Source organism: Culicoides brevitarsis, chromosome 3 (assembly GCF_036172545.1).
Source record: "Culicoides brevitarsis isolate CSIRO-B50_1 chromosome 3, AGI_CSIRO_Cbre_v1, whole genome shotgun sequence".
In the NCBI taxonomy this organism is placed as follows: Eukaryota; Metazoa; Arthropoda; class Insecta; order Diptera; family Ceratopogonidae; genus Culicoides; species Culicoides brevitarsis.
The window spans coordinates 15,377,198-15,657,810 of record NC_087087.1 but is presented as its reverse complement, the minus strand read 5'-3'; the positions used below and the strand labels follow the sequence as shown (position 1 = coordinate 15,657,810).

At 28.5% G+C, this 280,613-nt stretch overlaps 30 protein-coding genes and 1 non-coding gene across 38 annotated transcripts; 15 read left to right on the top strand and 16 right to left on the bottom strand.

The window, feature by feature from the left end:
* Positions 1 to 7,391: 7,391 nt before the first annotated feature.
* LOC134833379 (protein extra-macrochaetae) lies at positions 7,392 to 10,860 on the top strand. Its single transcript, XM_063847684.1, has 2 exons — positions 7,392 to 8,077; positions 10,350 to 10,860. Exons 1-2 carry the CDS (start codon positions 7,637 to 7,639, stop codon positions 10,368 to 10,370), a joined length of 462 nt encoding a protein of 153 aa, XP_063703754.1. The 5' UTR covers positions 7,392 to 7,636; the 3' UTR covers positions 10,371 to 10,860.
* Positions 10,861 to 41,525: 30,665 nt separating this feature from the next.
* LOC134835642 (uncharacterized) lies at positions 41,526 to 43,504 on the bottom strand. Of its 2 annotated transcripts, none has more exons than XM_063850560.1 (5): positions 43,169 to 43,504; positions 42,262 to 42,479; positions 42,062 to 42,114; positions 41,667 to 41,846; positions 41,526 to 41,602 (listed from the first exon to the last, which is right to left on the bottom strand). In XM_063850560.1, the coding sequence occupies exons 1-5, from the start codon at positions 43,378 to 43,380 to the stop codon at positions 41,588 to 41,590; spliced, it is 678 nt and encodes a 225-aa protein (XP_063706630.1). In that variant the 5' UTR covers positions 43,381 to 43,504; the 3' UTR covers positions 41,526 to 41,587. The 2 variants fall into 2 exon arrangements, with proteins under 2 accessions (XP_063706630.1, XP_063706629.1); XM_063850559.1 differs by having other exon boundaries at positions 41,539 to 41,605.
* A 6,471-nt stretch (positions 43,505 to 49,975) lies between these two features.
* LOC134836149 (splicing factor 3B subunit 3) lies at positions 49,976 to 59,575 on the bottom strand. The gene is made up of 9 exons (XM_063851388.1): positions 59,467 to 59,575; positions 58,890 to 59,155; positions 56,291 to 57,469; positions 54,780 to 55,087; positions 51,781 to 53,792; positions 50,779 to 50,844; positions 50,535 to 50,594; positions 50,297 to 50,349; positions 49,976 to 50,114 (listed from the first exon to the last, which is right to left on the bottom strand). The coding sequence occupies exons 2-5, from the start codon at positions 59,113 to 59,115 to the stop codon at positions 51,828 to 51,830; spliced, it is 3,678 nt and encodes a 1,225-aa protein (XP_063707458.1). The 5' UTR covers positions 59,116 to 59,155; positions 59,467 to 59,575; the 3' UTR covers positions 49,976 to 50,114; positions 50,297 to 50,349; positions 50,535 to 50,594; positions 50,779 to 50,844; positions 51,781 to 51,827.
* A 68-nt stretch (positions 59,576 to 59,643) lies between these two features.
* On the top strand, positions 59,644 to 60,601 carry LOC134833234 (protein FRG1 homolog). Its single transcript, XM_063847490.1, has 2 exons — positions 59,644 to 60,241; positions 60,303 to 60,601. Exons 1-2 carry the CDS (start codon positions 59,694 to 59,696, stop codon positions 60,547 to 60,549), a joined length of 795 nt encoding a protein of 264 aa, XP_063703560.1. The 5' UTR covers positions 59,644 to 59,693; the 3' UTR covers positions 60,550 to 60,601.
* LOC134833233 (peroxisomal membrane protein PMP34) lies at positions 60,537 to 63,300 on the bottom strand. 4 transcript variants are annotated; one of them, XM_063847488.1, is made up of 4 exons: positions 63,122 to 63,300; positions 63,000 to 63,060; positions 62,151 to 62,941; positions 60,537 to 60,648 (listed from the first exon to the last, which is right to left on the bottom strand). In XM_063847488.1, exons 1-3 carry the CDS (start codon positions 63,197 to 63,199, stop codon positions 62,154 to 62,156), a joined length of 927 nt encoding a protein of 308 aa, XP_063703558.1. In that variant the 5' UTR covers positions 63,200 to 63,300; the 3' UTR covers positions 60,537 to 60,648; positions 62,151 to 62,153. The 4 variants fall into 4 exon arrangements, 2 of the variants coding, with proteins under 2 accessions (XP_063703558.1, XP_063703557.1); XR_010162113.1 differs by having other exon boundaries at positions 60,568 to 60,685; positions 62,036 to 62,941; XR_010162114.1 differs by lacking the exon at positions 60,537 to 60,648 and adding an exon at positions 60,651 to 60,725 and having other exon boundaries at positions 62,036 to 62,941.
* Positions 63,301 to 64,600: 1,300 nt separating this feature from the next.
* On the bottom strand, positions 64,601 to 67,289 carry LOC134834508 (uncharacterized). Its single transcript, XM_063849215.1, is given in 5 exon segments — positions 64,601 to 65,881; positions 65,884 to 66,037; positions 66,097 to 66,307; positions 66,364 to 67,047; positions 67,105 to 67,289. Coding segments are annotated over 5 exon segments (2,277 nt in total). The 5' UTR covers positions 67,189 to 67,289; the 3' UTR covers positions 64,601 to 64,737.
* A 1,755-nt stretch (positions 67,290 to 69,044) lies between these two features.
* LOC134834951 (egl nine homolog 1) lies at positions 69,045 to 74,725 on the bottom strand. Its single transcript, XM_063849785.1, has 5 exons — positions 73,759 to 74,725; positions 73,539 to 73,701; positions 71,916 to 72,032; positions 71,595 to 71,675; positions 69,045 to 69,753 (listed from the first exon to the last, which is right to left on the bottom strand). The coding sequence occupies exons 1-5, from the start codon at positions 74,466 to 74,468 to the stop codon at positions 69,391 to 69,393; spliced, it is 1,434 nt and encodes a 477-aa protein (XP_063705855.1). The 5' UTR covers positions 74,469 to 74,725; the 3' UTR covers positions 69,045 to 69,390.
* A 105-nt stretch (positions 74,726 to 74,830) lies between these two features.
* Positions 74,831 to 78,001, bottom strand: LOC134834950 (DNA polymerase epsilon subunit 2). 2 transcript variants are annotated; one of them, XM_063849784.1, is made up of 5 exons: positions 77,873 to 78,001; positions 77,668 to 77,815; positions 76,228 to 77,298; positions 75,098 to 75,405; positions 74,831 to 74,879 (listed from the first exon to the last, which is right to left on the bottom strand). In XM_063849784.1, the coding sequence occupies exons 1-4, from the start codon at positions 77,941 to 77,943 to the stop codon at positions 75,133 to 75,135; spliced, it is 1,563 nt and encodes a 520-aa protein (XP_063705854.1). In that variant the 5' UTR covers positions 77,944 to 78,001; the 3' UTR covers positions 74,831 to 74,879; positions 75,098 to 75,132. The 2 variants fall into 2 exon arrangements, with proteins under 2 accessions (XP_063705854.1, XP_063705853.1); XM_063849783.1 differs by lacking the exon at positions 74,831 to 74,879 and having other exon boundaries at positions 74,949 to 75,405.
* Positions 78,002 to 78,065: 64 nt separating this feature from the next.
* Positions 78,066 to 85,650, top strand: LOC134834949 (DNA-directed RNA polymerase II subunit RPB2). The gene is made up of 6 exons (XM_063849782.1): positions 78,066 to 78,218; positions 78,340 to 78,563; positions 78,631 to 79,629; positions 80,950 to 82,588; positions 84,111 to 84,667; positions 85,490 to 85,650. The coding sequence occupies exons 1-6, from the start codon at positions 78,200 to 78,202 to the stop codon at positions 85,577 to 85,579; spliced, it is 3,528 nt and encodes a 1,175-aa protein (XP_063705852.1). The 5' UTR covers positions 78,066 to 78,199; the 3' UTR covers positions 85,580 to 85,650.
* A 336-nt stretch (positions 85,651 to 85,986) lies between these two features.
* LOC134834433 (cAMP-regulated phosphoprotein 19) lies at positions 85,987 to 89,295 on the top strand. Its single transcript, XM_063849083.1, has 3 exons — positions 85,987 to 86,116; positions 86,829 to 86,952; positions 88,447 to 89,295. The coding sequence occupies exons 2-3, from the start codon at positions 86,881 to 86,883 to the stop codon at positions 88,753 to 88,755; spliced, it is 381 nt and encodes a 126-aa protein (XP_063705153.1). The 5' UTR covers positions 85,987 to 86,116; positions 86,829 to 86,880; the 3' UTR covers positions 88,756 to 89,295.
* A 934-nt stretch (positions 89,296 to 90,229) lies between these two features.
* LOC134834432 (viral IAP-associated factor homolog) lies at positions 90,230 to 91,244 on the bottom strand. Its single transcript, XM_063849081.1, has 2 exons — positions 91,081 to 91,244; positions 90,230 to 90,970 (listed from the first exon to the last, which is right to left on the bottom strand). Exons 1-2 carry the CDS (start codon positions 91,084 to 91,086, stop codon positions 90,287 to 90,289), a joined length of 690 nt encoding a protein of 229 aa, XP_063705151.1. The 5' UTR covers positions 91,087 to 91,244; the 3' UTR covers positions 90,230 to 90,286.
* Positions 91,245 to 91,323: 79 nt separating this feature from the next.
* LOC134834428 (uncharacterized) lies at positions 91,324 to 97,127 on the top strand. Of its 2 annotated transcripts, none has more exons than XM_063849078.1 (6): positions 91,324 to 91,512; positions 91,813 to 92,014; positions 92,079 to 92,433; positions 93,507 to 93,594; positions 93,659 to 94,323; positions 94,464 to 97,127. In XM_063849078.1, exons 1-6 carry the CDS (start codon positions 91,466 to 91,468, stop codon positions 97,115 to 97,117), a joined length of 4,011 nt encoding a protein of 1,336 aa, XP_063705148.1. In that variant the 5' UTR covers positions 91,324 to 91,465; the 3' UTR covers positions 97,118 to 97,127. The 2 variants fall into 2 exon arrangements, with proteins under 2 accessions (XP_063705148.1, XP_063705147.1); XM_063849077.1 differs by having other exon boundaries at positions 93,656 to 94,323.
* Positions 97,128 to 100,502: 3,375 nt separating this feature from the next.
* Positions 100,503 to 102,177, bottom strand: LOC134834798 (uncharacterized). The gene is made up of 2 exons (XM_063849581.1): positions 102,040 to 102,177; positions 100,503 to 101,968 (listed from the first exon to the last, which is right to left on the bottom strand). Exon 2 carries the CDS (start codon positions 101,945 to 101,947, stop codon positions 100,508 to 100,510), a length of 1,440 nt encoding a protein of 479 aa, XP_063705651.1. The 5' UTR covers positions 101,948 to 101,968; positions 102,040 to 102,177; the 3' UTR covers positions 100,503 to 100,507.
* A 103-nt stretch (positions 102,178 to 102,280) lies between these two features.
* Positions 102,281 to 105,147, top strand: LOC134834431 (eukaryotic initiation factor 4A-III). Its single transcript, XM_063849080.1, has 2 exons — positions 102,281 to 103,325; positions 104,749 to 105,147. Exons 1-2 carry the CDS (start codon positions 102,379 to 102,381, stop codon positions 104,999 to 105,001), a joined length of 1,200 nt encoding a protein of 399 aa, XP_063705150.1. The 5' UTR covers positions 102,281 to 102,378; the 3' UTR covers positions 105,002 to 105,147.
* Positions 105,148 to 107,399, bottom strand: LOC134834430 (exocyst complex component 5). The gene is made up of 2 exons (XM_063849079.1): positions 107,075 to 107,399; positions 105,148 to 107,021 (listed from the first exon to the last, which is right to left on the bottom strand). The coding sequence occupies exons 1-2, from the start codon at positions 107,345 to 107,347 to the stop codon at positions 105,150 to 105,152; spliced, it is 2,145 nt and encodes a 714-aa protein (XP_063705149.1). The 5' UTR covers positions 107,348 to 107,399; the 3' UTR covers positions 105,148 to 105,149.
* Positions 107,400 to 110,580: 3,181 nt separating this feature from the next.
* LOC134833368 (wolframin) lies at positions 110,581 to 115,149 on the top strand. The gene is made up of 4 exons (XM_063847672.1): positions 110,581 to 110,720; positions 110,856 to 112,493; positions 113,856 to 114,390; positions 114,449 to 115,149. The coding sequence occupies exons 1-4, from the start codon at positions 110,657 to 110,659 to the stop codon at positions 114,795 to 114,797; spliced, it is 2,586 nt and encodes an 861-aa protein (XP_063703742.1). The 5' UTR covers positions 110,581 to 110,656; the 3' UTR covers positions 114,798 to 115,149.
* A 1,742-nt stretch (positions 115,150 to 116,891) lies between these two features.
* LOC134833953 (vesicular integral-membrane protein VIP36) lies at positions 116,892 to 119,508 on the bottom strand. Its single transcript, XM_063848463.1, has 4 exons — positions 119,332 to 119,508; positions 119,157 to 119,272; positions 118,731 to 119,091; positions 116,892 to 117,714 (listed from the first exon to the last, which is right to left on the bottom strand). The coding sequence occupies exons 1-4, from the start codon at positions 119,450 to 119,452 to the stop codon at positions 117,344 to 117,346; spliced, it is 969 nt and encodes a 322-aa protein (XP_063704533.1). The 5' UTR covers positions 119,453 to 119,508; the 3' UTR covers positions 116,892 to 117,343.
* A 79-nt stretch (positions 119,509 to 119,587) lies between these two features.
* On the top strand, positions 119,588 to 163,533 carry LOC134833230 (CCR4-NOT transcription complex subunit 6-like). The gene is made up of 9 exons (XM_063847483.1): positions 119,588 to 119,984; positions 120,236 to 120,379; positions 120,434 to 120,620; positions 121,884 to 121,989; positions 122,055 to 122,124; positions 159,577 to 159,645; positions 160,888 to 160,994; positions 161,089 to 161,294; positions 162,098 to 163,533. Exons 2-9 carry the CDS (start codon positions 120,262 to 120,264, stop codon positions 162,924 to 162,926), a joined length of 1,692 nt encoding a protein of 563 aa, XP_063703553.1. The 5' UTR covers positions 119,588 to 119,984; positions 120,236 to 120,261; the 3' UTR covers positions 162,927 to 163,533.
* A 2,449-nt stretch (positions 163,534 to 165,982) lies between these two features.
* Positions 165,983 to 167,181, top strand: LOC134833910 (neuroendocrine protein 7B2). The gene is given in 3 exon segments (XM_063848407.1): positions 165,983 to 166,108; positions 166,175 to 166,392; positions 166,394 to 167,181. Coding segments are annotated over 2 exon segments (732 nt in total). The 5' UTR covers positions 165,983 to 166,108; positions 166,175 to 166,183; the 3' UTR covers positions 166,917 to 167,181.
* Positions 167,182 to 172,915: 5,734 nt separating this feature from the next.
* LOC134835066 (corticotropin-releasing factor-binding protein) lies at positions 172,916 to 174,938 on the top strand. The gene is made up of 6 exons (XM_063849917.1): positions 172,916 to 173,030; positions 173,117 to 173,183; positions 173,260 to 173,474; positions 174,127 to 174,346; positions 174,406 to 174,554; positions 174,609 to 174,938. The coding sequence occupies exons 1-6, from the start codon at positions 172,977 to 172,979 to the stop codon at positions 174,849 to 174,851; spliced, it is 948 nt and encodes a 315-aa protein (XP_063705987.1). The 5' UTR covers positions 172,916 to 172,976; the 3' UTR covers positions 174,852 to 174,938.
* Positions 174,939 to 176,309: 1,371 nt separating this feature from the next.
* Positions 176,310 to 178,432, bottom strand: LOC134834725 (small RNA 2'-O-methyltransferase). Its single transcript, XM_063849479.1, has 3 exons — positions 178,216 to 178,432; positions 178,078 to 178,158; positions 176,310 to 177,266 (listed from the first exon to the last, which is right to left on the bottom strand). The coding sequence occupies exons 1-3, from the start codon at positions 178,369 to 178,371 to the stop codon at positions 176,328 to 176,330; spliced, it is 1,176 nt and encodes a 391-aa protein (XP_063705549.1). The 5' UTR covers positions 178,372 to 178,432; the 3' UTR covers positions 176,310 to 176,327.
* Positions 178,433 to 178,743: 311 nt separating this feature from the next.
* Positions 178,744 to 179,485, bottom strand: LOC134834317 (small ribosomal subunit protein uS3m). Its single transcript, XM_063848937.1, has 2 exons — positions 179,265 to 179,485; positions 178,744 to 179,203 (listed from the first exon to the last, which is right to left on the bottom strand). Exons 1-2 carry the CDS (start codon positions 179,448 to 179,450, stop codon positions 178,799 to 178,801), a joined length of 591 nt encoding a protein of 196 aa, XP_063705007.1. The 5' UTR covers positions 179,451 to 179,485; the 3' UTR covers positions 178,744 to 178,798.
* A 1,696-nt stretch (positions 179,486 to 181,181) lies between these two features.
* Positions 181,182 to 184,888, top strand: LOC134834619 (arginine/serine-rich protein PNISR-like). Its single transcript, XM_063849351.1, has 8 exons — positions 181,182 to 181,283; positions 181,421 to 182,197; positions 182,256 to 182,426; positions 183,166 to 183,268; positions 183,441 to 183,497; positions 183,645 to 183,742; positions 183,798 to 184,095; positions 184,211 to 184,888. Exons 2-8 carry the CDS (start codon positions 181,427 to 181,429, stop codon positions 184,747 to 184,749), a joined length of 2,037 nt encoding a protein of 678 aa, XP_063705421.1. The 5' UTR covers positions 181,182 to 181,283; positions 181,421 to 181,426; the 3' UTR covers positions 184,750 to 184,888.
* Positions 184,889 to 185,596: 708 nt separating this feature from the next.
* Positions 185,597 to 186,856, bottom strand: LOC134834286 (uncharacterized). The gene has a single exon (XM_063848899.1). The coding sequence runs from the start codon at positions 186,703 to 186,705 to the stop codon at positions 185,842 to 185,844; it is 864 nt and encodes a 287-aa protein (XP_063704969.1). The 5' UTR covers positions 186,706 to 186,856; the 3' UTR covers positions 185,597 to 185,841.
* A 2,715-nt stretch (positions 186,857 to 189,571) lies between these two features.
* Positions 189,572 to 205,512, top strand: LOC134835879 (chaoptin). Of its 2 annotated transcripts, none has more exons than XM_063850870.1 (10): positions 189,572 to 189,775; positions 191,474 to 192,588; positions 193,055 to 193,628; positions 194,320 to 194,541; positions 199,164 to 199,238; positions 199,301 to 199,528; positions 200,633 to 201,005; positions 201,080 to 202,130; positions 204,885 to 205,077; positions 205,135 to 205,512. In XM_063850870.1, exons 1-10 carry the CDS (start codon positions 189,767 to 189,769, stop codon positions 205,243 to 205,245), a joined length of 3,951 nt encoding a protein of 1,316 aa, XP_063706940.1. In that variant the 5' UTR covers positions 189,572 to 189,766; the 3' UTR covers positions 205,246 to 205,512. The 2 variants fall into 2 exon arrangements, with proteins under 2 accessions (XP_063706940.1, XP_063706939.1); XM_063850869.1 differs by having other exon boundaries at positions 200,633 to 201,031; positions 201,097 to 202,130.
* Positions 194,665 to 196,938, top strand: LOC134835880 (uncharacterized). The gene is made up of 2 exons (XM_063850872.1): positions 194,665 to 194,940; positions 194,997 to 196,938. Exons 1-2 carry the CDS (start codon positions 194,794 to 194,796, stop codon positions 196,719 to 196,721), a joined length of 1,872 nt encoding a protein of 623 aa, XP_063706942.1. The 5' UTR covers positions 194,665 to 194,793; the 3' UTR covers positions 196,722 to 196,938.
* Positions 197,840 to 199,033, bottom strand: LOC134835881 (probable rRNA-processing protein EBP2 homolog). Its single transcript, XM_063850873.1, has 2 exons — positions 198,892 to 199,033; positions 197,840 to 198,835 (listed from the first exon to the last, which is right to left on the bottom strand). Exons 1-2 carry the CDS (start codon positions 198,979 to 198,981, stop codon positions 197,933 to 197,935), a joined length of 993 nt encoding a protein of 330 aa, XP_063706943.1. The 5' UTR covers positions 198,982 to 199,033; the 3' UTR covers positions 197,840 to 197,932.
* A 39,043-nt stretch (positions 205,513 to 244,555) lies between the features above and the next one.
* LOC134833027 (uncharacterized) lies at positions 244,556 to 250,641 on the bottom strand. Its single transcript, XM_063847180.1, has 3 exons — positions 250,527 to 250,641; positions 247,043 to 248,835; positions 244,556 to 245,669 (listed from the first exon to the last, which is right to left on the bottom strand). Exons 2-3 carry the CDS (start codon positions 248,535 to 248,537, stop codon positions 244,816 to 244,818), a joined length of 2,349 nt encoding a protein of 782 aa, XP_063703250.1. The 5' UTR covers positions 248,538 to 248,835; positions 250,527 to 250,641; the 3' UTR covers positions 244,556 to 244,815.
* A 658-nt stretch (positions 250,642 to 251,299) lies between these two features.
* LOC134835138 (uncharacterized) lies at positions 251,300 to 252,139 on the bottom strand. The gene is made up of 2 exons (XM_063850006.1): positions 251,649 to 252,139; positions 251,300 to 251,574 (listed from the first exon to the last, which is right to left on the bottom strand). The coding sequence occupies exons 1-2, from the start codon at positions 252,099 to 252,101 to the stop codon at positions 251,386 to 251,388; spliced, it is 642 nt and encodes a 213-aa protein (XP_063706076.1). The 5' UTR covers positions 252,102 to 252,139; the 3' UTR covers positions 251,300 to 251,385.
* A 3,765-nt stretch (positions 252,140 to 255,904) lies between these two features.
* On the top strand, positions 255,905 to 260,362 carry LOC134834293 (purine nucleoside phosphorylase). Its single transcript, XM_063848914.1, has 5 exons — positions 255,905 to 256,068; positions 258,403 to 258,497; positions 258,556 to 258,734; positions 259,605 to 260,035; positions 260,098 to 260,362. Exons 1-5 carry the CDS (start codon positions 255,989 to 255,991, stop codon positions 260,255 to 260,257), a joined length of 945 nt encoding a protein of 314 aa, XP_063704984.1. The 5' UTR covers positions 255,905 to 255,988; the 3' UTR covers positions 260,258 to 260,362.
* Positions 260,363 to 262,410: 2,048 nt separating this feature from the next.
* On the top strand, positions 262,411 to 262,488 carry LOC134836203 (small nucleolar RNA R12). Its single transcript, XR_010162268.1, has one exon. It is a non-coding gene; the product is annotated as a small nucleolar RNA R12 (small nucleolar RNA).
* Positions 262,489 to 280,613: the final 18,125 nt, after the last annotated feature.

The window sequence follows — 280,613 nt, the reverse complement described above, 5'->3', positions numbered from 1 at the left end:
TCGGGAGATAAGAAACTTGCTTAAGATGAACTCTTTTATTATTTGCGTCATCACTTTCGAGATAACCAAGCAATCTCGAATGTTTAGTTTTTTTTCGTTATTTGTCGCTAACAAACACTCAAAAGGTGCGATAAGGGAAAAGGTCCCATTTCTTTGTTCAAGCAAAGCAAGTTCTTGTCATATCTAGGTCTCTAGTTAAGTGTTGACAAATGGACTTTCGATAAACACAAGAACAAGGTTAAGTACAAAAATAGATAGATAAAGAATGCGATATACACAAAGAAACCTGAAGATGACTCATTTTTTTTTTGGAACTTTCGGTATTTAGTCATTTTTTTTTTTTTTTTGAAAAAGTGTAAATTGTGCTAATGGACTCACATTAGCACAATTCGCCTGTCAGCAGTTGTCGGTTATTTGATGCCGAAATTTGCGAATTATTCTGAATCTCTCGAGTACTAAACACTAAAGTAAAGTTATTAACAGCCGTCAAGCATTAACTTTTACAAATATCTCCATCATCATCATCATTTTTCTCGTTGTTGTCGCTGTTTTTGCGATTCGCACACATTTTAAGGTCATAAAAAATTGCACAATAAAAGCGAGTTAAAGCAGCGAGAAACCAGGTAAAATTTTTTTTTTAAACAATTATGAACGAGCAGCGTTTTGCATGCGAAAGATAGTGTTTACTTTTAAAAAATATATTTTTTTTACAGAAATAATAATAATAAAGCAACAACGAATCTTGCAGGTGTCCGATGTAAACAAATCTCTTTTTCTTGTTTTTCTGCAGAAAATAAAACTTGAAACAACAAACTCTATGAGCAGAAATAAAATGTCCGTTTGCGTGATTGAATATGAATACCTGCTATATACGTTTCGACTTGTTTTAGCCCGACTCTACAACAATTCTTGTAACAATAAAAATATTTACAATCCTTCCTCATGAGATATGATTTTTTTTTTATTTAAAATAATATTTATTTCCTCCGTGAATGAATGTCGAACGACGAAATGCGAGAAAAAACAACAAAAAGCCCAAGTGTCACTTTGTTAGAATATGCATGGAAAAAATTTCAACACGAAATCACGTACAACTTGCTGATGCGACGATTGTTTGAATAACAATGAGAAGAGAGTTGGTCTGACGAATATGGTTTGCTTTGATGTTCCTCCTTTGAGACTAAATCTGTAAAAGGAGACACGACGAAAGTCTGACGAGGAATTCATTCATCAAAATGACCGTAAATGGCAGGAGGATGCTTTATTACGAAAGGCAAACCTGGTTATTATTTTCGTTCTTGGTAATTTGAGACAATTTTATATTTTTTAAAAGAAACGTGATTAATTTTATGACACATCGTTGAAAAATCATATAAAAATGTGAGCCATATCAGAGTAACAAGTAATTTACAATTTGGTTTTATGAGCACTTATTTGCCCACTTGTTCGACAAAACATTTAAAAAAAGTTTAGTGGCAGAGTTTTAGGTAAGTTGAGGAAAAGTCTGTCCGTGATGAAGTAAATTTTTCAAAAAAAATCTTTAAAAATTTTTTTTTATAATTTTTTCAAGTACCGGGTTGCCAAAAATTGTAAAAAATCATTTCTATTGATATAATTTGTTGAAATTTTTTAATTATTTTTGGTGCAAAACGAAAAACTGGAGGAAAGTAAACCTTAAAATTTCATTAAGCATCAAAAATAATTAAAAAACTGAAAAAAAGTGCAAAAAGCTTTTAGATAGAATTAATTTTCTACAATTGTTGGCAACCCTGTTCTTAAAAAAATTCAATGTTAATTCTTAGCTTTTTAATTTGTTTAAAATTCAATGATGTTTTTGAGCTTTATTAATTGTTTAACTTATATGCATTGTTCAAATAAGAAAAAAAAATTAAAACAGGGTTGCCAAAAAAATATTTTTATATTCCTGATATTTGATTTTTTTTTAATTTAAAACAAAAATTTTAGGAAATTAACCTTTTAATATTCGTTTTGTGTTAAAAATAACCAAAAAGTTCTGATTTTATACAAGAAGAAATGATTTTATAGAATTTTTGGCAACCCTGTTCTTCAAAAAAATTAAAAATGTTTCTAAATTTTTTTAATTTTTTAACTTAATTAATTTAACCTTTTTTTTCAAAGTTTAGCAAGACTTTGGAGTCGAAAATGCACTCAAACCTTAACCAAATTTTTTTTTGTGAATGGATTTTTTTTTACGATTCTTTGATAAGAAACTGCCAAACGATATAATTTATGATGGCACTGATATACGACTCGATTCCGTCTTGATTTTAAAGTTCCCATAAAGATAATTACTTGCGATAACGACAATTTACAGATTTCCTTTCTTCATTGCCATCACTCTACCATCATGCTCACTAATTTAAGGTTCAATTTAAAATAATCGATACTTAAAAAGAAATCACAAAAGTCAGCTTGAAATTTTTGTGAAAAGTGAATCAATTTCCTTTCTACCGCCACCCGTCAATTTGATAAACGTTAACAAGTAATTAACAGTCCCGCATATATTTTTTTTTCTTTATGAATGGACCGTAAAAATCATGCATAAAACTTTCATTACACATCCATCGTGTTTTTTTGGAGCAAAAAAAAATTGTTGTTTTCAAAAAAGTTAAGTAAAGTAGTCCGTCTTCGCGTAATATGAGTGGCGATTTAGTTTTGTACACTTTAATTTTTTTTTCGGTGTGTTTTTATTATTATTACATTATGCGAGCGAGAAGTAAACAAAATATTTTTATATTTTTTCCCACAGAAAAAAATACAGCTGCATGTAATGAAACGGATATGATTTATACACAGAAGACGATTATTGTTGCGTACATTGCGTTAAATTGTACAAACACGTATAGAGAGAGAGAGTGCGAGTAAAATAGGAACCAATTTACTTATGAATGAGTGTGACCCCTTCGTTATTATTATTAAATAGTACAACATGTAGTTTAATCACTTAATGCTTTTCTTGTTCGTCGATTCCTCCGTCATTCAACGCGCGATTAGTAGTTTAATTTGACTAATAGCGTGATACGATCGCCGTGTGCGTGGCACACAATTGATTCAAAGGTTTGATATTGCAATAACATTCGATGAATGAAGAAGAACGAAGGACCGTAAATAAAACACCCTCATCTAACAAACTGCCTGATCTATGGGAAAATGTTCAATTTCGAGTCAATATTCTGCGAACACGTGACCCACACACGAGTTTATTAATCATAATCCATGACATGACATGAAGAGCATGATATTTTTGTGTGAGATTTCGAGGAGTTTATTCCCATGTACTTTTGTGTGTTTGTTCAGTTGTCAAGGATCTTGATGCTCATTTTGCTCGATGCGGTAGGATGGCGGATGAGATATTGATCGGATTTGCAATGACGCCTTCTTTTGTATCATTTTGTTGAAGCTTTGTTAAGTTGTAATTGAAGAGCTTTATCCTTAACTTTTGCTTTCAAACAAGAATTTTTTAACTTTTAGAGTTAATTTTTTCAACGAGGTTTTCTACATTATAGTTAACCTCGTTGAAAAACGAATTAATTCTAAAAGTTAAGAAATTATTGAGCAGACAGGAAAGAACCTGTAAAATCTCATTTATCACGCTAGTTGAATACAAAACTTTTTCTCAAGGAATTTCTTGAATCATAAATGTCACGTTTCTTATTGTCTTGATTTTGTCGTATTCAAATCTTGTTTTCGAATCATTTCCTTTGAAGTCAGATTCAGTTCATCATGAAAGGTATCCTGAACAATTTTTTGTTCCGTTTAACGAGCTCCTTTAGTTCAACTTTGTCATATTTCCGTATCTAGAGTTTAAGCTTTTTCTTGACTTACAGCTCCAAAAAAATAGAAAAAAATAATTTTTGAGAGTTCTTTTAAAACATTTGAAATTTTCAGATGGTTAATTATCTAATTTCAATCGATTTTGGTTTGAACTTGGTGCATACTTTGAATTTTGCCAATGCCTATTCAAAGTATGTGACATTTTACTTGGACAAAAAAATAGAAAAATTTCAAATTTTTTAAAATTTTTCAATTAAAAACCATTGGAGACCCCAAAAAAGTTGTTGTATTCAGTAAATCTAATCTTTTTATGAAATTCGATGTGCGGTTTTTTGCAGAAATTGAAGAAGGGGTACGTTCAAAAGGGTTGTCGAACCTTAAGCCTCAGAGAGGGCCCTGAACTGAAGATTTCACATGAAACAAAGCAAAAACCGAATCCAAATTGTCTTTAGGAAGCTAAAAGAGGCAAAACAAACAACATATAACAGAAAAAACCGCATGTATCTGCCAAAAGAGAGAGATTGAGAGCGATTTTCGGTTGTATGCCGAGTCACTTCATAACGGTTTGTGCTATCTGGGCGGCTCCAAACGCAGAAATCTATGGAAAAAATTGCTGTAATTGTCTCGCGGGGATGCAATCTGATGAATTACGCTGAAAAAATTTGGGTACAATTAGTTTTCAGAAACTAACAGACGGGTATTGAGGGTCTCAGAGCTCATTTGTGATCGCTTGTCTTCAGTGATGATTAGTATGTTAAGTAAACATCGAAATATTCAACAACAAATCAGTTAAAGAAGCGTATTTCAGGGAATTTTTCTTGAATTCATTTATATTATCACAGTTAGTTTCGTACAGTCTTGACATTTCATTGAATATTTTGACACCTTTGTACCAAACTGATCCTTGTTCATTGTATGATATGTCTTGTTTTGGTCTAAGGATTGCAGTAAAGAACTATTTTTAGATGGTAATTTGTTCACATAGCTACTAACTCCACAAAAAAGTGATCTACTGGGATTAGGTTCAGGATAGAAACCAAAATCTTTACTACTATGCAAGTCCTTCTACATCAGTAGATGTTCGTAAATTGGGCTATGAGTCTTAAACTCGTCCAAAAAGGAAAAGAAAAATTAGTTAAATCAGAAAATAAGAAAATGTTACTTACCTTCTTTTCAGGATCACTCCTTTGATTTCAAGTCCCTTGAATCCTCCATTTTTGAACTTCTTCAGTTGTCACTTTTCAATAAAACTTGATTTGTCATCCTAATGACTTCTTCTCATCCTCGAAGAAAAACAATTAATCTCCTGCCATTGTAATATTTTGATAGCTCCAATCCAACAAATTTTACTTTCAACTCGAAATCCATTCAAAAGGTTGCCCGCCCCATAAATGCCTCGAAATGCATTTTTAAATAGAAAGGTGTTAAGTTCCATTCTTTTCAAATTTTATTGTTGTTCAAAATTAATTTAATCTTTTTTTATTACCATTCTGGCTTATATTCGAGAAATCAACAAACACAATAAAAAAAAAAGTAAAAAGGAGAAAATAACAACAACAAAAATATATCACATCGTATTGACCCATCATCATCATCATTGTCCAATGCGGCGGACCTCTAAATCTCTTTTCGATCGCCTTTAATTTGTGTTTTACCTGCTATTATAAAAATATATAAAAATCGTCGTCGTTTTTTTCGTCGGTACCAAAATCTATCGATGCACGTGTGATTATGTAAAATGCAACAATGCCCAAAAAAATATTGAAAAGGATAGAAAGGAAAGAGGAGATGAAAAATAAATTCTTAGAACTGGACATCACACAATGGCAATTGGGTGTGTGGGAACGTTATACCAGAAATTCGTTTCTCTCAATGAAACACTTGTGTACCAGACCAAAAAAATTTGTTGTTGTTGTTTCTTCTGGATCACAAATTCTTTCTATCCGTTTTCCGTGTACCGTACAGAGTCTTCGTCTTCTTTTAATTTCTTCTCACACACATGCTCTTTTGTTTTGCTTGAGTACCTACTACTTGCTGTACGTGATCGTTTACGGTGCTTGGTTCGGTACGAAGTCCATACAAAGCATAGATTATACTGAAAATGACACCTGCAGAATGTTCCCATCAGAAATTTTGTGGAATGGTATTTATTATATTAGCAAAAATGAAGGAAAAAAAACGAAGAGAAAAGATTTTTTTACATGTAAAAATTTCGAAGCAGTTAATAACTTTTGTTTCTCTCCGATCTTCTAGCGAGATTAGAATTGCTGCGTCTTCTTAGGAATCAAATTTTTTGGCAACAACATCTGTATAGCGTATGTTTGATCTCTTGGATTTAGAAGAGTGTTGAGCAAACATAAAAATGATCGCAAATATTTGAAGAACTTCAAGAGTTTTGATAATTTGTCAAAGCAAACATTTTATTACACAAAAATATTTTTTTACGAAATTTTTAATTTTTATTAAAGTTCAAAATAAAATATTTTTTTTATTATTAAAAAAAATTATTTTAAAAATTAAACTTAAAAAAAAAATAAATTAATTTATTTTTATAATTAATAATAAATTATTTATTAATTTTATTTTAAAAAATAAAATAATATAAATTAATTAAAAAAACAATAAGTTCAAAATAAAGCTTCAAAATTAAAATTTATTAAAAATTAAATTAAATAAAAAATTAAAAAAAAAATATTAATTAATTTTTAAATTATTTGAAAAATTAAAAAAATAAATTTTAAAATAAATTTAAAAATAAAACTTAAAAACAAAATAAAATTTATTTAAATAAAAAATTAAAAAAATATATTAATTAATTTTTAAATTATTTGAAAAATAAAAAAAAATAAATTTTAAAATAAAACATAAAAAAATTAAAATTAATTAATAATTTTTTTTAAATTTTTTTAATTTTAATTAAAATTTAAAAAAATAATTTTTATTCGTAAAAAAAAATTAAGAAATGAAAAAAATTATTTTTATGTAATAAAAAAAAATATTTCTTTTCGAAATATAAAACTTTTGACCATTTTATATTTTTTTCGCATCACCTTCAAATCACATTTCAGCCTATTTTTGGCTAAATACTCTTTAATGACATCCATTAATGTGGTTTGTTATTCAAAAAACCATTGTCCGAAACAAGTCAAAATAAATGACTTTGCTAATCATCATCATTATTCATTAGCAAATCTTTCACAAAAACCCAAACAATCTCCATTCAATACGACGATCTGCACGTCATAACACGTTTTTTCATGTTAAATTCGCTCCTCGCGAAAAAAACGACGCGAGATTTCACCCAAAACGAACGTTTTTAACTTTTTTACGAAAACTCCCATGAAAATCACTTTAATTTTCGTAGCTCTTTTGACACGTAACGCATCCGTTCAGGTGAAGAATGCAGTTTTTGAAACATCCAAATAAATTAACTGCTCTTCAACAATGTTACGGGTGAAGGGGAAATGAGAGAGAAAAAGTTGAATTCTCTCATCCGAACTCTGCCGAAGTCGAAAAAGGGGCGGAGCTACGGGTTTTTGTATAAATATGAGTGAAAATGAGAATTTTACGTCATTGTAAAATTATTCTTCAAACCTTGTGGAAGTATCTGCGGTTAAATTAATAATTATTTATATTATTAAAAAACAAATAAAAGTTTGAAATTTCAACACAAAAATAAATATTGAAAAAAAAAATAAATAAATAATAAAAGTTACAGTATTATTTATACAAATAAAATTAAATAAAAAGAAAAAATATAAATACAAGGAATAAATACAAAAACTGTGAAAATTTAAAAAATTATATAAAAAAAAATAATTAAAAACAAAAAATATCAAAAATGAAAGCTCTAACAGTTTGCCCCAACTCAACGAACGGCGTCGCCAATGGTCGCGTCTCGAAAAATCGCGATGGCGAAAATGCCGAAATTCAACTTTACATCTCCAAGTTGAAGGAACTCGTGCCATTTATGCCAAAAAATCGCAAAATTTCCAAGCTCGAGGTGATTCAACACGTAATCGAGTACATTGTCGATTTGCAATCCGCACTCGACTCGGAAACGGATATTGCATCGTTTGATGCCGCTGCCGCCCTTGCCGGCGAAAATATGCTCGGAGAGCAACAAATGATGATCCAAACGCCCGCCAGTCCGCGACAACCCTTGGCACCGATGCGATCGAGCCCGAACCTCATCGTGAGTCAGTCACCCGCTACCACAGTACAACATAGCAGTAATAATAACAATAATAATAACGAATATCCATCGTCGCCGAGCAATACGGTAAGTTTCGAAAAAACAAAAAAAAATTTGAATCAAATACCTTTTGAGATTATTTCGCTCTCACTCACACACGAAGCCATGAGAAAGAACTGTAAACATTTTTTTTTTCTGTACGAAATATTTTTTACACATCATCGTCAACTACGTCGTCGTCGTCGCTGCTGTAGTTGTTGTTGTTGTTGAACACCTGCATATTATTATTTTACAAAATCAGTGCTTTTTATTATTTTTAGTAGTAGTGCCGCGTATTCATTTTAACGAACACGTCAAGGTTTTGGCATTCGTTGAATGAGAAAAAAAAAATTTTTTCAAAAAAAAAAAATCTCCTGATTTCGAGAGAAAGACCCCTTTTGAAAGATGTTCGACCCAAAACCACATGAATATTTAATGACATAAAAAAATTAATTTATTCAAAACGATACGGCGCCAATCTTAAATATCGCGAAAAACGAGATTTCAACCACTGACTGGGTTAAAATCCGATGATGATTGGATAAAGTGGTGCCGGAAGCTACCTATAATATCACATTCCAGTTCGTATTTACGCTTATCAAAGCATGACGACGACGACTTTATACCAAGATGTTCTTATTTTTCTACATACGTTCAACTTTCTATTCGGTTTGTTGATTTTTTTCTTGTTTCTGATAAATAATAATAATAACTTGAACATCTGCGACGAATAAGACGACAAAGTTGGTCATTTGTGAAATCTAGCATCCGGCAGTAAAGGGTTAACAATTACTACTCATTAATGCAAAGAGTTCTTCTTGACCCTTTAGTAGGTTATTACTTTGTATTGTAATAAATTAATAAATTCAAAATCGTGAGTCATAAAAAACTCCGGAAGATGACTTTTGTACCTTCCTGATGTTTTTTTTTTGATGATTTTGAATTTTATTAATTTATCACCAAACTATGGCGCCATCCATTAATGACGCGTCGAAAATTTAGGGGAGGTTGGGGTTAAAATTTTTAGTTATTAAAAATTAAACCCTGCGGGACGAATTGACCTTTTTTTAAGGCCCTGGGGTCTTTAATTTACGGACTTTTACATGAAAGTTTTTCGAAATTTTTATTTTTTTTTTGGAAAAATTTAAGAAAAAAATTTCAAAAAAAAATAAAAATTTTGAAAAAATTTTCATGTAAAAGTTTAAAGGCTTTATTTTCAAGACCCCAGAGCCTTAAAAAAAAGTAATTTCGTCCCACTGGGAATTTAATTTTTAATAAAAATCGTATATCTCATGAACCCCAGCCTCCCCTAAACTTTCGACGTCCTTAATGGATGACGCCGCGTTATTTTTAGTTTAATTCGCTGCTGCACACGTGTTCAATTAATTAATTAAAAACAATTTACAAAACAACAACGACGACTAGTCATGCAACTGCTGGCATTCATTGATCTAATTTATTGTTAGTTTTTTTTTGATATTTTGCACTTCAAGAGTGCGAGAAGTCATGTCAGTCTGGACAGCTGTTTTTTTTTAGGAATTTTCCCTAACGTTTCCTCACCCGAAAAAAAAACCGTTCACACGACGAATCCTGATTTGCAGATGTTCATATGTGTGCGGTACGGGTGTATTGTTCCAAAACAACTGACATTGGTGGGAAAACCAAAAGTACACAGCTGCATGTTCGTCTATTTGCTGGGAAAAGCGTTCTTCGTACTTACCTTTAGGGACGCAACTGCTCGAATGTTGCCAACTGAAGTTTAGAAACAATCATCTGCTCGAAAATCTGCATCATGTGTGACAATTATAGAGTTATGTATCGATGATTATGATGATGATTAACATTTGGTAACGAAATAACACGGAAGCAAAAGCACACCGGTGTTCAATAATTGAGATGAACAATTAGGGGTTAAAAACTTACATCTGTTAATCGCAGCCGTTCACTTTTTGTTGTCTATGATTTCTCTCCTTCCTAAAAATAATTCGAGTTAAAAACTCGAACCAGGTCAAAGCTGTGATTTTTTTTTCAGTTTCAGCTGCTTGCCAGCTCAACCTTATCACAGCTCGCGAAACAATAGACAATTATAGCAAAAAAAATAATGAGCGCTGTTACGCAAAACGAACTAGCAGGTGTTTGTTACAACTGAGTATAAACCATCGCGGTACCGTGCTTTGTTACAATAGAAAGTTTTAAAAAAAATGAATAAAGTCATGTTCTGTTGTTTGAAGCGATAATAATCTCAATTGTATTGAAATTTAAAAATATTTCAATGAAAAACTTTTTTTTACTAATCAACCTTTTTTTTATCTCATTACAGATATCAGAAAAATCGTCGTAAGAAAATTTTTAGGATTAAGCTCGTAGTCTATCAACCTTTTGTATAAAATATGGGAAAAAATGTATAATAACAAAAATGCAAGAAGGAAGGAAATTTATCTCTATCCGATCGGACGTTACAAAAAAAAATACAATGGACAATGAAAAAAAAATTTTTTTTTCATTAAATACCGATGAACGATGAACCCTTTTTTAATTAATGTTATTATACGAAAAAATATTAATTATTATTATTATATTATTACTATTATGTTCTGTGATCTTGTATAAAAAAAAAATATAAAATAATAGTAAACATAATTTTTTTATGTACAAAATATTAGGATATATAATTAGATTGATTATTACTTTATAATTATATTATTATGAAAAAAAATGCAGATTTCTGGCTTTAATTCTTTTTTAAACATTTTTTTTTTATAAAAAATTAAAAAAAAAACAAAATAATTTTCATTCATTTTTATTAAGTAATTATTGATTTTGGAAAGAACAAATATTGTTAACAATTTGTTTAAAACAGTCAAAAATTATGAAAAAAAAATTAAAATATAAATAATAAAAAAAAGTCAATATAAGAAAAAAATATAAAAGTTTTGGGTTTTTATTAATTTTATTGAATTTTGTTGAAAATTGGAGATTTTTGAAAAAAGGTAAGTTTATGAATTGCTTTTTAGAATATTTTTTTACTATTTTTAATTTGTCAGATTTGCTGTTTTATTTTATTTTTTTAATTTTAAGATTAAAAAAATAAATAATTAAATTTTATTTTATTTTATTAATTTTTACTTATTTTATTAATAAAAATATTTTTAAAAAATTATTAAATTTAATTTTTCTTCAAATAAAAATTACCTTTCTTATGACATAATTTTTCATAATTTTAAAAATTTCTTAAAATAGATCTAAAATTAAAAAAAAAAATATTTTTAAAAATTATTTTGCCTAAAATTCACATTTTAATTTAAAATTATTTATTTTTATTTATTTTTATTTTTTATTTATATTTATTTATTTATTTTTTTTTAAATTTTAATTTAATTTAACATAATTCAATTTTTTTTCATAATTTTAAAAACTTCTTAAAGTAAATCTGGAATTAAAAAAATATTTCTTTAAATTATTTTGCTTAAAATTTGAATTTATAATTGTAAAATTAAAAATTAAATGAAATTGAAAGAAATTAAATTTTATTTTATTTTTAATTTAATTTTATTATTTTTATTTATTTATTTATTATTATTTTATTACATTTTTTAATTAATTAATTTTTTAATAGTTTTAATTAATTTATTTCTTTTATTTTAATAATTTTTTATTAAATTAAAATTTAATTTAATTTAATTTTAATTTTAAAAATTTTTTGAAATTAATCAAAAATTAAAAAAAAATTAATAAATTTGTAATTTTCCATCTAATTTAAAAAAAAATAAATTTGTATGAAAATTTGTAATTTTTATCCAATTAAAAAAAATTCATTGAAAAAACTTACCAATTGTTAATCTCTTTTTCGTGTTGTTCCGTAGAAAATCCTTGTTGTCGCACCCTTATAACATCCCATTGTTACCAAAACCGACTCTGGTTGGCTTACGTAATATCAACAACATCAAAACAACAACACATGCACTTATAAATATTTTTCTTGATCATCTTTTATTCATGACTGATTATTGCTCCCTTCTTTCCAAATCCACATGAAATTGCATTTACGTGTATTTTCCGTATACAATTTCGCAATCTAAAACATTTATAAGTCAATCATAAAATTTTCATCTTCCATAAAACGTAAAAGGAGTTAAACATATGGCGAAGGAACGAACGTGCACTAATGGGGGAAACATTTATTTCACGAAAATTTTATTTTCGAGAGCAAAGTAATGAAGACATTGACGAGAAAATTGCATTAGATTTCCCGAAAGACCAAAAAATTTATAAAACAAACAGATGTAGAGAAAATTCTAACAACTTAAGTCGCTGTAAATCAACTCTAAGCCCACGATTTTTTTTTTTTTGTTCTTTATCATGAACCGAAATGCAACGTCCGTTCTTATTTAAACAAAAAAAAAAATAATAATAATTCTTGAAACTATCTCTATTTTTGATCGAAAGAGAATTCTTATTCATGTGTGTGGGCATTTCTTTTTTTATTAAACATTTCCGCTGATTATTCTTCGGTCTGGCTCGTTAATATGCATCTCGCATGGTTCATGGCACCACATTTCGATTACTTTTTATGGAAACTTTTTTCAAAAAAAAAAAAAAAAAACAAATAATTACGATTTGAAATTGCTTTCATATCACGTGTCACTTTTCGATTCTTCGAAAAGCAATAATTTAAATCAAAACAATGGAAATGACAAGACACGACTTTAAAATGCTTCTATTTTGTATTTATGAGTGAAGGCAGTCACTTTTATGCAGTCAGTAGAAAGGGGTGTAATTGAAACTAGTCAAACAAAAAATTATATCGATCTGGGTAGCGATGGTATATGGAGGTACTTTCATTGCGTGAGAGGTCAAGATAGGCAAGATATAACAATGGGTTGTGAGGAATTTGTGTTGCGCGAATTGAGAAATTTCACAAAATGCCTTTGAAGTGAGGTTTTTGTTTTCAAAAAGGCAAAAGCTTTCGTTTCAGGCTTAAATTGAAAAGAAAATTGAGTTTTTGAACAATCTGAAATTTTTCCCTAATATATAATTTGAAATTTTACCCCAATGCACATTCTAAAAATTTTGCCCAATTCACAATCTGAAATTTTGCCCAATTCACAATCTGAAATTTTACCCCAATGCACATTCTAAAAATTTTGCCCAATTCACAATCTGAAATTTTACCCCAATGCACATTCTAAAAATTTTCTCCAATTCACAATCTGAAACTTTTACCCCAATGCATATTCTAAAAATTTTGCCCAATTCACAATCTGAAATTTTGTCCCAATGTATATTCTAAAAATTTTGCTCAATTCACAATCTGAAATTTTACCCCAATGGACATTCTAAAAATTTTCCCCAATTCACAATCTGAAATTTTACCCCAATGCACATTCTAAAAATTTTCCCCAATTAACAGTCTGGAATTTTTTCCCCAATGCACATTCTAAAAATTTTGCCCAATTCACAATCTGAAATTTTACCCCAATGCATATTCTAAAAATTTTCCCCAATTCACAATCTGAAATTTTTCCCCAATGCACATTCTCAAAATTTCGCCCAATTCACAATCTGAATTTTTTTCCCCAATGCATATTCTAAAAATTTTGCCCAATTCACAATCTAAAATTTTGTCCCAATGTACATTCTAAAAATTTTCCCCAATTCACAGTCTGAAATTTTTTTCCCCTGTCCCCAATGCACATTCTAAAAATTTTGCCCAATTCACAATCTGAAATTTTACCCCAATGCATATTCTAAAAATTTTGCCCAATTCACAATCTGAAATTTTACCCCAATGCACATTCTAAAAATTTTGCCCAATTCACAATCTGAAATTTTGTCCCAATGCATATTCTAAAAATTTTGCTCAATTCACAATCTGAAATTTTACCCCAATGCACATTCTAAAAATTTTCCCCAATTCACAATCTGAAATTTTTTCCCCAATGCACATTCTAAAAATTTTGCCCAATTCACAATCTGAAATTTTTTCCCCAATGCACATTCTAAAAATTTTGCCCAATTCACAATCTGAAATTTTACCCCAATGCACATTCTAAAAATTTTCCCCAATTCACAATCTGAAAAATGCACATTTTTTCGCCCAATTCCCGGAATGAAAACTTAAATTCAGCCCAATCCACATTTTAAAAATTTTCCCCAATAAATATTCTAAAACTTCTTCCCAATGCACATTCTAAAAATTTTCCCCAATTCACAATCTGAAATTTTTTCCCCAATGCACATTTCCCCATGCATATAAATTTTTATTTTTTGCCCAATTCACAGTTTGAAATTTTTCCCCAATTCACATTTTAAAATTTCCCCCAATGCATAATTTAAAATGTTGCCCCAATGTACATTCTAAAATTTTCCCTAATGCATATTTTGAAATTTTCCTCAATGCACAATATGAAATTTTGCATAACACACTTCAAAACTTAAAATTTTCACAGCGCATTGAACAAAGTATAATCGATTACATTATTAATCGAAGGGAGTTTTGTTTGGGAAAATGTGAGTCAAATTGCTATTTTTGCAGTTAATATTTAATGGCGCGACATGCAATGTTTCTTCTTTTTTTTCCTTCACTTCTTCCTGTCTTCCGTCAATTCTACTGGGTTCATAAATTTATTAATTAATCGGATAATTTATTTTTAAAGAGTCATTCGTCAAAATGCATTTCTTACGTAAATTTGCCACACCAAAAAAAAAATTTTTTTTAAACCAACTGTCGATTATTTTTTTCTTCTTAATATTTTTAATAATGATCATCATCGCACGTAAAATGTACGCGAAAAATTATATGATCATTACCCAAGGTATGAAAATATTTGCACACATCATTGAAATTTTATTAAACACATAGTTAAGCGCATCTCGCGGTATGTGGTGTGGTCGACGTCGTCTCGAAACGTTTATTTAAAAATTAATCTTTTTTTTTTGAAAACTGGATGCAGTTATTGCGGATATTTATTTAGATTACAAGTAAGACGAGTTTTTCTTATGCGTGCATCGAGAGAAAAAAAAAGCAAAATAATTGCGCTCTGGAAATATTTAACGTTGCTTTAAATAAACTGTTAATCCACCCACATATTTTCCGAGCAAATCTCTTCGGGCAGATGGTCAGTCAATTTTCAAATGGATTTTTTAATCTCCATCACAATCATCATCATCATCTGACAATATTTTAAGCAAATTTATGGAGAGAAATTAGGAGATGTCGAGTTTGTGATGGCATTTAATTAAGAAAGAGAGACAAACCCACTCAAAAAAGTTTTGAAATGGATAAAAATAATGGTCTTTCTCCATAAAACGCGACAAAAAAGATGACACGAAGCGCAATCAAGCTTTCTGGAATTAATTTTGTTCTTAATAACGCGCGCTGAGAACAAACAGAGAGAAAGACTCTTTATATGGTCAAAAAAAGGAATTTATTTTTTTTTTTATAAAAAATAATCAATTCGAATGAGTGGGCGATAAATAAGTACCCTTGCACTTGGTCCGATAGCAAGCCAGGTGTGTCGAATCAAGGTTCGCGATTATTTACGTTACATTTTTGCGACTGACAATCAAATGACCGTATGAGATATTTTTAATAGGTCAGATTATTATTTTTTTTTCGGTATTTTAATCAGTTTTTTATTTCGCATTCGAATGACATTATTTTATCAATTTATGGCGCGTTGTGTAATGACGTGAAAATCCCAATGAAATTGGAGCCGTTTTTGGGCTACGTAGCTATTTATTTATTTATTTTGTGGATTTGAGAAAGTTGTTAATTGAGTTGTTAACGCGCTCTGCTCAAGGATATGAATGTTTACAATTTTGTTAACAACAATTTTTGAAAGTTCTTTTGATGATCTTTGTTAAAATTTAGGAAGTTTAAATCCGATTTGATTTGAAGAATTGATTAGATAAAATCACTTAAATGTTTTAAATCTTATTTAGTAAATTAGGTTTAAAGATCAGATAAAGTTGAATCACAAAAGAAACTTCTAATAGCACTGCTGAATTAATTGCTGAACTGCTGAATATCTCAAAATTTGCTGAATTTGAGTCAAAGTCATTCAAAATCTTTATAAAAGCTCTAATAAATTATTTGAAGTTTGCTGAATAACTTCACTATATTATTCAAATTTTGCTGAAAATCCTGCTGAATTACGAAAAATTTGCTAAAAATTCTGCTGAATTGCTAAAACTTGCTTTAACTGCTTAATGTTACCAAATATTGCTTAAAATGTGTTCTTAAATTTGCATAATTTGACAAAATTTGCTGAATTCAGGTCAAAGTTATTCAATATATTTACAAAAATTCTAAAAAAATATTTGAAGTTTGCTGAATAGCTTCATAATATTGCTCAAAATTTGTCAAAAATGCTTCTGAAGTACAAAATATTTGCTAAAAATGTTGCTGAATTACTAAATTAGACAAAATTGCTTTGCTGAATTTGCTCAAAGTTATTTAACATTTTTACTTATTTAAAATTTTGCTAAAAATTTGTCTGTATTTGAAACTCAAAAATTTTGAGCTTTGCTGAATTTGGCTCAAAGTTATTGCTAAAATTGCTTTTGCTGATCTGAGTTGTTGCTGAACAAAATGTATTGGAAAAAAAAAGTGTTGAATTCAAAATTTGAATTTGAAACTCAAAAATTAGAACACTATTACAGTTTTTCAAAATTGTTTAAAAAATGTTGCTTATTATTTGCTGAATATTTTTGCTGAAAATTTGCTGAATAAATACGCTGAGTTAAAATTTTAGCTAAAAATCACAAATTGTCAAAATTTCTTTTCAAATTTAATGACTTTCAAAGCTAAAAATTCTAATAAAATTTAAACAAACATTTTCTGACAAAATAATGTTTGAATTTTAAATTTTTTTCTAATAAAATTGCATTTTCTCCAATCAACTGCGTCAAAATCCGGTATTTTATATAAAAAATCCCGCAATTACTCATAAAAATTCCTGTTCAAGACACACGAAGTGTCACATCGACTGACAAAGTCGCACGTTAAGATAAGATAAGAAAAGACACTTAAACAGTTGACCGTTTTTCGAGCGAGTTTACATGAACTCAAATAATTTTTTCGCTTCGTATTATATAAAAATAAATACCAATTTCAGTACACGCTGGAAATATCAATTCAATATCGCACCCAAAAGTCGTCTGATTGATTTTTTGAGTACATTGCAGGTGTTTGAACTTATAAACGATTTTTTTATTTTATATTTTTGTGGTTTCATGTTTCGATTAACAACTCACGAGAAACGAACGTAAACGATTCGTTTATAAATAAAAATGTTTGATTTTTATCACCGCACCAAAATATTTTTGCCGCAAGATATTTTTAACAGCATTTTCGAAGGTTGCCCGTTAATCCTTTTGGAGTTCGAGCATGTCAGAAAAAAGACTAGCAGATGTGATAATATGTGATGCGTTCAAATCACATAATCCTCATTCACTCAAGTCCTTTTTCTTCTTCTGTTTAATGAAATAATAAAAATGGAAATAATAGTCAAGCTGCTTCTTCGTCAGTGAGTCGTCGTTAAAAGCCGAGAAAGAAATCAAAACAGCTGTAAATCTCTCTCCTTTAACAATATCTCACAACAACAAATAATAAAATGTGGCCTATAATGTCTTCCCTTTTTCAACCTTTATCGACAAATGCAATCTTTTTGTGATTTTTTCTTAACAGCTTGATCATCACCTACAGATTAAAGCTGTTATCTGCAGAGATCAATCTCGAAAAAAAAAATCTTTTGGATCTTTATGGCGTCATTCATTAATGGCGTCGAAAATTCAGGAGGGGGGGATTTTTTTTGTTTTGAATTTATTTGAATAATTTTTAGAGTATTTTCGACTTTGAAAGCTTTTTTGTTCAATTTCTTATTCAACTAAATTTTTTAAAAGTTTTTTTTTCTCGAGTTTCTATTGAAATTTGAACTGATATTCAAAATTTTCGTTTCAGAACCCCCCCTCCCCTGGAACGAAAATTTTGAATATCAGTTCAAATTTCAATAGAAACTCTTAAAAAATACGACTTAGATTAGAGAAGTCTCTGAATTTCGACAGTTTTCGATCATAGGGGGGAGTGGGGGTCAAAAAATGTCCTATTTTATCCGACGCCATTAATGGATAACGCCTTATTTGGTTTGTGTGCAAAATTTTTACACTTGGGACGGGTAAACATCTTTTCTTCTTCGTTTTTTATTGTTACAATTTTTTTTTTGGCAAACATTCCTTTAAAGTTCTATTCTTCTTGCAGCCTTTCGCTTTTTATACCTTTTTTTGCAAAAATCACACAAAAAATGTATCCTCATCAAATCACATCATTATTATTATACAACATGGCAAAACATGCAACTTTTCGTAGAAAAAATTTGTTCGTTTCTTACCACACAAAATCAATTCATTTTTTTTTAACCGAAGACCGAATTCAAGAAGATTCACCTTATTTCTTCGGTTTTTTATTCGACGGTTCGAATCAAAAGAGGTACATGATGCATTTGGATTGGAATTGAACGGATGTTGCACAAAAATTTATAACAAAAAAAAAATTAATAAAAGAATTTTTTTTTGCTGAATTTTTTTTTTCGGTAACTTTTTTACCTTCTTCATCTACAAAAAGAACGAAAACGACCAATAAACTTTTTATTGATTGTTAATGAAATATATATGATTTTTTTTGTGTTGTTAATAATAACAACGACGAAGGCAGCTGAGAGTCCGAGACAAAGCAATGACAGATTTAATATGGCTTCGTAACTGCATGGCTTCCCTTCAGCGGCAGTAAAACTCGCAAAGTGGCTGTAAAATAAAAAAAAAATAATAATTAGAAATGAGTTAAAAGCTATTAAGAGACCGAAGAAAAATAAATTAAAAAGGTACAAGCAACACATAACGCACACATAATAAATAACATAAAAACACGGCATTGTTGAAAAGTCAGGTGCAGTTTGTCATAAAATACATTTTTAGGATGCAAATTTTTGTATGTTAAAAAAATTCGATTCAGAGAAAAAAGGTTTTTTTTTATTATTTGTTTGAGATTATTATTAGTTTTTGCACCTTCCATGGTCCTTCTTAAATGCGGATGAATGTGAAGTGAAGTGGACATAAATATGTTATTTTTTCCTTTTCATATTTTGTGCAGTATTGTTTGTAAACACATTTGACAGAGAAGCAAAAAAAATGAAATATATGGCCTCGTTAAAGAGGAGAGGAGAGGTATTTATGGAGATGATGATGTTTGTTTGAAAGGAGCTTTTTCGGGATTTAAGAGTAAGAGGATTCTTGGAAAGTTTGTGAGTTCTTGAAATGTTTCAATAAAGGTAAAAATTTAGGCAGCTGTTGCTCAATTAACTAAAATTTTTTAAGTTTTTAATTGATTAAATAGTTTAGGAAAATTTTTTGAATTTTATTTTAAAAAATTTATGCCAAAATTACAAATTTGAAATTTTTGCAATTCAGCAGAGTTTTTAGCAAATTTCGATCAATTCAGCAAATTTTGTCTAATTCAGCAAAATTTTTTAAATTCATTTTTATTAATTTCAAATAAATGTTAATCAATTTTTTGTGCTATTCAAAAGCATTTTAAAAGTTTTTAAAAAAGTAATTCAGCAGCATTTTCAGCAATTTTTTTTGTTATTCCGCAGAATATTCAACAAATTTTTCGCAATTCAGCAAAATTTTCAGAAAAAAAACCGTAATTCAGAACCAGTTTCAGGAATTTTTGAGCTACTTTTTACAATTTGTAAAATGTAGCAATGTTTAAGTAATTAAGCAATCTTTAACTAATCCAGCATTGTTTTCAGCAAACTTCAAGTACATAATTCATAAAAATAATATGATAATTCATCCTAGATATTTAAGTAATTCAGCAAATTTCAAATAATTCAGCAAACAAAAAAAAACAATTCAGCAGATTCCTAAAAGCTTTTAAAACAATTCAGCAAATTTTTTATGAACAAATTTTAAGAAATTTTAATCGATTTTTATCAATTTATCAAAAAATTTCTATAAAAAATGAGGAAATTTTAAAAAAGAAAAATTTCAATAAAAAAGAAACAGCTGACTGACCCCTCACATCCCATTACTCTTCCGAAAACATCCCAAAAATCTCGTTGAATCACCCGCTTGAGACGCGCCATCGATCCATCATCTCAATTGTCAAACACTCACACGTTCCGACTCTGCAAGAGACACTCGTTGCTCGTCATAAATCACTTCCATTTCCTTCTTCTTCTGCTCCGATGATCATTAACATTTTTCGATTTTTTCCGAATATTTTTATTTTTTAGTTTTCGAGTAATTTAAGCTCCACAGAGAGATGTGTTAATAATCACATTTGTAAGCACTGCATGCATTCTTCCATGGAATTAAAATATTTTGTTATCGTTGTTGATCTTTTTTTTCCTCAAATCTGCTTCCCGAAAACATGCATTCAGAAAATTATGAAGAGTAGATGATGAATACAAAATTACCTGGAACAAACAAATAAACAGATTCCATTCTAAGTCTCCTTTATTGTTATTTTTATTTTAATAATTTAGTTATAATTCGTCCTGTTGTTCACAAATACAATGAAGTCAATCTTCTGCTTCCGGTTCATGCTTCATCATTCAATTTTTTTTACCTTTTTAACTAATTTTTGATACTTTACCTACAAAAAGCACAAAAAAAATGTAATTACGCACCTGAACTCTTCACCTGGATCGCAAATTGGAAACTTTTGTGAGGCAAAAAGTCTCATTATGTGATTAGTTACGACGATGACATGCTAATAACTTTCAAATTTATTTTTCGAATAACTGCGAGCCAGCAAAAAATCTCGTAATCAACCGATTCGTCGCGAGTTATTAAAAAAATAAATAAGTTAAAAACTGGCCAATTCTTCGGTGCACCGTTGAATTTTTCGTGTAAAAACGTTTAAATTATTATTATTACACGTTTTTTTACAACTACCAGACATCAACTAAACATTATGAGTTAAATTAAATTAAGTTATATTAACGACTTTTTTTTCGACATTTTACACACGAAAAAAAAATTCATTACATCGCCAAAGTTTGTTTTACCCATAGCGAGCTGCGTAAGCAAAGGTGTGGTCGCATTTTTAAATAAACAAAATAAATTATGTACATTAACAAGTGCAATTGGATTAAAATTAAATTTTTATTGCGAGTGAATGCGTGTCTATGTAACGCAACGCAACGCAAGAGAGATATCAAATAAAGTGGTCATACCCATATTTATAGACTCGACTGAAAAAAAAAACTTCAATTGACATAAAATCGAATCAAATTTCAGAGCGATAAATTTACATTACATTCGTATAAATTGAAAAAGTTTTGAGATTTTGATGAGATTGTGAGGAAATTTACTTAGTCGCATTTTTAATTTCTTTAAAATTTTTATAAAGTTTAAAGGAATTTTAACAATTGTCAAAATTTTTACTAAAATTTTTATTTATTTAACTTAAAGCAGACTTAAAATTAAGTCAACATTTTAATTTTTACTGAAAAACTTTTTAAAAAAATACAAAAATTAGGATCTCAACTGAAATTTCGATATTTTAAAATTTTTTGACAGTTGACAGGTGTCAAAATTTTTTTTAAATTTATTTTTTTCAACCAAAGAGACCAAAAAGAGACACTAAAATCTGCTCAAAATTCTACATTTTACTAAAAAAGTTAAAAAAAATCAAAAAATTAAAATTTTAGTTGAAATTTTGACATTTTAGAAAATTTTTGACAATTGACAGATGTCAAAATTTTTGTTGAAATTTTTTTTTAACCAAAGAGACACTTCACATTTGCTCAAATTGTTAAATTTTAATGGAACAGATCAAAAAAGTTAAAAAATTAAGATTTCACCCGAAATTTTGACATTTTAAAAATTTTTGACAGATGTCAAAATTTTTTTTGAAATTTATTTTTTTCAACCAAAGAGACACTAAAATCTGCTCAAAATTCTACATTTTACTAAAAAAGTTAAAAAAAAAATCAAAAAATTAAAATTTTAGTTGAAATTTTGACATTTTGACAGTTGACAGATGTCACAATTTCATCAAAAATATAAATTTTTAACCAAATTTAACTCATTATGGATAATTTTTAATTAAATTAGTAGAATTTAGCTTCTTGAATGTTTAAAAACCGAACTTTGTACCAAAAATCTTAAGATCAATTTTGACAGCTGTCAAAAATTTTAATTTGTTTTTAATTTCTTTAACATTTTTGGGTTCAAAACATTTGAAATTTATTACAATTATCAAAAAAAATTCTTAAAACTTAACATTTTATGAAAATTTTGACACCTGTCAAGTCACCAATGCTAAAAGTATGAGTTTGACAGGTGTCAAAAATTTTATAAAATGTCAAATTTATTAATTTTTTGAAAATCTTTTGAAATTTTGCAATTTTTTAACTAAAAGTCTTAAAAAAATCGCAAAGTAGAATTTTCTCAAAATCCATCAAAATGCTGCAAATAATAAAAAATGTATATTGTTACATGACTAAATAAATAAAATATTTATTTTTTTACGATCAAGACGATTGATGATGGAAAGAAAACGCACGAGTGTCAAATTAATCATTGATGCACAAAGTAAAGGAAAAATTTTTCAATTTTAATGTCTGGATGAATATTGTATGAGAAAGAGACGCGTATCAACTCCAATATCAATTGCATTGGAATTTATTTATTTTTATATAAATTTTTATTGTTTTCGTCTGTCTGACCTTTTTGCTGAATGACAAATCAAAACGGGTGTGCGCAATCGACTCGACTGAACTCAAGCAAACGATCGAAACGAGCTTAACAATGATTGATTGATTTTAACCAAGTGTTTATCGTCAGCGACATACGAGAGTTGCCTGCCGTGCGTGAAGTTATTTCTCGCGACGCGTAGAATCACAGATGGTTGGAAAAAAAATTTGCCTCCATACGAATTCGCTGAAAAATTAGTTAAAATTTGATTGTGTCGCGCAATCTAACCGCATGTCGATTCGCGTCACAGATGGCGAGAGGAAAAAAAAAAGTTTGCAACGAAAAAACAATCATCGAAGCGAAAAAATGTGTCAGAGTGATAGAGAATCTTAGAAAACATGAAATACAAAATGAACACCTGCAATCTTTTTCTTATCACTCGATGTACGATGTACGCGCCACGGTCATACGCTGAAGTATATTTATTTATTTATTATCATGAAGTAAACACTTGCTCATCATCACTTTACTCGAAAAACGTACGAAACGGGTGCTGCTGTACTCTCCTTATACTTGAGACGTTTGTCACGACGACAACAGCAACGGCGATTAAAGTCTATTTATGGCGCGGCATGTACGGACTACGCAATCATCATAATAATTGGACGAGTCGCGTTTGCTGATAGTTGAGTGCAAACAAGTGTTTATTTGTTTATAAATGATATTTTTTTTATGCGTGCGATGCGATGACAAACCCGTCTGTCTTATCATTGGGTGAAGTTTCAACGGCACATGTGTTCGAAAAGAAACGAAAAAAGGAAATACGTTCGCTGCGGTATGATAAGACGACGAGTGCAAAGTCGTTATAAAAGAGTATTTTTTTTCGACGATTATCGAGCGTTTATGTCTTTAAAAGAGGAAATTGAGATGTTGATAATTATCGTAGAGTTGATTATTTTTGATTGATTGCGCTCGTGGGTGAGTGTTAGATGACAAAACATTTCTCTTTACGTGTCGTCAATTAGAAGAAAATTGATATAATTTGCTTTAACTATGCAGAATTTGTAAGCAAACTTACTTGAAATTTGCTGAATATGCTTCTGAATTATTTAAAATTTGCTGAATTTAGCTGAATTGCATGAAATTTGCTGAATTAATTTTTTTGTTGAAAAAAAGTTACTCTTGCCAAATAGTTGCTGAATTAAATCTTGCTGAAATATGCGGATAAAACTATTCTTGTAAGATTTGCTGAATTTTTGAACTTTCTAATTTGTTAATAAAAATTTGCTGAATTACATGAAATTGGCTGAATTTTTCTTAAATGAAAATGCTGCTGAATACATAAAATTTGTTGAATTGCAGAAAATTTGCTGAAATGCAGAAAATTTGCTAAATTACATGAAGAAAATAACTTAAAATTTGCTGAAAATAGATAAGTTTAATGCAGTTTGCTGAATTGAACTTTCATTTTGTTCAAAAATTTTTTTAAAATTTTTTAATGAATTCTTTAAAATTTACTGAATTATTGAGTAATATAATAAATTACTGGAATATTATACAAAATTCTTAAATTTTCTGGAAATGCTGCTGACTAGACAAATCCTTTACTGAAGTTTGCTGAATTGAACTTTAATTTGTTGAAAATTCTGCTGAATATTATTTTATATTAAATGAAATTTGCTGGATATTATGCGAACTTATAATTTTCAAATTGTTAAATGTTCAAATTTTGCTAAAATCTTCGCTGAATAACTCATATTTTGCTGAATACTATTCTATTTTTTTTGAAATTTAATAAAATATTTGCTGAATTACATGAAATTTGCTGAATATTATACAAAATTCCTTAAATTTGCTAAAAATGCTGCTGATAAATAATTTCTTGCAGTGTGCTTAATTTACCTTTCAATTTGACAAAAATTCTGTTGAATTTATAAAACTAGGCTTGAAATTTGCTGAATATCATTAAAACTTAGCTGAATTACTGAATAGTAATTTGCTGAATTACATAAAATTTGCTGAATATTTAGCAATTAACTTAAAATTTGCTTGAAAATTGTGCTGAATTGTTCAAAATTATGCTAAAGACCTTGCTGAGTTACTCAAATTCTGCTAAATACTGTTTAAAATTATTTGAAATTTGCTGAAAATGCTGCTGAATTAATAAAACTTTAATGAAAATCTCGCAAAGTTTCTTATGTTTTGCTGAATACTATTCTAAATTATTAAAAATTTGATAAAACTTTCCTTAATTACCAAAAAAAAAACTAAAAACGTTGCTGAATTAAAAAAAAATCATTGAAAATATTGCTGAATTGCATGAATATTAGCTAAAAATGTTGTATCATATTCAACTTAAAATATCTAAATTATTTAAAAATACTTTTTATTTTACAAATTTTGCTGAATAACTTAAATTAAGAAGAAAATTCATCTGGAGTTTCAATAAAATCTTTTTCAAACGATGAAATTACTTTTGCTAAACCATAAAAATGCAATAATTTCTCAGAATCTACAATAACTACAAGCTTAACATTTTTTTTTCATACAATAAAACCGAGTGTCTTGCCTTTCTCTTCAACATTTCCAATCGTTTAAAATTCACACGATTCCACGTACTCTGACTCGGCAGAAAAAAAGTGTCAATTTGTCGCGACGACATGCCGATTCATGTCAACCAATAAATAAATTATGAATAAAAATGGTCGCGTTAGCATAACAAGTGTGAAATAAAACACTCCATTGTCATAATTTAGCAACGCGATTAAAGCAAACAATCGTTCCATATTTATTATTTGCCTTTGTCGCAAAAAAAAACCTTAGCATGACCACCAAACGAACGATGTCAATTAAATTATTTACGAAAAAAAAAATTAAATCGCGAATGAGTCCCAAAAGAGTCTTTTCTTCACACCTTCTTACAAATTAGAGACAATGGCTAAAGTCAACGCAACGCGCGACGACAAATAAGACGATTTTTGTGTCACATGGTAAGAAAAATATTAAATAAAAAGAGAAATCACCTCTAACGCAGAAAAACTAAATAGAGCACCACCTGTCGTTTTTTTCATCGTCGCCGTTTTAGTAAACATCTCGTTAATGGAGGCCGTGATTTTTTTTTTTCTTAATACTTTAAGAAATCACTTCACCTGGAAATTAATCCACAGTTTGAGAGTGGCTTAAAGATTTTTTGAGAAAAAAGGGATAAATCCACGCACGCGAGATAATTAATGGATGCTTTTATCGTTCGTTTGAAAATTTTTCACCAGTCGTTCGCATTAATTCATTTTCACGACGTCATGTGTCGGTTCTTTGATAAAAATTTGACAAGAGACAAACATTTGTCTCGTGGCGGAATGCGGCGAAGCGACTTCTAATCTGACATGCAGATAAATAATGTGCGTTAACACTTGCTCAAGAAGATAAAATAGATATAAGGAGTTGTCGAGATGCAAACAACTTTATCGCATTTAAAAGTTTTAACTATTAAATTTGATAATTTTTTGCTTTAAAAGTTGCTGAATATGCTGCTGAATTAAAAAAAACACATCTTCTAAATTACTTGAAAGTTTTGCTGAATAAATTCTGAGTTTTAAAAATAATCTGCTGAATAATTTAGAATTTGTTAAGTAATCTGCTGAATATTTTATATTAAAATGAAAACTGCTCTAAGTAAATAAATCAATTGAAATTTGCTGAATTGAAAAATCTGCTGAATTACTCGAAACTCGCTTTTTAGACTTCTAAAATACTAAAAAGTTCAAAATCATTTTTCTGAAAACGATTTTGAGACATTTTTAAGTTGCTGAAAATACTGCTGAATTGATTGAAACTTGTTAAGTTTCTTCTGAACTACTCGATTTGAACTTCTAAGTACTTTTGTAGACTTAAAAGTTAATTTCGAGTAATTCAGCAGATTTTTTAATTTAGCGAATTTCAATTCAGCAAACAAATTATTTAACAAATTTTAGGATATTCAGCAGATATTTTTTTTAACTAAAAATTATTAGACTATTCTTAGATAATTTTTAGTTAAATAATATCTGCTGAATATTCTGAAATTTGTTAAACAATTTGATTGCTGAATTGAAATGCGCTGAATTAAAAAATCTGCTGAATCACTCGAAATTAACTTTTAAGTCTACAAAAGTACTTAAAAGTTCAAAATAACTTTGCTGAAAACGATTTTGAAAAATTTGAAAAGTTGCTGAATAACCTGCTGAATTACTCAAAAGACATTAGATCGTTCATAAAAACGAGTTTTAATTGAAAAATCATTCAAAAGTGCGTTCAAAAAGGTTAAAACGATTTCAACTCTTAATAACTCTAAGCACAAAATTCTGTGCATGAAAATTTACACATAACACACAATTAAACTGATTATTGCATGACTAACAATCGACATTATAATGTTATGATCATGATTTCACATGCTTCTAATTATTTTATTATTACTATTATTATAGTCATCTTTTTTTCGCGTCGTCGTTCGATGTTGTTTATGCCTTCGACGAAAAAGTGCAAACAAATGCAACACCAGTAAAATTTATAATATATTTTTTTGTGTGTGAAAAATGCTTTTTACCACAGAAATAAATAAGATTTTAACAGCTGTGTTCAATTTACAATAAAATATATTATAGTCACACAACTTTTTCGAAAAAAAATGAAAAAAAAAAATTATATTTATAAATGAATATATTAATTTTTATCTTGTTGTTATTTTCGAAACATCCTGAGGTAGTGTGTCGCACATCAACTCGGCGCGCATAACGCAACGCGCAAATGAATGAAGAAAAAAAATGCAAATGCTGCCAATGTGTCATATATTGGGACAGCACTCACATAAAAGTAGCTGCTTGTCGTCGTCGTTAGACAAGCAATAAAAAATATGCATGTGGCGTTAAAAATCAAAAAACGGCTGAGACACGCGACAATATGCGATATATTTCACAGGAATTCGAGGGTGGGCATTGATTGAGATGGATTGCAAATTGGACTTGAAATTGTACAAAAAATACATTTTTTGCTCAAAATTGAGACAAAATAATATTCAGCAACTTAAAAGAGTTTGAAAAATCTAATTCAGCAACTTTTGAATTGAATTCAATGTAATTCAGCAAGACTTCAAATTTCATAAAAATTTCTTATTAATTCTTGTTTTGAATTCAGCAACTCAAAAATTATTGAAAATCTTATTCAGCAACTCAGAAACTATTAAAATTCTAATTCAGCAACTTCTGAATAGATTTAAATGTTATTCAGCAAGACTTGAAAGTTCATGAAAATTTCTTATTAATTCTCGTTTTGAATTCAGCAACTCAAAAGTTATTGAAAATCTTATTCAGCAACTCAGAAACTATTAAAATTCTAATTCAGCAACTTCTTAATTGAATTCGATGTAATTCAGCAAGACTTCAAATTTCATAAAAATTTCTCATTAATTCTCGAATTGAATTCAGCAACTCAAAAATTATTGAAAATCTTATTCAGCAACTCAGAAACTATTAAAATTCTAATTCAGCAACTTCTGAATAGATTTAAATGTTATTCAGCAAGTCTTGAAAGTTCATAAAAATTTCTTATTTACTATCATTTTGAATTCAGCAACTCAAAAATTATTTAAAATTTTATTCAGCAACTAAGAAACTATTTAAACTCATATTCAGCAATTTGAAATTTGCATTAATATGTATTCAGCAAACTATAATTCTTCAAGAAATCATTTAATAGATCAAAAATCATTCTAAATTTAAATTCAGCAGCATAAAATATTATTCAGCAACTATTTAAATTTAATTTAAAAAAATATCAATAAATTTTAAATCTCATCAACTATACAAAATATCGTCACTCTAATCGAAAACTAGTTTGTTTAATTACGCGTATATTAAATATTTCAACAACAATTGTTTGTAATGATCTTCGCTATGCATCTTCCACAGCTACTCTGCTACTTAGGAAGAATCCATCTTGCCTTGAATTGAATGAATATTCAAATAACAAGCAATTAACGATGATAAAATCTGAACAAATGTTTTACGGTTTATCGATTTTTCTGCTGCTTGCTTCCTCTGCATCAATTTATTTAACGACGACGACGACGGCGGCTCTTATGAAGGACGAGACAACGACTTCCGTAAATACAAAAGTTACAATTTTACCGAGCTCCCTTTTCCCCCTATACATTTATTTGCAAAGGCATCAAATAATTCTGAATGGCTAAAAATGTAAAGAATTTCATTTATTACAAAATATTTTCTGTGTGCACACAAAACGAAACGCCTCAAGTACTCTTTTGTTGAAACAAGTTGCACGTGTTCATTTGAATTCCACTTTTATATTTTATTTTATAACATTTTGTGTTGTTTATCCCCAGCATAGAATCAAATAAATGTCGCAAATAATACAACTAGACAGCATAACCATGACTACACACCTTTTTACTCGGAATACCTTTCTGTGAAATATTTTTCAATAAAACACTTCAACGTACGTTGCGAAGGCTCTACATCGCATATCGATTGAAAATACATCAATTTAATTAAAAATTCCACAGCATCCAAGAGAGATAATCGCGTGTAATTTCCTCGCACTGAAAAGACATGAATGTGGTTCGGATTGTGACCGGGTGTGTCCTCATTACTCAGTCAATATATTCATGACGTAATTTAATACTTGCGAACAATAACATCATCCGATGATGGGGGAAAATGTGCCGAAGTGAAGGGTGGCAAGAATCGACGACACAAGATTAGAAAAACATCGCAGGGAATCGACGACGACGAAAAACATTGCGGTCTTCTTCGGTTCGTTTTTTTCAAAGGGGAGGAACTCCAGACTAATAAAACCGAATAAAACTCAATAAAAGTCGAAATGGAGAAGCCCTGTCGTGCATATCGCGAACAATGAACCGAGGGGAGACACATTTCATTTGACTTTATGACTCTACCATTTTCCCGTTTAATTAATTGACTTTTACGGTGATCGATTGCCCGTGATTTCAGGAAAACAAAAAATATAAAGACCCGCGACATTTGGTGCACTCCTGGCATGTCATCAACATGGCATGACATTCACGAAAAAAAGTGAAGAAAAAAAAATTAAAAATATGAGCTCTATTTTCGTCTGTAGTTGTTGTTGTTTGTCGACGTGATTTTGAGGAATGTGTGTCTCTGTTCCTCGGTTTTATTATAACGATTATTATTAGTGAGTCGCTTTGTTGTCAGCCGAACATAAAAATGTCTCGTAAAATGTGTGAAAATTACAACTACAAGACAAATGACACACTTAGCGAAGCATCGATGATGATGATTATTGGGGAAAGATCTATCATGTCTCGTTATTTTGAGACTTTTTCGAAAGTATGTTGAAGATATTCTGGCATTCGAGAGATGAAAATTGATGATTTAGAGGTTAAAATCCGTTTAACTTTTGAAAAATGAGAAGATTTGTATACAAAAATTTCTTAAAGAATCTGATTTCAGACAAAATTTCAAAGAAAACGAAAAAAACTTATTTTTTTTTACTAAAATTTGGGATAAAATTATATTCAGCAAATTTTGATTTAAAAGAAGTAGATTACGGAACATTCCTTAAATTTATTCAGGTGACCAAATCACTCAAAATTTAATTTATATTTAATTCAGCAAATCAAAGTTTGTAACAAATTTAATTCAGCAAACTAAAATTTGTTACAAATTTTGTAGAGTAAATCAAAATTTGTTGAAAACTCAATTCAGCAAATGAAATATTTTTTTGAAGTATTCAATTCAGCAAATCGAAATGTGTAATAATTTTAATTCAGCTAATCGAAATATGTAAAAGTTTTATTCAGCAAATCAAAATTTTTAACAAATTTTATTCAGCAAATGAAAATTTGTTACAAATTTAATAGAGTAAATCAAAATTTGTTGAAAACTCAATTCAGCAATTCGAAATTTGTTGAAAATTCAATTCAGTAAATCAAAATTTGTAATAATTTTAATTCAGCTAATTGAAATATGTAAAAGTTTTACTCAGCAAATCAAAATTTTATTCAGCAAATGAAAATTTGTCACAAAAATAATTCAGTTAATTGTAATTTGTTTCAAATTCAATTCAGCAAATTAAAATTTGTTACAAATTTAATTCAGCAAATCGAAATTTGTTAAATATTCAATTCAGCAAATCAAAATTTGTATCAAATTCAAGTCAACTAATCGAAATTTGTCGAAAATTCAATTCAACAAATCAAAATTTGTTAAGAATTCAATTCAGCAAGTCGAAATTCAATTCAGCAACCACAAATTTAACCGTTAATTTAATTCATCAGCTCAAAAATTACACAAAATATCGTTATGACAACGACAATTAAAAGATGTTGAAGCCAAAATCCGTTTCTTGAACTTTTGTGTACAAAAATACCTGTCTGAACTCTTATTTCGTACACTTGTGTCAATAAATTTCACGAATTTTGCGACAGACAGGAACAAACTCATTTTTTATCGATAAACAAATAAAGGCATGTAGCTCAACCAACTTGTTCTAACAAACATTGGAGCTCCGAAATAATTTACATTTCACGTAACAAGCATCGATTTTGACCAAAACAACAACAACATCGCATCTGCGCATGCATCCCCATTTGACTTATTGACTTTTCTCCCTTTGTCGGTCTCCATTTTGCCAAATTTTCTACCTCTTTTCCTTTCCTACCTACGCAACTACGATGAGTAATAAAAAAATCACATAATTAGCACAGTATTAGACTCCGTCATGTTCTCTATTAATAAAACAAGACTTTTCGCAGACAGATCTAATAAAAATAAATTTTTCATATTTTTTTTTTCGTCGTCTCTTACTCACACTCTCAACCTCTTGTGTCGGAAAATCTTTCACGGAGACACATGTTTATGAATGTCATGTCACTGAAACCGAGAAACATTCTTTTTTTGTCGCGTTCTTCCGGCTTTGGATTCTTTCATTTGGTTACAAAACATCATAAATTAGAATATTATAACAGATTTAAATAAAAAGTTATAAAAAATAATAAAAAATGGGAATTCGTGATAAATGAAAGGAAAATCCGGTTCTTTTGTGTCTGACTTTTATTTTTATTTTATTCAACATCATGCGACTTTGTAAGAAAGTATTTTTCATTAAAATCGGATATTTGATCACGTGACCGGAATTAAGTAAAAAGGAAAACGAACGACGGTCTATTGTTCCACGAATATCCCGAAGGACTCAATTTCACTAAAAACACAAAGAAAGGAATATAAAACGCGACATATGTTTGTCGTGTACGATTGTACGTCGCCGTATCGTCACAAGGGTTCAATCTTGAACACGTGCACTAATGTATTTTCGTTTCATTTTGTTGAACATTGAACTTCTAATTTGAATTTTTTCGTTTGTGTAACAAAACAAGCCTTTTAGCGATATTAAACACGACGAAAAAAAATTTTTACCATGGAGAAAACTAATTAAAGTAATGTGCATGAGTAACGTTTCTAATTGGTGATGGACAAAAGTTTGTTTGCTACAAAGTAAGAAGCAGTCAATCATCTCGTACTTCTAGTTAAAAATTTCAATCTTTCAACAGTGTTACATTATTATTATTATTGAGTTCAATAATATTAACATGGATTATAAATAAACAATCAATGTTGGCACATAATAAAAAAAATGTTTCTTTTTTCGACTGACTTGAAAAAAATTTTCGATTTATTTATTCAAATTTATGAAATGATGAAAAAAAAAATCCGAATGTATTGTAAACACAATAATGTTCGAGTAATGTGTACACAAGTGTTTAATAATTTTTAAAGTAAACAAACTATGTCTCGCTCGCTAAATATTCAATGCGTATAGAGATAAATATTGGAAACGTCTATTGTGTACTTTTTTATTATTGGGAATCAATTGGCTGATCAATATATGGCGATGCCGGACAATAGTTGATTATATTTTAATGATTGCCAATTATGAATGTGGCAGTAAATGCTTTCAGACAAATGACTGGAATTTATATTAAAAGTTTCTCCACGCCCATGAGCTCCGTGATACGCGGTCGGTGGTTTGAAAATTTTAAGGTTTGTTTCGCGAGTAAATTAAAACCTTTACATTGTTGCAATTTTTTTGAAAAAAAAAATCATTTGTGGCTTTGGTAACGACCTCAATACATCAAATCGATTTGTTGTAGATTGAAATTTAACACGTGTCTTGTCGATTTCATCATATATTCGAAAATTTGTTGAGTTAAAGTGCTCATTAAAATGAGCTTTAAAGTTTTATTCCCATATTGTCTAGTGGTTAGGATAACCAGCTTATAAAGCTTACCTAATTTGGAAAAAGCCTTCCTTCGTTTCATTTCAATTCGATTTAACAAATTTTTAATTTTTTTTTTAATTTCCCATATTGTCTAATGGTTAGGATAACCAGCTTATAAAAGTTTAAAACTTACCTAATTTATAGAAAGCATTCCTTCGTTCCATTTCGATTCAATTGAACATATTTTGAAATTTTTTGATTTTTTCAAAATTTCCCATATTGTCTAATGGTTAGGATAACCAGCTTTGAAAATTTAAAACTTTTTTTTTTCAAAATTTCCCATATTGTCTAATGGTTAGGATAACCAGCTTTGAAAATTTAAAACTTACCTAATTTATAGAAAGCATTCCTTCGTTCCATTTGGATTCAATTGAATATATTTTGAAATTTTTTGATTTTCTCAAAATTTCCCATATTGTCTAATGGTTAGGATAACCAGCTTTAAAAATTTAAGACTTACCAATCCTAATGAAACTTCTATGTCTTCTTCAAATTTTCCTCCTTCTTTTCTGAAAAAAAAAACTTTTATTTTCTCATCTTAATACTTACAAACTTTCACGATAAGCCATGGCAACAAATTCCATCTGTCCTTGTAAGAACTTTCACTCTTCATCACTATGTTAACACAGCTCGACTTTACAAATCTAATTTCACCATCGCAATCAGTGCAAGTTGAGATTTATATCATCTGAGATAATTACATTAAATCTCCATGTCGTACACAATTTTCCATACTGGCAACCTTTTAAATAAAATCCTTGAATCCCCCTTCAGTCTTTCCGCATATCATGCTAAAATAGGTTGAAAAGGCAATACAAGAAGAAACGAAAAAAAACTAATCATGATTGATTAGAATTGAATAGAGAGAAGTTCAATGCACTTTCCAAGCAAAATTCTCTAAGACAACTCGATTTGTTTCAAAATTACTTTAAAACTTTTGGGAATTCACTCAACTAGAGTGCAACGAAAATGTTAATTGTAACAAAAACATAAAGAGATAGCGCCTGATCAAATGATGACATACGGTTTAGTCGGGGTGTGTATTGTTATTTCAGCAGGGTATGGAAAAAAACGAAAATGAATTATCTCTAATAAATGTATACAAACCGCCCTACCATAGCGTTTATTTTTCGGAACATTTGTTTGTTGTGCATTCATGATATATTTATACAAAAATAGTGCATTTAATGCGAGATGACTAAATTAGAATCACGTTTTGAGTGTTTAACGAAACCCTCTCAGAAATTTATCACTAAGTTTTAGTTTTAGAACTAAAGGTTGAAAATCTGTAAGGGATGAAGTTTTGGATGAAACATATTTGGATGATTTGAACATGTGTGTTTATCTGTGTTACATAATTAGATTAAGAGTTGTCTTTCAATAATTGGTTTGTTTGCACAAATGCTCAAAAGGTTATAGGACGACTTCACCTGTCTTTATTAAAGGAAACCAAAACCTTCAATAAATGAAGAATATCAAAATTGATCAAAATCCTTAATAAGGAAGTATTTTATGGAATAATACAAAGGATATACTTTTAAAACCTTTAAATTTATGTAGGCAGGCAGAGAAATCTTCCTTGTTAACGAAGGGGTGCTAACTTAAAAATCTTTTCATATTTTTCATTGTTTGCCTTTTCGACATGATTATGATTATTATTGCTATTACGACAACACGGTGCAAACCGATGATATACTGATGATATACAAACACAAATGTTACTTTATTTCATTCATTTTCATCAAAAAAAATACAACAACTGTAATCCGATCGACATACAATAGAGTCGACTATATCGTTGATGTATTCATTTTCAAAAGTTCGAGCACATGAATAAAAAGGGATCTCAGATTACAATTTTATTATTATGGTCACAGATATTTGTTTTGCGTTATGAACATGGCTTTTATTATTATGACAGCAGGGCAGAAAAAAAGGGTAACTTTTTCGCATTTACTCCAATTAAGTGGGTGTGCAAGAAAGACATTATCATTTAATTAGAAGGAGTTACGAGTTCGGTGTGAGAAGTGTTTTTGCAGGTGCGAAATGCCTCGAAGAGTGATTCTTCATCGCGTCGCAATAAATCTATTTAAACGTACATTGAACTATGACCGACAACTGTTCATTACTCCACTCAAAAAGACATTTAAAGACACATATGGCACGCGACTCGTCGTTGAAAGTACAATTATAATTAATTAAAAAGAATATTTCTCCATTAACAGACGTCGTAATTGTTCGAAAGAACCGAACAAATGTTTACAAATAAGGAATTCCAAAAAAAAATATTGTTCTGATTTTTTTGTAATTTATCTAACTTAAGGGAGTTTTCAATATATGACTCAGTTTCCAAAGGCATGTCACCGAGATTGTCTAGTCTGTAAAAAGAACTAATAATAGTCATAAAATAAAACAGTTCATCGCAACAACGAGCAATAATAACATTAATGAATATTCTACAGCTGCATGCAAGCCGCATTGTTCTTGCACGTGGGCGTACAAGAAGTAAAGTATATTAAATTTACATAATTTATTTAGTTCGAAGCGAACTCCCTGAACTTTTGATGATTTTTCTGAAAAGCAGTTTCGTTAATAATAAAAGGAAAAAAATAATGAGAATAACGATTTATTTACGTGTTTGGGCGACACGTGATCGACAGACGTTCGCTAAATAAATTTCCAGCGATAAAGTTTCCACTAATGAGGCAGCAATTACATTAGATTGCATTCAATGCAGTGTGTGGAAGGACACGCGTCTCTAAAAATAGGTAAGAAAAGAAAGGCAGGAGTGGCCTTTCAAAAAATCGAATGTACGATGACTCATGAAGTCGTAATGTGATCAATTTTTTATTTTAGCTGTTTTTTGGACATGATAAGTAATAAAAAACTACAAAAAATTTTAATATCTTACACGTCTTATCTTGTTTTGCGTGTTTTTTTTTCTTTTCATGTGTAGCAGAAATGCCCTCACCTCTAACGAAATATCTGCATGTCTCAACGTGTAATCACGTAAAAAAATTGCAAAGGTTGAGGAGAGGTTTTGGGCGAAGTGAGCGTATTTTTGAAGTTTAAAGTTAATTTCCCATATTGTCTAGTGGTTAGGATAACCAGCTATTAAAAGATTTTTAGATTTGAAAATAATTTTTATTTATTTTAAAATTGGAAAAATTTTAAATTTTCAGCTTCATTTCCATTTTTTAAATTTTCATAAAAGGCAATCTGAAAAAGAAAAAAGTTAATAATAAATTTAAAAATTCTGAAAAAAAATTTTGTGACTTACCATAAATTTTTTTAAAACCAATTCTTAAAACTTACAATAAAAATTTTTAAATTATTTAATATTCCAATAATTTTAACCAAGCAAATTTCAAGGATCAGACAGACATCTTTTTCATAACTTTGCCAATTCTTGAACTCGCTGCAAACGCAAAATTACAGTCTCCATGACACCACGTCATTTTGAAATCATATAAACGTATCACATAAATTACTTGCGTTTTATCTGATTACAATTTATATTGTGTTGAATTTGGACTAACAATGCAAGCAGCAAAAAAAGCGAGTGAATCGAAAAATGTAACGTAATGCACGTGCTGGTGATTAACCGTTTATTCATACGCTGGATTCTGGATTCGTTATTGCGATTTCCAACTGATTATTCGGCAGTATATCGGCAAAGATGAACAATTTCGATAAAAATTACAATTTCTGGGAAATGCAAGGAGAAAAGTTAACGACGTAGTACTTGAGGGTGAACACTTGCATGTCGAAAAGAACAAAAGAAATTTGACACGGTGTTATCCTTTCTTAATTCGCATGGCAGGGATTTGGTTCAAGATGGAAATTTTTATTAAAAAAAAAAGGGAAAGGAATCTGAAAAAGATGAAAAAAATTAAAGATGAACATTTATGACGATGGAAAAATGTACTGCGCAAGAATAATCGATAAAATCCCCATTTTGGATTGAATGCCCGCCCATTTGACGGTCGCTGTGGATACGAGACAAAATTGGGGAGATTGTCGTCTATAAGGGTGGCAAATTTTACCATGGATTACTTTGGAGCATTTTTTCCATTTTCTCTCTCTCTCATGGAATGGAAAATCGCCATATGTCTCTCTAACGAACTTTTTTTGACATTTTTAAAGCCATATGCACATGAAATTCGGATCAAAGTCTCAAAATATTCGAACATATGAACAAAACATTGAACATTCATAAATATTGGAAGAGATGCAAATCATTTAATCAAATTATTTAACGACAATTTATTTGTACAAACAAATTGCAACAACATACAAGTGTCGCATCTCGCCTTGTTTTTTTACACATACCGAAGAACCTATAAAAATAACACACAATCGAGGGTGCGGAGATAATTAAATTGGAATTTAAATTAATGGTGAGTACAAAAAATTTAAGTGTTTGCCCCCTTTTTGAAGTGCTTTGATTCGGAAATCTCCCAAACTTTTTTTTCATGTCATATGGCCAGGAGTGTCTCTTAACACAGAGCAAAATTCTTTTGTTTTACGCCACTCATAAATATTTGAGTACTTGAACATGTTCCTATTGTTGTTGACAATTATCAATATTAATATTTATTTTTTTTATGAAATTTTTCATTTTTTTGTTGTATTATGAATAAATAACTACAACAGATGTCATATGTTGTAAGTAGTAGCGCATAGAGACAAATATTAAAAATATTTTTGACCACGTGCATGAAATTTATTTATTACAACAATCAACGTTCATTATACGGAACATGAAGGGATGCAATGTTGTTAAAAGCTGATCCGTGTTATATCTAAAATATAATTTTGACATCACCATCGTATTTCTATCCTTAACGATTCGATGTGACTTTATTAGATTTGCCAATTTGCAGTATGTCAAAATTTTTACTCTCTAAAGGATTTTAGTCGGGATAAAGAGATAAAAGTTTTTGGTGAAAAATATGACATGTGGCTGTTCATATGGCAGATTCGTTTAGAAGGTAATCGAATTATAACTTGAATAAATTTTTCGTTCTTAAAAGGCTGGAGGTTACTTTGATACAAATGTTACAAATTGTTCTTCTAATCGGTTTTGAATAAGAAGTTGAAGCAATTGGTTATAGAAGCCTTCATCAATTTCAACGTTAACATTAATAAATTTCCCATATTGTCTAGTGGTTAGGATAACCAGCTATAGATTTAAGATTATACTTACCCGAGAGGTCCTGATTGCTTAAAATATCCTTAGTAAAGTCCTTAGGATGCTTACCTTCCTTCCTTCCTTTACTTCGAATCGAAACTGATAAGTCTTCAGTTAATGATCGTCTGTCTCCTCATCTTTAACGATGATGTCCTTGAAGAATCTTGTCAAGTCATTACTCATCCATAAATTATCCAAATATTGGGTAATAAAAAGAAAGTTTTTTTTATTGCAACTGGCGCCTTTGAGTAATTAGAGAAAATATAATTTTTATGAGTTTTAACGATCTTTCATAAAAGTTCAAGGTAACCTCTGATAAGAAGAGAAAACTTCCGAAAAATTCTTACCTGAGTGATAATTAAAGTCGTAAACTACTCAACTTGAAACATGCTGCTGCTGACATAAAAATTGTAAATCACATCAACGTCAACGACGACGACGAGAAAAAAAACCTAAAATTGTACACGTGTGAATTCTTCAATCACAGTGAAACACTCGCGCGCGTATCTTATGTCACACGGAGATAAACACCTATTTTTACAATTTATTTTTTTCTTTCGTTCAAAAGTAGTCGAGAATATATGATGCGAGACCGGTGTGCGCTCCGCATGTTCCTCGTTAGGCAATAATTTCTGTTTTCATTGCACTAAAAATAGAGGTTTTTTCCTTCCTGCATCTTGAGATGCGACAACGATGACGACAACTGTCTCGCACACGCAGGAAAAACACATAAAAATACTCAGCTGTGGAAACTTTAACAAAAATAGTTTTTGGACCCGCAAGATACTTCGTGATTTGATTAATTATCGTGTGTGGCTTCATGTCTCACGAAATAAGTTTCGAAAAAAAAATTAAGGTACATACGTATCAACAGGGGCTCTGTCAGTCATTTCATCAAAGTAAAAAATGTTACTTGAAGAGGCACTTGACCTTTTATGCGTGAAATAATTTTTTTTGTGTAATTATTACAAAAGATGCTGCAAAAAAAAACAGTTTGAGCACACACATGTTGTTTGAAATTGTTCTTTTAATAAAAAAAAAGAGCGAGTCAAGACAAGACAGAACAGAACACGACAAGACAAAGTTGTTGCTTTTAACTCCAATTCGTTCCATTCATAAAAATTTTTGTGTTTTAACAACACACATTGCATTTTTACTTTGAAATTTGTTTGAGATGCAACAAAAACACTTCATGATGCTCCAAAAGTAATAATAATGCAAAGAATGAGCTTTTTTTGCACTTGAAATATTGTGAAGCGGAAATGTTAAAAAGTTATTTACCACACCTAAGTATTGTTTGCAACTCCTGCCAAGCAAAGAGAGAGAGAGACAAAATCATCAGAGGTTTTTATTGCACGAACACTTGGCACAAATGGTAATGAATGGGACATGTTGCGCTTTTTTCTTCTTCTTTCGGTATTCAGAAGATAATGTTTGTACTTGACAAGAGAGTTCAGAGAAGTTGGAGATGATGTCATTGCAGGTGTGAAGACATTTCAACATTTTGAGCCATCAGGATGATTTATACATCGACTGAAAGGTAAGATTTAAGCTTTACAATATATGTAAGAGTTATCAAGTATTTTAGGCTTCAAAATCTCAATTGCTGTTGTTTTTGTTTTTCTTTCCATCATTTGCGACGGTTTTTGGCTAGTTCGTTTAATATCACCTTTTCATATACTTATTTCGTTTATCACATATTGCTTTGCCTTAATTTTAAAAGTCTCTAAACTATCATAGTCTTTAATATCACATATCACAGTCATTTTGTTAAAATAATTCAATCCTTTATGCCACACAGAGTCGTATATTGCACTTCTTGGAACTCTTAATTGTCCTCTGTTTCTTAATTGAAATGGAAAGGAAACCATAGAAATGATTTTTAAGTTTTAAGGTACTTTTCCTTATGAAATGTATTTTCACTTATTTAAAGTCAATTTTAAATGAACTCAAAAACAATTTTTGGATTTTGAGCTATAGTTTCACACTCAAGATTAATTTTTTAAACTAAAATTCAGTAATTAGTATGAAATCATATCTCAAATTCCAAAATTATTCAAAAGATCCGTTAAAATTGACTTTAAATATTTGAAGATACGTTTCATAAATAAAATGTTAAGGAAGAAGTCCCTTTGTATGCTTTCCTTTTAATTTCTATTGAGAATTCAAACCTTAAAATACTTCATTCAACTTTTTTTGTAAAACTCAGGTTTCTAATCGGGTCAGCTTGATTTAAATTGATCTTAGTTTCCTTCTATTGAAACATTTTGTTATATTGAAAAATTTATGCCTTTTGACTCATGTTTTCTTTCATTCGAAGTCCATAATAGATTCAAGGTTATTTGAAGGTTAAAATTCTAAAAAATAGAATCTGTAGCTTAAGGATCTAATTCATCCAGCTTTAGAAGATATCCATCGAACTTTAATCTTTTTGATCATTTTAAGATAAAAACTCACCTTCATTCATTCCTCATCTTCTCTAAAAATCCTTAGACGTATCGAAAAATTCACCTTAGCGTATCGAAATTTCTTTTTCATAAACCATGAATGAAATTCTCCTTAACTTACACTTAACTTTTACTGCCTTTCGCTACGCCAATTGTCTCTAAAAATAAAATTTCCTTACCTCTTGGAACAAATAGTATCGCATTCTGCAGAACCAAAACTATTGACTTGATTTACGATAACTCAAACAATGCCACTACTTACATGATCTCCTTTTCCCTTTTATTGTCTAACATCGTTCCATATTGCATTCCTTTGAATGCATTTTTTTCGTCTTTTTAAAGCAACACAACAGTTTAAAATCCTAAAGAAAAGGGTCTTATCTTCCATTTCTTAAACAATTTGTATTGTCGTCAAATGATCCATCTGGCTTCTTCTCCTTTTGTAACACAATAACACACCATATTTCGACCCATTATTAACTAATAATAACTTTTTTCTTTTTTGAAAAATCTGTATTGCCTTATAAGTGGCCTAACCCAAGCATAATTTAATTAATATCTCCTCCGATATATTTTTTTTTGTATCTTCTTGTCCCACAAACAAATGGTCGTTTATTTTGTTAAAATGCAACACTAATAACAATGCGATGGATTTTAGATGTCGAAAGGTGTGGCTATTGTTTGCTTCTTGAATTGTTGTGATTGCGACTTGGATGTGACGTGAATCCATAATTGTCCCGGTGTTTCGTGGAAAAGGACGCGAAAGGTGTTGCTGCTTGATTGAAACTCTGAATTCAATGAAATCCCAGGTAAGAAAAAACTTTTTTTGTGACATTTTTTACATATAATGACTTTATTGGAGGCAAGGTGCTAAAAACTACTTTTTTTTGATCATTTTTACTCGTTGTTCAACTGCTGGACCAAAAAATGAGAAAATTTAGTAATTTAACTTCAAAGTAATTTGCAAATAACTTACCGCATATTTCTCGCTCAAATGCTCCAAGTAATACAACTCAACCTGCAACTTTTGGTAGTTATCGAGTAGGTGATAATAATTCTTGGCTTCACAATCCAGGCGCCATTGCAATCGGTCAAGATTGCTTCGTAAGTCGATATGCATGCGTTCGAGGCGTTTTATTTCCTTGGTAAGTTCACTCTTTATTTAAATTTTGAAAGAAATTAAAATTGAATCAGTTTCATATTTACTACAAAGTACGAAAAAAATGAACAATGAGCATGAAAAGATGACAGAAAATGACTCGGAGGCATTTATGAACGAAGATGCATTCATATGAATGTGAATTGTGATAATAAATATTGCGTAAGTATGCAAATGAGTTGAAATGATTTTTCTTTAGTTATCATCTTTACCTTACTCAAGCATTCGTAATGAATGCAAAGATCCTTATTACTTAAATGACAATCTGTTATATATTTTTTTTGCACACAAAATTTATGTGTTTACCAATCAATACAATTCAATACAAGAAGGAAAAAAATAAAAAGGAGAAACGAAAGAAAAAAAAGAACAATCAATGTTTGTTCGAAAAGTGGTTCACTTACTTCTTTACCTTTGCCGCAAATTTCAATGTTCTTCAAGGAATGCGATAATTTTGCGAGTTTATCGCGAGCTTCTTGCACCTGATTACTCAAGGCATCGTTGACGCAATTTTGCTTCGTTATCAAGGAGTCGTATTTGGATTCCGGGTTATTCTTGAAGGTTTCAGCGTCAAAGTTGAAGTCCTGAACTTGCTGGTTGAGTTCCGTGTAGCGAGATTGAGCTTGGTTTCTATTTTTTTTTTTGAAATATGGAGAGTTACTAAAGGTAAGTTTTAAAAAATTTTAATCTTATTAAATTTTTACTTTCAGATGCCTTTCAAATAAGAAGCCTGAATCGAAATCCATGGACAACAGAGAAATCTTATGTTGCCCCTTATGAGATCAGTATTTGCACAGAATTGTTTATTTTACAAGGGAGTGAATTTGTTGAATGACATGATACGTAACGGATTCAATATCGACGTGAACTATGTGAATTTCAAAAAAAAAAGCCACGCGCGAATTTGTGAAAAACAGATTTTGATCTCACTCTTTTAATTAACTAATAGCTAATTTGGACCTACTTCTCGAAAGCTCGAACCTCAAAAGTGAAAAAAATCGAGAAGTTTCGAGTTTTACGATGAGTCTCGAGTCTTTAAAGCTCAGTAACACAACACCCGATATCAGCATTTCATCGAAAAATAAATGGCATGAGATTTTTTTGATAGTTTTGTATTAATTAGGCCTAAAGTAGTCCAAAAAACCTAAATTTAAAATTCTAGAACGAACCAAACGGATTTTAGACATTTTTAGTGCATTTGGGTATTATCAAGTACCTCTTTGACATACCCGATGTCACTAAAAATGCATAGAAACACTTTGGTTCGTTCTAGAGTGTTAAATTTAGGTTTTTTGGACAATCAATATGGAAGCACTTACCTCATTTTACTCTCCATCTCCAACTCTTCCTTCAACGCACGGATCTCTTCATTACCGTAACAGGTCACCACATTATCGTGATGTCCTTCGATTACGTTATGCGAGGCCTCTGTCGTTGCAGTTTCTGGCTTGCCCGTGCCATGATGATGATGATGATGCGGCGGAAGCTTATGATGATGATGATCCTTCTTCGAGTCCTTCTCTAACGTCATGTCAAGGACTTTTTTTTATTCAAATTTACTTCGCTTGACAAAAAAGGACGTCTGCCTTGTGTGACGGAATTTTTCACTTTGAATTGATTCCGCAAGTTTTTTCGGGTGTTATAGTAACGAACTACTTTTTCTACCCCGAAATTGTTTATTCCTATAAATAGCAAATGGTTTCCCGTATCCAACGTGATTTTATTATGTCTGTAACTGTAACGCACTTTTCATAATAATAATAACGAAAAAGAATCAAAACATTGTCCTATCACTTTAACAGTAGTTTCAACGACTGTCTAATGTTCTCGCGAACAATTACTCGACACAAAACTTTAAATGGAATCAAGTCATGCGCCAATTGGTGACATACATGTTTTATTCATGATATACTTTCACTATGAAGGACATTTTTTGTTCCGCATGCAGCGAATTGACTGTTCTACTAAATCCAAATTGTACGAATGTAAATTAAACAACAAAAAGTGCCATTACAGCTCGTGTGACACCGTTTTTCCCAAAGTACGTAAATTTTCGTCGGATTTCATGGTCAACTTCATTCATAACGAAAAGTGATTTTTTTTTCCTCTGTCGAGTTGGATAATTGAACAGGATGATAGGGCGTTCACTCAAACACTGCGATAGTCATCTTTCTCTCTCTCTCCGCTTCTGACATTAAATAAATTGCCCATCATTAACTCTGAAAGCTTTCAATCTCCTTGAAATTGAATTAAAATTAAAAATAAAAATAACGACCGCTTGATAAGAAACTGAGGCGCCGCAACTGCCATTGTCGCGTCACATTGTTTTATGGCTCTTTCTCTGCACTCGGAAATTTATGGTCAAAGCTTTTAAATCGTGATCAAAATATTTGAGAAAAAAAGAGAGAAAAAAAAGTTTAAATGAATTGAAAGGTACTTCACAGTATAATAAAAAGGTTTAAAAAAATTTTTTACAAGAAAATAATATAATAAAGGCAACTTCCTGTGTATGTTGTTTGTTTCTTTGAGTTTCTTGTTATGCTTTTGTGTACACATGTGTGGAGAGAGATCATCAATAGTGATAAGAGGAATGACAAAGAATTGCCACTTTTCGTGATTGAATGAGTTTTATTACAATTCAAAGTAGGCGAGTTGTTGATTTGTAACAGCGCTTTTTGGATTTTAACGACTTTATGAATTTTGTTTGAAAATCTAACCTCAAAATCCATACCGATTTTGAAATGTTATAACTTCAGTTTGGCTTCACGAATTTCTTTGTGGTTTTTTAAGATGAATCAGTGTTAAGTATAAAACTTGGAAAATTACAGTAATTTTTCCAAATATGACGTCCTATGGGCAAAAACGGGTCAGATTGATCCCTTAAGGTTGAAAAATTATTTTGGATGGTTCATAACGATATTTCATATTTATTAGAAAAAGCGTTATAGGCCTCATAACGCTTTTTAGTTTTTATTCGAAAAAGCGTTATGGAGCAAATGTTATCAAAAAATATGTGAGAAAAAACTTAATTTTCACTTCCAGCTATAAAATTTTGGTTGAAAAAATATTTTGGATTAGGATCAACCTTAAGGGATTGTTGATTCGTAAAACTTCTAATTTGAACAAAGTAAGCCTTGTTTTTCTTGACAAAAAAAATATTTTTAATAAATTCTTCAAACAACTTTGTTTGTGACTTTTTCAATTAATTTGCTATTAAAAATGGACAGTTCAAACGAAGCTTGGACTTTAAAAAAATGTGAAAGTACCGTAATCTACATAATGCGTAAGAAATCCAAAAAATAATGACGTTGGGCGAAAAATTCAATTGATCCCTTAAGGTTGAAAAAGAATTAGGTTGAAAAATTATTTTGGATGGTTCATAACGATATTTCATATTTATTAGAAAAAGCGTTATAGGCCTCATAACGCTTTTATAGTTTTTTTCGAAAATGCGTTATGGAGCAAATGTTATCAAAAAATATGTGAGAAAGACTTAATTTTCACTTCCAGCTATAAAATTTTGGTTGAAAAAAATATTTTGGATTAGGCATTTGATCCCTTAAGGGATTGTTGATTCGTAAAACTTCTAATTTGAGCAAAGTAAGCCTTGTTTTTCTTGTCAAATAATAATAATTTTAATTAATTCTTCAAAGAACTTTGTTTGTGACTTTTTCAATTAATTTGCTATTAAAAATGGACAGTCCAAACGTAGCTTGGACCTTAAAAAAATGTGAAAGTAACTAATTCAGTATTCGTTTTCGCAATTCGATTTACAAAAAAAAAAAATTTCCAGATTTGATGGATTTGAACGATGATTGCTTGCTCTACCTTTTACGATTCTTCGACCTTTTTGACTTAATGAATTTACGTGGAATTTGTCTCAAATTAGACAACTTAATATTTCAAAGTCGAGCAAGGTTCAGTCAGTTTTTCTTTGACAACTTATCAAATTCCAAATTCTTGGATATTGTACAATTCTTGGGTTCAGTAGCAAAATCATTTGAGATAGAAAACTCACAAAACTTTTTAGATAATTCAAAGATCTTTGAATTGATTCACAAAAGTTGCGTGAATTTGGAAAGTCTTGATCTCATCTATGTCAATCTTGAAGATATCGCAAATATCCAGAGCTTCACTTTGCTACTTAAACGTCTAAAGTCTCTTTTTTTGATGGATGTCAACCTTGATGATAGTTTCAGTGATTGTTTCAAAGATGCAAAATCTCTTGAAAAATTGAAAATCGTTGATGAAAAAATCACGAAAAACTTCTTCAAAAATGTCTCAAACTTGAAATCTTTGAACTTGAGTTTCTGTTCAAAACTTACATTGCATTGTTACATCGAGATTTTGCAGAAGAATTTAAGTTTGAAACAACTCAAAATATTTGTTGATGACGATACTTTGAAAGATAACCAAAACTTAGTAGTAAACTTCATCGTTTCAAACCTAGTTGAACTTGAAGATCTTTCATTCGACATATTCTCTCCCAACATAAACCGCCTTGGAACTTTACCAAACTTGAAAAAACTTGAAATCCATCAATTTTCTGAAGATAATTTTGACCAATGTTCAATTTCTGAAGAAATCAACAAATTATTAGAGAACTTGAGTCAAAATAACTTAATTGAAGAGCTTTACATCTCATGCTATAAATGTCAAATTAAAATGGATCTTCTCAGCAAATTAACTAACTTGAAGAAATTAAAACTGTTTGGAGTTCAAGAACTGTCAAAATCTGACATTACCAAGCTGGGAAGTCTCCTTAACCTTGAATCTTTGGAAATACAAAATAATGAAAAAACTTCAAGATTGAATGAATTAATTCTTAGTTTGATTCAAACCTTGCCGAAACTCAAAGAATTGGTTATTAAAGACATTCCCGAAAATGATGATTTTGCAGAGCAGCTGATTCAAGTTTTAAGTCAATCGACAAATCGATCGAAACTGAAAATTTTTTATCATGAAGTTTCAAAAGGAAAACCATTTGAAGTTCAGCACAAATTGTTTGAATTGAAAATTTCAGTACTTTACAGCCTTGAGTTGTCTTTTTAAATCAATTCAAAGTCCTTTAAAGCATCATTGGAGTTTTTGAAGTTCAAATAAAGAAAATTTTTGAAACCACGTGGTTTAGCCCAATGCACATTTTGAAATTTTTAAAATGTATTTTGAATGTTTAACAATTTGAATATTGCTTCAATATTTGTTTTGGATATTGTCCTAATGAGTATTTTGAATTTTGACCCAATGCAAAGTTTGAATTTTTATCCCAGTGCACATTTTGAAAATTTTACCCTAATTTTTTTCTGTTTTTACAAATATTTCCTTGACATTCGTTCAAAATTTGTTATAACAAATATTTTCAACCCAATGCACATTTAAAATTTTAATCCCAGTGCAAATTTTAAAATTTTATTTCAGTACAAATTTTTATCCCATTGCACATTTTGAAAATTTTAGCTGTAATTTTTCCTATTTTTACAAATATTTCTTTAACGTTGGTTTCAATATTTGCTCTGATGAGGATTTTAAACCCAATGCAAATTAAAAATTTTTTCCCAATGCACATTTAGAAAATTTTATCCTGTTTTTAGAAATATTTCCTTAACGTTCGTTCAAAATTTGTTCTAAAACTAATTTTCAATCCAATGCACATTTAAAATTTTTATCCCAGTGCACATTTTTAAAAGTTTAGCTGATTTTTTCTTCGAAATGGAACAAAAAATCATCAAGCTTTAAGTTTTTTTAAAATTTCAAGTTTTAATGAATGACTAAAGGGCAGACAGACGCCCTTGAAAACCCTGCCAATTTTTCATGCCATTTCATTCACTTTACAAAAACCTACCACAGACATAATTTTTACGACTTCAGCAGAACTTGGGCAATATCTTTTCAAGACAAAACTAGTACAAAATTCCATAAAGATTTCTCCTAATCTTTATTTTTTTATTATTTTTTTTTTTGTTTTCTTTCAATGATTTATAATCTGTTGCACCTGCAAAACCCAACAACATTTTACGATATTTATTTAAACTCATTTGTCTCTGGCACGGCAATACTGGTAGTAATCGTCATCATTATTGTTCGAACGATATTAGAAAAAAATAAATAAATAACCATAAAAAATAGTTCCTTCTTCTCCTTTTTTTTCTCGTAGGTAAATCATCACAGATCTTTATCTTTTTACGGTTAAAAAAAAATAGAAAAATCGTCGAACACTTGTCATTATCAGGTAGCAAGCAAGAGGTAGCAAAAGACCATAATTAATAACAATAATTTTTTAAACCCATTTTTTGAAGGACATACCTGTCGAAAAAAAAAATCTTCGCTCTTATAATGGATGATAAAGCAAATTATGAGAGGCGTTCTCTTTAAGGTAGACCAAAGACAATTTTGGTTATTTGATTAGGATTGACCTAATTCCTCTCTAAAATTGCCTTAAGACTCTGCTTTAAGTTAAGTCAACACACAAAAATGACTTTTTTCTGGATTATCTGATTTTTAGTCAAGAGATGTAAAAAAGAGCGGAATTTATGTCTCGCAAATGTATGCTGGCTGGTTGCATACATTGTAAAAATTCACTTATAAAGATCAGATATTGCAAATGTTAAGTGTTGTTGTTGTTGTTTAGTGTTGTAAGTGAACACGTGCGTCCGGTCTAGGCATTACATTGACGAGAGTTTGAATAAAATGTGGAAATACGTAAGATTTACGGTGACAAGATGGGAATTTTTCATTCGTCAAGAGGATTTTTCATAAATTTTAAGGTAATTTACTGGATTTTTTGATGTTTATGATTTGCTTTTCATGAAATTTTTTTCTTTTTTTTTAATTTTGACAAAATTGGAATATTTAGTAAAAAATTTTAAAAATTTAGTTTTTTTTTAATTTTTGAAAATAATTTTTGAACAACTTTTTATTTTTTTATTTAATTTTTTAATTTAAAAATATTTAAAAAAGGAAAAAAATCTTACAAAAATTTTAGAATTTTAATTTCTTTTTAATTTTGAGCAATCCAAGATATTTTGAGCTTTTCTAAGATTTTTTTAAAAATATTTTTAGAACTTTTTTTTAGATAATTAAAAAATTTTCCGTAACTAAAAAAATAAAGATAAAAATAAGACTTTTCTTAAAAAAATAATTTTCTTGGACTGAATTTATATAATTTGGAAATAATTATAAAATTAAAAAAATAATTAAAATTATTAAAAATTTGAAATAAAATTATTATTGTTTAAAAACTAAAAATTAAAATAGTTAAAAATTAAATGAATTTGCCTCAAAAATGAATATTTTTTTTTAAATTTATTTATTAAAATCAGTAAAATATCATAATATTTTCAAAATTTACTCAAAATGTAAAAAAAATATTGAAATTTCGTCAACATAGTGCTTCAAAAATACAAGAAAATTATTAAAAAATTTGGTAAAATCTAAAAATTTATCAAAAATTTAATTTTAATAAAAATTTATTTCAAAATTAATAAAATTAAAATTAATTATTATTAATTCAAAAGTCCTTGAAAGATTAAAAATTTCAGCAAAAAATCATTCTAAAGTTTTTTAAAAATTAAAAAAAAAAATAAAAATAATTTTTGCCTCTAAAAATAAAATTTCGAAAAAAAAAACCTTATGGTCCCCCTACTCCTCACAAATGTGGCTAAATTCACGTTTTTTACTCACACACAATAAATCTCATTCATTACTCCGATATTTGTGTGCCATTTGTGCATGAAATGTGAACGTCGTCACTCTTCTTTTGGACAAAAACAACAAAACTTCGATAGTTTATTAATAAATAAATATAATAAAAATAAAATGCTTCAACTCTTTTAGCGACACAATGAATCATATTCCTTGAACTATCGCCGTCGAATCTTTCACATTTTTTTTTTTCATTTTTTTTATTTATTATAATTTGCAGCTGTTTAAATTTGATTCCTCAAATTATATTTTTAAATGAATGCAGATCGGAACATCTTGATGTGTATTTTTTTCGTTCGTTCGCTAGATGTTGCATAGATAAGTCGATTGTTTTGTAAATTCAAATGCAGTCAAGAGAGAGAGAGATGCAGGAAAAGGGGCAAATTTGTTATAAAAACACGTGTGCAATATTTTTTTTAATATGATTTTGTCAGATTTTATTTATTTTTTATATTTTACAAAATACTTTTCAACCACAAAAAAGACATAAAAATCTAATAAACTTAATTTAACGGCATTTTTTGAGTGAGTAGTACAGTAACTTGAAGATCCACGGAGATTAATCTGGAAAGAAATTAAAGAAAATCGACTTTAATAACATGAATTTGTATTTTTTAAAGAAATTTTTTAAGAAAGAATGTTCAGTGAGTGAATTTTAATCAAAGAAAATTCAATAGTCTAACTTGTATATTATTAAATCATCATAAAAATTTAATTTTAAAATTATTTTGGCTTCGAAAACTCACCTTATGAATATTTTTTGAAGAATTTCTACTTGAAATCGTCTTTTGATGGATCTCTAAAAATATAAAAAAAGTAAAAAATTAATAATTGAACCCAAAAAATTAAAGTTTTTAATATTTTTAAAGAATTTTCAGTAAAATAGTACAATCATAATGGGGTCAGACAGGTGTCCAAAGGTCTTGAATATATATCATCATACAAAAAAAAAAATATTTTATTCGAAATTTATTTTAAGCTTACCATTTTTTGATGTTTTATGTGATTTTTGTAGTACTAAGCGTCTAATTTATTAAAAACGAGCTGAAAATAAGAAAATTTGTGATTAATTTTTGATCGAAAATTAAAATTTTTATATAATTTTGAAGAAATTTCTCAGTAAGGTAAGTTATGATCATTAGAATCAGTTGTGTCCAAAGGTCAATTTGTTTCAAATCATCATTAAAATGGGTTTTTAGACAAAAATTTGTTAATTTTTGATATTTACCTTTTCAGTTCAAGTGGCTTTTTGATCTATTTCCTAATAAATGCTGACTGATGTGTAAATAAATACCTGAAAATTTAAAAAAAAATTATTAGAAAAAGTTTTTAATGAAATTAAAAGAAAATTTATGACAAAAAGTCAGATAAAATCAAGTTAGAATCATTGAAAAATCAGATGAAACACGGATTATATGTAACATCATTTAAATTATTAATTTTTAAAGTCGTTGCAAATAAAATTAAATAATTTTTTTTAGTATTTATTTTTAAAGTTTTTAAAGTAAAAATTTAAATTATTATTTTTTTGTCACATTTTAATTTTTATAAATTTTTTTTCTTAATTTTTATATTTTAAAATTTTTACTTTTATTTTTAAAAATTAAATTTATTGCTTTATCAAAAAATTTTAAAATTTTTATCAATTTTTTATTTTTAAAAATTTTAAATTTATTGATAAAAAAATAAATTTAATTTTTAAAAAAATTTATTGCTTGAAATCATCAAAAAATATTTAAGGAATTTTTGGATCAATTTTTTATTTAAATTTAAAAAATTATTTAATACATTAATAAAATTATGTGATAAAAAAATAAATTTAATTTTTAATTATAAATTTTTTATTTATTTAACTTTAATTTTGATGAAATTTTTTTATTATTTTTGGATTTTCGGCTTTTGAAATGGGGCAGGGGACAAAAACATAGAAAAAAATTTGGAGCGGCCTTATTTATTTTTTTTTCAATTTAATTATTTAATTTAATTTAATTTCAATTTCTTTTTAATTTTTAATTCATTTTCTTTTTTAATTTTAATTAATTAATTTTTTTTTTCAATATATTATAATTTTAAAGAAAATATTTAAAAAAAAATTAATTTTGATAATTTTTTTTTACAAAAATTCCTCTTCAAAAAAATATTTTTTTTATTTTATTTTGAAAATTTTGAATAAAACTTTTAAATTTTATTTGCATCGACTCAAAAATATGAAAAAAAAATCTGAACTCACCTTAAATAATTCAAATCCCTATTTACAATAACTATCCTCGTCGTCTTTTAGAACGCATATCTCGTCCTAACATCCTCCAACTTCTTGGCAATTTCATTCGGAGTCCTTCCCAGATCTTGCGCGATACTTTTCTGCTTTGCCGGATCGAGTGCGCTATACTGTTCGCACAAATCGCCATCCATAACGTTCTTCACGACATAATACGAGCTGCGATAACTCAAATGATCTCTTCCACAAAGCGGCGGATTCTCATTTCGCATGTGCATCTCCAAATGTTGAAAGAAATCAAAGTCTTCCCTACTCGTAAATGGCACCAATGCTCCCACAGTTCCACTTAACGTCGCATAAATCAGGGATTCTGACCCGCCCGGGATAAGTGTCGCCTTTTGTAGCGACATGACAACTTCACCCGCATGGAATGTACAAACATTTTCGGCTTTTTGCGAGGCGCCATTCAGCAATCCGCGATCCCAAAGCGCCTTATTTCCCGTCGGATCTTCATCAACATCGTCGGAAATCGAGTGCGGAAGTCGCAAAATTGTGATGTTACCGAATTTATCGGCAGCGGCAACAGTATCGTAGTCCATGAGGGCCGTCGAGGTGATCCAACGCGGGTATGTGTCATCCGCAAATATCACAAGTTGATTTTCGTTGCGTTTATATTTGACACAAAAGACGGATTCTTGCACGTCCGAGACATAAACGCGTTGTCCCATCGACTGGAGACCGACAATACAATTGGGGATATGTTTATTTTCGCATTTTCTCAAGAGTTTTTTCTGTCCGAGATCATAAATTCGCAAAATTCGACCGACTCCTGCCAAAATCCGACCGTTAAAGGGACACAATGCACCTGGAACGTCGTCAACTTCTGTCCGATGCACGAATTCCAAGCCACTGCATGCGATATCGGAGATTCTGTAGGTGTCGATGAAGCCGTTGTTCGTTATTCGAGGGTTCAGTTGCATGTCTTTTGTTCCTCCGACAATGACATAGGCTCTACCATCGATGGCAAACTTGACAATTGTGAGACTTGTGATCGCCTCGTTCTGTTTCATCGTGTATTTGGCGATTGTTTGTCCGTTTATCGAATCCATGATGCGAATTTGGGATGCCCACATGCCTTGTCCGGCTTTTGGCGACGAAAAAGTGTCTTCCGGAAGGATTTCGTTCAAAAAAGCATCCGCCATCTCATTTGCAAGCTCTTGTTGATCTTCGCCAGCTTCTTCGCGAATGCCTTCCGCCATCTGATGTTTCCGTTCGGTCTTTGTTTCTTCCGTGTAAGCATTGTGATCGGTCTCCGCGATGATTAATCTCGTCGATTCGTGGATGCAGAACCTTTTCGGGGTGTATTCCAGCGGAAATGTGATCTGATTGAACACCGCGCCGAGTTTTTCGAGTGCCAGAATACGCAAAGTGTTGGTCGAAATAGCGACAATGCCTTCAGCGCACTGTTCAGACGAAAATCCCGAAGCATATTCCAACGTTTCGTACGACAACGGCGTCAAATAATACCGATTTTGGTAGTAATAGCTCAGCCAAGAACGTGAAGACATCGCTAAAACTGCCTCTGCGTCTTGAACTTTGATCCTGAATAATTTTACGGGACGCGAACCCAAATATCGTGTTCGGGTATCTTGCAAATCTCCCGTCACCGGATCCAAAATCGTTCGTAAAAGGACTCCGTTGCACAAGCCAATGTTCAGGTAAATCGTTCCGGATTTCGAGGAAACGGCAACTCCTTCGTCGTCATCGTCGCCGGAGGATTTTACAGTTTCGCCTGAACCCATTTCGACGATGCACAGGGATTCTGCAGCAAAAGGTAAGGCTTGCATGGAACGTGGCGAGAGACAATCATTCGGATCGAGTGAAATAATGCGAACGGTGTTGTCCACTAAGCCAACAGCGAGGAACCATGAACGCATTTCGCCTTCAGGAACAGAGCCGAGAGCCATGCAAAGGACTTCGGAGGGCATGCGTTTGCGTTCGGTGTATTCGTTTAATTGACCAGTCTGAAAAATATTGAAAGAAAATTTATGTTAGAAAAGAATTTGAAATTTTTTAAATGAAATTTTGGGTTTTTAGGGGAATTCAGCACTGCAGGACACCGGATATTCTTCATCGTAGTACAGAAAAGGTGTTCATCATTATAAAAAATTTGAAAAGAAAGGTTTGTAAAATGATTTTGATAGAAAAAAAATTCAAAATTAAGATTTTTTAAATTAAAAATTGTAAATATTAAAGAAAATTTCAAATTTTCATTGACAAAAAATTTATATTTTTTTTTAAATTTAAATTTTTTAGTGAAATTTAATTTAATTTAATTTTTTAATTAAAATTACAAGTTTAAATTTCCTTAAAATTTCAAAAATTCATTCAAATTGGAAGATTTTTTAATCAAAAATATATTAATTTAATTTTTTTAATGTCGTAGAATTTAAAAAAAAATATAAAATTTATATTTTTAATAAAAAAAAAATATTTAAAAATTTTAAATTTCATTAAAATTAAAATTTTTATCGAAACAAAAAAAAATAATTTTTAATATCGCTAACTTTTGGAATAAAAATTCTTAAAAGTTTAAGCTTAATTATTTTTTTAAATTTAAATTTAATTTTTCAAGTTTTAAAACCTATAAAAATAACTTTAAAAAATCTAATTTAAAAAAAAAATATTAAAAAAAAGAAAATCAATTGTCTTTTAACAAAAAAAAATTGAAAAATCGAATATAACAGAAAATTGACAAGAAAATTGTATTAAAAATTCGTAAATTTTAAAAATTTCGAAAACTGTAGAAAAAAAATTTCAAAAAGCTCTTAAAAATTTTAAATTATCGATTAAAAATTTAGAAATTATTTTGATGAAATAAGGCTTTTTATGTTCATTTTTGAACTAAAATTGCCTTAAAATTCAAAATTTATTTTAAAACTCTGAAATTTTTATATTTTTTCTTTCAAAATCATTTCACGAACCTTTTAAAAAAACTCAAAAATACTCACGGGATCCATTTCGAAGTAAACCAGCTCCCCGCCCGACAACGCAATGACAACCTGTCTCTGATTCACCGCACATTTCACGATAGTTTTCTTCCCGGGCGCCTTCCACTCATTAACTCTCTTATCCGCACGAATGTGACGAATGCCATCGGGATAAACTTGCACCAAGGCGTCATCCCCAAGCGCCGAGCAACACAAAGTTGGCGTTGTTCCGAGAAATCCGCTGTCTGTCACTTCTTCCACAGTGTCACCAATGCTCAGTACGAGCGTGGCATTCACGAAGGACACAATAATATAAGCATCAAATTCATCTGCAAGAAAAAAAAGGTGCAAAAATTTCGTTAAAATTCACTCTAAAACTCGCGTGACGTCAAAAAAAAAGTTAACAGAATAATAGAACGTAAGTGACAAAAAACGGTCCTTAAAAATGGCAAAAGGCACGAAAGGCTCCTTCTTCGATGATTTTTTGTGGGATCTTACCTTTCAACAATGCGAGTCGATGCAAAATTTAGCCAGTAGCCAGCAGACACAACCATTCAAGGTCTGAAAATAATAAAACTGGTGTTTGATTCTCGGTCTTGATAATAAAAATTTAAAAAAATTCAGGAGAAAAAATGCTTTTGAAGGTATCATAAATCGAACACCAGCTTTTACATTAATATTCTGTGACTCAATGACTTAAAAACTATCACTAATCTACGGAAATGTAACGAATTTGAAGAGAAACTGACAGAAAATTGTCTTGAAAATGCAAAATTTAGCTGAATTTTTTAAAATTTTCTGAAGAAGACAAAAAAATGTCTTAAAATTTTGTAAGAAATTCAAGATTTGAAAATTTTTGCTAAAATTTGGAATTAAAATTTAAAAAAAAAATAAATTGAAAATTAATTTTAAAATAATTTTTTTAGAAAAAATAATTATTTAACCAAAAAGCATTCAAATATATTTAAAAAAAAATTTTTTTTAATTAAAATTTGTTAAAAAAAAGCTCAAAATGCTTAAAAAAAAATTTTCGCTAAAATTTTAAAATTTTTAATAATTTTTATATAGAATTTTATTTAAATTTTTACTATTTTTTTAATATTTTTTTTTTTTTTTAAATTTGTATCAAAACATACGAAATTTCCATTTTTTTCCAAATTTTTTTTAAAGCAAAAAAAAATTAATTAAATACTTTTGAAATTATTTGTTTTTCAAAAAATTCATTTTTCGCAGAAAAAAATTAATTAAAAAATTTCTTTAAAATTCGAAACTTTGTAAAAATTTTAGTTTTTGAATATTTTAGGTTGAAATTGAAAATTTTTTGAATTTTAAATAAAATTTTCTTGAAAATAATCTTAAATTTTTGAAAAAAAAAATTAATTTCGGTTCAAAAAATCCTTAACTTGATCGATTTCAATGAAAAATTGCCGAAAAAAAATTTTTACATAAATTTTTAACATGAAAAATTTTTAAATCTTCTTCAAATTCGTTACATTAGAAAAAAAATCTCTTAAAAATCATTAAATACTGACCATCAATGCGTTTTTTCACAGTCCACACAGCATTCGGATTACCGGGAAGTTCCGAAACTGCCATTTCCGACACTTCCAAGCCGTGTCTCAGCACCCGAATTGACGATCTCGGGCCTCTGCCGCACGACAAATACACCTGTGGCGTATCCTCGTTCGCCAAATCCGCAACTTGACATCCCAAAATTGGCGCATACGAGTGCAACTCATCAACCATGACTAAATTTCGTAAGGTTCGAGGCGCAAAGAAGAAAGTATCGCCTTCCTCGAGTGGCATCGCCGAGCTAAATTCGGGTTCGTCGTCATCATCGCCCAAATGAGCAATTTGGTACAAATAATGATTCCCGAATTCGCATGCCACGAACAAAAATCCCGTTTTGAGGACACACATTGCCGTTGCTGGAGGCGTTGTGTCGAAATATTTGAGCTTAATTTCGATGACGACATCGTTGCTGTCCGTTTCGAGGGTGACTTTGAAGATGTCTCCTTGCTCCGTTTGAATGAGGAAGAAAAACATGGATTTTGTGCGATGCGTGGCGGAGCAAATGAAGATCATGCCGCGTTCGGGATCGTCTAAATCGTTGCGGCGACGCGGAATTGGGCATCGAATGTCTCTTTGGTCTCCGAGATTTTTGTAGGTTAAGTAATTTTCGGAGCAAACGAGAACTCCCGAAGGACCATCATTCCCGCCCGGAACAGAAATCAAAAAATTCGCATGTTCCTCGAGTGGCTCGGAATATTTTCGCACCACGTGATTCAAACCGAGATCCAATTCGTAAAAAGTTAAAGTTTGTTGAGCTTTTTGCGCGGCATCTCCCGTCGGATCGGAATCCGCTTCTTCGTAATCGATTTCCAAGCAAGCGAACATGGGATTGTCGAAACCGACGTCGACGCCAACCATGTGATAACACAAATTGTAAGATTTATGCGCCTCCAGCGGAGAAGAAATCGTTAAACGTGCTTCGCTGTCTCTGTTGAGGATGTACACGAGTTTTTGTTTCTCAATGGCGCCAATCATGACAGCGCGCCCCTTTGGGTCGATTGCCAAATATTGTCCGGGAACGATGCGACGACATCCCGTTTTGCCGAAAGTCTCTTGATGCACCTTTTCCATCGTGTTTTTCTGCGGATTGTACTCCAAAATGACGATGCGACCGGAATCTGAGCCAATAACTGCGTAATCTGGAAGGAAAATTTTGAATTAATTTCAATTTTTTAGAAAATTTTGTTTTTTGGTAATGTGACATTAGTTTCAAATCGAAATGCCGTGAGGTTTTGCATTCCAAAAGCGACATAACGCCGTAATTAATCTGGCATATCAAGTTATTTCATGTTTCCATAAGGGATTTACGTGGAACATGAATAGCAAGAGACATGCCTTGAAGGTTTTTAGGTCTGAAGAATGATTTTGACGAATGGAAATTTTAACTTTTGATGAAAATGACAAAAATTTGAAGTTTTTATCACTAATTTCGACTCTCAGGTATCAAAATTTTCATTTGAAATTAAAATTTAAGTCAAATGAGGTAAAATTTTATCAAAAATTTGTTTAAAAAATCAATTTAAAATTATATTTTTCTAAATATTACACAAATTACTTAAAAATTTGTGAATTATTTTTTAAAATTTTAATTTTTTAACGATTTTTACAATAAATTTCATGAAAAAAATTACATTTCAAAAAAAATTCAGATAATTTTTTTAAATTTTTGATATATTGAGACAAAAAATGAGTCAAAAATTTTTAAAATTGAAGAACTTGAGAAATATTTTGGATCTTTTTTGATCTTAAAATTTATTAAGAGTAAATTTTAAATGAAATTTAAGCAATTTTAAGTCAAAATTGATTAAAAATAACTCAAAAAGTTAATTTTTTAATAAAATTGAATTCAAAATTGGAACGTTTTAAGAAAAAATTCAACTGTAAAGTCAGAATTTCTTAATTTTTTTTTTTCAATTTTAATGAAAATTGTCATAAAATGACTTGAAATTTTCATAAAACCCTAAAATTAGAACAAATAAACTATAAAAGTTTCTCTTGCTCTTGAATTTTTACAAATTTATGTAATTTTTTAATGAAAACCGGTCAAAATATTAAAAATTATTCCAAAAATTCTAAAGTTTAAGAGGAATTTGTATCTTTTTGCATCAAAAATTGTTAAAATTATTTATTTTCTACCAATTTTTTTACTAATTTTGAGCTCATGTGACGTCATTTCTCAGAAATTTACTTAAATTTCTATTAAAATTTACATTTCAAAGAAATTATTGACAATATCGAGTCGAAAAAAGGCAAAAATATTCCTTAAACTTTATAATTTTGGACAAATTCGTGTAATTTCTAATGAAAATCGAAATTTTCAACGAATTTTTGATTGACTTTATGCTCATTGAATTTCATTTTTTTGAAAAATTGACCTAAAATTCATAAAAAATCGACTTTTAGGGAATTTTTGACACTGAACAATCGAAAAATATTAAAATTTATCTCAAAAGTTGAGTTATTGTGTCAATTTTCAACGAAAAATCTCAAAATTTGAAATTTTCAACCATCAAAACCACTCTTCAGACTTCATAACCTAAAAAATCTCCCAAAATTTACCTTTTGTTCCTCCAGTCAACCGAAACGACATCAAGGACCGTATCACGCCAAACACCTCAATCTGCAACAACGTATGAACTTTGCCTGTATTCGGATCCGGACGCACCAATTCCAAGCTTTTGCCACGCGAAAGCAGGATTTCCTGTTGCTTCGTGCCGGAAAAACTGCCGTGTACTGCATGCGTGATGCCCGTGGCCTTTTGTAGCGTTAAATTGTACAAATACATGTTTGAATTTTCGCTCGCCGGGCCTTATTTCATGTTTGAACTGCAAAAAAGGAGGGAAAATTGGTTAAAAAGTCGCTCAGAATGCCACGAGGTCAAGTTTGGCGAGGTTAGGAAGCAAATGTTTTTGACTTTTTCCATTGATTTCAAGTATAAGATGGTTGAGATACGCGAAAAAAGTCAAGTTTGTTAATTTTGCACTTTAGTTTGACCAGTACTTCAATGTGGCGTCGAAAATGATGCCACCCGGAGAAGCATGGAGATACCACAAGTGCGAATTTCTCGAATAATTCCATATTTTTCAAGGAATTTTCATCGTTTTTTAATGAAGCGGCACTTAAACTACGAATTTACCTTATTTTTAGATGGAAATTTGTCTTTTTATCCTGGAATTTTTGATTTTTTTCGCTTTCACCTCCACGCTGCTTGACGGATGAAAATGAAAGAGGCCATTGGAGTATGACGTTTTACCGAAAACAGCTCTCGCGGGTACTATTTTCCTCCGAAAACAACTCAAACGGGTGACATTTGAACATAAACAAACAATTTTCGACAAAACTTTAATAAATTTAGTCAAAATTATGTCTGACTACGATCAAGTTCGCAAAGGAAAGCTAATTTTCAAGGGCGAAAGTTCGAGTTCGAAGAGCTCGAAGCGAAAACACAAGAAGCATAAAAAGGAAAAATCCGAAAAAAGACGCCGCATCGTCGATCCCGACGCGGAAAAGCACGGCGGATGGTGGAAAGTCACCGAAGTCGAGCAAATTGTGGGCAGCATCGCCATCCAATTCGGGCAATCGTACGTCAAGGCACTCGATAATGGACTTTTTACCCTTGGAGCGCCCAAAACAATCGGCGAAGGGCCATCTCCGGAGGAAATTTTGACTGCAAGTCGCAATGACACAAAAATTTCGTTCAAATCTGGGTACGGAAAGTACTTGAGAATCGAAAAAGATAACACAATTACCGGTAGAAGCGACGCCATCGGGCCCTTAGAGGAAATGGAACCCGTTTTCGAGAACGGAAAGACAGCAATTTTGACTCACAATGGAAATTTCTTGTCCGTTGACCCCGAAGATGATGCTTTGGTTGCTCTCCGAAAGAAAGTTGGAGCGGAAGAAATTTGCACGTAAGTTTTTTTTACCAAAAAATTCATCCCGAAACTCTAAAAAATCATTTTTAAAATTTAGAATCAGAAGTTGTCAACCTCGCGAGCTCCATGACGACTCAAAAGACATTCCCTTAGAGGAAAAAGAAGACGATTTGAACCAAGTCGAGATAAATTACGTGAAAAAGTTCCAAAAATTCCAAGATCACAAACTAAGGATAAGTAAAGAGGACAAAACGGCACTCGAAAAGGCAAAAGCAGAGGGATTGTTGCATGAAGCCTTGTTGGATCGACGAAGCAAAATGAAAGCTGATCGTTATTGCAAATAAAAAATGATGAATTTTATTCTTTCAAATACTGCGTGGAATCTTATTTTAGTTATAAATTAATTAATCTCACTAAGTGAGTCTGCTTTGATCGATTTTTTTCTAAAAAGTTGTTCGCACCATCACAAAAATTATCTAACTGAGCAATGTGAATTTTTTTTATGTGAACGTAAGCTGAACTTAAGTTTAGTCAGTTTTTAGTTAAAATTGTCAGATTTTAAAAATTGAGCCTAAAATATTAATTTCAAATTTTTTAGAACGAATTTCTGTTCAGAAAGACTAATTTTAGCTCTTAAAAACTGATTTCGAATTATGAAAATTAATTTCTAAAAAATTTTTTCAAAAATCTAAAGTTAGCTCTTGAAAATCTAAAGTTAGCTCTTGAAAATCTAAAGTTAGCTCTTGAAAATCTAAAGTTAGCTCTTGAAAATCTAAAGTTAGCTCTTGAAAATCTAAAGTTAGCTCTTGAAAATCTAAAGTTAGCTCTTGAAAATCTAAAGTTAGCTCTTGAAAATCTAAAGTTAGCTTTTGAAAATCTAAAGTTAGCTCTTGAAAATCTAAAGTTAGCTCTTGAAAATCTAAAGTTAGCTCTTGAAAATCTAAAGTTAGCTCTTGAAAATCTAAAGTTAGCTCTTGAAAATCTAAAGTTTCTTGAAAAAAAGCTCTTGAAAATCTAAAGTTAGCTCTTGAAAATCTAAAGTTAGCTCTTGAAAATCTAAAGTTAGCTCTTGAAAATCTAAAGTTAGCTCTTGAAAATCTAAAGTTAGCTCTTGAAAATCTAAAGTTAGCTCTTGAAAATCTAAAGTTAGCTCTTGAAAATCTAAAGTTAGCTCTTGAAAATCTAAAGTTAGCTCTTGAAAATCTAAAGTTAGCTCTTGAAAATCTAAAGTTAGCTCTTGAAAATCTAAAGTTAGCTCTTGAAAATCTAAAGTTAGCTCTTGAAAATCTAAAGTTAGCTCTTGAAAATCTAAAGTTAGCTCTTGAAAATCTAAAGTTAGCTCTCAAAAATCTAAATTTAGCTCTTAAAAAGTAACTTTAGATTAATCTTAGGGTTCTAAAGCTAATTTTATCTTTAAAAATTAATTTAAGCTTTTGGATCTAAAAACTAAAAATTTTAGATCTAAAAACTAAGTTTGTTTTAAAAATTGATTGCTGTAATAAAATTCTTGTTGGAGAGCTAAATTTTGGAGAGCTAAAATTAGTTTTTCAAATTTAAGTAAGTTTTTATATAGCTGAAATTAACTTTTTAAGCTAATTTTTTTTTTAAAAAATCTGAAAATAATAAAAAAACTGATATTAGATTTTAGAGCTAAAATTCTGAAATTCGTTATGAAAAAAAAAAATAAAATTAGTTTTTATTAGAGCTGAATTTAGTTTTTAGAATTTAAAAAATATTTTAAAAGCTGAAATTTGTATTTTAGAGCTAAATTATCAAAATCTGATAATTTTTTTCAAAAACTGACTTGACTTAACCCTTACGTTCACTTACGTAAATTACACTTTCGCTTCCTGTTATTAAAAAAAATTACATCTAAAACTGGAAATTGGACTAGAAGTACCTAAACAACCGAGAATTGAAAGATTTAAAAAAAAAACTTTGTCACCTGTTACTTAATAATCAACTTTGGAGTGTTCTTGATGAGCAGCGACTTTACAAAAGTCGCAATTTTCTCATAAGTCATGAACATGAGAGCTGCCGTCAGCACCGTTTGCAACAATTTCGCTTCCAATCCTCGGAAAAGCCCTGCAGCGCCTTGTGTCCTCAAAATGTGCAACAACATCTTGATAGTTCCCATATTTGGGGGCAAATTGCCTCCCTTTGTACCGTGACGCAATCTCGTTTGCACCAATTGCAGCGGATACGTCAAAATTGTGGCAACAGCTTTGGCAATGGCGCCAATTGCGAAAGACGTGGCTGCCGGAACGTTTTTGTTGTTCAGCAAAAATCGCCTTTTAATGCTTTCGTACGTCATAAATTGGATCGCGGGATTGATGACGAGCACGAGACCTGCTGCGGCGCCCGCCCAAAGTGCTGTGATGCCCTCGTTGCGTGCAATGTAGAACAATCCGTCGAGTAAATTGTCGTAACCGACACGATGCTCGCCCCGAACGTCAGCCATCTTCAAACGAGTGTTCACGACCCAAAAGGGAGTCGTTCCCATGACGTTGATACAGCCAGCAAGTGACCCCAGAAGCAAATCTCGCATCGCATATTGACTCCCGGAGGCGTTTAATGCTTTTAAACTGTGGAATGAGTAAAAATAGACGAAATTTGAAATGCACAAGGATTGCAAGACGGGAATTAAGCCTCGGTAAAGACTGCTAAAACCCTCGTCTTTGACGATTTGCTGCAAAACCTCGAAGGTGCTGCGTTTTTTCTTATCCGGATCTTCCACTAAAAAATTTTTTTCATTAAAAATTTTATTTTTTTACGAAAAATTTTAAATTCTTACGTTGCAAATGATGTCTCACAGTATCGAGTGGATAAAAAGTCGACATTGCGACAATGCCTCCCTGCAAAAAAAATTAAAATTAATTAAAAATAAAAAATAAAATAGAAATTTTTTTGACTTACACAAGCCCCGGAAAAGGCATGAACGAAACTTTGGTAACTGAATACGGAGCTGAGGGTTTTTGACGGAGCTGGAGCCATTTTTGCCTCAATTGACGACGAAACTAATCCTAATCACACGCAAAATTTAATCAATTTGATTAAATTCTAAATCAATTCAGGCCAAAGTCCGTTTTTGAAGTTTGTTTTCGTCGGTAAAGCAGAAAATTAGTCGATAATGAGGTTAGGATTTTAAATTTTGATGGAATTTTTGTCGTTTGGTTCATGGATGAAGACTAAAAAGGTAAGTTTTGTGAGATTTTAATGATTTTTTATCAAAAAAATAATTTTGAAGTGCTTTTTTGGATGACGAAATGAGGAAATTTTGTTTAAAAAATTATTTTAAGGACTTTGAAAGCTTCTAAAGAGAGAAATTTGTCTTAAATTTGAAATTTTTTCATCATGTTTTATGAAATTTTGAATTTTTTATAATAAAAAAATTATTTTTTGACCCAAAATTTGTGGAAAAATTAACAATTAAAAGAATTTTCTAAGAAAATGTTATCCCAAAACACTTTTACGGAACTTAGAATGCCTTAAATTTGATATATTGAGTTTCTTTTTCAAATAAATTTCTTTAAAATTCATTTCACGTGTAATTTTTTGACTTAAAAACCCTTAAAATACACAACCAAGGTCAACTTTTCGAATAAAAAATTTAAGAAAAAATAATTTTATTCCCCGTGAAAGCAAAAAAAAAAATAAAATTTTATACTAAAAATCTTTTTGAAGGGCTCTTAATGAATTTAAATAAACAAATTTGAGCAAAAAATTTCATTTTTAGCTGAAATTTTAAAATAATTTGAAGAAAAATTGACTTAAAATTCAGAATTAAGCTGAAAATTCATGAAAAAAATTAAATTGAAGAATTTTTTAATAAAAAATGTGAGAAAATTAGTTCAAAAAAATTTTTTTTTTTAAAAAATAAATTAAGATTTTTCTCGAATTTTTTGAATGATCTTAAATTGATAATTTAGTGAAAAATTTAAATTAAATTTTTTAAAAGGATTTAAAAAAAAAATTAAGTTTGAATTTAATCAACAGAAAATAATTTTTTTAAAATAAATAATTTTTTCATTCAAAATTTATTCAAAATTAAAAAAGAAACGTAATTTATTGCAAAATATTTAGAAAAAGTTGATTGCAAAACTTATTTTTTAGAACAAATATTTGTTTTTAAAATGAAAGGAAAATTCGCAAAAAAATTAAAATTAGTTAATTAGAAAAATTAATTATTTAGTGAAAAAAATCACAAAAATTATTTTTCTTAATTTTTTTAAAATTTTTTACAAAATTTTGAAAAAAATCAAAAACTGAAGAATTTTTTAAAAATAATTTTATGAGAAAATTTATTCAAAAAATCTTTTTCTTTAAACTTTTCTATTAAAAATTTACAAAAAAAATTTTTTTTGAAAAATTTAATTACAAATTTCCCATCAAAAGTTAAAAACTTACAATAAATTCTCATAAAAAGCCCTTTTTAATTAAAAATATCCACTAAAATTGTCTAAAATTATTTTTTTTTCTTAAAATTTTAATTTTTTTTACACAAATTTTTTTGATTATAAAATAAAAAAACTTTACTTCTTCTTTCGTCGTTGAACTGCATTGGCAATCATCTGTTGCATCGCCTCACATTCCTGCAGTTCATCCTTGTAATTCTTTATTTGCTCGTCTTTCACGAGAATTTGTTTCTCCAAGCTCTTATTGAAGTCATTAAGTCTCGTATTTTGCTTCTCCAATTCTTGAACGGACTTCGTCAGTGTTTCGTTTTCGCTCTGGCACGTCTTGAGCTTGTTTTCGTACGTCTTGAAGTGTTGCTTAAACTCTTCTGTTCGTCTTTTCGCTTCCGCTGTGAGTTCCTTGACTTCTGCCTCCGCTTTGTTTGCTTTTTCCGTCACCCGCTCGAGCTCCCCAAGGACTTTGTGCAGCTTTGCCTCTTTTTCTTCGAAACTTTCTTTGAGACTCGCCACTTTTTTCTTCGCTTCGTCGTATTTTTGGCTAAATTGCTGCATCGAAACCCGAACTGTCTTCAATTGTTCCTGCATCACTTCATTTTCCTTCAAAATCGTCTCCCGACTCAGCAATTTCGCGAAGCTATCTTGTTGAAATTTGGCGATTTGTGTGTTTAGGAGTTGGATTTGGTGCGACATTGAAGTGATTGTGGCTTCGGAATTCGCTAATCTCTCGGTTAAATACTCGTTTTGTTTCACGTGACTATTGATGTTGTACTTGTAGATCTCCACAAACTCCGAAGTGAGCAAATCTTGAGGCTGATGTTCATTCAATTTGTCTAAAACTTCAACGAGACGCTTTTCCAGAGTCGCAGTTGGCGGCGCATCGATTATTTTTGGCGTGCGACTCGATTCGTTGTTGAATTTTTCAATCAAACTCTGGTTGGCGAGCGCGTCACTCACTTCTTCCAAGGGAAATTCGCTCGTTCGCATCATCCGGAAGATCATTTGATAACTTTTGGCGTCGCGAACGATGAACGCTTGCGCCAACATCTTCTGCGTGACGGGATTTTGCATCAAATTACGGAATTTTGTGTAATATTTGTGCGTGTCGATGTTGGAAAGTTCATAAAGTGTGTTCAGAACGTAGATAAAAAGTCTCAAATAGGTCGAAGTCTCTCCAGATTTCAAGGCGGCATCCATTCCCGAAGCGATTTCATTAATTAATTGCTCTATAAAAGCATCTTCGATCAATTTTGTGACGGAATTTTGCGTTACAGGAGCTTTAGCATCTCCAAAAGCATGTCGAAGAAGAGAATCATGTCATCGGCGGACAATTTTTTATCGTGAATCTCCTGAATGAAGTGAGAAATCTTCTTTTCAAGCGATTTTTGGGTGTCTTTGTCGATGGAAAGTCCTTGTTGACCTAAAAAATGATGAAAAAAATTAAAATTTTTATTAAAAAATGATTTTTTAGCAACTTACGGAGCACTTGAGCAAGAGTTTTCATGACACATGAGGGTGTGATGGTCAACCATTCCAAGCAACAGCTCATAACTGACCCAATAAACTCATTTTCTTGCCCGCCGGAGCTCAAAATTTCCGTTAGAAGAGCAAAAAGTAGGGGGATGCACATTAATTTCTGCTCGCGATTGGCTTCGTCTTCCGTTTCGGCCTCTTTTATCAACGAAATTCGCTAAAAAATTAATTTTTCATTAAAAAATCGGCTAAAAATTCAATTTAAAAGCTTACTTCAATGATAGTCTTCTTCAACGAAGCCTCAAATTCGACTCCTTTCGTCATCCGACTGGCACTCGTGATGAAATCAACGACATGTCGCAGTCTCGTACAGTCAAACTCAATCAACGCCGCCTCAACTTCCTTAAAACTCAGCTTCACCTGCTGCGATAACATCTTCGGATCGGGTTTATAGTCAAAAATTAGGTAAAATTTCCACGTATAAATCCCATAAGAGTCCACGAGTCGCGCCAATTCCTTAATTTTTATCAATCGCATCACCAAATACATGCATTCCTCGTTTTTGAAGCACAAATTCACCAAAACAGCAAATGCCGGACCCGAAACCTCCGTTTGTTGCTGCACCAAAGTTATCAAATGCTTCATCAAGCCGTCCAAATAGAATTCGTGATGCTCGAAATGAATGTCATAAGTTAATTCCTCCAATAATTCCAACAATCTTTTAATTTCGCTCGAGGGTTCGCACAAAAGCAACGCCAGAACAGGCAGGAATTTGTAACGCTTGATCAGGGCATCGCGCAGTTTCGGGCTGTGCTTCACCGCTTGCTCCAGAATTGTGATGCAGTTGTTGATGAGCATTGGATTTCGTGTGTGTTTCAGGATTTCGTGTAAATTCATGTAAAATGTGGGCAGTTCCGGGTTTTCCAAGGTCAAGTAGTCGTTTTTTGATGAAATTACCTGAAAAAATTGAAAGTTTTTTAATATTTTTTTAGGATTTCGAAGACAAAAGCTTACCCCGAGGAATGTTATGGCTTCTTCGGGAACATTTTTCGTGTTTCCCTGAATTCCCTTGTTGAATTCTTTGATGTAGTCGCACATTTTTGTGGAGATTTTAATGTTTTAGTCAATAAATTAAAAGAGAAGTCGAGAAAAAATATAAAATCGTGCCCGAGAACAACAATAAATTTAACGACAACCGCCTTAACTGTCAAACTGAGGAGAATTTCGATTGTCGATGTCGAGATAGGAATTGCGAATTTTTTGAGTGAATTGGACAAATTTGTCATTTTTATAAAATTTTTATATGAAAATTTTTTAGAAGGTTCAAAAATTATGGAAAATTGGATTTTTTAAAATTTACGTAAAATATCTCGAATTGTTTCAAATAAAAAAGTTTTAAATTTTTAAAATAATTTTAAAATTTATTCAAAAACCTTTTAGATAATTTCTAAAAATGCAAAATTTTTTTTTTAATAATTCCAAAATATTTTAAAAATTTTGAAATAATTTCTAAAATTTAAATGATTTCTAAAATTTTACTTTTGAACTTTTGGAGCATTGCTCTTGATTTAGTTTTCAAAACAAAACTATGTCAAAAATATTTTTTTTTTTTTAGTTTCTATTTTTTGGCAGTTTTGAGATGCAAAATGATTAAAAATGATAAATTAGAGCCTCTCTGATAAATTTTGAATGTATTATTTTTTTTAAAATAATTTTAATTTTTAGATAATTTCAAAACTTTTATAATTTTGAACGAAATTTGAACAATTTATTTTCGAAATTCTTGAATATTTATATAAAAAATTACAAATTTGTCAAAAAAAAAATTAAAATTTCTACGATGATATCGAAAAATTTTGAAAATTTTATTAATATAATTTGTTTGAAAATTTCAGAAACAATTAGTATCAGTTCTAATTTTTTTTTTAAATTTAAAAAATTCTAAAAATATTAAAATTTACGAAAAATTTGGGAAATTTGAAAAAATTATGGAAAAAAGGAAATTTTCAAAAATTTTTTAAAATTTTGCCCCCCCAAATGAAAAAAATTTTGGGAAATAAAATTTGAACTTTTGAAATTCTCCTAAAATTAATTTTAGAGATTTTAAATTTTTAAAAAAAAATTTCGAACATTTCCCATCAAATTTTTTTTCAAAATTTGAAGGGAAAAAATAAAAAAAAAAAAATTGAAATACTTTTTCATACAAAATGACAATTTTAATTAATTAATTAATTACAATTTTAAATTTTTTTTTGTCAGTAATCAATATTTTAGTTGATTTTAGAAAATCAATTTTATTGAGATTTGATAATTTTAATTTCTACGAAATTTCAAGTTAAAATTTAAAACAAAAAAATTTTTTTGAAATTTTTCAAAAAATTTTGAAAAATAATTTTGTCAAAAAAAATTTAAAAAAAAAAGAAGAAAATTCATATTAAAAATTTTCTCGAAAAAAATTTATTTTTAAATTTTAAAAATTTTAAAAATTAAAATTTACACTCATTTAAATTTTGGGAAATTAATAAAAAAATATGGAAAAATTGACCAAAAAATTGTCAAATTTTGTTAAAATTTTAAACGAAATTTAAAAATTAAAAATCAATACTTTTTAAACTTTTGAAAAATTTTAAAAAAAATTAATGAGCGGCCTAATTTTAAAATTAAATTAGGGTTTAAAATTCAAAAAAAAAAAAAATTAACAAAAAAAAAATTAAAAAGGCAAAATTTGTCAATTGTTTATGTTTTAAAATCCGGTGAGCTAATTTCATCTCAAACAATAAAGTTTATTGCTTTATTCGTTGCATTTTATTCAGAAAAATTACTCAGCTTACGTGACTTTAATCAACTGCAATGAACAAAGGACCATAAAATGACACAACGAGATAAATTTTCTTTAAAAATTCTCTTTTTGGACAAAATTCAAATAAAAAAAAACATTTTTTGAAAATTTCAACTAATTTATTCATTAATTCTAGTCATTAATGTAACAATAATACCGTTGTGATAAATGAGAAGAACATTGTTAATAATTTTTGTAAATAATATCGGAAAAGAAAAGCAAAATAAATAATCAGCTTTCAATTTTTTTTTTTTTTTTTTTTGATAGGTACACTTGTTAGAATATCTTGAACATTCCGTCATTAACCTTAGTTCCTTAATTTTAATTTTTTTCTCTTCCTTCCTTAACAACGACGCTCCTTAACCTAAATTTACATCATAACTGGCCTTTTTGCGGTAAATTCTCTCTCCTAACTTATCCTTAAAAAAAAAACTATCTTACATCATCTAAGGTACAGATTTTCAGTGAACTTTCAACTTTTTCGGGGCATTTCCTTCCTGTTCGTGCCTCCGCAGCGCACTTTCGCGCTCCCGCTGATCCAAATACCACAACGTGATGGCGTAACGTGTTCGGTGTGCCGGTTGAACTTCATGCGGATTCCTCCTGTCGGACCAAAAGAAGAGAATTCTGTCGAAAATTGGCTCGATGTCGGCAACGCGATCTGCACAACCCTCGGGAAAGATTCGCAAGAGACCGCCGTATCTGGAACAATCCCAATTTAGATTCAGGTAATAAATGGCGGTGATGCAACGCCCGTCGCCATTTGGGTTATCGACGTGTTTGACGTAGTGACTGCCGCTGCCAGGGTAACAAGCAATCATCGCCTAAAAGTAAAAAGAGAAAAAAAAATTGTTAATTTATTCGTCCTTGAACAAGTCGGAAGTTGTTAAATTATCGTCGGAGACAGCACGACGAACCCAGAAAAAATTTTTGAAAGTTGCTGTGAAATTTAACTTTAGCACATTATATTCTTTTTTTTATGACAAATTTATTATTTTTTAATATTTTCATTCTTATTTTATTTTTTTTAAATTTTTAGAATATTTATTATTTTTTTTTTTTTAATTTTAAAAATTTTTTCAAATTTTCATGACTTTTTTTTCATTTTACAGTAATTTTTTCATAATTTCAAAAATATTTTTAATTTTTTTTTTTAAATATTCCACTTTTCCATTTTATGTTAATTTTTTAAAAAAAAAATTTAAAATTAAAAAAAAAAATATGTAAATTAACGTTCAAAAATTTTTAAAAAATTTTTAAATTTTTACAAATTTTTTCGAAAAAAATTTAATGGCCTTAAAAGCTTTTTAAAATTTTCATGACTTTTTTTCAATTTACAGTAATTTTTTCATAATTTCAAAAATATTTTTATTTTTTTTTAAATTTTTTAAAAAATTTTTAAATTTTTCAAAAACTTTTAAAAATAATGTAAATTTTAAAATTTTTTAAAAAAAAAATTTTTCAAAAAATTTTATTAAGATCTTTCAAAATTTTTATGAAATCCTCCTAATCTTTCATATTTTCTAAAATATTTTAAAATTTTCGCATTTTCTTCAAAAATTTTGTAAATATTTAAAAAAATTTCTTAGTTTTTCAAAAAAAAAATCGTAATTTTTATTGATCTATCATAATTTTAATAATTTTCTCTAAAAAATAAAAAGTCAAAAATTTTATTAAAAAAAAAAATTAAGAGAAAGGTTCGAAAACTTTACCAAATTTGGTCAATTTTCTTCAATTTAAAAAAAAAAATTTAAATTTTTCTTTAAATTTAATATTTTAAATAATTACTTTTTTTCAGTTTTGTTAAAACTTAAGGAATTTTTTTATAATCATTACAAATTTTCCTGACTTTCGTGAAATTTTTTAAATTTATTGAAACAAATCGTCAAAATTTCCTCAGTTTTCAAAATATTTTATCAAGATTGATTAAATTGTTTAGGAAATTCTCACTTTTTTAATTTAATTTTTGCTTTAATTTAAAAAAAAAATATAAATTTTTCGAAATTTCAATAATATTTCGCAAATTTTCATTAATTTTCGTCCAAATTAATCGATTAATTTATAAAATAATTTAAAAATTTTCACATAATTTCCTTATTTTTCCTCAAGTTTTTAATGATTTTCTAAAATTTTCTTCAAATTTTCCTAAATATCCAAAAATCTCCTCTAATTTTTCCGAATTTCCCTCATTTTCTAAAAATTTTTCATTATTTTTCCTAAATTTTCCTCAAAAATAATGAAAATGAATTTCAGACAGACAAAAAAATCAGCTAAAAACCCGCATTTCCCCCAAAATTTTTCTTCAAAGTCGCGAAAAAGTCATGACCTATATCAATACAAAATTTCGCAGACATTACTTCGCATACAAAATCTATGCCTCCGCACTCTACGCTACTCTACGGGAAGAGTAAACAACACAACTTGGACTAAAATTTTGGCCTACGTGATAATATCACTAATTCGTCTTTCGTCGTAGTTGTGCGACATGCGTACAGCGAGAAATGTAGAAAAAAGGTACCTACGTGATATTTCTCACATGTAATCCACTCATTCATTCACAAAAATTCATCGAACTCGAAAACAAAAACAACAAAACCGCACCGAAAAAAACTCGTTTCTAATGTTTTGCCCAATTTCCGATCAAAAAAAAATTTTTTTTCCATACCTTGGTCCTTTCTCTAATGTTGTACAGTCCAAATTTTCCATTATTTTGCATTTTGTTGGCGAGCATGACGACGGCATCCACCTAAAAATACGCGTAAAAGTTATTAATAAACTCAAAAAAAAAAAACGCGTCGAATCGCGATAAGCGGAGTGGCGTACGTGAAATTGATCAAGAAAATTGTCGTTGCCCGACGGAGATAAGGTTAACACAACAAACAGATAAGATTTTCAAACATTTCTCTTAAGTTCTTATCTTTTACGCGAAAAAAAATCACAAAGTAGCAATTTTTTTGTTTGTTTTGTTTGTAAATAAATGACTTGCCTGATTGATTAAATATCGGACATTCTCGTGATTTGGTTCCTTGCCGTCGACCCAAGTGATTTTATCGCCGCGAATGTTGGCGTTGCACTTGACGCGATTATTTACAACTTGTCCGTCCTAGAAAGAGAAAAAAAATAAGTTTTTTTGTGATAACGACACATGAATCATCGATTATGCGGAAAATTTGTTGTTACTTTGTCAAGGTCAAAAAAAGTTTTCTTATTGGAATTGGAGATTTGGAGTGATTTTCGTGAAATTAATCAAGGAAAGTAAATATTTACGTTGATTTTAGTCATTGGCGGATGAGATTTGCGAGATTGTTCGTAGTTGAGTGATGAGTTGATCAGATTTTTTTTGAAGGAAAACTAAGGAAATGTGGATTTAAGGAGAAAATTTTTAAAGAAAGTTTTTTTTTTCTTAATAAAATTAATGAAAATTAAATTTTTTTATGAATTTTTTTTGATTTTTGTGTCTTTAATGTATAAAAAAAGTAATTTTTTAAAAGAAAATTAATTTTTTTTTTCGTTTTAAGATCAAATTTTGACAAACAAATGCTTTAAAGTTCAATGAACTTCACAAAAACTTCATTAAAAAGCATGATTTGTCAAAAATTTGATTAAATAAATATTTTTCACTATGAAGATATTCACTATAAAATTTCAAATTTTGAAAAAAAAATAAAAAAATGTTAAATTTTAATGAAAAATTGTCTTAAAAAATTATTTTCATGAAAATTTACGTCAAAATCCGAAATTTTTAATTTTTGACCTTTCTTTCTACTTTTTTAAAATTATAGCAAATAATCGTTCGAGGTCTTATTTGTTCAAACAAGTTGTCTTGAATTTAAATTTAAAAAAATATCAACCTTCATCAAATTTTGCACCAAAATGGCATTTGATATTGAAAAAAAATATCAAAGACAAAATTTAATTAAAAAAAAATATTAATTAATTATTATTTTTTTTTACATTTTTTAATAAAAAATAATTAAAAAAAAAATTAATGAAAATTTTTTTTTAAAAAAAAATTATTTAAAAAAAATATATATAAAAAATATAAAAAATATAAAAAAAAATATTTAAAAAAAAATTAATTCAAATTTAAAAAAATAATTAATTAAAAAAAATTAATAATAATTTTAAAAATTTTTTTATAAAGATTTTTTATGAATTTTGATAAGAATATTTGATGAAAACTTCTAAAAAAAACTTTTCTGAAGGAACAATATTTTTTTTTTTTGAACTAATATAACTTATTTTGGATCAAAATGCCAAAAAAAATTAGATAAAAACAAAAATTTTAACCAAATTTAATAAATAAAAAACATTTTTTTACAAATCATTTTGTGGCTCGAGTAATGAAAAATCCAAAAATTTCATGAAAATTTTAAATTTTTTTTCAGATTATTTGTCACTTGAATTAAAAATTATCATAAAAGTCACGAAAACTTCACTAACTCTTCAATTTTTCAAACATTTCTCAAAAAAATCCTTTGAAAAATTGACCTTGAGCAACTTCGCGCTCCATCAGGATCACTTTTCACTCAATTTCTCCAATAAATGACCTTGACAGCGATCTACGCAGCAAAAATTCTCCATCGATTCCACGAAAAAAGTGACTCACCTTGAAAATTCCCGCAGAATACATGTCATTAACTTCCCTTAGCACTGCCAATCCCTTGTCGTGCCCCAAAAAGTTATCGATCACACAAACCCCGTACTCATTCATGTCCCTCACGAGACTTTCGCACATCTCTTCCACGCCAAATTGCTCGATTGCCGGATCACTAAAATTCAAATTAATTTTAATTCACGTTGACCTTGAAAAATTGCACTCGACTTACCTAAACTGCATATTTAATTCGGGAAATATATCGTTATTCGTTAAAGGCATCATTTCGGCTCCGATACCAAATTGATTCTGACTGCTGCTTTCGTGCGCGACTGATGCGTTCGGTGATGTTTGCGACGACGTGCCTTCGCCCGTCGTACCTGCCAAGTCAAAATCTACCGACGAACTGAACAGCAAGTCGTCGAGCATGTTGAAATCGTCACGTACAATTCCATTTTCAGCGGTTCCCTCGTCGAACAATGGCTGTTGTTGTTGTTGTTCCTGCTCTTGTTGCTTCAACAAATTCTCGACAATCTCCAGGCTGCCCGTGTCACTCATAATGTCGTTCAGGAGACTTGTGGCGGCGCCATCCAAGTAGCTGTCAAGGTCATCCGGCGTAATTCCGAGGTCAGGATTCGCTTGCGATGTGCCCGGTTGCGGTTCAAGGTCGCTTCCTGCATATCCGGGACTCAGAACGGGACTTGTCATCATCGCGGAAGGCGGACTTGGTAAGGGAGGTGAGACGGGAGCTGCCAGTTCTTGTTGTTTTCGACGACAATCGGCACGATGACTGCGCCAATCGATGCTCTGACACTCTTTGGAGCAGTAAAAGACACTTTGGCAAGCACTGCAACGCCGAATATTCTCCGTTTTGCAACAAACTTTGCACAGAAGAAGCGGTCTGTTGAGCACATTTGTCGTGTCACACAATAATTGATCCATTTTTGAGGCAAAATTCGTCAAATTTGTCGGTTGAAAGCTCGTTGGTAGGGATTTTTACATGTGTATGACGTCGACTCTCCTCTATCTTGACCTCAGCATCTTCTTTTTGGCGCTTTTCGGGTGATAAGCGGCACGGCACGCGATAAATTCGATAAAATTGTGGAAGATTTCACTTTTGAGCGATGATTGCAATGAATTTTTTGGTAAAAAATGACGAGTTTTCACAAAAATTGCGTAAAAATTAACACGAGAAAGTCAAACAAAAGCACTATTGTCTACGTAAATGTACAGAAAATTCTTTTTTTGCGTTGACTGTTGAAATTTTGAACGTCTTCATCAAAAGTGAACGACTATTTTTTATTTTTTCTCGCGATTTTTGTAATTTTTTGTAGTAAAAAGTTCATTTTAGAGCTAAAAATTAAAGAATTTCAACAAAAAATTAATTTTAAAAGAAAAAATTTATAATTTTTATCACTTTTTTCGTAATTTTTGTGTTTCTCTTAACAGCTGAGTTGGAATTCCATTTTTTCATGCGTTCCATTTCACGGTTGTGTGAGTGAGAGAACGAAAGAGTGAGAAAAAACACACAAAAAGGGGGCAAAATTTCTTATAAGAATCTCGTACGTGACTTTTTACACAAATTTTATTCAATTTTTTAATGTTTTTATGCCTCATCCTCGTCGGGCAGCTCGGAATCTTCAACCGTTCGACTTGTTGCCATGTAAACTTTGAACGCAAATTTGGATTTTGGGAAGGAGCCGGTATTGATGACAGTGCAATCGTGATGTTTGGCATGAAAAGCGTTACTTGGATCGGCAACAACGATCAAATCTGGTAGCGGGTAGAGCTGTAAAGAGGCGTCAAAGTCCCAAAAAGTCGGTAATGCGATGGGATGAAGGGGCGCCAGTGTGCCTTGACTGATGAGGGTTCGCGTGAACTGTAAGAAAAAATATTTTTTTATTAATTTTTGATTGTTTTAAAATTATTTTTTAAGTTTTTTGTTTCAAAAATATTTAAAAAATAATTTTTTAAAAATTTAAGGGAAAAATCCTTATAGAAAAAATTAAATTTTAAATTAAATTAAATTTATTTTTTTTTTTTTATAAAAAAATAATTTAGAAAAAATCTCTGTAAAAAAAGTTTTTAAGAAACAAAAATTATTTTTTTTTTCTAAAAAATTAAATTATTTAAAATATTGGATTAAAAATTTAGAAAAAATTAAAATCTTTTGATCAAAATTATTTTATTAATTAAATAAATAATTTAATTAAAAAAAATTGAATTAAAAAAAAATTGAAAAAAAATTAATTTAAAATTTAAAAAATATTTATAATTTTTTTAATTTAAATATTGCAATATTTAATAAAAAAAAAATAGAACAAAATTCAAAAAAAAAACTAAGCTTGTTAAAAAAAATTATACCAAAAATTTTCCTAATTTATTTTTCTAAGAATTAACAATTTTGAATTTTCTTTCAAAATTTCATAAAAAATTTCAAAAAATCCCCCAAATATGAATTTTTTTAAAAAATTTGTAAATTTTATTCTTTTGGATTCTTGACAAGTAAAAAATAAATTTTATATAAAAAATTAGGTAGTTAAATTTATTTTTTTTTCGAAAATTTCTTGAAAGATTAAAAAATTAAAAAAAAATTTTTGATGAAAATTTTAATTTTTGAAAAAAGAGCAAGAGACAAAAAGTCAAAAATAAATTTGTAAAAAAAAAAAAAAATTATTAAAATTGAAAAATTTGAACTTACGTGATCATCCAAAGTCCCCGTGGAAGGAAACTTAATAGCATTTCGACATAATTTGGTGACAAGTTCACATCTCATCACGACAATTTGTTGCGTGCAATACTGAAGTCGACATGGATTTGTCGTAAAAATCGCTTTGGGACACTTTTTCTGAATATCTTTTGTCAAACACGCAGGCAACGGAGGTCTCGGAAGAATATTAACCGATATCGGATCTTCACTGGCAGGCACAAAAACGATAAAAGTCTCTCTTTTCAGTCGACTTGTGGCATCAATGATCTCTCCCAAGGCATTCAAATGCGTTTTCAGGTCATACGGATCGTCGTAATTCTTCATAAATGGTCCCATCAGCACAATTGCGATCGGCGGTACCTCATCATAGCCCTCAAAAAGCACTTTTAGCTTCTGCATGACAATCGGAACATCCAACCAAACCTCCGACAAGAACACAATCCCGTCATTTTCGTTCTTTTTCTCGATTTCCTCCAATTTTTTCGAATATTTTAACAAAATTTTGGATTTCCCGCCCCACGTATTGGCAGTTCCGAAGAATGCGCGACTCGAATTCGCCATTTCGGGCGGCGGAAATCCCAAACCCGAGACTTTTAACACTTCGTCGCAGTACGTGCCCTCGGCTAAGACAAAGCAACCTTCGCAAAAGAGTCCGGAATGCATCGTGGCGTCGCTGATGTCGATTTGAACGGCTCCCGTTGGGTCTTCGATGAAATATTTGCCTTCGGAAAGTTGCGCCAAGAGTCCCAAAACGACAATATCCTTTAATTTTGATGATGACAGGAGATTTTCGACTTTTTTCAGCTGAAATGCGGGAGTTGCGGCGCCAACGACAGAGCTTCCGGCGAATAAGGGATGTCGCACAGTTCGTTGCCACAAAATTTGATATCTGTCACGGATGTATTTGGATTTCATGCTGCAATCGGCCATTAAAGACCTGGAGGTTTCGGTATCGATCGTGAATTTTTTGCGTTCGTCGTTGAATTTGTAACGAGGAACGTCGAAGGCACTGATGACTGAGAAAATTGTCTCATTTTCGTCTAATCCAGCGTTTGTGCAGTCCTAAAAAATTAAATTTTTGAATTAAAAATACTTGAAATTTATCGAAAAATCTGATTTTTGGTTAAAAAATGTTCAAAATTTATCAAAAAATCAATTTTTTTTGAAGAAAATTGAGAACTTTCAATCAAAAAACAAAATTTTTAATGAAAAATGTTCAAAATTCATCGAAAAATCAGATTTTTTTTTATGAAAAATGTTTAAAATTGATGAAAAGTTCTTGAAATTGATGAAAAAAAAGAAAATGTTAAAGAGAAAATGCTCGAAATTGACAGAAAAATCAATTTTTTGATAAAAAGTTCTAAAAAATTGATAGAAAAAATTAAATTTTCGAAGCAAAAAGCTCAAAATTGACTAAAAAATGACCCTTACTCGAATTGCGAGGTCCAAATGCTCCCTTTCAATGTTCAAAGTCTTCGTTCCTTGCCTCTGAATGTGACTCAGGATACTTTTCATCCATTTATTGCGATCATCCAGACTCAATGGAAGCAACATCTCTGCCAAGTAAGTACTTGAATCCCTAAAAAAATGAAAAATTTCATAAAATTATTCTAAAAATTCATTTTTTACCACTTACGATTTGATAAAGAAGCCACTAACTTTGAATTTTGTAGCTACCTGATTTTTAATTTTAGTTAATTCATCCATTTTTCCTCGAAATTCAAGTCCAGCAAAATAAAAATATCAAAAAACGCGCGAAATTAAACCACACTGAGACCTCTTCAATGCTTTTCATCCAAAACAAGCCGAATATTTGACAGGTTTTAGTGTTTTTGACGTTTGCTGTCACGCAAATTCGGGGCAAAAACACAACACATTACGTTTGGTGCCCAGAAAAAGTGAAAATTACCAAGGAAATCTCGAGTTTTTGTCCTGAAAAAGTTAGTCAAACCCGAGTTTCATCATGTACGAAAACGAAGAAGGTAAAAATTTCCCAAAATTTTCACGTAAAATTATTTTTTTTGAGAAATATTGAAATTGACGCTACGCCGGCCATTAAATTTCGTACGGAATTTCATAACAAACAATTTTCGCTCGTTTTAGATCAATATGAAGAGGAGGATCAGGAAGAAATCTCTCATGAACTCTGGCAGGAAGCATGTTGGATCGTCATTAACGCCTATTTCGACGAAAAAGGTCTCGTACGGCAACAATTGGACAGCTTCGACGAGTTCATACAGATGTCTGTACAACGTATTGTCGAGGATTCGCCGGCAATTGACCTACAAGCGGAAGCCCAACACACGAGCGGTGAACTGGAAAATCCTGTAAGTTAATTTTTTGATGAATTTTTAAATTTTTTTGAAGAATTTTCATGAAAAATTTATTTTTTAGCCGCGATTTTTGCTGAAATTCGATCAAATTTACCTTTCCAAACCGACACATTGGGAGAAAGATGGCAGTCCAAGTCCCATGATGCCCAATGAAGCTCGTTTGAGGAACCTGACGTACTCGGCGCCCCTTTATGTCGACATCACAAAGACGAAAATCGTCGAGGGGCAGGAGCCGATCGAGACTCAGCACCAAAAAACGTTCATCGGCAAGATTCCCATCATGTTGCGGTCAACTTATTGCCTTCTGAGTCAGTTAACGGATCGAGATTTGACAGAATTGAACGAATGTCCCTTGGATCCGGGCGGTTACTTCATCATTAACGGCTCCGAGAAGGTTTTAATCGCTCAAGAGAAGATGGCAACGAACACAGTTTACGTTTTCAGCATGAAAGACGGCAAATACGCGTACAAAGCTGAGATCCGTTCATGCTTGGAGCACAGTTCGCGTCCCACATCCACACTTTGGGTCAATATGATGGCACGCGGCGGACAAGGAATGAAAAAATCCGCCATCGGACAACGTGTTATCGCCATTTTGCCGTATATCAAGCAAGAAATCCCCATTATGATCGTTTTTCGTGCTCTTGGATTCGTCGCAGATCGTGATATTTTGGAACACATCATCTACGACTTTGACGATCCCGAAATGATGGAAATGGTAAAACCCTCGCTCGATGAGGCTTTTGTCGTGCAAGAGCAAAATGTCGCGTTGAACTTTATTGGAGCGCGTGGTGCGAGGCCCGGCGTGACGAAAGACAAGCGTATCAAGTACGCGAAGGAAATTTTGCAGAAGGAAATGTTGCCGCATGTGGGCGTTTCGGACTTTTGTGAGACGAAGAAGGCGTACTTTTTGGGCTACATGGTGCATCGGTTGCTGCTTGCGTCGTTGGGACGTCGCGAATTGGATGATCGTGATCATTACGGGAACAAGCGGTTGGATTTGGCAGGACCTTTGTTGGCTTTCCTGTTTCGCGGGCTGTTTAAAAATTTGATGAAGGAGGTAAGTTTTGTTTTTTTTTTTTTGAATTTGAGATATTGAGAAAAAAAATATTAATTTTTGGCACGTTTTTCAAAAATTTATTTTTTTAAATTAAAAATGTTTATTTAAAATCTGAATTTAAATGATTTAGGCTTTAAAAAACGTTTTTAAGAAAAAGTTTTGTTTGAAATATTCCTAAATTTTTTTTTTAATTTTTGGGCTAAAAAATTTTATTAAAGCAATTAAAGCAGGCAAAATTTTGTTTTTAAATTTAAATTTAAAAAAAAAAATTTGAAATTTTTAAAAAAAAATTATTTCAATTTTTTTTGTTTGTTTTTTTTATAAAAAAAAAATAAGATTAAATTTCAATTAAAAATTTTTAAATTTAAAATCAAAAATTGAAATAATTCTTTAATTTAAAAAATATTAAAAATTATTTTTTATTAAAATATTTGATTAAAAAAAATTAAATTATATTTTTTCTAATTTTTTATTTTATTTTATTTTTTAATTAGGCCGCTCCAAATGAAACTCAATAGTTTTGTCCGATGCCCCATTTTAAATTCGAAAATCCAATGGGGCAAAATAAAAAAAAAATTTAAAAATTTCATCAAAAATTACCGATTTTTTGGTGTATTTTCATAATTTTTCAAGAAAATTTTTCAATTTTTAGTAATTTTTGTATTGAAAATCGTATTTTGACATTAAATTTTCTTTTGAAAAATAATTTTCATGAAAATTGTTGAATTTTTTTATCAAAAAAAATTTTTACAGTTATTTTTAAGATATTCATTTTTTTCAATTTTAATTAAAAATTTTTTAGATCAATTTTTAATACACAAATATCAATGTAAAAAATTCAATATGGAAGATAAAAAAAATATTTATTTTTATTATGATAAAAATTTAAAGTTATTTGAACTAAACTGTATGAAACTTAAGAATCAAATTAGAAAAAAAAAATAATTAAAAATAAAATATAATTTTTTTTTATTCCAATTTTCAATGAAATTTTCATTTATGAAAACTAAAAAAAAAAATTAAATTAAATTTTAAATTGAAAATTTTTGATTAATTATTTTTTTATAATTTTATTTATTTTTAGATATAAAAAAATTGTCTTAAAAATTAAATTCTAAAAATTCATTTTTTTTATTTGCCAATTTTTTTTTTAATTTTAAATCATTCTTCATGAGTAAATTTCCGACTAAATTTTTTTTTTGCTTGAAAATTTTAAATCCAATTCAAATTTAAAATTAATTTTTTTTTTTTCTTAAAATCGCAAATTCATTAATTTTAATTTAAATAAAAAATTAAAAAATTATTTTTTCTCTTACCCAGGTTCGAATGTACGCCCAAAAATTCATCGATCGCGGCAAAGACTTCAACTTGGAACTCGCCATCAAGACAAAAATCATCACCGACGGCTTACGATATTCCCTTGCTACCGGCAACTGGGGCGACCAAAAGAAAGCTCATCAAGCCCGTGCTGGCGTCTCTCAAGTCTTGAACCGTTTAACGTTCGCTTCTACTTTATCTCATTTACGTCGTGTCAACTCCCCCATTGGTCGCGACGGAAAACTCGCCAAACCCCGTCAGTTACACAACACGCTATGGGGCATGATCTGTCCCGCCGAAACCCCCGAGGGAGCTGCTGTCGGTCTCGTCAAAAATTTAGCTCTCATGGCTTACATTTCGGTCGGATCGCAACCTTCGCCGATTTTGGAGTTCTTGGAAGAGTGGTCGATGGAAAATTTGGAAGAAATTGCGCCATCCGCCATCGCAGATGCGACAAAAATCTTCGTGAACGGTTGCTGGGTCGGAATTCATCGCGATCCGGAACAACTTATGGCCACACTGAGAAAGTTGCGACGTCAAATGGACATTATTGTGTCGGAAGTCAGTATGATTCGCGATATTAGGGATCGTGAAATACGAATTTACACTGATGCGGGTAGGATTTGTCGCCCCTTGTTGATTGTAGAAAACGGAAAATTACTGTTGAAGAAGCGCGATATTGAAATGTTGAAAGATCGGGACTATAATAACTTCGGATGGCAAGTTTTGGTTGCCTCTGGGGTTGTGGAGTACATCGATACGTTGGAAGAAGAGACAGTTATGATTGCGATGACTCCCTTTGATTTGACTCAGGATAAGGAAAATGCTTATTGTACGACTTACACGCATTGCGAGATCCATCCGGCGATGATTTTGGGCGTTTGTGCTTCAATTATCCCCTTTCCGGATCACAATCAGAGTCCCCGTAACACCTATCAAAGTGCTATGGGTAAACAAGCGATGGGCGTTTATATCACGAATTTCCACGTTCGCATGGACACCCTTGCCCATGTCTTGTATTACCCCATGAAGCCACTTGTAACGACGCGTTCCATGGAATATCTCCGTTTCCGTGAACTTCCAGCTGGAATCAACTCAATTGTCGCTATTTTATGCTACACCGGATACAATCAAGAAGACAGCGTTATCCTGAATGCTTCTGCCGTCGAACGAGGCTTTTTCCGTTCCGTCTTCTACCGTTCCTACAAAGACTCGGAGAACAAACGTGTTGGCGATCAAGAAGAACAATTCGAAAAACCCAATCGTCAAACGTGTCAAGGCATGCGAAACGCCCTGTACGACAAATTAGACGACGACGGGATTATTGCGCCCGGCATTCGTGTCTCGGGTGACGATGTGGTTATCGGAAAAACGATCCAGTTGGCAGATAATGAGGATGAACTGGATGGCACGACGAAGAGATATACGAAAAGAGATGCGTCGACGTTCTTGAGAAATTCGGAAACGGGAATTGTGGATCAAGTTATGCTCACATTAAACTCCGAGGGATATAAATTCTGCAAAATTCGTGTAAGGTCGGTACGTATTCCGCAAATTGGCGATAAATTTGCGTCGCGGCACGGGCAAAAAGGTACCTGCGGGATTCAGTATCGGCAGGAGGATATGCCGTTTACGTGTGAAGGTAAGAAAAATATTTTAATTATTTTTTTTATTCAAAAAATATTTCACAAAAAATTAATCCAAAAAAAAAAAAAATACTTTTTATACAAAATGACAAAATGTTAGCCATTTTAGTCATTAATCAAAAGTTGATTTTTGGATCTACATTGATTTAAAATCAAAAATTTAAAAAAAACTTAAAAAATTTTAAGATTTTTAACATTTTTTTGCCAAATTAACTCTTAAAAATAATTCTGAAAAAAATTAAATTTAATTTTTTTTCGAATATTTGAATTTTTTTTTATAAAATTTTTGAAAAAATTATGGTTCTTGATGATAAATTTGAAGAAAATTTTTATTAATATTTTTTTTTTCAAAATTTTTGAATAAAATATTTAATATTTTTAAACATTTTTTCAACATTAAATTCATTATTTAAAAAAAAAACAATTAAATTTACAAAATAATTTTTTTAAAAAAAAAAAAAATAAAATTGTCGAATTCAAAAATTTTTAAAAAATTTTAATTTCAAATTTGAAAAATCCCACTTTTGAACGTGTTTATTTAATCGTTTTTACCAGTTTTTTTAGCAAATTTTAATGTTTTTAACCATAAATTCATGAAAACTAAAGAAAAATTCAATTTTAATTAAAAAAAATAAATTTTTTTCGAAATAAAGATAAAGGCCGCTCCAAATTTTTTTCCTGTTTTTGTCCCCTTTTTTATTTAAAAAATAAAATTTTTTTAACAATTTTTATTTATAAATTTTTTAATTTTAAATTTTGAAAAATAAAAATTTTTGAATGTTTATTTAATCGTTTTTAAATTTTTTTTAGCAAATTTTGAATGTTTTTTTTAACCATAAATTTTTACTAAAAAAAATCCAATTTTTTTAAACATAAATCAGATAAAAAATTAGAACCAAAGAAAAAAAATATTTAAATAAAAAATTAAAAAAAAAAATTTGTAGATTAACAATTTAAAATTTAAAAAAAAAAAATTTTAAAAAATTTATTATTAATTTTTTTAATTATGTAGTTTTTTTTTTTTTGCAAAGCAAAAATTGAAAATATTTTCACAATTCCAAGAAATCAACAAAAAAGAGAAAATTTTTGACGGAATGTGAAAAATTGAAAGAATTAATTACAAAAATTTTTTAATATAAAATGTAAATAAATTTTTAAATTAAAATTTTACAATTTTAAGAAAAATAAAAAATAAATAAAAAAAATTAAATTTAATTAAAATTAAAATTTTACAAAATATTGCTTTCTAAAAAATTAAAAGATGTAAGAAATATTCGCCTTAAAATTCCACGTAAAATTTTATAATTTTTTTTCCAAACTTGGAAAGAAATTTAATAATTTTTTTTTATTTTAAAAAATTTAAACCCTAAAATTTTTCGATAAAATAAAAATTTTAAAATTGATAATCGATCATTCGAGATAATCGAAAATATTTTTTTTTAATTTCAATTAAAATTCACTCGTTTAAAACTTAAAGATTTTAAAAAAAATCATTAATTATTTTAAAATTATTTTCAGGTCTCACCCCGGATATCATCATCAATCCCCACGCTATCCCGTCTCGGATGACAATTGGCCATTTAATCGAGTGCATTCAAGGCAAACTTGGTTCAAACAAGGGAGAAATTGGCGATGCGACACCGTTCAACGATGCTGTCAACGTACAAAAAATCTCTACCTTCTTGCAAGATTACGGATATCAACTCAGAGGTAACGAAGTGATGTACAACGGGCACACGGGACGCAAAATTAATGCACAAGTCTTCTTGGGCCCGACTTATTATCAACGTTTGAAGCACATGGTAGACGACAAAATCCATTCGAGAGCTCGTGGTCCGGTGCAAATTCTCGTAAGACAACCCATGGAAGGTCGTGCGCGTGATGGCGGCTTGCGTTTCGGCGAGATGGAACGTGATTGTCAAATTTCCCATGGAGCGGCACAGTTTTTGCGAGAACGTTTGTTTGAGGTCTCAGATCCTTATCGGATTCACGTGTGCAACTTCTGCGGCTTGATTGCGATCGCTAATTTGAGAAATAACACGTTTGAGTGCAAGGGATGCAAAAATAAGACTCAGGTGAGAATTTTTTAATTTTTTTTTTGGCAAAAGTAATGAGGAAAAGTGTTTCATGTTACAAAATTATACTTTTTTTCTTGAATTTCCAAGATTTTCTTGATTTTCCATTAAAATTATTGAAAAAAAAGTTTGAATTAGCTAAAAAATGCTTTTCAAAATTTTTAACGGTAACTTTTCGAATTGACGTAAAAAATTTTTGGCATAAAATTTAATAAAACTGTCAAATTTTAAGTAAATTTTACAATTTTTGAACATATTTTAACAGTTTTTGATCAAAATTTAGAAATAATGTTTTTAATTTTACACTTTTTTAGATTTTAATGAAGTAAAAAACAGATTTCGAATTTTTAACGGTCATTTTTTGAATTGACATTTACAAATTTTCTATTAAAAACGTGTCATTTTTAGGCAAAACTTTAAATTTTTGTTAGATTTTGACTATTTTAAACAAATTTTTCCCATAAATTCGAAATTTTTAAGAATTTTGAGACATAAGATGTCAAAAATTTTATTGAAATCTCTATTTTAAATCAATTTTAAGGTTATTTTTTTAAAAATTATCGATTTTAACCACAAAAATTAATATTTGAACTAAATTTTGAAAAAATTATTACAATTATTAATTGTCAAAATTAAAAATTTTAAGTTTTTTAATGAAAACCATAAAAAATATTTAGAAAATATTAAAAAAGTTCAAAATTTAATAATATTTTTTTAAAATTTGAATTAAAATTTAAATAAAAATGAAATCTGAAACAATTTATCTACTTACCTTTTCATGAAATCTTTCAAATTTTAACAATTTTTTCCTTCTTTCCACAGATTTCTCAAGTCAAACTGCCGTATGCCGCTAAATTGCTATTCCAGGAACTGATGTCTATGAATATTGCGCCACGTCTCATGGTCATCTAAGCGTTAAAATCAACAAATATTAGATACTTAAGTCCCTTTTTCCATGAAAAATGAATAAAAATTTAATTAAATTGACGAAAAATTGCATTTTCAATCGATTTTTTGTGAGCTACCCTTTGTTAAAGTCCCATTGCGCAACATAACAAAATTTCCTACGTCACAAATTTTCATTTGAATTCGTTAAAAATTAAAAGTTCGTTAATCTGAAAGAATTTTCACTTTAAAAATTAATTTAACTAAATTTTTCTTAAATAATTTTGAAATTTTAAAATTTTTATGACAAAATTTTAAATAATTAATTAAAAATTTCTTCAAAAAAATTAAAAAATTCAAAAAATTAATAAAAAAATTAATTTTATATGAAAATCAACTCATCACAAATTCGCATCGGGTCAAAAAAATATTCTAGAAAATCGTACTGGGACATCAACTGAACTATCAACCGTATTAAATAAAAGCAAAAAAAAAATCATAATTAAACAAATCTAATCCAGGAACTGCTCTAAATTACCTACGGATTACTGGTTCAAGCATCAGGTAAGCCATTCCTCCGTTTCGTCTTCGTCGCGGGCTACGAAAAAGTCGAAAAAATTAATTTGCGAAAAAATGATGCCCAATTTTGCCATCGTTTTGTTTATATTCGATAAACATTGCGAAAAATTCATCGGGAAAATTCATTTTTTGGCGACTTTGTGGCGGTTTCGAAGCTTTTTCCGTCGAAATTTCCCTCAAAACTCGAAAATTTCCAAAATTCGCAATTTTTTTAAATCCAAAAACTGGAATTATCCGGGAACTTGCATCGCCAAACGTCCTTAAATCTATTTTTAACTCCGCGAAATGGGAAAAAAATCCAAAAATTTCACGTTCAATCGTGTCATGCAAGACTCGCACATGCCAAAACATGTCCTTACACGCAAGAAAAAGGCAAAATTAGGGTCACGTTCCGCACATTTCGATGCAAAGCGAGCGCCGTGTATGCGTTTCTGTGTCGTATGGCGGGCACACAGTCATGGAAACGTGAAATAACATCAATCAAAGGTGTCCTGTGGGCAAAAGTTTTTCACACATTTCGCCAGCGATGCAGTCATTCATTGATGATCGGCGCGAGAGATAAGACGAACGACGTCGAGAAAAGTGTCAATAGTCACGAGACAGCTTTGTTTTTGTTTGGCCTTGAACTAAACCATATGTGATTTTTTTCGTGCTACAATCCGTTCTAAATAAGGAAAAATTTTGCTTTTTTTGACAGATTTCATAGATTTTTGCAGAGGAGAGATTTACATAAAAAAAATTAAGAGAAGATGAGTACAGAAGAGGTTCAATCGCCTACCACAGAGGAAGTCGCCGACACAAATAACGCAGAAAATGCACCTGTGAGTAATTATTTCTTAAATTTTTTAATAATTTTTTTTTTTAATTTTCATAAATTATTGGGCAAAAATTATTTTTTTTAATAATTTTTTTTTTAATAAAAATTTTAAATTTTTTTGATCGAAAATTAATTTTTTATCAAAAATTATTTAAAAAATCAAATTTATTTCAAATATAATTTAAAAATAAATAAATAATGAAAATTAACTATCAAAATAATATTTTTTTTTTTCAAAAATTAAAGTTTTTATTTTTAAAAATTCAATATTTAATTTATCAAAAAAAAAAAAAAATAATTTTATTTTGATAAAAATTTTAAAGTTCTCTAATGAAAATCAATTTTTTTTAAATATTTATTTAATTTAATTTAAAAAATATTTATTTCTAAATAATAATTTTTGTTCATTTTTTAAAATGAAATTTTATTTTTTTTATAAATTAATTTTTATTAATTTTTTTCCACCTATTTTTCAAAATTATTTTTAAAACATATTTAGGCCGCTCCAAATGAAAATCAAAAATAAAGTCCGATGCCCCATTTCAAAAGTCGAAAATCCAATGGGGCAAAATAAAAAAAAAAAGTTAAAAATCTAACCAAAAATGACCGGGTGTATTTTCATAATTTTTCAAGAAAATTTCCATAAAATTTTTGAAAAATTTTCAATTTATTCTAATTTTTGTTTAAGAAATCATATTTTATTATAAATTTTCTTCTCTAAAAATATTTTTCATAAAATTATTAAACTTTTTTTTCAAAATTTTTAGACAGTTATTTTTTATGAAATTTTAATTTTTCAATTTTTAACTTAAAATGATCTTAAATCAATTTTTAATTTGAAAATTTCAAAGAAAATTATTAAAAAACAACAAAAATGTTGATCAACGGTCAAAAATTGCTAAAATTTTGTCATTTGGTATGAAAATAGTATTTCCATTATTTATTTGAATCAAAACTTATTATAAAAAAACTTATAAAACCCCCATTTTATTTTAAAAATTTTGGACTTTATTTTTGATTTTCATTTAGAGCGGCCTTATTTTGATAAAAAATTTATTTGATTTCAAATATTTTTTTTTCTACTGAAATTTTAAATTTTCATTAAAAAAATTATTGGTCAGAACTTCTTGTACCTTTTTAATAAAATTTTATTTTTTCTGAAAAATATAACTTATCAATTTTTCGTAAAAATTTTTTTTTCTTTGTCGAACATTTTATTTATTTTTTGATAAAAATTATTTTTAAAAATTTTTATTTTTTTTTTTATAAAATATTTTGATATTTTGAGTAAAATTTTCAAAAAAAATCTAAAAATCTAAAAAAATTTAAAGTTTTTTTCATTATTTTTTTTTATTTTTTTGAAAGAAATCAATGGTTTTGCTTATATTGAATTTAAAATTGAATACTAAAAAAGATAATTTTTTTTTTTAATTTTTTGAATAATTTAACTTTTTTAACAAAAATTTAATTTTTCCTTTCCATTTTTTAACATTTTCAGTCCACTCGCGAAATCGAGCGCCAAGAGGAGGAAAAACTAAAAGCCAAATATCCAAATGCCTTAGGAATGGGAGGTCCCCGTGGACCTGGCGCACACTCGTCATTCCTGCAGAAGCGCCTGCAAAAGGGCCAAAAGTACTTTGACAGCGGCGACTATCAGATGGCAAAGCAAAAGGGTGGCGGCATCAAGCAAGTTTTCGCCAATAAGCAAGTTGTGACGACGGGCGAGGCAATTCCAACACCGGAATCGGTGCCCGCACGCAAAACCTCCATCATCCAGCCGACATGCAACAAATTCACGACCAGCTAATTAGCTCATCTGTCGTCGTTGTGCGCAACAAATGCAACCGCGGCGACGACGACGACAGACTCTCCTGCTTCTGCGACAACTGATGATGATGATGATTTTGCTGAAACTGGCGACGGCGGCGAAGAATGATTTTTTTCCTTTTTACACAAAAAAAAACACAAAATCTACGATAGATCTTAAGCGAAAGAGAAATGCGATCAATATTTTTTTTCTTCTCATGATCATTTGTTGCTTCTTCTTTATATTTATTAAAATTAATATTAAAAAAATTTAATTTTCGATCGGTAGCAAGTAAAAATTCATCGAACATTCACAGCTCTGAGGACATTTGTTAACGATAAATGTAGTGATGTAAAATTTTTTGATGTTAAAATCCATGATGGAAACGTTGAACATTAGTGGATTAGCGTTAAATGTCAATTTTAAGCAGAAAAATGTGTCTCTTCACTCAAGAAAATCCTTTGAAGAGAAGATATTTGTAATTTTTCGATGAAGTATGTTCAAAAAAAATCTTGTAAAGTACTAAAAATAATAATTTCATGTAATGATATAGTTAAAAATTTTAGTTTTTTGTAAAAAATTATTGAACGCGAATACAAAATGAAGGCAAAAGTCGAAAATTTGATAAAATTTCATGTCAAAAAATTTTTGAAGGACTGAAAAGACCGAATTTTATCAAGAATTAAGGATTTTCGGCAAAAATTAGCAATTTTTGGGTTTAAAATTACGAAAGTGTTATTGAAATTCATGAAAAAAGACAGAAAATGATCATTTTTCAACAAATTACATTCAAAAAATCAACAAAGTGTCATAAAAATGGACAATTAAATATCAAAAATCAATAAAGACAACAAAAATTCTCTGGTAGGACCCATTTTTCGAACAAAAATTATCTTCAAAATCATTATTTCGATCCAAAACTCAAGAAAAAAAATTTTTAGAATAAAAATTAACAAAAAATTTGCATGTAAGTTAAGGCAAAAAGTCTTAAAAGTTCATAAAAATTAAATTCATCTCTCAAAAAATTTAAATTTTCAAAGAAAATTTTCAAAATCTCGAGGTTTGAGAGGATATTTGTTCCTTCAGAGCTAAATTTTACCATAAAAATGGCCAAAATGGACCGTTATATCGCAATCAAAGCTTAAATCTCATCAAAATATGACTTTTTGTTACAAATTTTTTTAAAATATGAAGAAAATCGACAAATTTTATCAAAATTTTTGTCTGAAATTGACTATAGAACACAAAAATGATCAATTTTCTACTAAAAAATACTTTTAAAGACGCAAAAAGAGATTTTGAACAAACATTTGAGACTTTTGAAAACTTAAAAAACGACAAATTTCTTCAATTAAACCTCAAAATTCACTAAAAACTCAAGAATTTCTACAAAAAATTTCTCAATTTTTCCTCGAATCAAGAAAAATTCTTAAATTTTATCTCAAATTCGCACTCAAATCATGAAAAATATTTAAAAAACGCCAAATTTCCATGAAAAAACGTTATTATTATAAAAAAAATCATGAACCCTTCACCAATCATTGGCGTCATTAAGATCCATAAACATTTTATCTTGCACCTTCCTCCGTGGATCGTCTTTAATTTCCGTATTAACTGCTCCTTCGCGTCCCAACAAGTACTCCAACTCATCAATCGACGTATTCGGACCCCGAAGATCAACTTCGCCAATAAATTGTCGCTTCATCTGCCCCTCAAAGTACACAAAGACCGTCGGCAGATTCTTTTCCGGGTAATTCGGGATGCAAGTTGTCGCGATAGACTTCAAAAATTTCGTTGCCGGAAACTTTTGGGCCAGCACCGCCAAATGTTGGTTCAAAAGCTGGCAAAAAGGCACACCTCGACTGTAAAGATGCAACACAACCCAGATCCCCTCGCCCGCTTTATTGACTTCTTGCACATAATCCTGCCCCGAAATTTCGCCGAGAGTGCCGAATTTGTTCTTTTCCGCCAGCGCTTTCATCTCGGCAATGCGCTTGTTGCGATATTCCTGCAGCACAAACTCATCTTCGGAGTCTTCGAGTTCATCGAGTTCGTCCAAATTCATCTCGTCAATGTCTTTGCCGTCTTTTTGCTTCTGATGGATCGTCTCTTCGACCATTTTGACGATATCATCTTCGGTGATTTCCTTTTCCTTCTGCGGAATGATGCCCTTGGCACGCAAAACGTCATTCCATTCGGAGTCTTCGTTCGGATCCTACAAGAAAAAATTCGATTTTTTGTCATGAATCAACGATTTCTGGTATTTTATCACGAGAATGAATCACCTTATATGGTAAAAATTTGTAAACATGTGAAATAACTCACCTGCATTTTCAAAAAAAAAATTCTTTAAAGCTTTTTTCAGGTAACTTTTGGTTTTGGACGACTTCAGATCACTTTTGGACCAGATTTCAGTGATAAACAGCAAGAATTGGGCCGGAAATCCGTCAAATTGGGCAGACAAAGAGAGCTGCACCCGAATTTTCAATCGCTACTGTCTTTTTTGAGCTCCCGTGAAGTAAAGAGACGTCAAATTATGTGGTTTGCGATCCGGAGAGTGAAGTTTGCTCGTATAAATAAATGACGTGTGGCACTTTTCAATAAAAAAAATCACCAAAAATCCTCATTTCCCTGCGAATTTGCGACAATTAACCAGCTAAACTTACCAAAAACGTATTATTTCGCGCCTTGAGGAGCCAACAGCCATAAAATGGACAAGTTTTTGGGGTACAAAGTGCGAGAATTAGTGGACAAGGCGTAAGTATAAAAATTTTTTCCCTTGAATTTTGTGGAAAAACATGTTTTTGCCTTGAAATTGTACTTTTTGAGGTAATTTCATGTCGAAAAAAAATTTTAAAGAATGATTTTCCGCTTGAAATGATGAAAATTTGTGAAATTTCGGAAGAAATTTCCGATTTAATCGTTTTTGGGTGTTGAAATGCATTGGAATGCGAGTTGTGTGTCGTACTGAATCGAAACCTAGATACGTACGTTTTATCTTTTCGTATCGAATGTACGAAAGAATGTCATTGAAAAGGTTTTAACTTCACTTTTCAGCACAAATGTCGTCATGAATTACACAGAAATCGAGGGAAAAGTGCGAGAAGCGACGAATGACGACCCATGGGGACCCACGGGACCGCTGATGCAAGAGCTAGCTCACGCTACCTTCACCTACGAACACTTTCCCGAAGTCATGTCGATGCTGTGGAAGCGAATGTTGCAAGAAAATAAAAGTAATTGGAGAAGAACGTACAAGGTAAGCAACTCTTTTCAAGAATTTCAAGTGAAATTTTATCTAATAATTTTTTTTTCTCGCTCAGAGTCTCCTGTTACTCAATTATTTGGTACGTAATGGATCGGAACGGGTTGTCACAAGTGCTCGTGAACACGTTTATGACTTAAGATCGTTGGAAAATTACACATTTGTGGATGAAAATGGAAAAGATCAGGGTATTAATGTGCGACACAAGGTCCGTGACTTGATGGATTTCATTCAGGATGACGATAAATTGCGCGAGGAGCGGAAAAAGGCGAAAAAGAACAAGGATAAGTACATTGGGATGAGCTCGGATGTCGCAAGTATGAAATTTGGAGGCATGGGAAGCAGCGATCACAGTTACCGGGATCGGGATCGTGACACTTCTTTTAATTCGTCGTCGCGTAGGAGTAATGAATGTAAGTTTTTGGAAATTTTTAGTAAGAAATTAGGGGAAATTTTTCATTTTTTGAAGGGATTTGAAAGATTTTTAAGCAAAATTTGCGATATATGAGTGAAATTTTAAAATTTTTAAAAGACTTTTAGCTTATATTAGCGAAAAATTTATTTTTAAAATTTTTAACGGTCATTTTTTGAATTGACATTTACAAATTTTTTATTTAAATTCGCTTTAAGTTGTCAAATAACGAAGAATTTTTCAATTTCTTAATATTTTTTGTAGTTTTAAGCATAAAAATTTATTTATTTAGATAATTTTCACAAGTTTTATACTCTTTTGGGCTTTTTATTAGCGAAGAAGTGAATTTCAAAATTTTTAACGGTCAACTTTTGAATTGACATTTACAAATTTTTGGCTAAACTTGCAAAGTATTGACAAAATACGAATTTCTTTGAATAATTTTTTGACTTTTTAAGAAGTTTAGCGTCAAAATTTTAATATTTTCTTCACTTTTAATTTTAATAAAATTTTTAAGTGTCAAAAAATCAAGTTTTCAATTTTAAACGGTCATTTTTTGAATTGACATTCACGAATTTTTTAAGTTTATTCATTAAAAATTTTAATTTTTAGTTAATTTTTTCTCTGGATTTTGAATTTTTGAGGTTTAAATTAGCAAAAATTCTTTTCAACGGTAATTTCTTAAATTGATATCAAAAAAAATTATAGAAAAATTGCAAAATTTTTTAAAAAATTGTCAAATTAAGAAAAATTATTAAATTTTTAATTTTTGATCAAAATATAGAAATTTTTATATGATTTTTGCCAAAAAATTTTTTTTTTAATTTTTAACGGTCATTTTTAAAATGACATTAACAAATTTTTATTCAAAAATGTCAAATTTTTTGGGAAATATTTAATTTTCAAGCATTGTTAAACGTTTAAAATGACTTTTTTTCTTTAAATTCTACAAAATTTTAAATTTTATAATTTTTTTTAAATAAAAATTTTCAAAAAAAAAATTAAAAATTATGAAAAAATTTCTCTAAATGATCTTTAAAACGCAATTTTCTAATGTTTTATTTCATTTTATAGTTTCAGATAGCAGAGAAAACGACTATCAATACGACGCAGAACGAGAAGATTCCGACAATGATAATTATTCGTCGTCACATAATAATGGGTAATTTCTAGATAATTTTTTTTTCCAAGAATCTCTTATCAAATTTCATTTTTTATTGCAGCAGCAGACGTTACTACGACAAAGAAAGATCAAAATCCCCGAGTCGCAATTCCCCGCCCGCCTCAAATAACGGTCCAACGATCGACAAAAAGGCAATCAGTCTGAACCTGAAAGCGAACGCCGTGAAACCGCAATCGGGCAGCACGAAATCCGGCACGAAACGCATCGATTTGGGCGCCGCATCGCAATTCGGCAAAGATCTCGGCATCAATTCGCCCACGCATCGCAACACACATTCCGAAGATTTGTTCTCGCTGGACAACAATAACACCGCAACCACTACTTCAAGCAATAATTTGGACGATTTGGATGATTTTAATCCGCGCGCCGACGAAAATCAAGAATTTGGAGACTTCACAACGGCTTTTGGGGCACCCTCGAGCACCGCGCCATCCGCAACGACGACGAAAAAAGACGAAATCGACGAATTTGCGGACTTTACATCAGCTTTCACGAGTACAACGCCCGCTCCGAAGCCCGTAGCTGCCGCGGCGCCAAGTGCGGATTTGCTTTTTGGCGATATTTCGATGCCTGCGACGACGAATCAACCGCAACCGGATCTCTTTTCGGCATTAGGAGGCCTCGGAACAACAACAAACACCTCAACGACGACAGATTTGTTGTCAGACTTCAAGGGGATTTCACTGGGAGGCCCTCAATTCAATAATGGTGAGTAAAGAAAACGACTTTTATGAAGTAACAAAGCACTTTCAGTCCCCGTCAATGAATTTTTCTCGGCCCGTTAGAAATTTAAGGCATGAAGAGTGAGTTATCTTTTGGGAAACGTGTGAAAATTTTTGCAATTCCAGCAAATAACAACGTTCGTCAGCGCCGTTTGACGGAAGAAACGACCAAACTTCTCAACCGGTTGCAAGAAATCGACAAAATTGAGTCGGAAAATGCACTTTTGCACATCTCGGAGGCGATTTCATCGTGGAAACTTCACTTGCCAGGCCCGTGCACCGTGGAAAAGCTCTCGCGACGGGATGTAGACTCCATTGATTGGACAAAATTCGCTCGCAACGAGTACTCTGACGTCATAAACTCACTTTTGATGGTTCTGGATGACAACGCAGCAGCTGTAGATGCGACAATTGCCTCCATTTTCACCGTCGACGATAATTTTGAGTTTTTATCTGAAGCTCTTTTGTCACTTACCAACAAAAATTTGATAAAAACGAAGCCACAGCTGGTCCAAGAGCTCTTAAAATCGATAATCCGGGACGAAACTTGCCTTTTTGCGTGTTTCGTGGATGCATCAATCGACGATTCGGACATTTTAGACCCAACTGAACGTGGATTGCGTCAATTAAAGTTAAAAGACTTGCAACAAAATTTAATTTCAGTACCGAATTTAGTTGCAAATGTCGCTGAACGGGAATTTGATGCCTTATTTACACCAAAAAATTATTCAGGGTACATTTTGAGTCACATCGCGAGAGCTGTTTACGTGTTATGTCACTTGGATCACGTCAATTTTGAGTTCATATCACAACTTTTCGGCAAAATTGTGACAAATTTCAACGAATCTCGGCAAAATTCACACTTTTTATCCGTTCTACGACTCTTTGGATACTGGACTTTAGACCATAATGCTCAAATTTTTCGTTTTTTATCACTTTTGGAACGACAATCCGTTGAAATTCTCGCACAAATGATGATAAATCAGGATGACGTCAACATCAAACGACTTCTGGACCCAAAATTATTGCACTCGAACAACTGGAATTACCAATTTTGCACCAAAATACCGTTCAACAACTCGTTCGTGGGCGACATTGCGGTGAAAAATCTCATAAATCTCCTCGCAAACGCCGAAAAAAGCATTTTAATGGATCTCGTGAAGCAACTTGTGCTTGTCTGGAGCAGCAAATCGAGCGTTTTGTCAGTTGAACCGGCGCAACATTTGTTCGTGAGCAAATTATTGGTGCTGTCGGTGGCTTATTTGACGAAAAATGGCAAAAAAATCCCGGATGGCAACGAAATTTCCAAAGGAATGTTCAACGGGATCAAATTTCACTTGGAATCGCCCGACCCGGGTACTCGAGCGATCGGCATGATTTGCAGCGAAGTCATTTTCAACATGCTTCACGATGAACAAGAGGAAAAATTGACCTTTGAATATGATGATTTCCCGGTTGAGGTCAAAAAAATCGTCGACGAGTTGAAAAATTATCCGAAAAATGTGATTTTTGAAGGAAATTTGCCTGAAAATGACTTTGATCCGGTGAAAATTTTGTCGGGACTCATCGAGGAAAGGCAAGAAATCATCTCGGTGGTTAAAAAAGTGACAAAAATCGCTCCTGCCAAGCCCGTGGAGACACAAATAATGGAGGCAACTAGTTCCAAGAGCTTTTCTTTGGTAAAAACTCCCGTTTTTGAGGGCGATTCTGACGATCTTGACTCCGATGACGACCTTGTTCCTTATGATTTGTCCAATGACACTCCCGTAATTGAAGCGAAGGCGCCAAAATTCTTACTTGATCTTGCCGAAGGAGTTTTAACGGAAAACGATCCCGAAACTTTTATGATGTGCCTTGAACGGGGAGCTGCTTTGGTCAAAGATCAACTACCGAAAAGTGATGCTCCGAATGCTTTAAAACTGCTGGATATTTTTATAAATTTATCCCAAAACAGCTACGTTGAAAATTTTGAGCTGCATCGCTTCGATATTTGTGTCGAAATTTGCTTGAGTCACCCGAAGGACTGCGCGCAGTACATTTGCAACGAATTTTATGCCGAACTCTCGAAGTACAATTACAGCACTCGTGTCCTTATGCTCGATATTTTGGGCGAAACAGCGAAAAAACTCGCAAAATGTGACGAAAAACCATCAAAAAGCTCAGAAATCGTTCCTCCAAAGCCGAAATTCGCTCGATTATGGCAAGAAAGTGAATGGACCACGCGTCAAAAGCAAATCCGGAGCATCATTGCAGAACGTTTGAATGCCAAAACACGAAGATTTGCCACAAAAACCGCCAATCCAACCGAAAAAGGTCGCGCAAATAAATTTAACGAAGTCGCAGGATGGTTTTTCTTTCCGCTCGTGCGTGGATTCGGGAAAAATCAGTTTATTTTCAAGGGCAAAGGGTTACAAGACGACATGGATTACATGTTGCTGATCACTTTTGTGCAAACTCTCGCTGTTTTCATCATTTCTGCGGAAAATTGTCCCATCGCGCACAAGTTTGCGGCAGAAACTTTCAATTTGGCGCTCGTTTTGAGGTTTAATGAGCAACCGAAAGTGAGATTGGCGGTTCTGCATTTGTTGGGAACAGTTTTTATGACGATTCGGAGTGAATTGTTGATGTTGTATTTCACGCATGATGTTTACGAGTTGCAAGAATGGCTGAAAGAAACACTCGAAACCGGGAAATTGAATGAGGAGTGTCGGCAGATGGCGGAAAAATTGTTCATTGCTTGCGTTAATTGTCTTGCCGATAAACAAGCGAAAGTTTTATAAAATATTTTTTGGATGGAAATAAAATTTTTGAAGTTGTAATTGGAGTTTTTGATGATTTCTGTACATAATTTAATTTACCTATCTTATACTTTTTTAATTTATTGAAAATTTTTGATTATTTTTAATTAATTTTTATTTTTTTTTATTTATTTTTTAATATTTTTTAAATTACTTTTTATTTTATTTTTATAAATTTTAAATTTTTTTTAAATTATTTTTTTTTTAAACAATTTTTAATTTTTTTTTAATTATTTTTTTTAAATTAAATTTTGTTTAAATTAATTTTTTTTTAAATTAAATTTTTTTTTTTAATTTTTTTTAAAATTATTTTTTCTTAAATTATTTTTTTTTAAATTAATTTTTTTTAAATAATTCTTAATTTTTTTAAAATTATTTTTATTTTTTTTAAATTAATTTTTAATTTTTTAAATTAATTTTCAATTTTTTTAAATAAATTTTTAACTTTTTTTAAATAATTCTTAATTTTTTTAAAATTATTTTTAATTTTTTTAAATTTATTTTTAATTTTTTTAAATTAAATTTTTAATTTTTTTTAAATTAATTTTTAATTTTTTCAATAATTCTTAAAATTTTCAAAATTTAATTATTTTCTTAATTTTAATATTTAATTTGAAAAAATTTTCTTAATAAAAAATTAAAATTTTTTAAAATTATATTATAATTTAAATAAATTAAATTTTTCTGAGAATTTATTTAATTTAAATTTTAAGATTTACCTAATTTTTATTAATTTTTATTTTTCAATAATCAAGGTATTAATTAATTAAATTAATTTTAAAATAAATCTTTAAATTTTATGAATTAATTTTAAAAATCACTATTAATATTATCAATAAATTAAATTTAATTTTTATAAATAAAAATATTAAATTAAATTTATTCAAAACTTTTTTAATTTAAATTTTAAAAAATTGATAAAAATTATTTTTTCTTTAATTCTTTTTTCAGACAACATCCTCCAACCATCGAGCACGATTCCCGATCTTCTGCAAGCCAACAATTCGAATTCCAGCGCGAACAAATCGATGCCCCTGGGTGCAACGTGGACAAATTCCGGCAACTTGAACATCGATTTGGACAACCTCATGGGCAGCAAAAAGGGCAAAGGCAACGCCCCAACCATGAATCAACTGAAAACCAACAGCAATAACACTAGTCCCGTTCATCCAATGCAATCGCCGGTAATGGGTGCCACAATTACGCCGACTGCCATCAGCTTTCAGCAAGGCGGTGTCGGCAACAACGGCTTCATGTCGCCACGTAACAACATTCCTCAACAACCGCCCATGATGATGCCGCTTGGCATGAATTCCGGCTTCCCAACGACAAACCCGACGAACAATTTCAACAATCAAATGAACCAATTTAACGCGTTTCAATGATACGCGGAACGTGTCGGTGGCAGACTGAACCAGAAAAATAATAATTTTTATTAGCTGCCTGATTTTTTTCCATTTCTTCCATTTTCGACCAATTTTTAGTTTATTTTATAGAAAAAAAAATCCGTATTATTTTTTGCCTTTATAAAACCCGAGCGACTTTCGGGTTTCTTGCTTTTATTTTTTTTTGTATATTTTATAATTATTTAGAGCTAATAATAATATAATTACCACAACTTACCCATATCACGTTGCAATAAAGGAATCCAAAAAAAAAAAAATTAAATTAAAAAAAAAAATAAATGCTCATGGTGCTGGTTTTCACAGAAAAAAAAATAGAAAAAATTTTCTGATATTAAAAAAAATAAATAAAAATATTTCATAGGCTGTTGACTTTTTCCTAAAAAAATTTCCGGTTTTAATTTTTTTTTTCTGAAAATCTAATAAATAAATAAATGACGATGAAAAATTCGTCAAATTGTGCCTTAAAAAATAAAAACTAAAAAAATTACAGAAATAAATATTAAATAAATAAAAAATCAAATTTTGTCCTAATAATATAAATTACAGGTGTTTTTTTGAAAAAAAAAATTAAAAATTCATAAAAGTCAATTAAAATAATTTTTTTTGCATTTTTTTAAATTTTATTTTAATGTAAAAAATGTGTGCGTAAATTTTAAAAGAAATGATTGTTTGATATACGAGAAAAGGCAACTTTTTGTTAATATTGATGTTAAAAGCACAATATAAAGTAATAAAACGTAAAGTATAAGATATAAAATAAATAAAAAATAATAATAAAAAAATATTGTTGATAAATAATAATAATAAAAAAAATAATATAAAAAAAATTACTTATTAATAAATGAATAAATAAAGAGAAATTTGTTTGAAAAATTAAATATTTGATTTTTAATTATTTTTTTTTGAAATTAAAGTCGAACTTTTTGTCGTAAAAATTTTAATTTTTTTTTTCAAAATAGGGCAAAATTTAAAAAAGATTTAAAGTTCTTTTTACACAAAATGACAATTTTTGGTCGTTAATCAATATTTTAATTGTTTTTTTTTTTTTAATAATTTACAATTAATTCCAGAGTTGAAATACTTTACAAAATAAATATTTTACAATAAAAAAAAGAATCATAACCTAACTCAAAAATTTTTGAAAATTTTTTTTTGTGAAATAAATAATTTTAATGAAGAAAATTCATGTTCAAATTCGATTTTTCATATTTTTGGATTTTTGAATTGAAAATATTTTCAAATTTTCTTAAAATAATATGAAGAAAGACTAAAAACGGTAAGAATTTTTTAACTTTTTATTTAATTTTTTTTTAAATTATTTTTAGTTAGACCGCTCCAAATGAAAATCAAAAAAAAAGTCCGATGCCCCATTTTAAAAGTCGAAAATTAAATGGGGCAAAAAAAAAAAGTTAAAATTTTCATCAAAAATGGCCGTTTGGTGTATTTTCATAATTTTTAAGATGTTTTTAGAATTTTTTTAAAAAGTTTTAAATTTTTAATAATTATTGTTTAAAAAATCGTATTTAACATAAATTTTCTTATTTATTTTTTTTTTTACAAAATTACTGAATTTATTTTTCAAATTTTTTTGACAGTTATTTTTTTATGATTTTTTTTTTTTTAATTTTTAATATGTAATATTCTGAAATCTATTTTAAATTAGCAAATCTCAAAAAAGATAATTAAAAAAAAATAAATAAAAAATATTTAACAGTCAAAAATAGTTAAAAATTTTGTCATTTTGTATGAAAATAGTATTTCAATTTTTTTTAAATTTTTATTTAAAATGGGGGGGGGGGCATTTTATTTTCAAAAATTTTGGACTTTATTTTTGATTTGGAGCGGCCTTACTTATTTTATTATTATTCTTTTATTTTTATTTATTATTAAAATTTGAATTAAATAATTATTTTAATAAGAAAGAGAAATTTATTTTTCAAAGTTTATTTAATATTCACAGTTTAATTTAATAATTTAATGCAATATATTCACCAAATTCATCCTCATAATCATCTGAGCTAATATCCGAAGCAGTCCATGCACCATCGTCCTTGAGAATTTCCAAGTCAAGAATGTCTTTGTTCGTACGCAAAAAGTCATAACTACATGAAGCATGAATTCTATCAACTACAAGATTCAATTTTGGTCGATTTTCCAAGCGTCTCAACAGAGAAATGAGCTGTCTGAAAAATTTAGGAGTTACAAACGAGCCTTCAAGTTTGAGTTTTTGGAGCTTCTTCAACGGCTCAAGCAAACAAAAAACGGATGTAGTCTTCACTAAATTTTCAATCGCCAACATTTCAAGATTTTCGAGCGTTTGTAGTTTAATCAAATCGTTTTCATCGAGCTCTGGCGTTCCATAAAGCGATAATTCTTTTAAATTCGTCAATTTGTTTACCAGATTCAGGTTTATTGGACTGTAGAATTCTGTGGTGATGGAAAGCTTCTCGATAAAGTTCTTTTCTATTAACTTTTCCAATAGTTTGTTTAATTCTCGCGAAATTGAGGAATAATCGGCAGATTGTTGAAGGATATTGAGTACTTTTAAGTTTGGTAAATCTGCGAAGAGACTTGCGTTGGGAGAAAATATATCAAATGAAAGTTCTTCGATTTCCTGCAAATTGTTCACGATAAAGTTCACTAAATTGTGACTCCCTTCTAAATTTTTGAGGTGATTATACGGATAACCTTCCGAATTTACGTTCAAAGTAAGTTTTTTCAATTTGAGGTTATGTTTCAAAATTTCAATGTAGCAACTCGATGTCAGATTTGAACATTCATAAATTGTTAAAGATTTCAAATTCGAGACATTTTCAAAGAATTTTTTCGTAATTTTTTCATTACAACCCTCAATCTTTAATTCTTCAAGTGATGCGTTTAGGAAGCACATGCTCAGCTGATCATCAATTTCATAACCTCCTAATGTCAAACTTTTCAGGCGTTTCACAATTGGCGCGAATTTCTCGATTAGTTTGATATCCAACATGTTAATTTCTAAATGAAATGTCTCAAGGATTGTAAAATTTTCGGTAATACAATCAAAAATAACAGATTTATCTTCAATAAAATAGTGGAATGTGGAGGAAAACTCCAATTCTTTGATCTGGGGTCCTAAAAATTCGAGGATTTCCAAAATTTTCTCTTCTTTAAATGGAAAAGGATGAAGGTTCAATTCCTTTAAATTAACAATTCCAAATCTTTTGCGACTTTGAAGAATCAAATTATCCAAGCGACTGCAAATGCCACGAAGCTGCATCAACCCAAAAACGTCGAAGAAACGAAGAAGATGCAGCAAACAGTCGTCGTTCAAATCCATGAATTTTGTCATATTGAGCTCTTCTGACTTGAGCTTTGTCGCCATTTGGACAATGTTGATACTGGATGTTCTTTTTTCGCTTTCAGACATCTTTCCAAGTTCCCGCCAAAACTAAAAAATAAAATTTTTGCTTAAAAAATGTAAACAAAAAAAGCCGGCATTTGTCTTTAAGGCATTTTTACCTTTAATTTTAGAATTTTTTCAAGGCAGCAGGTTTCAAATATTTGAGTTTATGAATTTTTGATGTTTTTCGCGCAAAAAATTAATGATTTTGTCAGAAATTAGTAAAAAATAAGAGACATTAACTTTTTAATGCTTAAAATTTGACAGTTTGTCAGATTAAATGACAAAAAACGAATTTTTTGAACTTCCTTTCAAACTGGGAATATTTTTATTTGCATCTCGCTCCGTGGGATTGTTTTTTGACACTTCGCCTGACGCCTCAGAAACGTAAAGAAATCGATTTCGTGTGTGAAAAATAACAAAATTTTCCAACAAATACCCGCAAAATCGAAGGAAAAATGGCCGGAAAACGTGGTCAAACCGAAGACCTGTCGAACGTCGAGTTCGAAACGTCGGAAGATGTGGAAGTAGTACCAACCTTCAATGCCATGTCGTTGCGCGAGGAACTCCTGCGAGGCATTTACGCATACGGTTTCGAGAAGCCCTCGGCAATCCAGCAACGTGCGATCGTGCCAATGGTCAAGGGACGCGACGTCATTGCCCAAGCGCAATCCGGCACAGGCAAAACCGCGACATTTTCCATCAGCGTGCTTCAGATGTTGGATACAACTTTACGTGAAACGCAAGTTTTGTGTTTGTCGCCGACGCGCGAGTTGGCGGTGCAAATCCAAAAAGTCGTCTTGGCGCTCGGGGATTTCATGAGTGTGCAGTGTCACGCGTGCATTGGCGGCACAAATTTGGGTGAAGACATCCGAAAATTGGATTACGGGCAACATGTTGTCTCGGGAACACCGGGGCGGGTCTTTGACATGATCCGACGACGTGTTTTGCGTACGCGATCCATTAAGATGCTCATTTTGGACGAAGCCGACGAAATGCTGAACAAGGGATTCAAGGAACAGATTTACGATGTTTATCGATATTTGCCGCCAGCGACGCAAGTTGTGCTCATTTCGGCTACGTTGCCGCACGAAATTCTCGAAATGACGTCGAAATTCATGACAGACCCCATACGGATTTTGGTGAAGCGCGATGAGTTGACGTTGGAGGGTATTAAGCAGTTTTTCGTCGCTGTCGAGCGTGAAGAGTGGAAATTCGATACGTTGTGCGATTTGTATGACACGCTGACGATCACGCAGGCGGTTATCTTTTGCAATACGAAGCGGAAGGTTGATTGGTTGACGGAGAAGATGCGCGAAGCCAATTTCACAGTCAGCTCCATGCACGGAGACATGCCACAGAAGGAGCGTGACGAGATTATGAAGGAATTCCGATCGGGTCAGAGGTAAGAAATTATCAAAAAAATTCGAAAAAATTATTTTGAAAGTTAATTTTTCATGAAATTTTAATTTTTGAACTTAAAATTTGACGAAAAGTCATAAATTCAGATAAAAATTATAAAAAAAATAACTTAAAAACTGATAAAAAAATTAAAACTTCAGTCAAATTTGTTCCATTTGCAAGAATTTTCATGCAGATGAAAATAATTTTAATGAAATTTAAATTTTTGATCAGTTTTTGATTATTTTATGTCATTTTTTATTTAAAAATTAAAAAGTTCTGTATATTTTTCAATTTTTTTAAATTAAAATCATAATTTTTGTTTGAAATGGACTCAAAACTCCAAATTTTAAACTAAATTAACAAAATTTTCAATTAATTTATGATAAAAAACTAAAATTCAGTCAAATTTTTCTTTGAATTTTAATAATTAGGCAAAAAAATTTAACTGAAACATAAATTTTAATCAATATTTTCAGTGAAATTAAAATTTTTGTATAAAAATTTGATTTTTTAAAATCGTTTTTTAAAAAATTTTAGCTTAATTTTGGATAAAAATAATTTTTTTAAAAACATTTTTTTTTTTTTGATATTTTTTAAAGAAAATAATTTTTTACACAAAAATTTTTTACCAAAATTTTAAATTTTGTTAAATATTTTAGGGAGTGAAAATTTAAAAACATCAACTGAATTTAATTTTTTAAAGTTAATTTTAAATTATTTTCTAAAATTTTTTTTTATAAAAAATTAAATTTTCAATATTTTTTATATTTAAAGTTGAATTGTGTAAAAAAATCATTTTTATATTAATTTTTTTCTCAAAAATTTTAAATTTGAACTTCAAATGGCTCAAAAATTTATAACTGAGATAATTTTTCTTCTTTTTTTAATTTTCTAAAAAAAATATGCAAATTTTAAAAATTTTTAGTCAAACAAGTTAAAAAAAAAATTAAAATTTTCAAATTTTTTTTTTAAAGAAAATTTAAAATTTTTCAATGAAATTTAAATTTTTTAACAAAATTTTGTCGCAAAATTTCAAATTTAAGTCCGGCACAAAAATAAAAATTCTAGTTAAATTTTCTTCATTTTAACAGAAAAACAATTTATTCTCTTTTTTACTATTTTTTAGCCCAAAAAAAAGTTAAAAATAACATTTTCTTGAAAACAATTAATTTAAAAATATTTGTTTTTCAAGAAATGTCATATAAAATTGATATTTTAGACAAATATTAATTTTTTTCAAAAATTTTGTTTTAAGACTCGACATTTTTTGACTCAGATTGACTAAAAATTGATAAAAAATTTAAATTTCATTAAAAATTTTGAAAAATTTTACTTTTTTAACTGTAAAAATCATTAATTGAACTGAAAATTTCAAAATTTTCCTTAAAAACCTTCAATAAATTATTATTTTCCTCTCATTTCAGTCGCGTTCTCATCACGACAGACGTTTGGGCCCGCGGTATCGACGTGCAACAAGTGTCCCTCGTCATCAACTACGATCTCCCGAACAACCGTGAGCTGTACATCCATCGCATTGGTCGTTCCGGACGTTTTGGGCGCAAAGGTGTCGCCATCAACTTTGTCAAATCCGACGACATCCGAATCTTGCGCGACATTGAACAATATTACTCGACACAAATTGACGAAATGCCGATGAATATTTCCGATTTGATCTAAAAATCATGAAAAATCACCCAAAAACGGGATAAAATTTAAAAATAATTAGTGTGGGATTAACTTTTCTCTTCTTTAATATTGATTTAAGCATTCTAACGATTAATAATGTGAACAATTAAGATGATGATAATACAAAAATAATACAAATTTAAATTCCTTTCAGTGTGTTTGAGAGTTTTATCGTCTTGTAATCACTTCGGAGCTGAATGAAATTCATCACAACGGACTTTTCCAAGCAATTTAAGGCGTCGCCGCAGCAAACTTCGAGCAAATTTTCCGGTTTTACGAGCAAAAGGTTGCAAAGGGCGTGCAAAATATCAAAAAGTTGCGTTACGAGGGGATTATTTAGTGCTCTAACGCACTTCCGGTACTCGTTGATGTCACAAATGGCGCACATCGCACCGACTGTGTTGTATTGGAACTGCGTCAAGTGATCAAACAAGCATCGATGAAGCCGAAACCCGAATTCCCCGAGGATTGTGGTCAAATTTTCGCCATCAATTGATTTTTTCATGAGTCCGATCGACGTTTCGATGTACGGAACGACTGCCCGACACGCGGTCGAAGCAATTGTATCGAAGGTATCCGTCTCCGGTTTGAAATCTGACTTTTTCTGTTCGTTCTGGAGCGTGAATTTGACCCAACCGATGATAACTCCCAAGGCCCGATCGAGTCCATTGTTGATTTTATTGTTGATGGTCTCGAGAAAGTTGCGTTTTTTGTTCGTGCATTCGAGCAAAGTCGCATTTGAGAGCATATAAGGCGCGATATTGGCATTAAAAGTCGATTCCAGCAAGTGAACTATCGTATTTGCCTTGTGAACGACGTCAAAAAAGTAGATAACGGGCGGGGTTTTGCTCTCGGCGAACGGAATGGCCTGCAATCCGATGTCCAAAGCGTAACAAATGTGATCATGGAGCAGATAATGCAACAAAACATCCGTCATTTCAAGTACATTTTTCGAAAATTGTTGCTCATCCGAGAAAAGTTTGCACCGTTCAAAGGCCTGCGAGTATTCTTGCAGCATTGCGATCGCCAATTCCTCCGAAAGAAACGTTTCGCCGCCAAAATCGTCGATTTGGCTGATGTTAATGTTCGCTTTTGTGCTAATTAACGCCTGCATATCACGTTTCAGCTCCGAAAATCGTTCCGTGGGTCGCTTATTGTGCTTTTTGGCCTCGTAAAATTTCCGCAACTCGTTCTGGAAGAAATTATCGAGAGTTCGTATCTCGATTTCGTGGATGTCCCGAAGATATTTGGCGAAAATGTTCTGCGAAAGTTTGTTAAGCAAGTCATCTTCGAGGTTCATCTTGATTTTTCCGATGTCGGCGGAGAGTTTCAGGGTCCTTACGTAGAGCTCGTACAAAGTTTTCAGGTATTTTCGTTCGTCACGGCGATCATCGAGCCGGGTATGCGCATATTGGTTGATTTTCAGCTGATAAATGTTCAAAATGAACTTTGACATCACCTGATTGGGGTTCGAGAAGACTTGCTCGATTATCGCATAATTTCGCTGACACAGCGGCAAAACGCTGTCAAAAATGTCCTTTCCGGAGTAATTTACGTCTTGACTTTGTTCGATGTACACGTCGACGCATTGCGAGTAACCTTTGAAGTTGCTGAGGACATTTGCGATTTTCTTCATTTCTTCGATATTTCCGGCGTGATGTGCGGAAGCGAAGCGTTCAATGAGGTCTTTTTCAATTTTGTCGTACATCAAGTCGATATTCTTCTTTAAAGTGGAAAATTTCTCCTCCGGAAGGTCCTGCGCGATCAAATAAAGCTTCTGGATGGCGTCGGCAGCCTCAAATAATCGCGTTGCGTCGTTAAAAATCGCAATTGTGTTCAAGCTGAGCGTTCCGGCAGCCAAAAATTCAATTATATAGCCTAAAAGGGTCTGCGCCTCGCTTACTCTGCGACGGGGAATGTTGATGTTGTCGAGTTGTTCGCCCAAATGGATTATTTTTCCAGCTACCAAGTTGATTTTTTCGTCGAGTTGGCGAAATAATTCGATCGCAGCCTAAAAAAAAAAGTATAAAAATGGGCGTTGATTGAAAAAATTAAATTTCTTACGTGTTGTCGATCCTCTAATGACTCCAGTTGCTGTCGATGTCCATTTTTTTCGTTTTGAAAAGCCTCTTCGAGCGTTACGCATTTTCGTTCTGTGCGTTCCTTGAGGATTTTCAGGTCGTTTATTGTCTGGATGAAGAATTCACAGAGGATTTCGGTGTTGCCGTTGATGTAATTGATGTCGAAATCAGCTTGACTTCGTTTTGTGAGGCGTTCAATGAAGGTTTCAACGGATACCTCTTCTACCTCGAATTCCTCCAAGTATTGCGAGAACATGGTGAGAACAGGAAAAGTTAATTTTTAAAGAGTTTTTTGATTGTTTTCATCTGTGACGTGAACGGAGATTGCAAATGCTCGACTTTTTCGAAGCTCGAGAGTCGAGGTTGAAGTTTGACGGATTTTATGAATGCTCGAACTTTCGGAATTTTATTTTAAAATTTATCGAAATTTATTATTTTTTACAAAATAAATTGAAATTAATTTTTTTTTATTAAAAAAAAATATAAAATTGACTTGAAAAATCTAAATAGACAAATATAATTATTTTAAAGAAAAATTTTTATATAAAAATTTATATTTCATCAAAAATCGATCAGATATGCATGGAAATTATCTTTAGAATGAAAATTTATTCAATTTTAGCTTTGAAATCCATCAAAAATGGGTTGAAACTTGATGTGAGAAAAAAACAACGATTTTTGCTTCTCATATGAAAAAATCGTTTTTTTTTATTTTTAAAAACAACGATTTTTGCTCCTCATATGATAAAATCGTTGTTTTTTTTATTTCTTCAAAAATCGATCAGATATGCATGGAAATTATCTTTAGAATGAATATTTATTCAATTTTAGCTTTGAAATCCATCAAAAATGGGTTGAAACTTGATGTGAGAAAAAAACAACGATTTTTGCTTCTCATATGATAAAATCGTTGTTTTTTTTATTTCTTCAAAAATCGATCAGATATGCATGGAAATTATCTTTAGAATGAATATTTATTCAATTTTAGCTTTGAAATCCATCAAAAATGGGTTGAAACTTGATGTGAGAAAAAAACAACGATTTTTGCTTCTCATATGAAAAAATCGATATGCATGGAAATTATCTTTTTGAATATTTTATTTAGCTTTGAAATCCATCAAAAATGAAAAAAAAACAACGATTTTTGCTCCTCATATGATAAAATCGTTGTTTTTTTATTTCTTCAAAAATCGAAGAGATATGCATGGAAATTATCTTTAGAATGAATATTTATTCAATTTTAGCTTTGAAATCTATTAAATATGGGTTGAAACCTGATGTGAAATCCATCAAAGAAAAAAACAACGATTTTTGCTTCTCATATGAAAAAATCGTTGAAATTATCTTTTTTTTTATTTTTCAAAAAACAACGGAAATCATCTTTAGAATGAAAATTTATTCAATTTTGCTTTGAAATCCATCAAAAATGGGTTGAAATGATGAAAAAAAAAAAACAAATTTTTGCTCCTCATATGAAAAAATCGTTTTTTTATTTCTTCAAAAATCGAAGAGATATGCATGGAAATTATCTTTAGAATGAATATTTATTCAATTTTAGCTTTGAAATCCATCAAAAATGGGTTGAAACTTGATGTGAGAAAAAAACAACGATTTTTGCTTCTCATATGAAAAAATCGTTGTTTTTTTTATTTCTTCAAAAATCGATCAGATATGCATGGAAATCATCTTTAGAATGAAAATTTATTCAATTTTAGCTTTGAAATCCATCAAAAATGGGTTGAAACTTGATGTGAGAAAAAAACAACGGTTTTTGCTCCTCATATGATAAAATCGTTGTTTTTTTTATTTCTTCAAAAATCGATCAGATATGCATGGAAATTATCTTTAGAATGAATATTTATGCAATTTGAGCTTTGAAATCCATCAAAATGATGTGAAAAAAACAACGATTTTTGCTCCTCATATGAAAAAATCGTTGTTTTTTTTATTTCTTCAAAAATCGATCAGATATGCATGGAAATTATCTTTAGAATGAATATTTATTCAATTTTAGCTTTGAAATCCATCAAAAATGGGTTGAAACTTGATGTGAGAAAAAAACAACGATTTTTGCTCCTCATATGATAAAATCGTTGTTTTTTTTATTTCTTCAAAAATCGATCAGATATGCATGGAAATTATCTTTAGAATGAATATTTATTCAATTTTAGCTTTGAAATCCATCAAAAATGGGTTGAAACTTGATGTGAGAAAAAAACAACGATTTTTGCTCCTCATATGGAAAAATCGTTGTTTTTTTTATTTCATCAAAAATCGATCAGATATGCATGGAAATTATCTTTAGAATGAATATTTATTCAATTTTAGCTTTGAAATCCATCAAAAATGGGTTGAAACTTGATGTGGGAAAAAAACAACGATTTTTGCTTCTCAAAAATCGTTTTTTTTTTATTTTTCAAAAAAAACAACGATTTTTGCTCCTCATATGATAAAATCGTTGTTTTTTTATTTCTTCAAAAATCGAAGAGATATGCATGGAAATTATCTTTAGAATGAATATTTATTCAATTTTAGCTTTGAAATCCATCAAAAATGGGTTGAAACTTGACGTGAAAAAAAAACAACGGTTTTTGCTCCTCATATGATAAAATCGTTGTTTTTTTTATTTCTTCAAAAATCGATCAGATATGCATGGAAATTATCTTTAGAATGAATATTTATTCAATTTTAGCTTTGAAATCCATCAAAAATGGGTTGAAACTTGATGTGGGAAAAAAACAACGATTTTTGCTCCTCATATGATGAAATCGTTGTTTTTTTTATTTCTTCAAAAATCGATCAGATTGCATGGAAATTTCTTTAGAATGAATATTTATTCAATTTTAGCTTTGAAATCCAAAAACAACGGTTTTTGCTCCAAAATCGTTGTTTTTTTTATTTCATCATATCAATAAAATCGTTGTTTTTTTTATTTCTTTAAAAATCGAGGAGATTTAATGGAAATTATCTTTAGAATGAATATTTATTCAATTTTAGCTTTGAAATTCATCAAAAGTTGGTTGAAACTTGACGTGAAAAAAAAACAACGGTTTTTGCTCCTCATATGAAAAAATCGTTGTTTTTTTTATTTCATCAAAAATCGATCAGATATGCATGGAAATTATCTTTAGAATGAATATTTATTCAATTTTAGCTTTGAAATCCATCAAAAATGGGTTGAAACTTGATGTGAGAAAAAAACAACGATTTTTGCTTCTCATATGAAAAAATCGTTTTTTTTTTATTTTTAAAAACAACGGTTTTTGCTCCTCATATGATAAAATCGTTGTTTTTTTTATTTCTTCAAAAATCGATCAGATATGCATGGAAATCATCTTTAGAATGAATATTTATTCAATTTTAGCTTTGAAATCCATCAAAAATGGTTGAAACTTGACGTGAGAAAAAAAGCTCGATGATCCATCCTCGAACTTTGAAAACCCCGAGTTTGCAATCTCTATGACATCTGTCACTTTTTCATGTCAAAATAAAAACAAAACCAAATCAAACTCGGAAATAAATTCATAAGAAATTCCTAAAAAATCGACAATAAAACTACAGAAAAATGTCAGATTGGCCAAAAACTCCGAGGCCTGGCAGTTCCGCACGGAAAAAATGGAATCTCGAAGGTAATTTTTTAAAAATATTCTCGAATTTCCTTCAAATTGTGAAATTCATGGCTTGCTGCACACCAATTAATTCCAAATAAAAAGTGAAATCGTTGTTTACCAACATTGTGTAATAAAAATTTTCTTTGTTTTCAGATCGCGACGCCGTTCAGAACCAAATAAAGTATCGCTTCGCCGAGGAAGGACATGTCGAGATGCAGTTCTCGCTCGCACAAAATTTGCTCAATGACGGCAACGAGGCGTCTTCCGACCCAGAATCCGATGAAAATCACGCGCAAGCCATTAATTGGTTGATCCGCGCTGCAAGTCAAGGTCACGATGAGGCTTATAACCTGCTGGCGAGTTGCTATCGTGAGGGCAAAGGGATTAATGAGAATAATGAAACAGCAGTTTGTGACTGCCTGAACATGAGTCAAGGCGAACGAAGTGCCCGTCGCGCCGCAAAAGAGGTTTTTCAGTACTTGTCGAACGGCGAGGAGGGCATCACAGTGCGACAACTCGAGAAAAAGTTGCGTGAAATTTACAAATTGGACAAACGGAGACCTTCCAGGTACGACATTGGCAAGAACGGATATTCGCCAGCTTCGATAGCAGGCACGCCAAATGGAGATCGTCATGTTTCGCCGCGAAATTCGAGTGGAAATGGGTCCGGAGCGTCGCCAGGAGGTCCTTCGACGAGCAGAGAGGGAAATATCACGGAAGCGAATTTAGTTTCGGAAGCCATTCATTACGCGCACGGGCATTTGCCGTTCGAACATCAACAAATTGTGATTTCGGTGCCGCCGCCGCACTCATTGGACCATATTCCGTGCTTCCATAGGCCATTTTTCAATCCCATCATGTTTTTCCTGCTGCTTTACCATCGATTTGTGGCGATTTTGTCGACTTTGCCTGGCTCCATTTACTCCAACATGCAACTTATCGTCGCTCTAGTCGTTTATTGTCTCTACACGATGGACAGTCTCACGCGACACATTCCCCTCGCCATCTACTACGTCACATTTTTCCTCATGACAGTCACTACCTTCAAGATGCTCAAGACCAAACACGAATTTGTCGACTTTCGGTTGTGGTCCGGGCTCTTCTTGCGTTACGGCGATCAGCATGTCGATGCCGAAGAGAGCGAAAATCGCTTTTTACGCAACAACATGTCGCCATATCTCGTTTTTTTCGTCGCTTTTGTCGTAAATTTGGTCACGTATCCCTTCATTGCCGACCAATGGCTGCCAAATAGCGAGCTGACTGTCATTTCCTTCATCATCATGTGCATCACGTTGCTCGCCTTCATGTACACTTCCTCCGATGTCCATCCCGATTACCCGATTTTGTTTTCGTTTGGCTTGAATGTCCTCGCAAAGTACCCCTACGAGATGGATAACGTCGTGACGACGGGATGGCGCTTCCTGGATCTCAAAGTTCCCGCTTTTACGACTTTTGTGATCGGAAATGGGATCGAATTTTGCATCAATTGTCGGGCGTTGCTGTATTTGACGATTCCGGCGGTGTTGCTTTATTTGGCGGGACGTGATGGATGGCGCGGAACGTGTCGTTATCTGATTCCGCATTGCGTGACGCTGAGTTGGTTGCAAATTTGCATCGTAACGTCGCAGTCAGCAACGATGTTTGGTTTGGTAAGAGCGGCGTTGGGGCTTTCGGGGATGTTGTTGTTCTTGCCGCTGTTTGGGATTGCGACGTTGCTGATTCCGGTGTTTGCGGCGATTGAGTGGTTGTCGTTGACGGATCCGACAATTAGGCTTATGTCGTCGGTGATTGGTAAGAATTTTGAATTTTTATAACTTTTTTTTTAATTATTTATTTTTTTAAGAATTAAAAAAAAATGTTAAGGTCAAAAAGTTTTTTTTTTTCAAAAATTGTTGAAACAGAAACAAATTTGGCTCATTTAAGATTTTTTTAAATTTTTAACGATTTTTTTTTTTTTTGAAAAATTAAAACTTTTCAATTTTAAAATTTTTTAATATTTTTAATGAAATTGCAAGATATTTGGAAAGAACAAAAGTGACAGCTGTCAATTTTTTTTAATTAAAAATTCAAATTTTTGATAAATTTTTTAAAAATTTAAAATTTTGAGTAATTTTTAGAATTTTTTTTAAGTATAAAATTTTTTTATAGAATTTCAAAAGCCTAAAATTGTTCAAAAATCGAAATTTTTAATGAAAAATTTAATTTTTATGAATTTTTCAGAAAAAATTAAATTTTTAGATTTTTTTTTTAGATTTTTTTAAAGAATTTTTAAAAATTTTCGAGAAACGAATTCGACTCTTTTGAATTTTTTTGTAAGTCTCACTTATTTTGTGATTTTTTTTTTAAATTAAAATTTTTAATAATTTCATGAAAAAAATTTTGACTTTGTCAGAAATTTTGAAAAAATTTTTAATAAAATTTAGAAAAATTTCAATTTTTTAATAATGCAAATTGGAATTTTTGACAATAATTTAATAGAAAAATTCATTAAAATTCTAAATTAAAAATTTTTTGGTGAAAAAAATGGCACTTGTTAATTTAAAATTTAATTTTTTTCTGAAATTTAAAAGTTTAACCAATTTTTAGATTTTTTTTTGTATAAAATTATTTTTTTTAGAATTTCAAAAGTCTAAAATTGTTCAAAAATCGAAGTTTTGTGCATTTTTGAAAGAAAAATTTGTCAATTGTCAATTCAAAAAATTTCCGTTAAAAAATTTGAAAATCGCTTTTCCGCTAATTCAAACATTTGTTTTCTGAACTTTTAGTTAAAAAAAAAAGTTGAAAATTTATTCCACATTTATTTTGCATTTTGCTTTTGAAACTTGTTCAATAAAATTCTTAAGGAATTTTAAATTTTGAAAGCTCGAATATTTTTTTTAATTAAAAAATCACAAAAAGCTTAAAAAATTTTAAAAATATTATTTTTTCATGAATTATGTTTAATATTTTCCAAAAATTTTAAGTAAAAGTGAGCTTTTTGATTAAAAAATTTTAACAATTTTGACACATTTGAACGAAATTTGTTAAATGTCAATTCAAAAAATGATCGTTAAAAATTATAAAATATTTTTAATCCAAAAAACGTCTTCATAAAAACTTAAAATTCATCAAAAAATTCAAATTTTCATTCAAAAAAATTTTTTTTTATTTCAGCTGCCCTCCTCGCTGTCGGCGGATCATGTTTCATGGCAAGCTCTCACGGCACCCAGCGATATGTCACTTTTTTCCAAATCATCTTGTGCATCGCAGCAACAGTTTTTCTCACTTTTCCCTACATGACGAACGATTTCGAGTCGCATCCAAAGGCTTCGAAGCTTTTCGACGCGCACGAACCTCAGCTGCTGATCGACGATTTGCCGCCAACTACCCTCACGTGGGACCAATTCTACAAATATTGCGACAAACCGGCTTGGGAAAAGTCAAATAAAGTCCAAACGCAGCTGCGATGCTCGCATATCGACGGAACCATCGTTCATTGGGAAGGCACGGTCTCCGATGTCGAAATTACAAAAGTCACGAACTTTCGAGCGGATTTAATCAAGTCATGGCTCCCGGATTTTTTCGGAAATAGCATCGCGTGTTTTTATGGCGAGGAAAATCGAGATGAATGTCAAGCGGGCGAGGATTGCGATGAAATCAAAAAACTTCTTGATGAGGAACGTCGCTGTAATTTGGATAAATGGAACACGTAAGAATTGAATTTTCAGCAAAAAAAAATTTTTTTTCACAATTTTTATCAATTTTAGGTACGAATACGGCATTTCCATGCACATGTCGTCGGGTCTCTTGAAAAAACCAGTCGAAGTCCCTGTCAGAGCCTCCCACACTTTTGGAAATTTCACGCAACGCCTGCACAACATGGATCGCGTTTGGTTCCGTGGCACCCTCAAAACAGCTCTCTCCGATCTCAGTGACGACCACAAACGATTCGCCGTCGAATTGACCTCCATCGGGTGCATTCAGTGCGACGACAAGAAACTCGATGCCGTAATTTTGCCCGAAGGACTGAAAATTAGTGCACGCTTGCGGGATTTGAGTCGCGGCGTCAAATATTTGCTAAATGTGCTGTTCAATCCGTTAGTTACCTTCAAATAATTCAGTGTCAAGTCAACAAATTTTAGGATTTAATTGAGCTTCCTACGTAGTTGTGTAAGAGAAAAATCCTTCTTCACGTAAAAAAAAATCGCATTTAACAATGTCGTCACTTTAAGTATTACTCTCGAATAACAAACTTCTATTTTTTAGGGATTTAACTAACTAAATGAACAAAAAATGTCAGACTGTACTTAAAAAAAAAGAAATTTTATCTGTATATTTTTATGAGAATGTGTTTTGGTTTTCGCGCTCAGAAGGCTAGACCTTTGCCTTAGTTTTAAATTTGCAAATGTATATTTTTAAGAGATAGTTTAATTGTATATCAGAGAGATTGTATTTTAAATAAAAAATTTAAAAATAAAATAAAATTAATGGTTTTTGTTGAAATTTGAAAAAAAAGTATCAGGAAAATTCTTCTGTGATTTTTTCTTAATTTTTATACATATTATTATGTTTTTTTTTTGCTTTATTAATGAACTACCTAATAATTTTTTATTTTTTAAATTTGACTTTTTTTTATTTAAAAAAAAATTAAATCTAATGATTTCTGTGCAAAATTTAAAAAAAATAAAAAACAAAAACTGCTAAGAATTGATTTTGAATAATTTTCAAAAATTAAATATTTTTCACATTTAAATTTTTTTAAAAATATAAGGCCGCTCCAAATTTATTTCGAACTTTTTGTCCCAAAAACTTTTTTTCAAAATGGGGGAGGCAAAAAAAAAAATAAAATTTGAAATACTTTTTCATACAAAATGACAAAATTTAAACAACCTTTGGTCATTAATGAATATTTTTGTTGTTTAAAAGGTCTACATTGAGAATTTCTTATATAAAAATGATTTTAGAGAATTTCAACTTAAAAATTGAAAAAAAAATTTCATAAAAAAAATTTTTAAAAACATAAATTTAATGATTTTCGAAAAAAAAAATTAGAGAAGAAAATTCTTGTAAAAATATCATTTTTAATACAAAAGTTAAAAAAAAATAATAAAAAATTAAAAAAATTTTAAAAATTTTGAAAAAAGACTAAAAAACAAAAAATGGTAAATTTTGATAAAATTTTTAACTTTTTTTTATTTTGCCCCATTGGATTTTTTTTAAATTTTTTATTAAAAAATTTTTGGATAATTTAATTAATTAATATAACAATATTTTACTAATAGTAAAAAAAAATAATTAACGAAATTCAAAGATTTGCAAAATTTGTCCTTTTGTATTTATTATATATCAGATTAAAAAATTATTTAATTTTTTTCTTATTTTTGACAGTCAAAATATTTACTACATTTATTAAAATTTAATTTTTTTATGTCAAAAATAATATTAATTTTTTTTTTAAATATTTATTTATGCATTTTTTTAAATTTTTTATTATCATAATTTTTAAATATTTTTTTTTAACTAAAAATAAATTTAAAAAAATAATTATTTAAATATTAAATTAAATTAAACTTGATTATTTAAAATAAAAAAAAATTAATTAAAGTCAAATTTAAAAATTATTTAATTTATTTTTTTTTTTAATTTTAAATAATAAAATTTAATTTAATATATAATATTTAAATAATTAATTTTTTAAATTTGTTTCAATTTCTCAATAGTTTTGTCCAAAATTTTTGAAATAAAAATGGGAGGGGGAAAATTAAAAAAAAAATTTGAAATACTTTTTTTCATAATATTATTGTTGTTTTGAGTTTTTTACATTAATATTTGTGTATTAAAAGCTGATTTAAAAAGAATTAATTAAAATTGAAAAAAATAAATATCATAAAAATAACTGTCAAAATTTAAAAAAAAAATTCAATTATTTTCATGAAAATTATTTTTTAAAGGAAATTTTATGTCGAAATACGATTTGGAATACAAAAATTACTAAAAATTGAAATTTTTTCTTGAAAGTTTAATGTAAAATTATGAAAATACACAAAAAATCGGTAATTTTTGATGAAATTTTTAACTTTTATTTAAAAATTAAAGAATTATATAAATTAAAAAAAATAATTTGATTTTGAAAAATTTTAAAATAAATTTTTAATTAAAAAAAAAAGTTTTTCCTTAAAAAAAATTGAAACAAAAAATCATTTTGTAACAAGCATTTATTTTATTTATTTATTGACTTTTTTTTATAGAATTTTACACTAAATTTTTACCTTAAAATTAAATTTATTTATTTTGCATTTCAGAAATGCACCGTTTCCAGTGATATCAGTTCAAGCGTGTGATTTTTTTCGGTAACGACCCTCTTTTCCTACTTTTTTCCTTAAAATTTTATATTTGGAATTTTTCGTTTTTATTTCTAAAATTAAAATGGAACTCTAGACTAAAATATTGATCCCGACACTGAACTTACTGTTAAAGTCTTAATATTTATAGTTTTTTTTTTCATTATCAAAAAATTATATTTACAGTAAAAATGTGATCAAACTGAGGTCCTGAAGCGATTTCAATATATGGCTAGCTGCTCATATTTTAATTATTTAGATTTTTTTTAAGTCTTGTTAAAAGTGCAATGTTTCCATTTAAAAATTTTCTCTAAAAATCGTCTAATACAATCGTTTTCGGGAATTTTTCTGATAATTTTCGTAGAAATATTTGGCGGCAACGACCAGAATCACGACAATGATGAGCGTGAAGAGAATCATGAAGAAAATTTTGACGTTTGAGGCGCCCGGTTTGGGATCTTCGTGACGTTCGCGTGGCGCCTCGAATTTCGTCGCGGATGGAATGAGTTTGGTGCGATCGTGACCGTCGGAAACGTGTTCGAGCTCGAAGAATTTGATGGAATTGATTTCGTGGGCATCGGATAAGTCGCCTGTAGCGGCAGATGCACCGAGGAAATAGCCCGTTGGCAGGACGACGCCTTCGACGGAGAAGCAGGTGCGCCATTCTTGCTTGTTTTCCAAGTCGGTGTAGACTGAAAAAGGGAAGAAATTTGTTAATTTTTGGATTTTAGAGGTAAATTTAAGGCTTAAAGAGATAAATTTGAAGAAAATTTGTTAAATTTAAGACTTCAAGTGAAAAATTTAAGACCTCAAGAGAAAAATTTTACTCAAAATTGGAAAATTTTAAGACCTCAAGGAAAAAGTTAGGACCTCAAGAGATAATTTTAGCTCAAATTTGTGAAATTTAAGACTTCAAGTGAAAAATTTAAGACCTCAAGGGAAAAATTTAAGACCTCAAGAGATAAATTTTACTCAAAATTGGAAAATTTTAAGATCTCAAGTAAAAAGTTAGGACCTCAAGAGATAATTTTAGCTCGAATTTGTGAAATTTAAGACTTCAAGTGAAAAATTTAAGACCTTTAGGGAAAAGTTTAAGACCTCAAGAGATAAATTTTACTCAAAATTGGAGAATTTTAAGACCTCAAGGAAAAAGTTAGGACCTCAAGAGATAATTTTAGCTCAAATTTGTGAAATTTAAGACTTCAAGTGAAAAATTTAAGACCTCAAGAGATAAATTTGATTCAAATTTGGAAAATTAAAGACCTCAAAAGATAAATTTTACTCAAAATTGGAGAATTTTAAGACCTCAAGGAAAAAGTTAGGACCTCAAGAGATAATTTTAGCTTAAATTTGTGAAATTTAAGACTTCAAGTAAAAAATTTAAGACCTCAAGAGATAAATTTTACTCAAAATTGGAAAATTTTAAGACCTCAAGGGAAATTTTTACTCAAATTTAGGAAATTAAAGACATCAAGGGAAAAATTTAAGACCCCAAGGGATAAATTTGATTCAAATTTGGAAAATTTAAGACTTCAAGAGATAAATTTTACTCAAAATTGGAAAATTTTAAGACCTCAAGGAAAAATTTAAGACCTCAAGAGATAATTTTAGCTCAAATTTGTGAAATTTAAGACTTCAAGTGAAAAATTTAAGACCTCAAGAGATAAATTTGACTCAAATTAAGCTAAATTTCAACAAAAAATCTCACCTGTTAACACATCATTATAATATTGAATCCGAATTCTCGTATCATAATCGACATTTCTGAATTTAGCTTCACATCCGCTGAGCTGCGTCAACGTTCCATCCCGATCATGATCATAGGTCAAACTTCCATTGTTCACCATGGCACTAATATACGGATGCTGATGATTATGCGGCCCATTATGATTGCTATAAGTATCCAAAATGATCCCCAATCCACTGAAATAATCTTTATTTCCAAAAACGGGACCATCCATGAGCCGGTCTTTCGTATACCACAAAGCAAAGCCATCGCCATACAACTCCTTGCCCTTCCCATGCACCTTGAAACTCACAACCACGTCCCAATTTCGCGAATAAATTGGCTAAAAAAAAATATTTACATAACACCTGAGCAAAGAAACGATAAAATAACACGTCAGATACATACAACGCTATTCCACAGCGATCCCCTGAGCGACTGACTATCCGAGGTGAGACGAATAAAGTTGCTTGTGACCATCGTACTGCCGAAAAAATCCCAATTCGGCACCGTCATCGAGGAACCTGCATCGAAAAAATGCACTTTTATCGTTAAACGCTCGCAACTGAACCTTTGAACTTACTCAAAAAGGGCTTTACGAGTGTGTGTTCTCGCTTGAGGTACGCCCCGCGCTCCGTAATTTCGCTATCTTGGGCCTCGACGAGCAGCACAATCACCAAAATTGTGCAAATATAACGAAACATGATTAATTTTAATTTTTTTTTCTAGAAAAATTGATGCGATTCTCCGAGTTTTCGGCTTGCCCTATGGCACAAAGTGCATTTGCGTGTCGCGCAACGTCACCGAGGCACTTTTCGTCGGGCACCGTCAAAAAATCGAAGAGCAAAAGAGAAAAGTTACATTGTTTCCAAATTAAAAAGGCAATTTTTTGAGGCAAAGAAGGGCCCCAATCCAGCGAGAAGCGTTGCATTTGTCGTGTTTAAAGTGTGTCGAGACCCAAACAGTGCCGTTTTCGGTGTTTAATTGAGTAAAAACGCGTCAAATCCGGATAAATTTTGTGCGTCGCAATTTTCCAACTCGCATCTGTCACATCGGGAGCAGGAAAAAACGCAAAGAAGCAGCAAGCGGAGCAGCTATTAGGTCCCAAGAACGCCAAATTTTCGTGTCTAGAGGAAAAAGTCGCCGTCTAACGTCAGAAAAGTCGCGCTTCGGTAACAGCAGCTCCCCACAATTCGAAAGAATTCCATTTTGCGGCACCGTTCTTGGTAGATGAAGGTGAGATTCCATCTTTCTTTTCTCTTTGCAACACTTTTTTTTCTTTCGTTGCACATTCCTCCGTCGTTAACGATGCCACACACACTCATGACCTTTTGTCGTCGCGTGTATTCGTAAGTTTAATAACAAAAAGTCGGTTGTTTTGCTCAAAAAATATAAATAAAAGTTAATTTCGCGTAGGTCTTTGTTGTTGTTGTCGCTACTTGATGCCACTTTACTAAAAAATTTCAATTTTTTACCTCTTTTCACAGGCAGCAGCAACTGCTAACAGCAAAAAATGTCTCGAAATAAGGATAAATATGAGAATAGCAATCCAAGAAGGCAGCAAACCTTCATGTCGGCAGAGGATGTTGCCTCCGGGAAGAAATCCAATTGGCAAGCTTTGGAGATAACAGGTGAGAAAATGAGTTTTTTGAGAAATTTTGACGTTAATTTTGTTTTTTTCGTAGGCAATGTTCGGAATATCAGTCCCCAGTTGTGGCAATTTGATAATCTAACGTCGCTGTATCTGAATGACAATTGTCTCTTGCGAATTCCTCCCGATATTGGGCTGCTCGTGTGTTTGCGCACACTTGATATCTCGAGTAATAAGTTAAGGAGTCTGCCGGCGGAGTTGGGAGAACTCATTCAATTGAGGTAAGGGACGGAAAATGATGAGATTTCGAGGTTTGAGTCGAAATAAGGTCGATTTTTGATGAAATTTTAGGGTTTTAGGCTGATTTTTGGTTTAAAATGACGAGATTTTGGGCTTGAAGCGGAAAAAGTCTCATATTTTGTCATTTTTAGTATTTTTTCAAAACGAGATACTCTTGAAATGTTTAAAAATCCTCTTTTGAGACTGAGTTTTTCTCGTTTTTGAAATTTTTTTTATTCAAGAAAATTAAATTTAGACCTGAAACGATAAAAAATAATCATTTTCTCGAAATTTCGTATCTAAAAGAAAATTTTTTAAGCATCTGAGATGAAGTTTAATAGTTTCGGTCAAAATTTTAATTCAGAAAGTCAAAATTTCAGAGCTTTGAACCTAAAAACATCAGTTTTAAGATTTATTTCTTACTTTTTGGACAGTTTTCAATTCAAAACGAAGAAAATTTGGCATTTGAAAGTCAAAAAAGTAATTTTAGAGATCTAATTTTGAAGCTTCTGATATATTTTTTCATTTCAAGAGACAAAATTTAAAGCTTTTAATCTCAAAAACGATAATTTTTGACAAAATTTTATTATTATGGTCAAAGTTTTGATAAAATATGAGAAAATTTTAATCTTTGAGACTCAAAATATCTCCATTAAGACAAAATTCCGCCTTATTTTCAACAATTTTTTATTTGAAAAGACAAGATAATGAGTCAAATATGTAATTTTTGGTTCAAAAAGTAAAAATTTTTAGAATTTAAGTTCAGAAAAGTTACTTTTGAGATAAAAATTTACTGTTTTAGTTAAATTTTTGGTTCATCGAGGCAAAATTTTGGGTTTTAAAGCTAACAAAGTTTCTTTCGAGATAAAATTTTGACTTTTCTGATGAATTTTTGATCCAAATTTATAAAATTTTGTAACTCGAACTCCAAAAAATTTCTTTTTCTCAAACAATTTTTTACTTTTAGTACAAATTTTTACTAAAAAAGACGAATTTTTGGAACTCGATCCTGAAAAAAATAATTTTTAAGTTTTAAATTTGCAATAAAATCAAATTTTTGATTCGAAACGATAAAATTTCGAAATTCAAAGCTCAAAAAAGTCTCTTTTACGCTAAAATATTGTAAGTTTTGACAAAATTTATTTAAAAAGTCAAAAATTTTGTATTTTTAACTCAAAAAATTTATGAATTACGCCTTTTCCGATCAATTTTCGACTAATTTTTATATGAAAAGTTACTAATTATTTTTTTCTTTCTCATTTCAGAGAACTTTTACTGAATAACAATCTACTAAGAGTCCTTCCATACGAACTCGGAAAACTTTTTCATCTAGTTATCCTCGGTTTGCACGGAAATCCATTAGGGAAAGATGTAAGTAACTCATCGATCCCGAAAAAAAAAATGCGAAAATCAAACAATTTTTCTGGTTTTTCCAGATAATGTCGATCTACAATGAACCCAATGGTACAAGTAAATTGCTAACATACATGCTTGACAACTTAACAGGTGAGTCAAAAAAAAAATATTTTTTTATCAACTGAGCAAACTTTGATTGAGAATATAAACAAAAACTGAGGCGAAAAAGAAATTTTGCGACAAAAACAAAATTCCCAGACAGACACGAGCTGTCGAAATGCGTGAAGTGTGTTTCTTTCGTCATTCATGAAATTAAATTCAGGTCCGGTTCACAGCTGATTTCTATTGAAATGTGCGTAGAGAAATTTTTTTTCGTAAAAATTAAAGAAGAGAAATCAAATTTCGGGTTTTGAACAGGAAAAAATTGACAGACAGACATCGACCGTTTGACACGATAGCCGGTTTTCAGTGTAAATTCGTCAAATTTTGTCTGTGATTTGAATTTCTAATTTTTATTTTTTTTTTGCGAATCCATTTAATTCACTTGTACATGAAATTTCGTGACATTCATAAAATTTATTTGATTTTATTAAAATTTTGGCAGTTTTTTTCCATTATGAATAATCGGTTCACTACCGATTCAGATTAGTGGGCGGTTTTTTGCTGAAGCTACGAGAGTTCATTCACTTTTTGGCTATTTTTTGATGTGATAAGAGATATTTTTGCGATATTTAGACAATTTTATGGGTTTTTGTGATTTATTATTTTTTTTTTTAAATCGGATAAATTTTTCAATGATATTTTATGATAAAAATTCCCAAAAATAAAAATATTTTTTTTTAAATTAAATTAATTTACATTAATTTAAATTAATTCAAATTATTTTTTTTATAAATTAAATAAAAATTAAAAATTAAATAAATAAATTTAATTAATAGTTAAATAATTAATTTACAAATTTTTAATTTTATAATTTAATTTGAATTTTTATTATTTTTAATTTTAATTAAACAAATAAAAAATAAATTTTAATTAATTATTTAAGTTTAAATTTAATTTTTATTCATATTAAATTAATTTTTTACAAGTCCAGCAAATTTTCAAAAAAAAATTAAATTTTTGAGTTTTTTTTAAATTTTTGTAATTATCTTAAAATTTACCCTTAATTGAGTAAAATATAAAAAAAATATTTTTTTTTGTTTGATTTTTTTTTTTAAATTAAAAAATTAAAAAAAAAAAAAATTAAGACAAATTGTCAACAAATTAATTTTTTTACGATAAAAATTATTTTTTTTAATAAAATTTCTAAATTGTCATTTTTAAAATATAAATTAATAAAATTTAATTTTTTTCAAATAAATTAATTTTAATTAACAATTTAATTAATTTAAATTAAATTTATTTAATTAATTTTAAATTATAAATTAATTTATTTTATAAAATTTAAATAAAAAAATAAATTTAATTTTTTTAATATTTTTTTTTTGAGAGATAAAATGACATGTTTCAATAAAAATTTATTTTGTAGAAATTATTTCTCGTAAATTCAAAATTTATCAGGTTCTTAACCTTTTCTTGAACTGCTTCAATATCTTAATTACTCATAAAATATTCCAATCTCAAACAAAGCAATTTCTGATTATTTATTGTATCGAATCGCATTCAATACTGCACTGATTTGATCAAAGAATTTATGACCACCAACAATTTCTTTTGCAACCCACAACGCCCACGCAATGCAAAAATTCTGATTTGCAACGCAGTTTAAGACGTAAAATTATTGATCTTGGGTGATATTTATTCCTTTATTAAAAAAGAAAGAAATTTGTTAAAGAAAGAATATTCTATGAAGAATTTTTTTTTCTTGATCGATCATTGATCTACTTTCGCGCCAATTTGCATTTTATTCGCTTTCAGAGCAAAATACAAAAAAAAAAATGTTTTCGCCCACTCTCGAAAAAAAAAGTCGAGTCAACTTTCTTTCAATCGTGCTAATAATATTTCCATATTCGCGCGCTTCAATCGAAAATGTTTATTGATATGCCCTTAAGAAACGACAAAAACAGCGCACACACTGCCTTTTTATGGTAACATCAACCGATCTACATTTCTCTCTAAATATTATTACATTTTGCCATTGAAACATAAAAATGAGGCCGAGACGATTTTTTTTTTCTTAATTGCCACTCACGTAAAATCGTTTGTTGTTTCACGTGAAGGCTAGTTAGCGAAGAATCAAAGGATCACGTCGTCATCGTCGTCGATCTTATTATCGGTTATTCCGTTTATTTTTCATCTTACGCGCGGCAATTCAAGCGCAAAAGTTCAAAATATGGCAAAACGATGGACGTTTATGGTTCGAAAGCAAGTTCAAGGATAACGTTCGCGCAGCATAAATGTGAGGAAAAAATATTTAAACGGGGAAGAAAGAACTTGAATTGCTTTTGTGTCATTTATGGTAATCCGTCAAGGACTTGCGGAGACAGAGATTGATGGCATTTAATGACTTTGTACGGCGTACTGAGGTTAAATTGCGACAAGTTGAAGTAATTGAAGATTCACCTTTTAATAAATGCGAAAATTTATGAAGAAGGAAATATTTTGTCAGGTCTCAAATTGAAAAGTTTCAAAATATTCGATCTCGACAAGTTTGGTTTGTCAAATTGAAAAGTTTTCAAAATATTCGATCTCGACAAGTTTGGTTTGTCAAATTGAAAATTTTCAAAATATTCGATCTTGTCAAATTGAAAAGTTTCAAAATATTCGATCTCGACAAGTTTAGTTTGTCAAATTGAAAAGTTTCAAAAATATTCGATCTCGACAAGTTTGTTTTGTCAAATTGAAAAGTTTCAAAATATTCGATCTCGACAAGTTTATTTTTTTTTCAAATTGAAAAGTTTCAAAATATTCGATCTCGACAAGTTTTTTTTTTTAAATTGAAAATTTTCAAAATATTCGATCTCGACAAGTTTGGTTTGTCAAATTGAAAAGTTTCAAAATATTCGATCTCGACAAGTTTGGTTTGTCAAATTGAAAAGTTTTAAAATATTCGATCTCGAATTTTTTTTTGTTGATTGAAAAGTTTCAAAAACTTTTCGATCAAGACAAGTTTGTTTTGTCAAATTAAAAATTTTTGAAATATTCGATCTCGACAATTTTTTTTCTTGTCAAATTGAAAGGTGTGAAAATATTCGATCTCGAAAAGTTTAAATTGTCAGTTGAAAAATTGTAAAAAATTCATTTTTATCCAATTTTTACAAAAATTTGAATTTTTTAAATTTTTTTCTGAACCTCCAAATATAAAATTCTACCAAAATTTCCAATTAAAAGCCATTAATATATAATACTGTCACTCCAAAAAAAAAGACAACAAAACCCTCTTTTGAAAAAAATAATAGAAATTACAACTTAAGTCAAAACACTCAGAGTTCGCACCACACTTTCTTTATAAGGAACGCCAGCCTTTGTATATTCTAGATCGAATATCGAAAATTTATGGCAAAACTAAAAAGTCTATAACAAAACTAATAACTTTATTGAGTTTCTTTACAAAGGCGTACTTTACTCCAAAATAAACACATTATTTAGCTGATCTGATAGGAAAAGAAAAGATCGCTCAGAAAGGAGGGAGTTAATCTCGTATTAACACAATAAATATCGAAAAAAACAAAGCAAAAATTTTAATAATAATAATAACAGCGTGTGGAATCCTCTTACTTACCTTTCTTTTATATTTTTTTTTTGTAAATTGGTAAAAAAATGTTATAAATAATTCACAACACATCACGGAAGTAATAAAATAAATTTTCGGCGATTAGTGGATGATATTCATATTCACGTCATTAATTTAAAAAAATACACGAGAGTTGATAACGATCAAAAGCATCATCATCATCAAAAACCAACAACAACATAATGCAATAAAATAAAAATAATACTCTTTTGTCCATACAAAGAAAAAAAATCTCTCGAAAGAAAACGAAAGCTTTCCGTCTGCCAGCCTGCATTTACCACGTTCGTACGGAATGAACATTAAAATATATGTTAGTAAGATCTTGTACATTATTCACGTCTTATTAAATACAAAAAAAAAGAGAAAATCCGTAGATAGAAAGCAAAATCATAAAATAACACAGAAAACGTAACAAGAATGACGTTGTACGATTTTCGAAAAAGTGTTCATTTTTTTTCGAAGTTCGAAATTGTACGCGATCGCGCTTTGTGTATTGTATAAATAATAATAATAAACAACAACATATATATTATAAGTTTATATATTATATATGTTGTATAGATTCAATTTGTGTACAGAAAACGTAAGCGACAGGTTTCAAGTGAATTCAAGACGTGAATTAGTTGTTCGCCGGCTTTCATTGTAATCGGATGGAGCACCTCGTGAAATTTTTATTCATATTTTTTACATGAAAAGTGTTTAAAAATATACTTTAAACATCGTAAAAAGTTTAAAATTTAATATAAACTTTATACAAAATATATATTTTATATAAAAAAATATATATAATAAAATTGAGACTTTTTGTATAAAATTATAAAAAATATATATTAAAAATTAAAATTATCATAATTTTTAATAAAGTTTAAAAAAAACTTAATGATAATCTAAATAAACAAAAATAAATAAAATATATATTTTAAAATAAAAAAATAATAATTTTCGTGAAAAAAATAACTTTTTTATATATTTTTAAAATATATAATATTAAACTATAAAAAAATAAATTTTTAATATATAAAAAATATTAAAAAAGTGACTTTTGTATAAAATTTAAAAAAATATATGTTAAAAAAATAAACATATATAAATTAATAATACAAAAACTCAATGTAACAACACATTACAAATAATTAAAAAAAAAATCGAACGTGACAATAATACAAGTAACAAATAAATCCTACAAAAAAAACACAACTTATAAATAAATAATAATAAAAATACAAAACAAAGCAATCAATTACAAAATTGAAGAAAAACTAGTGCAATCACCATTAATTAATAAAAACAACATAAAAATCGCAGTCAAACACGAGAATCTACTTATAGAAAAAAATAGACAAAACGGCAGTAAAATGCAATTATTTATCTCTTACATTATGGAAAAAACATCAAAATAAAGTTTTAGTTCTAAATATGGGACTCGGCAAAACAGACAAACTAACTTGAATTAAAAATTACAAAAAAAAACCTGCACGCACACGTGGTTCACCTTGGTAAAAATTGCATCGCTGATAATATTAACTTGGCTTACATTTATTATACATGTAACTGGATTAAACTGGAGTGCTAACAAAAATACGAATTTAGAACAAAGAAACGAAAAATTATTATTAATAAAAGAAGCATGAATCAAATAAATGATCATCATATAGAAAATAATAAAATGAGAAAGGTGTAAAGTGAATTTATAATGAAATATTAACAAAGTGAATATCAATGAAAATAAAAAAAAATGAAACAATAGAAACAAAACATACATAAAACAAAAAGAAAGGGCAATTATCATCTCTCGAAACAAACAAAAAAATATTTGTCGAATTTTTGACAGTACTAGAATAAAATAATAATAAAATAAAAGAGAGAAATAATAATCTAACGGTGCTTCGGTGACACATAAATGTATTTATTAAAAACTATCAGCCTATCATGAGTACACCTATGCAAGCATGCAGTTATATGACACCACCGCAATATCTGCAGGCACCTTTGCCGCCTCATCATCCGCATCCTGCGTACTATGGAGCGCCTCCGCCTGCCCAGCCTCCTCCGCAGAACTTTATTTGCTATCAAACGAACGGCTGGGCTGGCATCCCATTGATTTCGACAGCGGCAAGTCAACGAAGACCTCGTCGATATCCGATACCCTTGAGTCGCACTCAAAGCTTGGGTCGCTTCGATGACCAACAGTTATCGAGAATGGCGATGCATGCCCATGGAGCTCCTTTAATATCGATCGGAGCGAGATACGGGAACAATAACAATCGAAAACCCGTGAAAAAGGATGCTTTGAGAACCTTGAGTTTGAATGATAAGGAGATGTCAACAACTTGTATGGAAGGAGAATTACCAATAACGTCAAATGTTAGTGATGAAAATTCTCCGAACGGAAGTACTTCGGGAGCGACAGAAACATGTCTTCCACGGATCATTAAGCCTCGTAAACGAAGGAAAAAGGATAGAAAACCTCAAGCGACGGAGACTCAAGTCACGATACCTGAGCCTCAAACACAATCTCAATTAGAATCCACGACGACGGAAACGTGTTCCTGTAACCTTTGTGATACAACTTCCCCATGGACGCCAGCACTGAGACGTTCGTGCTCAGACAACTCCTCGGATGTCATCGACATCGAACGACGACGAACGAAAGATGTTGGCGTCATTGGAGGCGATCGACGTGCCACAAATAATCGAAATGAATGGAGAAGTTTACCCGTGATTTTAGGCAATAATAATAATAACAACAATACTAACAGCAATTGTCGCATCGATACCACACGTAAAAGTAGCTTAAGTGATTCTGGCGATTCCGGATGCGCAGCCGATATTCTAAGTGGATTAAATATCACCGAAGACTTATTAGCTGTTGGTCGTGAATTATTCGCGCCAACTGACTATAAATTACAGGCATTTAACTGCAATAACAATTATGTTGGTTACAGTAATAGCAATAATAAATATCAACAGACACCTGACGATATTGATGCGAATTTGCATGAATTAACACGCAAACTCTCCGAAACGCTCGATCTCAAAAGTGGCGACGAGGGACACGCCTCATCGGATAACGTCAGTGTCTTGAGCGATTCGGTCTTCAGTGATGGCGTGCCCGATTTGTTCGTGAACTTTGACTCGATATCGCGAAATCAGCTCTTCAGTGCTAATAATATCAGTAAATTAAGTAACTTATTGTTCGTAGATGATAGTTTAACGTCGCCGGCACTCGTTCAAATTGCACCATCGCCAACTGTGAATCGGCAACAAAGTGAAACAATTTTCAATAATAATAACAATAATTATGATAATCACAATAACAACAACAACAACAAAAATTGCAAAAATAATAACGACACAAGAATGATCGGGTACAATAGCAACACCAACGATCAGCCATTCATCTTTATCCCCGACAAAGATAGGAGCAGCGAAATATTCAAATGTTGCGACATGGTGTGGAACGGCATCCAGAACTGAGATCAAGCACGAAAATTTATTGTTTTAAGTTGTTGTTACTTAGATAAGTAAGTTGCGCTCGCAGCACTATTTATTATTACATTTTCACACTCTATGAACTATTAGTGTTTATCGAATGATGATCATCCGAAGTGATGAAAGCGCGTGATAAAATTGCCTTAAATTACAGGAACGACTTTATTATGCTGAAATGACCTTTTTGAAACGAGTTTGTGGCTTATCAAGACATTTTTTACGAGTTTTTTATGAAGAAATCGAACGATGGATCCGGAATGTTTTGAATTCATTAAAGGATTAATTTGACGTCTTTGAGTTCAAATTAGAGCTTAAAGAGGTTAATTTACTCCTTTGGATGAAACATCATATAATGGACCAATTGTTCAACGAGCTTTGTGTTGTTTCTGATCTGCACCTTCTGCGAAATGCTTTTAGAGAGAAGTTAAAGAAAGAAATCTCCGTTAGATATAAATAAAAAAAGACTTTGAGCTGAAAAAGATTTCAAGAGCTTCCTATTAAGAAAATATTTCATTTTAATGAAACTTTATCCTGTAAGCATCTTAAAACCTCAGAAGACCGATACGATCCACTGATACAATTTGGACCAATAGAACTAAAAAAAACTTAATAAGAGGTTCGTTTGATAGCTTAAAAGGTAAAAATAATTTCAATCTAATTTTGATTGAACATTATTTTTACCTCTCAAGCTATTAAAATCAACCTCTTAATCTACTAATTATGTTCTAAAGGTTTCAAATTCACTCCTTTACGTTTCATAGAGCAAATCATCTGAGTCATTGTCAAGAAAAAACCTTTAAATTAGCTGTTAACACATTGCTGATTACCAAAAAATCTGCTTTAGCACAACAATGACAATCACTATTCGCGCACAAGTCTCACAAGAAGCAGCTAATAAAGAACAACGTTCGCTCTTTGTTATGATCTGACATCTGATTACTTTGTCATGACCAGATCGCGTTTCTTTTAACACCAAAACCAATCACTCATGTCTGTGTGCATCGAAAAACCACAAAAAGTCATGTAACGAGCATCTCAACTCGTTTTAATTATTTTAATCAGACATTTTGATCTCTCTACTCACTCAAGATCTTTTGTTAATCATTTTTTTTTCGACAATCCATTCTTCTTGTACGTCGAACTCTAAACCATGATTTATTGACATTCATGAGATGATGTGAGCAGAGCAAAGCAATAACAACGAAAAAAAAACTCACATGTGAGACATGCTGACTCTCCAAAAATAATTTGAATAATTTTTTGTGTCTCGGAAATTTATTGTGTTCTGTTTTCTTGTTGCCTTCGTCCATCCAACCATTTAATCATCTGTCGATCGACATGTTCACGTGAACTCATTTTAATTAGTCACGGAAGAGTAGCTTCATAGATTTTTATTTGGATTTATTGCTAGTCGTGAGACGGCGTATCTATGAATTATAATGGACGACGTCTAAATAAATTTATATCGGAAATGATCGATTTTTTTGTTATTTTTTTTGTTTCGATGGACAACGACGACGACAAAGACGAGAGAAGAAAACTTTTATGGTTTTCGAATCATTTTGTAGTTGCGTAAGGCTTCTTTTGTTCGTAACATGAGAGAGACTTTTTACTTAAACCAACCGGTGTCATGCTTCATTGAGTTTTGTCTTGATTCGAGAGTGAGTCAACTTGTTGCGTGCCGCAACTGGCGCAGATGAAAACGTGAAGCATTGTAATTTTTACTTTCAAATTTTTCGTGAATCATCAAAATTTGTCTTGGAGTTTGATCAAATCCCAATTCAAATTTTGATGATTTTCGAAAAATTTAAAGTTCAAATCACATTCCGTCAAGTCTCTGAATGAAAAATCTTCCACAATCAATTTTTAATAATTCCAATTTAATGTCATCTGAAACCGGTCGTCAGCGATTCTTCGAAAATTATGCATACATTTCGCATAAAATTAAACAGCTTTTGTGTTTGCAACTTTTGCAAACAATTTGATGAGCGATGTGGGTTTTTTTCTACTCATTATTCAAGGTTTAGATTCAACTACTAAGGATCTCCAAGTTACAATTTACTTAGAATCCGTTCTAATCGTTGGAATCGTGCTCCAAAGAACATTCGAGACTTTGTTTTTAAATAAAAAAAACAAGCACTTTGCTATTTACAAGAATGTTCGACTAACACTTGCAGTTATTTATTTGCAAACAGCAGCATTTCATAACATGTATAAAATTGAATCGCATAAAGCTGTTAACCTACACGAAATGAAAAAAAATTGCAATCCACATAAAGTGTCTTTAAAAACGATGTGAATGGAGTATTTATGTATCGCAGAATAGTGAATGGATCATATTGTTAACGATTTTGTCGTATTTTTAAGATTTTTTTGAAAAAATGCACTTTTTATGGTACAATTGTCAGCAATATTTGTAAAAAATAATTTTTAAAAAATTAAATTCATTTAAAAAATTATTACCAATTTTCAAAAATTAAAAATAATCAAATATTAAATTTAAAAAATTTATAAAAACTCTAATTTCAATAATTTTCATTAAAAAAATGAAAAAAATTTAATAAAAATAAAAATTATTTAATTAATTTTTTTTAATTTAAAAAAGTTTAAATTTTAATTAAAAAAAAATTTAAATAATTTAAAAAATATTTTTTTAAAATTTTAAAAAAAAATTTTAAAAAAATTAAAAAAATTGAAAAAAGTTAAGAAATGGAATTTTTTCAAAAAAATTTTTTTTTAAATTTTTAAGAATATGAATAATTTGAAAAATTAAAAAAAAACTTAATTTACATTTTTTTTTAAATCTTCTAAAATAAAATCAAAATACGCTCAAGTTCAAAGACATTTTTTAAAATTTTTTTCAATTTAATATCCTCGCCAATGTACATGCAATTTTCAGTCCGGTTTCACGACAACACACACAAAACATGAGCACAGCAGATTGAGCGTAATTTTACTTCTCATGCAAATTAACGGGCATTGTTTTGCACACAAAGCATGACAATTCCACGGCTTTTTGAAGTATTCACTCGTACTTTGTTATGCAAAAATCTGATGATAAATCAATTGGTGTCGCATTCACTCTCACTATTCATATTTTCACATGAAATACACGATTTGAGTTACTGTGCGATCCGAAAAAAATTATTGAAACACGAAACGAAGAAGGAAAAAAAAAGTTTCATGCACTAATAACAAACATAATCTGGTTTAATCGCTATATCAGCAACTTACTTGCTGCACACGACGATCGACGACGTGCAAAAGAAGGGTAAACTGGTCTGAACTTTCATATTTAATTTTTTTCTCTGTGCCAATCATGAAAGTAGATCAATACGTTTTTTTTGGAGATGATTTTCTTCAAAAATGGATTCATTCATAAATTCGCAATTAGCTCATTATAATTGCTTTCAGCCTTTTTCTCTTCTTCTTACTCTACTCTACCAAGTAGCTGCGTTGGCGGAGGAAATATACTTGCAATCAATATCTTTCACACCAAACGCTCGCTAACGGTTATTACGCAAGAGAGACGCGAGTCTATTCACCCAAGTATCACGGGGGCGGCTTCCAGTCGCGTTGCTGCGATTCTCATATCATAAAAAAATTTGTTAAACTCCCATGCTTCGCATGCAAGACAATTTTTCTGTTCATTAATCTAATTAATCGCATCGATATTGACGAAAAAATGCATGTCACAACTTTAGCGAGGCTGGCAACTTCGAAATTAATAATGAAACAAAACAAAAAACCAGTTCACGGGATTTCTTTTTCATTAATTTTGGTCAGAAATTCATGCTTTTATAGCGGTTTGGCCCACCTTTAAACACGAAAAATAAAAAAAAATCAGATACACAAGACAAAATCGTTAACAATGCTTACTTTCGATTTTCTAGTAGTTGAAGAGAAAAAAAAAGTTTTACCTGTTTTCTATTAGTGCTCTGTGTGTGAACAAACATAGCTCAATCGAAAACGGGTTGATCTGCGTCTGCATGCTGTGTAGCATGGTAAGTTGCTAAGCTCGAGACGATGATTGAGCTCAAAATGCTTGCAACCGCAAAAGTGGTTGTACATGTGATTATTATTTGTATTTAAGATTGCAAGTATTGATTGGACTCACTTGTTTTGCCATTTTGTACACATTTTGTTTATAAGAGATACGAAGGCATTTAAGTGGCTTATAATGAGAATTTACAGTCCAAAGGGGCAGTAGCGTCGATAAGAGGTTTGAGGAGGAACTCTTCTAGTTTTGAGAGTTCGGACTTTCGATTATTAGATTTTTTTTTTTGAAAAAACTGCTTTTGTAAAACTGTATAATGTTACTTTTGTGAATCCGACTGCGCCAATGTTGAGATATCCAATCTTGATGGATGTACAAACCTTTCTTGTTCCTCTCTTTCTTTCTTGTCATGACTTTTAGCTTTAGGTAAAAGATTCTCTCGATCATTCTTTTATCTCCAAATCTCAAACATAGTTCAATCTAATTCATTTAATGACATTAACTATCGTTTTAACTATCTTATCTCTTAATTTAACGACAGAGATGGTTTGGAATGAACTCTTCAAATCAAGTTTTGAGAGCTCAGATTTTCGATTAATTAATCTAGATCCTATTATTATATAAAATTTTCATTTCCCTCAATATTCTAATTTTAAATGTCTCTCTTGAAATATGATCATCATACAATTGACTAAATTTATTAAAAAACTTTATTGCTTTGTCAATGGCATCATTAGCACTAAAATTATCAATAGCCCTTTCTTCAAATAATGGTCGTTGATTTCGTAAAGCGTAATTGATAGGTCTGTTAGTTACTTTTTCCGTCAGTTTTTCGACTTTTATTGTTTTTCTTGTTAAGTCAAACCCTAATAGCGCATACGAAAGTTCCCTGCGTTTTTTCTAAAGTTTATTTATTTATCGTATGATTTCAAAAATTGTATCAGTTAAAGGGAACAGTTCACTTTTAAAGTTTCAAATTCATAAGCCAATTGATAGATTCAGGGCTCAAATCTTTTAAATCTTGAACATCGCCATTGAATTTAAACAAGGGACATTCCATCATTATGTGTTCATGTTCAAAACAAGAAGACGATATCCGTAACTGGGTAGAGCAAAACCTTGAAAACATAACGGTCTTAATGGGAATCAGGAGTCAAACTAATACATTAAAGGATTTTTTGATCCCTCAAGGGATCTTTTGTTTCGTTAAGGGCTCAATTTCATTCAATTAGGGGTCAACCTGAGTCCCTTTCAAGTTGATCATCAACAGACCCAAAAAATCGATCTTTCAAGATATCAATTTGATCCCTTAAGAGGTCAATTTAATTCCTTTAAGAAATCAATTTAATCTGTTAAGTAATCATATTGACCCCTAAGTGATCTTACTTAGGGGTCAAATTGAACTCTTGAAGGATCGATTTTTTTTTGGGTCTGTGGATGATTAATTTGAAAGGGAGTCAGGTTGATTTCTAATTGAATCAGAATGAGCCCTTAACGAAACAAATTTATTCCTTGAGGGATCAAAAAAATCTCTTAAGGTATTAGTTTGACTCCTGAGGGGTCAATTCACTGAATTGTATGGATTTCGTTTTTCTTCTTTTTTCCATTCCTGAAAAAGAATTAAACAATAAATATTAATTTCAATGAAAATACTTACTATTTCTCCTTTTGTATTTCCTCCATCTTTCATAAAATTACTTTTTGCCTCCGTCACTGCTCTTTCTGCACTAAAACTACTCAAGACCTCTTGACTCTTTAATTTTCATATCTTCTAAAACCCATAAAATTTGTCATCATCCATGAAAGCAAAAAATCCTCTCAATAAAACTGGGTGCGGATTCCTTCAACGTTTCGCATCAAAATTTTTGTTGCTCAATTCAAATTATGTCGCGCGCAACACAAACGCAGCTAACCATTTATCTTATTAGCCATTCACAAGATTTAAAGCAACCAACTTTGTGATTTACATGCGTTCGTCTATGATGTTTGACATCTATGCGAACAAGTTTCACACAGACATAAAAACCTGTCCTTAGACAAAAATATTTCGTTTCGCGTTTTATTAAACGCTTACAAGCAAAACTAATATAACGTTATTATAACTAAAAAGTAACAGATTTTTTTTTGTGAGGATCAAGGTTGATTTTTTTTTCATTTCAGTTTTTTTTTATAAAAAGTTTTTTTTTTATAAAAAATTTTTTAATTGTCATTGAGCTTGCTTGTTCAGTCAAAAAATCAGCTGCAAATGTTTTTGTGCAATGTTTTACGTGATTTTCGTGTGTTTCTAATGGAGTTAAGTTGATTTTTACGCACAAAGTGGGTCAATGTCCGGTTGCGCTTTGTCGTCATCGGTAAGCGTGCTTTACTTTCATTCAGTCTCCGGATATTTACTTTTACTTTATCAGTCGACGACGATGACGATGGTGACATTCACATTTTTTTTGCTGCACGTTTTTGCAAAGAAAACAATCGAATTATGTGTGTGACTTTCAATTAATAATCCCAGCTTCTTGGCATGACGCGTTTACCTGTTTATTTAATAAAAAAAATTTCAGATATGAAAGTTTTTGTGAAATAAAAAATTTTAACGAATTTAAAACAATTTTTAAAAATTAAAAAAATTTTTTTTATTCATAATTTTTAATTTTTTCCTAAAAGAAAAATTATAATAAAAATTTCGAAAAATTTTTAAAAAATAATTTTTTTTTTCAAATATTTATTATGAATGTTTTTTAATTTTTTAAATTTATAATAAAAATTATTAATTTAAAAATTTTTAATAATTTTTTTTTAAATTTAATTTAATTTTAAAAAAATAAAATTTTAATAAATAAATTAATTTTATTTAAATTAAATATTTTTAAAAAAATATTTTAAATTTTTTAATTCAAAATATTTAATTTAATTTTTTTTACAATATTTTAAATATATTTATTATTTAAAAAATTATTTATTTGTAATTATTAAAAATAAATTATTTGTCAAAAGTAAATAAATTATGAATTTTCTAAAAAGACAGACATAAAAACGCTCAAAAAATAAAAAAGTCTTTTAAATACGATTAAAAAACAGTGAAAGTGTAAATTCATTTCAAAACATGACACTGCGCGATTTTTGCATACGAAAGTGTCTGGCGAACGAAGTGAGAATGAATAAATGAGTAAAAGTAACTTTTTTTTTCGATGTTTCTACATGATAAGATTGATGACCAGTTCAAAGTTTCATAAAATAGCAAAAAAACTGAACTTTACTCTACTTTTTATAGTTGCTGTAATAAATAACGATTAAATGATTTATTTATTTACAATCAAAGGTATTATTAGTCATTCAATTTTATTTATACAACTAAATAAATATCGACTGAATCATACAAAGTTCATTGTATTGTTAATGCCAGTCCGTTTTTTCTTCGCCATTCGAAACAAGTCAATAATAAAAAACTATTGTTTCAAAATGATTCTTTTCTCTTATTTTATTTTTTCAAACATTTCCTCATCTCTCACTCAAAATTGCAATAACAAATGAAAACAAAGCAAAGTCTTTCTATGGAGCGCAAAACGAAACACGTCCGTCAATCGTCGGGTATAAATGTATCATTATCATGCAAAACAAGAAAATGTGAAAAGAGAAAGTCGTTTACGGCTTGTTGTAGGTGTACGTCGTATGATGCTTTGGAGCGTGAATGAAAGGTATCTTGAATGAAAAGAAAAAAAAAAGAATATTATTTAAGTTAAGAGTACTTATCTTATCATTCACGAGTTTCGTCACAACAAAAAACTTCAAATAATAATAATTAAAGGCAATTTTATCATTCTTTGTTATTTTTTGTCGTTCGGGTGAAAGTAACTTGATAAACATTAATTAAAGTGTGAGGTTAGACTTTTTTTTAAATTGTTATTTATTGTTAATATTATTACTTTGGGATTCATAAAAAATATATTTTGACAGGAAAAATTTTGACAGATGTCAAAAATTAAGAAAAAAAATTTTTTTTTAGCAATTTAAATTTTATTTATACGTTTTTTGTCATTTTTAGGTCAAAAATTGAATTTTAGCAAAAAATATGACATTTGTCAAAATTTTGACAGTTGACAGCTGTCAAAATTTTTTATTAAAACTAAAATTTTTAACTTTTAAAGGCCAATTAAACCTATTAAAAATTAATAAAATTGAAATTAAGAAAAAAATGTGACATCTGTCAATTTGACAGCTTATAATTTTATGCTAAACTTCAAAATTAATGAACATTATAAAGACCAAAATGTTTTAAATTTGTTAAAAATTTCTCGTATTTGTTTAAAAAGTGGTTAAAATCAAAAATTTTTACTATCTGTCAAATTTTTGACAGTTGACAGATGTCAAAAATTTCTATAAAAATTAAAATTAAAAAAAAAATAAATAAAAAAAGGTTGAACCAATTAAAAATTTATGAAATTGCTAAAAAAAATTAATTTTAACAAAAAAATTTGACATCTGTCAATTTTTTTCCTGTCAATATTTTTTTATCGAACATAAAAAAAATACTTTTACCATACATTATATAAATAAAATTTAAATTTATAATAATTGTTAAAAAAAAATATGCTTTCACATCATATTATATATTGTTTATCATTATTTAATATTAAGGTTTTTTTTGTGTACAAAAATATCTCTTCATTATAATTTGAGTGAAATCAGCTGTTTTATATTGTTATTATAATTATTATTAATATTTATTATGTTACTAAATCTACATTGTAATATTTGTTTGTAAAGCTACACCTGCAAAAATATTCATACGATTTAATAATAAAATAATAATTAATAAAATGAATCTAATTAGCTTAGTTTATAAAATGATATATTTTAATAATAATAAAAAAAGAAAAAGTTAAAATATATAATTTTTCTCATTATATTTGTCAAGACTTTATTTTGCATGTTTTCTATCTGTTTTTAAAAAGTAACAATTTTAGGTAATAAAATTATTAAACGCGTTAATAAACCAGATCATTTCTCATAGTTGTCTGGCATTCCGTAGGTACTGGAAACTAGAACAGACATTTTTCTCACTCTCAATTATTTTATTATTTATATTATTTTAACTTTGTTTTAAAATATTATAATAAAAAGTTACAATCTATATAATAATAAAAATGTAATAAAAAAAATTTACACAACTCCATAGTAACTTTAGTAAATTTTATGTATTTATAACGAATTTTCTCAGACAAATTCAGACAATAATGTTGAAAGTACATAATTTCGCAACTTGTATAATTTTTTTCGTGCACAAAATCTGTGTGAGAATTTTTTTATTAATGTTAATTATTGTTGTTAAAATACAAAAAAAATACATGATTAATAATCGATGTTTAAAAAAACAAATGAATGTGTCAGAAGAGTTCCTCCCATTTGACCAATCAACATAATATGTCACGTTCGTCAATATATATATTTTTCCTCACCTTGTAATAATTGCAATAATAAACACGAAAACATTTCTTTTTTACATTTTATACGATGGGAAAAAATACAAAATTTCATCCTGTGACACTGCGAGATGAATGAACGTGTCTACAATGCTTCAATTTAAAATAATAATAAAAAAGAAACATGTCATGTATGTTTCAAACTAACCAGCAAAAAATTATTATTATCAGATCTTCTTCATATATTTATATAAAATATGAAAAAAAAGTAAGAAGAAAAATATTAAAACAATTTCTCCGGTGAAGTATTATTTAATTTTATTCGTCTTTCATTGTATGAAGGAAAAAAGGAGTTGATTTATTTTTTTTATAAATCTTCATTCTCGTAAGAAAAAAAAAGTTAAAAGTCAAAATAACGTGAGAACATTATAAAATGTTTATGTTACCATATAGTATAGTACTAAAAAGTTATAGATAGTGTCAATTGATGTACATTAAAAAAATTATATATTTTATTTATTATTTTACGGCACATTTAATAAAACGATAGATCTATGAACATTGCGTGAAAGTATCACTTTTGCATAATTTATATTAATTGAAAAGCTATAAATATTTAAGTTATAGGTTACATTTATTATTATCGCTGATCTGAAGGGTGCTTAGTAAGCTATGATGGGTTTGGTAATGGTGCTCATATAAAACATTAAAAAATATATATCTTATGGGTGAAATATTATTTTTCGTGAAAACATGCAAAAAATGGTCAAAAGAACGATATAATGATGAAAATTATTTTTTTATATTAAAAAAAAATTAAGACAAAAAATTATATTTATTTTTATATGAAAAATCGATTTTTTAATGCAATATAATATAAAAGAAAAATTTATAAAAAAAATTATTAAAAAAATATTATTTTTTAAAAAAAGTTAAAAAAACAAAAAAGGTTAGTATTTGCAGCTATGTATTCAAGAATCATAAGGTTTTAAGAAAATATTTTTTTTGACATAAGTACTTAATATAATTGTTAGTTAATTTTACACGAAGTCTATTGAAAGGTTCACTTTTGTGAGAACATTGATACTAAAAAGACGTGAAACTTCTTCGACGAAATTTAATTTGTATTCTTTTTATCAAAATCATGAATCCATCTTAGAAGGTATCCCCGCTCACATCACCCGAATTCATCATTTAATCGAAAAAAATATACCTAGCATAAGATTTTTTGATGGATTTGTGTTAGTTAGGCCTAAAGTAGTCGAAAAAACCTAAATTTAAAATTATGGAATAAGCTTTAGTGTTTTTAGCCAATTTTAGTGGGTATGCCAAAGAGATACTTGAAAACCTCAAAATCCACTAAAAATGTCTAAAATATCAAAAGCTCGTTCCAGAATTTTAAATTTATGTTTTTTCGATTATTTTAGGCCTAATTAACACAAAGTCATCGAAAAATCTCATGCCATATTTTTTTTCGATGAAAAGATGAAATCGAGTGATGTTCGCTATTTCGTTCAAATTTTGCTTGGTTTGGATTAATTAGAGTAGATTTGAAGGCAAAAAAAACCCTTTTGAACAATTTTAATTTTTTTTTAATTCTTTTAAAAAATTATCCTATTTACTATTTTCTTCATTAATAAATGAAATAAAAAAAAATAAATTAAATTTTTTAAATTAAGTTTTAAATTAAATTTTTAATTTAATTAAGATTAAATTAAATTAATTAAATTTTTAAAATTTTTTTAAGTTAATTTTTTTTTATTAAATAATATTGAAATTAAAATATGCTTTCTAAAAATTTATAGACCAAAAAATTGGCGGTTTAAAAATTTTAATATATAATAAATAAAAAAAATCGTAACTTTTCTTGTATTTCCTCATAAAACATAAAAAATAATAAATCTGTTGAAAAATTTTGCGATAGAAAACAAAATAAATATGTTTACAAAGAAAACCAATCAAATGTATATAAAAAGCAGTGAAAGTTTAACAAACATTACTTAAAAGCACACGATCGCAATTATTTTTATAGATAAATAACGTTGAGGAAAAAAAACGCGCGCAAGATTTATAAATAAATCAATTGACGCAATTTATCCGGAAATGCAACGAATTGTATACATTCAACATATATAAAGTAATGCATGTAGGTGAAGAAGTGTAGTAAGGCGAAAGTTGATGTTCTTCTTCTTTTTTTCTGTAGTCTTGAGCTTAAAGAAAAAAATAAAATAAAGCAAACGTTAAAGTTTACTTTTATTTTACCTACGACTAATTTTTATATCTAAACTAAAAAAAAAATCATATTCATAACTTTGTATACGATGTACAATAAAAATGCTCTCTATGCTTAATAATATAAAAAATAAAAAAAAACGTGAGTAGAAAGTTGCATCTCATTTTCATTATTAGGTATTTTTTTACGTGATCTGGACTTCACAACTTTTCAAGACGAATTTTTTTATATTAAATATTTTTTTTAATAAATTTATGCTTAATTTCAACATTTAGAGAAAATTTAATTATACCAATAATGACCAAAAATGGAAAAAAGAAGTTATCAATGTCACTCTTCATTCGTCGCAGCATTGATCGACAGATCGATAAGAATCCCACACATCATCTTGTGAAAGATAAAAAAAAAGTAGAGAAAAAGTCATTTGCACGTTGTCTCTTTAGCACATTAACCTAATTTAACCTCTTTGTCGTTTTGTCATCAACTGCGTTAAATGACATTATCAGTGTTTCCTAACAAACTGTATTCCTAATTATTTTGTCGTGACCTTTAATTAAACGTTTTGCTTACCTACCTCCGTGGCGTATTTTTTTGCATGACAAAACATTTTATATCAGAAAGTTTTTTTTTTGCTTACCTTTCCTTGTTTCTTTCTCACACTAATGATCAGCAAAGTAATAGGCAGTGCTTGTCATTATTCATCGGATAGGTACACACTTGTTTTGTTAACTTTTTTTTAAAAAGTTGTTTGTTGGTTTCTTTGATTGTCTAATCGGTGGTTCTGTAATCTTTTATCGTTTATATGAAAAAAAAAATGTTGTTGAATTTTGAGCTTTGTTTGGGTTTTTTTTTTGAACTTTGAGATATGGCAGATGTATGTAAATAAATAACAAGTTGAATGAACTTTTTATTCTAAAATGTTTTTGCTTTAAAGAATTTTTTTTAAATTGTAATTTTTTTACTCTAAATTTTAGTTTTTTAAAAAATATTAAAAAATAAATATTTATTAAAATTTTTATTCAATCAATTATTTTTTTTTGTTCTTTTACATCCAGTTTTAGAATGTTTAATTTTTAAAACATGATAAATTAGTCTAAATTCCAACCAAATTCTGACCCAATGCAAATTTTGAATATTAACTTTTTTAATTTTTGACCCAATTTACAATTTGAATTGTGACCCAATGCACAATGCACATTTTCAAATTTTGACCCAATGAAAATTTTTAATTTTGACCCAATGCACATTTTTAAATTTTGACCCAATGCACATTTTAAAATTTTGACCCAATGAATATTTTGAATTTTGACCCAATGCACATTTTTAAATATTGACCCAATGCACATTTAAAATTTTTGACCCAATGCACATTTTTAAATTTTGACCCAATGAACATTTTTAATTTTGACCCAATGAACATTTTTAAATATTGACCCAATGAACATTTTTAAACTTACCTACTGCACATTTTGAAAAATTTCAATGCACAAATTTTGAGTTTTTTTACTTCTCGAAGCTTGTTAAGTGAGTTAAGATCATAACAAGAATAGCTAGAAAGAAAGGAAATACGTAGAAAAGTCTCAAAGATGACAAATTGATTGAATGACACTTGATTGCCAGCCCACTCTTCGTTCGCTGTGCGGCATCTTGTCCCAATTCTCATGCAAGCCCTTCGCCGTAACTTCTTCTTCTTCTTCAATCAAGACTTGATGTCTGTCCAACAAATGTCAAGTTACCCAACAACTTAATTAAGCGTCTTCTTGTACTTGTTCCGTAACCAAGTTCCGCAAATGCAAAACAGTCTCAAATTTAATCACTTTTGCATTTTCGAGTGCGTCATTTTTTCCGCTATAAACGTGCTAATGAACTGAGAGAATTATTACATTGCGAGTTGTGTAACACTTTTTTTTTGTTTGTTGTTTATTATTACACGCCTGCATGCAAATATAAATGTTATAATATAATAAAAATATAATAATTTTTTTTTGCGAAGGTTAAAAAACTGTTGAATGTTACATTTGATATTTGTTTGTGAATGATATGATAATGGTGATTGCAACGGATGAATGAATGCTGGATTGTGTTTTTTTTTCTACAAAGACCAGAGCGACAAGATAATTTAAATTTAAGTTTTTTTTAAAAGACAACATAAACTATGAAAAAAATCTAGTTGAAACATTGTTGCATTGAACAGCCTCCAATGAAACGAACAGGGTTGGAAAAACTTTTTACTTTTACGAATAATGTTCATTTTTTCGAACTTAAAAGCGTTATAACTCCTATTTTTTCAAGTCTAATCATAAAATGAGCTGCAACTTATTTAACTGAAATTTTCTCAGCTTTCTGATGGTGCTATCGGTTTTACCGTAACTTTATGTTTTTGCCCCGTTTTGAGGGGTTTTAGCAGTTTTTCGTCATAGAAGTCACAAAATTGGGCGTAGCAAGCTGAACGGTTTTGATTTTGATAACCTTAAAGCCTTAAAATAAAAGTTATTAAGTTAAAGTAAATTGAAAAAATTAATCTTAAGTCATTGAGTCAAATTGAATCAATTTTAAGAGCTTTTGATTAAGTTTTAAATTTAAAAAAAATAATTTAATCTTTGACTTAACGTCTTAAGTTTCCCTTAAGTTTTAAAATATATTGATTTTTAAGAAAAAATTATTTTTTTTTTAAATTAAGCTGTTTATTTTGACTTAATAGACTTGAAATTTACAATTAAGAATAAACAGGGCAGCAAAACTTATTTAAAATTTAATAATAATTTTAATAATAAAAAGTTAAGTTTTTTTAAAATTATGACTTAAGCTTAAATATAAGCCATTTAAGTTTGACTTAAGTCAAATTAAGTTAAAATTAAGATTAATTATTTTAATTTGTTTTAACTTATTTTGCTTAAGTCAAATTAAAACAAGTTTAAGAGTTTTAAATTAAAAAAAAATAATTAATTAACTAAACGATATGATGATTTTTAGAAAAAAATTGTTATTTGAAAGAAATATAAGCTATAAATTTTGACTTAATAGACTTTTAGAATTTTAATTAAGAATAAAAATGGATAAAAATTTATAAATAAAAAGTTAAAAATTTTTAAGTAATGACTTAAGCTTAAGTTAAAGTCATTTAAGTTGACTTAAGTCAAATTAAGTGACTTAACTTAAATGTTACTTAAATATTCAGAAAAAATTATATTAAAATTTTTTAAGAGCCAAAAAAAAATTTTTAAGTTATTCAAACTTAAGCTTAAGTCAGAAGCCTCTTAAGTCAAAAAATTAAACTTAAGAGCAAGTTTTTATAATTTATAAATTTTTTTTTTAAATTAAGATTTAAGGTTTTCACTTAATGGACTTAAAATTTTTACTTTAAATTAAATTAAATTAAAATCTAAAGCAAAAGCATTAAGTTAATTTGTATTAACTTAAGACTGACAAAAACTTCCAACCCTGCACAAAAGCATACAATTAAATCAAGAATAAAAATATGAATGGATCGGAGCCTCCTCTTCGTTACGTGATTAATATGGAAGTACATAAACGTTAATAGCAATCAAGAAGAATGAAAAAAATGGAACAAAAGTTTTTTCTTGTCTTCACGTATAAAGAGAACATTAACATAAACACATAAATATTCCCCCTTTTTTTCATGCCACTGACTAGACTAGAGCAACCTTGAACCAAAAGTTCTCTCGCCAATGTTTCAAGGCTTCGCACCAATTCTGTCCAATTATGATGTCCATTCGCTTCCTCATTAAAAAATTTTAAACAAACTTTCCTAACGATAAAAAATGAGCTGTTTTCGTTTTCACTTCACGGCTTCACTGTCAGGTGTTGTTTATATTCTCAATCGTAAAGCAAATATTTTTTAACAATACACAAATTTAAACTTTTCTCTTCTCTTTCGTATTTTTCTTTGCAGGTGAGTGATTCAAATAAGAGTTTATACTAGCAATAAATAATGACGAATGTAAGTTATGAACATCATCATCATCATCATTTATTATTGTTGTTTTTTACAATTATTTTGCCCGAGAAGAGTGAGTAAAACCGAGGAATGAGGTATTTGTGAGAATATAATGAATTCGAAACGTGTGTGGGGGTAAGATATGTAAATCATTTTTGACGTTTGTCTTTGAGATGTGATAAAATCAAAGGTTAAGCAGGTCAGGAACGTTCTTTTATTTTTTTTTTCTGTAAGAAGAAATTTGTTTTGTTCAAAGCAATTTGCGGTTAGTCAATGGCCTTTAATGAAGAGTTAAGAGCTTCTAGGTCGTTAAATGAGTCGTAAATAGACAGAAATTGACAAGAATGAAATATTTATTTGATCTAATTTATTTGAAAAATGAGTTTTTTTTAGAAATATAAAAATTTTGTAGTTGATTTTAGTTTCAGAGGCAAAATGCAGCCCACAGCTTTGATATCTTTGAGACAAATCAATTTATTTTATTTTTTCTTGAATTTGGAGTGAGCTTTTTATTAATTTTATGATTTAAAAAAAATATTTAATTAATAAAAAAAAATTTATATATTAAAAATTATTATTTTTTTGATTAAAAATAATTTTAATTATTTTTTTTCTTGAATATTTATCAATCTAATAAAATTTGAAGACAAAATTTTGAAAATTTAAAAAAAAATAATTTTTGAAGAAAAAAAAATATGAAAAGACTTTTTGGGAATTTTAATTTTAAATATTTTTTTAAAATTTAATTTAAAATTTTAATTTAATTAAATTATTTTTTTAGAATTAGTAAATAATATAATATATAATAAATTTTTAATAAAAAATAATATTTAAATTAATTAATTAATTAAAAAAAATTAATTAGAGATTTTAATTAATAATTAAATATTTTTTTAAATTACTGTTTAAATTATTTTTGGATTAAAAATATTTTTTTTCTTAAATATTTATCGTATTAGTTAGAACGATATGTCGAAAGTCTTTTTTTTTCTAAAAATTTAAAACTTGAGAACGTAAAGTCCGTTTTGAAGTTATTAGACTTATCAAAACCTATAATCACAAAAAAGTTTAATAAATGTAAAGCGGACTTTCCGTTCTTGAATTTTAATTTTAATGTGCTCGTGAAGAAAAAAATTAAAGATTTAGACGAAAAATGCTCTAAAAAAATATGGAGAAAAAATTTCAAAATTCTAATTAATTAATTTCAAATAGAAAATAAAATTAAAAAATTTTCTTGAGAATTTTTAATTTTTTATTATTTTTTTTAAATTAAATTAAAAATTTTTATTTAATTTAATTTATTTTTTTTAGAATTAATTAATTAATTTTAGAGTTAATTTTATTAAATAATTAAATTTATTTATTTACGAATTTTTTAAAATTTGAATCTTTTCACAAGATCGATTCAAAATTGAAAAAAAATTAAGATAACTTAAAATATTTACAAATAAAAATAAAAGCTCACGTAAGACCAAATAAAATCTCACCGTAAAAGGAAAAATCTTAATTTTTGTAAAAAAAAAATCTAGAACTTTTAATTTACATAAAATTCACTTCAGTTTCCTTTTTTGAACGACACTTTGTTTCGAAAACAATCAACAAACCGGTAAATCATTGAAAAAATTCTACAACGTAAAAATTTCTCCTTGATCTTGACTTTATCGTTGCAAAACTCCCACCGACCACACACACGTCACCGTATCGCTCCGTCGTCGTCGTCGTCGTCATTTTAATGAATCAGTTCAATAAAATATTTTAATTTTATTCAATAAATATTTACACTGACAATTCGTTTTTTGTTCACACAACAATGGCAAACGCGACGTGCTGTATTGATAATAATAATTCTGCGGCAACTTGCTAAAATGTCGCCGCTTACAGTAAAAAAATAAAATAAAATAAAAAAACGCAAACACGCTAAAAATGGAATTTGCCATGGTTTGATTTAATTTTTGGGCACAGTCGGCATATTTTTCTCTTTTATCATCGTGCGCTACTTTGGGCACACAACACAAAAAATATGATTGATTCAATTCAAATTTCAATTCATATTTGTAACAAAAACAAAAAAAAAAAAAAAAATTGTGTCGTCTTTCATGTCTTGTCTTACTTTTATTCCAGTTTATTCTATTGTTTATGAATTTTTTTTTGTTTGTTTGAATTTTTTTCAGTATGTAAAAAAACAATAAACTTAAATGAGTCGTTAAGACAGAAACGTCTAAAAGCTAACAATGAATCCGAAAAAAATTTATCTGTTTACTCATTTAAGACTAATTTGTCAGAGATTTTTTTGTACTGGCAGTGTTTGACTTTGCTGCTGTTTTAAACCAATAAATTGTCGTAATTACACACATGAACTTCACCGAAAAAATATTCAATTTAAGAATTCAAGGTTGCGTGTCAAAAAACGACGGAAAGCTCACTGAAAAAAAAGTGAATTAATTTCGGGGTAAGAAATTATCGTAAAATTCAATGCGGCACGACGACCGACGACGATTGACGTTCTAATATGCGTTAGTTGTTGGTTTAAAGTCTTCCGCTTTTTTAGTATCGCGTTCTTCCCTGAAATAGTAAAAATCGCGCATGATTTGTTTACTAATGAAGTGAATTTATTTTAATTAAATGTTGTTGTGTTTAGTTAAAGTGAGGGGGTTTATCGTGTAGCTTTTTTGCTTTTGTTAAATTTAAAAAAATCAAGTTTTTGAATTTTAAAGAATTATTAAAATGTGCACTGGGAAATTAAATATTTAATTGTTAATAAATTTAATTAAATTAGAAATTAAATTAAAATTAAATTAAAATTAAATTAAAATTTAATAAAAATTAAATTAAAATTAAATTAAAATTAAATTAAAATTAAATTAAAATTAAATTAAAATTAAATTAAAATTAAATTAAAATTAAATTAAAATTAAATTAAAATTAAATTTAAAATTAAATTAAAATTAATTAAATTAAATTAAATTAAATTAAAATTAAAAAATTAAATTAAAATTAAATTAAAATTAAATAAAAATTAAATTTAATTAAAATTCAATTTAATTAAACTAAAATTAAATTAAAATTAATTTAAAATTAAATTAAAATTAAATTAAATTAAAATATTGAATTCTCAAAATGTGCATTGGGAATTTTTTATTTATTGAATAAAATTAATCTAAAAAATTCATTTTATTAAATTAAAGAGAAAAAGAAAAGAAAATACTTCATTAAGCAATAAAATTTTCTATTAAAATAAGTCAAATTATTTTCAGAGAATTATTGAAATTTGCACTGGGTTAAAATAATTAACATTGAAAATCGAAGTTTTAAATATTTATTATTGAAGTTTGGAATATTTATGTACCAAATTTGTTCAAAAGTAATACAAAAATATTTAAAGCCAAATTTTCTCAATGCAAAAATTATATCCCAATGCAAATTTCAAAAATTCTTTGGATATTAAGTAGCTTTATTTTGTAAAGAAATATTTTGTTTAACAAAGTCTTTTCCATTTTTGATAGAATTTGATAATTTATTTTATTTAATAAACACAAAAATCCCAATGCACATTTTGAAAATTCGATTATTGATTTTTCTCAAATGTCAATTAAAATTTTTAAATCCCAGTGCACATTTTAATTATTTTTAAATTTTTTATTATATTAAAAATTAAACAATTTTTTTATTGTATTTATTAAATTTTTTTTATTGAAAAAATAATTAATTTAATAATTATTAAAAATAAAATAATTCATTAATTAAATAATTATTGACTAATTAATGAATTATAATGAATTCTAAAAAATAAAATTAAATTCTAACATTTTTTTTATAAAAAAAAAAATAATTAATTGATTATTTCGAACAAGGTTACACGTTTTCCCTTTAAAAAAACTTAAACGAACCTGTTGACAATTAAAATAAAAACGTCTCGCGCAATAATTTTTCTCAAGGTACTCGTTCCTAATATGCAACAATTAAAAGTTTTAATAATTAATTGTCGCGATTTCAGATCAGACGACAAAGCAAAAAAAAAACACGACAATAGAAAAAAAAGTGAAATCGCAAATTATTTCAAATCAAATAAAATCGTGTTGGAAAATTATTTCTTGCTTTGTTTTTTTTTTTATTTTTTGTGAGCAATTGAAACATATTTCAACATTTATTTGCTGCTCCCTTTGGTATGAAAAACAATTGCACTATGCCAACCACTTATGATTTCAGTTCTGCCTGCATCGTGACAGTTAACGATTATCACGTAAAGTACATAAAGCATTACAACAAGATACCAGATACGAACAATTGTATTGTGAATTGGAGCGCAAATTTTGTGTGTTTTCGTTACAAAGTGTGCAATTAAGTTGCTATATTTTTCTATTTTTGTGGTCGCCTATCGATCGAAGGTACTCTTTGAGAGATATGTTTGTTACAAAACATAAATTTGAACAAAAGACACTAACAACTTATAACCACTTAGTGACTTCCGTTTTTAAATTCCCCGATGATTAATAAGAAACATTAAAGTTGAAAAAAATACAAAGAAAAAAAAATATAGGTGAAAGTAACCCAAAATTAAATTTCTTTTTAATTAAGCAAAACAAAGAAAAAGTTTAAGTTTTGCATATTTGTTTCAATTTTTTTTTGCAAAAAAAAAAAAATTAAAATTAATTTTAAAATAAAAGTTTTTTAAAAGCAAACAATTTGTCACACAATAAAAAAAATACAAACATGATTATTAATAAGATAAATTTTTCTTTAAAAAAAAACAAAAAAAAAAAAAATAAATAATAATAAAATTAGCTTCCGTGTGAAATGCCATTCATTCATAAAATAAAAGAAGAAAATGAAAACAAAATTAAGATAACATTATAACCCATTTACACCTCTGTTTGGGTTTCTTTTTGGCCTTATTGGGTTTTAATAATTTTTTGACTTTTTTATGACTTTATGATTGACAAGATCATTTCAAGGCTTTTCTAGGTCGTTAACCAATCGTTAACTCAAATTTTTAATTTTATCAGGTTGAGATCAGTATTTGATCAAATGTTTCAGTTTGCGTCATTTATTGATAAGAAGAGATTCAAAAAATTTCAGATAGTTAGGAAACAGTCAAAAAATAATTTGAACAGTTTACTTTTAAAGATTTAAATTTTTGATGAGAAGTTTATTTAAAGACTCAGTTTTCAAAGAAAAATAAGAATAGTTTTTTAAAAGTGTTTCAGTTTGGATAAAATTTAAGTATTTCAATGAAAAAAAAAATAATAAATTATTAAATTCAATAAAAAGTTCTTAAAATGAATAAAATACAATTTAGAGATGAGATCGGAAGTAATAAATATCTTAAAAAATTATATAATTGCAATTTTCAAGTATATGAGCCATATCAGGATTATAGAGGAGTTTTAAAAATTTTTCGTCAAGGTAAGTTCTTCTATCTGTATGACTCGTAAAAAGACGAAAAATGCTTTCATAATTTAAAAAAAAAAATTAAATTTTTAAAACTCAAAGTCGTAAAAAAATTTTAATATCACAAAGCAAGTTTTGTTTAAAAAAAAAGATAAAAATTAAAATAAAATATTTAAAATAAAAAAAATAAATTAATAATTCGTAGAAACTTGAAGAAAATTTGTGAAAACAGGAATTTTTTCCAAATTTAAATATTGAATTTTACATGAAATTAAAACTCATAATTCAGATAAATTTTTAAATGTCGTAATTTAAGTCGTTTTGAGAGAAAAACATAAAAAAATAGAAAACTTCGTGGAAATTTGTGAAAACTTAAGAAAATTTTCCAAATATGGCGTGTAAAATTCATTGCATACCTCATAAAATTCTATTCTATTAATTTTTAAATTGCATACATTTACTATGTAAGCAGTTTTATTGCAAATTTTCTGCTTTCAAAATTATTTTCTATTAAATTGAGGAATAAAAATCGATGTTAAAATCGACTCGAAAACTCAAAAATTTTAATTTTTTACTAAAAATTTTTAATTTATAAAATTTTTTTTCACTATTAAAGCTTTTCCAATCGATTTTAAAATATCTAAAAAAATTTTAAAACTTTTAAAGTTTTTTTAAATGCATTTAAACTGAATATGAACCAAAGTTTAAAATGTGCGAAAAAAAAAATGAAAATAAATTTGAAATATTCTCATAACTGAACATCTTCTATCGAATCAAAAGTCTATTCATCATTAAAAAAGAACCATTCATTGCAACACCAACTCAAAAAAAATTTAGTAACTTCGAAAAAATATAAAATAAAACAAAGCAAAAATTACAACAAAAAAGTACAAATAATTGAAAGCATCGATAGTTAGATGTTTTTTTTTTATTTTACAACATTAGGCAAGTTACAATCTCATTTATTATTTTTTATTTGGCTTTATAATATACAAACATCCACTTACATTTATAATAAAAATAATAATATTACCGCGTTTTTCTCTCAGTTTTATTCAGTATTTATTTTATATTTTATTCAAAGTTTATATTTCGTAACTTTTCAATCACGATTCCATGATTCACCATCCTATATTTCACCTCAATTTTATGTGTTTCGCGCAGATGAATATTATTAGAGTTATTATTCAATTGCAACTCTGTTGAGGATTATTTTGCAAGAACACGCCGAAAGTTTCTCATGAACGTAGCTTGGCAGCAATTGAAAGTGATCGAGAACAGCGGCAGCGGCACTCCTTGCTTTTTATCCACTTGACAGTTGTACTAATAATCATGATTTTGTCGAACACAAAGAAAAAAACGACAAATATTTGTTCGTTTAATGATCGAAAAAAAAAAGAAATAAAAAAAAACGAAGATTGTGAGGAAGAGAGAAATTTCGGATAATTATTGCACTTTTTGTTGAAATAACGCGACAAAAGTAAATAACCGAACAGCAGTGGGTCACTAGACAATGAGGTCAGTGATAACTTTTTTTGTTTATTTGTCTTTGCACACGCTTCGTCATCTCATTTTCATTTGCACACGATGCACGAGAAACGCACGCGATAATCCAAATAAAGCGCAGATTTTTATCACTTGTTTTAACTTTTTTTACCGCATTTCGAGGAAAAAATGTGGTTTTATTTCGGGTATGTTTGAAAAATTCACAAAGGTCACGTGGTTTGAAAATTTTCTCAAGTCACGTGGTTTCAAAAATTTCTCAAGTCACGTGGTCTGAAAATATTTTCTTAAGTCAAGTGGTTTAAAAATTTCTGAAGACACGTGGTTTGAAATTTTTCCCAAGTCACGTGATTTGAAAAGTCCTTAAGTTACGTATTTTCAAAAATTTTTCAAATCACGTGGTTTGAAATTTTTCCCAAGTCACGTGAATTGAAAAGTTCTCAAATCAAGTGGTTTCAAAAATTTCTCAAGTCATGTGGTTTGAAATATTTTCTCAAGTCACGTGAGTTGAAAAGTTCTCAAGTCACGTGGTCTGAAAATATTTTCTCAAGTCACGTGGTTTGAAATTTTTCTCAAGTCACGTGGTTTGAAATTTTTCCCAAGTCACGTGAGTTGAAAAGTTCTCAAATCACGTGGTTTCAAAAATTTCTCAAGTCACGTGGTCTGAAAATATTTTCTTAAATCAAGTGGTTTAAAAATTTCTGAAGACACGTGGTTTGAAATTTTTCCCAAGTCACGTGGTTTGAAATTTTTTTTCAAGTCACGTGGTTTGAAATTTTTTCTCAAGTCATCTGGTTTGAAAAATTTTCTCAAGTCACGTGGTTTGAAATTTTTTCAAGTCACGTGATTTGAAAACTTTTAATTGAAAATTTCTCAAGTCACGTGGTTAAAATAATTTTGCTTTACAAAATACGGTATAATCGTTGCTTTCTTTCCGAACGATAACTTTAAGCATTTTTTATATTTTATAATGTGCGATAATCGCCATTTACAAACTGTATCAATTCTCGACCCAATTTCGGATTTCGTACCTAAATTATTATCTGATATCACGTAGCATTGCGCTCGCGTAAGTGAGAGAGAAAGGTGCGTTTTGCTATTATCATTTTATTATTACATTAATAAAACATAAACATTAAAAAAGAAGAGCAAGTTTTATAATGTAATAATTTCTAGTTTTGAATCATTTTCTCTTCTTCTTCGTAGTTATTTTTATTTAGCAGAAGCAAGAGATATTTTTTTTTATTGGTAATAAGAAAGTGATTCGAAGACGCGGCAGAAATATCATCAACGACGAAGACGACGGTGATTTATTTAATAATAATTCAAGCCGGACCACAATCATTAAATAAATAATATCATCATAACCGCTGCAGTGAAACTCTTAATGTTTGTTTTCTTCGCTTCTTTCTTCAATAATTATTATTACATGTTCCCGGATATTTGCGCTTCGGTTCAGTTGAAACGACTGACGTTGAACGAAAGGTCAGTTGGCACAAAACATCGGGGTTAAAGGACACGCAATCAACATCAATCAAAATCCTTTATCTCATTTACTTTTGAAGAGTTGTTGATGTTGTGCAATTGTAAGAGAAGAAGATGGAAATCTACCAGAAATTAATTTAATTTTTTGTTTGGAGTTTTTGCTGTCGTTTTAGAGGAGAATTAACCTCGACTTCGTTCGACATTTATAATTATGTAGAAGTAAACATAATAATTAATTGTGGTTGGTTGATGCGTGTTGATGGACAAGTTAGCTTCTTTTAATGTTTTTTATCGTAAGTACGATTAACTTGCATTTTGATTTTGTGAGATTTTGTCACATTTGATTTAAATTCAAAGAAGTTTTTTCTCAAAAAAGGAAACTATAGCGAACCAACTGAGATTTTTTACTGAAATATATTTTTTTTCCAGGTAAGACTTTCAAATCTTTATTCGAAGCTGCTATTACAGATATACAATTAGTTGTAGTTGGATTGCGCATGTAAATATTATGGATTACACTTACATTAAATAGAAATGGTTAGACGGGCATTGTTGGCTGCGGCTAGATGTGTCTATAAAACCCTCTGAACGAGACTTATGAAAAAAAAGACTGACTGAACTTTGTACTTTTAAAAGAAATAAATATCTGTTTAAAAAAAACAGATATACAATTCGCTAAAAACGTCAAATAGTTTTCAAAAATACTCAAAAGACGCTATAGAGACGTTTATTAAAATCAATAACTATTTCTGGATCAGAATATCTTGTAGATAAGAACTGAATTGGCCTGGATGAGTATCTTTTCAAATCACTTCAACGAAGGAGCAAAACAGAAAATCAGATCAGAAACAGAAAATCAGATCAGAAACAGAAAATCAGCTCATAAGATCTACACCTGAGCATGCTATGACATTTTGTCATAGCGATCACAATAGGTCTTCGGATCGCGGTGATGCGTCTTCAAACCTAACCTAACCTAAAACAGAAAATCAAAGCGGAAATGCAAAATTAAAATCATTAATATAAACCTCTCGTTAGCTTAAGCTGAATGTTGACAAAAACTGAATCCTTTTTGACGATCAGATCCTTTGTATCTTCTTTTAAATGTGATTTGTATCGCTTTGAATCCATTCAGAAGCAGTTTTTGTTGTTCTGCTTGCGGGATCTTGGGTGGCAGGATCCATTCAAACTGCCCCCATATGTGCATCGTCTGAATTTACTCAACATGACAACTATTGAGGACCGTTTCCGAATAAATTGCGCCATTTTCACTCACGACATACTTAGCTGCAACATTTTGTCGAGCGTCTTAAAAAACAAATTCGTTGAAAGGAACCTCCAGTATATCCTTAGAAATCCGAGACCGCTTCAACAGTCAACCACAACAAGGAAATACCTCGACAATGCCCCAATCCCGCGCTGCATTAGATTTTATAATGACTTTTCTAACGACATTGACTTTAACGCACTTCAGAGTTGAGAATTGAGAATTGAGTATAAATAAGAAAAGATGAGGTTTTTTTGTGGCCCTAGGCTTTTTTCTCCAAAAAACGTGATATTTTTGACTAAATAAATGAAGTGTTTATTAGACGTATTAATAATAATAATAATAATAAAGGATGGTTCTTTGGTTTAGTACTCTGTTTCTGTCTCATCATATTATTGACTAAACTACGCCTTAAAATTTAAAATGAATCTCATATACTGAAAACTTCTGTTAGAAACCATTAGAGGTCAGAAGAGATGAATTACTCATAATGTCATTGACGCTTTAACAGACTACTGTTTAAATATTTTCGACTTTGACTGTTTACTTACTGTCTGTATTTTTTTTTCGCAACAATTCTTGACAATAACTTATTTTTATCATCGCATTAGACCATTTGAACAAACATGGTTCTTAGACTAATTAGAACGTCTTTAAAAAATTTAAAGTAGCTTAAAACCTTGAACGACTTCTTTAAATTATAACTCGAGCAAGTTTAGGTTCAGACTAGTAAAAACTTTCCCCGGATCACTTTATCGCAAAATCGCACTAAATTTCTAAAACACATTTATTGCATTGAGTTTGGATCATCTCAGCCCTCGGGAGATACGCATGTATGACAGAAGCTCACGTTGAGATTGATAGCTTACTTTTTGCCATTCTTCTTATTTTTTCTCTCTCTCTCGCAACAACTGCGGAGATTTGAAATTGATGATGATGCCTACAAACAAATCAACGTTTTTACTTTTGAAAGCTCGTCGATTGACGCCCATTTAATAACTCTCTACCTCCATATTGCCTAAAGAAATCTCGTGCATTTGTTTGTAAATAGGTGAGATATCTCTTTAGACATCCTATTTATCTATTCATAACAATAACACTCGTTCACTGCTAGCTGCATAACATGTTTATTTGTTGTTGTTGTTGTTAATTTAATGCAGTTATGATGATGATGATTTTTTTTTCTATTAACAATTGTTAAGCTAGATTCAATTGAAATTGAGTGATTTTTGAAAAGCGCTTTTGTGATGGGTTGATATCCGTGGGTTGCACCGTGATCTGTATTAGATTCAACTTTCATATTTTTTTTCCATACCTTTCAAAAAACTGAAAAAAAAAATTACTTGTCATGACAGTTAGGAACCTAGTTGTAGTTTTTGTGATTTACTGTTCATCGCGTTCGCTCTCTTGACCTTGAACGCAGCTACGACACGTGTAAATGACAAGGGCCTCCGTCATAACGGACCATCCCGAACATTTTCGCTTCATTAAGTGAGCGAGCAGCAATTAAATCGTGCAAACAACCTTTCACCAAGTCGACTACTAACTAGACATTGTTCCATAAAACAACTGCTTGAAGAAAATTGTTCGCACTTATTTGATGACAAATGGGGCAATTCGCAAGTTCTCACACTCACTCGGCATGGGACCAATTCGAGAGCAATTTGAGCAATCGTGTCTTGTAATTTGCCTATAATTTGTTCGTTAAATGTTCCGCAAATCAAACAAAAGATTCATTAATCATCATCATCGAGAGAGAGAGAGAGAGAGATAAGATTTTGCTGATTTTGTGCTTAGAGTTGGTCAGACATGCCCATTAATCTTGTGAGGTACAATCTTTAACAAGTTTGACCTCTTTGATGATTGATTTAGAGTAGTTTTGAATGCAGTTTTAACCGCATTTTAAATAATTTTGAAAAAAGTCATATTTTACTTAAAATGACGTCTTTGACGTTTTAGTGACAGATTGGAAAATTTGAGAGAAAATTTTGACATGTTTAGTTTTAAAATTAAAAAAAATTAAGGTCGTTTTTGTGATTTTTCACTAAAATTCTTTAAAAATTAAAATTTAAGGCTTGAAGTCAACTAAGACCTCAAATTTTTTTGAATTTTGACAGTTCAGAATTTGACAGATGTCAAAATTTTTGATAAATTGTCAATTTTAATGCATTTTTTGTCAAATTCAGCCACAAATGTAGTAAAAATATATATTAAAATGCTTTGAAAATTGACAATTCATCAAAAATTTGACATCTGTCATATTTTGAGCTGTCAAAGTTTCAATAATTTGAACTTCAAGTTAACTTCAAACTTTAAAATTTAATTTATTGAGAGTAATTTCAATAGAAATTTATTAAAATAATATCAAAATTACTCTAAAAACATAAAAAAAATTTTTTTGACATCTGACATTTTTTGAACTGTCAAATTTTCAATATTTTGAGCCTTAATTTCTCTTCAACTCTTAGATTTTCATTTTTAAGAGTAAATTTATTACAAAATTAATAAAATAATATTAAATATTACTTTAAAAATAAACAAAAAATAATTTTGACATCTGTCATTTTTTGAACTGTCAAATTTTTCAAATAATTTGAACTTCAGATTTACTTTAAGCTTTAAATTTAAATTTACTCTGAAGACTTAAAAAACTCAATTTTAACATCTGTCATATTTTTGACAGCTGTCAAAATTTAAATAATTTGTTCATTTTAAGCCTTAAATTTTAATTTTTGAAAGCAGTTTTCGTTAAATTTACAAAAATGACTTCAAAAACTACTCTAAAACTTGAAAATCTATCAAAAGTAGTTCAATTTTCATTTTACGACATCCGCTCACAACATTTCATTACCTCCTTAATCCAGATGACCCTTCGCTTTTAATGCAAATTCGTCTTGCTCACCCAACAGTGAACAGCAAAACTCGCTCGAAGTAAAACTTTCTTCGCGTACGCACGTTTAGCTGCTATCGCATGACGCTTTGTCGTCATCATCTAGTAAACTGAACGGTGTGTCGTATCATTACGATCATCTAATAATAAATTGCTTTGAAAATCATATCTTTGGCGTGCATGATAATAAAGTTAGTTAACTTTAAAGTTATGAAAAAAAAACTAGGAGGGAAAATAAGGTCAAATTGATGATAAAATAAAAATTAATTTTTTTCTAGTCCAGTTGCGAAAAAATTTTTTATGGTCAAGATCATGAATATAAAGTTGACATTAGTAGAGAGAGATAATCTCGTCGCGACTGGAGGGAAAATTTTTCAGAAGAAGTGAATGGAAGAAATTTTAAACAATAGATTCATTTTAAAAGACCGAGAATGGGTTCCATTGTATCGTTTTTAATTTTTTTTTAAACAAAAAGCTAAATAAATAGTTCAATCGGAATTCGACATGAACTCACAGAAACACTTAATTACATGTTTAATTCATGATCTGATATTACGTCGACTAATTGTTGGACTTTGAAAAGAACTTGTCAAATGTTTGTGACACATTTTTGTGTGACATTTCCGACAGACATTGTTCAAAGGTAACGATCTTGGGCAATTTTTTACTTTTTGATCGAACACAATAAATAATGGTAATAAAGTAATAGAAATTCACCTGGAGCCAATGATGTTGTAGTTCATGAAAATGATCAAATTGCATGTTGGTGGTTTTTTTGTTTTAATTTTTTGTCGAGATGAAATATTGGTCTCAACGTGATTGATTGAAAATATAATCGACTAAAAATACAAACTTTTAAAGATATTTTGAAAGGTTTGAACAAAAAATAGAACAATGAACGTTATTTTGTAATTTATTGACATTGAAGGTACTTTTTGTTAATAAATATTTGATGAATTATTTTTTTATTTGAAAAAAATAAATAAATTGTTCGTTTTGAAGATATATGAAAGGAAAGGTTGATCTACATAAAATTAAGGACAAGAAATGATGAGATGTGTTAAAGAAGTGATTGTAATTGGAGCGAAATATTATGCAGGAATGAAAATTAGCGAAGTGATTATGCAAATTTTGAAGATTTTTAACACTTTTAGGGTAGAAAGGGTTCAAAATTGTTGTTTTTCTTTTTAAAATAATTAATTAATTAGGTAATTAAAAATTTAAAATTTAATTAAAAATAATTTAATTAAAATTAAATAATTTAAAATTTTAATTTAATTAATTTTTTGTTAATAAATTTTAATTAAATTAATTAAAAATTTAAACTTAATTTTATTTTTGTTAATTTTATTTTTAATTTAATTTTTTAAATAACTTTATGAATAATTTTTATAATTATTTTTAAAAATTATTTTAATTAAATTTATTAAAAATAAAATTTAAAAAAATAATAAAAATAAAAATAAGAAAAATTAATTATATTAAATGCCTTAATTTTTTGAATAATTTTTACAGTTTTTTAAAAATTAAATTAATTAATTATTTTAATGATTTTTTTTTATTATTTTTTTAATTTTAAATTTAACCTAAAAAAATAAACTAATAAAAATTCATATAAAAATGAAATAAAATTCAAAATAAAATTTAAAAAAAAACGAAATTTGTTAATATTTTAAATTTTTTGAATAATATTAAAAGAAAATGTCAATTTAAATAAAAAAAAATTAATAAAACTATAAAATTATATTTTAATTAATTTTTATAAAAAAATTTTTTTATTTATTTTTTTAATTAATTTAATTTATATTTTTAAAAAATTTCATAAAATTATTTCATACAACTGGCATCGTAAGTGTTAAAAAAATTACCAAACACCAAAAAATAAAAACATCTCAAATTATTCAAATTTTTGCAAATAAGTGATTGTTCGCCAGAATGCTGCAAAAGAATGCACTTCGCCAAAAAAAAAATCGCATAATGGTCTGATTGCAACAATTGTAAAAAAAATAATAATAATAAAATAATGATGGTATAATAACAACAACATCCAACATTGTTATTGATGTTTTGATGATGATGATGTGCAAAGTGAAGTAAAGTAAATAAATATAAATTGAAAGCAAATTTCAAGGTACAATTACCCGGAGAGAAACATTCATTAGCATTCAACTAGAATATATGAATTGTAAAAAAAATCATAATTCACTTGTTTATTCTTTCGTTTTTTTTTTCTTTTTTTCAGTGACTGCCACTCCGCCTCCTCAGAGACCATGGATACCATTAGCTAGACCAAACCGTAATAGACCAGCATGTAAGTTACTTTGCTCGCTGACCCAATTTTTATACTTTTTTTTTATTGTATTATTATTTATTTGCGCTTTTACATATTCATGTGTGTTCAAAAAACGAAGAAGAATAATAATTTTAACGTAACATAACGAAAACTGTACACTTTTTTTTTGTTCTAAATTAATTAATTAATTAATATGAAAATTAATATTTTTCATTTAGTTTTTAGGCTGAGACAATTATGAAAAATGTTTAAAGTTACAAAAAAAAAATTGATTAAAAAAATTAATTTTTGATTTTTTTTAACAATTTTTCGTATAATTTTTTATTAAAATTAAATTTAATTTAATTAATTATTTAATTTAATTCTAAATAATTTTTTAAAATTATTTTTGAATTAGCGGAAAAATATTTTAAAATTATTAAATTGTCAGAAATAATTGAAATTCCTAATAAAATCATATTATTATGAAAAAGCTATAATTTTTAAAAATTTTTTCAAGCTTTTAAGTTTTAAAAGCTTAAATTTTTTCTTAATTTCGCAGTTTTCCATAGTTTGAATCAGCAAAAAGCGATTTTCAAATTTTTAACGGAAATTTTTGAATTGACAGTTGAGAATTATTATTTTTATTTTGTAAAAACTGTCAAAATATTATAAAATTTTTATCTTTTATTATTTAACATAAAATTTTAGTAATAATAATTGAATTTTTTTCATAAAGAAATAATTTTTTGCATAAAAAAATCTATGTTGGAATTAGCGAAAAGCGATCTACAAATTTCAAAGATAATTTTTTATTTAAAATATTTCTAATTCAAATTTTTGAAAAATTATTTTTTTAATGTATGTTTAAGATGTTTTTGAAGAAAAATAGCAAAGAAGACTTCGAAATAAAATATTTGAATTTTTTAAGAAATTATTTAGAATAAAATTTGAAGCATTTTTGTAAATTGCATCGGCCTTCATTGACAATCAATTAGAATTTTCATTAAAAATGTTATCGACTTTCGAGGAAATATTCCAAACCTAAAAGCAAGGACAGCGGAAATTAAGTTCTACTGACCTCCATGATCATTTACTACAATAAAAAAAAATTAAAAACAAATGATTAAATTGTAAATTGTAATAAAACCTAACGATTATGATAAGCAATAAGCGTAAAACACTGCTAACACGTAATTTAATAAAATAAAAGTTACGACCAAGTAACCACACACACACGCATAATTAATTGTTTAATTTTTTTTTTCTTCTTTTTAACAGGTATTTTTACTGTAATGTGCTATAATGTTTTGTGTGATAAATACGCAACTAGGCAAATGTATGGTTATTGCCCCAGCTGGGCACTTAGTTGGGAATATCGTAAAAAGGTAATGATGTCTTTCTCTTTTCTTCTGGCAATTTTTGTTTTTTTGTCATTTAACGTGCCCTTAATTAATACTTTGGTTTTTCTGTCATTTTCAGGCAATATTGGATGAGATTCGACATTACTCGGCAGACATCATCAGCTTGCAGGAGGTCGAAACCGAGCAATTTCACAACTTTTTCAAACCAGAATTGGCGAACGACGGTTTTGAGGGCATTTTTTCGCCAAAATCACGGGCAAAGACAATGGGCGAGAACGAACGGAAATATGTCGATGGTTGTGCGATCTTTTTTAGGACGTCAAAGTGAGTTTTTTTTTACAAAATTTGTGAAAATTTAAATTTATCTAAAACTTTTTTTTTTTAAAAAGTACGAAATTGAGAAGTTTTTGAATATTTTTTGTTTTTCCTAAAAATTGAGTAAATTTTTGATAATATTTTTTATGATACTTATTTATTTAAAATTAAATTCAAAAAATTTTACTTTTTAAAAATAAAAAAAAATATTCATAAATAATAATTATTTAAATTTTTTTCATTCAAATTAAAAAATTTAAAAAAATATAAACATAAAAAAATAATTTTATTAAAAAAATAGTTTTAATAAAAAAAATAATTTTAATTAAAATATTATTTAAAAATTTTATGCAAAATATTTTTTTTTATATTTTTTAAAATAAAAAAATCATTTTAAATCAAAAATTTTTTCAAATATTTTAAAATAAAAAAATTCATCAATCTCAAATCAAAAATTTTTTCAAAGCAATTCTTAAAAAAATATAAAAAAAATTATAAAAGGTTTAAAATAGTTATAAAAATTCAAAATTTTTTTAAAATTAATTTTGGTTTTTAAATTTTTAAAAAAATTAAATTTTTACTATTTTAAAAAAAATTAAATTTTCATAAAAATAGCTTTTCAAAATTACTTATCAAATTTTTTAAAAAAATTTTCAAATTCAAAATTTTTTTACCGATTTTTTTTATTCATTTTTTTTGTTTTGATAAAAAATTATTAAAAAAATTAAAATATTTTTTTCCAAATAAAATAATTTTAAAAAATTAAAATTTAATAAAAAATAATAATTTAATTTTTTTCTCTTTAATTCCAGATTCACATTGCTAAAGGAACACTTAATTGAATTCAATCAACTTGCGATGGCAAACTCCGAGGGCTCCGACAACATGTTGAATCGCGTGATGCCGAAAGACAACATCGGCCTAGCTGCCCTGCTAAAGGTCAAGGAAAGCGCCTGGGACGGTCTTCCCGCCGACATGGCGCAAGCAGCAACGTACCAATCGATTCTCGTGTGCACGGCGCACATCCATTGGGACCCCGAATTCTGCGACGTCAAGCTGATCCAGACGATGATGCTGAGCAACGAGATAAAAACCATTCTTGACGACGCCGTGCTCAACTTGCGTCCCGCTACGGCGACACAAAATCAATCGAAACCCGTCGATGGCAGCAGTCAGATCCCGCTTTTGTTGTGCGGCGACTTTAATTCGTTGCCCGATTCGGGCGTCATTGAATTTCTGTCGGCGGGACGCGTTGCGATGGATCACCCGGACTTTAAGGAACTCGGCTACAAGTCGTGCCTCCAACGAATATCCAACAATGCGAATGCCACGGATGCGAACCCCAACGAGTTTACGCATTCCTTCAAACTGGCGTCGGCCTACAGCGAGGACATCATGCCGTACACAAATTACACATTCGATTTCAAAGGTATTATAGATTACATTTTTTATGCGAAGCAGGCGATGGTTCCGCTCGGTTTGCTGGGTCCCGTGTCGGCGGAATGGCTGCGCGAACAAAAAGTCGTTGGATGCCCGCATCCCCATATACCGTCGGATCACTTTCCGTTGCTCGTGGAACTAGAATTAGGCTACATTTCGACATCAACGACCCCGAACGGACTCGTTATTGGACGTAGATAGCCTTAAATTGGACAAGCGCATTGAAAAATTGCACCATAACTCAACAATTCTACAACAACAACAACTCATCATCAAGCCCACTCTTATTTTGTATTAAAAAAAAGTTTAAAATTTAAGAAGCACACAACACAAAACACTTTTAACATATAAAAAAAGAGAAAAAACAAGAACTTATATATATATTTTCTAAAAAAGACTAAAAAAAAACGAAAATCCCTCAAAAAAAAAATTGTAAAAAAAATTCTCACAAAAAATAAAAAAACGAAAAACCACTAGAATACCTTAACTCTTCAGAAATATCACATTTTTACTAGCTTGCAAGAGAATTTAAAAAAAAATCAAATTATGAGTACGGGCCAGTACATTTTAAAACAGAAAAATCGTACAAATCGTAAAAAAAACGTAAAATAAGTAACAAATTTTTAAAATGATGAAAAAAAATACTACTGGACAGATAAAAATAAGAAAAAAAAATAATTAATTGTAAAATGTAAGAAGACCATCATCAACTCCCCTCTCATCAACTCTCTTTAAATAAAAATATTTTTTAAGTTTTTTTTTTAAATAATAATACCATCCACCAAAATAATAAGTTTGATTCGAATTGTATAGGAAATAGGTTAAAAAAATGATGTTTAAAATTTCTTTTAATTCTAATTTTTAATAAAAACGAAAAAAAAATAAAAATTTTTTAAACCTAAATAAATGAGATTCTACAATTAATTAATTAATTACAATAAAACGGAGATAATTTGTGAATTTTAATTTTTTTTAAGGATTTTATTGCAATTTTATCGAATACATTTAATTAAATACAAGCAGCTAAAAAATTTCAGGAGATACATTTTTTTTCTTGACTTTAGTACTTAAAGTTCATTTTTTGAGCTTTGTCAATTTTCTCTATGCTCTTTTTGGTTGATACATTCATAAAAGTTTGAAAATAATTTTATTTTTTAAAAATAAAATAAAGAGACAAAAAAAAATAAATTTAAAGCCCTTAGATTCGGTGAAACATTTGTCGTGTATGATCGTGAAAAAATGTGTTAAAATGCAGTAATGTTGAATATAAGGAAAAAATATAAGAAATAAAAATGAACAAATAGAAAATAAAATTTAGTTTTATTTTTTTCTTTCGAATTAAATTGAATGAAAAGAGGTTCAGTCTATTGACTAAATTTTTTTACGAAGGCTCGATTTTAAATGAGTACCCCGATTTTCTTACATTTTTTCAGAAAAAAATACCCTGGAGACTGTATCTCTTAAGCACCGTTGCCAGTTTTGTGTTTAAGTTATCCTGGAGAAAATTTGAAAACCTGAAACATGAAAATTTTGAACAATCCGAAAATTAATGGAAAAAAAAATTTTTTTGTTATTTTTTTTAAATGCTTTTCCAAAATTTTTACGGTGTTTTTGTCTTAAAAGATTTCAAGAGAATTCAAAAGATTTCAGAGTATTTCAAGTTAAAAATTTTTACAAAAGAATTTTTTTAAAATAACTGTCAAAAAATTTTTTTGAAAATATTTTTAAGAGAAGAAAATTCATGTTAAATTTTGTTTTTCAATAAAAAAAATTCTTGAAATTTAAAAATATTAAAAAAAAAAAAATTAAATTTCTTGAAAAAATATAAAAGGAGACCAAAAATGGTAAATTTTGATAAAATTTTTAACTTTTTTTTTTATTTTGAACAAACAAAAAATTTTGAATTTTTTTTCTAAAAGTTAAAAAATAAATCTTGCAAAATAATTTTTTTGCTATTGTGTTACATTTTTATCTGCAAAACTCTTTCGTGAAACCCAAAATCTAAAAATAATATTTTTTGATAATTTTTTTTCGAAATATCTTAAAAGTTGTAAAAATTTCAAGATTTCAAGAAGGATTTCAATTTCCGACAATATCCAAAATAAATATTCAAAAAATTTTTTATCTTAAAAAAAAAATATTTTTTTATAAAAATATTTGGCAAAACAAACAAAAAATTTTTATTTTTCTAAAAGGTAAAAAATAGTTTTCCCGCCAAAGGCGAAAAAATTTATTATAGTTTTTTAGCAATTTTTTTTACTTTGAAATACCTTTATTCATTTTTAAAAAAGGCGAAAAAATTTATTGGCCAATGGGAATTTTTTACCGCCCCTCCCTCCGATTTTGTCGAAAAAATTCAAAAGGAAAAATAAAAATTAAATTAAAAATGGAAATATTATTAACATTTTTTTTGGGTTTTTTATTTGAAAAATTACAGTTTACAATAAAATCATAAAAAAAACAAAAGAAATTTGCTTTTATTAGACGTATTCAATTGAAATGTAGAAAAAAATTTTTTTAAGTTCACGTGCTCAAAATAATTGATTTTAAAAAATTTTTATTTTTGAGATTTTGTTTGATTTTTCTGCACTTTTGAGTTCAAATTTGAAAATAATATTGACCAAAATTAAATAAATGGTAGAATTCAACCTTCGTTTAAAATAAATAAATGTTAGTTAAAAATTCAAAAAATATTTTTTTAATTTCCTTCCGGCCAAAAAATCCTATAGTTAAATTTAGCAATGTTTTAAAATTAATTTAAATTTCAAGATTATCAAAACAAGAAAAAAAAAATTTTTTTTTTAATTTGTTGTAAAAAAAAAATGAGTCAAATCATAAGTAAATCGTTCAAATTTGATTTTTGTCTACAAAAATAGCAAATAATTAAAATTGTATAAAAAATGTAGAAACAAACTTTATTTCTTTCTTCTTTTCTAAAAATTTTCATAAAAATTTAAAATCCTGGAGATTTTGACAACTACTTAGAATAAAAAAATGACTAGAATAAAAAAGACAAAAAAAAATTACTTTCGAATTTAAATGCATGGAAATAGGGTCAGAAAATTTTTTAACAAATTTTTTTTTTACAAAACCAAAAAAAAAAAAATCACACAAAAAAATAAGCTTAACAGAAATCGCTTCTCACGTGTAGAAGTCAAGTGGCGCAAAACCCACGCAAAATAGCGATTCATGTTGCTGTCATGCAATTCAAGAATCAATTTCATGCGCATGCCTGCCAAGAAATAATATGACGTTGTTGTTCTCATATTTTTTCAAGTAAGATAACAAGTCGTGAATATTTTTTGTGGCTAAAATTAAAAAAAAAATAAAAATATTTCAAGGTTTTTGGTAAAAAAATTGATTCTAACCAAAAAATAATTAAAGTAAGATATTTTTAGTTAAAAACTCTTCCAACTTGTTGCTCAATTTTAAATTTTTTTTCTTCAAAGGAGAAAAAAATGGAATCATCAAAACAACTTTTTCTCGTTTTCTCCATGAGTTTCATAATTGTCTCGTCTTCGGCTTACGGCTACATGCCAAGCGGCATCAAAGATCACTATTTATCCGATTTGTTCCTTCGTGACTTGGTCGATCGCATGGGCAAGGATTTCAATGACGCAGCAGACTCCTACATCGATCCATATGTTCCAGCTGACCAATTGTCGCTTTTCGCTCGCAAAGGATCTCGAAGCGGAGCAACTTGACTACGATTCCTTGATGGATGGCGATTCGAACAGCAATCACAGTCCCTCGTTACGGGACCAAGAATATATGCAACACAGCTCCTTATGGGGTCATCAATATGTCTCGGGAGGCGCCGGCGAAGGTCCGCATCGCGTAAAACCGCAAGTTAAAACTGACGCAAGTCTTCCGGCTTATTGCAATCCCCCGAATCCGTGTCCCGTTGGATATACCGAAGACATGGGATGCACGTTGGACTTTGAAAATACCGCAGCTTTTAGCCGAGAATATCAGGCGTCGCAAGAATGCATTTGTGACTCGGAGCACATGTTTAACTGCGATAGTGCCGATGGACATGAACGCGATACGGACTTTAAACAATATTTGGCAAGACAATTTCAGCAGAAACCGATTGAACATAAGGCGAAGAAATTTTTCCAGAAGAAATCTGATATAAATCCGTATTTGCAAGGGGAACGTTTGCCAATTGCTGCAAAGAAGGGATTTTAAACAAAAAATATTCACAATTTAAAGAAAAAATATTAAATATGAAGTAATCACCAAGCAGTATTCTGTAAAATTATAAAATTATTTATTTTTGTAAAAGAAAAAATATTTCCTCTATTTTTGACTCGAACAGAGGGTTAAAAATATTTATGGAAATAATTTTTGAGTTATGAAAGGCAATTGCTAAAGACCAGGGATATTTGTGAAAAATTGTCTGAACTGAATTTATTTATATAAAGATCCAAATAAATAAAAAGTCTCACTGTTTAAAAAATTTTTGATTTTTTTTTTGTTTAAAAGGTAAGGCTGCTCCATTTTTCTTCAATTTCAATTTTTTTTTTTAATATATATTTAAAAAAAAATTTTTTTTTGAAAAAATCGATATTTCATAAATTTTCAAAATTAAATTTTAAAAAATATAATTTTGAAGAATTTTTTATGTTTTTTTAGGTAAAATAAAAAAATTTTTAATTTTACGAAAAATTTTTTTTAGAGTTGTTTTAAATTGGAAAATAAATTCTAAAAATTTAAAAAAAATTTTAAAAACGCTTGTCACAAAAAATTTTTTGAAATTATTTTTTTAGGTAAAAAAAAATTTTATTTCAAAATTATTTTTTTTTCGAAATTAAAATTGTCCCCCAAATTATTTCAAACTTCTTGAATTTCAGAAAAATTAAAAAAAAATTTTTTTTTCCAAAATTTAAAAGTTTAAAAAAAAAAAATATTAAAAAAAAATATTAAAAATGTTTTTTAAAAAAAAAAAAAAATTGAAATAATTTTTTAATAAAAATTTAAAAAAAAAATTAATTTTGAAAATTTTTCTAAAAAATTAAATTGGAACAAAATTATATTTTTTTTTATAAAATAAAAATTTTTTGACAATTAGGTACTTTTTAGATTTTTTTTTCGAATTGTTTTAAATTATTCAGAATTTAAGAAAATTCTAATATTTATAAATTAAAACAAAAAATATTTTAAAAAGATCAAAAATGTTTTTTGACAATTTTTTATAGGTAAAAAAAAATTTTATTTCAAAATTTCTTTTCAAAATAAATTTCGAAATTAAAATCTTGTTGAAATTTAAAAAAAAAAAATTCTTTTCAAACTTTTTAGATTTTAAAAAAAATCAAATCTGACAAAATAAAGTTTAAAATATCTCCATTATGTTTTTTGATAATTTTTATTTTATTAAAAAAAAATATTTTATATAAAATGAAATTTCTTTTCAAAAAAAAAAAAAAAATTGAAAAAAATTTTTGAAATTAAAATATTTTTGAAAAAAATCATTTAAAAATTCTTAAAGATTTGTAAAAGTATGAAAAATTTAAAAAAAAAAATTTTGAAACTGACAAAAAAAATTAATCCTATATATTAATTAATTTTATTAATTTATTTAGTTTTATTATTTAATTTATTTTTTATTATTCATTATTTTCTTGAATTTTAATTTTTTAATAAATTTTTTTTTAATAATTTTTAATTAAACTAAATAAATTAACAATTATTTTAAAAATTTATTTTTTTTTGATTTAATTACCTTTTTACCTATATAATAACTTTTTATAAATGGCTAAAATTATTTTATTTTATTTTTTTTCATTTTAATAAAAATAAAAATATTAGGACAGAAAATTATCTAAATTAATCCCTTAAAATTCAATAAAACAAAAAATTTCCAGTTTTCTCAAAATTTAACCTTATTCCAAGGATTTTATTAATAAATTAATTAATTAATTATTCATTAAATTACTACTCCGTTCTACCGATTCCATCCCGATCATGCCAGTACTGTGAAAAATGTGATGCCGGATGCGACATGTGTGGATAGGGATAACCATCCGTATGATACAATCCATAGTGCACTCCACTCGAAGCAACCTGTTTAAACAATCATAAATTCTAAGGACACAATCATTTTAAGGACTTCATAAAAAGTGTGAATATTAAATTTTCATTTAAAATTTTGTACTTTTTTTTTCATGGATATGCATCCAGCGAATTTACCCTTTTAAGCCCGTTGACGGAAGCCATAATGAGCGCCATTTTCGCCATCAAGAAGGATTTTCCCGCAATTACAGCTAAAAATTGGAAGCCCATTGGAATGATGACGGTGGCAACGGAAACGACGCCCAACAACATCATGGGTAACATTTGATGGCGGCGACGGTGTCGAGCTTCAGTTTCATCTGAAATTTATTATTATTTTTTAAATTTGTATTTTTTTTTTTAAGTTTTTGTAGTTAACTTACTTCTTTTTTTCTGTTGCAAAATGTTAAGATGCAAAACGTGAGTTCTGAAAATATCTCGCAATCTGATCAATATTTGGGAAGCCCAGCTTTTCCATGTTCTTGGAAGGATATTTTTATTTATTTCATCTTCAGTTTCATTTCTGTAAAAATTAAATAATTTATTATTTACAAATTTATTGATATTAATAGAAATGAACATATTTATTTAATAAATAATTTTTTTATCAAATAAAAAAAATATTCTTTAAAGCCAAAAATATAAAAATTTTCAATTTTTTATGTTTTAAAATTTTTAATCCAGTATCTCTTATTTTTTTTTTGTTAATTATATAATTGACAAAATTTAATATTTATTTATTAAAAATAAAAAAAAAATAAAATTTAAAATAAATTATTTATTTAAAAAATTTTAATAATATATTTTAAAATATTAAACAAATTTATTAATTTTATAAAAAAAAACTTTTTTTTTATTTTTTTTTCATATTTTGATAAATAAATTTTAATTTTAAATTGATAAAAAAAAATTAAATATTATTTATTTATTTAACTTATTAAATTTAAGCAGTTTTTCAAAATTATTATTTTTTTTCTTAAATTCTTTATAAAAAATTGTTAACTAAAAGATATTTTAATTACATAAATATTTTTTTTAATTAGGTATTTAAATTAATTAATATTTTAAAAATTAATTTAATTATTTATTTAAATAAAAAAATAACATTTCAAATAAATTTAATTAAATAAATATTTTTAAAAAATTTTTTAATAAAAATATGTTTAATGAAAAAAATTATTTTCTTTAATTTATTTATTTTTATAAAAATTAATATTCAATTCGAATCAAAAATATTCAACAACATAATTTTTTTCTATAATTTTTTCCAGCGTAAATTCATTTATGGTCATAAATCGCAATAAATTTTACTATACATCGCTGTTGTTTCATGGATTTATTTTTATCACACAACAATAAAAAATCAATTAAAGCTTACAAGCATTTTGCCGCCTACCTTATTTTCCTGGGATTTATGTGATTTTTTTCTGCGAATGAAATTTTCACTAATCTTGCATTTTCATTCAGTTCGATCACAGGACTATTCAAGTTTTTATCCAGCACTTTCAATGATTCTGTCATGAAGCATTCACTAATGGTATAATTACTTTTTTGTTTGCACTTGTTATTAAAATATTCAATGTCCTTAAGAATATAATCCAGCTGGTTCTTTGTATACATGGAGCAATTAATTCGTGTTAACAAATTAATTCCGAGAAAAAAAATAAATATTTTCATAGTTCCTTAGTTAATGAAAAGAAATCGCTTTAATTTCCTTCGATTATTTTCTAGATACTAAAGCTTTTCACAAAGAATGCCAACTGCTTTTATAATAAAAAACTCTATTAAGGTCAGTTTAGCGTATCAATAAGTTTCAGTCCAATTGAAATGACACACCTGCTTGTCTTGTTCTGTGTAATAAATGACATTTTTTTTTAATCATGAAATTTTCAAGAAATAATTTAAAAAAAAAATAATTTAAAATTTACAAAAAAAAAAATATTAAAATATTTTTTAATTTTTTTAACCTTTACAGACAGACTTAAAGTAAAATTTTTACTTGAAAATTAAAAATTTTAAAGCATCATTCAAAAAATTTAAATTTTATTAAATTAGTAATTTGTATAATTTATTCAAACAAAAAAAAAATTTTTAAATAATTTTTTAAACCTTTACAGACAGACCTACGATGAAAATTTTACTTGAAAATGCCCTAAATAATTACCGTTACAAGACACATGCTTATACGCATCATTCAATTTCTTTGCAAATGATTACTGATATTTTTACGTCGAAGTAAGTAGGTAATGATGCGTATTAGTAATTTGTATGGGCATGTATTTCATTTATTTAAACAAAACTAACATTAGAACTTTCGAGTATTCAACGCCTTTGATAAGAAAGTTATAAATATTCAGAACAAAACAAATGTTAAAATTTAAAAAAAAATATTTTTCAAAAAATTTTGATTTATTTAAATAAAATGTGAATTTATAAATTAAAAATTAATAAAAAAATGTTCATAATTAAATAAATTAATTTTATGAGATTTTAGTCAAACTTCAATTTACATATTTGAACAAATTTTCCTTTATTTTTTTTTTTTAATTATTCTTAGGCCATTAAATTTAATTATTTCACTTTATGTTGCATGAGGATTTTTATGAAGTGGGGGGGGGAGATAAAAAATAAAAAAAAAAAATTTTTTTTTACTAAATTTTTTTACTTTTTTGAACGTTAATCGTTAATTGAAGTTTTTAAGTCAAAACTTTAATAAAATTTCACAAAATAAAAATTTAAGAAAAAATAAAAAAATTTCTTCACGTGACTCAAAAATTTTTTCATCAAATTTTCGATAGATAATGCATTTTTAAAGCAAGTTAAGTTCATATCTAATGTAATTTTAATTTTTACTGGACATTATTATCGTTTTTTAATCAAAAAGTACCAAAAAATGTCAAAATTTTTCCTTATTTTTTTATTATTTTTATTTTCCCCCTGAATTTTTTCGGCAAAATCGGAGGGGGGGGATGACATAAAGTGAAATAATTAAATTTAATGGCCTTAGAATTAAAAAAAATAAACTAAAATTTTTTTTTATAATATTTAAATCAAAAAATAAGTAAATTAAATTAATACAATATTCAGAAGTTTTTTTTTAAATATTTATTTTTTAAAAATAATAAATTAAATAAATTAATAAATAATAAATAAATTTTTTAATTTAATTTTAAAGAAGAGCATGATTTACGAAAATATATAAAAAATATATTTAATAAAATAAAGAAAATGTATGAAATTAATTTAAATTTATTAAACATATTTTTAAGTTTTTAATTATCTTTTCTATTTTTTTTTATTTTTCAAGTTTTAAATTATTTTGAATCAAGTAAATTTTATTGCAATTCATAAAAGCAAAAATATTTTATTTAATTTAATTTTTTAAGTTAATTGTTAAATATTGCTTAAAATTTTTCATGTTAATTTATATTTATTGCACATACTTCGTCTCTATAAATTTATATTGTATGATTTTCAGCACATGTTTTTCCGTCTTCTTTAAAAAATTGTATTAAATAAATTTATTCTCAAACTTTATCTTCGTATATTTTGGCACCAAAAGTTTTAAAAAAGTTTAACACAGTGGGCTAAATTTACTCAAATTTATGTAAAAAATCATAAAAATTAATTAAATTATTTAAAATTATTTTTTTTACTAAAATTTTTAAACCCTAAAATTACTTTAAAAAATTTTTTAAAGTAAAACGGAAGAATTAGTGCACCGTTGCTTTAGCTATTATATATCACTTACAAAGAAGTCATGGAAAAACAAAGATCAAAGAGATGTATTTGAAACTAAAATATTATTTTTCATCGGAATGTTATAAAAATAAAGTTTACTACTCTGTAACCTTTAAACGTCTAAACTATGTAATTGTATGCTCCATTGAATCTCTCTTTTCTCTCTCATTTTTCCACACATATGTGTACTCTAATTTCCACACATAGCTAATTCCACACACTTGACTACATTTGACAATGTCATATCATACATCATATCCTATATCCTGATGACATATGTTTAGTCCTAAAGATATAAAAAGCGATGAATAGAGAAGATTCTTGACAGTATCAATGTTGATTTTTATCAGTAAAGAACGAAATAAGGGGCAAAAATATTATTTTATTTAAAAAGAACAAATTCTCAATAAACTAATTAAAGATTTTGATTGATTTGGAAATTAATTTTAATTGAACATGAAAATCGTTCTTTTTCTTTTTGTAATTTTTTCATCAAAAATTGGGACTCAGGTTCGTAAAATTTATGATAATGACATAATTATCATAATTTAACCATAATTTAATTACTTTTGCAAATTTTCTCATTAATTTTACAGGCATGGTTTCCAGTGAAAAATCCATTTCAACTAAAAATAGCAGAATTAAAGCAACATTCAATTACAGGCAAGTATTTTCAAAGGATTTTGGTACAACAACAACAAAAAAAATTTAACATTTACATTTTTCCCGAATTTCTTAGATTGCATGGATGTACGGTCAGACGAAGGAATATATAAATACACAAAAACGATAGATTACAATTCGGAAAAGAACCACTCGAATTTCATTGACGTATCTGAGGTAGCGGATAGCATGCGTGTATGTGGCTTGTATTTGTTCACAGATCCAGATAAAATTATCGAAATATTTATTCGGCAATTGGATGTGGATTGCGAGTTTGGCGGGCTGGTTTCGGTAAATATCATGAATAATTATTTTTTAATTAAATTTAATTGTTTAATTTAATTTAATTTTATTTGAAAGAGCAAGAAAAGAAAAAAATAATTTTTTATTAAATTAAAAAAAATATTTAATTAAATTTAAAAAAAATTATTTAATTAAATATTAATTTTTTTTTAAATTTTAAAGAGCAAGAAAGGAACAAAAAATTTTTTTAATTAAATTTAAAAAAAATTAATTAATTAAATATTTAATTTTTTTTTTAATTTAAAAGAGCAAGAAAAGAAGAAAAAAAATTTTTAATTAAATTAAAAAAAAGAATTAATCAAATTTCAAAAAAAAATTTAATTTTAATTTAAAAAAAAATATATTTAATTAAATTAAAAAAAATAATTAATTAAATATTCAAAAAAAAAAAAAAAAATAAATAAATAAAAATTTTTAATTTAAAAGAGCAAGAAAAGAAGAAAAAAATTTTTTTAATTAAATTTAAAAAAAAATTAATTAAATTATTAAAAATAATTATATATTTATAAAAAAATTAAAATATATTTTTAAAAATGATTTGAAATATTTAAATAAAAAAATTTAATAAAAATTAATATTTTTTTTGTTATAATTTAATCATATAATATTTTAAGACAGTTAATTAAATAAAAAATTTCAGGTATTTGATGGTTGGGAATTAAATGGTAATTATTTTCCCAATCAACATGACCATCCTCTAAATTTAGAGCAAAGAAGCAATGAGCTATGCAATACTTGGAATCACTATCCTCTGTACAAAAGTGTTTATCGTTCAAGCCAAAATGCAGCTTTAATTCAATATCGAATTCCAGTTAAAGGATCATTCACAGTTATTGTTCGTCATTTGAAAAACCCACAACGTAAGTCAATTTTTCTTAAATTTAATTAAATTTTTAATAAAAAATAATAAATTTTTTAGCTTGTAATATATTAGTCCAACCAGAATTATCCCCATCTTATTACTTGAGTAACTATGGCGAGAGAAAAAATTGTTCCATCAGCTCAATGTTTCCCGCAAAAATTAAACTTATTCATTTCAATGTTGGAGGAAAACAATTGCAGCACGATGTAAGTTAATAATTTACTAATTTTTCAATTAATTTCAAGTTTTTTTCTTTAAAGTGTGACACGAAAGCAGATAGACTTGCTATTGAAGGCGTTATGGAAGCAAATGCTGATAGTCCAAAGACACTTGCAAATATTTGTGGAAAATCGAATCAAATGTTAACTTATTCAATGCTTTGCGATTTTTCAACTCTTCGGTTAATATCGAGTGGATTGTATCAAAATCGAGTGCTTTTGTCGTTTGATTTCAATAGTTTTGATGAGGAATTAGTTCATGATACTTTGTACTGTGAAACTTAATGAAAAAATTTAAGTTTAAAAGATGAAAAAGTTTAAAGTTTAGTGAAATCACATAGAAGTAAACCCATGTACATATTTTGTTAAAAGTTGTGCGTACTCATGATTTATGCAAGATTTAAGTTGTAATAAAGAATATAATGGAGATATTTGTAAATAGCAATTTTAAGAGGAGTTTTTGAGATTTTTTACATTTTTTAGATCATATTATTAGGGGACTTTATGGAGTTTGGATTGATCATATTTAATGGATGGACTTATTGAAGAAAGTTTCGTAAACTTGATTTTTTCTTATTAAGGTCGCTCCAAATGAAACTCAAAATTTTTTCTGATGCTCCGTGTCGAAAATCCAATGGGGTAAATTAAAAAAAAAAAATTATCAAAAATTACCGAAATACACAAATTTCCATATTTTTATAAGAAATTAAAAAAAATTTAAATTTTCAATTTTAACTATTTTTTTTTTTGAAAATCATATTTTAACTTAAATTCTCTTCTTAAAAATATTTTTCATAAAACTACTGAGTTTATTTTCAAAATTTTTTTGACAGTTATTTTTAATGAATTTTTTTTGTTAAATTTTTTATATGAAGTAGGTATCTTCAAATACATTTCAAAATAGCAAATCTCAAAGCAGATAAAAAAAAATTTAAAAAAATCAAAAATATTATTTCACCCTCAAAAATTGTAAGAGTTTGTCATTTTGTATGAAAATAGTATTTCAAAACTTTTTTTATTTAAAAAATTTTGGACAAAACTATTGAGTTTCATTTGAAGCGCCCTAATTCGAATTCTAAATTATTATCAAGATTTGCTAAAATTCATCAAAAAACCTCTTTAATGAGCTTTTGGAAGAACGTCACATATACGGTAGTTGTTTTAATTCAAGTTTACAAATGGCGATATGTGGCAAAATTCGGTGTTTCTGTCTGTAAGCAAACATTTGATCTTAAATTTAATACAGTCAATGCCCCCATATTCGGCAGCTGAAAAAACCAAATCGGGCGAATTGAGAACCATGTGTTACCAAAGCCGGGCACCAAGCAAACTAAGAATAATAATGTTTAATTCCTTTTTTTCTTAATATTTTTATAAAATCAGGTGAAAAATGTTGAATTTAGTGGTAAATTCATTTTTCGACTTAAAATTTCCCTTGTGTTTGGTGTCCGAATATGGGGACTTGTCCGAATTGAGTGCTGTTCCAATATGGGGGCATTGACTGTATTATCGATTGTTAAAATTTCGTCAATGTTCAGATTTGTATCGTTGAAACTCGTCAATATTCTCAACAACAGACCATCTGTCGATTGGATGAACAATTTTCCACTCTTTATGAGGCCTTGAGAGATCGCGTTCTGAGCCTTTCGCATCCGTTACCTGATACAAAAAAAATTAACCGATTATCCAAATTTTCTGATTTCTGTAAAAAAATGCCATAAAAAAAATAATTTTTTAGCTTTTTCGTTTAAATTCAAAGATTTAATCCCAATTTTCTTCTTCTTCTTCCGTTCTTTCGACTTCATAATTAGGTGAAAACTCGTCATTTAATAATTCATCATTTAAACTTTCAAGAGATTCGTCTTCAATTAAATCAATTATCACATGTTCCTCTTCGACTTTGTATCCTTCTTTGACTAATAATTCCTTTAGTTGCTCTGTCGATCCACACAGCGGAGATAAAAGTTCAAATAAAACATTCAACGGTATTATTGAGAGACTTCCATCGTAATTCGTGTACTTTTTAATATTTTGATTTATATGAAACTTGCAGTCATCGATAATTTTTTGTGAGTCACTGCGTTTGTCGTACGTGTAATCAACTGAAAAAATTAATTCAAAATCGTCTTCATTGATTTTTTCCTTCTTTTCAGGACTTTCTGTTTGACACGAAGCTTTAAATTTCTCCGCAACATCATCTACCGTACTTTCTAAGCTATTTACAAAATCCTTCAGTAAAAAAACAGCGGCTTGACTCACTCCTCCGACATCTAATTCGGGAGGCACTGCTCCAATTTGATAAAACATCACAGAATAACTCGGGTAGGTTCGGCAAACATCATTCGCCCAATTTTCAAATTCTTCTCGAGTCCATTCGAATTTGTGATCTGGATGGCGAAATGTTTGCAAATCCGGAAATAAGACGTTCGCTTCACGGTTTGGAGTGGTGAAAATTGCAATTTTTGGTTTCATGAATTCAAAAACGACGGATGGCATTCGTTTTAAATGGTCTTCTGTTAAGTGCTCGATGAGTTCAATGGCGACTACGGCATCTGTTTGTTGAAGACATTGACTTTTGCTGGCAATACTTCCTTTGTAGACCTCAACTTTTAAGGGTTTGGGACGTAATGAGTAATAGTCAACCATAAGAGGTTCAACCACGAACATGTTGCGGCGAAGTAATTCTTCGTCAATGTCGATCTGGAAATTAAAAGAAAAAATTAATTGAATTTGATTTAAAATTTTTTAAAAATATTTTAAAATTGATCAAATTTTTTTTGGTCAATTTAACGCCTTAAATTATGCAATCAATCAAACAAATTTTCAATTTTGAGTTTCCTTAAGATATGCAATGAAGCTTACATTCTTATTTTGCAACTTTTATTGACTTTTCATGATTTTTTCTTCGAGTTTTCAATTTATAAACCTTCTGATAGTTATTTATGAAGATTTACAACAAGTCGCAGAATAATTTGAAAATCAAAACTTGACTTATTGCGTTACAATTATTTTAAGAATTTTAAGGTTAGTTTTTGTTGTTTATGTTTTTGCAAAATTTTTAACTTTTTAAATAAAATTTTTATTTTTTGAATAAAGAATGATAATTTTTCTTGATTTTTTTAAATTTTTAGAAATTCAATTAAAAACTTAAAGAAATCTAAGCCTAAAAATATTTTTTTTTGGCGCCAAAAATTATGTGAAAGTGCGAAATATGAATAAAATATAGCAAACATTTCAATTTAATTCATTCTAATTTCAATTCAAAATCTAAATTTTTAGGATTTTGAGCTCAAAATGTTGAATTAAAATTTTTATAAGTGAACTGATAATTTTTTAAAAATTCAAAAAGCGCGGGAAATAGCATTTTTACTCTTAAAATATCAATTTTTGCTTGATTTTTGCAAAAATTGTATCTTAATAAAGATATTTTGGATTTTCGAGCAACACAAATCCTCAAGAGAATTTAGCAACAACAAATATTTTTAATTTTGCATGAAAATACGAAACTTACTTCAACAACATGCTCAATTTCCGGCAAATTATACCGAATCGTATTGAAAAATTTCATCTCAGCACATCCAAAGTCAACTACCTGTAAATGATTCTCTTAAAAACTGTTGACATTCTGAAAAATCTTTTAAAAACAAACCTTTTTGATTTCATTTTTGAAGAGTTTGTGTCCCAAAACTTTGGCTACAAAACAATATCTTTGTACGTAAAGTGCCGGGTCGAATTTAATTTGATTTTCTTCAGTGTAGTAATAAGTTGGTATGAAATCCAGATTTATATCCAATTTGAATGACATTTTGTAGGAACAAGGAACATTTCTTTTAAAAAAGTTAAAAAAATAAGAGCAGTTTTTCAAGTTTAAATTGTTTTGATTGGAAATAAGGCGTCGCTTTATTTTGAAATTTTATGGTGACCTGATGTTAAAAGTTCGAAAACGGACTTCGAATAGTTAAAAGTTGGTTACCTTACGTAAGTTATTTGAATTTTCGGACAGATTTTTATGAAAAAAATGCCAAAAAAGTATAAAAATGTCTTCAAACAATGGCTTAAGAACATCTTAAAAATACTAAATTTGACTAAAAAACTTCTAAATTTGATCGTAAAAGACCAAAAAATGAAAAATCTCTTAATTTGAGTAAAAACCTCTTACCTAACGTAAAAAAACCGAAATTTTTAATTTTTTTCAATTTATTTACCGACTAACTTCTACTAAATTTCTCATTTTAAATATATTTAAAGATAACATCTTTCGAATCAGGTGTCGTTTGCAGCTCCAACGTGATCGGACATTGCAACCAATACGACAAAAACTCTTCCGTGTATCCAATTAAAAAGTACATTTTCCTCGCACTGATGCCTTGTCTAATAATCGACGCAATCCGAATGTGGTTATGCTGCCTTTTAATGATAATTTCAGACAAACACAAGCCATGCCATGTTCCCATCATGAATTTCCGAATAAACATATCCTCAATAACTGTTTCGGCAGCTCGATGTGCTTCAAGAACATCACCTTCATACCCGTGTGGCTTAAATGTGTGATAATCAACCAAATCTGCGATATTCCAAATGTTTCCCGGAGGCTTCACGCCCAGTGAGAGATTTGAGGTGTCCCAAGAATTCCATGCCTAAGAGAAAATTTTAAAAAATTAATTGAAAATTTTCATGAGAATTGAAAATGTTACGAACTTTTCGAACGCCGATGTAATGCGGAGGATTTGCCATTTCGTATGTCAAGGGCATATCACCTTTTGGCGTCTTCCGGAAACGACCTGCTTTGATTTTGTTGCATGCTGCGGTTACGTGGAAGGCTCTGGCGTGAATCAATGAGCAGAAATTCGCATTTTTTGTCAAGTTAACCAGATTTAGTGCCATGTTTTGGTAGAAAAAGGAGTTGACAGCTGTTTTGAAATGTCAAATCAAATTTAAGGCGGCGCTTTAATTAGGGTTGCTAGATTTGTTTTTATCCAAAATTTTGATTTTTTAAAAATATTTTTGATTAAAAATTGTGAATTTAGGAAAATATTTGCAAATCTAAGAAATTTTAATTTTCATTAAAAAATTTTAATTATGTAAATATTAAAAAAATGAAATTGGAAAAATAAATTCCTTTGACATAGTTTTGTCAAATTTAAAAAAAAATCATTTTTAATCAAAGCTCAAAACTGCTTGAAAAAAAAATTTTTCTTTGACATAGTTTTGTTTTGAAAACTAAATCAAGAGCAAAACTAAATCAAAAACTGTGTCAAAGCCATTTTTGTCAAATTTTGCTCCAAATGGATAAAAATTTGTCAAAGGGCTCTAATTTATCATTTTCTAGCTTAAAACTGCCAAAAAATTGAAACTGAAAAAAATTTTTCTTCAAGAGCCATGCTCAAATCTTGCTCCACATGGATAAAAATTTATCAGAAAGGTTCAAATTTATCATTTTTAATCATTTTCTAACTCAAAACTGCCAAAAAATTGAAACTGAAAAAAAAATTTTTTCTTTGACATAGTTTTGTTTTGAAAACTAAATCAAGAGCAAAACTAAATCAAAAACTGTGTCAAAAACTGTGTCAAAGCAATTTTTGTCAAATTTTGCTCCAAATGGATAAAAATTTGTCAGAGGGCTCTAATTTATCATTTTTAATCATTTTGCAACTCAAAACTGCCAAAAAATAGAAACTGAAAAAAAAATTTTCTTTGACATAGTTTTGTTTTGAAAACTAAATCAAGAGCAAAACTATGTCAAAAACTGTGTCAAATTTTTGTTTTGATAAAAATTTTCAGAGGGCTCTAATTTATCATTTTTAATCAATAACTCAAAACTGCCAAAAATTGAAACTGAAAAAAAAAAACATAGTTTTGTTTAAATCAAAAACTGTGTCAAAGCAATTTTTGTCAAATCTTGCTCCAAATGGATAAAAATTTATCAGAGGGGCTCTAATTTATCATTTTTAATCATTTTATAACTCAAAACTGCCAAAAAATTGAAACTGAAAAAAAAAATTTTTCTTTGACATAGTTTTATTTTGAAAACTAAATCAAGAGCAAAACTAAATCAAAAACTGTGTCAAAGCCATTTTTGTCAAATCTTGCTCCAAATGGATAAAAATTTGTCAGAGGGGCTCTAATTTATCATTTTTAATCATTTTGCAACTCAAAACTGCCAAAAAATTGAAACTGAAAAAAATTTTTTTCTTTGACATAGTTTTGTTTTGAAAACTAAATCAAGAGCAAAACTAAATCAAAAACTGTGTCAAAGCAATTTTTGTCAAATCTTGCTCCAAATGGATAAAAATTTGTCAGAGGGCTCTAATTTATCATTTTTAATCATTTTGCAACTCAAAACTGCCAAAAAATAGAAACTGAAAAAAAAATTTTTTCTTTGACATAGTTTTGTTTTGAAAACTAAATCAAGAACAATGCTTGATTTAGTTTTTTCTTCAAAACTGTGTCAAAGCGAATATTTTTGTGAATATTTTTTGATGAGCTAAAAAAGTGAAATTTTGTCTTCAAAAATTTTTTAGTTCAAAAACCCAAAAATAAGAAAAATTCATGAAAATATCAAACAGATGGCAACCCTAAATGCGCTTTTTCGAAATTTGACAGCAGCTGTCATTTCAATTTTCCGACAAATTACGAGTCTGGTTGAATGTTTTTCCTTTCAAATGAGAATTTCGTCGATAAATTCCTCGTTTTTAACTCTTGATTAAGGATCATCTGGTAAGAAACGTCTTCAGCACGTAAGATTTTCCGATGAAACTTGAAAAACTTTAAAATTTCATCGCGAAAACTTTCGTCGCCCGTATCGATTTTCTGACACGACTAAAAATGGTTTGAATTTTTCATGCGAAAAACAGGCAAAAATGGATCACTCGCAATGGGCCATGAGCATGAATCCGGCTTTTTATGCCAACACCCCGAATGCCAATGTCGATTGGGCTCAACTTGCCGCCCAATGGATTCACATGCGAGAAACTCTCCCCTCGGATCAACTAAATTCCTTCCCTGAAGCTCCGCCGCCGCCCTCGATCTCGTTATTGGGTCACCAACCTTCGAACGCGTACAACAAACATCATGACGAAGTCAAGGGCGAAGCACCGATGGAAGTTGAAAAGGACGAAGATGACGTAATTCCGTCGTTTGACACTTCGGTGCCGCTCATTGCACCGCAACCGCCCATCATTCAACAATGGAATGTCGCACCGCCCTCAAATATTTCGAATCCGGCATGGCGAAACCCAGCGTGGCAAGTTTATCCGCCGCCCGTGAACGAAAATTTGCAGCAACCGCCGCCAGCATTGACGAAACCGCCTCCTTTGTGTCCCGAATTGCAAGGATACACGACGAAAAATCGCTTCCAACGCTCGCCTCCGAAGAATTTTTCCGTTCCCGTGCAAGAAAATGTCGATGAAGGCGGCGCAATGGGAGGAATGGAAACCTTAGATGCGGCAAAACGCAAAACTCTTCCGGCTTGGATCAGAGAAGGCTTGGAAAAAATGGAAAGAGAGAAGCAACGCGAAGAAGAAAGGATTAAAATGGAGGAGGAACGCAAGAAAAAGGAAGAAGAAAAGAGAAAACTCGAAGCTGAAATGTTGCAAGAGCTCGAAAGTACAAAAGTTTTGCGGAGTAAATTTGTAAGTTTTTTAATTTTTGTGAAAAATTGCGGAAATTTTCATAAAAATTTAATTTTAGGACATGGATAATTCCGATGAAGAGGATGAAAATGAAGAGGATCAAGCAGAAAGTGTTCCTGTGACACCCCAAAAATACGTGCCTCCAACCCGAACGCCATCCCCGGAGGAAAAACCGAAGACAGGAGGGCCTGTTGTTATTAAATCTCGCGAGCAGCAAATGCAAGAATTGGTAAGATTAGTTTTTAAAGCTTTTTTTCTAATTTTTTATATATTTTAAAAAAATTTAAATTAAAAAAAAATGTTTTTGATTAAATTTAAAATTATTTTTAAAAAATATTCGCCTTTTAATTAAAAAAAATTATTATTAATTTTTTTTTATTTTCTAAAATTTTTTAATTAAATTAAAATTGAAAAAAAAACAAAAATATTATTCATTAATTTTTATAAACTTTTTGTTACTTTTTTATTTTTTTTATAAAATAATTGAAAGTATTTTTTATTATTTTCAATTTTTTATTTAGTTTTATTATTAATTTTTGATAATTATTTAAAAACTTCATTTCCTTGAAAATTCTAATTTTTTTTATAAAAAACTTTATTAATATTGTTCAATTTATAAAAATTTATTTAAAAAATAATATGAAGTTTTCCTTCCTAATTTTATTATTATTATTATTTTTTTTAATTTAAAAAAATATTTTTTTTTTAATTTTAATTTTTTTTTGAAAAATTCCTTATAATTTTCTTAAAAAAAATAATTTTTTATAATTTTTTTAAATAAATTTTTTTATGAAAAATTTCTTAAGATTCTTTTTAAAAATTATTTGAAAAAAATAAAATAAATTAAAAATAAATTTAAAAAAATAAAATTTAAATTATTTTTAAATTAAAATTTTTTTGTGGTCATTTTTTAATTAAAATGTTTAAAAAAAATTGAATTATTAATAAAATTTTCTTCATATTTTCAGATGATGTCTGTCAGGAAGAATCTCACCGAAATCCTGCTCGAAGTCACAAATGAAGAGATTAAAAGTATCGCACGTGAGACCCATTCAAAAATGAAATCGAAAGGTATTTTACATTTACAGAAAAAAAACCAACAAACCACAAAAAAAATTAGAAAACTCGATTTTCCGGCAAAAATTTTTTCCAAATATTTTTTTATTTATTTTAAAATCTTCTTTTTTGAGTCAATTATCTTTTTAAATCTATTAACAAAATGTCCAATTATTTACGTCTAAAGTTAATAGAGCACAAACTTTGCGAAAGACCGCTTTAACATCCATTACTGGAGGACTCGGTAAGTCTAAAAAAATATTTTTTTTTCTTTAAAATTTTTTATTTTAGTAAATTTTTAGTAAAATTAGTGAAAAAAAGGGATTTTCCTTAATTTCCATTGTTTGAAACTGGTTTTCATCTCTCGGAATTTTTATTTTTTTTTCTTTAGGTCTAGGGATCTACGGAAGTGAGAGCGAATCTTCGGATGACGAGGACAAAAGTGACAAGGAAGACACGAGCGGAGTGGATTCTGAAGCGGAAATTAGAGTAATTTTTTGGTTTTTTAACAAATTTTTGGTTTTAATTGAAAAAAATTATTCAGGAATCGATGAAAATTAAAAAGGCACAATTTGAGAGAGTTGTTGAGGAAATCGAAGAGTACCTCGAGAGGGAAGAGCTTGCTGAATTAACGCGAAAACGTGAATGGGAGCGAAAATATGGCGCAGATCATAGTCAAAGTCGCCCGAATAGCGACGATTCCGACGATTCGAGTCAAGAATCTGCGGAAAAAGTCGACGTTCCACAGAATAATAAGTATAAAAGCAATGAGAGTGGTAGTGTTAAGAGAAATCATGACATGGGTGAGCCACATCATTCAAGTGATTATAATTCTCGATCTGGTAAGTTACTTTTTGACGTGAATTTGCACGACGGACTGACACAAAAACACGAGACTCGACCGAATTTTTTGCTGCTGAACGATTTTTAAGGCTGAAATTTCATCAAAAAATGCAGGTGCTCGCCACAAAGCACGCGTCTCTCGCTTTAGTGACCCCCGTGACAAGGTAAATGCCGCCGAATTGGCTGCCCAAGCAGCGCGCCTGCAAAAAACCGAGACAACGTCGAAAAAACACGCGGCACGAGACGACGCCGGCAGCTCGAATGTGCGTCTCGACTTGAATCAGTTCCTGAGACGCGAAGTCTCCAAAGACATGGTCGAGCTGATGAAGCAGGCGAAGCGAGTGCGATCGCGTTCCCGGTCCCGCAGCACCTCGTCAACTAACCCAAAGAAGTCACGAAGTAAATCCAGCAGGAAATCATCGAAGAAATCGTCGTCGCGACGTCGCTCATCGTCGTCGTCGTCTTCCAGCAGCGACAGTAGCTCAAGTAGTTCTTCCAGCTCGCATCGCAAACACAAAAAAAGTAAGAAATCCGCGTCGCGCGGCGGAAAAAAAGACAAGAAACGTCGAAGTCGCAGCAGAAGTCGATCGAGAAGCTCGCATCGGAGCAGCGGAAAGAGTTATTCGCGTGATCGGTATCGCGATCGACGATAAGGTGGTATGATATTTAATTTCTATTTTTTAGAAAACAGAAAAAAAAAAATCCAAAATTTTATGAGATTCCAATTTTTTTCCTTTATTTATTGTCATTTTTTATCATTTCAAACCGAATTTTGCAAAAAAAATAAATAAATCCATCAAATTTGAAATTTTCTCTCATTTTAGAGATCAAATTCAGGAATTCAGAGCTTTAAAATTCAATTAAAATGCTTAAAATTTAAGAAAAATAAGGCAAGTGCAATTTTTAAAAATGTTTCAATTTTTTTTAAAAACCAAAATTTTTTAAAAATTGGTCAAAAATTATTTGAAAATTTATTTGAAAGAAGAAAATTCATGGTAAAAATCTTATTTCGTCACAAAAAAATTTCAAAATTATTTTTTTTAAATATTTCTTTAAAAAATTTTCAAATTTATCTCATTGTTAATTATAAATAATTTTGTATTTTGAAATTAATTTTTAATTATTTAAAAAAAATTAAAATTAAATTTTTTTATATTAAAATTATTTTTTTTAAATAAGGAATTTTAGACTTTTAATAAATTAATAATTTTAAATGTTTAATTCAATAAATTAATTTAATAATTTTATTATTGAAATTCCTGAAATTTTTAAGAATTTATTTTTTAAAAAAAATTTAATCTCTTTTCAAAAAAAAATTTTTTAAATTTATTTTTTTTATTTTTTAAAATTATAAATTACTTTTTTTAAATGCAAAATATATTATTTTTATTAATTAATTTCTGTTTATCTTAATTTTTTTTTTTAATTTTCAAATATTTTTTTTTTAATTTAAATATTTTTTTTTCTTTAAATTTTATGTGAATTTTTGAAATTTTTTGATTTTTTTTTTTGTAAAATTAAAATATAGAAAAAAAAATTAGAAATATTCTAATCGATAAAATATAAAAATTTAACAAAAAAAAATTCGTAAAAAATAATTGGGATAAAATTCGTTAATTTTTTTTTTAAATGAAACATTTGTTAAAATTTCACTTGCCTTTTAATATTTTTTTTTTACTTTTTTTATAATTCTCTTTCATTAAATTTTTCTTGAATCCCTCTTTTTATCAAAACGAGGCTTCAATTTACTTCTTTGGGACCATTTCCTGCGATCTCTTCGTTGCAGCTTCAATCGCATTGATGAAAGTTGCTCTCAAACCGCCCTTTTCGAGTTCATGAATGGCGCAAATTGTCGTGCCTCCGGGCGAACAAACCTCATCTTTAAGTACTCCGGGATGTTTTCCCGTAACAAGTTGCGTTTTTGCGGCACCACAAACAGTTTGCGATGCAAATTTGATCGCCAGCGCCCTTGGAATGCCCTGTTTGACGGCGCCATCTGCCAACGCGTCGATCACGGTGAAAATATAAGCCGGTCCCGAACCCGAAAGAGCTCCAAGAGCATTAAATTGCTCGGGCGGAACAATTTCCGACGTGCCCAAATGTCCCATGAGACAATTCACGAAAAGCGCATCGCCTTGCGGGTCTTCGGAAGCTGAATTTATTTCGACGGCACAACATCCTTCGCCTACCTGAACAGGCGTATTGGGCATCATCCTCACGACACGCAATTGCGGCGGCGAAATCCCAAAATCATCGTAAATTTTGAGTTTTGAAGTGCCCGCGAGAACGGAAACAAAAAGTTTATCGGGCAACACGAATTTGTTAAAGTGAGATTTGAGTTCGTTCACGACGGCGGTCAGCATGTGCGGTTTCACGCACAAAAAGATAACGTTACACTGCTGAACGACTTCCCAGTTTTCGGTTGTGCAAGTTTTTGTCATGCGACTCCAATTGTCCTGAAGTTTGTCCAAATGTGGCCCGGAAACAGCAGTGACGGCATCTATGACACGAAAATCGACGAGACCCTTGGCAATGGCGAATGCCATATTACCTCCGCCGATAAATCCGATTTTTGAAGTTGCGAGACGTTCTTTGAATTCGTTCGACATTTCGATTGGAAGTGATTTCGGGATTTGACAACACACGTGGAAGGTAAGACGAAAGGAGATTAGATTTGACAATAATTTATTCAGATAAGATTTTGAGATTCTTTTTTTTTTTTTTTGAAAAAATTATTGAGTAACTTTTTGTTGTAGTTTAAACGTCTTTAGATAAAAACAAATCAGCTGTCAAATACAGTGTCGTTTCGATAATTTGAGCATTTTGTACAGAAAATTTGAATGGCGGTTGAGAAAAGACGTTTGAAAAAGTTACTTTTTGAATGGAAAGTTAACAACTTCGAGAAGAAAATGTACAAAAATTCGATTTTTTGGTAAAATTATTTAATGTAAAATTTTTTTGGAAGTTTAAGTTTGGGTACGGATCGATTTCATATGACTCCAGATTGATTTTGAGGAAATATGAAGCAGTAAATTTACTCTAGGACATCTTAAGGTATGTAATTTAATTTAAAAGCCATAAATGCAGAAAAATTAAATATAAAAATTTTAACCTTTTTTTTAAATTTAATAATTTTTTGAGCTTTTTTCAGTTCATGAATACCAAAATTATATGGAAACACAGATCGAATCTTCTTGAAGTACTTGAGGCTCTATTTTGATAAAAAACGCAAAAATTCAAAGACCATCTATAACATGCCATTCAAAAACCTACCAATGCAATGAGAATTCTGTACAATCTATTCAACCGAAAATTAGTTTTCGACATTAAAAACAAAAATGCTGCTGTTGCAAAAATAGGTGACCAATTATCACCTATTTTGTCGTCAATGTTTCAATACCACTAGAATGAAAATGCAGATCTTTCAAAAGAAGATTAAGAAGAAATAAACATGTTGGCTTTAATTGGTTAAAACTGATATCCTCACCTCGCCAGCATAAAAACACTTGCTAGTGAGCATAAAGTCCTTTTCTCTTCGAGGTATCTAAGTGCATCATATGTGTGGTTTTGCTGTCTTTAAGCATTCGAAATATGTTGATTACAGGAGAATTCGTAATAGCTCGACGTTTTCAATGTAAATATGTAGTAATGGAGAAATGCTTGCCTTCAATGAATAGATTCGGAAATTAATTTAATACCTACATATTTTTTTTCCTTCCACAACTTTGTGCCACTGGAATGGCAAAAAATAAAGTATCGTAATGTAGATAATTCTTATGAAAAAAAATAATCCGTTCTATTAACGAAAATAGGTTTTAAAATTCGTTTTTTTCCTCCGATAAATTAAAAATGACAAAAATAGAACTTTCATGGAAATATTTAAAACTAACGAAATTTGTTGAATGCTCCCCGCGATACATTAAGAAGAAAAACATGTAAAAAAAATAGAACACGCCAATAAAGACAATATTATCATTATTATTATTAAAATTCGCTCTATTAACATTTTTACGTTAAACTTTTAACGAATTTCGGAAATTTTTCAATATTTTTAACAAAATTTTTGAGAATGATTTTTTATTAAATAATTTATTGATTTTATGAAAACTAAATTAAAATTTGTCTAAATATTTGCTAAAAAAATCCAAAATTTAATGGAAAAATATTGTTCTATTAACTTCAAAATTGATATTCCAATTATTATTAAAATTTTTTGAATTTGTAACGGATTTTTATCCATAAGAATTATCTACATAACGGTATATTAGACAATATGGAAAAACCTTTAACATAAAAAGTTTCTTAATTTGAAGTTTATTTCATTATTTTTCAATAATTTGGACAAAAAACTAATAACTCACCATAAAACTGATACCTTATAACATATTTCACGCGACATAATTTCATTTGTTTTGCCAGTTAATACGATTACAAATTGCTCAAGCTTCAATCCACGATTCCATAGAAACACAAAAATTTCCGTCTAAAACCAAATAAAAATCCACTTTTGCTTTCAATTTTATTTCAACTCATTTCTATACTTACTCCAAATGCATAAAAGATCCCATTTGAAGACGAAAAAAATTAAATTTGTAGTTCATTGTTAATAGAATAATGAGAACAAAATTACATGAAATTAAAAGGGTCAAGCTGGAGTTCATTGAAAAATGCAACAACTTTCATGCAATTTAAATAAAATTTTTTGTTCTCATCTTCGTTTTGATGATGCGACTCGACTCGTCATTTACTTCAATAAATAAATTAATCAGATATTAACGTCATTATGCAAGAAGAAAGAACTTTTTTTTTTCGCTTCGTCACTTTTTGAAAAGTATTTCGGAAGAACGGAATAGAGTTCGGTCTTGAAATTCATGACGAAGGCAGTATTACGTCTTTTATTAATTAAATAATTTAAATTTTTCTGAATGTTTATCTAAGTGATAAATAATTAATGATTCTTTAATGAAAACTTAAGCGCATTTAGATTTTTTTCTGATATTTTGATGAAAATTTTGAGATTTTTTATATTTTTTCAAAACAAAATCAAAAATTTTTAAAAAATTTAATTTTTAGACAAATTAGTTTAAAAATTTTCAGATCTTATCAAAAAAATTAACAGACAGACACAAAAATCTCAAAATTTCTGACTCAAAATCATCTTTAGAACCTGCGTGGGTGTCGGCCGTAACGTAAAAAGCGCCTCTAAGCGAATACTAGTTGTGCACCTCACACATATTTAAAGCACTGACACAGTTGAACTGTACGCGAAAGTGACGAGACCGATTAAATTTCATTCATAAATCGTGTTTTGTTCTAATTCCTTCCTCAGTACAGCTCGAGTGTTGCAAGAATTGAACATACGGAAAAAAATGCTATCACTAATTAAATTAAACGAATTACTATAGATGATTGTTTTCTTTAAGTTGGTGAAAAAAACCAACATTTCAGTTGTCATTTGAAACTCGGGAAGTAAAGTCGTGGAAAAGAACTGAAAAGACGGAAACGGATTACAAAAATTTATAATTAATTAATGTTAAGTTATGAAAAAATCAATTAATTATGAAAAATTATCATAATAAAAAATAAAATAAAAATTTTCTATAAAAATAATTTAAAAAATAAAAATAGAAATAATTCAAAGAAATTTTTAATTAAAAGAAAGAAAAAAAAATGAAAGTGGTGAGTGTTCAATGATCTCCAAAGGTTAAAAAAGTTAAAATTATTACACAATACGGAAAAAAATGTTCTAATGATAGATAAGCAACAAGACGAGAAGCTCTATAATAACAACTTACTTACACATATCGCTAATTAAATAATTAAATTAATGATTTTTTAAATAAGAATGTGCATAAAAAAGGGCTTATGGTTTAATGGCTGAGCATAAAAGTGATCATTAATATTCTTAATAAATTGTTAATTGCAGAATTTTTTATGAAATTAATTATTGGATTAAAAATTGCAGAAAAAGGAACCAGGCGTGTCCTTTTGATATGTATTAAAAAAAATATATCGAGTGAAAAACTATTAAAAATATAAAAATAAAAAAAAAATAATATTAATATTAATTAAATTTAATGAAAAAAATAATCGTGAATGAAAATTGGACAAAAATTTACTCGGTTATCAGCAAATAAAAATTAATTCAATTAAGTTGAAAAAAATTATTGTGTAAAAATATTTTTAATCAACTAATATAGAATTATTTTGGATTTTTTTGATAAAAAAAAATTTACCTAAAAACTGTAAAATATAATTAAAAGATTTTTTAAACATTAAATGGAATAAAAAGAAATTAAGTGATAATTTCGAAAAAGTGTATTTTTTCCAAAAATATATCGTGAAAAGTAAATCGTCGTAATGAAAAATTGAATATTAAAAATAATTAAAAAAAAATTATTTTTTTTTTGAATATTAAAAATAATTTAAAAAAAAATAAATAAAATAATAAAAAAATATAAAAAATCGATGTACTCGAAAATGTGTCAATTTTTCTGAAAGAAGCAATAAAAAGTCGTAATAAATAGCAAAAATACAACCAAATATAAGTTAAAGCTGAAAAAAAAATTATTTTAATACTTTGAAGTATTAATTTTTTTTTTTTTTTCAATTTTTAAACTAAAACTTTTATCGACAAAAAATAATGAAACATACACTACTTAAAGAATAATTTCATGAATGAGGAAGAATTATATTGAAAAAAAAACTTACAAAACATTTGCTGACAGACTGACAGTTAAATACCTCGTCATATGTTCAGTAAAAACTTTTATCAAAGTGCTTTTATTTGGCTTCTTAACTAAAGTCTTTTCTATGTATGTTGAAAATGTTCAGTTCAAAAGCATTTATTAGTGACAAAATTATTTTTCAAAAAAAAAAAAAAAAAAATTAAAAATAAAAAAAAATATATTTTAAATTTTTTCTTAAGAAGTATAGAAAAAAAATATGGAATTAAAAATTATGTTAATAAAAATAAAAAAAAAAATAAAATAAAAATTTTAAAAATATTTCTAAAATTTAAAAAAAAAATGGTAAAAGTCAAAAAAGAAAAAAAAATCTTGAAAAAAATATATAAAAAATTTCTCTTTGTTTATTCACAAGTTTTTTTTAATATTCAATAGTCACGATTGCCATTTCCTGTTCCTTTGACCCAAGTCCTAAAAATAAAAAAAAATATCAATAAAAATTAATCTTTCTAAAAATATCTCAAACAATATACCTTTTATGACTCAAACAGAGGGGAGTTAAAGCTTGCAACTATGTAACTGCTGTAAAAAACAAACGTGATCACAAAAAATTTCATAATACTAAAATCCTATTATGTATCGCAACTTACTACTTCTCATAATTTTTATTTTTTTTTTCATTTCATAAAAGGAACTAATTCACTTTCTTCGCGCTGGCTACGTCGTCATGTTTCTCACACTTTTCCTCATGATGTGGGCTTCGATGGTTGGCGCCGTTGGCACTTTCGACACCGAATCTCCTCGCAATCCATGCTCTTTTAATCCGCTATGCACGTGCTCAAAAACACCTCCTGACTTGGGCATGGTTGAATGTCGTTACGTGCCATTTGCGGAAATTCCTCAGGAAATCAACAGTTCGAAGGTTTTTTCACTTCACATGGAGAAAACTGGTTTGCAGGAGTTGGAACCGTATTTTTTGCGCCCAACTGGATTATATCGTCTTGAAATCACGGACAATCCCATTCAACATATCCCTGACGAGGCATTTTCAGGGTTGGATCGCTCTTTGTCGATATTGAAACTAACCTTCAATCGTCTTACGGAGATACCTTCACAAGCGATGCGACACTTGCGAAAGCTTCAATACGTCGATTTCAGTGGAAACGTAATCCAAGAGTTACGAAATGATGCGTGGCGTGGACTCGAAGATTCACTTCAAACAATAATTTTGGCGGGAAATTTGATTCCCGCGCTTCCAACGGATGCGTTTTCGTCACTTCCGTTACTCGAAACAATCGATTTGTCCGGAAATAATTTAATGGAGATCGAAAAAGATGTTTTTCGTGATGGAATGGCGCGATTGAAGAATGTAATATTGGCGGATAACTTACTTTCGAGTATCCCCTATTCACCATTGGCTCCTTTGAAGGCCTTGAGAATGCTTGATTTGTCCTATAACCGAATTTCAACCTTTGCTCCGGATGAAGTTGAGCTGAAAAGTGTCAGATTGAACCTCAATGCTTTGCATTTGGAATATAATCAGATAACGTCGATCCCCCCAGAGTCCTTTGGGAATTTTGATGTTCTTAATATGACGTATTTGGATGGAAATCCAATAAATGTCATCAGTGAAGGAGCTTTTAAGAATGCCCGGATCCGAGAATTATACATGAGGAACTGTAAATTGCATTATATCTCGCCGGAAGCCTTTGTGAGTCTCGAATCGTCGCTTCAAGTGCTGGATTTGTCGGGAAATAACATCACGAGTTTGCCGGAAAAGATTTTTAGTGCCTTTGATAGTTTGAAGTAAGTGATTTTTTTACATTTTTAAATGATTTTTTTATTCAAATGTACTCAAAATGTGCATCGGGGCAAAATTTTTAGAATATTCATTGGGGAAAATTTTTAGAATGTGCTATAGGACAAATTTTAAAATACGCATTGGGATAAAATTTCATACTGTAAAATTTTAGAATTCCAAATTTGCATTGGGTCAGCATTTCAATTTGAAAAAATCTTTAGAATATGCTTTGGGACAAATTTTTATAATGTGTACTGGGTCAGAAATTTTAAATTTTGCACTGGGATAAAATTTTAGAATGTACATTGGGAAAAAATTTCACAATGTAAATTGGGTCAGAATTTGAAAATGTGCATTGGGATAAAATTTGAGAATGTAAATTTTTTAATGCAAAAAACCCTTAAAAAATTAAAATAAAATGAAAATTTCTTTAAAATTTGAGAAAATTTTAAAAATATTTTATTGTTTCAGAATCCTCAGTTTACGTGACAACAAATTCCTCAAAATCGTACCGACTGAACTTTTCATGGCACTTCAGCCAACACTTCACAAACTCGATTTAACGGGCGATAACATGCCAAGTCTCATTTTGCAAGATTTGCGACGTCTCCGAAATCTTCGCTCCTTGGCAATTTCACGACTTGCGGGGCAATCCATTGGTCCAGAAGACTTTTTGGAGTACGGCTACGAATTGGAGGATCTCAAAATTTACAAAGCGGGTCTCAAAAGTATTCGAAATAACGCGTTTCGTGAAATTCGAACGATTAAGAGACTGGATTTGAGCGAAAATAACATCAATTCGATTGAAAATGATGCATTTAAGGAGGTAGGACATTCGTTGTTGTCGTTGAGGATATCAAGAGGATTGTCAATGGACACAGTTCCTGTAGCGGCGTTCAAAGCATTGAAATCGTTGGAGGAATTGGATTTGACAAATAATCGATTGTCGAAAGTGCCTGATACGAGTTTTCATAATTTGAAGAATTTGAGAGTTGTGGAGATGCATGATAATATGATTGATCAGCTGAGTAAAGGAACTTTTCAGGTAAGAAGTTGAAAATTTATGTTTGGTTTGATTTTCGAAAGTGTTCTAAAAGATTTGAGAAATTTTCGAAAATTGAAAATTTTCTTCGCAAATTTTCGAAAATTTACATATAAATGAGATTTTAAAATTTTCGAAAAATTGTTCAAAATGAATTACAAATTTTCGAAAATTTATGAAAAAAATTCTTTAATTTCCGAAAATTTATGAAGAAGATTCTCAAATTTTCGAAACAAATCTTCGAAAATTATTGAAGAAGATTCACAAATTTTCGAAAATTTATAAAGAAGATTCTCAAATTTTCGAAAATTTATAAGGAAGATTCACAAATTTTCGAAAATTTATAAAGAAGATTCTCAAATTTTCGAAAATTTATGAAGAAGATTCACAAATTTTCGGAAATTGTTGAAAGAGATTCACAAATTTTCGAAAATTTATAAAGAAGATTCTCAAATTTTCGAAAATTGATAAAGAAGATTCACAAATTTTCGAAAATTTATGAAGAAGATTCTCAAATTTTCGAAAATTGATAAAGAAGATTCACAAATTTTCAAAAATGTTTCAAAGAGATTCACAAATTTTCGAAAATTTATGAAGAAGATGCTCAAATATCTCAAAAACTCACAAATTTTCGAAAATCCTTCATTTTTTTCGAATTTAAATCAATTTTTCTCACAAAATCAATTTTTTTCAGGGAGATCTCCATCACAACTTAGAAATCGTCTCATTTGCCTTCAACAGCATCCGTCACGTCTCGCAACACACCTTTGTCGACTTGAAATCCCTGAAAAAAGTCCGCTTAGAAGACAACAAAATCGAGCGCATCGAACGCAAAGCCTTCATGAATCTCGACAAACTTCGCACCATCAACTTACGCGGCAACAAAATCAACAGCATTTCCGACGAAGCATTCCAGGTAAGTTTTTTCCATCGAAAAAATATTTTGAACATACCTAATCCCCGAATGCACGAACTGTCAACTGTTCGAAAGCTGTCATTCAAAAAAATTTCTTCGCAAAACATCGACGCATCCACAGAAACGCGTATAGAATCGCGTAAATTTTCGGGATATTCTAATTAATGACAGTGAAACAGTAAATAATGAGCGGTAAACGAACGAGTGGCGAACGGTAAAGTTTGTAAATCCGAATTCTGAGGAAGTAAAAGCATGACGGACCAGCTGCAAAGTGAAATAAAATCGGATTTTTGTCGAATTTGCAATAAAAATGCAGTGAATTTGCGACACATTTACAATGATGAGCAATCGAAAAATGAAATTTTGCCAAAAATTCACATTGTGTTCCCGCATATTTTGGTAAGAAATTTAAATTTTCAATTTTTTCCGGGACTTTATGCTGATTTTTCTTGTAGATTTACGAAAACGATCCATTGCCTAAGGGAATATGCGAGAATTGCGAGTTATTTATATACGCCACACACGAAAAACTCGTCGAATTTAACAAAGTTCAGCAGAATTTGGTGTCTGGCGTCACGGATGTCGATTATTTGAACGGTTTTGTCGAGATAAAGAGTCTTTTGGATCGCATTCAAGGCATCAAGGTGCGTCAAGCCCTTCAAAATGTCACGATAAAGACAAAAGTCAAGAGCTTATCTCGCATCTGCATCGATTTTTTCAACAAAAATGGACCCTCGATGCTCGATACTTACCTAAAATGTGATAAAAATCCCGCGGCGGAGCGAAATGTGAGGAAGAGGAGTCACAAACGTGTCTCGTACAAAGGTTTCGGTGATAAAAAACGAAAAAGAGCGCCAAGTACGAATGTTGTAAGGACCGAAAAAGTTGAAAAACCGAAAAAACTTCCTCCTGAACCGCCCTCAGAGACACAGGAAACAGTTTCCAACGATGAAGGAGGTCCCGCGACACGTCGAAGGTCACGAGCTTTGTCCCGCGTGAACTACGTCGACGATATTCCGGACTCAGTTTTGTTCTATGACGAAATTCAAGCCGCCAAACGTCGAAAACTCGAAGAAAAAGTGATATTAGAAAGTATTAAGGAGGCATCGCGACACCCAAATACCGAGGTCTTCCAAAATCCACACTCGCAAATCCAAATAAATGCCGCCATGAGTATCCCATCGATGGAATTTGACGATTTGGCGCCCGAAATTGTCTTTTCCAAGTGCAAATGTCGTCATTGCGGACTAATTTGTGATAATTTAAAGATATTGGCGATACATAATATGAAACATTTGTCCGTAAGATTGCAGAAAATTGGTGAAAAAATGACTTTACCTGCGAATTTGAGGCGTGGCGTGATGTTCCGTGAAGATCGTTACCGCGTTGTTCGATGCACGAGTTGTTTGCGGACTTTTCGGAATGCCGATCAGATCAAGGAACACTGGAATTCGCAAAATTGTGACTTTTATTGCAAAATTTGTTATGCCTCGTTCCATCAGAACCCTGAAATGATCGATGATCACTTGTTCCGGGCTCATGGAGTGCGTCGCCAACGTCATCAGAGGCCCGTTGTGAAGCCTCTGGTCCGTTTAGAGCCGCGCGATAAAAAAATCAAAGTCGAAAATGACGTTTCTCCATCGCCGCCAAGTGGTTTCAAGCTAAAAGTCAAAAGTGTGAGCATGATAAACGCGAGTGCGCCCCTTGTTGAGCCACCGCAAGAGCATTTCACGCCGTTACAAGACCAAACTTTCGACGAAAGCGCAAATTTAATGTATACGACGCCGAATTTCGCCGCGCAAACGTATCTGAATCCCTCGTTGGTGGCTCAAAATGCTGTGCGGGCTGTTTGTCACATCTGTCATTGCTCGTTTCCGAATATAAACTCGAGAAATAGTCACATGAAGGCCCATAAGCAGTTCGTGAGTACGTCGTCGATGTCACAAATGCCGTCGCCATATGCCGCAATGCCTTCCGTGGGACCGTCGATGGATTTTGCGGCGAATTATACGCCTTGTGGGTTTGTTTATTACAACAGGGCGGAGTTTTTGCAGCATCGGAGTGAATGTAAGGATTGTAGATATGCGTGCATGGTGTGTTCGAAGCCATTTCAAGCGGGATCTGAGCTGCAGATGCACATGATGTTGCAACATCCAAGAAGTTTGACCTTCAAGAGATAAGGAATGGAGAAATTTTTTGGCAGAAAAATGACTTATTGGGCTCAAATTGTATAAAAATTCACAAAAATTGCGAAAAAAACAGATTTCCTATAAAAATTCATTCATTTTCAGAGACTTTCGAAAGTCTTTCTTTCAAATTTCGAAAAAATTTTTAGTTTTAAACAAAGTTAAAATTTTCGAAATGTAGTTCGAAAAATTTTTTTTCGAAAATTTTATGATACTCTTCTCAATTTTTAAGAAAATGCTAAAGACAATTTAAATTTTCGAAAATTTGAGAGGATTTTTTCATAATTTTCGAAATTTGTTTAAAATTATTACGAAAAATTTAAAATTATTAAAGAAACATTTACAATTTCAAAAATTTTTGAAGATTTTCTTTAAATTTTCGAAACTGTAAAAATTTCTTTAAAAATTTTATCTTTTTCAATTTTTATAAATAATTTTCGAAAATGGTCCAAAAAATTTTAAAATATTCATATCCTTTGTGTTTTCATGGTAATTTTCATAATTTCGAACCAAATCTCTATAATTTCGAAAATTCTAGCAATATTTTTTTTTTACAAATTTTCGAAAATCGTTTTCAAAATCCAAGAATGTTTTCGAAAAAATTTTAAAAACATAAATTAATTTCAAAAAGTCGTACCAAATTTTCGAAAATTTGAAAATCATTAAAGAAAAATTTCAAATTTTCGAAAATCATTAAAGAAACTTTTCAAATTTTCGAAAAAAAATCATAAATTATCTTAATTTCGAAAATTTGAGGAAAATTTTTTAATGTTTAAAATTTTTAAAGAATTCTTTCAATATTATTTCGAATTTTCGAAAATTGTTCAATATTTTTTTAAAATTTTTGAAAAAACTTCCAAGATTGATTTTTTCGAAATTATTGAAAAATCATTCTAGATTTTTCGAAGTTTTAATAATAAAATTTTTTTAAAATTTGCTCAGAAGCTCAAAATCTTTCTCGTATTTTCGAAAATTTGTCCAAAAATTATTTATTAATTGAGTTCAAAAAAACATAAAAATTAAACAAAATTGAAATTTTTTCAAAATTTTAACTTTTACAAAAACTTTTAAAAGCTCTCTGAAGTAACTTTTCGTTAAAAATTTCAAATTTTATGGGAAATCTCTTCGAAATCCTTTAAAAAAACAATTTTTTCTGTATAATAAAGAATAAAGGAAATTTTTATTATTAATTTTTTTTCACATATTTATCGTCGTCCTCCTTTGTTATTGCTCCTATTCTTCTGTTGCGCACGTTTAGCTTTTCCCGCACGTTGCGGTTTCGCTCCCTTCTTCATCGTTCGCTTGTTAATTCCCAAATGTGACTCTGCGGTATTTCTCTTACTGCCCCGTTTCTTGCCTCCGAAGCCGTATTTCGCATCGCGTGCTTGTCGTTTCGCACTAACTTTCGGTTTTCCCTTTGCCAATTGCTTCTTTTTGGGTTTTTGATGCGCCTGAGCCGCTTCTTTGTCGTCATTGAGGAAATCCAAGTTCTTCAGTTTGCCTTTGCGGAATGCCTTGACCTCATCCAGCATTTTTTTCTTCTCCGCCGCCTTCTTTTCGTTCGCTTGCTTCTGCAAAATTTTCGCCATTTTTCGTTGTTCGCGCAATTGTCGCACACGTTCCGACTTTTGTTGTCCCTCCTGCTTCGCCATGAGGAATTTGCGGACTTTTTGCATGTGTTCGTCGGTTTTTGCCATTTCGGCGAAGTAATCGTCGGGACGCTTTGTCTCGATTTTCAGTTCGTGCAAGCGAGACATGCCTTCGATGACGGCACCTTGCGCCTGTCGCTGAAACTCGATTTCGCGTTTGAAGTCATTCAGCACGGGATCGACTTCGGGCGCGACATACGGGATTTTGTGGTTGCCCTTGAAGAGATTTGCCCGTTTTTGCTCTTCGCGTTCGATCTGGACTGCCATTTCGGGTGCCATCGGTGCCTTGTTGGAAGTCAAGTCGAGACGCTCGATCCACGACATTTTCAGCACGAGTTTCTCGTATTTGGCGTTCAGGCGTTCTTTGTTGTAGACTTTTACGCGTTTCGAGGGCTCCTCGGCATTTTCGACGACATTCAAACCGGGTTTGATGAGACCTTTGTTGAAGGCTTTTTGCAACTACGGAATGCGTTAATTAAATTAATGAACGAAAAATCGAAAATTTGAACACTTACTTCGGCATCTGAGTCATAATCGCTCGAATATTCCGACTCTGAGGCACTTTCCTCACTTTCTGGCTTGAATTTACGCTTAATCTTGACCATTTTTGATGGAAATTCGGATAAAAAATTAAAAAATGCTTGCGGATTGTTTTGATTCTACACGTGAAATGACGTTACTTGCTCACTCGGATCGCGTTCATGTACGATGTCACATAAAAATGGGCGTTGTCCATACACATCATTGCGCAAAATCCATTAATTAATTATTTTTTAAATTTTTTCAGAATTTACAAAGTTTGGAGTACTTGGATATGGCTTATAATTCACTTAGTTCATTCGATTTTGATTACTTTGATCAGGTAAAATTGATTTTTAATTTTATTTTTTAAAAATTCTTTAAAAATTTTTTTTTTCTTTGTAGGTTGGATCAATTTCGTCCCTTCGAGTGAACGTTAGTTACAATAAAATTACAGATTTACGGGATAATGTCTCGAGTTTGAGTGTAAGAGATCACAGTGGGTCCGTTTTTCATTCAAATATTAAGCAACTGGATTTGTCGCATAATAATATCTCGAATATTTTGGGAGGATTTTTCAGACCAGCGGAGATTTCGTTGACGCATTTGTATTTGGGACATAATTATTTGACGGTAAGTTTGGATTTTTAATGAAAAATTTGGATTTTAATGCATTTTTAAAGAGAATTTGAGAAAAAAAAATTAAAATGTGCATTGGGAATTTTTTTAAAATGTGCATTGGGATAATTTTTTAAATTTGCATTGGGATTTTAAATTTGCATTTACAATTTGCAATGGATTCAAAATTTTAAAGTTCCTTTAAAAACATGATTCAGGAATTGCTTTCGGGAGAAATTTTAAATTTTGCAGTGGTTTGAAAAATTAAAATGTGCATTGGGATAAATTTCAAAAATTGGCATTAGGTTAAAATTTTTAAATGTTCATTGGGTTTCCAAGTTTAAAGTTTTCTCTTGTTTTAAAATAAAATTGGAGAAAACATTAAAATGTGCATTGGGAAGAAAATTCTTTCAGGCTTGTAAGTTACAAATATGCTTTGGGAGAAATTTTAAAATTTACAGTGGGTTGAAAAAAAATTTTTTAATATTTTTGAGTTTAAAAATTAAAATGAAAGAAAGTTTTCAATATTTTTGGTATTAGAAGTCTTTTGTGAAGTTTTGAAGAAAAAAAATATTGCAAAAAATTCAAAATGTGCATTGGGAAGAAATTTTGAAATTTGCCATGAGCTGAAAAATTATAATAAAAAAATAAATATTTTTTCAAGTTCATCTTTTGTAAAGTTTTGAAATTGAAATTAGTAAGAAAAACCCAAATTTGCTCTGGATTAACAATTTGAAATGTGCACTGGGAGAAATTATAAAATTTGCAATCGGCTAAAAATTTAAAAGAACTTATGAGAGATTATTTAAAATATTATCTGGGTTAATAACTTTTGGAAAAAAAAATGGAAAATGGACAATGGGAAATGTGCATTGGGCAAAATTTTAAATTGATGAAAATTTTAAATGTGCAATGGGTTAACATTTCAAATTATTTCTTCTGTGAGTTACAAGTTAAAAGTTTTCTCTTTTGAAATTGAAAATTTTGTGCATGAAAAAGTTCAAAATTGAAAAAATTTTAAAAAAAATTGGGTCAAAAATTTGAAAGTTCATTGAAAATGTGCATTGGGAAAAAAATTTAATATTTTCATTTAATAATTTTTTTAAAAAATTTTTTTAGAACATCAGTCGTGACGTTTTTGGCAGCATGCCCCATTTACAATGGCTCGACTTGAGTCACAATCGCATCTTCGAGATCGACTACGACACCTTCAAGAACACGAAACGTCTTCAAGTCATCAATCTCTCGAACAATGGAATCAGTGACGTACCAATGGACCTCTTCCGCTTCATCCGCTTTTTACGAGTTGTTGATTTGTCGCATAACTTCATCCGTGGCTTGACGGAAAACTTCTTCGGGGGCGACGGAATGGAGTTACTCGACTTGTCCTACAACAAATTCATGAGAGTTCCCGCTTTGGCATTATCTAATTTGGCAGCCTTAACACTTTGCGAATTGGATTTGTCTCACAATCACATCGCCGCTATTCAAAGTATTGATCTTTCGAATAAATTTAGGGTATTTAAGAAAATATTTTTTTTTTCGCTTCGCCTTTACTAATGCTAGGCATGTGTGTTTTACAGAGTCTTGTGTGGCTGGATTTGTCGCACAATGAGTTGATCCGGTTGGAGGATGCGGCGTTCGCGACTTTGCCACGTTTGAGTTATCTGGATTTGTCGCACAATCAGGACCTTGAAGTCAATGGACGTGCCTTTATTGGGCTTGAAAATACTTTGTTGGAGTTGAAATTGCAGAATATCTCGACAGATGTCTTTCCGGAATTGTCTTTTAATCGTTTGCAGTCCCTCAGTTTGGCATTTAATGAACTTCCAACGATTCCCCAACAAATTGCCGAAAACTTAACCAGCTTGAGGAAAGTCGATCTCTCGTACAACGATCTCACAATGATACCGGAAATGGTAAAATCCCTCCCAGAATTGCGTTCTTTGTCACTTTCGGGCAATCCGATCACTACTTTGACCAACGCCACATTCCACGGAATTGCCGAAGACTTGTCTGAACTTTATTTGTCAAATCTAGATTTGAAGGAATTTGAAGCGGGAACCTTTAATCATCTCTATTTGCTGCGAACTTTAGAAGTTTCTGCCTTTCCGGGCATTCAAAAGTTCAACGTTCCAAAAATGGTCGAACATTCCCTCAATTTACGCACTTTAATATTGCATGGACCACAAACGCGGGAAGAAACCTCCATCTCAAAGTTCACAGATGGCATCAGTGCGCTCGTTTCGCCGCGCTTTTCTAATATGCCGGCGTCGGATTTCTCGCGAGAAATGATTGGAAATTTGCCGTTTAAGGTGAGAAAAGTAGTTTTTGAGGGACATTCGTTGAATAGAGTTGCGGAAGATGTTTTGAAGGGGATTCAGTCGCCAGTGTTGCATGTCGTTTTCAAAAATACTTCATTAACGGCGTTGCCGGATAAGATTTTCAACAGTTTGGAACACGTGAGGAACATTACGGTAGATTTTACGCATACGAATAAGCAGTTGAAAAAAGTGGCGAACCCAAATACAGCGCATTATCCGAATATAGCGGAAAGGACTTTTCTCACGGAGCTCAATATTGATGGGATGTCGTTGACTTGTGATTGTGAATTAGGGTAAGATTTACATTTTTGATAAAAATCTTAAAAAAAAATATGATTTTCAAGTCGATTAGCAATTACATATAAAAATTTTTAGATTGAATTAGCAAAAAATCGATTTTCAAATTTTTAACGGAAATTTTTTGAATTGACATTTACAAAATTTGAACTACAATTGTTCGAAAAATGTCGAATTTGAAGAAAGTCTGAACACATTATCAATTTTTGACCAATTTTAAGCCTAAAATTTAATGAAAAGTCGTTTTGAAGATGATTTCTATTCATATTTTGGCAATTTTCGAACAAATAAAATTTAATTCTTTTTGACATAAAATCGAGTTTTTTGTACCAAGTCAATTTTTAACCAATTTTGGGCTTGAAATTGAATAAAAAGTCGTTTTGAAGATGATTTTTATTCATATTTTGTCAATTTTCGAACAAATAAAATTTATCTCGATTCTTCCTCATGCTGACATAAAATCGAGTTTTTTGTACCAAGTCAATTTTTGACCAATTTTGGGCTTGAAATTGAATGAAAAGTCGTTTTGAAGATGATTTCTATTCATATTTTGGCAATTTTCGAACAAATAAAATTTATCTCGATTATTCCTCATTCTGACATAAAATCGAGTTTTTAGTAACAAGTCAATTTTTGACCAATTTTGGGCTTGAAATTGAATGAAAAGTCGTTTTGAAGATGATTTCTATTCATATTTTGGCGATTTTCGAACAAATAAAATTTATCTCGATTCTTCCTCATGCTGACATAAAATCGAGTTTTTTGTACCAAGTCAATTTTTGACCAATTTTGGGCTTGAAATTGAATGAAAAGTCGTTTTGAAGATGATTTCTATTCATATTTTGGCGATTTTCGAACAAATAAAATTTATCTCGATTCTTCCTCATGCTGACATAAAATCGAGTTTTTTGTACCAAGTCAATTTTTGACCAATTTTGGGCTTGAAATTGAATGAAAAGTCGTTTTGAAAATTTTATTCATATTTTGGCAATTTTCGAACAAATAAAATTTATCTCGATCATGCTGACATAAAATCGAGTTTTTTGTACCAATTGAATTTTTGACCAATGAAAAGTCGTTTTGAAGATGATTTTAATATTTTGGCAATTTTCGAACAAATAAAATTTATCTCGATTCTTAAATGCTGACATAAAATCGAGTTTTTTGTACCAAGTCAATTTTTGACCAATTTTGGGCTTGAAATTGAATGAAAAGTCGTTTTGAAGATGATTTCTATTCATATTTTGGCAATTTTCGAACAAATAAAATTTATCTCGATTCTTCCTCATGCTGACATAAAATCGAGTTTTTTGTACCAAGTCAATTTTTGACCAATTTTGGGCTTGAAATTGAATGAAAAGTCGTTTTGAAGATGATTTCTATTCATATTTTGGCAATTTTCGAACAAATAAAATTTCGAACAAATAAAATTTTTCACGATTCTTCCTCATGCTGACATAAAATCGAGTTTCTTGTACCAAGTCAATTTTTAACCAATTTTGGGCTTGAAATTGAATGAAAAGTCGTTTTGAAGATGATTTTCATAAATTTTCGAACAAATAAAATTTATCTTTCCTTTTACCAAGTCAGCTGTGAAAAATGATTTTATTCATATTTTGGCAATTTTCGAACAAATAAAATTTATCTCGATTCTTCCTCATGCTGACATAAAATCGAGTTTTTTGTACCAAAATTTTTGACCAATTTTTTGAAATTGAATGAAAAGTCGTTTTGAAGATGATTTCTATTCATATTTTGGCAATTTTCGAACAAATAAAATTTATCTCGATTCTTCCTCACTGACATAAAATCGAGTTTTTTGTACCAAGTCAATTTTTGACCAATTTTGGGCTTGAAATTGAATAAAAAGTCGTTTTGAAGATGATTTTCATTCATATTTTGTCAATTTTAGAACAAATAAAATTTATCTAGATTCTTCCTAATGCTGACATAAAATCGAGTTTTTTGTACCAAGTCAATTTTTAAACAATTTTGGGCTTGAAATTGAATGAAAAGTCGTTTTGAAGATGATTTCTATTCATATTTTTCGAACAAAAAAATTTATCTCGACATAAAATTCATTTCTATTCATATTTTGGCGATTTTCGAACAAAAAAATGCTTAAAAACTGTCAAAATATGTTTAAATTTTCTTATCGAAGATAGCATTATTTTAAAAGTTTTTGTTCCAAAGTTATTTTTTTATTTGAATTTTAAAACATTTTTTTCTCTGAATTAGCAAAAAGGCAATTTTCAAATTTTAAACTGTCCCAAGTCATTTTTTAACATTTAAAATTTCAAAATAAAATCGTTTTTTACAAAATTTTTATTTAAAATTTAACACTTCTTGAAACCTACATTTTAAATTTTCAAAAAACTGTCAAAATATGTTTAAATTTTCTTATCGAAGATAGCATTATTTTAAAAGTTTTTTTTTGTTAGCAAAAAGGTTATTTTCAAATTTTTAACGATCATCTTTTTTTTAAATTCAAAATAAAATGTTTTTCAAATTTTAAATGATTTAACACTTCTTGAAATGTTTTCTATAAAAAATTATTTTTTTTTACTTTGAATTAGCGAAAAGCAATTTTTAGTGTTTAAATTTTTAATTTTTTTAAATCACATTTTTTACGTCTATTTTTATGATAATTTTATGAAAAATTCCTCAAAAAATTTGAAAATTATCATTTTGTCTTTAAAAATTAAACATTTACCTCATTAAAAATCTCTAAATTCTCAATTTCTTTTCAGTTGGGTCGAATTCTGGCAACGAAAGACCCGTCAATACGTGTGCACATCACAAACGTGGGCCGACAGTACTTTTAATCATCCTTTCCATGCCTTGAATGATCGTGAATCTGACGTTGATCATCTTTGCAACGAACATAGCGATCTAATGAGGACTGCTACGTGCTCCAATAAAGGCAATTCCATTCTAATTGAGGTAATTATTAACAATTTTTAATAAAAAAAATAAATTTTAAAGAAAATCATCTTTTAGGTAACCAAAAACGACTTGGAATGCGGTTGGGGAAGCGGAGCAAGCTCATTAGTGACACACATCAGCGTCGTTTTAATATTTGGCATTACATTCACCTCACTCTTGATATGACTTATGCGCTACTTATTCGTCATGTACAAAGAATTTTACGAAATTTTAGAGCGTTTGTATGGCGGCAACAAGTCCGAAAAAAGTTCCGATAGCGATTCACCGCGTGGTTCCGTCAAAAGTTTCGAAAGTATCACGAGTGAAGATATTAACGACAACAATAATAACGAAGTCGGAACGTAAATTACTTATTAAATCCCTGTTTTTTGTGAAACGAACTCCACTATTTTTACTGTATCCTGCTTGATGTGAAATAAAAAAAAAATTAAAAACGTCATTTTTGTGCAAAAATTTCTTAAACTTTGATACTGAGAACGTTTTGCTTGAACAATTCTTGAATCATCTTCGGTCAAAGAAGCTTTCAAGGTCGCTTTATCATCACTCGATGCGTGAAATTTTTAATAAAGACATTTATTTTGGAGTTTTATCTCAACTTGTTCAGTCCATTTTTTAATATTTTCTCTCGAAAAATGAGATTTTTGTATTTTTTGTTTTTAATGGTGAGTTTTTTACTCAAATTTCAAATAATTTCTTAAAAATTTTCGATTTCTAGTTAATTTTTGTGTATCGTAATTCATCATTTCCTGTTGAGCCTTCAACTGAGACCTCAATGGAGCCTTCAGTTAAAGTCTCAATGGAGCCCAAACACTCATTTAATGAAGAAGGAATCACGTCAGGAACAGTAAAGCCTGGATTTAATTCTACTGGAGCGGATGAAAAATTGGATGTTCCTGCAAATGAAATTTTTCCATTTGTAGACCCATTTTTTTATACAACGCCTGTTATTCATTATTTGCCTTTTCCATATTTTTATGATTTTAATCCTTATTTTTATGGTAAATTTTGTATTTTTTTATTGTTTTTCATGTTTTATTTATAATCTTTTATTATTTTTTTTTTGAGGTTATGCAGGAGGATATGGAAGTTATGGCGGATACTATTTTTGAGATCAAATCATTTTAAGTAATTTTAAATATTAAGAGTTAAAAATTTTAATTTAATTTTGTTATGTCTCATTGTACAAGTTTTTTACTATAGAAAAACTTTAAAACAGTGGAAATTTTATTATAAAAATAAAAAAAATATTTTGTTTTCATTTTCGCGGGTTTTTTTTTAAATTAAAGGGATTAACTTTCATCATTTGAGACGAATGAAATTGATATCATATGATACTTATCAATTTCATTCGTCTCAATGGAGTATTAATTCGGAGAGCCATCTATCGTTGGTTTCATGTTTCATATAAATTTTAAATTTTATCGGTTATGTAAAATCAGTTAATCGGTAAAATTTAAAATTTTTAAAAGAAATTGATGAAAATATTAATTTTAATTCCTCTGAATCTCATTTACATTAATTGGAAAGTAATTTTATCATCAAAAAATTATGTTTAGAAATTTTCTTAATTTTTTTTAAATTAATTTTATGAGATATAATAATTTGAAAAGTTTAGGACAGAATTTGCATTTTCATTTTAATTATTTTTTATTTTAAAAATTATTTTTAAAAAATAAGAATAATAATAATAAAAATAAAATAATGAAAAATAATAAAATTTAATTTAAAAAAAAAAATAAAATTAAATAAAATAAATTAAAAATAAAATAAAAATAAATAATTCACTAGGTATTAAATGAATGATAAAATATAATTTTTTTTATTTAAATAAGCTCTAAAGTAGATTTTAGAATTTTATTAGATTTTGGTCTTTTTTTAAAGACATTTTATTCAAAATTTTATTCTTAAAGACATTTTATACAAAATTTTATTCTGATTCTCGAAAATATTTTGATACCTAAATAAAGCATATTTTTTCTGTACTTCAACCAGCTAATTTCCTATTTTACTAATAGACAGTATGTGTGTCTAAGTACTAAAGGTCAATTACATTTCCGACCTTTATTTCATAGAAAATCATCTGAAACCTCTAAAAATTGTCTTCCATTGATGACGAATCAAAAACTTTTCCCCTCATTTCCTTGTCTCTTTCCCCCAATCTTCTTGCCGAGTGACGATGACACAACTTTGAATAACAATTGACTCACTGCTTGTCTCCCGACTGCTCTTTCGGTGAGAATAACAAAGCCATTTCAAAAAAATTCATAAATTATTGTTCGCCATTTCCATACCGAAAGGCAATAACAATAATAACACTACTAATGTTCCAAGAAACGTAAAAATACAATAAAGTCAAAAGGATGTGTGTGTGTTTTTTTTTTCGTCTTTCCTCTCATGATATTTTTTCACACAGAGAGGATATGAGTCTGCTTGACATCTCTTTGGCACGTTGGAATAGTTGGCGCCAGTGTGACTTGTTTACGCAAAAAAAAAACAGGCAAGAAATGTTGGGCGTTGAGGTTCGAGTCAACTTTTCTCCAGCGGAAGACGACTTTTTTTTTACAAAAAGAATTTTTATTTAAGACGAGAAAATCAATAAATATAAAAATAAAAGAAATATCATTAAAAAAAGTTTTTGTTTTTTAGGTTGAAACAATTCGAAATTTTTTTTCATATTTTTACATTTTTTTTAGAAAAACAATTTTTAATTTAGTAAAAAAATATTACTTTCAAAAATTTAAAAAATTAATTTAATGAAATATTAAAAAAATAAATACTTAAAAAAAAATAAATATTTAAAAAAAAATAAGTAATTGAAAAAAAAAATAAAAAAATAAATATTTTGTTTTTTATTTTTTAATTTCAAAAAATTATTTAATTAATTAAAAAAATTAATAGATTATTATTAAAAAAAATTAATTTGTATAAAATATTAAATTTCAAATTAATTTTAACTATTTAAGAAATTGATATTTTTTTAAAATTTTTCTTCAAATTATCGCATATTTAGAACTGAAATACTTTCATTTGAATTTTATGAAAAAAAATATTTCATTTTATACTACGTTGCTTTTTAAATATTTTTTTTTAAAAATTATTTCCTTTCATTTCTTTTAATAATTTTTATTTAAGTTTGAATTAGCAAAAGGCGAATCTCAAATTTCAACTGTAATTTTTTAAATTGACATTTAACGAAATTTCCTGATATGTCAGATAAAAATTAGTTAAGGACGAGATAATTTTCCTTAATTGTCGCTGCCTTAATTTATAAATAGTCTGAAATATAATTTCCTTTCTTGTAAATAAAAATTTTTGCTCTTCTTTTATTATTAAGAATGAAATTATAATCACCATAATTTCCTTAATTCCTTTTTGTCCGTGCAAGTAAATCCAAATGGAAAGAGAAAAAATAATCGCACAAAAAAAAATGTAGCAACAATGTAATAAACATTTTTCTTTTAAAAAGTAAACTAGAAAAATTATTATTATATTTCCTCGTGCTGGTTGCCGTGCTTCGTTGATCCAGTAATAGCATGACACTGTTATATTTTTTTTTCCTTTAAGACATTTTAAGAAATCATTATAAATAAATAAATAAAGTTTCATTTTGCGCGCGCTAAAAGTGGAGCAACAGACGTCGTCACATTTTAATGGAGTAATTCTCGTAAAGAAAGAAAACACGTTTTTTTTCCGAGTTTTCATACAGAAAAATATTGAAAGAACGCAAAGTAGGAAGACTGTCATCGTCATTAGACTTTTCTTCGGAAAAATTTGTAAAAGGCAAATAAATGAATACATTTTAACCGATTACGAGAAAAATTGAATACAAAAGCAATATTAAAGCAATAAAGTAACCATAATAATAATAATCAAAGCGATAAATGGTAATGTAGGCAAATAAATGTTTTCCTCGTTTATTTTTTTTTCTTCCATTCGAAATAATAACCATCATCATCGACGACGACGACGTGCTGCGGGGGAGGAAATTTAATGGGATGGGGGTAAGGAATTAATGTTGTTAAAAACTTGTTAAAAGAGACATTTGAACGTCAAAGTTTATGTCTTTAATCGACCATTTATAACCATGTGTGTGCGCAATTCTTGAGGACATTCGAACGAATGACGCTTTTTAATGTAATTGAATATAAATTTCAAAATAAAAAAAAAGTGAAGAAAAAAGAGGAGGAAAAATAATATGATGATGACACAATATTAATGTAATGATGGTTATAAAAGTGTTTCACGGGAAAGTAATAATAAACTTATTTGTTGCATTTTTACTCACTCGAACGATTATTTAATGTTTTGTCTCTTCTAGACAGTCGGGCAGTGTGAAAAGTTGATGTTTCGCAAAACGGAAAATTTTTACGAGGTAAGTTATTTTATACTTAAGCTTTTGTTTTTTTTTCAGGTAGAAGCAAATTTCCAAGGACCTTATGAAAAAAAGTCGATCAGGAACAAGATCCATGGAAAAGTTGAACTTCGCCATATAGACAATGAAGGATTCTCATCAGGGTTTCTGGAGTTGACATGTTTATAGAAAAGTTAGTAGATCTTATAAAACTTCTGTATAAAGTACTCAGGTACCTTCAAATAATGTTATTTTTGTATCATGAGTCGATCAACCTTTCAATACTAATGGTTAAAATCAAAGCTCTGACTAATTTGATAAATCTGAACCTGAAAAAGTAAGATCCTGAAGCCATTTAATCAAGACTTATTAACTAACTTAAACCATAGTTCGGTAGATTCAAGAGTATCTGTTGAACAATTTCAAACTACATCTCAAAAGAAACAAAGGAAATTTGAGAACAAACTGAAGCAGTTGATTCAAGAAGTAATGAGCATTAACCTCGACATTAACAAGTCGCCTCAGGAAACATTGAACAATGTTATGTAAAAAAAACTCAAGAGCTTTAAAACAAATCTTAATTGGAGCCTCTTACTTTGGATCTTTCATAAAGAAAAATTTAAGGAACCTCTGAACATTACTATAACTATGATGATTACCATGATTAGAGTATAAAAGGAAGTTGAAACATTTAAAAGTTATTCAGTTAATACAAAATATTTCATTCAAAAGGTTAAGTATTCAGGTTCATGAACCTTCTTAGACCCCGATTTTATTTGATATTTAAGTTCAAATTAAACTTCAGGAAGACTCTGGTTCGATTCCAGATGTCTATGTCGAAAACTTTTTTCTGATATTTTCACGTTTCTACGTGTTCTGAGAAATTAAAGCTGAATAAGTTATTTTCACTGATCTGTATAGATTACAATTTTTCTGTCTCTCACGTGTCGCATTTTTTCATAATTGCGAAATATGCTGTCTCTCCAATGTCGGTAATTGTCTTCATGTATCTAAGTGAATAACTGAACGAATGTACATCTAATAATCATAAAACATGTAATTTAATGACAAAGCAATAAGATAATTGAGTGCGCACATGGAAAAATGGTGATGGACGACTTTTTAACACGTTCATCGCGTTTCGTTTTACGACTTTTTCCGTGGGAAAATGTTTCAAAGTTTGCTCTTGAAAGAAACAATCAACGTTACAAAGTGATTCATTTTCATTTTCATTAGAAGCGCACGTTAAAGGCACGAACGGAAGGCTGAGCACTCCTACTTTTCCCCTTTTGTTCCGAACGATTTCTCGAACAATGCAATAAATTTTGCATCAAATACAAATAAATCCCGAGCGTTTTCCACATAAATTATGTATCCAATAGTTGCTAGTTTGTCATTGTCTCTAAAAATACGAGATGATAATGTAGCGCGTCTAGACGGGTTGTTGTGGGAGTGCTTTGTATGCCATCTTCGGTGTATACTTATGATGTTCCGCAAGACTCGCTCAAGTGCAATGCAATTGTTTTCTTTCCAAACACATGAATTTCAAATTTAATAAAGTTATGGAATGCATAAGAGCAGATGGAAGAGGAAATTTATTTGCATTAATGGCAGATTGAAATGTTTTCAAGGTAAATACTGAGGATGACAGTGAGATGTTTTTATTTATTTACGTAACTGGCTGGGATTTGTGGAATCGTTAGTTCTTTTTGTTTTTAAGCGAAAATTTAATGAGACAAGTTAAAGATCAGGGAATACTATCGACTCAGAAGAGTTCATTTTCAAACTGTAGCTTTTGGTTGTCAATGTTTATGTTTCTACTTAGATAGTTCTTTCAATTAAATTCAAACTATTTTCAAGTCAATATCCACTTATGATTTTCGAAAATTTAGATTTTTTTTTCATTTTTCACAAATTTTCGAAATTTATTCTAAGATTATTTCGAATTTTCGAAAATGGCCTAATTTGCAAAAGTTCTTAAAGATACTCTTCAAATTTTCGAAAAACAGTCGAAAAATGATTATTTTCGAAATTTGTAAAAATCTTTACGTTATTCGAAAATTGTTAAAAATATTCAGAAGGATGTTCGAAATTTTTTTTTTCGAAAATTGAAATTTGATTTTTTTACTAAAAATATTTTTTTCATTAATTTTATTCAAAACTTACCATTTTTAAATCAATATAAGAGACTTACGATTTTCGAAAATTTAGATTTTTTATAAACATTTTTCACAAATTTTTGAAAGAATATTTCGAATTTTCGAAAATCATCTAGAAACTTTTGAAATTTTTGAAAAATTCTCATTTTCGAAAATTCGTAAAGAACTTTTCGATATTCGAAAACTGAAATTTGATTTTTTCGCTGAAAAATTTTTTTTCATTAATTTTATTAAAAACTTACCATTTTAAAGTCAAATTTGGACACTTTTCATCATTAAAAACTACTCTTTTAACCTTAACCTGAATCTTTGTTTCCATCTTTATATCCTGACATCAAACGAAATTTTCATCGCATCTTCTTGGAACCACAAACAGCCACTTTTCCGAAACCAAACCACGTCCTTCAACAAGTAGCTAACTTTAGATTGCTCGTTTTTAATAACTTTCCTTTGTAACTTTTCGTAACAAGTCTTTTGAAATTAGTTTTGTGCTGCAAAGATGGCCTCTAGTCAAGTAAATGGCTCGTAGAGATATGAACAAAACTTTACCTTTTGCTCATTTATATTTTTCAATCATCTCCCGTTCGTTGTACATCGCATCAAATATTCAATTATCACCTTTTTCCAATACAAATACTCTCGCATCGAGTGAAAATTAATTCGATGTTAAAGGAACGAGGTATTTGTATTGGACCGCGTCGTCGTCCTTGTCTTCGTCATCACTTGTTGGCTGAGTTTTGTGACACGAAGATCCGATCATCGAAGCGCAAATTGAATTGATTCAAAAGACAAAGTTGTTGCAAGTAGTCGAGTGTGTAGGACAACTTTTGATGTGTCTAAACTTTGTATTAGATAAATAATAAGTGGATCTGGAGAAGATAAGTGATAGAACAAGAAAACTTAATTAAATTTTCTCATATACAAGGCAAGTACATGTGAAAAGTAATAAGGTAATAATCAAGTGTGGATGTTTCTGTGTGTGTTTGTTTGCAAATAAAACTTGAATCTTAAATTGAATCAATAATAAGTTTTGTGCGAGTTTTGAATTTCTGATCAAAATAATCAATCTCTTTCTCTCTCTCTATCTTTTTTCAGAATGGAAGTTTTTGCCAATAAAACCGCAGTTGGCTTGTTCTCTAATTGTTGACACGTTCATAATAAATAACGCAAGAGAAAAAAAAATGTTCACTGAACCCGTGAAAATATTGATCAAATTTACGCCAAATTGAGTGTGAATCAAAATGGGAAATTGAATGTTTGTTAATGTTCATCTCACGTTCCTGTATTTGCTTATCATCAGTTATTGTGGACAACTTCTTTTAAAAAAGAAAAAACTTTTCTCCCCAAACAATTTCTTCCTCGTCGCCACTGTTTTACTTGTAAATCGCACAACTCACTGCGAAAGACGAAACAATAACGGAATTTATGAGAGGACTTTTTAAGAAGAAGTTTATATAATGCGAATTTTATGCAGAAAGACGACGACGACGACGAATGCAGGAAAAACTTTTCTCTAGCGAAAATTGAAAACAATATAAAAATAAAATACGAAGAAAAATATTTACACAGACAAATAATGGAGTTAGTTGTGAATCTGTATGGAGGAAGATATAAAAAGAAAATGAATTTCTTGGGGATTTAGGAGAATGCGGAAGGACAGTGACTTGTTATGCTTGGTAGGTAAGTATTGTGCACAAAAAAAAAACGGGTTGAACAAAAGGAGAAGATTATTATTATGAAATGCAAAAAGTTGTGATAGAAACAGACGTTTTTAGTGCATTTTAAGTTAAAGTTTCGTTAAAGTTTTAGTTTTACGAAAATAACAAAAGAAGGAAAATTATGAGAAGAAATTAAATTAAAGGTCATTGAAAAATGTGGAAACTGGAGGATGGCAGGTAAGTTCAAGGATTTGTGTCAAAATTTATGATTTTTTTAAAACTTTTTTATTTACAGAAGATGAGCCTTTAATGGAAATAAAAAGGAAGCTTTAGTACTGAATTTTGGTAAACTAAACTAAATGAACTTCAGAAAATACAAAACATGAGAGTAATGACGAGAGGAAACAGATATAGCAGGATAAGCGAAATGCTCCATCAAACGAATTTGCTAAGTGTCAAACAAAGAATAATGTACAATGTCTTGATAATGATTTACAAGTGCACCAAAAACATGCTATCTGAATATTTAAGTGTAAATGTGTCGAAAATCAGTGATGTCTAACCGTATATGTTAAGAAATAGACGCACATCACTCGATTTTATCTTTTGATCGAAAAAAATATGGCATGAGATTTTTTTAAGGTTTCGTGTAATTATTTAGTCCTAATTCTGGAATGATTATTTAAATTTAAGGCACTTTTAGTTTGGTTAGGTATGATAAAGAGGTACTTGGAATCAATCAATTTCAATCTATAGGATTTTTCGATTACTTTAGATCTAACTAACATAGGCTTACTATATTTGATTTTTAAACATAGGGATGAAATTGGGAAACATAGGGATTTTTCCGAAATTTAATCTAGGGAGTTATAGGGATAAGCTAATTTTTGATATTTTTAACAAAAAAAGTCGTTTAATTTTTTTTTTCAAATTTCATTTTTTAAATATAATAATAAAAAAATTAAATTATTAAATTATATACATAATTCCATAAATTCATTTAATTTTTTGATAATAATTATTGATTCTAAAAATATGTATTTTAGACGAATCGAATCAAAATCGAGTGTCAAAATTAAAATTCGAGATATCGAGTTTTAAACAAACAAAGTACTTAAAAATGAAAATCAAAATAAAATATTTTCAATAGTACCTTTTTTTAAATCTAAAAATTAATTTGAATTCTTACAATTTTTAAACTGTTCAAAAGTTTGTATAAGATTTGAATTTATTTTTTTTTTAAAATCAACAAGAAAATTTTTAAAACTATTCAAATAAGAAATTATTAAAAATAACAAAATAAAAAAATTAATTTACTGTTTTTGCCACATAATTTTGGACATTTGAAAAAGATAAGATATATGATATGATAAACAATTTATTTTTTACTGAAAATTCAACAAATTTGAAATATAGGGATATTTATGCAACTTAAAGGGATATTGGAATTCAGTCTAAATATAGGGAGAAATCCCTATAATATTTAACACAAAATTTCAAAAAATCTCATTTATTTTTTTGAAAAATTTTAAGAAACTCTATGTACACTGTGTGGCACAAAGGTTCGAATTATTTTAACAAACAGACTTTTACTAATACTAATAATAACATTTGCAAATGTTTTTTGAATTTTCTTGAATTTTTTTTAAAGCTTAACTCATAAGTCAAATGGTTTTGGTTTTTTATTTTTTCATATTGTAAGAATTTTGACCAATATGAAATATTTAAAGTTTCTTTCTTTAAAATTTAAAAATTTCTTAAGAAATTTATTTAAGATTTCCTTTTTTTCTTTAGAAAGGATTCTTACGATAAATTCAGTTTAAAATCAAAGCATATAGAAAAATTTAAGAATTTTGCACTAAAGTGACTTTTTTTCTTTTCTCAGTAAATTTTCGACCTTTATGAACTTTTGATAATTTCATTTCGAGTTAAAAAACAATTTTTCAAAAACCATTTTAAATACCTCGTGTTCACTTAAACCAAAAAAAAAAACAAATAGGGAACTGCGTAAAATTTCCCTCAAATAAACAACGAACCAACCAACGTCAAAAGTCACAGCATAATAAACAATTTTAGTTCATCATCCTCATATTCCAAGAATTGACGACAAAATTTTCATCTCACTTCAGGGCAGACTTGTTTTCTCCGAAAATATCTGGTGTTGTGATGTAATAAACAAACAAACATCTAAATTAAAAGGACTTATTCACTTCAGGTACTCTATACTGATTTCATCTTCAGCTCCAACAATTGGCTGCAATGCAGAAATTAATTTAATTGTACTCCAGGATTGTATACGGGCGAAAGGCAAATGAATCAAAACAACAGCAGTAACGCACGAGGTAGCTTTGCATTCATGAAATATGTTTGTGAAACATTTATAATTGAATTCAGGAATAACTCTAGCTGCCAGGCAACTAGGCACAAGCCAAACCGAACTACTGCGAAAAAAATATTTTTTTATTAATTTATTTATTTAATGCATTAATTTTATCGCTCAGCATTTTTTTTTGTATTTTGCCGCGCACAGCGCAACGCAAAACAAAAAATAAAGTTATCTACTAATTATTATGAGAGGTAATTTTTTCATGGAAAAATACTGTGTGGAGTTCATTTAACGCGTATGAAAGGCTTATGTTAAATGTTGCATGCAATTTATTATATTGTGCGCGCTGTGACACACAGAAAATCTAATTAAATTGAAATTAAATTGCATATTATCACCCCGTTAAATATGAGCAAGTTTAATTCATTAAATTTTATTATAAATTTCAGTGTGCGGACGGAAGATAGTGTGTCATGACAGGTCGACATCGTTTTGCTGTCTTTGTCGCGGAAGGTGTAGAACATGCTAAGTTCTTCTATTGTGTTGCGATAACGTAGATATGACAATTGCGATGAAAAGAAGCGATTGTTTGATCTTTAGACACGAGAACGAAGGATGAAAAAAGGAGGCGATGAAACAAAAAGAAAAGAAGTTCATAATTAATCTAAAGTTTTCGAGAGATTATTAAAGTTCGTTGCGTAGGTGACGCCTCACTTTTAAGGAGTCTCCTTCTCATGAAAGTTCTTAATTAATTAAACAATTTGTATCTGCTTATCTTTTGAGGTTTTTATTGTCGACGCAGCGGACAAGCAGTAATCAGCTTAAACATTTAGTCAGAAGAACACTTAAAAAGTGAAGATAAAGTAATAAAATGTATGCAAAAATTTTCTCTCTCTCCCCTATTTCGTTTTGACGTTCAGAGAAAAAAAAAACATTTTTTTGTGTCTGGAATATTTTGACACTACAATGTGAAAAGTTTGTGTTTCGCAACTGAAAAATTTTATGCGAGATTTTTTTAAAATTTTTATAAAACTTAAAACTTAATTCATATGTTTTTTTTACTTCTAGGTTCAACACATATTGAGGAAAAAGAAAATGTTTGGCTATATGTAGAATTAAAAAAATTCAAGTGACTTCTCCAAAGGTTCCCTAAAAGAAGATTCAATGATTGTCGTTTTTCTACGTTTACAGAAAAATATATTTCTGCGTTTCTACCAAGAGTTAATTCCAAGAGCACAGAATCGATTGATAATATATTATTTTGGCCCGCTTTTACAAGAAAAAATAACCAACCAGTCATCAAATATTCTAAAAATAGTATACACTCAGAGTCTTTTGAATCATTCAAATCCGTCATTCAACAAAAACTATTTTACAAAAAAATAATAGTTGCAGACTACTATCAGAAAAAGTGAAACATCTTATGACATAAAGCATACTGAAAGAGGCTTATATACCATTTACGGATTTTGCAAAGAGAAAATGAAATTAATTCGCTGTAGAACATTTTAAAGCAATGACACAGTTTTTTTAAATTGTTTGATTAATTTAATTAAATTAATTAATTTAATCAAAGAAAAAAATAAATAAAGTTAGAGTAAACAATTTTTTCATTCAAAGAAACTAAAATTTCAAAGATAAGCTTATTCGAGTACCTTCACAAATGAATTTAAAACTTTGAGTTGCAAAACATATTTACATGATCGTTAGTCATTCATGTTGAATCACTTCTAAAAATAATTTTAAAAAATCGCAATAATAGCCTGGAGGCAATTTTCAAAATCAATCAAAAGGGAAATTTTATAAAAATTACGAATTTTAATTTTATTTTATTCTTTTAATTTTTCAATTAAAATTAATTTTTTAAATTGCTTTTAGGAATTTATTTCTACTTTGCTTAATTTTTATTAAAATCGATAATTTTATTTTATTTTAATTTTGCAATTTTTTTTTGTTTGCGAAACATCAACTTTTCACAAAGTTCGTTAGTGAATCCCCCTCCTGTTTTTCCTCACTCATATTAATTATTTTTATCGCGAACAAACATTTTTTCTTTATTCTTCACTGAAACCCGCATTTAATTGCCTTCAGTCTGTCTTTTCAAGAGAAAAGCTACAAACAACTAAAAGCACTTTTTATTGCCTTTCGTTTGTTGACGACTTTTTTGATCATTAACATTAATTATTTTCACTTAATGTTCGGTCGTCGGTCGCTTGAAACAATTTTATGCAACTCAACGAAAATTTTCGGTCCCTCTTTTTCAGTTTTTTTTTTTATTTTGCTGAAGTTTTAATTTCATGTCACACACAACAACAACAACAACACAACAGAACAACAAAAAAAAAACGAAGAAATCAGCGAACATTAATAGAATTACGAATTTAATTCATCAAAAGTGTCACCTTCGTCAAGTGTGCGTGCACGAGAAAAGGCATGTAAATAACACTGAAAATTAAAATGAATTAATGAAATTCATCAGTCGTCACATTTAGCGAACATCAAATCGCTTTTATCCCACCCACTAAAATTCTCCTTTTTTTATTTTCATGTATTTTTTTTCGAAAGGAGCTGCCACGTGAATTTTATTAAATGATATGAGGATTATTATAATAATAATAAAAAAATTAACATTTCAGTGCGTACCTTTCTGCTTATGCTTCGTCTTCTGCTGATTATTATTATTATTTGACGCCATATAATTAAAAGTTTTTTTTTCGAGTGTGTGTCTGTTTCGATTCAAATTTGTTTGTTTGTTGGAGTTTCAGGCGTCTAAATATTTCCACTCGACTCAAATTACGCATTAATATTCATTAAAAGTATTTTTAATTAATTTTAATTTTGGGATTCGAATTTTTTTCGTGACATCTCTCGCAAAAATTAAAAGCTATTAAAAGTTTGGAATCGTTTTTCCAATCAGGAATCCTGTAAAATTGTAAATGACCAAAATATGACATATGTGAGGATTTATTTTGAAAAAAAAAATCTTTTTTTATTTATTACTCATTTTCGTTTGACACAATATTTCCATTTATTAGGCACTTAGTTATTTATGAACGTCACATACACCCAAGCGTTGCGTCGCCGGATGGATGTGGATCGCAAACATTTATAAATAATGATCTGTTGATGTAAAAGTTGTTGTTGTTTGTGGTGCGATGATGATGGATTCAGAGAGACATGTCCAACGAGCAAAAAAAAGAAAATCAGTCTCAAAGCGAGCATTAAGCAAACACTTCATGAAACGGAAATAAAAAAAGGAAGTTAGAAAAATCTTTGGCTGGGATACATACTCATTAATCATTGAGATTATTATAAATTATTACGAACGATATTTTATATGTTTTAATTGAACAAAAGAATTACATTGAATGGAACGGAACTTCCTCGAAATCTTGTAACTTTTCATTTTGCTCGGCAAAAAAATAGCTGCTGCTGCGCCGGAAAAGGAGGCGAGATAAATTTTCTCTCGCACATACATCATAGCGACGTATGCTATATAAATCGTACAGATACGTACATTAACAAGCAATAACATTAGATAATCCATGCTTAACAATAATATTATCCCAAAAGTGAGTTATTTGTGGATTTTAGAGGGTTTTTATTGGTCTGTCTGTTAATGAATTGAATTAAAAAAAAAATTATACCATGATTTTTTCAAAAATATTTTTTTAAATTTAAGATTTAAATGTCAAAAATTTATCAATAATTTTTATATTTAAAAGGACGCTTTAAATTTTTTTTTTCAAATATATTTCATATTTTTTCATTAATTAAAAACAAATAATTAAAATAAATTTTCAATTTTTTTTAAATTTTTTTTTAATTTTAAATTTTAAATGAAATTTTTTATTTTCTTTGAATTTTAATATTAGAATTTAATTTAATTAATTATCTTAATAAAAAAAAATAAATATTTTAATTAATTTTTTTTAAATAAAATAATTTAAAATAAAGAATAAAGAAATATTTTGTAAAAAAATTAATTAGGTTGTTATTAGATTTTGGAATTAATTTAATTATTTAATTCTTTTAATATTTTTATGCTTAAAATAATTAATTTCATTAATATTTTTATTTATTTTTTTAAAAACAATTCAATTTTTTTCATGAATTTGCTTAGTTTTAAATTTAATTTTCTTAGAATTTTAATTTAAGCTAGTTATTTTTATTTAAAAACATTAAATTAAATAAAAATTATTTATTAAAATTAATAAAATTTTCAAATATCATAAATTAAAAATATTTTAAAATAACTTTATAAATTATTTATGAATATATAGGTATGTTTTTTTTTAATAATTTGTATAAAGTTAAAATTTATTTTTAAAAAAATTTTATTAAATGATATAATTAATTTTTAATTATTTTTATGTTTTCAAATTAAAATAATTCGTTTTGATTTAATTTTAACATTTATTTTTTATTATTGATAAAAAGTTAAAATTAAAATTAAATTAAAGAAAATTAAATTTAAATTAAATAAATCTCTAAATTGTGAATTTCAGCTCCAAAAAGTTTAAAATTAAAATTCTTTTAAATAATTTTTCTGTAATAAGTAGAAAAAAAGTGAACCTACCTCAATAAGTTTCATAAAGCGCTCTTATTCAAAACTTGACTCGAAAAAAAAAATTTTTCTCTTGACTTTACGAACACACACAAAATAGAGTGAGCGAATGTGTGACACTGATGACGAAAATTATTATTTATTATTAAAGAGATATGGATGACAGCTAAGCTCGAGTGCGAATTTAATGATATAGAAAATGCCGCTTGTGCCGCTGCGTTATGTGAAACAAAAGATAAAACTGAATCAATAAACGATGGAACTGGAATTTCTGTGATAAGACAAATATGCGTTTAAAATATGAAATATTTATCCTGATGCCGGTTTTTAATGGAATGAACAACATTGGATTCGGCGTACATGCATTTCCGCCTTTTGCTTTTTGGTACATTTCACGATTATTCCTTTTTTTTTTGGTTTGTTTTCGAGCACAAACAATTTGTGTGTACTTTTCTCGTTTTCCTCTTAAAATATTGTTTTTCGCAGTAATGATACGCGATAATCATTTGTATAGAGGCAAAAATCCATAAATCATCACGTTTTTGAATGTTTGATGAGTGTTTTCAGATAAGAATGGATTCGAGTTTCATGTATGCCGATGAGCTTAAAATTTCAAACGTACCGAAGATAAATGATGACGTTCGACAACTAATGAGAGATTTTCGCAGAGGAAAAATCCTCAAACGTTTTCTACCATAAAACCATGGCAATTACTTGATTCCTCGTAACTTCCCACTCAATTAAAATTGCTGTCATCAAATCTACCTTAATTGTCAAAGACACTTATTAAAACCCTCATGAAGTCATGTTACAATCAACTCTTGAGGGAAAATTGTTTTTCTCCGAATAAAAAGAGAAATTCCTGGAAGAGGAAACTATTTTTTGCAAAATTGCAACCTCTTTACTCAATCACCCTGCATTTAATTGCCTTGTTTGTTTTCATTTTGCTCGGTAAATAAACGCAATTATTGTAATTTTTATTATCGTTCTCGAAGCTGAGTCAGGTTTTCACGTGCCGCCTCCCTCCCGCCTTCGTTGCCGTTATCGTTATCATTATTTTTATCCGAGTTTTTAAGCGTATCATAAAAAAGTCGGAAAAAAATAGAAAACCAGTAAAAGTAAAGGGAATATTATGACTTTACAAACAATCATAATATTATTAGGGAATAATAATAATTTTTATTACTTTCCTCCTCTTTTCATCTTCCGACTGTTTTTATAGTCGTCGTAAAATGGTATTTTTTCTTTTTTTTAATAAGTTTGTCCTGACCATTCGGCGGTTATTTTTCCTTTTTGCAGACCGAAAAAAATAATGGGAATTTATCGAAAATTTATTCAAATCCGATTAGTTTGTTTTTTTGCGGCAGTTGTGATATTTTTCTTGTTTATTTTTTTCATAGGCGCGATGGAAAAAAGAAATTAGGATCGATTTTTTATTTTCGATGACGTTTCCCGTTTTATCTTCGTGAATTATTTGTTAAAAATATTTTTATGGGTAAAAAATAAAAATATTTGTTTCGCGTATTTTTTTTTTTAATTTTTCAGTTATTAAATTTAATTGAACTTTTAAAGCTCGTGAATTTTTTAAAATTAATATTTTTATTTAAATAAATATTTTTTTATTTTTATTCAATTTTTTACAAATTTTTTATGCTTTAATTTTGTTTAAAATTTTTTTCTTATTAAAAAGGTATTTAAATATTTTCTTATAATTTTAATAAATCTCATTAAAAATTTAAAAAAATCTTTTGTATAGAGGCAAAAATCCATAAATAAAAAAAATCACGTTTTTGAATGTTTAAAGTGTTTTCAGATAAGAATGGATTCGATTTTCATGTATGCCGATGAGCTTAAAATTTCAAACGTACCGAAGATAAATGATACGTTCGACAACTAATGAGAAATTTTCGCAAAGGAAAAATCCTCAAACGTTTTTTAAAAACCATAAAACCATTGCAATTACTTAATTCCTTATAACTTTTCAATTAAAATTGCTGTCATCAAATCTACCTTAATTGTCAAAGACACTTATTAAAACCCTCAACGAAGTCATGTTAAATCAAAATTGAGGGAAAATTGTTTTTTCCGAATAAAAGAGAAATTCCATGGAAGAGGAAACTATTTTTTGCAAAATTGCAACCTCTTTACTCCATCACCCTGCATTTAATTGCCTTGTTTGTTTTCATTTTGCTCGGTAAATAAACGCAATTATTGTAATTTTTATTATTTTCGAAGCTGAGTCAGGTTTTCACGTGCCGCCTCCCTCCCGCCTTCGTTGCCGTTATCGTTATTCATTATTTTTATCCGAGTTTTTAAGCGTATCATAAAAAAGTCGGAAAAAAATAACACAAAAAACACATGTAAAGGGAATATTATGACTTTACAAACAATCATAATATTATTAGGGAATAATAATAATTTTTATTACTTTCCTCCTCTTTTCATCTTCCGACTGTTTTTATAGTCGTCGTAAAATGGTATTTTTTCTTTTTTTTAATAAGTTTGTCCTGACCATTCGGCGGTTATTTTTCCTTTTTTGCAGACCGAAAAAATAATGGGAATTTATCGAAAATTTATTCAAATCCGATTAGTTTGTTTTTTTGCGGCAGTTGTGATATTTTTCTTGTTTATTTTTTTTCATCGGCGCGATGGAAAAAATAAATTAGGATCGATTTTTATTTTTGATGACGTTTCCCGTTTTATCTTCGTGAATTATTTGTTAAAAATATTTTTATGGGTAAAAAAATAAAAATATTTGTTTCGCGTATTTTTTTTTAATTTTTCAGTAATTAAATTTAATTGAACTTTTAAAGTTCGTGAATTTTTTAAAATCAATATTTTCATTTAAATAAATTATTTTTTTTATTTTTATTTAATTTTTTACAAATTTTTAATGTTTTAATTTTGTTTAAAAATTTTTTCTTATTTAAAAGCTATTTAAATATTTTTTTATAATTTTAATAAACCTCATTAAAAAATTGAAAAATTTTTAAATTAAAAATTTAAATTTTAAAATAAGGCTCAAAAAAATTAATTTAAATTTAAAAAAATACCCAAAAAAAATAAAACTAATTTAATTCGAAATTGATTAATAAATTATTAATAAAATTAATTTAAAAAATTTTATAATAAAATTGGGTTTATTTTTAATTCTAAGGACTAATTATTGTTTTGGTTAAACATTAAAATCAAATTTATCAAATAAAATTTTTGTTGTTAATAAATTTTCATAATTTATGACAATATAATCATTATTTTTGTCATAAAGTTCAAAATAATTTTTGAAAGGAAAAAAATATTAAAATTTTTTAAAAATTAAAAAATTATTTTTATATAAAATTATTTAATTGGTTATTTTCCTTTTTGAAAAAAAAAATTTTTAAAAGTTTTTAAATAATATAAAAAAAATTTTTAACAAAAATTGTTATTTATAGCAATAAAAAATTTAAAGCTTATTTTAAAAAATATGTTTAAAAAAATTTTAAATAGCTTCTTTAATAAATATTAAATTATTTTACTGGCAAACAAAATTTAAAAATTTGTAAAAAATTAAATAAAAAATTAAAGAATATTAATTTAAATGAAAATATTAATTAATTAAATATTAATTTCTTCAAAAAAATTTTTTTTCAATTTATCGAAATTTTGAATCATTTTAAAAAATTATTTCTGGATTTTTCCTCAATAAAATACAAGAAAAATGTTTGCAAAAGCAGACATTTCTATCGAAATGCGGTAAAACAATAAAATTTGAACAACTGATTAATATTGACAAAAAACATTTTTTTTTCCTTTTTCGCAAACATAAATCCATATCCTGAAAACAAGAATTTTATTGCAATAAAATATCTCAATTTGTGCCCGGAAACTACGGCAACATCAGCTATAACACAACATGATCTCTCATTTATCACATATGCTAGATTCAGCTGCTGCTACGGTTTTTAGTTTACTTACGAAACTGTTTGCGCAACGAACGACCAACAGCGACAGAGAAACAAATAGAACGAACGTCTACTAATAACATATAAAAATTATTGGCTTTTTTTTCGGGCCGATAGATTTTTATTGTTATTCTGGCCTAGATAAACGGCACTTGAGTGATGGGCAAGACGCGCCACAAGTCAAGTCCACAATGAAATTTATCACTCGAGAGCTCGAGAGGAAAGACTCGAGACGAGACAAGGAGAAGAAAAGTGGAAGTCATACATTTTACGACACAAGTCTTGCTTCAATACAAAAGTTCAAGTCAATTCAATAGTTTTTATACGGTTTTTATTGCCTTCGATAGATAAAAATGACGACAAAATGTATTTAATGTGCCTTCAACATTTTTTTCCTTGTCGATGTCTATCAACGTGATGTGTGCAAGCCTTGAGATAAGAGTCTTCTCAAATGCTGTGTGAAATATTACAAAATAATAAAAATGCTTTTGATGAGTTTCTTATTTTTATTTAATCAAAAAAAAAAAAGTGTACATCCGAAAATGTCAAGTTCATTCAAGAGGAAAGAGAGACGAAAGTCATTTATTGGTTTTTGATGAGCAATATCGTAAAAAAAGTGCGCAAGTTGCGATAAAAAGCAATGAAAAATACCGAAAACAACCTTTATAAAAACTTTTTTTTTCTCTTTCATTTCTGATGATGTTTCATTAACTTTCGGCATGGATGGATGAAAATTGGTCCAATTCAAATTTTTAATTAGGAAGTTTTATTAAAATTGCAAAATTTTCTAATGGACTCGAAAGTAGAAAATTTACCATTTTAAAATTGCACAGAGGCTCAAACTTGAATTTGCATGGTAATTACTTTATTTATCTGGGCTGCGTTTGGTGTTGAGAACAGAAAAACCCAAACAATAGTTGTAATAAAACTAATTTAATTCGAAAGTTGACCTTTATAGTGTTATGTCTTTTGTTGTTATTACAATTGCCTTTTAGTTTTTCTTTGTTGTTTTTTCTGTGAGGCATTCTTCGAAAAATTTTATTGGTTGGGTTGTAGGTCTTTCCGTTGAATGGATGCATTCTAAGAAACTAATATTGCATTGTTTTGGTTAAACATGGAAATCAAATTTTCAAATTCTACGAATTTTTGTTTTGATTCGAATACTTTGAACATCCTGTTTTTCTTGTCTTTCGATTGATTTGACAATATATTCATTTTTCGATTGTCATAAAGTTCAAAAGATTTCTCTGAAAGGTAGTTTTCATCAGATTAGTTTGCATATTGTTGGACTCTAAAATTGATGTTTTGATAAAGGATCTATGCTCCAAGAATTCGATTCACTTTAGTCTAAGTTAGTGCCTCGCTTGACGAATTAGTTAGAGCTTTGTCAGAGCTTGACGATTAATGATCTTTCTATACAGTTGGCCTGTTAAATAATATAAGAAAAGCTTTTAGAAGCGGAATGAGTGTTCACATTGTTATTACTATTTCAGCATTCACGACGTCTAAAAAATTTTTTTAAGTTAAGCTTGCTGTTTTCAAAATATGTTTTAAAAGTTTTCCAACCTCTTATAGCTTCTGTTAATGAAATATTCCACTAATTTACTGGCAGAAGGTTCAATAAGGAATTTCAATATCTTTGATAAATTGCAGCTCCCATCTTATTGACGAAACAAATTGGTTAAGGCGATCCATTCAAGATTTTAGTTCACGATTCATTTAATTTAGTTCACACCGCTACATTAGTTTTGATAAAATTTCGAATCCAGGATAGTTCTTTTAAGTTATAGATTCAGGTTATAGGATCAGAATTAAGTTTAAGATCTGAACACAAAACTTTTAATCGAATTTTTATTTTCTGTCAAAGGTGCTTGTTGATTAATTTTACTCACAGAAGGCTCTTGTTTATTCCTTTGTAGTTTTTTAAAATTAATTTGAAAGATTTTGTCAAATAAAAAGTGTTTAGTTTTTAAATTCAAAACTTACCTGACAAAATTGTTCTTTCCAAATAAAAATTTGAAAATGCGCTCACATCAATTTGTTTCAACAAAAGTCCTTAAGTTACTTGCACGAGAATGTGACTGCATGACATTAGTATAAAATTAGTCTACAATCAGAAATGCCATCACAAAAGAGCTAAAAGAAAAACAAAAAAAAAACTTTCTTTATTTACATAACAACCATTGCATCTATTTGCATCCGTTGAAGTACTCTTGACGTTTTCACCAAATGAATTGAATTTCGTCAAAGACATCAAAGACAAGTACCATTCAAAAAACATGAATTGAACCTACTTTTTAATCAAATTACAATACCACAAAATAAATTTACAAAACCGTTTTCCCCCCTTTTCGTCGATTTTTTGTGTTTTGTCGCAAGTCCTTTACCCGCTACTTTCGCCATATTTTCGTTATAACTTTTGATATTGTGGGTAATAAATAATGATTTATGGACCATATAACATATTGAACTGATGTTATTACACATGTAACTGCACAATGGCAGCATTAAAAGGTTAAACGACCAAAAATAAATAAATAATAGCGTATAAATTATTATATTTTTACCCCCGCGAAAAAAGAGCAAGAGAATGAAAATGTTTTTCAATGGATTTCGGATTACAGCCCATTTTTTGTAAATGTGTGTCACACGATAAATGTCTATTTTTAGGATGCTGAAGTGCGTTATCTTGCGTGGCTTTTTAAATTGTGAAAAGGGTTTCGTTTGAAAAATGACCAATGATGGTAACGTATTTCGATTTTGGTTACCACGTGGTTAATTTATTTATTTATTTGTTGATACCACGTGATTTATTTTTTATAAATTTAAATAATTAATAATTTTAATAATTAGTTTTATTAATTTATTATTAAATAATTTAGATTTTTCGTTTATTCTTATTTTATTTTTTATTTAAAAAAAATCCACGTGGTTTATTTTTTTTTCACATGGGTTCAAAAATTAAAAAAAATAAATTTAAATAGTAAAAAAATTATTAAAATAAAATTTTAATAAATTTTCCTAAAATAAAAAATTAAAAAAAATAATAATAAAAAAATTAAAATAAATAATTTTTATTTTTTTAATTATGTGATTTATTAAATATTTTTTTTATCAAAAAAATTATTTATTTAATTTTTTTTTTAATTTTTCTTTATTTTAGGAAAATTTATTAAATTTTTATTTTAATTACTTATGCAGCCACGTGGTTTAAATTTTTAATTTAATTTTTTTTTACTAAAATTTTTTAAATTTATTTTTTTTTGTATCTATTTATTTAATTTTTGAAACTACAGGTTTCATATAATTCTTAAGTCACGTGACTTATTAATTTTTTTTTGATTTCTGAATATCTTAAAGACCACGTGGTTTATTAATTGTTTTTTTTTTAAATGAACTATTAAATATTAAAGAAATTATTTTTTTTATTAAATGTTTTAAACCACGTGGTTTGTAATTTTTTTTAAACCACGTGACCTTCAAAACTTCTTATAACCGCATTTTTTCTCCGAAATGCGGTAAAAAAATTTGACAGTTAACATAATTTAGCACACATTGCGTCTAAATATTTAAAAAACCGCAAACATTTGCGGCGAAAGTAGTTTTGGGTCAATTACTGAATAAATGTATGTGGTTTACTGCAATAAATAAATGCAGTTATTTATTGTTAATTAAAAAAAGTATCAAATTTATGAGTTTCGATTGCTGTCTAGACTAGATAGAAGCAGCGCAACAACTGACAGGAAGTTTTTTAACGCTGCCATGAACTGAGATGCAAATAAAACGACAATTCCAGAAAATTGTTTTGACGTCACAAACATGTATTTAACATGTTTTTACTTTTTCTTCTATTTTTTTTTTGTTTCTTGCTAGAAAAATTGTCACAATATGACAAGAGAGAGTGCAGATTCGAAATAAAACAAAAGAACTAATGATAAAAGCTTTTCCATGCAATTTGCAATCATGCCGTTTTATATAAAACAATCCCTTAACAATTACCTCCGTTTCAGTTGTCGACGTGTCGTTGGTGTTGGCTGGATGAGACAAGACAAGAAAAAAAACTTTTTTTTTTTTAGCACAATGAGAAACATATTTAATGCATTTCTACAACAACAACGAAGATTTTGAAGAATTTACATAAATAGCTTGATTGTAGCTTTTGCAGTGAGTCGGAAAAGGGATTAAATGTTAAAAGCAAGCAGAAGACAATTTTAATGAAAAAACGGTTTGACGTCAATTTTTTGCATGCTTAAACACATTCGAGCTACAAACAAAAGAAAATACTTTTTTATTGTGCAAAAAACGAAATTTTTTTTTGCATTGACGTGTTTTTTTGAATAGAAATTCGGAATGAAGGAAATCAAAAGCTAAGTCACGCATAAACTCATTTTAGTTCTATTTTTTTTTTGCGATATCGAGGATAAAAAAAGGAACAAAAGGATAGGCTTTCAATCAATCAAATGTTGAAAAGAGGAAAAAAGTTTTAATTGAACTGGTTATCATATTTTGCAAACAATATTATTTTTTCCTCTTTGATAACTTTTTTTTGTTATTTTTTGTATGGAATGCATTTTAATCCGTTTCCAACACTTTTGTTTGTTATCTCTTGAGCCAGAAGGGAGAAAAGTTGTTTGAAATTAGCAGATTGATACCTTTGTTATTGTTACAAAAGGCTTATTATTTTTTTTTATTTTTAATTGAATCTTAAATTTCAATTTTTTAATAAATTTTCATAATTTAAAAAAAAACAGAAAATTTAATAGATTTAAAATTTCAGTAAAAATATAATTTAATTTACTTTAATTAATTAATTTTAAAATTTTTATTTATTAAATTCAAATTTAAATTTAATTTTTAATTTAAGCATTCATTTATTTTTTTGATTTAATATATTTAATTTAATTTATTTTTTATTAATTTATTTAATTAATTAATTTTTAATTACATATTAAATAATTCTAAAAATTTAAAAAAAAAACTTTTAAAAATATTTAAAATAAAATAAAATTATTTTTTTAAAATTAATTTAAATTTTTAATAAATTAAGAAATTTAATTTTTAATTTAAATATTTTTTTAATTTAAAAAAAAATTAATTAATTTTTAATTTGTTTTATTTTAAATTATTAATTATTTAAATTTATTTTAAATATTTTTTATTTTTGTTAAATTTATTTAATTAATTAATTTTTTATTTAATTAATTTAAATTTTTATTAAATTATGAAAATTAAGTTCCAAAAATAAATTAAATAAAAAAAATTAATACTTTTTCTTAAAATTAAATAAAAAAATACTCAATTAAAATAAAAATAAGTTTTTTAAAAAATATGTTAACTAAAAAAATTAATTAAATTTAAAAAAATAGTTAAATAAAAATAAATAAAAGATTGATTATTTTTTTTATTTTTTTTAAATTTTTATCATACATTTGCGCTTAATTCAAACAAAATGAAAACTAAATAATTTTTTAGCAAACATAATAAATCGAATTTACTCATTAAATCCTTATCGGTTCAATCTGTTAGAATTTTTGTATATAATTCGTTTCAAGAATCTCTGAGAAACAGATGAAATCTGTTCGAAAAAACTTCAATGAAAGCATTTAAGTGAAGGAAGAAAACATGCAATAACACTAACTGTCAATTACACTTTGGCTTGTTTATTTGAACTACGTGACTGAAATATTTCTCTATATGTTGCATTGGGCGCAGAAAAATAAAACTAAAAAAATCTAATGCAATCTAAAAATTAGTTTTATATTTATTTTGTCTGCGCCCGCATCCTTAGACAAGCAACTGATGCACCGCAATTGATAAAAACTGAAATAATATTGCAGATTATTTACTTAAGAATTTCTTTTTCTTTTTTGTATTTTTTTAATAACTTCATGTATCCACGATTTCCGTTCTTTTTTTTTAATTTAACTTCCAGACACATTAATGGACTTTAATGGGTAGTAAGAACGCTATAATTCAATTAGGGATTTTTTTTCTTATTTTTTGTTTCTTTAAAGAAAGATGAAAAAGGAAGTTAAAAAGAGCGTGTAATGAATGGAGTGTTGGAGGGTTATGCGTATTTTTTTTAAAACAAATTCAGAGAAAAAAATTGATATTTTAAAGGGATTAAAGTCCGTTAACTTTTTAAATTAAACTACGTTGAAATTTTTTAAATGTGCATTGGGATGAGAATTTAAATTTTGGAATTCGGAAATATCAAATGTGCATTGGGACAAAAATTAATCGAAAAACTCATTGGGATGCAATCCGAAATGTTTTTTAATTAGTTTTTCACAATATAGGCTGGGCTAAAATTTCAATATGTTTACTGGGTCAAAAATTCAAAATGTTCGCTGAGGAAAGTTTTTTTATTGACCATGAATTTTGATTTGAAAAATTTAAAATGTGCAATAGGACAAAACACATTCAAAATATTCACAGGGGTGAAATTCAACAATTGACATTTTAAATTGTGCACTGGGTCAAAAATTTAAAATATTCAAAAAGGTCGTAAATTTAAAATATGCAATGGGAAAATTTTAAATTGTACACTGGGCAAGAATTTATTAGTTCATTTTGCTCAAAAATTCGGAAAATGTGCATTGGGTTTTGTCTCATGGCTCAAAATCAAAATACTCCGATATTCTTAAAATTTTTTTTTCGTTGAAAACTTTTTATATTTTTTCATCCGCAGATAGAACACGATGTCCATTTCTATTATTTTATTACATTTTTTTTATCAAAGGAAATCAAGAAATAGGCCAAAACAGAAAAAGGAAGGAAAAAAAATAAAAAGGGTGAAGTTGAGTAATTAAAATTTATTCAACCCAATTTAAGGGCAGTCGTATCGCGTTTCGCAACTAATTCTTTTTGAAGTATGTGTTAGGGACTGACTTCCGCAGAGAAAAAAAAAAAATATAAAATAAAAATTAAGGAAATGTCGTTAACAATTATCTTGAGCTACCAATTTATGAGTCGAACCCGATGAGTTTGTTTACAAATTACTTTTTAAATCAAAAAGCCTTGAAAAGGGAGGCGACTGGTAGTTTTTTTTCTCAAATTTGTTTTGTTCTGCTTGAGTTGTAAACCTCAATGGACTTATTTTTGTCTTTCTTTTGTTGTTGTTGTTGTTTTTTCAAAAAAAAAAAAAAAAAAAAAGAGTAAAGAAAAAATCTCTGCAACAAACATCTAATCAAAAAAAGTAATTTAGAATATTGGCGCCATGTCCATGTTACTCCTCGCTTTTGTCTGAGATGAAACTTTCAGACTAGAATCGAAATTGACTTTTTTTTTCGACAAGAAGATAATTCGTTGTCTCGTGTGTTGTGACCGAAGAAAGCAATCAACAATATTAATGCTTCAATGGATTAATTTACTGCTGTTTGTTGTTCTCATTCGATTTCACCTTTGCGCTGTGCCATGTCTAGGATATTTGTTTTAAATTTTATCATTTTATTGTTTCTTGGAAGTAATTTTGATCATATCGCGCAAGAAAATTACTTTTACACACGCTACTATCAAAAATTTATGATTCTCATCCGATTGCCTTTGTGTTTTTTTGTGCAGTTGTTATTGCTGTTCGTTTGTTTATTTTTAGACATAATTTAGCGAATAGCCAGCTACTAACACAAATATTTATGGCTTAATAATAATACTGATATAGCAACAAAACCAAAACACAAAAAAAAGAAAGAATGATGAAAAGATTTTGTTTTCTGGATAAATTTGGAACATATGGCTCCATTTTTAGTTGGAAATTATGCGATTTGAAAAGTTTTTGACAAAAAAAAAAAATTAGTTGAAGCGCATTTTTTGATATTTTTATTTTAAAATCTGAATTTAATTATTTTTTAATTTAATTCAATTTTTATTTTATTTATTTAATTTATTATTTAATTATTAATAATAATAAGTACCTATTTAATTTTTTATTTTTTTTCAAACTTTAAATACAATTATTTTTTAATTTAATTAAATTATTATTTCATTTAACTTTTTAAAAAAATAATAATATAAGTAAATAAATAACTTAAATATTATTTTAATAAAAAAAATATATGGGTCATTTCACGAGAAATCACGGAAAATCACAACTTCGCCAAATCAAAAATCTAAGAAACTTTCCATTAAAGCATTGAAAAAAATAAGAAACTTTTTTCTATGAAACTCTGGCGGTTAATTTTCCCAGTTTTTCTTCAAAAACCGATTTTACCGTAGAGTAAAATGTATGAAAATCGACACATTTTTGGGTTTTCTGATGCAATGGTCCATTTCCGACCATATGTTTGATGGAGAAAAATGATCTACTCGACAAAACAAGCAATTCCAGTGAAAAAAAAAATTTCGAAAAAATTTGACCTGAACCTATGAATATTGTCAGATTTTCACATGAGCAAAACGTCAAAAATTAAATGTCAATTTTTTTAAAATTTTTTTCACTAGGATTGTTTGTCGTCTCGAGTACATCATTTTTCTCCATGAAACATATGATCGCAAATGAATTGTTGCGTCAGAAAACCAAAAAATGTGAATTTTAAGCCCCGTTTTGCCAATTTGGTTTTTGAAGAAAAACTGGGAAAATTAACCGCCAGAGAGTTTCGCTAGAACAAAAGTTTCTTATTTTTTCCTGCTCTAGATGGAAAGTTTTTTAGATTTTTGATTTGGCGAAGTTGTGATTTTCCGTGATTCCTCGTGAAATGACCCATATGCTTTAATATTTTTATTTATTATATTAGATTAATTTTTTATATTTTTTCTATTTTAATTTTTTAAATATTTTTGAAATTTTATTTAAAAAAATTGAAATTCTTAATTTATTTATAGTTATTTTTATAGGTATTTATTTTAATAAATAATATTAATGAATATTAATTTAAATAATAAATTAAATATAAAAATAAATATATATTAATTTTGTTAAACATAGGGTGCATTCAAGAATGCTCATCGATGGACATCAATGATTTTTTCCAAATTTTTTTTCATCGAACGCGTTCAAATTAAATAAGATGGATTGTTCGATTCATCGGTAAACATCGAAAATCGTAAAAATATGTCATCAAAGTCACAAATATTCATCAAAAAACACATTTATGATCGAAAAAATGTCACAGAAAAAAAATCATGATGGAAGCGATGAGTGATCTTGAATGCACCCATATTTATTATTTTTTATAAATTTTATTTTAAAATTTTCTTGTCTTTATTTTTTTATTTAAATATTTTTTTAAATTAAATTTTAACTAAAAATTGGTTTTTATTAAAAAAAAAATTAATTAAAAAATAATAAATAAGTAAGAAAAAAATAAAAGTAGGTATTAATTTATTTTAATTTAAAAAAAAATAATAAAATAACAAAAATAAAAAAAAATCGAATAAAGTATGTAAATAAAGAAAAAATTGAATTATTAATTATTTTTTTTATTAAATTAATTATTTTTGGGTTTTCAGCCATTTTTGTAAAAATATATATTTTTTCTTCAATATAATAAATAAATTAAAAAAATAGAAAATAAATAAATTTATTTAATTTTTATTTAAATTTGATTTTTTTTAAATATTATTTTAAATTTTACAAATTATTTTTTTTCATTTAACTCATTGTGACTTTTATTACATTTGACTTCAAAAAAATCATTTAAATTTATCTATTTATCAAAAAAATTTTGATAACTCAAAATATGCTTGAAAATCACAAAACACAATTGATAAAAAAATGATTCCGATAAAAATTCAATAAACTCAAATATTTCGTTATTATCGAAAATGTTGGTTTATCCATTGGTAGCCACAACTCGTAACTTGTTGTTTTACCCCAAAAATCAATTTATGAATAAAAGGAATGTCTTTCACATGTCCATGCAATTCCAATGGCAAAATGGCAAATTTAGATGGCCACTTCAAAGAAAATGTTGCAAATTAAAATACACTTGTCCAAGTTTGATAAATTGCCTCTCGTTCAAAATTAAATTCCTGGACATGCCAAAATCCGGATAGCAATGTAAAATTTGTATGCAAGCCAGGGATTTGTGCAAAAACATGATAAAGCAAATAAATGTTGTCATTTCTGGAACATATATCTAAATATTAATTATATGGAGGTTCGGAGCTTTGATTTCGAAGAAATCAGGAATGCATTTGACATTTGAATAAATATCGTCCACACAGCAGAAGCAGAGCTTAATCCTTTAATTACTTCATGTTTAATTTATCATAAACAGACGATCATCTGCTGCAAATGTTCCTGCCATGTCACTTGTAATCTTTTGCATGCACACCGAAATTTAATATATTGTCACGTAGTCTGGCGCTGAGGAGGAACAAACATGAGCGACGAACCACTTTGACGACACACACGAGCCATATGATAACAGCAATAAATGACACAAACACCCACAAAATGCACTTTATTGTACAACAATTTCCCCATTTATTTGTTACCAAATAATAATAATAATAATGCGACTCAACTGCCTCCTCGCTTGTTGCAATTTTCTTGCCTGTGTGTTTGTGTTTCCATAGAAGTTATGTGATGATGACAATATGTTTCTCTTGTATTTTATTGGCTTATTTGAGATTTTTTATAAAAAAATGGGAGAAATTTGGGTCTGTCTGTTAATTAAAAAATATTAATAAATTTATTTGGAACTTAACAATAAATTAAAATTTAAAAAAAGTCATATTTATATTTAATTTTTTTTATAAAAAAATATTTTTCAAAAATTTATTTATCAAAATTCAATTAATTTAAATATTTTATTATTTTTCTTAATTAACTATTTTTTTTACAAATTAATTTGTATTTAAAAATTATTTTTTATTATGTTGAATTAATGAAAATATAAAAATATATTTTTAAAATCCAAAGAAGTCCAGAAAGTTGAATATATAATTATATTTTTTTATTTTAATAAAAAATTAATTTAAATTTTAACCCAATGCACAATTTAAAAACTCTAATTAAAAATTTGAGCATTTTCCCCAATACACATTTTTAAAAATTTGCCCCAATTGACAATTTCAGTTTCTGACCCAATGCACAATTCAAAATTTCATTTTAAGCCCTTTCAATTTTTGGCCTAATGCACATTTTGGGAGTTTTTACAATTTAAAATTTGAGTTTTGGTTGAATTCATAACTTAAGTGTTCGCTCTAGCTTTAGTTTTAGCTTTTCACCCAATGCATAATTTGAACTTTTGGCAAAAAACACATTTTAAGATTTTGACCCAATGCACAATTTAAAAACTTCAATACAAAATTTGAGTTTTTTTCTCAGTGCACAATTTAAAAAATTGCCCCAATTGACAATTTCAGTTTCTTACCCAATGCACAATTCAAAATTTTGGTTTGAGCTTATTTTAAATTTTTGCCCAATGCACAATTTGGGAGTTTCTACAATTCAAACTTTTGAGTTTATGTCCTAATTCATAATTTGAGAGCTCGCTACAATTGAAAGCTCTAGTCTTTGACCCAATGCATAATTTGAACTTTTAGCAAAAAAACACATTTTAAGTTTTTTACCCTATGCACATTTTGAAAATACAACTCAATTGAAAAATTTTATTTTTTTTGTGCCCAGATAAAAATAAGAGCGACTTTTCGAATTCTTGTTGAAATTTATAAATAAATTTTCATAAAATATTTTTTTTACAGAAATTACACAATTCAGTACTCCTCATTTAGCAAAAATACGCTTTTATAACATTTTACATATAAGGCAATTTCATTATATATGATATAGGTATATAGACCAAAAAATGGAACAAAATTACGAAACATCGTATGTTCCACAAATAAAATTCGAGTTGACCCATTTATTCAACCTTAAATAGTATAAATGTGACCGTAAGTGGAAAATTCCACAAGACAACGACCAAAATGGACAAATACAATAAAAATATTTTCTCTTTTTTTATATTTTATCTTATATTATTGTATTGTTAGTTACAATACTTTTTCCTGCCTTTTTTTTGAACCGAACTTTATCATCATGAAAAATTCGCAATACAAATGAACGCATATCAAATATCGATGGATTCCTTGAGAATTTTATCGAAAAGTATAAAAAAAAGAAACAAGTGTGATGAAAAATAAATAAAATATTGCCACATAACGTTTCCTTTTCTCATCCACGCGCACATTTTTTTGTTCCGATCCATTGCATTTTTCCCTTTTTTTATTTATATTTTTTTTTTCTTTCAATTCTTCGTTTGTTTATATTTATTTTTTATCACACGTGTGCGTTTTGAATATATAATGTGTATATTGAATGATTCAGCCACAGATGATTTCCGATAATGTATGAAACTTTTTCCGTCTTCTATATTTAGGATTTTTTTTTGTCTTGATTGTCAAATGAGGTGTAAAAGATGCCAGTTGGTGTGAGAGAAAACTTACCTTTATTATTTATTTTTTTCTTTTTATTAAAATTTTGATGGTAAAATAAAACAATTTTTTTTATATTTCATTTTTTTTATTACAAAATCAATTTTTTATCATCATATATATTTTTTTTCTTATTCATTAAATTATTATTTTATTATCAATAATTTTTTAATGTATAGCTTATTTAATAATATTTTGTATTATTATTAAACCTTTTTTTATATTATTAATAATAATTAAATATATTTTATTAAATAATTATTTTTTTAACTGTTTAACTACCAATATATATATTTTTTATTAATATTAACTATTTATTTATTTTAATAATTAATTATTATCGTATTCGTAATGGGCTTCGTATATAGTACTTTTTACAATAGTTATCATTAATTTTTTATTTATTTATTATTTTTTTAATAAAAAATATAAATTCGCTTTTTATTATCGGAAAGAATAGTTTTTAATGAAAATGAGCGACAAATATTTGAGTTTTTGTATCGTACATTTAATAATTCTTTTATGTTAATTTTATTTTCAAGGAGAGGCAAGTTTTTTTTTATTAATATAATTTTTATACAATATTTTTAATAATAATTTTTTTAAATAGAACTATATTTTTTATTCACCAAAAAATAATATAATAATATTTTAATCAGGTAGCAATATTATTTTTGTAATACCTATTTATGTTTGAGAAGTGTATAATTTTCGGTCAATTATATATATTATAATAAATTTGTGTATTTTTAAACATTTAATTGTAATAAAAAATATAAACTCGATTTTAATCATATATTTGAATTTTTACCCATTTTCGTATATATCATTTATATAATTTTAACTACTTTATAATAATTATTTTATTTTATTTACAAGGTCCTACTTTTTTTTTATTTTCCTTATAATTAATTTAATAAAAATATACAATTTTATCATTATCACCGTTTTTCCGGCCTCCTTGTCGAACATTTTCTCATTGTTATCATTTTCCTTTTGTCATGTTTTTATATTGTTTGTTGTTTTAACATGCGTTTTATCTATAATAATATAATAATAATAATAAAACATATCCATTACCAATTAATTTATCATTATTTTATGGCTTTATCGTACTTTTATGTCCTCCTTCAATGCGTTTGTGTGTGTATTTATTAAAAACTTGATTACCTCATAATATATATGATTCAATTAGTTAGGCGAACAGTTGCTGACCGAGTTTTAATTAGAAAAAGAACATTAATTATGTTTATCATTATTATTTCCGCGTATTATGTTTGATAATGAGTAAATATTAAAAGTATATTAGAATGTAAAGTGGTGTTAATTGTAAATGAGGGAGAAGGATATTTATATGGTTTTTATTATGAAATGAAGGAATGTTTTATTAAAAAAATTCGAAGTTACAAAAATTTGAAAGGTCTTTGAAAATTTAAAAAGATCTTCGAATATTCCAAAATTTGAAAAGATCTTCGAATATTTGAAAAGATTTTCGAACATTCGAAAATTTAAAAAGATCTTCGAATATTCAAAAACTTAAAAAAATCTTCGAATATTCGAAAATTTGTAAAAATGTTTGAATATTCGAAAATTTGTAAAGATCTTCGAATATTAGAATATTTGTAAAGATCTTCAAATATTCGAAAAATTTGAAAAGATCTTCGAATATTCGAAAAGATTTTCGAATATTCGAAAATTTAAAAAGATCTTCGAATATTCGAAAATTTGTAAAAATCTTTGAATATTCGAAAATTTGAAAAGATCTTCGAATATTCGAAAATTTGAAAAGATCTTCGAATATTCGAAAATTTGAAAAGATCTTCGAATATTCGAAAATTTTTAAAATAACTTCGAATATTCGAAAATTTGAAAAGATCTTCGAATATTCGAAAATTTGTAAAAATCTTTGAATATTCGAAAATTTTTAAAAATCTTTGAATATTCGAAAATTTAAAAAGATCTTCGAATATTCGAAAATTAAAAAAAAGATTTTCGAAAATAAATTAGCAAAGTTAGTTAATTAGCAAATAATTTCATAAAATAAGGTGAACAGGATACGATGAATTACGTGAATTAGTTTTCAATAAAAACTATAATAAATATGAAAAAGTTGCAGTTTATTATGTTAAATTTAATGCTATTACGAAACAAGCGGCAGATGCATCTCATTTATTTTCTCTCATGTCGTAAGTTTAAATATTGAAACTTTCCTCTCTCTGTTTATTTAATAATAATGCATAACACAAGCAAACAATTTGCTTGAAAAATGTGGGAGTGCAGCAGGGCAGCTTTTTGTGTAGGATGAAGATAACAATGAAAAATTACAAGAAAATTTCTTAAATAATTATAATTTTCCTTACAAATTTGACCTTTCTTGTTTTTTTTTTATTTCTTCTCTTTTCTACAAGGGAAAAAGTTTTGCTTTGATTTTATTTGCATAACGCCATTTTCTATTTATTTTTCACACTTACATCCTATCAACTTTTTTCTCTGTTTTGAGAGTCTTCAAGCCATATCGCACTAAAAAATCGTGCAATAAAAAAAGAAGAAGAGAAAGAACAAACAAAATTTCCAACGTTAGAGAGAAAGAGATTGTTTGTTTGTTGTAAAAACATCATAAAGCACATGAAAGGAGGATGAAATATATTTTATGCCCTAAAACCACACACACACACACACATTCCCTCAACTCACACAATGATTATTTTTTATCATCATGCACAAACTGCATTTTATGCAGTCTCCTAAATAAATCATTCTAATGTTACATTGCATTTTATATCTTCTTTGTTGTTGCTGTTAGTGTTGCGTCGTTGTCCTCGTCGTCGTCGTTCGCTGGGAGAGAAAAATCTTCGTCGCTTTAATTAATTTTTAAAAATTTATCCGTGTTCAAGATCATTCAGCATGAAATGAATGTGAGCAATTTTTATAGGCCTGTGAATTTATTTTTTTTTCTCTTCTCATTCAAATAATGGAAAAGATTCATATTTCTTCCGGCAACGTAACAAATTTTTTATTGTCGCGTTTCAACGAAAAAATGCAATAGAATGTACTGAAAAAATGTGTGATTTTTCGCTGAGACAGGAAAAATATGAAAAATTTATGAAATTCTTGATATATTCGATTTTTTTAAATATTGAGTAATAGAAAGCTAAAAAAAATAAAAATTCGAAAATTAATAATTTTTTTCGAAATTAGGTTTTAAATGAAATTTGATATTCGAAAATTGAATAAATTCTTAAAATAATTTAAAAAAATTGATAACTCATTAAAACTTCAAAAAAAATCTTTAATTGAAGAAGATTGAATTAGAAAAGAGCTAAAAAAATTTGATTTTCGAAAATTTTAATTTTTTCGAAAATTTGATTTTCGAAATTCAATTTTTCAAAAAAAAAATTATATTTGAATTCAAATAAATTAGGTATTAAGATACTTTAAAAAAAATTAAATTTATTGAAAACTAATGGATTTTGACATATTCAAAAATTTGAAAAGTTAATTTTCGAAAATAAGTAAAATAAATTTTCGAAAATTTGAAAAGTTTATTTTCGAAAATTTGTAAACTATATTTTCGAAAATTTGTTAAAATCTCTTGAAAAGCGATCAATTGCCTTTTTTTAACACGATTTTTTTGCTCTTAATTTTTTTTTCTCCTGCAACAAATTTCCTTCGCCACAATGAAAATGGGACATGGAAGTACGAACAAATGTTCGCTTCGAACAAATTGAATCTACACAAAAAAAAATCAATCCACAAATAAATGTCTTGAATAGTCGTCATTACATTGCGATATAGATTTTATTTTTTTACAAATGCTCCAAGATTTTTCATTTCCTCCAATGCACTTCGATTTTCCTTCCAAATTGATTTACTCGAGTTGGAGGCAATGTTCATGGCAATAAATATGCCGAACTGTAATATTACATGCATTTTTTGTGCTTCCTTGTTCGACAAAATTGAGAAAAATGGATGTACTTGACGTCGACTGGCATCTGCAGTTCATCATCATCATCAACATCATTGTTCGAGAATTTTGCTACAAAAAAATTCCTTTTTTTTATGGCCGGAAATTCACATTAAAATTAAACAAACGAAAAATTTTTTGGTTATAAAAATGTCTTTTTAATGTCCAGAATTGAGTCATCTATATCGAAAGAGAAAGGAAGAGAAGAGAGACCGTCGTCACGCAACCATGGTCATTATATCCATAAAGATCCCCAAAGATATTAAAAAAGGGAAGCAATAAAAGTTTGTTTATGACTTTTTGTTTGGGAATTATTAATATTTAAAAGTGACGATAAGACCAGACGTCTCCATGCGAAAAGTAATTATCGCATTATTGAGGAAAAAAAAATTTTAAATGAAGGTTGGAAGAATTTTTGTTAAAGGCAAAATCGTATTTCGGAGCATTTTAAATTTTTACCCAGTTAACATTCTTAATTTTTATAAATTTTTAACCCAGTTACAATTTTCGAAACTGGGGTAGAAATTAATAAAAATGTTCATTGGGAAATTTTTTCTAATGTTTAATTAGACAAAAAAAAATATTTCGCAAAATGATAATTAAGATAAAAATATCACGATATTTCCTTAGCAAAAAAAAGTTAAATGTGCAATGGGGCAAACATTAAATTATTTTTTAATATTTTGTTTGCCCCATTGCACATTTTGTTTTTTTTAACAGAAATCGTGATATTTTTATCCCAATTAACATTTTGTGAATTATATTTTTGTCCAATTAAACATTAGAAATTTTTCCCAATGCACATTTTTATTTTTTTCCACCCCAGTTTACATTCTTAATTTTTATTTCTCTACAAATGCTGTTTTTGACCTAATTTCTATTCCTAAATTCTTTCCAGTACAAAATTTACTTTTTGTCCCAATCAACAATTAGCCATTTTTCAATACTTTCTGTTAAAATTTTTTTGACCCAGTGCACATTTTGTTTTTTTTTGTTTGCTGAATTTTATATATTTGCCTTGGGCTCATTAAAATTTCTATCCCAATGCAAATTGTGATATTTTTTACAATAAAATTTTGTTATTTAGTCCCAGTTGACATTTTTAAAAATTTCATCCCAATGCACATTTTCAGACAGACCTCGATTTTTTTTTTAATTTTTCCTTCAAAATGCGATAAAACCTTTTATCAAGCGAGACAATCGAATATTTTAGATGTCAATGGGCTTGTTGATAAACACTTATCACGAAATCGTGACTTTTTTAAAATAGATTAGGAGTTCTTTGTGTCGATTAATTACTATCAACCTGCTGCCGTATTTTAGTGTTTTTTCGTTTGTCTAATTATGAAGCTCGCAATTTTTTTGTTCTTCACATTTATTGGCATCGTATTCGGCGCTAATCCCGTGTACGAGTGCGAAGTAATCGACGAAACGATCTGTAATTTGGAAAATGTAGTAACGACGTGGAAGGAACCTGGCTGGAAACCATATGCAGTGAAAAGTTACAATATCGAGACTGTAAATGTCAAATCAGGGCAGATTCCACTTTTTACGGATGCCCTTTGTTACGCCTTCATGTCAGCCATTAGTGTGACAGTCTCGGGCTTGGGTATCGAGAAACTTGACGATTATTATTCTATGGGAGCTTTTCGTACTTGTGGAAGTTTAAAATATCTCGATTTAAGTCGGAATAACTTGACGAAAGTACCGGGAACGACTTTTAAGAGCAACGATAGACTTGAGGAACTAAATTTGTCGGAGAATCCAATCACGTTACTCGACAAGGATTTTCTCGAGAATTTTTATAACATTAAAGAAATCAATTTGGCTTCGACTTTAATTCCGTATTTGCCATTCGATGATGAAATTCGTAAACTGAAACAATTGGAAGTCATCGATTTGTCTCATACGCCCTTGCTTGACCTTGAAATCGAGAAACTTCTTTTCCACGTTCCAACTTTAAAAGCCGTTTATCTACGCGATACGAACATTTTGTGTTCTCGTATGACCGAAATTCGCAGTGTCGCTTCTCAACGAGGACTTTTGCTTGAACGACCAACAGATGGCGCTGAAAAACGTAAACGAGATTACGAGGTAAGTTACTCGGGTGCTTTCGAATGTCTCACCAAGGAGCAATGGAACTCGGAAATTATGAAAGGACAAGTCGGCGATACTTTGACCCAATCGAAATTCGAATCTTTGTTCGAGATGATGCAAAAAAGTGACGTAAAAACTGCCGCCATGGACCAAAGGATAAACGTTATCAATCAAAATATCGATCAATATTACGTGGATTCGGCTTATGTTTCGTCTTACGTTTCCTTCATTGGCACGACGTTGTCCATTTTGTTGGTTATTGTGTCAATTACGTCGATTTTCATGTGTTGCAAGGTGCGACGATACATCGAGGAGGAACGTTATCGCAATTATTGGCGACAACAAACGCAAGTTGTACATCAACAGCAACAGTATCAACAACCGCCTCCCTATCAAGGTGTCACGAATGTCGTCATTGATAGCAAAGAGACTTTGTACATCTGAGAATTAAATTATGATGCGATAAAAAATAAAATAAATTAATTTATTTTCATTTTGTTGGAATTTTCGTGGAATTAAATTAAAAATATTGCGTGAAAATTGATACAAATGAAAATAAATTTCAATTTTCAGTTCATTGATATTTTTTAAACATATTTTAATTAACATAATTTACAATTCTATGTCATAAAAAGGACGCATTTTGTTAGCATGTGAATGGAATTGTAAATAAATTGAAATAATGCAATTAACAAATGGAGTTTTATTTGAGTTTGATTTTTTATTGAAAATTTATTTTTGTCTTTTTAGGATATTTTCATTATTATTTTTTTTTATTTGGAAAATTTAAATTAATTAAATTTATTATAAAAATTTAATTTAACATTTAATTAAAATAAATTAAAAAAAAATTAAAAAAATAAATATTAAAAATATAAAAAAATAAATATTAAAAAATTAAAAAAAAAATAGAAAAAAATGCGGAATTAAGAAAAAATATTTTAGAATATTTTTTTGAAAAAAATTCAGATATTAAAAAAAATTAATTAATTAATAATTTTAAATAAATTACAAAATTGTTTTTCTGATATAAAAAAAAAATTAATAAAAAATAAATAAAATTAAAAAAAAAAATTTTTAAATAAAATTTTAGAAAAATTTTAAATAAAATTTTAGAAAAATTTTAAATAAAATTTAAGAAAAGTTTTAAATAAAATTTAAGAAAAATTTTAAATAAAATTTTAGAAAAATTTTAAAAAAATTTAGAAAAGTTTTAAATAAAATTTTAGAAAAATTTTATATAAAATTTTAAATAAAATTTTTTTAAATAAAAAATTATGTAATTGAATTAAAAATAAATTTCGAGATAAAAAATTTATTTTTTTAATGTTAAAAATGGAGATAATTTTTTTAATTAAAAAATTTTTTTTTTCTATAAAATTTTGAATTTTCTTTAAAAAATAATCAAGCTTAATTTGAACAAAAAATTGATTAAATAATTTTTTTTTCTAAAAATTTAATTTTGTTTAAAATTTCGAGAATTTTCGTTTAAATAATTTAATTTAATTGACTTAATATTTTTTTTTAAATAATTTTTTATAATTTCAGAATAAAAAAAAGCTTTTAAAAAATTAAAAAAAAATTTTCATTGCATCAACTTAAAAAAAAATCCCGCGCATTATTATTTATTTTAGTAATTTTTTTTTAACAAACTTTTCACCTGAATTTATTTCGTGACTACCAAAACAAAAATAGTTTTGAGTAATTAACTTTTATTTTGATGCAAATGAAATTAGTTTAAATATTTCCAACTTTGCTCATTTATTATAATTTTTCGTGCATGTCAAAGTTTTATGTATTTTTGGAACGAAAAATTAGAAACTTACCGATTTTGTCCTCGATCGAAGCATTTAAAAAAAAATTGAGGGAAAAAAGTTTTTAATGCACTTCAGCACACACATTGAAGACAATTATTCTAGAAATCACAATTTTTTCTTATTTTTTTCATTTATTTAAATTATTCATTCAGTTTTTCTTAATAATTAATTATTTCTTAACTTTATATATCAAAAATTATATAGAAGCCTTATTTCATTTTTTTTTTGTTCATATTTCAGTTTTTTTTCGTTCAATATATTAATTAATATTATCATTAAATATTTCAACTAATCATATGTCCTTAAAATTTAAGTAAAAAATTCTACGTTCGTTGAGTAAAAAATGCATTTTACGCGATTTTGTGTGTAAAAAATGTTTAAACTTAGTTAAAAATTAAAGAACTAAATGTAAGAGGCGAAATTTTGCGTGTTTTCTTAAACTAAATACTATAAAACGGAAGTCTGTAACTGCTAGACCTCCGTACCATCCTCGCACTCATCCTCAAATATCTGGTTCGAGGTTTGTCCGTGTTGGCTACTTGTGACGGAAACCTTCTTTTTTGGCTTTGGAGGCGGTCTCGGTGGAATTTTCGCCGTTTGCGTAATTTGCGGCATGCCCGATGTCGATTTCGGGTACAGCGGTTCCGTATCCGAAGCATCTTGATGTCCATTTTTGTTGTTGCTGCTGATCGTGAGACCGCCGCCATTTGGCACAGGAGTCGCTGGCAAGGGGCGATCTTTCATCGTGTACTTCGGATTGCCCTTTTTGTGCAGCTCGAGCGTCGAATATCCGCTCGCCGTCGTTCGCATGCCCAAATTATCGTAAATCGGATCCGCGACAACTTCGGACGACGTCATCGACGTTGGGCTCGTCGGTGGGAAATCAATAACGGTCGAATTGGCAGACGGCGCCCAACTTCCGCGCGGTTTTCGCGGAATCGTGACGTAACCTTGCTTCATGATGGGCTGCGGAAAAATCAGCGGAGCCGGCGTAAAGGGAGAGTTGCTGCGATTTGCGACGGCAATCGTTCGCCCAATTTTCGGATGTTGCAACGTACGGAAGCCCGCAGGTGTCATCGTCGTTGTGTAACCGAGAGGCGCATGTTGGTACACGGGCGATGCGAGCGGCGATTTTCCGTAGAATTGGCCGTCGTGCAAGTTCGAGAGGGAACTTTGCATGGATGGCGATTGCGGAAAACGCGGATTTCCGAATTTCAACAAGTCAGGCGGCAAACTGGTGCCGTAACCGTCGTCTACAAATGTTTGCCGAGATCGAGGCCTTGTGTCTGACAATGCAAGAGACTGTGTTTCATCGTCGTGACTAGCTGTAACAAATCATGTTAAACAAAGGTTGCTCAGGTTACAATGGAAATCATAAATAAAAACTTAAAAATAAGTCAATTTTTGACGATACAATAATCAAAAAAATATTTTTTTTAAATAAAAATTCAAATTTTTCAATTATTTAAAGCTAAAAATTAATTTTAAAAATTTTAAAAGATCATTTAAAAAATTGAAAATTTCAATTCGAAATCGAAAAATTTTATTTCGAGATCGAAAAATTAATTTTAAGAACTAAAAAAAATTATTTTCGAAATTAAAAATTTCATTTTCAGGTCTAAACATTTCATTTTAAAATTAAAAAAATTCATTTCGATATCGAAAAATTAATTTCGAAAGCTAAAAATTATTGTTAAAACTGAAAATTTTAATTCGAAATCGAAAAATTTTATTTCGAAAATTTAATAGTTCATTTCGAAAATTAAAATTTTTATTTTGAGATCGAAAAAAAAAATTCGGAAGCTAAAAATTATTTTTAAAATTGAACATTTTATTTCGAAATCGAAAAATTATATTTCGAAAACTTTAAAGTTCATTTCGAAAATTAAAATTTTTATTTTGAGATCGAAAAATTTTTTTAAGGGTTAAAAAATTCATTTCGAGGTAGAAAAATTAATCGTTGAAAGCTAAAAATTATTTTTTAAAATGAAAATTTTATTTCGAAATCGAAAAATTTTATTTCGAAAATTTTTTTGTTCATTTCGAAAATTAAAATTTTTATTTTGAGATCGAAAAATTTTTTTAGGGGTTAAAAATTCATTTCGAGATCGAAAAATTAATTTCAAAAGCTAAAAAAAATTATTTTCAAAACAAAAAATTTCATTTTGAGGTTATTTTGAGATCGAAAAATTAATTTTAATAATTTCGAAACTAGAAAAAATTATTTTTAAAAACTAAAATTTTTTTTTCGAATTTCGAAAAATTCATTTCAAAACTTAAAAAAAATTTTTAAATTATTAAAAAATTTAATTAAAAATCGAAAAATTATTTTCAAAAGCTAAAAAAATTATTTTCAAAACTAAAAATTTCATTTTAATAAATAAAAAATTGATTTATGAACTAAAAATTTATTTTGAGAACTTTAAAGTTCATTTGAGGAGTTCAAAAATTAATTTCAATAGCAAAAAATTTAATTAAAAAAATGAAAAATTTAATTCAAGAGCTTTAAAAATAATTAAAAAATAAATAAATTTTTGATTATTGTATCGACTTTAAGGGAAATCAGACAAACAAAAAAACTTATCTGTGAATATGAAATTTTAAATTTTTTAACAGAAAATTTCATATTCACAGACCAAAAAATCGAAAAAAAGAGATAAAAACTAAAATTAATTATAATCGAAATGCCAACACGTACCTAGAATCGTCTCGTCCAACAACGTTCGTTTCACATCTCCATTGTCCTCGGCATCTCCATGCTCGCTGGACTCAATATCGGCACGTCTCGGTGGTTTCTCCACGGGATTCACTTCAGTCAACAAACTCTTTTGCATTTCCATTATCACAGATCCGCCCTCAATGATGCTATCCTGCTGCTGTTGCTTCTCCAGCTTCGTATTGATCAGCCCGTTCTCCGTCACGTTGTTACTTTTGCTGTAATTCTTGACGCGTCGACAGTAGCAACACAGCGATATCAGCACAATTATCAGGAAGATCAGCAATCCAATGGCAACGAGTGCTATGATGATCAGCACGTTACTCGACGTGTTTGCGATAACGCCCCGTTCAAAAACTTCTGATGAAATGTCAAAAGTGATATCGGCTTCATCAACGCCCCCTGGATTACTCGCTTTGCACACGTAATTCCCCTTGTCACTTCCCCTCAAATTCGTTATTGTCAAATCTGACGTGAAAACTTCGTTCGACTCACGTCCGCCCTGTCGCTGTTCCGCATAACTTTTGATTTTGATGCGTTTGTCGTTGAGATTAATAGATCGCTTGTTAAAAAGCCACGTGATCTCCATCACAGATCCGCGAACTTTGCAGGTTAAGGTGACATTATCTTTCGCTGCTGTCACATAAGTGGCGGGGCGCGGTTGGATAATGCGCGGTTTACAAGCAAACCGCTCACTTTTGACTTCGTTCCACATTTTGCCGACTAGATCTTTGGGCCCGTGGCAATTGGTCGGTTGCGTATACAAATTACGATCAATGGCAAAATCCCGGAACGGCTTGAGATCACACGTGCAATTCCAGGGGTTTTCAGTCAACGACAAACCGCTCAGCTTGTCCAGCTTCTGGAACGTTTCCTTCCGCAAATGGCTCAAGCGGTTATAGTCGAGATAGATGCTTTGCAACTGCGGCAAACTAACGAACACATTTAGGCCAACGCGGTGAATGAGATTGTGCTTAAACTCGATTTTGTGCAGGTGCTCGAGATTCTCGAAGAGTCGATCTTCGAGCCGATCGAGCTTGTTGTTGTTCAGGATGACGGTGCGCAATTTGATGAGGCCACTAAATGTTCCCGGTTTCAGTTGCGTGATGCTGTTACTTGACAAGTCAAGTTCGATGAGTATGTACAGGCCCTTGAGGGCGTCGCGATGCACTTCGGCAATCGCGCTGTTCCGTATGAACAGTTTGTGTAAATTATTGAGTTCGGCATTGGCGAATTCTTCGCGGCGCAGCTCGGCAATGTCGTTATTTGACAAGTCGAGCACTTGAAGCATCGAACTCATTTCGTGCGGGACCGTTTTGAGCTGAATGCCGCGACAATCGGCGAATTTTTTGCCGTCGGCCCACACACATTTGCATTGCCCGCATTTTGTGTCCCAGTCGAGGTGCGAATTGTTCGCGAGTGTCACGACGACGCACAGAAAGAAAATTACGGTATTGGCGACGGTGTGTTTCATCATAGCAACTTGAATTTCGCAATGGCGACGAGAAGATCGACAACTATAACTTTCGGATGATGACTATTGAACAATTGAACTCTGCTGAAGGTCGCCTTGAACATTTGTCCCGTTTATTGTTTCTCGCAATGTTTATTTTGTTTTTTTACAACATTCCTTTTTTTTACGCTTCACCAATAATTTTATTTTATTTTATTTTCCTCCGATGTGGGAAGCAAATATTTTATCTCTTGCTTCGATGATTTTGATACAAAAAAAAAATTTGTCCTTTGATGATGTTACCACTTGAAACCGGATAAACCTGCAATGAAACGAAAAAAAAAACAAAAATGATGAAAAATATTTACTTTTTTTCCAGATGTTGCTGATTAAATATTGAAAGACAAACAAAAAAAAGTTTTAAAAATTGTCATGTCGAGAAAGTCCTCTGACTAACGTGACAATCACATTATCGATCACATTCCCAGCCTCGTAATCGAAAGTTTTCGTTACAGCATTTCGAGATAAGACGAGGAATCTCGCGCTGTTTCCATGGTGAAAAAAAAGTTTTTAGTTGTTATTGTTTTGAATTATCGCTGCAACTACGGTCATCAGTCAATGAAGTCATATTTTGTCTTAATTTATTAAGCGTTCGAATGGGTTATCAACTAAAATAGGTCTTTTTTTCTCAATGCAAAATGCTTGTTATTGTTTCAGATAAGTCGGAGATAGGAATCCCTGCGGAAAGTTTTTTTTTTCGTCAGAGTAAACATGTTTTTGTTGTTGTGACAAGACGAGACAAGTTCTCTAATTAAATTTAAATGCGAATTTTTCTGATGCAAGTTTTGAGAGATTGTAAATCAATGTTTTTGTTGGAATGTGAATCGAAAGAGGGAAAAAATTTTTTTAAGAAAAAATTTACTCCCGATTTTTACTTCCTAAAGAACTTAATTTAAATTCTCAAGGTATTAACTTGACATCTTTGAAGACAAATTTTACTCCCAAAAGAGTAATTTTACTCCTAAAAGAGTAATTTTATTCCTAAAAGAGAAATTTTACTCCTTAAAGAGTAATTTTACTCCTAAAAGAGTAATTTTATTCCTAAAAGAGAAATTTTACTCCTAAAAGAGTAATTTTACTCCTAAAAGAGTAATTTTATTCCTAAAAGAGTAATTTTATTCCTAAAAGAGAAATTTTACTCCTTAATGTAAACTCTCAAGGTATTAACTTAACGTTTTTGAAGACAAATTTTACTCCCATAGAGCAATTTTACTCCCAAAAGAGTAATTTTATTCCTAAAACAGTAATTTTACTCCTAAAAGAGTAATTTTACTCCTAAAAGAGTAATTTTACTCCTAAAAGAGTAATTTTATTCCTAAAAAAGTAATTTTAACTCTCAAGGTTATAACTTAACATCTTTATAGACAAATTTTTACTCAAATTCTTAAAAACAACTCATTCAAAAAGCTTCCTTGAACCAAAACTTCCTGCAAAACTTCTCGAAACCGCCAAGTTCCTGTTTATTCATTGTCTCAATTGAATAATTAAGAATCTCTTAGCTATTCGACAAAAACAATAAAAAAATTGATAACTTCACTCATCTCGCGTAATGGGTTTTCATCTCGCGTTTTCAATAAACAATTAAATTAGTCATTAAATCTTATGTTTTGTTGTTCGAAAATATAAATAAATAATTTATTGTTACATTATCGTCATCACTTTGCCGAGATATGCTCTCTTAATGAAAAAAAAAATTCTTATCACATTTAGTGCGTTGTTTTGAATATTTACGCTTTTTATGTCGAATAATACGTCGGAATTTGCTTAGAATGGCGTCACTGACATAAACACGAAGGAATTACGCAGTTTTGGGACATAAATTAATGAGAACATTGAACCAAAACAAAATTATTGTTTTTTGCCGGCATCGAATTAGGTTAAGGATTTTGTTTATTATGGAGATTTTTTTGATACGAGATATTTATTTGAGGAATTTGAATTAAATTTACTTACAATTTGTTGTTTTTATGAAATAATTTTTTAATTTTCTAATGAAATTCACTGTTTTTATGCTAAAAAGAATTTTGTTTGTTTGCGAAAGTTTTGTTTACGTTCCACAGCTGTTATGAGACATTTTAGTTAAGAAAATCGTTTTGACAGGTTTGACTATGTCTGTCCGTGAAATATTTGAAAAAATAATTTTTTGGGATTAATGAAGATTCTTTATGTTTAAAATATTATTTTATTTTTAATTTTATCTTACTTTTATTTTTTTCTTATTTAAAATTTATTTTGGATAAAAATTTCCAAATTTAATTTAATTTAATCAAATTTTATAAACATTTTCAAGCTTTAGCCAAAGTTTCTAAAACCAATTATGAAAAAGCTTTTAAATATTTTTTTGAGTATATATTAGCTTTAGTAATTAAAATCTTAAATTTATTTGTAAAAATCTTCCAATAGCTTCACATTTTCGTACTCCTCAAAATAATTTCTTATGAAATTCAATAAATGAAACACATTTCTTTAAATTTTGTATTTAAAAACAATATGATATAAAGAATAATTTTAGAAATTAACCCTTTTTCGTAAATTTTACTAATTTCTTATTAGTTATGAACTTAATAACAAAATGCGCTTAAGTAATGCATTTTTTGACAAACAACTTCTATGCTGAGGATAATCGAAAGTTGGTATCCGTTTCGTCTTAAATGTTTGTTTTGTCGTTAGAGGGCAGCATACTCAAAGCTAAAACTAATTTGTAAACAAAAAGACGTTCGTTCATTTTTCAAAAAATTTCTTTATTCAAAAGAACAAAAAGAGACAAAAGATACTCATCAGTAACGAGCATCTTTTGTGATTTGAAAACTGTTTACAATGTGATCGTGACAGATGCGCAGATATTGAAGGTTGCAACGATCGCTTGAATTTCAGTGATTGTCGTGGTACGACTGTCCTTCTTGCACTTTTTAACTTTTTCGTGGTGTTCGCCTCCCTTCTTGTGCTTCTTGCATTTTTCATGAGAGTGCTCTTTGTGTGCCTTTCCTTTATCGCAATGCTTCTACAAATTTTCCGAAAGGAAAATAAAAAAATAATGAAATCAAGTTAAAGCATAATGATGAGCATTCTACTTACTTTCTTGCAACTTTCGCATTTTTCGGCGGGAGTCTCACCGCTGTCACTGTCACTTGCTGGCCCACGTTTGTGAGGTCCTGGTCCAGGTTTGTGTTTGTCAGCACAATGTTTCAATTGTTCATGATTATGGGAGCATGATTGTTTGAAGCTTTCCTTGATTTCATTCATGTCTTTTTCGTTTTCAGCCTTGCCTTCGCTCACGCAATGTCCAATCTGTTGATGAGCTGTCGTTTGTTTCACAAGAAGCGCTTGGATGGCAACATTGGCGCACATTTGGACAGTGACGGAAGTAGAAGTTTGTACACATTCTGTAATTTTCGTCGTGACGTTGTTGACAGTTTGCGTAATGTTATCGGCATCTTCGGAGTCTTCGCACATAGCGAAGAATTCTTCTTGTGTTTCGGTGATATTTTGATTAGTTTCAGCTTCAAGATCAGTAGTGGCTAGTTGCATTTCGGCACAGGATGAAGTGACGAATGACTCGAGACCAACGTACGAGCTTGATTGTGACGCAAATACAGAATAAGCATAATTAGTTGTGGTTTTGGAGGAAGATACTTCTGTCATAACGGCGGTTTTTACAACATTCATTAAAGAAACTTGCACACTAATGACATTCGATTGGACGATTTGTGTATTAGATGTCGTAATTTGAACCGAACTTTGAACAAGCGAAGAGTACATTGCTTTGACAGTTGGGTAAGGACTCATGACGGCATCCATCAAGTAGAAACCAATGGCGCTAGTGTTGCTTGAAGTGGCGTTACTGAAGGTTTCCATTGTAACTTGGAAAATTTGAACGGTTTGTTGCATCACAGTTGTGAGCATCTGAACAGTTGTAGAATTTACCAATGACATTAATGGCAATGTGTTATAAGCTCCAGCTGCAGAGGTTGCAACTCCCATGGCTTGAAGTACTAGTTGGTAGGTCGCGGTGATGTTTTGGACTTGTTGTTGAATCGTTGTTGCTCCTGGTGTACCAATTTGAATCATGAGTTGGGCAATCGGGGAGAGAGTTGCAGTAACAGCGTTAATGTAAGTCGTCAAGGTAATCAATTGAGTTTGGCCATAGGCTAATGTCATTAAGCTTTGAACGTTTGCCATCATGGTGTTCATCGTGAACGAATAGGAATACATCTGAAGCCGAGCAGTATTTATCCACACAGATAGTGAGGTTATCGAGCTCGAAAAGAAGTTCATTATATTTTGAGCCATGCCTGCACACGATTGAAAAATTGGCGTAAATGGCGCTTGGCAACTGGCGTCACATCCGCCTGAACGGACCTCAACGACCTCATGTACCGGCGTGGCAGTGACGCAGAGTACGACTGCTGCGATAAAGAGGAAAGTTAACTTCATTTTTTTTTTGAATTTTTCACTTGAGCACTTTGTTTTAAGTTTAGCACTTAGAAACTGATCTGATGTGGCTAAAATCCCCCTTTTTATACCAAAAATTTTAGAAAACCCATATTTGTTCATATGGTTCCGTATTATGGAGTTTTATTTAGCTTCATGTTGATCTAAGGTAGTGACGCACGAAATTCAATATTTTCGAGGTGAAAAACAACTCACAACTGAACAAACTTTCAACTTTTCAAAGTTACTTAGAAACTAAAAAAATAAAATTCCAATTGAAGGAAATTTTTGGTTGTTTGCCAAAAAAGACTATTCTAGAAGTGTGATACGTGAGATCTAACATTTTTACTTTGACTTTAATTGGATTTGACACATAACAACAATTCAACTTGCTTGTACGGATTGTCATGACTCCAATTAATATGATTAGTGATAATTTGCACAATTTTCCTGTCGTGTATTTGCACAAATGCGGAGGAAGACAAACACACAAATGACATGCAAGATGGAAATTTGTGTGTGCCCGACGATCATCGTGACGAACAACGATGACGGTTATTACATAATAATAATGCATTTGATTTATTTGTCTCATATGTGAACAATTACTGGCAACATTTCGAAGGAACGTACGAGCAAAGGACATTTATCTCTCTCGCTACTATGAAAAGTTGATGTCTCGCTCACAACTCTGTTGTAAATATTCCAAATTATCTCCGACATTTCAACTCTTTGGCAGGATCAGCGAAACATAAATTCCGTACAGTGCCCCAACTCACTTGTTAACTTGTTCAAAATAAGCTGTGCTTGTCGTCTGGTTTATTTGTAAATTGTTCGTAATTAATCATTAGATGATTGTTTCACTTGTAACTCAACTCCTTGTTTCGTTTCAAGCACCGAAATCTGATATGGTATCGTGTGATGTTACTTGTATAAATTTTGGTGACATTTTTTTTTATTTAAATTCTGTTTTCATTTTTTAACTTGTCTCTTATTCGCACGAGGCACGCGTTTTAGAATTGTTCTCGGCGTTTCAAGGACAGTAATTGACGAAAACAAATTCATTGTTGGCGATACAAACAAAAAAATTGACCGGTTTGATTGGTGGTAAGTTAAGTCGTAGTTCAGGTTTTTTGCTACTTTTTTTGCGCTTGTTTTCTTTGCAGGGAAGAAATGGTTAATTGGACCCGGTATTTTCTTTTGAAATCCTTCTGGCAATGCATGATCTCGAATATAAACAAGAGTGTATAAAGACCTGGAATATTCATCTTATCTCGCATTTGTGACACAGGGGTCAAAATATTCATTCTGACGTAGAAGGTATATGTACATGAAATTCTCTGCCCAGTTAGAAATTATTTTTTTTTATTATTAATATTTTTTTTTTTTTCATTTCAGAAGCAACTTATTGGAAAATGTGGAAATTTAGAATTAGGATTTAGGAATTTTAAAAGGATTCAAGAAGGTAAGTTTTGATTTACAAAGTACTAAATTTTAAGAAAATCTAAAATCATGATGAGCTCTGAACTTACATATTGAGATTGTTAAAGGAACGAATCGGTTGGATACTTTTCATATTCACGGAACATGGATAAGTCTGTTAAATCTCTGAACATCGTGAAAAATAGTATGGAAACACAAGAGCTGATATTCAACTCGAAAGAAGATATAAAGAAGCAAAGTACTTAGTGAAGAAAAATACCCGCCGATAAAAATTTTTTGACACTTGCCATATATGTTAAGAAACAGAGGACAATTAATAGTTCCAAGAAGTGCAATATACGACTCTGTGTGGCATAAACAATTGAATTATGACTATGATAGTTTAGAGATTTTTAAAATTAAGGCAAAGCAATATGTGATAAACGAAATAAGTATATGAAAAAGTGATTTTAAACGAACTAACCAAAAAACCGTCGCAATATCATCGTAAATGATGGAAAGAAATACAACATCAACAACAACTTGAAACATGTACTAGTAAGAAAAAGTCACAAAACCCACATATTCCTCAATTTGTGAGAAACATTCAAATAAGAAAGACATATTTTTTCTCAAACAAACAAACTTCCAAAAAATCTTGTGATTTTCTTTCGCACAAAATTAATTTAAATTTCATCTTCAAAAATCTTTTAATTCAAAAATCAGGAAATCATCCATCTTGGTTCGTTTATTGCTGCCATCCTTAGTCTCCGGTTACTTCCATTTAGTATAAGTCAGTATCACTAAAGGGTCAAAATATTTCTGTTAAAACGAGGATGCTCTATGGATTTTTTATGAATCCAGCCATCAAGGAGAGAACCTGCAGAGAGCGAATATTTAATTAAAACTCGTGAAATAAAGTTTAAAATTGATAGTTAAATCTCGTGTTTCTTTCGAGTCGTTTACAAATTTGACTTTCAATCATTAGTATTGGAATAGTGACAAAAATAAGAGGGTTTTAGTTCAGAAAAAAATCGATGGTCAATGTTTGAAAAATGCTAACACAGAAAAAAGCTCAAATTATTTTAATTTAATTTTTGTAAAAAAAAAATGTTCAAAAAAATATTTGATCTTCAAGGATCGAATAACGAGGAACTAACCCAATCATAATTTTTACCACAAAATTTCCAACCGGGCACCAATTTCATTCAATAGTACATTGTCAAGATTTATTTTGTTTTACGTTTTTGACTCTTCTTACACAAATGTATGTACGAAATTCCATGCGATGGACGACGAAGTACAGGAATTTGTTTTTATTTATTTATTATGATTAGTTGTGTCACTTGTCTATGTACCCGTTTTTGTATACGGGCTTTATACGAGCATAGAGACATCATCTTGCTTGTGTGCTACGTGTAAGTAATACACTACGTCATGCGACGAAACACGCCTCAGTAAAAGCTGGAGCTCTGGTCACTTCAGTTATTCGGAAGAAGTTAGACAAGAAAGTCACAAAAAAAAGTATCTCAAAAAGTTTAAAAAAATATTTTTAAGAAATTATGGCAGATCTCGATTACAAAGTTAACGGAAATGGATATAATGCCTTCTATTACAATGAAAACGGTGTCGAAAATCAATGGTGAATATTTAAATTTTTTTTTGAGTGATTCAAAAATAATTTGAAAAAGTTTGAAAAATAAATTGAGGACCAACTTAACGGGGAAGTAAAGTGGTTTGAAAGTTGTTTCAAGCTAATTTACATAAATTTACTCAATAAAATCCAATCAGTTCTGATTCTTGATCTTTTTTCTTTGTATTATGCGCAAGAGTCTTATGTCATATTAGCGCAAAAAATGAATAAATTTCGTTTAACTGCTAAACTGATAACTTTGATAACCTGATAACCAACATCTGAACAAACAGAATGTTTTTAAAATTTTTTTAATTAGTAAATATTTGATTTATTTCACGAAAAAATGTTTGAATTGTCAAATTTTTAACGTCTTACATGATTAGATAACAAGTAAAAGTTTGTGATATGTTAAGAAATCAATCAAACTTTTTCTTAATCTTGATTTATTTATTTTTTTTTTTGAATAATAAAGTTTAAAAGAATTTAAAGAATTTTGACAGTCAGCTTATCTTCGACAGATTCGTAGAAATTTTTTTTATGACTCTTTCTTTGCTTACTCATTTTTTTTATTTATTTATTTACGTTATATAATGTCTATTTGTTTTTTTTTATTTAACGAATAAATAAAAAAAAAATTGAGTGAGTGACAATAGGACCTAAGAGTGACGTGCGGGGGTAATAAATAACAATATAAAGTAATAAATCAGTAAATATGTGCTCCCTTCTTCGCAAGCCTCCTCGGGGCATGGAATATTTAAATTGCTTCTGAATTGACGTGCGCGCTTAAGAAATTACACATTATAATATAAATATTATCTATGTCGACCTTGAATTAAATAATTTCATAATACAAGTGATAGAACGCCGTGCTGTATATTGTGCATGTTGCTACCCTGCGTAGAAAACTTTCAAAGTCAAAGTCATTTTTTTTGTTCAGTGTCAATTTTTTAGCTAGGCGTTCTTTTCCGTGCAACTTTTGTGTGATTTATTTTGTGTGATAATGGATGTTTACTTTAAACAAGTGCATTTCCTGTGGAAAGGTAACTCGAGAAGGAATGTGAGAAATTTTTGCACGAAAGTTTAGTTTAGTAGCTTAAAAGTTTATTAAATTATAGGAAAATTGAATAAATTTCTTGAAAGTATTTTAGTTGGGAGATTCTTTTGGTTTTATAAGTTTGAAAAACTTTTAATATTTAAAAGAAAAATAAAAAAAATATCGAGAAGTTCAAATACTCACCGCAAGAGGCGCTTTAAAAAGTTTGGATATCAAGCGATCAATTTCGCGCCATTTTTTTAAAACGCGGGAAAATTTTTTATTTATTTTAAAATTCTATTAAATTAGTCTTAAATTAAATTAAAATTCAGAAAATATATAAAAATTAATTATTAATTAAATTAATTTAAAAAAAAAAATAGGTTAAGCTAATAAAAGGTCAATTTTTCCATTTCCAATAGAAAATGGCGTGTGAAATTCGTTTACCGAATCGATATGTTTATTCTTCCTGTCACTGGCATTATCTTTCATTCATGCGAGCGAACGTAAACAAAATTTCAAAATATCAAGCTACTCGAGACTTTTTGTAATCAACCACTTCGTGTAAAAATGACACATTTTCGTTCTCATTCTTGGAATTGTGGCAACGCGTTGTCACATTTCAAAGTAAACTTTTCAGCCACAAACTCTCTTTCTTACTCTCTTTGCGGCATTTCTGCGAGTTATTTTCCAGTAATTGATAAATATTTCAGTCAATTTGTAACGACAACCGAACACACTATCATTACGTCGATCCCCCCATTTTCTGTGCCTGGAAACACAAAACAAAGCCAAAAAACATTATCGTCATCATTAATAATGTAAAATAGTAAATAAAATAAATATTAACGCAAATATAGAGCGTTTTGCTCTTCGCAATATCAAACAAAAATGATTAAATATTGAAAATGTTCCGATCGAACGAGAATTTTCGTTTTGAATAAAAATAGGGACATCGACACAAACAACCAGTGATAATAGAAGCGAAAACAAAAAATATTTTTGTAACAGATTTCTAGTCCAGATTTCGGGTTCATTTAATGAATCAATTCAAGTTTTTGTTGATTTTTGATTGAAAACACGTTTTTCCGCAGGACACATGTAAAAATCTGGTCGAAAAAAAAATCGTATGGCGTGACAATATCTCAATAAATTCGAGTGTGGTCCGAAAGTTGTTTGTTTATTTTGCGCTGTGTGTTGTCGTCATACCGTTTAAAAAAATTTGTTGAACTTTGGACTTTGGGGGGTGTGTTTCTCGTTGATTTTTTTTTGTGTTAATAAATTTTTTTCTACCTGTTACTTTCCAGGTACTCGTACGAGACGCTACTCAATACGGCAAACTTTTTGTTGGAACGTACGAAGATTCGTCCCGCAATTGGAATTATTTGTGGATCTGGTTTAAGTGAGTGACCTTTTTCGATTTGTTTTTTTGGTTTTTTGAATAATTTTTGTTTTTTTAGATGCACTTGGTGATACTTTGACAGAAAAAGATATCTTTCCGTATGAGGAGATCCCGCAATTCCCGGTGTCGACAGTTGAAGGTCATGTAGGTCAATTGGTGTTTGGGTATTTGGATGGTATTCCGGTTATGTGTATGCAAGGTCGTTTCCATTATTATGAGGGATATCCATTGGCTAAAGTGAGTATTTTGATGTTTTTTAATTAATTTTTCATAATTTTTTTTATTTTTAATTAATTAGTTAATTCTTTTTAATTATTTTTTAAAATTATGAATTTTTGAAAATTTTTATTTTTTTATAAAAAAATACGAAAAAAAAAATAATAAATAAAAATATTTAAGAATTTTTATTATTTTTTTTTTGGTATTAAAATAAAAATTATTTTAATTATTTTCCTAAAATTAAATAAAAATTAAAATATTTTTATTTAATAATTAATTTAAATAAGATTTTAATTAAAATTAATTTTAATTTAAAATTATTAATAAAAAATCAATTTAAAATTTTTATTTGTAATTGAATTTTAATTTTAAATAAAAATAATTAAGTTTAATTGATTTTTTTTCTATAAAAGTTTTTTTTAACTTTTTTTAATATTTAATAATTTTATATTTTTTTAATTTAATTTAATTTTTTTTAATTTAATTTATATTTTTATTATTTAACTTTGTAAAATATTTTTAAAAAAAATTTAATGAAATCTTTAAAAAAAAATATTTGATTTTTTAGAATAATATTATCAATTTAAAAACTAATAATTTTAAAATAATTTACAATTTTTTCAAAAAATTTTTTTTTTTTTAAATCTTTAAAATTAAAAAATTTTAATAAAATCTTTAAAAAATTTGATATTGAAAATATTTTAAATTTAAAATTAATTAAAAAAAAAATAAGAAATAAAAAAATTATGAAAAATAAATAAAAATAGTTTAAAAAATTAATTAATAAAATTAATAATTAAAAAAATTAATTAATTAATACTCTTAAAATTTCAAGATTTTAATTTTAACTTTAATTAATTTTTTATTTTTTTATCTTTCTTCATTTAGTGTTGCATGCCAGTTCGCGTAATGAAGCTCGTTGGATGCACGCACTTGCTTGCCACAAATGCCGCTGGAGGTTTAAACAACAAATACGAAGTCGGTGACATAATGATTTTAAAGGATCACATTAATTTCATGGGTTTTGCGGGCAACAATCCGCTCCAAGGCCCGAACGACCCACGTTTTGGTCCCCGTTTCCCGCCCATGAACAAAGCTTACGACTCTGACTTGATTGCGCTCGCGAAGAAAATCGGCCATGAACTCGGCATGGATCGCCAAATCCACGAAGGCGTTTACACATGTCTTGGCGGACCGAATTACGAAACTGTCGCGGAATTAAAAATGTTGAAAATTCTCGGAGTAGATGCCGTTGGCATGAGCACTGTGCACGAAGTTATCACGGCACGCCATTGTGACTTGACTGTGTTTGCTTTTAGGTAAGAAATTTAATTTTTTTCTTCTTTCAACGATTTTTAGAAAAAAATATTTTTTTTTTTAGTTTAATCACAAACAAATGCATTGGAAACTACGAACATCACGAAGAGGCTTGCCATGACGAAGTTGTCGAAGTGGGCAAAGCAAAGCAAAAACTTTTGCGCGAATTTATCACACGAATGGTTAAAGAAGTTTCCAAGAGGATCGAGGCGCAAAAGAAATAATTTTTCAATTTTAAGGATTAGTTTTTACATTTTAAGGAGAATTTTCTGTATGAATTCAACCATTAAATTTTAAAATAAACTTAAAATAGGTTATGAAAAGATAAATTAACTCTATTGACTGGAAAAATAGTCCGATTTAGTCCAATTAAAAGTTTTTAATATGGTAAAGTAGAAAATAATTTTCTTACCTTTTATTGCAGCAAAATGAATGTTAATGAAGAGTTTTGTGTGAATTTCAGTCGAAAAAGAAGATGCGATGTTGTCGAAAAGGCAGCAAGTTGAATCTAAAATTTAAAAAAAACGAGAAAAAAAATTTAAATTTGAATATTTCATTAGATTATTAAAAGTAAATAATTTTTTAACTCATTTATTCAGTTATTTATTTTAGAAAATTATTTTATTAATATTTTTAATTATTTTTTAATTTAATCATTTAAATAATTTAAAACTTTCCAAGCATGTAGAGGAAAATTTATAAAATTATGTAAAAATTAATTTAAAAAAAATTAAAATAAAATAAAATTATATTTAATTTTAAAAAATAAAATAAAAAAATTAAATTAATTAATTAATTTTAAAAATTATTAAAAAAACATTTAAATTTATTCATGTTGATTTAATTTTTTTTTTATTTTTGATAATTCTGATGTTTTTTAGTTCATTTGCATTTTTTTTAAAAAAAAAAATTCTTGAAGTTTTTATTTAATTTTATTTATTACTGATATTTTTATGAAATTATTAATTTTAACAGAATTTTCCATTTTTTTTTAAATTTATTTTATTTAATTTTTAATTTAATTTTTCATTTAAATGCAGTTAAGTTATTTTTAGTAAAATAAATTTTCAAATTTTTTATTTAATTTTATTTTTATTTAAAATAATTAATTTTCCTCTTTATTCTTGAAAAGTTTTAAATTATTTTTTAATAATAATTATTAATTAAATAACACCGTCCAACAAATTATTTCAAAAAATTTTTAAATAATTTTTAGAAACACAAACAAGCACAATTCAATTAAAAAATTTGAAAAATTTGGCAAAAATCGAGATGCCATGAGGAGCAAAATAAGCCTTTTTTTAAAAATTTCAAAAATTCATAAAAAAATAATTTGACCTGCTACAGCCAAACGAAAAAATACGTATCGAATATTTTTTAGTCCTCTATCAACTCCAATAAATAAAATAAATTAAAAATTTAAAATAATTAATTAACTAATTTTAAATAATTAATTAAAAATTTAATTTAATTTAAATAATTAGGTTATTTAAATAATTAAATTAAAAAAAAATTATAAATTCTTATAAAAATCCAGCCAAAATTTATTTTAAATTTAAATTTTTGATAAATTTCTGCTTTTAGTGCTTTTTTTTTTCTTTTTTTACGTCTCTTAATTGCCTCTGATATTAAAATTAATTTTTTATCTCCTAAAACTGCACACACAAAAAACATTAAAAACTCGTCTTTTGTTCGTTCTTTGACGTCAAATGAGCTCCCTATCATCAATATTTTCTCTGACAACAAACGAGGCTCGTTAAAAAAACACAAAAAATTGAATAAATATTTTCTTTAAAAAAAAAAAATAAATAAAAATTATGATGACGATGATAATCATAAAAGTTGTAAGCTTCACTTTTCTCGTCGTTCTTTTATTTTTTATTGATGTAACAAAACGATGTTTTTTTTTTTTGGCGCCAACCGTCATGCAGGAGGAAGAAAAAAGCATATAATGAAGATGTTATCAAGAGTCGACATAAAGTGACACGAAATGAACCGAAATGTTTATTTATGAATAACATATGAGGACTCATTTTGTAATTTACACCATTTTATTTCACTTTTTTTTGTTGTTAGTGCTTCGGCATCATCATCATCATCTCTGTCATCATCATTATTTTTACGCCTTGTACGAAACTTGTGCGAAAAATGGCGCGCTGTGGATGTCATTATTTCGTCCTCCTCGTAAAAAAATGTGTGAGTAGTAAAAGTTTTGCGTGTCAAATTCTTTTTTAACGACTTTTTTCGGGCGACGAACAAAAAAAAGTTAACAAAAAATTTTTTTCCGGTGATGTGGAAGCAATATGAAATAACTTTCTTTTATGATAAAATATGTTAATGACTGTTCACTTTTTTTTTCGCCTCTCGTGCTGTTTTTTTTAGGATGATGTAAAAAATATTCTGAACTTGAATTTGTGGCTAAAAGTGATCATTCAATCAATATTTTCCGACTAAAATTGAAATTCTAGCAAATTTACATAATAATTGTTGTTTGTATCAAATTCAGATGGTCCTTCGTCGTGTTTCAATTATGACATGCACTAATTACGATCATTATTGTGCTCGGAATTCATTTTGCTTGCGTAAGTAATTAAATGTACGATAATATAATTTAAAGCGAAATAAATTTCATTTGATACAAATATTGATCCTGCCCCAGTGTTGTTTGCGTGAGTGTTTCGCTGTTTACATTTGCGAATGAGTAGCAGGGGGAGGGTACGTAGAGCGGAAAATATCCGGACCAGTAATTAAATCAGGAAATATTTAAATATTTTGTTTCATATCGAGTGACCTTCACCTTGCATGAAAATGTGGAGGCGACGAGTTGTTTACTTTGTTGAATTTTTTTCTTGGAAGAATAATTTAAAATTCATTTGAGTTTTTTGTTTGTTTTTCGCTTCTCTTTAAAGTAGCTTTTCGTTTAATTCATTTAATTCTAAATGTTTAAGCTTAATTTTGAAAATATACTCAGAGATGGCGCTCATAGTTTTAAAAGCTTTCTTTAAAAATCTAGAGATGGCGCTGATGTTTTATTGATATTTGAGAAATTAAATGTAAAATAATTTTTTTTTGAACCTTTGAAAGTCTTTTTAACAATTCTTAGAGCTACTTTCAAGTTTGAATTTAAAACTTGTCAAAAAATATTCGAATTTTAAATACTTTTCAAAAGTTTTTAAAAATTTCTCTAAAATTTCCTTTAACCTTTTCATATTTTTCCTAAAGTCTTATAAAATTTTTCCTGAAGCTACGTTAAATATTTTTTAAGTTTTTTAAATTTTTCCTGAAGCTTCGTTAAATATTTTTAAAGGTTCTAAAAATTTTCCTGAAGCTTCTTTTAAAATTTTTGAAGGTTCTAAAAATTTTCTTGAAGCTTCGTTAAATATTTTTGAAGGTTCTAAAAATTTTCTTCTTTAAAAATTTTTGAAGGTTCTAAAAATTTTCTTGAAGCTTCGTTAAATATTTTTGAAGGTTCTAAAAATTTTCCTGAAGCTTCTTTAAAAATTTTTGAAAGCTGCAAAAATTCTCCTGAAGCTTCGTTAAATATTTTTGAAGGTTCTAAAAATTTTCCTGAACCTTCGTTAAAAATTTATGAAGGTTTTAAAAATTTTTCTGAAGCTTCTTTTAAAATTTTTGAAGGTTCTAAAAATTTTCCTGAAGCTTCTTTAAAAATTTTTGAAGGTTCTAAAAATTTTCCTGAAGCTTCTTTAATAATTTTTGAAGGTTCTAAAAATTTTCCTGAAGCTTCTTTAAAAATTTTTGAAAGCTGTAAAAATTCTCCTGAAGCTTCGTTGAATATTTTTGAAGGTTCTAAAAATTTTCCTGAAGCTTCGTTAAATATTTTTGAAGGTTCTAAAAATTTTCTTGAAGCTTCGTTAAAAATTTTTGAAGGTTCTAAAAATTTTCCTGAAGCTTCGTTAAATATTTTTGAAGGTTTTAAAAATTTTCCTGAAGCTTCGTTAAAAATTTTTGAAGTGTCTAAAAAATTTCCTGAAGCTTCGTTAAATATTTTTGAAGGTTCTAAAAATTTTCCTGAAGCTTCGTTAAAAATTTTTGAAGGTTCTAAAAATTTTCCTGAAACTTCTTTAAAAAATTTTGAAGGTTCTAAAAATTTTCCTGAAGCTTCGTTAAATATTTTTGAAGTCTCTAAAAATTTTTCTGAAGCTTCGTTAAATATTTTTGAAGGTTCTAAAAATTTTCCTGAAGCTTCGTTAAAAATTTTTGAAGGTTCTAAAAATTTTCCTGAAGCTTCTTAAATAATTTTTGAAGGTTCTAAACATTTTCTTGAAGCTTCATTAAATATTTTTGAAGGTTCTAAAAATTTTCTTGAAGCTTCTTTTAAAATTTTTGAAGGTTCTAAAAATTTTCCTGAAGCTTCGTTAAATATTTTTTAAGTATTTTAACATTTTTCTGAAGCTTCATTAAATATTTTTGAAGGTTCTAAAAATTTTTCTAAAGCTTTTCAAAAAAATATTTGTTGTTTCTAAAAAAATAACTGAAGCTTCTTATAGTTTTATTTAACTTTTAAAATCATTAAAAGTAATTTATTTTTCAATCATAGAAACCTTTGAAATTGTTTGACGGTTATCCTGACTTTTATTGAAATAAATTTTTCTTTAAGATGATTTTTTCTTTCACAAAATCTTTTTTATCAAGAAAAACTGAAATTTCTAAAACCTTTAGTCGTCCTTTAAACGTCACAGCTGGTCCTGCTTTAGTAAAAATCCCCAAACACGTAAGAAATTCCGAAAAAAAAACTTACAAAAATTCATAGTTTTTCATTTTTAGAATCTACTTATCATGAATTCCCTCATTCTCGGCCTGCCTTTCCTCTGTGTCATGTACTGCACATATTACATCGGCGTCCTCGGAAAACGCAATCGCCAAAATAATCAATAAATAAATACCTTGTGGCTTCAACCTGTATTTAATTGATTGACATCCAGCCAGTCATTTTGATTAACCCACATTCGGCACGGGAAAAATTTAAACCATAACCACCGATTTTTAATAAATTATCAATTTGAAATGCCATTTCTCATTTATTTATTTGCAAACTCTCAAAAAATTTCCCCTGAACAAATTCAATCACATCATGCCCAAAAGTATGCAATGAATATGCCTCCGACATTTTTATTGTTGTTCGGAAAATGAAATTCGTGATTGACAACGCACAACGCTGGCTTTGACACCCGCAAAAATTGAAAAGTTGTCGTAGACAGTAAAATAAGCAGGTAAGTGATAAATTTTTTATGTACTTCGAAAATCTCTTTTGGCACCCCTTTTTCCTTTAATTTCAAGTTTTTGTCACATTTTTTTGGACAGCAGAACGATAAATAATTTAAACGATCGAGAAGAAAGAGTAAAAATCTAATTAACCCCCGTTTTGTGTCTCGGCACACAATTGACGGCAGTTTGCGCTCAATTTTTCCGAGTAAGAAACGCAAAAAAGAAGTAAAAATAGAAGAAAGGTACATAAAAGGTCGTTTTAGGGCCTCATAAAATACATAAATGGAAAAGCATAAAACAAAAGTGTGGGAGTTGTCTTTGGTGTCATGAATATTGCCTGCCTGCTATTTTTCTTTTTTTTTATATTTTTTGCCGGAAAATTGAGTTCGAAGACGAAGTGAGTGGTTGATCGATAAATTTTTATGACAATAAATCAAAGTAATGGTAATTTTACTTTTCTCTTAGTTTTACGACTTTGACTTCGAGAGTTTTATTAGCAATGAGAACGTCTTCAGGTAAAAAAAAAAATAAAATTTTTCATCTTTGATCCTTTTTCCGTTCTAGATTTCAAAGAAATTGAAAAAGGAAAATTTTCTCGAGGCACTTTCGAGTAAATATTGCAATGGTCAGTTTCCTTTTTCCAGAAGATAAGAACGAAGGAGTGGAGGAAAAAGTTCAAAGCCGATTATATTTTAAGGTAAAAATATTTACAACATTAGAAGATAAATAACATGTCTGTCGCACGTAGCTCCGTAGATGCACAAGCCAGAACAATGTTCCGAGCGAGTATAAAATATGTGGCTTTGGTAACCTAGATCCCTTTATTGGTGCTTTTACTTTGGGAGAAACGGATACATCGGATAATGTACACTAAAACGATTATCTAATCGATGTGTTTTTCCGCACAAACACTCTCTTTCTCTCACAAAAAAAAACTAGCATGGGAAAAATTATACAGGGCATTGATTTTCGTTCGTCGTTCGTGGCTATTTCGTGTGAAAACATATCGGAAAACAAAAATTAAGTGTAGGTAATAATGAAGATTTATTAGTGCAAATTTTCCCTTTTTTTAGGAGGACAATTTAATCCGCTCTCTCTCTCGATTTTGTTGTTTAGCAACATAATTCACTATCAGACTTGCCAAGTTTTAGAATTTAAAATCTTTTGTGGAGAATTTTTTCTTTGTGAAAGGTTTAATGGTGTTGACCGCAGAAAAATCGTTAAAGAAACCCGAAAAATTTCCCAGAATTTTATCTGATTTTGTGGGTTTTCCGGGACAAATTGACACATTAACGGAGATTTATAGGGGAAAAAAGTGTTAAGGATATCAATATTTGAAATTAATGTCGATGAAAGGATATCAAGCGAGATGGAAATCTTATGATTTTATTACTATAGATTTGAAAAATTATTTTGCAATTTTTCTAAAAGTAGCTTACATAAATAGTAAAATTTTGAAATAAAATAAATTTAAATTTTTTTAAATTTTATTAATTAATTAAATTATTAAATAATTATAAATTTAATTAATTTATATTCATATAAATAATAATTTTAATAAAATTATATAAAATTATTAATTAGGCGAATAAATTTAATATTCTCTTGAAATAAAAAAATAAATATTTTTGAATTTTTTGTTTTAGACGTTAAACGTTGATTCTTAACATTTATTTAATTTTAGTTTATATTATTTTAAAATTTGAACTTAAAAGTAAAGAAAAATCAACAAAATCTCCCAAAATAAAAATTTTTGAAAAAAAAATAATTTTGGTCACGTGACTTTCAAAAAAATGTTTTTCAACATTTCAATAGAAAATGTCGTAATTAAGCAAATTTCTTTGGTTTTTTGTATGATTTTACAGTAAACAGTTATTTTTCATGATTTTTTAATATAAAAATTCCAAAATATGTCAAAAATATTTGTATTTTATATTTAATTTTTATTTTTCCCCCTGAATTTTTTCGACAAAATCCGAAAAATTTTATTAAATATTTTTTTTATTAAATAAATTTTATTAAAATAAAATTATTATTATTCATATTTTTTTTAAATTTTTCTTATAGATTTTTTAAAAATATTTTTAATTAATTAAAAAAAAAAATAAAAATAAAATTTTAATAAATTAAAAAAAAAATAAATAAATTTTAATAAAATTTTAATTTATTAAATAATTTAATTTAATTTATTTTTTTTTATTTTAGTAAATTTTCTAAAATAATTATTCATCATATTTTGTAGGTAAGTAACTAATTTTTTTATATTAAATTTTAATTAATTTTTCTAATAAAATATAATTAATTAATTTAAATTAAATTAAAATAAAAAAAATTAAATTATTAAATTTAAATTTAAAATTTAATTAATTAATTTAATTCTTGTATTTCATCGAATTATAAAAAAAATAAATTCATGACAAATAGTAAAAATTTTTAAAAATCAAAAATTTATAAAATTTGCAAACAAACGTAGTAATGTTACAAAAATTTTATTTCATGGTAAATAATAAAAATTTTTAAAAATTGAGCCGTATGCTACTACCGTTTGATTGTTTTTAGCATACCTGACTTAAAAAAAAGATTTCAACATTTAATTTTTTCCTAAAAAAGTTTCAAATTTTTATCAAATTTGATTCATTAAGCTCAGATTTGAGCCTTTTAATTTAAAAAACTTCATAAAATTTTAAATTTCTATCAAATTTTGTGAAAATAAAATTTAGTATAATTATTTAGATTTTATCTATAAGTTTTAGTTTTATATAGATTATTTTTTTCTATTAATTTTTCTATAAGTTTTTATTTTTTTTTATTATTTTTTAAATTTTTTTTTTTGAAATTTTTCATTTTTTTAAATTTTTTTATTGGTATTTCTTAAAATTTCATTTGATTTTTTTTAATAATAATTTTTCAAAAATTTATAAAAAAAAATTCAATGGTTTTTGAAACTTTAACTAAATAATGTTTTTTAAGGTATTTTTTAACATCTTTAAAAAGTTTGTCAAAACAAACAAATCCATTGAAGATCTAAAGAAACTTGTAAAAATCGTAAAATGACACCTCTTCAACCCATTTTTTAGTGTTTAGAGATTTTATAATTAAATAAATGTTAAAAACTACTTCTGTACAACACTAAAAATTAATAAATAAAAAAAATATATTTAAAAAAATATATTAAAAAAATATATTTAAAAAATATATTTAAAAGACTCCCATCACAAAATTCTTCGTACATTTTCTCATCAACCTTCTATCATCTTATAAGTACAACAACACACGGTAGAAATTCTCGGCATCTCAAAACTTTTGGACTGCGGACATAAATAAATAAAGAGTTAAATATTTGCCAAAGCCAGAATGTTGTGGTTATGTTGTTGTTGTTGTTCCAGTTTTCGGGGCACAAATTCATTACATTTCCTCATGATTTTGCACTTGTTCGTCGTAATAGCTGTCGTTCGTGTATGTATTCTTGCCTGATGATGATGTTTGTGTTCTAAATTATATTGTCGGTCGAGCGAAAGTAGATTACGGGAACTAATAGGATGTTCTTTTGACGTGAATTTAGATTATTTTGTTATGTTAAGTTTATTCCTTGCAGCTATTCTGTTCTATTCTCGGTATCGATTAGAGGAAATGATTATTTTTTAAAGGGGAACAACTTTTTTTCGTTGTTCTATTGCTGGAAAAGAAGGTTCTATCCAATCATCAACATGCTATCATGACATGTAAAGAACAACATAAAAAAGTTTGTTTTGATTATTTTTACAGTTTTTTAGCTGTTTTATTTTTTTTTTTTAAATAAAAAAGGGATTCTTTTATCATTTTAAACTTTTTTTGACTTCTCTCCCTTGCCATTTTTAGCAGGAAAGTTGCTCGTTTTTAACAGACAGCCTCGACCTCTGCGTGACATGACATTTTGTATATCGCATTCAAATGTCACGAAATAATCTAATAAACTTTTTAAAAAGAAATTCCTTGATTTTTTTCATTTCTTTTTCTTTTAGGTTTTTAAATGAGGCCGATACAACGAGCAAAAATGTTTCAGGATTTGTTTCAATTTTTTTTAGGTTTGAAATTTTTTTATTTTAATTTAGTTTTAATTTTTTCTAATTTTTTTATTTTTTACAGAACCACTAAGGAAGTCGTACCAGAATCATTAAGAACTCATAAGAAGGAAATCTCTAGTTAGAAAAAAAAAGTTTATGCGTTTTCATTAATCGCTCTTGTATTAATGGAAAACGAGAATGAATTGCATTCGTGTATAAAACGAATGACTTGACCGCATTTCAATGAGTTCAATTCCAAGATTTTTCATAAATTCTTCGAGTTTTCCCGAAGATTTTCATTAATTTTTATTTTTCATGTTACTCACGAGACTCCCCTGAACATTTTAAAAAATTTTTCAAGATTTTCCGATTTTCCATGAATTCTTCGAGTTTTCCCGAAGATTTTCATTAATTTTCACTTTTCATGTTACTCACGAGACTCCCCTGAACATTTTAAAATTTTGAAATTTTTCAAGATTTTCCGATTTTCAATGAATTTTCCGAGTTTTCCCGAAAATTTTCATCATTTTTAACTTTCCATGTTACTCACGAGACTCCCCTGAACATTTTAAAATTTTGAAATTTTTCAAGATTTTCCGATTTTCCATGAATTTTCCGAGTTTTCCCGAAAATTTTCATCAATTTTCACTTTCCATGTTACTCGCGAGACTCCCCTGAACATTTTAAAATTTTGAAATTTTTCAAGATTTTCCGATTTTCCATGAATTTTCCGAGTTTTCCCGACGTTTTCCACTAATTTTCATCGACAACATTTTCCAACGGATGAAAACTAATTTAAATTTCCAACGGATAATTTTTTTAAATATGCTGTCAAATCTGTCAGTTGAAAAGAATTCGCCAAACCTGCTAATTCAAACAAAGTTAAAGTGGCACACCACACAGACGGACGGACGGACGACATCACGAGCACAATACCGCATTTTTTTCAAAAAAATTGAAATGCGGTAAAAATATGACAGTTTAAAAATTTGCAATTCGCATTTTAGCTAATTCAATAAATTTAATTCAATTTGAAAGATTTTTCTACATTGCTTCAGCCTAGGTAATGAAGAAAAAAAAAACAATAGTGAATGACTTAGCATGACGAAAAATGCAAAGAAAAACTATAATTTTTTTATTTTATTTTTTCTTTTGCTTCGGAGCACTTTGTCGATAAGACATTCACACCAGCAAAGTTCCATGACTCCATTAAATGCCTCTCGAAGGCCACGACAATTTTTTTTTTGACAATAAACATGTACGAAAAATATCTCATTCGTATTCATTGACCTTAATTTGCGTTTTTGTTCGCATGTTTTTTTTTCATACAGGACTTTTTCCATGTATGTCATGTCACATCACTTCCATATTTCATTTTTTTTTCATATATGTTGGTAGTAATAACCTAGATTTTAACTTTTTTTTCATAAAATTTGCATAACTTGAGCTTTTTGAGCTCTGAAAGGATGAAATGTTTATTCTTTACATTTTTTTCTCTCTGCTTGGAGATTTAATTTGGCTTTATTTTTATATTGCTGGAATAAATAATGCATGAACCTCATAAAAATAGGGGATTTTGTTCTGCAATCCATATGAGCTCAATTCAAGTCAATTAGTTATTATTTATGAGATTTTGTCTGGGCAGTCATTCACCATTCGATTCAGTGACACAATAAAAAATTTGTAATAAAAGTTGATGTGAAATGGACTCGCTCTTTTTTAACTTTGTTTCGATTAAATTTTTTATGACATTTTTTTTTCAAAAACGAACGAAATGCAACGAAAATAAAAATGTACAAACTGAAGGTAAATAAACTGTGAATCAATTATATTATTTTTTATTTTCATTTATTGACACAATTGTCTAGACGACTCAATTAACGGTCAATAACAATAAAAAAAAATATTATCGGAAAATCTAACTTTTTTTTTTATCGAAAAGAGAAGAATTTTGTCACTAACAAAATGCTTGAAAAAATATTTAATGACTATAATTTAACGGAAAAAAACTTTAACGATTCCTGCGCGTTTGTCGTAATTTTATGCAAATTTAACATAATTATAAATGGAAAAAAGTGGTAAAAAGGAGAAAATGTGGGAAAAATGCATACATTATAAAAACTAGTAATGCAGACTACAAAAAGTAGTTGAAGTGTTGGAAAAGGTATCATTAAATGTGCTTACTTAGTCATTTTCATCGCTCGCTCTTGTTTGACTTTTTTTGTTGTAATGATGGAATTTTTCGAACACTTTGCATAAGGTACATGGACAGATATAAAAAGTCGTTAAAGCAAAAAGTTTCGTTCATTAAATTTTTTAAAAAATTGAGAATTCATGATATACATAACTCAATTTATGACGAAAGAAAAAGAAAAACTTGACATAAATTGTGTGAAATATTTTTTTTCTTACAAATTTAAATTTTTTTAAAAATTATGAGATTTTATAGAAATAGTTTTTTCTTTAAAAAAATTAAAAAATCAAATTTAAAAAAAATAAATATTTATTATTTATAAAAACAAATTAAATTTAATTATTTAAAAATTATTTTATAATATAAAAAATATTTATTTAATATTAATTTATTTTTTTAAATTTAATTAAATAATTTATTTTAATTTTTAATTTAATTTTTAATTTAATTTTAATTTAAAAATCATAAATCTTTAAAAAAATCAAATAAATTTTATTTTAATTCAAATAATTATTTAATTTAATAATGAAATGAAATTTTTTAAAAATTTAATGAAAGCTTTCAAAATTTAAAAAAAAATTGAAATTTAAATAAATAAAAAAACTAAATAATTCTTGTCTCACTGTGTCATAAATGAACGTTCCTGATTGCCATCCAAAATAAAAAAAAAATTCAAAAAATTTACGTTCATTAAAATTGTCATTATTATTCACAAAAAAGAAAAGTTTTTTTTTCTTTTTCACGTCGAACGTAAATTTTAACAAATTTTTTTATAAAACAAAGTTTTTTTCATATAAAAATGCGCGCCATATAAGAAAATTGCTTGCTAATAATACTTCCGTTACATTCTTTCTTTTTTCCCTCCCTCGGCTGCTTTTTTTTGTGCGCCGGGATGTTGTTGTTGCAAGTCAATGTAAAAAAAGAAATTATTTTAATAAATATTAAAATTACGTAATTTACATTCGAATTTTTCTGACATCAACAACGATGAACAAGTACCGAAAAAAAAACTTATAAATCATTCGCATACATTTTTAAACAACTCTCAATTTCTCGTATATTAATATAATTTTTTTTTGGTTGCATACCTACTTTACTACTTACTCAAGCAGGCAGCAATTAATGTTAATAAAAAACAAACAATAATAAAAAAATTCCCGGGGAATATTAATAAAAACCATAATTTGACGTGAAATGTTAAAATTTTTTGAAGGGGTAATAAATTTTGCATTGTCCCTCTTTTTTGCTGCGTATGTGTGTGTGTGTGTGTGTGACATACAAGTGTCATAAATTAAGTACAATGAAAAAAAAATAAATTTTTAAAAAAATAGGGACGATGTTTAAACAAATTAAAATGTATCAAAAGTTAAACATCGCTGAACATGGGATAATCCTCGTTTTTTTGTGCTTGAGAAGTTATTGAAATGCGGTAAATGCAAAAAAATGTGAGTAAATTATAATTCATCAAAAAAAAAAAAAGATGCTGGTATGTTAAGTTTTTTAACTCAGTTGCAGTGAAAAGAGCCCTTACCTAATGAGCATTGAAATGTTTCTCCTTTTTCGTAATATATGTCATATAATTTCGTAACATATGTAATTTTTTTCTAATGGTTAGTTTTGTTTTAAAAAATGTTAAAATGTTTGCTTAAAAAAATTAAAAAAAAGTTGCTTTATAAAAATGTTTTTTCAAGAGTGCTCATAAAATGTAAATTTGTAATAAAATATGAGGGTTATATAAAAATATTTTTACTTGCATTCTGAGAATCTCTTAAGAAATTAAGTTTTCTTCCAATTGAAAATGTAGTTAGTTGAAGAAGAAAAAAAATAATTTTATGCTTAAACTTTAATTTTTTGTCCCGATGCACATTTTTACATTATGAAAATTTTTAACCACGTGACTAATAATTAAAGAAAAATGATAAATATTAATTTTTTGATTATTTAAAAGCTTCCAGATTGAAAAAAAAATAAAAAGATGCTTTTAAATTCATTAAAAATTCAAATTTTTTAAAATATTTTTTTTATTAAATTTTATATTTTATATTAGGTCACGTGGTTAAAATGAAAACAAAAAAATGTTCATAGGGTTGAAAAAATTTTATTTTAAATTATATAAATATATTTTTTTAATTCTGTAAATTTTAGTTTTGAATTCTTAAATTTTTAATTTAATTAGGTATTTAAATTTATTTAATTAATTAAATAAAATATTTAAAATAAAATTATATTAAAATAATTAAATAATAAAAATAAGAATTCAAAATTTAAAGTAACAGAATTTAAAAAAAAAAAATTAAAATAAATTTTTTTTAACCCTATGAAATTTTTTTGTTTTCATTTTAACCACGTGACCTAAAATAAAATGTAATAAAAAAAATATTTAAAAAAAATGAAATTTTTAATGAATTTAAATGATTTATCAATAAATTCTTATTTTTTTTATATTTTTTTTATTTATTTTATTTTAAAAGTGAAATAATTTTCTTAATCTCCTTAGATTATTGCGTGTTAAAAACTCGAATTGCATTTCTAAGCCTGTCCTTATCTCGACAGTATCAGACAACAATTTTCCAAAGATGATTTTATTTCTTTTTTCTCATTAAAAACCATCCACATGACATTCGTGAGATTAATTTTCGTAGCAAAACTTTTCTGCTGTCTCTTCAAAAATTTTTTTTTGTCTACCAAGAGAAACGTTAAAAGTAACGATCTTCGGTGTGCTTCTTGTCTAGACAGTTTTCGGTTTAATGTTACGACGAGATTTAAGACGATGGTCATTTTGAACAACAAAATTTAATGAGTTGAAAAATTGCCCGGCATTCATCACGGCAAATTATTATCTTTATTATTAGAAAATATGACAATGGAACTTTTTTTTTTCGCTGGCAGGAAATTACTCCAATTGATAAGCGAGAGGAACTCACACTTCAGTGACAATTGACGAGAAAACACGAAACAAAAGACGCATTCAAATCAATATCAAGCCATTACTTATGGATGACGTACATCAACATAAAAAAAGAGCGCGATATTGATGATATATCAGGTGCGTTGGTGCCGTCTGATTGCGGTAATGTAGCGGAAAAAATCAGTATTTATTTATTTATGTTGTCGAAAAATCGAAGGGGGGAACGCGCATTGTTCACTCAATTGACTGGAAAAGTCTTTTCTTTATTTTTCTTTATGACGAACTGCTTTAAAATAAGTGGCACATAAAAAAATTACTTACCTCTTGAAGAAGTTATGTTGAAAAAAATATTAAATCTGTAAAAAAAAAGAAACAAGACAAGTCGTTAGTTCATATTTTTTTGTTTTGCATGACAAAAGAGTCAAGAGGAAGTAAAAATGTTAAAAATTTTTAATTAGACAAACTTTTGCTACAGCTTTTGTTTGAAACTTTCAACTTGACAAGTGTGAAAAATAAAAAAAAACTAAAAGAGGAAGATTATTCATGAAATTTTAATCAAATACTTTTGTTTTGACATACGCACGAAACGAGTTTTGTTTGTTCACACTTGTTTTCTTTTGACGATTTTTGCTGGATTTTTTTTTTTTTTTTTTGAAAAATTTTAATAAGCTTTTCTATATAATTTTATTGTAAAAAAAATATGTTAAAGATAAAAAATTAAAGATTAAAAAAATCGGAAAAATTCAAATTAGTTTAACAGAATTTCGGGAAATTGAAATTTTTTTATGAATACTTTTTTTTTTTACATAATTATAAAAATAACTTTTGAAGAAAATTTTCATTTGACTTAAATTTTTATTTAAAAAAAAATAAATATAAATTTTTTTTTAAATATTTAAGAATTTTTTTATTAATATTTTTTTAAATAATTGCAAAAATAATTTTTGAAAAAAAAAATTCTCATTCGAATTAAATTTTTATTAAAAAAATTAAGACTAAATAAAATAAAATTAACAAAACCACAGGAATAAAATTAGTAAAATTTGCAAAATTAAAAAAAAAAAATATAAAAAAACCCTAATTTTAAATCAGTTCTAAAAATCAAGCAAAATATAAAAAATTCAAGCAAATTAAAACATTTCATGAATTTCAAAAATTTCATTAAAAAAATGTGTAAATCTTGAAAATAAAAAAATGACTTAAATGATTATTTTTTTTAATTTAATTTATTTTATTAAAAAAAATCTAAATAATGAATTTTAATATTAAAAAATTAATTAATTATTTATTTCAAAAAGAAATTTATTTCCTGTAGTTTTCTGATTTTTTTAATTTTATTTTTAGATTTTTATTATTTTTTTATTTAATTTATTTTTTTTTGTTTAAATTAAAAAACTTAATCAGTAATTACTATTAATGAGTTTTTTTTTCAAAAAATATTTTTACAATTAATTAAAAAATAATCATGAGAAAAATGTTCAGTTTCTTAAAATAAAATAAAATATTTAAAAAAAAAATATAAAATAATTAAATTAAAAATAAAAAAAAAAATTGAAATAATTTTTTTTTAAATTAAAAATATTTTAAATTTAAACTTGAAATATTCCTTAAGGTTGAATTTCCTGATAAGAAGTTCTATGGTTTTAGTTAATGTTAACGTAAAAATGCGATAAAGTTGACTTTTTTTAATTTTTTTTACATCTTTTGACATAAAAACAAACACAAATGTATGAAAAAATACAAAATCTCATTAAAATCTGAAATTTTTAACTAACTTTTGTAACTTTCTTTCTTTTTTTGTGATCTTTCAGGTCTCAAACGAAGGTCACGAGGCATCCGTTTTTCATGCAAATTACAAAAGCGCGAAACAAAGAAGCCTTTGATATCATCACAAAGGCCAAATAACAAAGTCATCACGTTATGTTATTTCATTGTTAAAATGATAATAATCTCAGTGTGTGTTTTTTTCTCGAGTGACTCGTCTTTGTCTCTTCTTTGACGCAAGAAAACTCTCTTAACCTTTGTGCGCGCGTGAATTCGAGTGAATTATGAGGACTGCACTTTTTCTCCATTATTCCGCGTCATGCAGCACACTTTTAATGAGATAACAAATTCATGAAGCACAAAACGTTTGATTTCTTTTTTCGTGCCGCGTCACGCTCGACAATCGGCAGGAAATGTTATTGATGGGCAGTGACTTGGCGAATTACGAGGAAAAATAGAGAAAAAAGTGAACCAATAAAGGTGAAGTTAAATATCATCTTTAATGTCAACAGGACAGTAAAAGCGGCAACAAAAAAAGGCGAAGGGGAGGAAATGTTACACTTTATAACTTCTTGATTTTTCCTCTGTGTCGACAATAGATCGATTTTTATTGAAAACTTTTTCAATTTGCCGTTTTTTGTGATGATGATGATGAAAAGTTGGTGCTTTAAAGGTGAAAAATTTAAATTGAATGCAAACATGAGGAGAGTGTGAGGTAGAATGAGACAACGTGGGACGAAAGATGGAGAGACAAAGGACATTTTTCGGGCAGATTGAATCATTTTTCAGTAACACACAATTTATTCCTATGCTACTACTATATGAATATGTAATGTTTAACAAAAATAATGTCATAAGTTGCCTCTAAACATTTTGTTTTTTTTTTTGGATCGTATCTTGAACGTTTTGGTCATTTACGTGCCAGATAATCGACTGAAAAGTAACCAAAAGGAAAATTTTGTAAGATTCAAAGCGTTTTTTTGAGGTTATTTAAATTTTTTTGTATTAATTAATTTTTTTATTTATTTTATTAATTTTTAAATTATTTTAATTAATTAAATTAAATTATTTTTTTTAATTATTAATTTAATTTAATTTGTTTGTTTTTCCAATTTATTTAAATTAATTAAATTTTATTTTATTTTTTATCAATTTAAATTAATTTATTTAAATTATTTTTTAGTTAATTTAACTTTTTGTTTAATTTTTTATTAATTTTTAAATTTTAATTTTTTTAATTATTTTTTTAAATTTAATTTAATTAAATTTTTTATTAATTTTATTTAATTTATTTTTTAATTTTAATTAATTAAATTAATTTTATTTTATTGAATCTAATAACATAAATTATCTAAATAATTAATTAAAAATTTAAAATAATTGTTAAAACACAAAACTTAATTTTTTACCAGATTTTTAATAAACTTTTGATACAACTCATATTTTATTATTGAGGATTTGTAATTTTTGTCTTGAATTATTTAAAAATCATTAAAAATTCAAAAACTAGAAGAACTTTCACAGGACAGACAAATTACTTTTTTTTCACCATGAACGAATTCGGACAAAAATGCCATAAAAAGTTAAACTTTTACCTTACATCATATTCAATATGCCTTCTGGGACATCATGTGCTAAAAAAGCAAACATGTATCCATGTCCACCTTTTGCCTGTTCAATAGGTTTTTTCCTGCCCAAACTACTGCCACAGAGAAAGTAAACGTGCGAGTGAGAGAGGCTCGTTCGCCTGATAAATATGTAAATGTGTGACAAAAACTAAAGTTCACATTTTGCGAATATCTCACAACGTAGGTACTTGGGGTGTGTTAATAAATGACTGGCTAGTAGTCTGGAATGTAAATTGTGGAATGAAGCGGACAGTAATTTTTGCTCATATATTTACAAAATTCATTTAGAGACTTGCGCCATATTGTTTTTCGGTCTATCGTGTACATCCATCTATCTATCTATCTTCGTACAATCGAAAATGTTTAAAATATTTTAAACATTGATATCTTTGTGACAATGTTGTATTTTATGAATCCTTCGGGAATGTGGCTAAACATCATCCATCCAATAAATGTAACGAACATGTTATCAAATGGTGCGAAATGAGTTAATTTGAGGATTTGAGGGATAATTTTAAGACCTTAAGAGCTACTTATGAGACCTCAAGAGTAACTTTTGAAACATTTCAGACCTCAAGAGTAACTTTTAAGAACTTAAGAGTAACTTATGGGACTTCAAGAGTAACTTTTGAGACCTCAAGAGTAATTTATGGGACTTCAAGAGTCACTTTTGATACTTCAAGAGTAACTTTTGAGACTTCAAGAGTAACTTTTGAAACATTACAGACCTCAAGAGTAACTTATGGGACTTCAAGAGTAACTTTTGAGACTTCAAGAGTAACTTTTGAAACATTTCAGACCTCAAGAGTAACTTATGGGACTTCAAGAGTAACTTTTAAGACCTCAAGAGTAACTTTTGAGACCTCAAGAGTAACTTTTGAGACCTCAAGAGTAACTTTTGAGACCTCAAGAGTAACTTTTGAAACATTTCAGACCTCAAGAGTAACTTATGGGACTTCAAGAGTAACTTTTGAGACTTCAAGAGTAACTTTTGAAACATTTCAGACCTCAAGAGTAACTTATGGGACTTCAAGAGTAACTTTTAAGACCTCAAGAGTAACTTATGTGATTTCAAGAGTAACTTTTGAGACCTCAAGAGTAACTTATGGGACCTCAAGAGTAACTTATGGGACCTCAAGAGTAACTTTTGAAACATTTCAGACCTCAAGAGTAACTTTTGGGACCTCAAGAGTAACTTTTGAGACATATCAGACCTCAAGAGTAACTTATGGGATTTCAAGAGTAACTTTTGAGACTTCAAGAGTAACTTTTGAAACATTTCAGACTTCAAGAGTAACTTATGGGACTTCAAGAGTAACTTTTGAGACTTCAAGAGTAACTTTTGAGACCTCAAGAGTAACTTTTGAGACCTCAAGAGTAACTTATGGGACTTCAAGAGTAACTTTTGAGACTTCAAGAGTAACTTTTGAGACATTTTAGACCTCAAGAGTAACTTTTGAGACTTCAAGAGTAACTTTTGAGATGGGACTTCAAGAACCTTCAAGAGACTTCAAGAGTAACTTTTGAAACATTTCAGACCTCAAGAGTAACTTATGAGACTTCAAGAGTAACTTTTGAGACCTCAAGAGTTACTTTTGAGACCTCAAGAGTAACTTTTGAAACATTTCAGACCTCAAGAGTAACTTATGAGACTTCAAGAGTAACTTTTAAGTCCTCAAGAGTTAATTTAAGACCTCGATAGTTAATTTAAGACCTCAAGAAGTAAAATTTAATCCTTTTACTAAACCACAGGGCATTAACGAAAATGGAATTCACTCATTATATTATTTGTTTTAATTTAATACTCTCTCTCTCCTTGTTTTCGATATTTTATTGCCTCTTGTCACCTCTTTTCTGTCTGGCTATACCTGAGTCCAATCTAATAAAATGTTCCATAAAGTTCACCACAAATGTGTTTGAAGTAATATAAAAAAACAATCAAATGGAAAATACTGCCGCCGCAGTTTAGATAACAAAAAAAAAGAGTACACGAGAATATTGAAAAGCTTGTAAAATTGTCATCAATTTCCATTCCAATTTCCAAAAGCCAATGTAGGGCAATTCAACAACAACAACACATGTTCGTAACAACTTCGAAAAAAAAAACGTTAAAAAAAATAATAAAAATGTTCGTCATAAAGAAACGGAAAAATACGACATAACGTTATCTTGTAAATTTATCTGACAACGTTATTTTGTGTGTGCGTGCGAATTAGCTTTTTCTCAACACATACGAGGACTAACTGACTCGCTTGGAGGCTATTAATTAACAAGTCATGTGCATTTTGCTCTCTCGTTCTCTCCGCTCTTTGTGCACACAACTTTATTATTATGATTATCATGAAAAAAGGGAACGAACTGTCGTTGTCATAAATCATGTGTCTCCAGCTAAAAGTGAAAACATTATCCAAACAAATGTTGTTGCAGCGTTTTTTTTTCTTGTAAAGGAGAAAAATGAATGGAAAAATCGATTTCACACTTTGTTGTTATGGATGAACTCTTTTGTTTCGACGTCATACTCCCCGAGTTAATGATTAGCAGTAATTATGTAAATTAGAGTCGTTATCCGTTAACAACGTGCGAGGATTTCGAGGAATTTTTCATTGCATGGTAATTATGTTTGTTACAGTGGTTTAAACTAATTTTTGTTTCGAGACGTAATGAGGGAAATGTCCTGTTTTGAGTCTGAATGGGTACTTGAATGGGGTTCAAGTGAACTTGAGAGTTGGAGTATTTCCTAAAGGTGAGTGTTTTAATTTTTTTAAATTAAAAAAATTGTTTAAAATATAGAATTTTCAATTGAACCATTAATTTTAA

Coding starts and splice junctions, on each gene's coding strand:
- LOC134834428 (XM_063849077.1), top strand. CDS start 91,466: ATGGACAAGTTTTTGGGGTACAAAGTGCGAGAATTAGTGGACAAGGC. Junction 93,595..93,655: donor TCGTCGTCACATAATAATGG/GTAATTTCTAGA, acceptor TTTTTATTGCAG/CAGCAGACGTTACTACGACA. Junction 94,324..94,463: donor AGGCCCTCAATTCAATAATG/GTGAGTAAAGAA, acceptor TTGCAATTCCAG/CAAATAACAACGTTCGTCAG.
- LOC134835138 (XM_063850006.1), bottom strand. CDS start 252,101: ATGCAACTAGCCACTACTGATCTTGAAGCTGAAACTAATCAAAATATC. Junction 251,575..251,648: donor AATGCGAAAGTTGCAAGAAA/GTAAGTAGAATG, acceptor GAAAATTTGTAG/AAGCATTGCGATAAAGGAAA.
- LOC134833953 (XM_063848463.1), bottom strand. CDS start 119,452: ATGTTTCGTTATATTTGCACAATTTTGGTGATTGTGCTGCTCGTCGAG. Junction 119,092..119,156: donor GATCGCTGTGGAATAGCGTT/GTATGTATCTGA, acceptor ATTTTTTTTTAG/CCAATTTATTCGCGAAATTG. Junction 117,715..118,730: donor TTATAATGATGTGTTAACAG/GTGAGATTTTTT, acceptor TCCCTTTTTCAG/TCTACACCGACTTGGAAAAC.
- LOC134835880 (XM_063850872.1), top strand. CDS start 194,794: ATGACGGACCAGCTGCAAAGTGAAATAAAATCGGATTTTTGTCGAATT. Junction 194,941..194,996: donor TTGTGTTCCCGCATATTTTG/GTAAGAAATTTA, acceptor TTTTTCTTGTAG/ATTTACGAAAACGATCCATT.
- LOC134834433 (XM_063849083.1), top strand. CDS start 86,881: ATGAGTACAGAAGAGGTTCAATCGCCTACCACAGAGGAAGTCGCCGAC. Junction 86,953..88,446: donor ATAACGCAGAAAATGCACCT/GTGAGTAATTAT, acceptor TAACATTTTCAG/TCCACTCGCGAAATCGAGCG.
- LOC134835881 (XM_063850873.1), bottom strand. CDS start 198,981: ATGGTCAAGATTAAGCGTAAATTCAAGCCAGAAAGTGAGGAAAGTGCC. Junction 198,836..198,891: donor ATTATGACTCAGATGCCGAA/GTAAGTGTTCAA, acceptor CGCATTCCGTAG/TTGCAAAAAGCCTTCAACAA.
- LOC134834430 (XM_063849079.1), bottom strand. CDS start 107,347: ATGTTCTCGCAATACTTGGAGGAATTCGAGGTAGAAGAGGTATCCGTT. Junction 107,022..107,074: donor CATTAGAGGATCGACAACAC/GTAAGAAATTTA, acceptor TTTTTTTTTTAG/GCTGCGATCGAATTATTTCG.
- LOC134835066 (XM_063849917.1), top strand. CDS start 172,977: ATGAAAATCGTTCTTTTTCTTTTTGTAATTTTTTCATCAAAAATTGGG. Junction 173,031..173,116: donor CATCAAAAATTGGGACTCAG/GTTCGTAAAATT, acceptor TTAATTTTACAG/GCATGGTTTCCAGTGAAAAA. Junction 174,555..174,608: donor GAAAACAATTGCAGCACGAT/GTAAGTTAATAA, acceptor TTTTCTTTAAAG/TGTGACACGAAAGCAGATAG.
- LOC134834286 (XM_063848899.1), bottom strand. CDS start 186,705: ATGTCGAACGAATTCAAAGAACGTCTCGCAACTTCAAAAATCGGATTT.
- LOC134833027 (XM_063847180.1), bottom strand. CDS start 248,537: ATGATGAAACACACCGTCGCCAATACCGTAATTTTCTTTCTGTGCGTC. Junction 245,670..247,042: donor GTTGGACGAGACGATTCTAG/GTACGTGTTGGC, acceptor GATTTGTTACAG/CTAGTCACGACGATGAAACA.
- LOC134834293 (XM_063848914.1), top strand. CDS start 255,989: ATGGCAGATCTCGATTACAAAGTTAACGGAAATGGATATAATGCCTTC. Junction 258,498..258,555: donor TATTTGTGGATCTGGTTTAA/GTGAGTGACCTT, acceptor TTGTTTTTTTAG/ATGCACTTGGTGATACTTTG. Junction 260,036..260,097: donor TTGACTGTGTTTGCTTTTAG/GTAAGAAATTTA, acceptor TTTTTTTTTTAG/TTTAATCACAAACAAATGCA.
- LOC134833234 (XM_063847490.1), top strand. CDS start 59,694: ATGTCTGACTACGATCAAGTTCGCAAAGGAAAGCTAATTTTCAAGGGC. Junction 60,242..60,302: donor GGAGCGGAAGAAATTTGCAC/GTAAGTTTTTTT, acceptor TTTAAAATTTAG/AATCAGAAGTTGTCAACCTC.
- LOC134834725 (XM_063849479.1), bottom strand. CDS start 178,371: ATGTCATTCAAATTGGATATAAATCTGGATTTCATACCAACTTATTAC. Junction 178,159..178,215: donor TCAAAAATGAAATCAAAAAG/GTTTGTTTTTAA, acceptor AATCATTTACAG/GTAGTTGACTTTGGATGTGC. Junction 177,267..178,077: donor AAATTGAGCATGTTGTTGAA/GTAAGTTTCGTA, acceptor TTTAATTTCCAG/ATCGACATTGACGAAGAATT.
- LOC134834950 (XM_063849784.1), bottom strand. CDS start 77,943: ATGGATGAATTAACTAAAATTAAAAATCAGGTAGCTACAAAATTCAAA. Junction 77,816..77,872: donor AGTGGCTTCTTTATCAAATC/GTAAGTGGTAAA, acceptor TCATTTTTTTAG/GGATTCAAGTACTTACTTGG. Junction 75,406..76,227: donor CGGGGACTTTGGATGATCAC/GTAAGTTCAAAT, acceptor TTTTTCTTACAG/TTCACGCGAACCCTCATCAG.
- LOC134834949 (XM_063849782.1), top strand. Junction 78,564..78,630: donor GCGGTGAACTGGAAAATCCT/GTAAGTTAATTT, acceptor TTTATTTTTTAG/CCGCGATTTTTGCTGAAATT. Junction 84,668..85,489: donor GATGCAAAAATAAGACTCAG/GTGAGAATTTTT, acceptor TTCTTTCCACAG/ATTTCTCAAGTCAAACTGCC.
- LOC134833233 (XM_063847488.1), bottom strand. CDS start 63,199: ATGGCTCCAGCTCCGTCAAAAACCCTCAGCTCCGTATTCAGTTACCAA. Junction 63,061..63,121: donor ATGCCTTTTCCGGGGCTTGT/GTAAGTCAAAAA, acceptor TTTTTTTTGCAG/GGAGGCATTGTCGCAATGTC. Junction 62,942..62,999: donor TGTGAGACATCATTTGCAAC/GTAAGAATTTAA, acceptor AAAATTTTTTAG/TGGAAGATCCGGATAAGAAA.
- LOC134834951 (XM_063849785.1), bottom strand. CDS start 74,468: ATGGATCAATTATTGTGTGACACGACAAATGTGCTCAACAGACCGCTT. Junction 72,033..73,538: donor ATTCTGCGGGAATTTTCAAG/GTGAGTCACTTT, acceptor TTCTCTTTCTAG/GACGGACAAGTTGTAAATAA. Junction 69,754..71,594: donor ACATTAGAGAAAGGACCAAG/GTATGGAAAAAA, acceptor TTTTACTTTTAG/GCGATGATTGCTTGTTACCC.
- LOC134834619 (XM_063849351.1), top strand. CDS start 181,427: ATGGATCACTCGCAATGGGCCATGAGCATGAATCCGGCTTTTTATGCC. Junction 182,427..183,165: donor AGCAGCAAATGCAAGAATTG/GTAAGATTAGTT, acceptor TCATATTTTCAG/ATGATGTCTGTCAGGAAGAA. Junction 183,269..183,440: donor TTCAAAAATGAAATCGAAAG/GTATTTTACATT, acceptor TTACGTCTAAAG/TTAATAGAGCACAAACTTTG.
- LOC134835642 (XM_063850559.1), bottom strand. CDS start 43,380: ATGACGTTAGAGAAGGACTCGAAGAAGGATCATCATCATCATAAGCTT. Junction 42,115..42,261: donor CATTGAAATTTGCGGCAAAG/GTAAAGAAGTAA, acceptor AATATATAACAG/ATTGTCATTTAAGTAATAAG. Junction 41,847..42,061: donor ATTACGAATGCTTGAGTAAG/GTAAAGATGATA, acceptor ATTTAAATAAAG/AGTGAACTTACCAAGGAAAT.
- LOC134834798 (XM_063849581.1), bottom strand. CDS start 101,947: ATGTCTGAAAGCGAAAAAAGAACATCCAGTATCAACATTGTCCAAATG.
- LOC134834431 (XM_063849080.1), top strand. CDS start 102,379: ATGGCCGGAAAACGTGGTCAAACCGAAGACCTGTCGAACGTCGAGTTC. Junction 103,326..104,748: donor GAATTCCGATCGGGTCAGAG/GTAAGAAATTAT, acceptor CTCTCATTTCAG/TCGCGTTCTCATCACGACAG.
- LOC134836149 (XM_063851388.1), bottom strand. CDS start 59,115: ATGTATTTGTACAATTTAACGCTACAAAAGGCCACGGGCATCACGCAT. Junction 57,470..58,889: donor GTTGACTGGAGGAACAAAAG/GTAAATTTTGGG, acceptor TTTTCCTTCCAG/ATTACGCAGTTATTGGCTCA. Junction 55,088..56,290: donor TGTGAAAAAACGCATTGATG/GTCAGTATTTAA, acceptor TTTTTCTTGCAG/ATGAATTTGATGCTTATATT.
- LOC134833368 (XM_063847672.1), top strand. CDS start 110,657: ATGTCAGATTGGCCAAAAACTCCGAGGCCTGGCAGTTCCGCACGGAAA. Junction 110,721..110,855: donor GAAAAAATGGAATCTCGAAG/GTAATTTTTTAA, acceptor CTTTGTTTTCAG/ATCGCGACGCCGTTCAGAAC. Junction 114,391..114,448: donor AATTTGGATAAATGGAACAC/GTAAGAATTGAA, acceptor TATCAATTTTAG/GTACGAATACGGCATTTCCA.
- LOC134833230 (XM_063847483.1), top strand. CDS start 120,262: ATGTCTCGAAATAAGGATAAATATGAGAATAGCAATCCAAGAAGGCAG. Junction 120,621..121,883: donor GGAGAACTCATTCAATTGAG/GTAAGGGACGGA, acceptor TTCTCATTTCAG/AGAACTTTTACTGAATAACA. Junction 160,995..161,088: donor GTTGGGAATATCGTAAAAAG/GTAATGATGTCT, acceptor TGTCATTTTCAG/GCAATATTGGATGAGATTCG.
- LOC134834317 (XM_063848937.1), bottom strand. CDS start 179,450: ATGGCACTAAATCTGGTTAACTTGACAAAAAATGCGAATTTCTGCTCA. Junction 179,204..179,264: donor ATTACATCGGCGTTCGAAAA/GTTCGTAACATT, acceptor ATTTTCTCTTAG/GCATGGAATTCTTGGGACAC.
- LOC134833379 (XM_063847684.1), top strand. CDS start 7,637: ATGAAAGCTCTAACAGTTTGCCCCAACTCAACGAACGGCGTCGCCAAT. Junction 8,078..10,349: donor CATCGTCGCCGAGCAATACG/GTAAGTTTCGAA, acceptor ATCTCATTACAG/ATATCAGAAAAATCGTCGTA.
- LOC134835879 (XM_063850869.1), top strand. Junction 192,589..193,054: donor AGTGCCTTTGATAGTTTGAA/GTAAGTGATTTT, acceptor TTATTGTTTCAG/AATCCTCAGTTTACGTGACA. Junction 201,032..201,096: donor ATCTTTCGAATAAATTTAGG/GTATTTAAGAAA, acceptor TGTGTTTTACAG/AGTCTTGTGTGGCTGGATTT.